At 45.0% G+C, this 227,312-nt stretch overlaps 1 protein-coding gene and 1 non-coding gene across 3 annotated transcripts; one reads left to right on the plus strand and one right to left on the minus strand.

Moving 5' to 3' along the window:
* On the plus strand, positions 31,886 to 202,547 carry STON2 (stonin 2). 2 transcript variants are annotated; one of them, XM_018053892.1, is made up of 7 exons: positions 31,886 to 32,072; positions 74,376 to 74,655; positions 78,338 to 78,622; positions 104,406 to 104,600; positions 189,867 to 191,705; positions 198,526 to 198,728; positions 200,655 to 202,547. In XM_018053892.1, the coding sequence occupies exons 2-7, from the start codon at positions 74,568 to 74,570 to the stop codon at positions 200,736 to 200,738; spliced, it is 2,694 nt and encodes an 897-aa protein (XP_017909381.1). In that variant the 5' UTR covers positions 31,886 to 32,072; positions 74,376 to 74,567; the 3' UTR covers positions 200,739 to 202,547. The 2 variants fall into 2 exon arrangements, with proteins under 2 accessions (XP_017909381.1, XP_017909382.1); XM_018053893.1 differs by lacking the exon at positions 78,338 to 78,622.
* Positions 34,198 to 34,270, minus strand: TRNAC-ACA. Its single transcript has one exon. It is a non-coding gene; the product is annotated as a tRNA-Cys (tRNA).

Consider the following 227,312-nt stretch of genomic DNA (forward strand, 5'->3'; position numbering starts at 1 on the left):
CTTCTGCCTTCTGAGGCAGCAACGATAGGACTTTTAGTCAGCTCCCGTTCTCTTGTGCGTTTGGTCTGTTGGTTAGTCAGCCGTTCCAGAGTCTAGGGACTCTTTAGCTTTTGTTTTCTGCTACGAAGGTGGCATTAGTGTTTGGGGTTTGCTATTGTTCTTCTGTGTTTTTTTTTTCCCTTTTTGTTCTTGGAGCTTTTGTTTCTGTTTTTTGGGTAAGGCTTACCTTGTTTTTAGTTCCTATTCAATGACACAGAAAAATAAATCAGAAAGTTCCTTTTTTTTCCAAAATGATTTAGCACTTAAAGGAGATTAACTTGGGATCATTAATCCTAATACTCTTGAGGATGTGTTCCCCTTCTGCATACGCGGTTAATTTGTGAGAGTTTTACTGCTAAGCCATTGTATCTCTGTATCCCTGGGAAGTTGTAGAAACTTCTGCCCATGATCTGTTGCTTTATTTAAGGAGCTGCTGTTGCCTCCAGGAAACTCAAGAATTTTGTATGAGCTTTTGTTTTCTTTCCACTCCTTTCTTGGCTCCTCATGTTCTTCAAACCAGTGTTTTGGAAGTATGCATGCAAGCCTATAAATGAAGACCACGGGTCTTCATGTATGTAGCATGTGTATTATAGTGTCTAGCTACATCTGCAAACACCTTATTCAGAGGTTTGGATTAACATTTCACATGCACATTTCAAAACAAAAGTGCTTCAGCTGTTAAACAGCCCCCTTACTTACCAAGAAAAGGAGCATGGGCTACATTTACCCTAAGAACAGCTACTGTTTGTTTTAAAAGTGAATTTAATTATATGTTATACAATATTATGACTACCACTGTGCAAGAAATAAAGCAAAAAGAACTTCTATTTTCATGAAAGTATTTTTCATCAGTCATTGGTCTCAGATATAAGTGAAAATACTAACTTTCTGAATACCGTACTGTCTGAGGCACTACCCAACTTTTAAATGTGTAGTTAGAAGAAGCTAAATTTCTCCTTCCACTTGGTATTTCAAGAAGATTGAAAATATTCCATGTAAAAATGATTTGCACAAGTGAAAATCCTATGTGTGCATGAGAAGGATGTCTTGGTTATATGTAGAGTCATCTCACAGCACCAGTTTTCCTGTTTGGAATTATAAGATGACACTGTTCTCTTTGATTTAAAAGAAAACAAAATAACATTTGATACGATCAAGGTATAACCACTATTGATATTTAGGAGACATTTTAAAAGACCATAAACTAACAGAAAGAACACCATGGTAGACTTTTTTGTAAATTTATTTTGTATTTAATTAAATTCAGTATAAAGGCTGGTGAAGTGTAATATAATTGTGTAAACAAATCCTGTTAATAGAGAGATGTACAGATTCGTTTTGTACTGTATCTTGAAACTTGTGAAATAAAGATTCCACCTCTGGTTATCCTGTATGCTAATCATGTACCATGGCCAGGCACCACTCCACACAGACTTTTTTAAAAACCTGAATGATTCAATTTTTTAATGAACCTTTTGGATTTTCAGAAGCTTCTGGAAAAGCATTCATTGGGGGCGCTTTGAATCCATCTTAAATTTACTTTTAACTGTTAAGATTTCTGTAAGTTGAGTATTATCCTCCAGAGCACAGAGAATATGCACTTGCCAAGAAGCATTTCCATGCTTATATCACTGAGGTCTTGGGCCTGAGTTGGCCTGTGATAGTCAGCATGGTTCACTTTAATCCTGATTTTAGTAAAACAGCTAAAGTGTGTTTAGGCGTTGCCTTTTTGCAGAAGGTTTTTACAGAGCTGCATGGCACCCCACTCCAGTACTCTTGCCTGGAAAATCCCAGGGACGGAGGAGCCTGGTGGGCTGCAGTCCACGGGGTCGCTAAGAGTCGGACTCGGCTGAGCGACTTCACTTTCCCTTTTTGCTTTCATGCATTGGAGAAGGCAATGGCAGCCCACTCCAGTGTTCTTGGCTGGAGAATCCCGGGGACGGGGGAGCCTGGTCTATGGGGTTGCACGGAGTCAGACACGACGGAAGCGACTTAGCAGCAGCAGCATACCGTTCAACCCAAAGGCATGTGCGCAGGATGAGTCAGCGCTCAGTAAGGGGAAGCAAAGGAGGAGACAGGGCTCAATCAGGAGTGACATTGTCCAGAGACGCGCCTCAGAGCTGGGCTGCAGATACAGCCCTAACGTCCTCGCAGCCAACCCAAAAGAAAGTGAGCTGAACTGTTCAGCTTAGAAGCAGCAGATCCTTTAAAAAAAAGTCTGGATGATGCAAACTGTGGCAGGTGAGAAGTTGCGCCTCAGATTTTACTTCTGCGAAGACAGTCGGCTGATGACCTTGATGACCTTGACTGACTTTGACTGAAATCAAAGTCGTGAGGAAGGTGTACATCAACTGTAACATCAGTAGTGTGTTCATTCAGCCTGGCGTTGGGTGTGATGCCTGTTTACCAGTTAACCCCTTTCTGACAAGTCATTAAAATGAGTCCTGGGGCTTCACTGGATGCAGCTTGGTGAGAAACAGCCTCTCCCTTTTGCTTGTATGACACTAATTTTGATTGGCCACACTAACCCTGGAATTTGCTTATACTGTGTCATGGTGTATATGTGAATATATACAAGTAAGAAACTACAAATAGTTTCTGTAGTAGAAACTGGGGGGGGGGGGAGGATTTTTTTACTTTTTGAATGTTTTGCAAATCACTTGAAGAGTCAAGGGAAAAATAAGACGAGTTTTTGAGTTTACCAGTTCAAAAGGAGAGGTGCTTCCACGTTACAGGTCTTGTATATTTCTTCCAACGTCATTTCCACCACTGTTTAGAAAGCCATCGGGCTGAACAACCTTACGGGACCCTGAAAATTCTGCCAACCTTCTGATTTATTGTTAGGATTACATTTTGAGCAAAACTCTGGTTTTCCTAGTGGCCAAATGTTTTCCATCTGGATTAATTTATTCTAAACAGGACCTAGTGCTAATGCTGAATTATGTGTTAAATCCAATTTATAAAAATCCCGCGTGATTTTTTTTCTCATATAAGTTGAGTAGAATGTGGTCAGTTAATTGACCCAAGAACATTCATCTAAATATTTTCAGGTTTTGTTCAATCCAGTTTCCTTTTGCGTTCTCTCTACCACCTAATACAACTCTCTAATTTAGCCTCTCAGGAATGAAAAGAATTTCTCTTAAGCCTTACACATATCAGATATGAGATTTAAGTATCCTAAACAAGGATTCTGACTTTGAAAAATAAAGTGGTTGTCGAGTTTTATGTGGTTCAGGATTTAAATGGGAACAACAGAAACCTCTGTTCCCGGAAACAGATTTATTTCAAGATGTTAAAGCACAGCTGTTGGTTTCAGAGTTTGTGCCTCTGGGTTTCCCCATTCTTCACCCATGCCTTGCCTATATTTTTCCCCCCTTAAGAAAATTTGGTTAGTTGAATTTTTTGTTGTTGTTCTAAATGAAATCTTTTTTTTAAACAAATAGAAACTAATGCTGATCGTGCAAGGGAGGGGAGTAGTAAAGGGAGCCCCTCCAGTTGGTCTTAGGTACTAGAACAGAATTTACTTGAATGTTTTCAGCCTCCACATTTGTTTTCTTTTGCATACCATTTAGACAATGTTCTTTGGTAGCATCGTGCACACTGCGTGGAAATTTACTGCCGGGACAGGTGAGAAGAGCACACTGTTTTCCCTACTGTCCCTAATTTGACTCCAGATGAAGAAAATGCTGTAAATGGAACTGTCCACACCGGAGCTGTGAACAACAGCCTCTGTTATTTCAAGGGCAAAAAAAAAAGTACTTCAAGAAGCCTTAAACGTGTTCATTAGTATTTATATTTCTTAAGACTTAAAAGTAATCAAAACCGCATAGGCAATGTTTTTTGTCCTCAAGTTCACTAAACCAAAGAAGGAATCTCATAGCTCTCTCCCAGTGCGGTAGAGTAAGTTTAGGAACAGGTTAATACTGCTTAATCTGAGAGCAGTGAAATCGAAGAAAGGCCTGTGAACTGGGATGAAAGGCCAACCTTAGCCACAGAAAATCTGCACTGCCCCCATTAGACCTATGTCACCAATGAAAGGGGCATTTTAATCACGAGTCATTATCCAGTGGCTGAGTCACGATGATAAATGGGACAGACCCCCACTCAACCTCCATGGCCTGTGGCTGGGCTCTCCCATTGACCCTCCTGAGTTGCCTGAGCCTTTCGTAGAAGATTAGTGGTCAGTCCAGCCCCCGCTGAATGGCCCTGGTATGCAGAGGGAGAAAGGAAGGACACCACAGCAAGGGAGAGCAGAGATCTGGCCTGGCCTCTGGTCCTCACAGTGACTGGATGGCCTTGGGCAGACCACTCACTATATGGTGAGGTTGGTGGCCCTGGGTGTTCGTTCAGGTCTTGCCAGCCCTTGGAGGTCTCCAATGCCGAAAGCAATTGAAGAGGAATGTTTTCAAGAACCAAGCAGCCTGAGAAAATGCCTCACAGTTGGCATTCAGTTTGGGTTGCTGGAGAACAGGGCACCATGAAGTCCATCTGGATGTAAGTGTGCATTTTGTTCTAATATCAGATGCCCTGAATATCAAACCTGGGTTTGAGCAAACTGCAGTTTTTTTCTGCGGGACCTCATGTCCCTTTGAGACTGAAAGCTTCAGCAAGTGAATGCTGTCTTCCCGTGAGGACACCCGAGGAGAGCAGAGGGTTACCAGGGTCAGGAGGGTGGATTATGCAGCCGTGATTCTTGAAATCTTCCGTCATGGGCTTTATGCCTTGAGGGTCTTCTTTATTTATATAAGATCTCGATTAATTCTGGAACGAAGTTTTGCAGGATCTGTTTGAATCTTGATGGGATGGGCAAATTTTGCCCATATCAACTGGAGATTTTGCCCACAAGGAATGGGGTAGCTGATTCAATGGGCACAAATGATCAGCGTTTCCAGACTCAGTCTAGTAAGGTCAGAGAAGGAGCAAATGAACAATGTCAAAGGGTCATTTAATTCACTGGTAGGCTGGTTATTTTTTTTATAATTGTATGTATTTATTTACGTTTGGCTATGCTGGGTCTTCATTGCCGCACAGGCTTTTCCCTGGATGTGGCATGCTAAGTCACTTCAGTCGTGTCTGACTTTTTGTGACCCTTGGACGGTAGCCCGCCAGGCTCCTCTGTCCATGGGATTCTCCAGACAAGAATACTGGGGTGGGTTGCCACACCCTCCTCCAGGGGATCTTCCCAACCCAGGAATCAAACTCACATCTCCTGCATTGCAGGAGCTGCCAGGGAAGCCCAACAGATACATTACCACGTGTAAAACGGATAAAAATAGATAGCCAGGGGGAGTCTGATGTATGACATCGGGAACCTGTCAGAAGCTGGTGCTCTGTGACCACCTAGCAGGGTGGGATGAGGAGGAAGGCGGGAGGGGAAGGGACATATGTATACCTGTGGCCGATTCATGTTGAGGTATGGCAAAGATCACCACAACATTGTCCAGTTCAGTTCAGTCACTCAGTCATGTCCGACTCTTTGGGACCCCATGGACTGCAGCACGTCAGGCCTCCCTGTCCATCACCAACTCCTGGAGTTTACTCAAACTCGTGTATTGCCTCGGTGATGCCATTCAACCATCTCATCTTCTGTCGTCCCCTTCTCCTCCTGCCTTCAATCTTTCCCAGCATCAGGGTCTTTTCAAATGAGTCGGTTCTTTGAATCAGGTGGCCAAAGTATTGGAGTTTCAGCTTCAGCATCAGTCCTTCCAATGAATATTCAGGACTAATTTCCTCTAGGATGGACTGGTTGGATCTCCTTGCTGTCCAAGGGACTGTCAATATTGTAAAGTACTTATCCTCTAACTAAAAAAAGAAAAGAAAAAATTAAAAATGGCCTCCAGGAACTTTTGAAGACCAAAGTGGTTTCCAATGAGTTCCGTGCTTCTAAGTTAACCCCAACTGTCACCACCCCAACCTGTGTATAAATTTAGAATAAGACCTCCCACGGCCATTTACCTGAAATAGCTGAGCTAGTCAAAGAGTCGTGAGAGCTAGTGGAGGCGCGTGTGCGTGTGCTGTGCTCATCCTGGCAGGGCTGTTCAGGTCTCCACGCTGCCTGCCTTCCTCTGCCCCTGGTCCCAGCCCACTTTCCTCTGCATTAAATCAGGTGCATCTGTTAGGCACCCCGTGTTGTCTTTATAGCACTTCTTATTGATTACTCACACTGTTTAATCTTGGTCTCCCTGTTGGTAAATCCCTAGAGAACAGACACCATCTCTGTCTTATTCACTGGTGGGCGCCCAGAGCTTGGCACGATGCCTGACACAGCAGTCAATTTGGTACATCTTTGAGTTGGCTTAAAACTCAACATTCAGAAAACTAACATCATGGCATCCAGTCCCATCACTCCACGGCAAATAAATGGGGAAACAATGGAAACAGAGACTTTATTTTGGGGGGCTCCAAAATCACTGCAGATGGTGACTGCAGCCATGAATTTAAAAGCCGCTTGCTCTTTGGAAGGAAAGTTACAACCAACCTAGATAGCATGTTAAAAAGCAGAGACATTATTTTGCCAACAAAGGTCTGTCTAGTCAAGGCTATGGTTTTTCCAGTGGTCATGTGTGGATGTGAGAGTTGGACTATAAAGAAAGCTGAGCACCAAAGAATTGATGCTTTTGACCTGTGGTGTTGGAGAAGACTCTTGAGAGTCCCTTGGACTGCAAGGAGATCCAACCAGTCCATCCTAAAGGAGATCAGTCCTGGGTGTTCACTGATGTTGAAGCTGAAGTTCCCAAAACTTTGGCCACCTGATGCAAAGAGCTGACTTTAAAAAGACCCTGATGCTGGGAAAGATTGAAGGTGGGAGGAGAAGGGGATGACAGAGGATGAGATGGTTGGATGGCATCACCGACTCGATGGACCTGAGTTTGAGTAAACTCCAGGAGTTGGTGATGGACAGGAGGCCTGGCGTGCTGCATTCCATGGGGTCACAAAGAGTCAGACACGACTGAGCGACTGAACTGAACTGAACTGAGTTGGTGGAGGGACTTAAAAGCGACATTATTGAAAGAGATAAGATCCAGAGCCAGCCCTTGAGAAAATCAGCCTCAACACAGACGTACGTGAAGGGTTTATTACCGTATGGCTCACCCGCGTGGTGTAAGTTTTCCCTGTTCTCGTGTAGAGGGGAAATCCCTGCTGGGACACAGCTCTAAGTGAGCAAGAGGAAAATCAGTCTGTCTGGAACTGGGTTCTGTGGCCCATGGAAGGTCCTCAAACTCCCACCCTGCAGAGGGGGGAGCTGTGCCCCAGAAACAGAGGCAGCATAGCTCTACGCTGGGGGCAGCTCATGGGAAGTGACGAAGCAGAACATGTTAGTAGGTGAAAGTGCTGAAGTATTATTAGTCGCTCAGTGATGTCCAACTCTTCGTGATTTCATCAGCTGCGGCCGCCAGGCTCCTCTGTCCATGGGGATTCTCCAGGCAAGAATACTGGAGGGGTTTGCCATGCCCTCCGCCAGGCGATTGTCCTGACCCAGAGATTGAACCCAGATCTCCCAATCTGATTGCAGGCAGATTCTTTACCATCTGAGCCACCAGGGAAGCCCTTAGTTCACAAGCCACCACTGAAAAGAAACCAGAGTGTCCTCCGAGGGGCAGGTCTGCTCACTACCTGGACGCTCATTGAGACCCTGTGCCAGGAGAGAGCAGCGCTCAGATGTGGGGAGGGGGGTAACTGGGCCGCTGGTGCTGCCTGGGGCTGCTGCTGTCTCATGTCCACCTGCATACCGTTGTCTGGGAAACAGACCTTTCCCCACGAATCTTCCTTCATCTGATAGACAGATATCGTCATGAGAACATGATGATAAAAACCTGGCAAAGGAAACAGGTAGGGAATTCACTTCGGGTTTCTTTCAGAAGTCTTTCCAACTAACATTGCTATGAAACCCTGAAGACTAAATGGACTTTCCTGGCAGTCCAGTGGCAAAGACTCCTTGCTCCCAATGTAGGGGGTCAGGTTCCATCCCTAGTCAGGGACCTAGATCCCACATGCTGGAACTTAGACCCAGCACAGCCAAATAAATAAATAGAATAAAAACAAACATTAAAAGGAAACAAACAACAACAACAAAAATCACTGACAACAAAGAAATCTGCAAATATCTCTTTATGACTGAAAGTGCCTCACTCCTCTCCGGGGATATTGGGCGGTTACCCAGCCATGTTCATCCTATTTCCCTCCCGCAGGTTAACCTCCCTTGACTGGTTTTCTTTGTGTAAAGGGGAGGGCAAGATCCAGGAGAACCTGAATTCACACGCAGGCATCTCCTCCTACTGTGCCTGGTATCACTTGTCTCCAGGGTGGATGGTAAATTATACTGGGTTATAATGCAGACGCTCCAAGTCATGTTTCTTTGTTCTATGTCCTGCCTAGCTAATCTATCAAAAATTTCCTCTGAAAATTAACTTTGCAGTTCCCACAGGTTCCCCTAGAGGACGCCAAAGGGCTACATCTGACAGAAGATGAAGGCGGGACAAGTCCTTTCTCCGACAGGTAAGATCCTAGAGGGGTCTGCTCCCACGCTTTCCACAGTGACGCCACTGTAACTGCTAGAAGCATGCTAGGTGCCCTGCACCAGCAGTGTGGGTTGTGAAATGCACACCAAGCTTTCTGGCAGTGTCACTGGCACAAATGATGTCCCAGGCCGCCCCCAAATATTTTAGTCCTTGTAGGGGGCCCAGTGGTGGCTGCCCAAAGACATTTTCATGCCAGCCCTAGCACCTGTAAGTGTGACCTTGTTTGGAAAAGGTTCAGGATCTCGAGATGATATTTCCTGGACAATTGGAGCTGACCCTAAATCTGATGACAGCGGTCCCTGTAAGAGGAAGGCAGAAGGAAAATTCAGCTCAGGCAGAAGAGGGGAACACAGGGAAGAGAGTCCACGTGAGGACGGAAGCAGAGACTGGAGGATGCGCCCACGAACCCATGAACACCTGGAGCCACAGAAGCTGGGAGAGACAAGGAGGGAGTCTCCCCCGGACCCTCCCTGGAGGGAGTACCCCTCGATCTTTGTTTGGACTGTTGCGCCCCAGAACTGTGAGCAAATAAATTTCTATTGTTTCAAGCCATCAACTTGTAGTAATAAGTTACAACAATCCTAAAAGACAAATATCGTCACACTGCACATTCTCAGAGGGGGTGAAATGGCCCACAGGGAGGAGGAAATTGTTTCTTGGAAGGGGGCAAGGAATGCATGAAGAAATCTGTCAGCCTGCAAGGACCACAGCATACAAGCAGATATGCACTTTTCCTGTGAGTGGTTTAGTTGCTAAGTCGTGTCTGACTCTTGCAACTCCATGGACTGTAGCCCACCCAGCTCCTCTGTCCACGGGATTTCCCAGGCAAGAATACTGGAGTGGGTTGCCATTTCCTGACACAGGCATCAAACCCAGTTCTCCTGTAACGCACACGAATCCTTTTCCGTCTGAGCCACCATTATCTGTGGTACTAAAAATTTATTCATGGGGAAGCAAGAGGGACTAGACGCCAAATCTAAAACACAAAATCTAACCAAGGCTCCTTATGGGAATGATCATTTCTTCCCCACCCTGAAAATCACTCCCCTACCCTTACGCTGCACACACATCAGTGCTACTTCTTTTAATTTTTAAGATTACATTGTAATTGAAAGTGGGATTCGGCCACTTGCCACTCAAAAGCCATTAAAGAGGACGGCAGGTTGGTGGAAAATCTGCTTTGTTTTGGATGCCAGCAAAGGCAGGGGAGATGCCCCCTACGCCAGAAAATCAGAGGGCTAGCACTTTCATAGGCTGAGGAAGGGGCCTACATGTAGAAACAGCACAGTCAGCTCTGAGAGGCATCTTGAAATTGGTCATCCGTGGTCTGACCAGCACCATCTTGTCATAAGTGCGCTGAATCTTCAGTTCCATGGGAGGTTTGGTCCCATTCCCTTGAGGCCAGTTCTCAGAACTGTGGCAGCTTAAGTCATGGCTACAGTCTGGTCATTGTGTGATAATAGCTGACTTCTCCACCTGGGGGGTGGGAGGGGGGTTCAGTATCTATAAGACAACTCCCAGGATATGACTCAGAATGTTATCTCCAGCCCTAGAGAAGGAACTAAAGGTCCTCGACTATGCTTAATGACTTCATCATTATTATTATTATTAGGTCTCCTTTGACTATTTCCCTTTGTTTCTACGTTTTCTTACTTCTCTGATGAAAATTATTCTTTGGCTAAAGTTTCCCACAGGGCTTCCCTGGTGGCCCAGATGGTAAAGCGTCTGCCCGCAATGCGGGAGACCCGGGTTCAATCCCTGGGTTGGGAAGATCCCCTGGAGAAGGGAAAGGCAGCCCACTCCAGGATTCTTGCCTGGAGAATCCCATGGGCAGAGGAGCCTGGTGGGCTATTGTCCACGAGATAGCAAGGCGTCAGATATGACTGAATGGCTAACACTCCCAGAGGCAAAAGGCAGGCCGAGGATGTGGGGGTGAGGGGGGTGATGGCAAGGACCACAGGGTCCTTCTCCACTTCAACATGAGGAAACATTACGATGTTACAAAAGAGAGAGAAAAGCAAAATACAGCCAGAACCTAAACTTTTTTTTCCTCAGGGAAAGGCATCTTAGGCTCCTCCTTCTTTTCTAGAAATGCCTCTTGATGAAAGTAAAAGAGAAGAGTGAAAAAGTTTGCTTAAGGCTCAACATTCAGAAAACTAAGATCATGGCATCTGGTTCCACCACATCATGGCAAATAGATGGAGAAACAGTGGAAACAGTGACAGACTTTCTTTTGGGGGTCTCCAAAATCACTGCAGATAGTAACTGCAGCCACGAAATAAAGAGATGCTTACTGCCTGAAAAAAAAGTTGATGCCATCCAACCATCTCATCCTCTGTTTCCCCTTTTCCTCCCACCTTCAATCTTTCCCAGCATCAGGGTCTTTTCCAGTGAGTCAGCTCTTCACATCAGCTGGCCAAAGTATTGGAGTTTCAGCTTCAGCATCAGTCCTTCCAGTGAACATTCAGGACTGATGTCCTTTAGGATGGACTGGTTGGATCTCCTCGCAGTCCAAGGGACTCTCAAGAGTCTTCTCCAACACCACAGCTCAAAAGCATCAATTCTTTGGTGCTCAGCTTTCTTTACAGTCCAACTCGTACGCCCATACACGACTACTGGAAAAACCATAGCTTTGATTAGACGGACCGTTATTGGCATAGTAATGTGTCAGGTCTAAGCCAGTCATTGCATCCTGTATCCTGTTGACTTGGGGATTAAACTTACACAGTGTTCAGGTTTTTTCATTGCTGGCTTCCTAAGGAATCACTTTAGATATTTGTTCCCTAATCACATCCTTCTGCCCTCATGGAATGTTAGTACCCCTGGTACAGGCAACCCTTGGTATTCATGGAACATTGGTTCTGGGATCCGCTACTGATACCAAAATGAGTTGAATGGATGTTCAAGTCCATGGCCCGTATCCAAGTCTAGACTGAGCATGTGTTTAGGTACTGCATGCATGGCTGTGCTTTGTAAATAAATCACAGCCCCTGTCAAGAATCCACTTTCACCCCTTTAGGGGAGGGGGCAATATCATCCCATTAAGAATGTACAGTGGAAGGGATTTCAACACTTTTGATAACACCAGCAGGCTGGAAATCACCTAAATGTCTCTCAGTGAGGACTATTTGAATGAACTGTGATACACCCAAGGAATACAATACTGTGTAGATACACACACACACACACATACACACACACACACACAGGAGGAGTCCTTCTGTGTACTAGCAGAAGATCTCCAAAATATATTACGTAAAAAAAGTGCAAGGAGGAGGACATTTACAAATGGTGTCATTCTCATAAAAGCAGAGAGGAAGAATATGTGTCTGTATGTGAAAGTCGACCAGTCGTGTCCAACTTTTGTGACCCCATGGACTATACAGTGCATGGAATTCTCCAGACCAGAATACTGGAGCGGAGGGTAGCCCTTCCCTTCTCCAGGGGGTCTTCCCACATTGCAGGTGGCTTCTTTACCAGCTGAGCCACTGAGGTATCACAGTAAAGATACACATTGCACTAGTGACACTGGGTTCTTAAAGGGAAGGAAACAGAGAGGCCGGATGCGGGTCCACCTTTGACTGTGCGCCCTGAACCATGGCGCTATGCTGCCTGCTCAGATGTTAAAAGCAAAGAAACAAAAAACAAAAAAAACTGAATGTTAGCATTTATGCTTTTTGGCATATGTCCTTAAAATATTGGTGCTAGTAGAATCAGTCGTGTTTCACTCTCACGCCGCCAGCTGAAAGATTCTCTCATGAGCGGGATTTCAGGACACGATAGACAAGCAAGTAAGTGGCTTTTGCCTCTGTTTTCTGTTTCTGCCACACTGGACTGGGTTTTTTTTTTTTTTTTTTTTCACCACCACGGGGTTTTCCATAATACCTCCACGACTGGATGCAAACTCTGCATGGCGTTTGAAAATGGACCTTCCCGGACTCCCCATTTTCTTTCTCAATTCAGTCCAGTTCAGTTCAGTCACTCAGTCGTGTCCAACTCTTTGCGACCCCATGAATCGCAGCACGCCAGGCCTCCCTGTCCATCACCAACTCCCAGAGTTCACTGAGACTCACATCCATCGAGTCGGTGATGCCATCCAGCCATCTCATTCTCTGTCGTCCCCTTCTCCTCCTGCCCCCAATCCCTCCCAGCATCAGAGCCTTTTCCAATGAGTCAACTCTTGGCATGAGGTGGCCAAAGTACTGGAGTTTTACTCTCACGTAGCCGTGTGTGGACTACCTCCACTGTGGTTTCCTCACTGCCTTTTCCTCACTGTCTTCTTCAGGCAGAGTACCCTTGCCCAGTTTGGTGAATATCCTGCGGCTAGAATTTCCCCCAAACACTCCTGCCTTCGGTGACTCACCTGAGCATGGAGAGAAGCGTCAGCCAGTCAGGAGCCCTTTGTGTGTTCAGTTTCCTGGGCCCTGCTGCCTTCTGTCATTAAGGCTGTCACGCAGTTGGATGACGCCTCATTAAACTCCTATCTAAAGCCAGTCGTCAGGTTCCACCAACACGTAGTAACGAGTGTGGACTCATGCCCTCCACACCGTTTCTACTCCTGAGCGAGCCCCTGGCTTCAGTCCAAAAGCAACTGCCAGGGGCATTCTGGCGATGATTAACCTGTACAGATTCATGGACACATACACACACACCGTGGCGAATCACTGGTGTCCTTTTCACAGGGCGTGCAAGCTCTGTGAGTGTGGTGGCCTGTCTGCAGCGGCTAAGTCAGCAGCGGTGACGTCTCGCTAGGATTGTCACCATTCAGGTCAGTGCAGTCCTCAGTCGTGTCCGACTCTTTGTGACCCCGCGAACCGCCGCACGCCAGGCCTCCCTGTCCATCACCAGCTTCCAGAGTCTACTCAAACTCACATCCATCGAGTTGGTGCTGTCATCCAGCCATCTCATCCTCTGTCGTCCCCTTCTCCTCCTGCCCCCAATTCCTCCCAGCATCAGGGTCTTTTCTAATGAGTCAACTCTTCGCATCAGGTGGCCAAAGTATTCGAGTTTCAGCTTCAACATCAGTCCTTCCAAAGAACACCCAGGACTGATCTCCTTTAGAATGGACTGGTTGGATCTCCTTGCAGTCCAAGGGACTCTCAAGAGTCTTCTCCAACACCACAGTTCAAAAGCATCAATTCTTCGGCACTCAGCTTTCTGCACAGTCCAACTCTCACATCTATACATGACCACTGGGAAAACCATAGCCTTGACTAGATGGACCTTTGTTGGCAAAGTAATGTCTCTGCTTTTCAATATGCTGTCTAGGTTGGTCATAGCTTTCCTTCCATTAATTCATCAGTATTCAATTTTTGAATGCTTGCAAGTAAGATCTTCAGAGATAACTCACACCTTAGGTTTGGTGGAAGGAGCCAGACTTCCCTCTGGTCAGTGTGCACTGGCCAAGGGTGGGGCTGAGAGCTGAAGACCTGTGGGTGGAGGATGGGAGGTAGCCCCTCTTACTGAGGTGCGGAGCTGCATGGGGACTGTCAGGAGCTGATAAGAGAGGAGGAATCAAAGGGGGTGTGCTGGGGCTGCAGTTAGAGGAGCAGCAGACCTGACCTCTGGGGGTCTCTCTTTCCAAAGACACTTCTTTCATTTTTCGGCTGCATCAAGTAGTGTGCAGGACCTCAGTTTTCCAACCAGAAATCAACCTGTGCACCTTGCGTGGGGCCCGCGGAGTCTTAATTACTGGACTGCCAGGGAGGTCGTCCAAAGGCAATTTTGGTCCAGTTCATCACTGGTCATCATTTTGCCCTCCAGAGAAAAGAGCTAGTTGTACATTCAGCAAGTGAAAGTCTTCCATTCCTAGGATGCTTATGAGAGCTTGTTCAAATTTCCAAACCGAAGCAGAATTCGATTAAAATGTGTATATTTATCTTTGAGATTCATGCTGGAAATAATAAAAGAGACATTTATTACGAGGGTCTGGGGGGTAGGTCTCAGAATCAACACAAAAGCTGAAGATACAGGCAGCTCTCATGGTCTGGCTCAGGGTCCCCAGGCTCTGGGACTTAATTCATGTTGATCTGAGGTGGGGCTGATGTAATAATAATAGGAATAAAGTGCACAATAAATGTGATGTGCTTGAATCATCCTGAAACCAACCCTGCTCCCCCACGTCTGTTAAAAAAGTGTCTTTCACGAAAGCAGTCCCTGGTACCAAAAAGGTTGGGGTCTGCTGGGACTGAAAGTGTGAGCCCCGCTGTCGGGGATGATTCAAATCTCTAGGCTGACCTGTCAGCCAGGGTGGGACAGGGCACTTGATTGAGAGCCTCACTAAAGACCCTGATGCTGGGAAAGATTGAGGGCAGGAGAAGAAGGGGGTGACAGAGGATGAGATGGTTGGATGGCATCACTGACTTGATGGACATGAGTTTGAGCCAACTTCAGAAAATGGTGAAGACCAGGGAAGCCTGGTATGCTTCAGTCATTGGGGTCACAGAGTCAGACAGGACGGAGCAACTGAACAACTCTCACAGTCTGGGACAGAAGAATCTCCCGCAATGAGTCCCAGCTTTTCTCAGTATGATTTTTTTTTTTCAAATTTCAAGGACCACCATGTAATTGTTGTCATACTTTTGAATATAAAAGCAGTTAATGAACAAAGGCCCACAAATGCATTTACCAGCAGCTTGCAATAACTCTAACTTCCACCAGGGTGCATCAGTGCCCAAGTTTTCAACAATACAAAAATCGCAACCCATTTAGGTGAGATGAAATTAGTTTCACCCTGTGACTTCTAGTAATTCACCTAACTTGTTGACAGCTCTCGCTGCACCGCTAATGTAAGGATGGGCTTTGAATAACTATCTTAGAGACTTCTGTGGGATCAAAGAGAAGACATGATTCTAGTTCTGCCTTTGTGTCGGTTGGCTGTGTGATCTTGGCAAATTAACCTCAAATTAAAATAACATGTTCCTTGTCTTCCTCATGGAGTTGTTCCAAAGAGAAAATGTCTTTAACCTAATATATTATTCAGCTTAATCCTCTGCAAAACTCTCGCGTCTCTCTCCACCACACTTCTCTGTGAGCAGTTAGCAATAATGGATGTTAAGTGCTCCTTTAAAAGCAAATAGATTGTATCTACTCCACAGTTGTTTTTTCTTTGTCTCCTATAACTATCTCCCAAGTTCTTAAAAAAAAAAAAAAAGGAAGAAAGAAACGTTTTAGATCTGCACTGTCCAATATAATAATAACCATTTGGCCCATGTGACTCCTGAACACTTGAAATGTGGTTGGTCTGAGGTGAGGTGTGCTGTAAAGTATAAAATCTACACCAACTGTCACACATTTAACAACAACAAAAAAGGTGTGAAATATTTCATTTATAATTCTTGACTATATGTTGAGATAATATTTTGATATATCAGCTTAAATAAAAGTATATCACTACCATGATTCTGGCTACTGAAAAATTTGCATGCCGTATCTGACTCATTATATTTCCACTGGGCAGTACTGGTCCTGACGGTGTAGGTTTTCAGTGTCTGTCCTGCTATGAGTTTCTGTGTTTTAACCGTGAGCACTCTGAGAAGGAAAAGAAGCTCTAGGTAAGCCTAAGACTTAGCTCTTCCACAGATTTATCCTACAGAAACACACACAGGTAGGTGCCTGTACCATGTGCATATGTTTGCAGTACTGTCTATAGCACGAAGAAAAGAGTCGAAAACAGCCTAAACGTTGAGGAACTGAGGTCCAGCTGCTTCTGTGCAACATGTGCGACTATTAAAAAGGCAAGACATTTTCCATAAAACCCGCTAGAGATATCATGTGCCTAACCTGAATACCATGTTACATATTCATACTTGCTCTGTTCAGTCTGTCTGAGATGAGACCTCTTAATCTCTATGCTTAAAAATGCCCTCAAGAGATTCTGATTTCCAGATATTTGACATACACTAAAACAATGTATGAGTACATGTACCTACAGGGAAAGATATCCATGACGGTGTCTAGAATAATATTGTGTGCTGTGTGTTTAGTCACTCGGTCACGTACAACTCCGTGACCCATTGGACTGTAGCCAACCAGGCTCCTCTGTCCATAGGATTCTCCAGGCAAGAATACTGGAGTGGGTTACCATGCCCTCCTCCAGGGGATCTTCCCCACCCAAGGATCAAACCTGCGTCTCCTGGGTATCCCGCATTGCAGGCGGATTCTTTACCCACTGAGCATTCAGGGAATATATAATAATATTACATGATGATTTTTGTTCATAAAATAGTATTCAGTTCAGTTCAGTCGCTCAGTCGTGTCCAACTCTTTGCGACCCCATGAATCGCAGCACTCCAGGCCTCCTTGTCCATCACCACTCCCGGAGTTCACTCAAACTCACACCCATTGAGTCGGTGATACCATCCAGACATCTTATCCTCTGTCATCCCTTTCACCTCTGGCCCCCAATCCCTCCCAGTATCAGAGTCTTTTCCAATAAGTCAACTCTTCGCATGAGATGGTCAAAGTACTGGAGTTTCAGCTTAAAACATCATTCCTTCCAAAGAACACCCAGAGCTGATCTCCTTTAGAATGGACTGGTTGGATCTCCTTGCAGTCCAGGGGACTCTCAGGAGTCTTCTCCAACATCACAGTTCAAAAGCATCAATGCTTCGGCGCTCAGTTTTCTTCACAGTCCAACTCTCACATCCATACATGACCACTGGAAAAACCATAGCCTTGACTAGATGGACCTTTGTTGGCAAAGTAATGTCTCTGCTTTTCAATATGCTATCTAGGTTGATCATAACTTTTCTTCCAAGGAGTAAGCATCTATTAATTTCATGGCTGCAGTCACCATCTGCAGTGATTTTGGAGCCCCCCAAAATAGTATTACATATGTGTATATGAGTACAAGGGTTTCCCTGGTGGTAAAGAATCTGCCTACAATGCAGGAGACACAGGTTCCATCCCTGGGTGGGGAAGATCCTCTGGAGAAGGAAATAGCAACCCACTCCAGTATTCTTGTCTGGAGAATCCCATGAAAGGAGAAGCCTTGTGGGCTACAGTCCCTGTGGTCTCAAAAGAATGGGACCCGACTTAACGACTAAACAACAGTGTGTGTACAAAGACGTATTTAGGCATAGAAAAAAATGTGGAAGGTAAGATCCCCGACTGTTAGCTGTGGTTGCCTGAGGAAAGTGGAAAAGGAAGAAAAGATGGATTTTTCCATTTTTACTTTCAGACTTTGGTATTTGTTTGAAAGTGAAGGTCCCTCAGCCGTGTCTGACTCTTTGCGAGCCCATGAACTATATACAGTACATGGAATTTTTCAGGCCAGAATACTGGAGTGGGTAGCCTTTCCCTTCTCCAGGGAAGAACTTCCAAACCTAGGGATAGAACCCAGGTCTCCAGCATTGCAGGCAGATTCTTTGCCAGCTGAGCCACCAGGGAAAAGTGAAAGTGAAGTCACTCAGTTGTGTCCCACTCTTTGCAATCCTATGGACCCTCCACCCATGGAATTTCCCAGGCAAGAATACTGGAGGGCTGCCATTTCCTTCTTCAGAGGATCTTACTGACCCAGGGATCGAACCCGGGTCTCCAGCCCTGAAAGCAGACGATTTTACCGTCTGAGCCACCAGGGAAGCTCCCCAAGCCCATTTGTTTGTTCAGGCATCACTTAAAGGGAGGAGGAGGAGCTGTGATTTCACCATTCCCCAGTGTTGGGGAGGGAGGCTGCCTGAGGCCGTCACTGGCTCTCACAGCGCAGCCCCGGGGTCTGTGTCTGTGGGGCGGGGGGCCGGAGGACCCCGGGTTGGGGGGCGCGCCCTTCCCCGGAGCCCCCCGCCCGGCCCCGCAGCTGCCCCTGCGCGGCTGCCCTTCTCTCTCCGCTGCCCGACGCCACCCAGGGAGCCCGGAACCGCCTTGAATCTGGGATCTGCGGAGAGAGCTTTCCAGATCGCCCCTTGGCCGGTGGCAGAAGCCAGAGGCGGTGAGGTCACCACCCCCGCACAGCTGCGACCTATTTCAAGGAGACAGGTGGCGGCTCTGGCCTCCTCCCCGCTGGAAGCCGGCTGCCAGAAGCCTACTCAAGGGCGACCGCAGCCCTGGACGCCTCTGCGGGGGCCAAAAGGGGCGCCCGGGGTGAACCAGTATCCTCGGGAGCCCACAGACATTTCCTCCCTCCAGAACCGCGGGCTCGGCCCTGGTGACACACACTCCCGCTGGGGGGAGTCTTCTGCCCACGCTGCACCCCAGACCTGCAGGTTGAATCTCTCGGGTGAGGTCGCCATCAGCCTTTTGCAGGCTCCCAGGTGATTCCTACAGGCAGCCAAGGTCCAGACTACTGGTCTAACTCAAGTGCCCTGATCCGCAGCAGCCCTGGCAAATGCGCTAGAAATGCAATCTCAGGCCCCACCCGCGACCCTAGTGAATCAGAACCTGCTTTTCCACATGGTCCCAGGGGTGCACCTAAGGGTTTGGTGGCTCAGATGGTAAAGCGTCTGCCCACAATGCGGGAGACCCAGGTTCAATCCCCGGGTCTGGAAGATCCCCTGGAGAAGGAAATGGTCAACCCACTCCAGCACCCTTGCCTGGAAAATTCCACAGAGGGAGGAGTCTGGTGGGCTTACAGTCCACGGGGTTGCAAAGAATCGGACAGGACTCAGCGACTTCACTTTCTTTCTTGAGAGTTTGGGGGTTTTCCAGGTGGCGCTAGTGGTAAAGAACCCTCCTGCCAATGCAGGATGGACATAACAGAAGGGGGATTTGGTCCGTGGGTCAGCAAGATCCGTGGAGTAGGGGATGGCAACCCACTCCGGTCTTCTTGCCTGGAGAATCCCCTGGACAGAGGAGCCTGATGGGTTACAGTCCATGGGGTCACAGAGTCAGATGGGACTTAGCACTCCTGGGGGTTTGGAAGTGTTGCTGTAGGCAGGGGCTGGGAGATAAATGTGCTCTGAGGGCTTGCAAAAAGGAGTGGAACGCTTACAAAGTCCCTGACTCCTATGTGCTCCCAAAGACCTCCTTAACTTCTCTGAGCCTCATTCGCCTCACTGATCTAATGAAGATAAAAAATACTCCTCTGGGATGGCTGTGATGATTAAGCTTGATGATGCCTGCAAAGTGCTGATCATTTGCCCCGTAAAGTCTAAGAGATCATGTTTGTTAGGATTGTACTATTTCTCATCCTGAAATGCAACCTCCTCTGCTGGCCAGCCTGCAGTGAGCGTGTGCTGCTTGTCCAGCTCATCCCCCATCCCACCAGCGTCGAACGTCTTTCCAGGGGCTCAGACACGGGACCAGCCCAGACAGTGTCCAATTCCAGAGTTATTTTTCCTGTTGCAATCATGTGCTTGCTCCCTCCTTCGGAGAAGAAAAACAATACAAGGGAGTAGGTTCTCGTAATCGCCATGGAGGCTGCAAATGTGGGGCGTTTCTGTGCCAGCTGGAGAGGAGAAGGGTTTGGGGAAGGGGGGAGTGCCAAGTCTCCGCCCATCTGGGCTTCTCAGTTGCAGATCAACCTCAGATGGAGGGTAGGAGGAGCTGTGTGAAGGCCTCCGGGACAATCTGGGGACTGGTCTGTGATCACGGGAAGGGGTGGGCAACGTGAAGCCTTGCTGGGCTTTCGGGCTTTGCAGACGTCCATCCAACAACGGTACTGGTTTTTCATAGCCCTTTTCAGTCGCTTAACAAACATGAAGCTTTTAGTGCCAGGCATTGCAATAGTATCTCATTTCATCATCAAAATTACCCCTAGAGGCTGGTATTACCCTCATTTTACAGGTGAGAAAATAGGTTCAGAGATGTTTGGTTCAAAGGTCACATAGCTGTTAAATGCCAGAACTGGGACTGAAACAGAGGCTGTGCAGGGTCCAAACCTTACTCATGCTCACTCAACGGTACGGCTCCTCCTCCTCAAGATGTGGCCGTTGGGGCTGGCACTCTTTCCCATGGAAGATCAGATTGTTATCCTGGGTGTTTTCTTTCCTCCTGGTGTTGAGAAGCCCTGTCTGCCCAAGTCCTCTGATAATCCCTTCATCTTTGGAGAGGGAGGCACGAATTCCAGTGTGAACTATGGCTCTGTATTTGTCCACAGACTGCCAAGAGTTTAAAAACATCCCCCTTACTTTCACCTTTCCGCGGAAGAAACACTTGTTGAAGACGACGGAAAATTTACAGATGGGCAGTAAAAAGAGAGATGAGTCCTATTTGAGGGACAGAGGTATAAGAGAGCAAGCCCCGGCCTTGGGGGAGTGGAGAATATGTGGCGGTTTCATGGGCCACAAAAAGGGAGGGTGGATTTTTAGGCAAAGGGGCCAGCACAAGCAAGGCCACAAAGACATCAGATGTATCTCTGTGCTCTTTTATCCACCCTCCCCCGGCCCAATCATCTTGAAATAAAAGCCAGCTGGGATTTTCAAGAACAAACTTTATTTTGAATTCTAAATTAACTCAGAAATTTAATATGAATGGTATGTAGTAATTCCTAACACTATATGCCAGCCGCCACCCTAAACACTTGATGTGCCTTATCTCATTCAGTCCTCACGAGAACCCATTTCAGAGGTGAAGAAACTGAGGCACAGACAGACTAAATAACTTGTCAATAACCATTAAGTGACTGGGCCAGGATTCACAGCCAAGCCACCTGGTTCCCAACTCTCTGCTCTTGCCCACCTGCTATTTTGCCTCTCGAATGCCAGATACTCACATATCACTGCAGCCTCAGGCAAGCTTCCTTTCAAAATGTTTTCTCATAACTCCTTTTTAGTGCAGAGCAGGGCTGAGCCAGGAGATCTGTGGCTACAGACATCTGTGTAGTAAAATAATAACAATATTAAATATTTGCCAAGCACCTACTACATGCCAGTATGTGTGTGCTGAGCTACTTGGTCAAGTCTGACTCTTTGTGATCCCATGGACTGTAGCCTGCCATGCTCCTCTATCTGCGGGGTTATCCCAGCAAAAATACTAGAGTGGGCTGCCATTTCTTTCTCTAGGCAATCTTCCTGAGCCAGGGATCAAACCCACATCTTCTGAACTGGAGGTAGATTCTTTACCACTGCACCACCTGGGAAGCCCACTGTGTGCCAGGCACAGGGCTAAATTCTTTACAGGCCTCTTCTCATTTTATACTCTCCCAAGCCCTCTGGGGATGTAGGTATATTATTATCCCCACTTATAAATAAGGCACTGGGGCTCAGGAACCAGTCCAGGATGATACCAGGAGGTGGCTGAGCTGGGTGTCAATTCTAGGCTGTCTGAAATGAGTTCTCCCTTTCAACAAAAATCCTATAGTGTCTCTTTATTCTCTGTGTCTGTGTCTGTGTCTGTGTGTGTGTGTTGGGGGACAGGGGATGGGGTCATTTAATTTTCCTCTAAAAAGCTAAAAAGATTTCCTATCTGTCAAATGAGACAAAAATAACTAATATCTCCACACAATTGTGTACATTAGGAAGGATTCCCAGGTGTATAATCTCATGTGAATGTCAGCAACCTTATTATGGATGTGAGAGTTGGACTGTGAAGAAGGCTGAGCGCCAAAGAATTGATGCTTTTGAACTACAGTGTTGGAGAAGACTCTTGAGAGTCCCTTGGACTGCAAGGAGATCCAACCAGTCCATTCTGAAGATCAGCCCTGGGATTTCTTTGGAAGGAATGATGCTAAAGCTGAAACTCCAGTACTTTGGCCACCTCATGCGAAGAGTTGGCTAATTTGAAAAGACTCTGCTGCTGGGAGGGATTGGGGGGCAGGAGGAGAAGGGGACGACAGAGGATGAGATGGCTGGATGGCATCACGGACTCGATGGACGTGAGTCTGAGTGAACTCCAGGAGTTGGTGATAGACAGGTAGGCCTGACATGCTGCGATTCATGGGTTCGCAAAGAGTCGGACACGACTGAGCGACTGAACTGAACTGAACTGAACCTTATTAAGATAGAATCACACATCTTCCAACCAGATCTTGGAAGTTCCAAGGTATGATGCTCTGTGACAGCAAAAGCAGCTAGGTTCTTTCTTTCTGCTCTTTCATCCTTGACTTTTTGGCTTTATTTTAGGCTTGCTGCCTTGTGAGCACAAAATGGTTGCCACAGCTCCAGGTATTTCATCTTCAGAAAAGCATATTCAAAGAAGGAAGAAAGTAGACTGGGCAGGGAAAGAGGCTTTCATTTAAATCAAGGAGGAAAATCTTTCTCCAACACTCACTCCTCCCCATCTGGCAAGCTGCCTCTTACATCTCATTCACTAGAACTAAGCCACATGGCCTTCCCTAGGGGCAAAAGAGGCTGGACAGATTAGTCCAGTATATGAGTATTTCAGCCTCAACGGTGAAAAGTCGGTATATGACTGACAGTACTGTCCTTACAGCAGGCAGATGGGGGTACTGACCCAGACTCCAGCCCTCAGGGTCCTGTTTTGGAATGCCTTCCTCACAATTTTCCACTTCTGTGCCTGAGACTGTTGGGGCTGAAAGGGCTGTCTGGGTGGGGTACCCTGAGCCTGGGTCAGGCCCTGTCTGTCCCCTTTTCTCCCCTTGTAAGAGCTCTTGGGGGCTCCCCCGGTGGTGCTAGTGGTAAAGAACCCGCCCACCAATGCAGGAGACACAAGAAACTCGGGTTCGATCCCTGAGTCAGGAAGATCCCTTGGGGAAGAGAAGGGCAACCCACTTCAGTATTCTTGCCTGGAGAATCCCATGGACAGAGGAGCCTGGCAGGCTACGGTTCATAGGGTTGCAGAGTTGGACACGACTGAAGTGGTTTAGCACACATGCACACAAGTGCCCTTGGACTCTCCAGGTGCATGCGGAGCTGACCGGAGCCCCAAGGAGCTCTTAGATTCGTCCTGCTGGGGTCTTTTTGATGCCCTGTAGCCGTCTTCTCTACCCAGGAGGCTGGCCAGGAGTGTGGATTGCTTCCCTGGCCTGTTCACTGTTTCTTTTGCGGGATCGTGTGAGACGGACTGCCAGAGTGGTCCTGGTAAGCTGATTTGGGATGACTCACTCAAATCGTACACTGGATAACTTCAGAGATCCGGGGTGCAGACAGTTCACTTCCGGAATTTTGGCTTGAGTGGCACGTGTGAGCCCAGGCATTGGTCTTGACTGGCAATATTCCAGCTACGGTGCTGCCTCTGGTCTACCTGAGGCATTTTTTCAACTCCGAGCTGGCACCCGGGGCAGTGACCCCTCCTTTCTGTGGGCTCCCCACCAGGCCCGCAGTGTGGCGATGCCTGCTTTCTCCTGGGGCTTTCCAGCCCATTTTTCACAATGCCTACAGGCTTTTCTGGTTGAAGTCCTCTCTTGCCTCTGCTCAATGAGGTGACATCGTGCTCTCCCTGGTCAGGCCTTAAGCTGTCTGGATGAGGGATGGACAGTCCTTATGTGAATGAGCTTGTTCATTCACCCTGTCCTCCCCTCTGGGTGGTATGAGACAGGCAGGAATGTGGCTGACACTGAGAGAGACCACCTTCTAAGAATGTAGTGCTTAGAACCTGAAGTTCAAGAGAAGACCTGGTAGTAAAGAGCCATTGAAGGGTTTTGGATAAGAGAGAGAAATGATAACATTTATAGGTTAGATCAATAGCTGTGGGTGGGGTGGATCAGAGCAGCGTTTATGTGGTACCTGTGAAGAGCTGGTTTTCCTTGATGCAGAAGCAGGTTTTAAGTAGTATGCAAAAGGGGCAATAAATTCCATTGGCCCGTATAGTGTGAGAATTGTTCTTTTTCCAATTATCTTTCAGTCTGTTTGCTTGATTTAGCCAAGAAGAAATGATCAGTGTGGTGACAGTGTGTCTTTAATACGTCTCTAACTGAGCGACTGAACTGAACTGAACTGAAATCTTGATGTGCTGTGCTTAGTCACTCAGTCTGGTCTGATTCTTTGCAACTGCATGGACTGTAGCCCACCAGGCTCCTCTCTCCATGGAATTTTCCAGGCAAGAATACTGGGGTGGGTTGCCATGCCCTCCTCCAAGGGATCTTCCCAACTCAGGGACTGAACCCAGGTCTCCCGCATTGCAGGCGACTTCTTCACCGTCTGAACCATCAGGGAAGCCCCGAATCTTGATACTCTTCCTTTTGAGCAAAGAAAAAGCAGGACCGCAAACTTGGAACTTTCAGCAGCCAACAGTATCCAGCTAAGATTAGATAACATAGCTTTATTTTCATTCTCCTATTTTTTGTGTGGTTAATGTTCTATTTATAGCAAGTGATGCTGGTTTTTTCATTGATGATAATGATATAAAAATTCCTTTTCAATAAAGTTGAGCAAAATGAGATGAATTTAAAGAAACAGGTGTATACTGTTAAGAAACAGTTAAGTTATACTAAGTAGAACCTTAGTACAGCTGATAGGGGCTTACCTGGTGGTTCAGTGGGAAAGAATCTACCTGCAATGCTGGAGACCTGGGTTTGATCCCTGGGTTGGGAAGATCCCCTGGAGGAGGAAATGGCAACCCACTCCCATATTCTTGCCTGGAGAATCCCATGAACAGAGGAGCCTGGTGGGCTGAAGTCCATGGGGTCACAGAAGAGTCAGACATGACTTAGCAACTAAACAACATAAAATCAACAAGTACAGCAGATACATGGAGACTTTTGTACGTCTGCAAGAATGCACAGCCGAACACAGATGCCTGGAACTTAGGATACACTGGAATGGAAGAAAGTAAGATTAAACACAAGAGACCAGTAAGAAGGATATTGCAATAGTACAGGTGAGACATTTTCAACTTCCTCTGATCAGACAGTCTTAAATTTATTTTGTTTTGCTCTCAAGATTAAGCCTTGAGGGCAGCCAGAGTGACTATCCAGTTAACACCGTTGTTAGCAACGCAAACCGTTGCCACAGACGCTGAGCTAGACTTTGATGTTAATGTATTCTTTCAAACATTGGTCCCCAAAGCTTTCCCTGACATGCTCCCTCAAATCCAACTTTAAGAGGTAAATAAATTCATTTATTATACATAAATGAATTACAATTTTTTTAAGTTATAAAGAAAAAAATCACCTCTTACATTTTAAGAATTGATCATCATTTCACAATATATACAAACACTGGTTCGTTATATTGATGTTATTGTTGTTGTTCAGTTGCTAACCTGAGACTAATATAATGTTAACTATTTTGAACTGTGGTGTTGGAAAAGACTCTTGAGAGTCCCTTGGATTGCAAGGAGATCCAACCAGTCCATCCTAAAGGAGATCAGTCCTGAATATTCATTCATTGGAAGGACTGATGCTAAAGCTGAAACGCCAATAATTTGGCCACCTGATTCAAAGAACTGATTCATTGGAACAGACCCTGATGCTGGGAAAGATTGGAGGCAGGAGGACAAGGGGACGACAGAGGATGAGATGATTGGATGGCATCACCGACTCAATGGACATGAGTTTGAGTGAACTCGGGAGTTGGTGATGGACAGGGAGGCCTGGCGTGCTGCAGTCCATGGGGTCACAAAGAGTTTCACACAGCTGAGCAACTGAACTGAACTGATACTTCACTTAAAAAAATAAAAATAGCATCTTACTTTAAAAAAATGTTTCAAAAATTCTTATTCATCTTTCAAATTCCTTCAGTTCAAACGTCACTCCTTCTGAGAAGCTTTCCCAGATTTCTCTGTGTCTACTCATTTGTTCCTTGCCCTGTGCGTTCAGTGAACCTTCCAACACGTGTAAGCCAAACTTGGAAATTACCTGGTGCTCCAGTGGTTAGGACTCAATGCTTTCACTGCTGGGGCCTGGGGTTCAATCCCTGGTAAGGGAACTGAGATCCTACAAGGCATACGGTGTGGCAATAAATAAATAAATATTAAGCCAAACTCAACAGTGTCTTTGTGGGCCTTCTCTCTAGGCTCTCAGCTGCCCAGTGACCCTCTCTTTCTTTTTATCCATGCCCCTTATGACTATTCCAGCACAAAAATAAGCAGGAATTCAATAAGCATTTCTGTAACAAATAAACCTTTCAGTGGGGACACCACATAACAGAAGAACACTTAGAAAGTCATTCAGTTCAGTTCAACCGCTCAGTCATGTCCGACTCTTTGCGACCCCATGAACCGCAGCACGCCAGGCCTCCCTGTCCATCACCAACTCCCAGAGTCCACACAAACCCATGTCCATTGAGTCAGTGATGCCATCCAACCATCTCATCCTCTGTCGTCCCCTTCTCCTCCTGCCCGCAATCTTTCCCAGCATCAGGGTCTTTTCAAATGAGTCAGCTCTTCGCATGAGGTGGCCAAATATTGGAGTTTCAGCTTCAACATCAGTCCCTCCAATGAACACCCAGGACTGATCTCCTTTAGGATGGACTGGTTGGATCTCCTTGCAATCCAAGGGACTCTCAAGAGTCTTCTCCAACACCACAGTTCAAAAGCATCAATTCTTCAGTGCTCAGCTTTCTTCACAGTCCAACTCTCACATCCATACATGACCACTGGAAAAACCATAGCCTTGACTAGACAGACCTTTGTTGGCAAAGTAATGTCTCTGCTTTGGAATATGCTATCTAGGTTGGTCGTAACTTTCCTTCCAAGGAGTAAGCGTCTTTTAATTTCATGGCTGCAATCACCATTTGCTGTGATTTTGGAGCCATTACATTCTATTAATTTCAAAGTCAATGAAAGTTCACAGAAAGGAAAGAGCTACATGAATTGGAAGGTGTGCTGAAGGAATTAAGGAAAGGCTTGGGTGGGAAACTGGAAATCTAAATAAAGATTCTTCAGCATCACTTTAGCATCTTAGTAGCAAGATTTCCCACTTGGAAGAGTATTGTATGTGTGAGCAGGAGATGCTGGAGGAAAGAAGGGAAGCAACCAGATCCCAGTAGAGGATTTCTCTTATCTTTTCTTTTTCTCAGCCTTTTTGAGGCCAGCACTTAGAATGTGGCTGACATTATCTACAGACCTTGCTCTCCCCAGAATTCTTCATGGCGCTTGGTCCATTAATACTTGTGGAATGGAAGCATCTTACATAAAGACGAAACTAAACACTGTATTATTGATAGAAGTTCATTAAGAGTTCACAGAAGGGAGGAGATCAGGAGGAGTGAGATTGTATTGAGGGATTTCTCCTGGATACAGGGTTGAGCTAGGCTTTGGGACAGAAGGACATAGACTCTTTCATTCCCATGCCCTGAAGTATCATACCAAACTGCCAGTGAAGATGGCTCTAGTCCTCTAAACCTGCAAAAGCTACCCTGCCAGGGAAGTAGCCACTAACCACACGTAGCTATTTAAATACAATTGAAAATTCAGTTCTTCAGTTGCACTAACCGCATTGCAAGTATCCAATAGCCACATATGCCTAGTGGCTTTCATAATAAATAGCTCAGATGGAGAACATGTCTGTTACCATAGAATGTTCAGTTGGACAATGCAGATCTAAAAAGATGTGTTGTTGAAAGCTGCAACACGACAGGAAGACAATCTGACTTTTTCATAGGCTTTTCTGTTTCTCTACACTTTTATACTTTTAGCTACTACACTTTAGGATTTTACTGACATTGCCTTCCCTGACAGTTTCTGCACTCTCGGAATGCATGCTGTGGACATGAAAAAAAATATTCAGTGATTTTTAATATAGTCACAAAATTGTGCAACCATAATCATCACCTAATTCTAGAACATGTTCGTCACCACAAAAGGGAACCCCAGATCCATTAAGCAAGTCACTCACCATTTCTCTTTCCCCAAGACCCTTGCTGACACTAATCTGCTTTGTGTCTCCATAAATCTGCCCATTTTGAAACATCATCTAAAGCGTATCATACAGTATAATGCCCTTTGGGCCTCTGGCTTCTTTCACTTAGCATAGTGTTTTCAGGCTTCATCCGAATTGTGGCATGTATCCGTATCCACTCCTTTCTTTAGCTGTATAGTATACTATCATATGGATGCACCTCATTTTGTTTATCCATTCATCAGTTGATAAATGTTGGGTGCTTGCATTTATCCGCTATGATGAACAATGCTTCTGTGAACATCAGTGTACACATTTTTGCATGCACATATGTTTCAAATTCTCTTGAATATATACTTCAGAAGCAAAATTACTGGGTGATAAGGTAACTCTATGTTTAATTCTTTCAGGAACTGCCAAAGTGTTTTCTGAATCAGCTGCAGCATTTTATTTTGCATAAATTTAAGACAGAACTATTATTTTCTTTACTTGATAGTGCTTGACATACAGAAACTACTTGCTCACTATCAGGTTAGGTGGTGATCACTTTGACCCACACCAGTCTGGACCTGGAGGATGCCCTGCTGACCAGGATAAGGGTGTGGCCCCAGTCTCTTTAATGCCACCCTGTTACCCTGTTAAGGACTTTAGTCAATCAGTTCCTGTTTACTGAATACCTATTACCTCCCACTGGCTGACAGCCATGTAAACTAGAATGCTGTCATGAAGATATAATACAGGTGAGGGGATCCTACCTTTGCCTGGGAGAGCTAATGATGGCCTTATGGAGGAAGAGCTGTTTCTGTTGTCTTCGGCGCCAAGTAGCCAGGGAAGAAATCCCACACAAGAAGCAGAACCAAGCAAAGCATTTTGCTAGAGGAGACAGGGATGAGAGATGGATACACAAAGAGTTCCTGCCAAAGGAAGATTTCACAGTGAGTGTGATGGAATCCAGATTCTTTTTTTAAAAATATTTATTTATAAACTCTTAGTTGCAGCATGTAGGATCTAGTTCCTGACCAGGGGTTGAACTCAAGCCCCCTGCCTTGGGAGCCAGGAGTCTTAGCCACTGGACCACCACGGAGGTCCCAGGAAATCAGAATCTTCCACGTATCCTTCCGGGGGCTGCGTTTAGTGTGATGAGACCAAGGTTGATCAGTTTAAGAAATCATCTGGGGTTAGCCTAGTTCTTTGGCTGAAGGAGCCTCTTTTCTTCGGAGTGACTGCATGATCAATCCAAATGGAATTTCTGCTTTACCAAAAGCCACACCCATGACTGCTTGGGAGGGATGCTGGTGAAAGAGACCTCCTCATACAGCCTGTTGTACCCTCATTTTTTATCAGGTAAGGCTTCACTATACCAGTACATCTTTTCAGTATGAAGTTAATTGATTGCTTATCCATTAATGAATGTAAACTGGAGAAAACTGAGCTCATTTTCTCCAAGGGTCTTGGGCTCTTCAAGGCAAGTGTGTTTCAGCTCACTCCCTGATGGCTCAGATGGTAAAGAATCTGCCTGCAATGCAGGAGATCCGGATTCGATCCCTGGAACAGGAAGATCCCCAGGCGAAAGAAATGGCAACCCACTCCAATATTCTTGCCTGGAGAATCCCATGGACAGAGGAGCCTGGCGGGCTACAGTTCATGGGGTAACAAAGTATCAGACACCACACTTTGGGAATAATACTTAATCCTTAGGGCAAAAATCAGGCTCTTAGAATGGGTCAAGCTGGCTTTCACCAGAGTCTTTTAACTTCTCTATTAAACTAAATTTCTCTCCCAAGGGTTCTGTCAACACAGGAGAAAAGAACTAGGGGGAAATACCTGTAGGAAAATGGTTATATGCTTGCTGTCAAGAAGACATTACTGCAACCAAAGTCAAAGGTAAAATAGAAACTGTGCTATTTGTTTATACTCATTGTCTAGCTGGGTGTTTGGGGATGGGGTGGGGTCCTTTGATGAGTGGTAGAACAAAGTTCTGGGAGCACCCTGATTTACAGTGGTTGTTTTTATTCTTTAGAAAGATTCGTTGCAGGTGTGAGAGAATGTTGGGAGGACTGAGACTGTAAAATGGGAGGAGAGATGAAGATGTGGGCAGGTTTAACCCCTGACAGTTGCTCTCCGTTCTGACCTGTGCCTCTCCATCGCAGTGCAGGGCGACTGTCTTCCAGATGAAAATCTCTCGCACTCAGAACTGATGTCTCTTGTCCACAAGGAACCTGTGTGCATACTTATGACAGCTGTTATATGCATTTCTGAATTAATATATGCAAAGTACTTGGAAACCTGACTGGCGAATACTATGCATCATGGAAACGTTAGGGTTGTTGTTTTTATTATTCAGACTCATCTCCGTAGCTAGGTAAAGATTCCTTGTCGAGGAAGACCTCGCTGTCCTTCTTGTCCTTAGTAATCTCTTAACGTGATTAGGACCTTGGACAAGTCGCTTACCCTTTGCAAGCTCCACAAAGATTATGTGTCAAGTATGATCTGAGTCTAGAAACACAATTTGGTGCCCACTATTTATGAGCTACTGCCCTGCGTCCTATGCCTATATATATATATATATATATATATATATATATATATATATCAGTTCAGTCGCTCAGTCGTGTCCAACTCTTAGCGACCCCATGGACTGCAGCACGCCAGGTATCCCTGTCCATCTCCAACTTCCGAAGTTTACTCAAACTCATGTCCATCGCTGCGGTGATGCCATCCAACCATTTCCTCCTCTGTCATCCCCTTCTCCTCCCGCCTTCAACCTTTCCCAGCATCAGGGTCTTTTCCAATGAGTCAGGTGGCCCATAGGATTAATAGCTATAAATCTATAGCTTATATATATATATATAGAGAGAGAGAGTATGCCTATATATATATATATAGTCAAACCAACCTAGACAGCATATTAAAAAGCAGAGACATTACTTTGCCAACAAAGATCCATCTAATCGAGGCTATGGTTTTTCCAGTGGTCATGTATGGATGTGAGAGTTGGACTGTGAAGAAAGCTGAGCGCTGAAGAATTGATGCTTTTGAACTGTGGTATTGGAGAAGACTCTTGAGAGTCCCTTAGACAGCAAGGAGATCCAACCAGTCCATCCTAAAGGAAATCAGTCCTGAATATTCATTGCAAGCACTGATGCTGAAGCTGAAACTCATTGGAAAAGACCCTGATGCTGGGAAAGATTGAAGGTAGGAGGAGAAGGGGACGACAGAGGATGAGATGGTTGGATGGCATCACCGACTCAATGGACATGAGTTTGAGTAAACTCTGGGAGTTGGCAATGGACAGGGAAGCCCGGCGTGCTGCAGTCCAAGGGGTCACAGTCAGACACGACTAAGCGACTGAACTGAACTGAGAGTAAAAGCGTTAAATGAATGAGGAGTCAAAACCTCATATAAGAGTGAGACGGGGAACAGCAGTCCGCACCGTGCAGCCTCGACACGGGCTGTGGGACAGCCTCCTGGGCGGTCCCCAGACCCTGCACCCCCGGGCCGCACGCCTGAGCTGCACTGGCCGCGCGGCAGGGCCCGGGTTGCAGCGTCTGGCTGTGAGCTCCGAGCTCCGGGCGCAGAGAGGACGCCGCGGGGCTGCGGCGCGGGGGGTCGGGGTGGGGGCGGGTCCGCGCCGCGTCGGACCCGCCCACCGCCCGGCAGACCAATCAGAGCGCGGCTCTGGCTCGCCCCTCGGCCAATCCGTAGCGGCGGGAGCGGCGCCCAGCGCCGCTGGGCGCAGAGCGAGCTCGGACTAGGGAGCCTGAGGCCGGGCCGCCCCGGAGCGAGCGCTGCAGGGAGGAGCGCGCGGCGGGATGAGGGCACCCCGGGGCCGGCGCCACTCCCGCTGAGCCGCGGCCACCTTCCGGCGGACCCTCAGGACTCTGCGCGCCGCGCCGCAGGTAGCTGCTCCCCGAGCTGGGAGGCCGATCGCGCTCCGGGCTCCTGCGCCTCCGGGCTCCTCGCGCTCCGGGCTCCTCGCGCTCCGGGCCGCGAGGTCGTAACGCTGCGGGAGCTGCCCGAGCCCCCGTGGAGCCCCCCGAAGCTGCCTCGGCTGGAATGCCCCGGGGAGACGCGCTTCCCCCAGCCGCGGGCGTCCAGCGGTGAGAGCGAGCGAGGGGAGTCCGCTAAGGTGGGCAGGGGTGCAGAGTCGGGGGACAAGACGTGACCCCTGGACACCCTGCCCCGCACACAGGCGCTGTCTGCCCGTGCGTGTCCGCCCCGAGATCTGGGTCCCCGGGACGTCTTCTTGGGGCCCTAGTGAGGGAGGCGACAACAGGTGTCCTTGCGGACGGTGCTTTTCTCCACCGTCCACCCCTCACCCCAACCCTCCCCAAAACTGCTTTGGCGTTCTGCGCCCCACTTTCGGGGTATCCGGATACAGGGACCCCAGCCTGGCCTCTCAGGCACGATGCCCGCTGGACAGCGCCCAGAGGCGGCCTGGACCCGGCCTTTGGATGGAGTTTCCTCCTCTCGTTGCCAAGCGATCTGCCTGACACCCGCCCCTCTCGCTGAGATGAAGAGAGTTGATGTGGTTTGTGTGTGTGTGTTGCAGCCTGTACTAAAAGGAGCTGCCCCAGGGCTGTGAGTGAATCATTAACTGGTTTCTGTACAGCTAGTGGCCTCCGTCTCTTTCTCCGAGGCAGGTCCTTCGTGGTCTCCTGCGCTTCACTCTTCTAGACTGTAAAGTCAAAACACTGCCTTTACCTGCCCGATGGCGTGGCTTTGCAGAGTAAATGAGCCAAGCTGGAAAACACTGAGGCCAGCGCTTAAGTATTCCATAAACGCTGGCTTAGTGTTCATTATACGGAGCGGATGGCCTTTTTAAAGAGTAAATCAGACTTGTCCAAACTGGCCCAGTGACTCTTTGGAGTTCTGAACAGCTTTTTACACTTGAAGGGGAAAAATAATCTTACTGATGGTATCATTTAAAGGTACTATATCCTTTGAGGGATTAAAAAATAGAAAAACAAGTCTGCTTCATTGGAATGGTGAGAGATAAATAGATTCCAGCTAGTAACTGAGAAAACTTTGTAACCCTTGAAAAAAATGTGTATGAATGTTAGGTGAAAAGAATATCATGGTACTGTGTTGCCTCATTACTATGGCTGATTTAAGGGGGAAACTTTGAACATTTTTATACTCCCTACTCCTCCCTTAAAACAAGTGAATTTTAAAAGAGAGAGAAGAGAATAGCAAACAAAAGCCCAACCACACAACAAAATGCCAATAGCTCACAGAAGCCTAAAATTACAGTTCTCGCTTGAGGTTTGTTTTTTTTTTTTTTCAGTTTCTGACCTCGGTGGTCTGCTTTGGTTCTTTGCCACTGTGTCACTTTCCTTGTTTACTTTGAAGAGTCAAATGTTTCACTCCTTGAATTTGTCTTTTTAAAAGCTAAAATATCAATGTATATCAGACTCGCTTGGGTTTCTGAGCCCTCTGCTACTTGTTTCCTACCCCCCGACGAACCCCAGCGGACCTTCCCAGAGATTCTCTAGGGCAGGGGTCCCCAGCCTCTAGAATCTAAAGCCTGATGATCTGAGGAGCTGATGAAATAACAATAGAAACAAAGTGTGTAGTAAATGCGCTTGAGTCATCCCAAAACCCCACCCCTAACTTTGGTCTGTGGAATAATTGTCTTCCATGAAACCCGTCACTGGTGCCAAAAAGGTTGGGGAGGGCAGCTCTAGAGTAATGTTAGTGGGAACCTGCCTGTCTTTCTCAGAACATTACCCCCACAACCTAAGAGCTGGGGAGAGGATGCAGGTAAAGTGCCCCAGTGCTCCTAGGGTCTCGGGCACATTTACCAGGAGCTTTAGAATAAATACATCCACCCAGAGAACGTGACTCTCATCTGAGAGGGTAAGGAGCCGACTTCCAGATGTAAATCTTACAAAGTGAGTGAAATCGCTCAGTCATGTCTGACTCCTTGCGACCCCATGGACTGTAGCCCACCAGGCTCCTCCGTCCATGGGATTTTCCAGGGAAGAATACTGGAGTGGGTTGCCATTTCCTTCTCCAGGGGCTCTTCCTGACCCAGGAATCGAACCTGGGTCTCCTGCATTGTAGGCAGACGCTTTACCGTCTGAGCCACCAGGGAAGTCAGATGTTTCCAATGTCAGATTAATTCACCAGCCCTTTCAGTTGTTGGTGAGAAGACCGTCCCTCTACACCTGAGTGGGGGGATTTGAAAGCTGTGCTGGAGGAGACACAGAGAGGCACGTGGGGCAGGGGGCAGTTTGCCGAGTTTAGAGCCACACCCGCCCCTGACAGCTGGGAAACTTGGAGAAGTTGCTTGAAGTTTTCTGAGCCAAAGTCTCTCTCACATTACAAAATGAGGGCTCAAAAAAAACCTTTTTTTTTTTTTTTTTTTTTTCAAGAGGAATCGTTCTAAGGATGGTGCTGATGAATAGAAACCCCTAGTGCCATTCCAGGGATGTGGTTATAGATCAGTAGCAGACAGAGGAGGTTCACAAGGTAAGAATGATGAACTGTACCTGGGAAAGAATTTTTAAAAAGAGAGAGACTTTGTTGAGGGGATACACCTGAGCTGAGTGTAGACTAACAGGCAATTCTCTTGTGCAGACAGAATTGAGCTGGGATTGGAAGTAAGAGTAGGGCAGAGGGGAGGATTCCAGAAAGAGAGAGTACAGGATATCAGAAGTGCTATAATAGTCATCTTAGGAAAAATGAGCAAATACGTTCTCCCACCCGCCCCGTCCCAATCTCAGTGGCTTGCTACCACCACCCATGTTGTTTCTCACCCATGTTGCATGTCCAAGGTAGGTCATTCATGGTTCTGCTCCTCATGTGTCTCCATTTTGGGGCCCATTAAGGCTTAAGAACCCTGGAGAAGAGAAAGGCTACCCTCTTCAGTATTCTGGCCTGGAGAATTCCATGGACTGTACAGTCCATGGGGTCGCAAAGCGTTGGACAAGACTGGGTGACTTTCACTTTCAAGGCTGAAGAAACAGCCTCTCTCTGGTACATACTAATCTTGTTTATGGGAGAAGGGAAAAAGAACGTGAGCTAGCAAAACGGCTATGGCCCTGAGAGGTCGGCTGAGAAGGAGTGGGTTCACTTTAGCTCTCACGCTGTTGTCCAAGGTAAGCCACATGGCCAAAGCTCATGTGGGTGGTGTGGGCACATGGAACCTCTTGCAAAGGAGGCAGAGATGATTAGGAGGAAAAGCGCAGAAGGAGACAAGGCCAGGGAGGCGTCCCAGAGGCAGATGATACAGGGCTATGTGCCAGGAGCCTGGGACTTTACCCTATAGGCAGGGAGCTGCCACTGGAGGCTTTTTTTCAGTTGACCTATATAGTAGTAGTAGTGTTAGGCGCTCAGTCCTGTCCAACTCTTTGTGACCCCATGGACTGTAGCCCGCCAGGCTCCTCTGTCCATGGAATTCTCCAGACAAGAATACTGGAGTGGGTTGCCATTCCCTTCTCCAGGGCATCTTCCTGACCCCAGGGATCAAACCCTGATCTCCCTCATTACAAGCAGATTCTTTACCATCTGAGCCACCAGGGAAGCCCGGTTGACATATAGTTGATTTAGAAGGTTGTGTTACTCGAAAGGGTTTTAAGGTGGTTTGAGATGATCACGTTTTCAGGGTGAGTGCATCTCTAGTAGCAATGTGGGGAGATTGAAGCAGTTGAGATCTCAGATCTCTCCCTCTCACTGTCTGTCACATGACTTGAGAGTCCACTCCTAAAAGTGGCTCATTCGGGTGGCCTGTCTTCACCGGTGGTTTAGTTGCTAAGTCGTGTCCGACTCTTGAGACCCCAGGACTGTAGCCTGGCAGGCTCCTCTGTCCATGGAATTCTCCAGGCAAGAATACTGGAGAGGGTTGCCGTTTCCTTCTCCAGGGGATCTTCCTGACCCAGGAATCAAACCCAGGTCTCCTGCATTGTGGGCAGATTCTTTACCGACTGAGCTACAAGGGAAACCCACAGGTCTTCACAGGTCTTCTAAAATGGGCGTCTCTCTCACATTAAAGTCTTTATCTCATAATTATCATCCAAAGCAACTGTTCTCAAAGTTTAGGGTGCATTGGAATCACCTAGAAGGCTTGAAACAGAGAAGGCAATGGCACCCCACTCCAGTACTCTTGCCTGGAAAATCCATGGACAGAGGAGCCTAGTAGGCTGCAGTCTATGGGGTTGCTAAGAGTCGGGCACTTCAAACTGAGCAACACTTTCACTTTTCACTTTCATGCATTGGAGAAGGAAATGGCAACCCACTCCAGTGTTCTTGCCTGGAGAATCCCAGGGGCGGGGAAGTCTGGTGGGCTGCCGTCTATGGGGTTGCACAGAGTCAGACACAACTGAAGCGACTTAGCAGCCGCAGCAGCAGCAGAAGGCTTGAAAAAATAGATTTCTGGGCCCCCATGCCAGAGTCTCTGAACCAGCAGAGTGGGGTGAGCCTGGGAACGAGCATTTGAGAGAGGTGCTCAGGTGATAATGGTGCTGGCCCAGACACCACACTCTGAAAGTCACTGAATTACAGGGAAGAATTACGACAGAGTTGAGGGGAAAGACCTGAATGGAAGGGCCTAGTGGAAGGAGGAAAAAATCTGGAAGGTCCCGAGATAATCCATGTGGCAGTTTTGCTGGAGGCCAGCTTTGGCCTGTAAGAGGGACTGAGTCTCTGGTTACACTGAACTGCAGGCACAGTGCTCACGGTCAGGAGATGAGAACAGCTCCGATTCGGAGCAGCGAGAAATGTGCCACCCTGCCTTTGTCATTCTGCCCCGACGCCCTGTCCAGTGCATGAGTCTGTCAACACAGTTCCAATCCTGACCCGTCACACTTCTTGTCATCCCGGTTTTGATTTCTTCCAGAGCTGGGTTTGCTCACTGGGTGGACATTTGGCTAAATTTTAAAATAGTCGAAAAAATTACTCGTTTCCCTTGCGGGTCTTCATGAATAAACATCTGTACCATATGATCATGCAAATTGTGATCACCACCCCCGAGATAAATAACCCCCTGAGAACCCAAGGTCATTCCTAGTTTGGCTCATGCTTCTGGTTGGAGGAAGTTGTGACAGTTCCCTTAGCTGTGACTCACTGCTCCTGTAATGAGAAAGCATTCCAAGATCAGACGTTAAGGAGAAAGTATGTTGGCACGTACAACATGACACAAGAAATAAACCATAATGAGGGTTTGTTTTCTTTTCACTGTGTTTTTATAAATCCCAGATGTGGCAAAATTCTAATCAGTGATAGTCCTGCCCAACGGACATCATGTGAATGAATGAAATACACTCACGGTCAACCTTTGAGTGCTGGCTTGCAATTTACAGTATTTGTTTCAAGGTGTCATGAGTATAAAATGGTTTGTTGTGGGGTTGAATATACTAGAAACTCTGTACATATTCAGTTCCATTAAGTTCAGTCGCTCAGTCGTGTCTGACTCTTTGTGACCCTATGGACAGCAGCACGCCAGCCTTCCCTGTCCTTCACTGTCTCCCGGAGTTTACCCAAACTCATGTCCATTGAGTCAGTGATGCCTTCCAACGTCTCATCCTCTGTCGTCCCCTTCTCCTCCTGCCTTCAATCTTGCCCAGCATCTGGGTCTTTTCCAGTGAGTCAGCTCTTCACATCAGGTGGCCAAAGTATTGGAGCTTCAGCTTCAGCATCAGTCCTTCCAGTGAATATTTGGGACTAATCTCCTTTGGGATGGATTGGTTGGATCTCCTTCCAGTCCAGAAGACTCTTAAGAGTCTTCTCTAGCACCACAGTTTGAAAGCATGGTGTGCCTATGCTATCAAATGAAGTGAGATTTGAAAAAGATTATGTTCCTAACAGAAATGTGATAGACAAATGACACTTTACAAGTGTGCCCTTCACTGTTTACAATAGCCAGGACATGGGAGCAACCTAGATGTCCATCAGCAGATGAATGGCTAAGAAAGCTGTGGTACATACACAAAATGGAATATTACTCAGCTATTAAAAAGAACGCATTTGAGTCAGTTCTAATGAGGTGGATGAAATTGGAGCCTATTATACAGAGTGAAGTAAGTCAGAAAGAAAAGCACCAATCCAGGATATTAACGCATATATATGGAATTTAGAAAGATGGTAACGACAACCCTATATGCAAGACAGTAAAAGAGACACAGATGTAACGAACAGACTTTTGGACTCTGTGGGAGAAGACAGGGGTGGGATGATTTGAGAGAATAGTATTGAAACATGTATATTACCATATGTGAAATAGATGACCAGTGCAAGTTTGATGCCTGAAGCAGGGCATTCAAAGCTGGTGCACTGGGACAACCCAGAGGGATGGGATGGGGAGGGAGGTGGGAGGGGGGTTCGGGATGGGGAGAACACATGTACCCCAGTGGCTGATTCATGTCGATATATGGCAAAACCACCACAATATTGTACATTAATTAGCCTCCAATTAAAATAAATGAATTAAAAATAAATAAAAGTGTGCTCTTGGAGGCAGGAGAATTCCCTAGGTTTCTGGGTACCTCCAGAAGGATGTGAAAGCCCGTAGCCTGTGTCTAGAGGCCTGCGGCCAGCTCTGTTGGCCAGATCTGTCTGTTACCCTGTCCAGGTAATTTTGGAAGCCTGGCTGTTTCTCCTCCTCCTGCAGAATCGGCCTTAGTGTTACCTTCCCTTGATCAGCTCTACAGCGAACTCCGCAGTTCCCTCAATCTCAGGTCTCCAGGAAACTTGGTCTACAGTTTCAAAAGATGTAGCAAACCAAACCCTAGACGTGAGTGAAAGCCAGTGAGGAAGGGGACAGTTAAACTAGCCAGGAGGGATGTAAAACACTGAACATGTTCACTAGAAAGTGTTTTTGTTCATTGTTGGATAGCGTTTATGCAGATAGTTGACATTTAAAAATCACATATTAAATAACTGCATAGATAGTATACTCTCTGTATGTTTACATTGAACAAATGTTATGGGTCATGTCATGTGCGTGCATACTCAGCCGTGTCTGACTCTTTGCGACCTTGCGGACTGTAGCTCGCCAGGCTCCTCTGTCCATGATATTTCCCACACAGGAACACTGGAGTGGGTTGCCATTTCCTTCTCCAGAGGATCTTCCTGACCCAGGGATCAAACCTGAGTTTCTTGCATCCCCTGCGATGACAGGCGAATTCTTTGCCAACTGCTCCACCTGGGAATATATTGTGTATACTTTTTCCATGTCTAGCAATTTCTGGTGGTAAGTTTCTGGTGCTGTTGTTGTCTTTCTGAAATGTGACAACTTAGACAGAAACAGCCAAAATTCTATAGATGGATAATAGAAGGGCAGGATCGAAAACTCGGAGTTCCTTGAATTTTTTTGTTCCTTGTATACACATCTGTCACTGCAGGGGGTCCCACACTACCCCAGATTTATGTGCTCGGAGGTGGCCTCACTATCAGCAAGAGGTGGTCAGTGTCCTTTATGGTATTTAGTCACAGTGAGGAGTGTAAAGCTACTTGGCAGATTGCTTATCTGCCCAGTAATATCTTTGGAAGGTGGCTTCACGTGAATGGCATTGAGTATTTCCTGAGTTAAGGCTCTGAGGAAGACATGAGGAATTCAGAAAAGGGTAACACTTAGTGCTCTGATCTGAGAAAGGGCATAATATTTGTGCGGAATTAATAATAGATACATAACGGCAAGGCCAAGAGAAGCCACATACTCAGAGTGGGCACGCATGCTGTGAATCCAGAAGCGGGGTCTTTTCTGAGGTTGTCCTGGGCTGGGAAGGCTCATGGAGAAGCAGTTGCAGCGGATTGGAGGGAGAAGTAGCATTTGGGTGGGAGCATCAGGGTTTAAGGGGCTTCCCTCGTAGCTGAGTCGGTAGAATCTGCCTGCAGTTCAGGAGACCCAGGTTCGATCCATAGATCAGGAAGATCCACTGGAGAAGGAAATGGCAACCCACTCCAGTACTCTTGCCTGGAAAATCCCATGGACAGGGGAGCCTGGTGGGCTACAGTCGTGTCGAATAAGCGACTAAACCACTACCATCGGGCTTTAGGGAATGGACCCAAGTGAACTGTGGCTCTGATAGTCGGCACGGGCTTGTTGAGGACTGTGACTCAACTTCTGTATCTGAGTGAAGGGATCAAGGGAGAGGGGAGAAGGGAAACCTGAGCTTCTTCAAGTCTTCCTTTCTCGATCCCCATCTGACCTCTAATCCGGATATCCTGACAGCTTTCATTGTTTGCGTCACCTCCTGAAAAACGAAGCCATTCAGCGATTCATTAGAAGATGAGTTAACGCCGGGCTCTCATCTGACCTTCTTAACATTTCGCTTTATTAATAGGAAGGCGCTTTGGAGCGAAGGATGACAAACCACTTTATAAATACCGTCTAATCCCATCAGAAACTCTGTCAAGCTGGCAGGAGGTCGGTCTCTCTCCACTTGCAAAGAATGACTTGGGAAGGTCAAATGGCTTGTTGAAAGTCGTGCAGGAGTCCCCTGGCATATCACACCCCCGATGCCATCTACCTGGCATGTGGTGCTGCCCAGCTTCAGTTGCTTTGCAGATTTCCCGTCGGGATGGTGGCTCTCAGAACTTGGGCCCTTGACATCTAGTTAAGATTTTCTCCATCTATTATTGTACCCCACGGAGGCCTTCCAACTGTCTCCGCAAAAGGTCCTCATTAATTTTAATTTGGGGGATGAGATAATTACACCCTTCTCTCTCAGGCTGGACCCTGGCTCTCATTGAAAGGAGGTACCATTTCAGTGCTGTGGGTTTGTGCAAACACACCATCTGAATGAAATGGCAGTCTCAGCATTTTTCACGCCAGATGCCAAGCAGTATAGCAGGACTGTCAGTGGCTTTCAATCTGCCTGAACTTTGAAGTGAGATACCAGACCCTTACCAGCAAGACAGAATCACTCCATTGGCTGCCTTTTGAAGTTAGCTAATTGCTTTTTATTTTTTAACATGAGCTGCTTTAAATGAGAACAGATTTTATATCTGTTTGCTTTAGGAATCGAATATGTTTGTCTGTCTTTCTTGACTTCAGTTGTTAAAAGAGTAATTGTAATGCCACAGTTAAGTGGATATGGCTGGAGTGATGCATAGCTTGTTCCGTGACACATTATTTAAATGCCGTCTATTCCATAAACCCAGAGTTGTCACAAATAGCTTGACTTGTGTCTTCGCCCAGTACAAAGTATTAATTTTTTAAAATACTCTTTGTTCTTAGGTCTTGCTCTACTTTAGACTCTCGCAGTTGAAAGATGGGAAAAAGGCTTTTTTGAAATCGGAATGATCAAAATCACGGTCAATAGCTGTCTTTCACTGAATTTTGCTAATTCCAGATCCTCTGTCGTCGTTCACTCGCTCAGTCGTGTCCGACCGTTCGTGACCCCGTGGACTGCAGCACGCCAGGCTTCTCTGTGCATCACCATCTCCCAGAGTTTTCAGTTGCTGCTGTAGCTGGAAACAAAAGGAAAAGTGCTAGAAAGAGGGGTGGAGGGGTGGGGGTGGGGGGTCTGTGCTGTCCACCACACCCGCAGAGATCCCGGTGGGAGGAAATGGGCCCTTGTTTTTGCTCTCTGGGTTTGCACTATCAGCAGGGCTGCTGAAGCACACTTCCTTCTTTCTTTTCCCTATCTCTTCCTCCTTAAAATTTTCATTATAAAGTATTAGCTAGAAAGGGGCTGAGTTGGGAGGGGGGCCTCTTTGCTCCAGTTCAGCCGCTGTCACTCACATCAGCCTAATTGGCCCAGGTGGGTGGGCGTGTCTGCCCCTCCAGCTGTGCCATCACACACAGCCCTGTGCTCCTGGGATCAGGGGCTCTGCACTCCATCCTCCGGTGGCCTCTGTCCTGTGAAGGGGACTGAAAATGCAGCCCTGCCTGGGCGCTTGGCAGAACTGGGTCCTGGCCGCAAGAAAGCCAGATAAGGCTGTAGGTTCATTAAGACTCCAGAGCTGGACTATCCATGTTTGAGTGGTGGGCATTTTTTAACTTCCCTGTTCCTCAGTTTCCTATAATAAAAGTACCTACTTTATACAGCTCTTTTGAGGAGTATATGAGTTCCTTAGTTAAATGAGTTGTAAAGCACTTTGAGGTCAGTCTCTGGGAGACAGGAGGTGTCACATACATGTTTATCCAATAGCGCACAAAAGCATAGTGCGTGATCATTATTGTAGGTAGACAGTGCTACCATGGATAAAGCTTCAGCTCAGTTCAGTTCAGTCGCTCAGTCATGTCTGACTTTTTGCAACCCCATGAATCGCAGCACGCCAGGCCTCCCTGTCCATCACCAACTCCCGGAGTTCACTCAGACTCACATCCATCGAGTCTGTGATGCCATCCAGCCATCTCATCCTCTGTCGTCCCCTTCTCCTCCTGCCCCCAATCCCTCCCAGCATCAGGGTCTTTTCCAATGAGTCAACTCTTCTCATGAGGTGGCCAAAGTACTGGAGTTTCAGCTTTAGCATCATTCCCTCCAAAGAAATCCCAGGGCTGATCTCCTTCAGAATGGACTGGTTGGATCTGCTTTAGTGAAGGTACTCATGACCAGTTTGCATGCAAATGACATAACTATTAACTGTACTAGTGGAGTTTGCCATTTCAAAGAATCCTTTGAGAGGGACTTCCCTGGTGGTCCCAGGTCAAGACTCTGCACTCCCAAGACAGGGAGTCAGATTCAGTCCCTGGTCAGGGAACTGGGGGCTTCCCTGGTGGCTCAGATGGTAAAGAATCTGCCTATAATGTAGAAGACCTGGGTTCGATCCCAGGGTGGGGAAGATCCCCTGGAGGAAGGCATGGCAACCCTCTCCACTATCCTTGCCTGGAGAATCCCATGGACAGAGGGATCTCATGGGCTACAGTCCATGAGGTCGCAAAGAGTCGGACACGACACACACATACAGGAAACTAGATCCTGCATTCCACACACCGCAACTGAGACCTGCCACAGCCAAAGGAGTCATTGATAAATATGTTTATAAAATGCCTTTTTTGTTCAATGAATGAAACAGTGTAACAGGAAGAGGGAAGTCCAGGATGACTTGATTTCCCCCGCAACCAAGGCAACCGGAAAAGAGCTGCTATCATCTGGGTGGGAAAAGCTTCTGGTGGAGCAGTTTTGGGGAACAGAGAGTAGCTGTTCAATTTTGGATGTGATAGTTTGAGAGGCCTATTGGATGATGAAATGAAGGTGCATCGGCAGTGTTGGAAGAAGTCGGGGCTGGAGGCCTCTGGGTGGTGCCTCCCCAGCTGGGGATGGATCCAAAGCCATCGGGAAAGAAAGGAAGCAGGCCAAGAAGAGGGGTCTGAGGGCTGAGCCAGGAGGTATTCCAGCTCTAGTGGAAAAGTCAGGCTGCTTCCAGTTTTCTAGTTTGTTCCTTTTTTTTTTTTTAAGGCTGTGGCATGTGAGATCTTAGTTCCCAGACCAGGGATTGAACCCACACCCCTTACATTGAAAGCGTAGAGTCTTAGCCCCTGGACACCAGGCAATTCCCACTCGTTTGCTCTTCCCTTTGCCAGTATACAGTGACGCGTGGGCCTCTCTGATGCGGGTGTTTTCTTTGGCTAGTTGATTGTTTGAGTTCTGTAACGCATGGACTTCAGAGTCACGGTTCTCAGGTCAGATACCGCTGGGCCTCATCCTGGCTTTGGGCTCTGGGGCAAGCAACTTACTCTCTGACACTCCATGTTTCCTTACCTTGAGATGGAAACTGGGAGTAAAAATGCCCATCTCCGAGACTGGAGGGCTCAGGAAGTGCAGCTGTATTCATGCTGGGAAGCTGTTAATCACTTTATCGCTGTAAAATGCTCCCGTCCTTGCCAACGGGTGAGAAGTGAGGAACGGTGACGGATCACACATTTTTAAAGTCATTTGAATCTTCCCTGAACTGAAAACCACATTTTAATTTAACCCACACTGCTGCTATTTTCCTTTTTTTTTCTTTTAAATTCAAAATAAAAGACAGAGGTCAAGGAGGTACTGCAATAAATTCTACACACACGTCAGCCACTTAGGTTTCCCCTGTAATTGAAGCAGGGCATCCAGAGATCAAATCTGGCTTGTGAATGTGGCAACTGGGACGTGAACCGCAGATGCACAGGCATTCAGAAACCCGAAAAAAAGAGAAAGTGGATACCCCTGGCAGTGTCAGCGTTTCTGTGTAATATATGCTAACCTCGTATGTGCTCTTGACCACTGTGAGCCGTGTAAGAAAGTCCTCACTCTTTTCCAGGACATGAACTGGGCCTCCCAGTTTTAAATTCAAGTTTTATGGCTGGTTGGAAAATGCATCTAAGATTTAAATTCAAGTTTTAAATTCACATTTTACGGTTGGAAAATGAACCTAAGACACTTGGCTTCACTCAGCATTGCAATTCTGATTTTTTTTTTTTTGTCTCACTCTCAAAGTAAGCTCAGTAAGAACCAAGAGGCAGGGAGCATAGAATTCTGAAGTCCCGTCTCTCAATTCTCTTATTAGAATGTCTGCTGTGTTTGCATATGTGGTTTATAGGCTCTGAATTTGTGGCTTTTCTGTTTTGCAAGAGTTACTGTCAGTGAGTTGTCTACCAAAGGGAACACTACTATTAGTGGTGGACCAAATGTATGGAGCCATGTGGCTCGTTTCTAAATCCCTCCAAGAATTTTGGACAGACCTTCTCCAGATGGAGGTGGGTGGTGTGAGGACTGAACGCAAAAACATTAGAAATAACCAAGAAGAATTAATAGGAAAGAATTTGTGGTGATGAAATTTTTCTTTCTGGTCTTTCGGGTTGAGGAAGTAAGGAGAATAGGCACCAACTGTGGGAAATTTCCGTCCACTTGGAAAAAAACAATAGAATAAATAATGCTCAGCCACAGGGTGAGAGCCCAGGCAATCACGGGGTCAAAGGGTTTGTCCCATTTGTCTGTGGGGACACCTCCCCCTGCTCCCACAAAGGAACTCTTCACCCTTAAACAATAGAAGTGTCCCTGGGAAGCTGGAAGGGTGCTTGCAGAGGGAGTTTTTAGAAATCATTTCAGAAGTTCCCCAGTGCTTATACTGGTTTTCTGTATTTTCCCAGTTTCCTTTAGTGAAAGGGCATTCCTTGTATAATAAAGAAATCAAAAGGTAGAAAATTAGATTAAAAATTAGAGGAATAAATTTAAAAGAAGGAAATACACTGGGACAGCAGAGTTGGGTGAGTCGTCATTATTTCAAGAGGCTGAGTTGCTCCCATTTCATAACGTGAGGATTATTTTGCCTGGAAATCATCACACTTCCTAACATATCTGCTCTCTGCATCTTTCAGTGCCTGTCATCCATCAAAGCCCAAGGCCTGATCTGTGAAAACAGGGCCAGCCCTCAGCGGACAGATTCTTATTCAGCTTTCACACCGTGCCAAGCCCACCCAGCTTGCCCGGTTCCTTGCCGCCTTCCCTGGTCATCCGAGACACCCAGGCACCCCTCCCTGCCTTCGTCAGCAGCCTGCACTGGGGTGTTTCTTGTTTGAGAGGGGCCTGCCCCCCAGGGACAGCTTTGCAGTCAGCCAGGGGCCCAGCTCCAGGGCCCGCAGCCCGCAAGGCAGCCCGAGGTTTTAGCGTTTGGGTGGACCGTCTTGGTGTTAAGCCTGTGTATCTTGTTTTGTTGGGGGAAGTGGGAGGGGAGAGGTTCTTCGAAAAGGGAAGGAGATACCCTCTGCAGTACTGAAAATGGAAATAAGGAATTTTATCAGTTCAGGGTCAGTAGAAGCCACAGTGCCTGGCTTCCTTCTGTTCTGCTCCCCTGGAGTGGTTTTGCATTGTTTTGAAAAGTCTGACAGCAGCCCGGACTAGATAAATTGTGCTTGGGTGGAGCTGTTAGCTGGGAGTTTCACATACAGGGACCTTAGGAGAGATGTCTCTGAAGCTCCTGAATTTAGACAGAATGTTGCCTGTATGTGTATTTATCTGGAGGGGAAGGTCTCTTACTTACATTATATTTCAAAGAGATCCAGAGAGTCACACTGTTGTTTTTTTTTTTAAAGTAAGGTTAATCATGCTTCTCAGTTGGGGGTCATTCTGTCCCAGCAGACAAATCTGGTGACACTGTTAGCTGTCATGATTTCAATGGGCATGCTACGGGTACCTAGAAGGTAGAGGCCAAAGATGCTGATAAGCATCCTACATGGCACAGGGCAGCCCCCATAGCAAAGAATCATCCAGCCCAAAGGTCAGTAGTGTTCGTCGTTGTAAAAAGTTAGCCAGCTAATGTTTGCAGATACGTTCTTTTTACTGTATGTATGTACATCACAATAAATACATTTATGACAAAAATTACTTACTTTGCAATAAAAAAAACCAAACAAACATAAGGTTAAGAATCAGTTCCTAGCAGGAGAACTTCAAGTTTGAGTCGCTCCTGGCCTTAGCCCTAACCAGAGACCCCTTCCTGACAGATGAATTGCGTATGTAGTGGAAGTATCAGGGTAAGTGTGTAAAACGTAAGTAAATCCCATGCTGCAAACAAGTGAGGAGGGTTTCACTTCCCCCAGGGCTGGAAAACTAGAAATACACAACTCCTGTGGTTCTGTCTAATACCGCCTATGTTTTTGTCTCTCTCTGTCTCATCCTGGAGCCTCCAGAGCCCCCTCAACTTGGTGTTACCTGAAGCATTCACTAGTTGACGTGAACACTAAAATCTGTTCTACCTGCTCTCCTTCTTGATTCTACAACCCATGGGGTCGCAAAGAATTGGACAGAACTGAGTAAGCGCACACACATGCCTCTTGATTCTAAGCAAAGCAGGTCGTTTTTACCCCCAAAGTGGAAGGTTGGCTGCAGCCTGGGGTCTCCACGACGTGACTAGAGAAGGCATTTATAGTGAAGTCCCGCCTGGCTGTTTATCCCGAGCCCAGCACGTAAAAGCTGACCTTCCCACCCTTGGTTCCTGTTGCTCCTCGTATTGTACATTCTCTCTGGGTGGCCTAGTCCAGAGCCACGACTGACCTGTCAGTCTGTGCAGTGAACACTCGTCTCTCGACATGTCTGTCGAGCGGACCCATAGGCACCTCAGTGTGGTTGTCCCGAATGCCCATCGAACTCACCGGGTCTAAAAGTGGACTCATATTGTCCCTACCACCCCTCAGCCGTTCTCCCCCCGGAAGTCCTTATCTTGGTGGACAGCACTAAAAATCTACCTGGTTTCCCAGGGTCCTTTTTATCCACTGACCACTACCCCTTCAGTCTAAGTGAGCCCCAGATAGAGTTCATCCCCGTGTCTGGGTGATCTTACCTCCTAAGTGACTCATAAAGAACATCCCCCCTCTTTACCCCTCATCTTGCAATGCCCGATCACTATAACTACCAGCTGGTCTTCCCACCCTCCACCCCACCATCCTCATTGCTTCCAGAAGGATCTTTGTCAAATACCCCTGAATCGCATGCTTCACTGATCTCCATTCCCTTTATGCCAGATCCCAGCCTTCTCGGGATGGCCTCCAAGGCCCCGTCTGACCTGACTCTCAGCCTCCTTTCTTGCTACCCTCCTCCGGCTCATTGCTTCAGTGAGTTAACCTGAATTATCTATAGTTCAGAAGACACAACATGCTCTTATTCATCCCCTAGATTTTGTATGAACATAATTACACTTTATTGCAGCAGTTTTGAGTGGGGGACTACCCTTGAGTCTTCAAGGGTAGAAGTCATGTACAAAACAGACACCATCATTCTGGCTGTGCATCCCCAGCTCGTCACGTTTCCAACACTAACCCTGAATCTCAAGCCGTCCCCGAACTGGAAGCTCATTTCTTAGCTGCATCTTCCCTTCACCCTGTGTCTTCCCTTATCTCCAGATCCCACCTCTGATGCATACTTTAGGAGTTGAGTCAGTGATGGGAGATATTCAGGGATGGGCTTAGGTAGCGGGGAGGTCTCAGGATGAATGTGTAAAAGTCAGGGATGTCTGTTGTACACCCTTCTCGGTAGTAAACGGTGACTTTGCATGTTATCACAATCATTTAAACATGGCTGAGTAAAATAGCACTCTCTAGGCGACCATATTGTATTGTCCTGTTTTCTTCTAGATGTCATATTGCTGGTCCTGTCCCCTACCTCCACCTAATTTCTGTCCATCTTTCAAGCCCCTGCCCAGGTGTCGTCTTCCCTTAGTTACTCTTCACTGACCCCAGGATGGGGCTAGATGCAGCTCCCCTGTGTGCTCATGGCGCTACTCGGTTCCCCTGGGGTGGCCCTGGCCACACCGTATTGAGACCATCTTTGGTTTGCCTGTCTCCCTCTCCCCGGCAGAGTCTGGGTCTTAGCCCTCTCTCTGTCCCTCAGATTTCACTAGAATATGCCTTGCCATAGAAGATGCTGAATAAATGCTATCGAATGGCATTTATTCAATAAATGAATAAAAAGGAAACGAATGGATGATGTCCTGTGACAGAATTCTAAGAATCTGCAGAAACTCAATAGCCCAGAGTTCAGAAATACCTATAGAACATTGCTTCTACACTCAGTGTATGTGGGATTGCGTACTGGCGTTGATTCCCGTCTAGGTTTAACCTTCCTGTACTGGCTCCCTCCCGCTCGAGTACCACCTCAGATCTTCTTAGCCTCATCTGTCTCTGGGAGTGGTAGAGCCCAGATCTCTACCATCTTGCCATCCAAGACCATGCTGGGGTTCCTCTCACTGCTTCTGGACTCCAATGAAGTGCGCCCTGCAGGGTCTGGCTTTCCCATCTGCTGCAGAAAGGACCAGCTGATACACCCCGATTGAGGGGGGCAGTTGGGTCACCATGGAGTGAACTTTGACTAATGAGGAACAAGAGACAGGCAGGCATTGGCAAATTTATGCCCTCCTCTTGCATCACTTCCTCTGATGGAAGCTTTTGAGGTTCTGCAGTTCCCAACAGGCCCTCTGGGGAAGTCCCGGGTGGCTGAGCAAGAAGCTGTGATTCTTGTGAAGCCACCGCCAGCCCCAAGCCTTCTTACATTTGCTTTCATCGCCTCATTTCTCTTCTTCCCTCACTCTCACGTCCCTGGGATTCCTCCAAAGCCCTGGCATAGAAGCTTAGTCTCAGCCTCTGTTTTCTAAGGAATCCAGCCTAAGATGCCTTCAAATGTACCACTGTTTCTCTAGAAAAATGGGCTAGTAAAGGTAGAAGAGAGAGGAACACCACAGGCCAGGTGCTCTCTGGTATATGGGTCTGGCAGGCCTTAGCTGGGAGTCTGAGCCTTCAGTCATGAATTCCTTGTTCTTCCTTGTCCTTCCTAGCTGCATTCCAGGGAAACTGGAATGATGGGTCTGTTAGTAGAAAAAGATCCATCATTTGGAACCTGTTACCTTGTTCTGATGCAAGCTGGCCATCAGTCCCATGATTTCCTATTTGAAGCTATCTTTCTAATTAAAAAGACATCAAATGTGTATCTTTAAATGTCAGTGAGGCAGTGGAATATTATGCAGCTATGAAAATTGAGCCTTATGAGTCAGTGATACAGTGGAATAGTATACAGCCATGAAAATTGAGTCTTATGAGGATTTATGATATATCCTGGGTTTAATGTCCTAGCTCCACTTAGTTCTTACATAGTCTTGAGAAAGATCCAAGCCTTGGTTTTCTTATTTGGAAAATAGACATTAATACTCGCACTTTATTGCATGGAATAGTTATAAAGACTAGATGAGATAATTCATGTAAAGCCCTCAGCACAGTGTCTTACAGAAGAAGCAGTCAAAAGATATTTGCTATAGTTATTACTCTAGTTTTAACGTACAACTTGAGAATGATAGAATGCTCCTCTCTATATGGAAAACAAGTTTAAGGTGAGATTTTGTAGTTCTTGGGTTTTATTGGATTTTAAATAAGTATTTCCTGAATAATTCTCAGTCCTAGTTTCAATCTTTCTAAAACAAGTAGAAGGACCTGGTAAAAAGCTTCCATGGAAGAAGTGTTTATCTGCAAACTGTTTTACTGGAGAACATGTGATGACCACATAGGACTTGAGACTAGTTAAGTCTATTTCCCATTTTCCAAGTATTTTCAAGGTCTTTGTGAATAGATTGATATCAATCCCCAATTAATAAATGTGTGGAAATTAAATCGGAAGTTTTCGTTTTGCAATTTTGGTATGGTCATTCAGAGAATTCCTGCCAGGGAAGATCCCAGGAAAAAGCTTTCCCCTCCCCAGTGATAAGTTTCAGTTTGTGCCAAGTAAGTAGAAAAGTGCTTCCTCCATAGTAAAAGTACTTCCTCCTTGTAATCAAGATTAACACTGTGTATGCAGGAAAATTTTGCCTTCTTTTACAAAAGCTGTATTTAGAGTCATAAAATTTAAACTGTGATCATGGTATATATATATATATTTTTTTTTTTTTTTAATAAGAATCTTTATTCGTTTTTGGCTGCTTCAGGTCTTAGTTGCAGAACGTGGTTTCATCACTGTGTCTTGCAGGCTCTTCATTGTGGTGCGAGGGGTTAGTTGCCCCATGGCATGTGGGATCTCAGCAGTGGACACAGGACTGGAAAAGATCAGTTTTCACTCCAATCCCAAAGAAAGGCAGTGCTAAAGAATGTTCAAACTACTGCACAATTGCACTCATCTCACAGGCTAGCAAAGTAATGCTCAAAATTCTCCAAGTGAGCCTTCAATAGTACATGAGCTGTGAACTTCCACATGTATAAGCTGGATTTAGAAAAGGCAGAGGAACCAGAGATCAAATTGCCAACATCCATTGGACCATAGAAAAAGCAAGAGAGTTCCAGAAAAACATCTATTTCTGCTTTATTGACTATCCTAAAGCCTTTGACTGTGTGAATCACAACAAACTGTGGAAAATTCTTCAAGAGATGGGAACACCAGAGCACCTGACCTGCCTCCTGAGAAATCTGTATGCAGGTCAAGACACAGCAGTTAGAACCAGGCATGGAATAACAGATTGGTTCCAAATTAGGAAAGGAATACACCATTCCAATAGGCTGTACACTGTCACCCTGCTTATTTAACTTATATGCAGAGTACATCATGCAAAATGCCAGGCTGGATGAAGCACAAGCTGGAATCAAAATTGCCAGGAGAAATATCAATAACCTCAGATATGCAGATGATATTACCCTTATGGCAGAAAGCAAAGAAGAACTAAAGAGCCTCTTGATGAAGGTGAAAGAGGAGATTGAAAAAGCTGGCTTAAAACTCAAAATTCAAAAAACAAAGATCATGGCATCTGATCCTATCACTTCGTGGCAAATAGATGGGGAAACAATAGAAACAGTGAGAGACTTTATTTTCCTGGGTTCCAGAATCACTACAGACAGTGGCTGCAGCTATGAAATTAAAAGACACTTGCTCCTTGGAAGGGAATGGGCTTCCCTGGTAGCTCAGCTGGTAAAGAATCCATCTGCAATGTGGGAGACCTGGGTTTAGTCCCTGGGTTGGGAAGATCCCCTGGAGAAGGGAAAAGCTACCCACTCCAGTATTCTGGCCTGGAGAATTCCATGAACTGTATAGCCCATGGGGTCACAAAGAGTTGGATATGGCTGAGCAACTTTCACTCACTTGCTCCTGGGAAGAAAAGCTACAACAAACCTAGACAGCATATTAAAAAGCAGAGACAATACTTTGCCAACAAAGGTCCGTCTAGTCAAAGCTATGGTTTTTCCAGTAGTCATGTATGGGCGTGAGAGTTGGACCATAAAGAAAGCTGAGTGCCAAAGAATTGATGCTTTTGAACTGTTGTGTTGCAGAAGACTCCTGAGAGTCCCTTGGATTGCAAGGAGATCCAACTGGTCAATCCTAAAGGAAATCAACCCTAAATATTCACTGGGAAAACCAATGCTGAAGCTGAAGCTCCAATACTTTGGCCACCAGATGGGAAGAGCTGACTCATTGGAAAAGATGCTGATGCTGCGAAAGATTGAAGGCAGGAGGAGAAGGGGATAGCAGAGGATGAGATGGTTGGATGGCATCACTGACTCAATGGACATGAGTTTGAGCAAGCTCTGGGAGATGGTAAAGAACAGGGAAGCCTGGCTTGCTACGGTCCATGGGGTCGCAAATAGTCGAACTTGACTGAGCAACTGAACAACAGCAACAACAATGTGAGATCTTAGTTCCCGACCAGAGATAGAACCCACATCTCCTGCATTGAAAGGCAAATTCGTAACCACTGGACCATGAGGGAAGTCCCTCGTGATCACGGTTTATTATTAACTTCTTGCAATTGGGTGCTCAGTCTAGCTGCTGTGCTTTGTTCCACGAATGCTTGTTCGTTTCCTTCTGTGCAGCCACTTGGAGCCTTGGCAATACTGTGAGAAAGGGCATGGGCCTTCCCTCAAGGAACCGACACTCCAGTTAACTTTCTGAAAAGTCAGCAGTGACATTCCCAGCCCCCATAAGGTCTCTTTGTAGCATTTAACACTAGAGAACTTGCTTTCTTGAAAACTCTCTTGTCTTCATGATCCTCGAGACCTCTGTTTTTTCTCTATCCATCTGATGGACTCCTCACCCCCGCTATATGTGGGCACGCTCCAAGAGTCACCCATCTTTCAGTTTTTTCCCCTCTCTTTTTTGGTCCTCACTTCTTGGCATGCGGAACCTCTGTGACCAGGGATCAAACCCACGCACCGTGTGGTGGAAGTATGGAGTCTCCACTGCTGGACCACCAGGGAAGTCCGAGTCAACCATCTTTTTTTGTCTGTCTTTTTATTTCCTCCATTCATTCATTCCCTTGGCTTCATACATCATCATCATTTTTTAATGGCTCCAAAAAATCTAGCTTTTACCCCTAATTTTTCTCTAGGCCCCCAAATCTACATTTTCTACATCTACCTTCTGGTTTCACAAGCCTTGAATCATGATATATTCTGCTGCTGCTGGTAAGTCGCTTCAGTCGTGTCCGACTCTGTGTGACCCCATAGATGGCAGCCCACCAGGCTCCCCCATCCCTGGGATTCTCCAGGCAAGAATACTATAGTGGGTTGGCAATCACTCCCAATTAATTCTGTACTCCTAATTTGCTTAAGGAGAAGGCAATGGCACCCCACTCCAGTACTCTTGCCTGGAGAATCCCATGGACAGAGGAGCCTGGTGGGCTGCAGTCCATGGGGTCGCTAAGAGTCGGACACAACTGAGCAACTTCACTTTCACTTTTCACTTTCATGCATTGGAGAAGGAAATGGCAACCCACTCCAGTGTTCTTGCCTGGAGAATCCCAGGGACAGGGGAGCCTGGTGGGCTGCCATCTATGGGGTCGCACAGAGTCGGACACGACTGAAGCGACTTAGCAGCAGCAGCAGCAGCAGCAGCAGCAGCAGCAGCAATTTCCTTAAGCTATTCACTTCTGCCCTCAGTTCAACTGCTTTTCTCCTAATTGTTGTTCAATTGCTGAGTCATGTTTGACTCTTTGCAACCTGTGGACTGTAGTTCGCCAGGCTCTTTTGTCCATGGATTTTTCCAGGCAAGAATACACTGGAGTGAGTTACCCTTTTCTTCTCCAGGGGATCTTCCCGGGCTGAGGATCAAACTCCCATTTCCTGCATTGGCAGGTGAATTCTTTACCACTGAGCCGCCTGGGAAGCCCATTCTCCTCATTACCCAGGCTTGATTGTTATTTCCTACCACTGTTGCTGTTTTTATTCTGGAGAGTGAAGAATGAGCCCAAGGATTCCTATGGCCATAGGCAGTCACTTTCATCTTGTTTTCCAGTGGAATTTTCTCTTGAACGTTTGACATTGCCTTTCTTTTTTTTAAAGTGTGGATGGTGGACAACATGCGTTGTCTCAGGGCTGCTGGACTTTGTACCCATAGGGCAGCACTCAGGTCAGGGGACGTGTCCCCTTTGCATGGTATGTTAATGGCGCCACTCAGAGTTGTGCAGCATGGCACAGATGGGAGGGCTTCTGAGCGGAAGGGATGCTGACCACTGCAATGGAAAGACTAATGAAGAAGTGGCAGAGACTTCCATGGTAGTCCAGTGGTGAAGACTCCATTCTTCCAATGCAGAGGGCCTGGGTTCGATCCCTGGTCAGGGAACTAAGATGCCACATGCTGCACATGGCCAAAAAAATTTTTTTTAAAGAGTTGGCAGTTCAGCCCGGGAGGAAAGTTTCGTTTCATTGCAAGAAGGCAGCATAGGGTCATTGTTTTTCTGTTTGTCATCTGCCTGGGGGAATAAAGTTTTGTGCTTGTCTACACAAATCCATATCGAGCTTGCTTTATTACAGAGCCACCAAACTTGAGATCTGTGGCTGAGTGCTGTTTCCTCTATTTCTTATTCTTGGTTTAGGGACCACTGGCAGGAGTTTCTAAAAGGCAGGTTCCTGAAGCTGTGCTGTAAACTGTGATAGTCCCACGTTCCCTCGTCACAACTGGACTCCTTTAGCCAGAGTTTCCGTTGGGTCCAAAAAGGTGGGTGACGGCGCAGGGCCCACTCCCACCCCATGTACGTAGTCTGCGGGCTCCGCTCTCGTAGGTGACCACGCACAGGGGTCCCGCCTGCGGTCCCTTCACTCTCTAGACCTTCCAACTGCCTGTCATTCAGCTGAGCTGGCCGTTTCCTGTCTCAGGCTGAAGCTCACACCACCCCTGGCTTCCCTTTCTTCCCAAATTTCTAAGATCTCCCCCTTCCTCCACTTTCACTTCCTGAACTCCATGACTGCAGGAACGCAATCAGCAAGTTTGTGCCGTGTTTCTTTAGCAGGCTGACTCCTACTCACCCTTTATTAGCGGAAGTCATCGTGGAGCTAGATAACACTAGTGGAGCAGGGAACTCTTCGCATTAGCTGTGCTGGAAGTCTGACATGCAGCATATTTTGTCCTAACAGGAATCTCTGAAGCTATCCGGTGAGATTCGGGTTTAGAGAGTTTAATAAGAGATGTGCCATTGATTACTGTTGACAGTGGGGTGAGGGCGGCCCGCCTGAGTGCAGAATTTCTGCCAGCCGTCTTCCTAAGACCCTGGTTAGATACAGCCTCTTCCAGGAAGCCTCCCTGAGTGACCCTCCCACCCCACTAGCTTTTACCCCTGCGACCTTTGGTCATCGTGCCCAGTAACCCCTGCTGTCATTTCAAGTTCAGGGCCTCTTAGAGGTGGTGGAGAAAGACTTCTGTTCTTCCTTTTTTCTGAGGTTCCCAGTAAAGACTGAAAAGGTTCTAAGACAGCGTTAGAAGAGTATTAGGTATTTTTGTGTGTATTTGCATTTAACCAAAGTCACATGTTTAATGTCTCCTCAAGCACATAGAAACCCCCAATATAATCTAATTTTGGTGCATACAAGGTAATTGTAGGAGCTGTGACACTCATCAACCTCTCTGTGAAGGGTTGCATGGTAAATGGAACTTTGAATTTAAGGTTGTAGGAGGCGCATCTCTCAATCCTTTCTGTGTATTTCTGTGACTAAACATGCTTTCTTTCCTTTTTAATAATATTTAAAATCCTTCAGAGGATGAGATGGTTGGATGGCATCACCGACTCAATGGGCATGAGTTTGAGTCAACTCTGGGAGCTGGTGATGGACAGGGAGGCCTGGCATGCTGTAGTCCACGAGGTCGCAGAGAGTTGGATATGACTGAGCAACTGAAATGGCAACCCACTCCAGCGTTCGTGCCTGGAGAATCCCAGGGACAGGCGAGCCTGATGGGCTGCCGTCTATGGGGTCACACAGAGTCGGACACGACTGAAGCGGCTTAGCAGCAGCAGCAGAGCAACTGAACTGACCTGAAAGTCCTTCATGAGTATGAGGCCGTTGGCTAATTGGTCTTTCTGGATTCTGTGTTATCTGCTTTTCTGTTCATAACTTCTAGCACAGCACCAGGGCTGGGAACACTGTCAGCTGTCTTTTCCTGTTAAATTGGAGGCTAATTGCTTTACAATGTTGTGTTAGTTTCTGCTGTACGACATGAGTCAGCTATATTTATATACATATACCCCCTCCCTCTCGGGCTCCCTTCTCCGCCCCCATCCCATCCCTCTGGTCGTCACAGAGCACCGCGCTAAGCTCTCTGCTCTGCACAGCAGCTTCTCTCAAGCTATCCGACACGTGGTGGTGTATCGATACCAATGCTACCCTCCCAATCTGTCCCACCCCTCCTTCCGCCCTGTATCCATATGTCCATTCTCCATGTTTGCGTCTCTATTCTTGCCCTGCAAATAGGTTCATCAGTACCATTTTTTAAAGATGCATGGACAATATTTGTTTTTCTCTTTCTTACTTGCTTCACTCTGTATGACAGACTCTCAGTTCATCCACATCACTCCAAATGACCCAGTTCTGTTCCTTTTTTATGGCTGAGTAGTATTCTATTATATACATGAATCACTGTAAGCTGGTATTCCTCATTGGTTGATTGGTTGAATGAGTCGGTGAATGGTCTTAGAAAAGTCTGGAAGTCAGAGCAGGTTTTGGTTGGGACCCCAGCACCTAGATCTATCTTCTAGCTCTCCGGCCTTGAGCAGGTTAGGTAACCTCTCTGGCCTCAGCTTTTGTCATCTCAGAAATGGTGCTAATGCCAGCAGTACCTCCCTCGGAAGGATGGCGGGAGGTCATCTGTGGGACGACAGGGGTGAGCCTGCACATGCGTAGTGCTTGGATCCAGGCGAGGAGGTAGAAGACAGGAGGGCCTCGCTGTTAGGAAAGCAAGAGCCCCCAGCTGCTCCCCTCCCCTGCGCCTTTGCTTCCCTGATCAGCCAGGAGGGACAGATGGTTGGTGGCCCCAGGAGAGTCTGCAAAGCCTCTGACTTGGTTTTCTGGACCCCTCTTCCTTTCCCCATTCTGCTGCTAGATTGACAACGATATGCCGAGCTTACTTTGCAGTCTGCAGAGCACTCTCACCCACATTGTCTTGCTTAACAACTTTTCAGCATTGTAAAATTGTCTGTGGTTTCGGGAAATTCCTTCCCTTGTTATGATATGCCTGGTACTGGCCCCTCTCCTGCTGATAGAGTTTTCACCAAGGACATTCGTTTCTATATTTATGGAGTTGTTTAGCGGCATTTTCTTTCTTTTCACCCTACCCGCAAGCCTGAGATTAGAAAAATCTCTTAGAGAAAAGCCCCATTTCCAACCAGTTTCTGAGTAGTCAGATGTAGAGTGCCCTTGTACTGAGGGACAGCTCTCCCTAACTGCGTGGTAACTCTCCTTAACTTGGGCTCCCTTCCCTTTTCTGTCCACTTGGAATCGTCACCAAGTCCGAGGGCTTGGATGGAACGTCATGGTGTTAAAATAACTATACGAACATTTACTGTGTAATCATTTTTAAGTGCATTGTTCTGTGGCATCCAGCATTCACATCGCTATGCAATCATCACCACCATTCATCTCCTGAACTCTCCTCATCTTTCAAAATGGAGACTCTGGACCTGTTAAAATGATAACTCCTGTTCTCCCCACCCTCCCTGCAGCCCCTGGCAACCGCCATCCTACTTTTTGTTGCTGTGAACCTGACTATCTCGATTCCCTCGCATAAGTGGAATCATACCGTATTTGTCCTTTTGTGACAGGCTTCTTTCACTTAGCACATGTCCTCAAGGTTCATCCTCGTTTTTAGCGTGGGTCAGAATTTCACTCCCGTTTAAGCCTTACTAATATTCCATTGTAGTGTCCTGTATTTTTGTTTGTTCCTTCGTCTGCAGACGGGTGCTTGAGTGCTTTCCCTGCCTTTTGTCTCAGCTACGGTAGTAGCTTCCTAATTGTTCTCTTTGCTTCCATTCTTTCATCTTCCAGTCTGCTCTCCACTCAGTTCGAAGCTGCAAATTGAACTTTGTTATTCTTCTTTCAGTTCTTCATTAACATTTCATTGTGCTCAGAATAAAATCTAACCGTCTAAATCTGGCTCATGCTTCTGCGGCTGCTAAGTCGCTTCAGTCGTGTCCGACTCTGTGTGACCCCATAGACGGCAGCCCAGCAGGCTCCTCTGTCCGCAGGATTTTATAGGCAAGAATGCTGCAGTGGGTTGACATTTCCTTCTCCAACTCTGGCTCATAAGACCCTGTATTTACATAGTTCGTAAAGTGAACTGGCTTTGCATCTTTATCCCATGCCACATCCTCCTGGTTCCCTCTATACTCATTTCAAGTGGTTTTTTGTTTTAATGATTTTATTTATTTTTGGCTGTGCTGGGTCTCTGTTCCCGTGTGGGTTTTCCTCTGGTGTGACGAGCAGAGGCTACTCTCTAGTTGCGATGTTCAGGCTTCTCATGTTACAGACCGTGGGCTCTAGGGTGCGAAGGCTTCAGTAGTTGTGGCACATGGGCTTACTATGTCCACGGCAGGTGGGATCTTCCTGGATCAGGGATCAAACCTGTGTCTCCTGCATTAGCAGGCAGATTCTTTACCCCAGAACTACCAAGGAAGCCCATTCAGTTCAAGTTCTTTCTTGTTAATTTTTTTCCCATCTCAGACTCTTTGGTTCCTTCTACCATGAATACATTCTCCTTCTTCTCATCCTTTAGGTAGTAGTCAAATGTAACCTCTTTGGAGAGAGCTCCTGTCACCCTGTGGGTTATAGAGGCCCCTTGTTATTCCTTTTCTAAACCCTTTATTGATTTGCAGGTGTTCTTACTTGTTTATAGTTGCCTTCTCCCATTGCTATTTTCCACTCTTGGATAGAAACCCTTTGAAAGCAGGGCTTGTATCTATTTTATATCCTGAATATCTAGCAGGTCTTTACTAACAATTTTTTTGAATGAAGTAAAACATATCCTATTTTTTTAATGATGTTTTGGTGGAGATTCCACAGTTGGTTCTGCTTTTCCTTTCCTTCCTTTATGCTCACTTTTCCTTCATCCCACTTCTACCACCTTCCAAAGTGCTCACATCCCTCCCTGAAGACTCATGGGCATGATATCATCATTATTGCTTTAGAAAACTGGTTGAATGTTCATGGGCTCCTGCTGTTCAAAGGAAAGGTACCCCAAATTTTTACCCTGAAAATGAGCACCCTTCTAGCCTCGCTCCATGTCTCTAGAAAGAGAAGTTAATTTTGCAGTGACCTAAGTAAGCAAGAAACTAAGATCATGGCATCTGATCCCATCACTTCATGGCAAATAGATGAGGAAACAGTGGAAATAGTGTCAGACTTTATTTTGGGGGGCTCCAAAATCACTGCAGATGGTGATTGCAGCCATGAAATTAAAAGACGCTTACTCCTTGGAAGGAAAGTTATGACCAACCTAGATAGCATATTGAAAAGCAGAGACATTACTTCGCCAACAAAGGTCCATCTAGCCAAGGCTATGGTTTTTCCTGTGGTCATGTACAGATGTGAGAGTTGGACTGTGAAGAAAGCTGAGCGCTGAAGAATTGATGCTTTTGAACTGTGGTGTTGGAGAAGACTCTTGAGAGTCCCTTGGACTGCAAGGAGATCCAACCAGTCCATCCTAAAGGAGATCAGTCCTGGGTGTTCTTTGGAAGGACTGATGCTGAAGCTGAACCTCCAATACTTTGGCCACCACATGTGAAGAGTTGACTCATTGGAAAAGACCCTGATGCTGGGAGGGATTGGGGGCAGGAGGAGAAGGGGAAGACAGAGGGTGAGATGGCTCGATGGCATCACCAACTCAATGGACATGAGTTTGAGTGAACTCTGGGAGTTGGTGATGGACAGGGAGGCCTGGCATACTGCGATTCATGGGGTCACAAAGAGTTGGACACGACTGAGCGACTGAATTGAACTGAGCTGAAGTAAGCAAGGCAGAAAAAGAGATCAAGCTTTCTGGTTTTTAAGTTAATTTTTATTGGAGTATAGTTGCTTTACAATGTTGTGTTAATTTCTGCTGTTGCTAAGCTGCTAAGTCACTTGTCATGTCTGGCTCTGCGACCCCATAGGCAGCAGCCCACCAGGCTCCCCCGTCCCTGGGATTCTCCAGGCAAGAACATTGGAGTGGGTTGCCACGTCCTTCTCCAATGCATGAAAGTGAAAAGTGAAAGTGAAAAGTAAAAGTGAAGTCGCTCAGTGGGGTCTGACTCTTAGCGACCCCATGGACTGTAGCCCACCAGGCTCCTCCATCCATGGGATTTTCCAGGCAAGAGTACTGGAGTGAGGTGCCATTGCCTTCTCCAGTGTTAATTTCTACTGTATAGCAAAATGAATCAGTGATACAGATGCGTATGTCCCCTCTTTCTTGGATTTCCTTTCCATTTAAGTCACCATAGTGCATTAAGTAAAGTTTCTTGAAATTAAACCTTCTGGAGAGAGAAATCCACATAATATTTTTCAAGGTACTATAAATAAAACAGTGAAATTGAATATTTTGCTATTGTATTATTGTTTAATTTACTCTGTGCTATGGGTAATGGTTGATTTCTGTTGAAATTCAGTCTCCTATCTATATTGGGAAATTTTCTGAAGCATTTATGTCCAGGCTCTAAGATTTTGAGAACTTTTTGGAGTAAGTTCTCCCATTTTTAAACCACAGTGCTGGCCCAGCCAGGGTAGATTCTCTGCCCCGTGTATGACAGGCTGAAATCAAGGGTTGGCCACTGTGTTCTCATCTGGAACTCAGAATCTCCTCTGAGCTGATGCCTGCTGTTGGGAGAATTCAGCTGTTTGTGGTCATGGGATTGTTGTCTCCTTTTTCTTGCTGGCTTTCAGTTGGGTCCCACTCTCAGCTCCTAGAGCCTGCCTCAGGTCCTTGCCCTGTGGCCTCTGTCTCAGCAGTGGAGAACCTTCTTTTCACACTTTGACGCTCCCTGACTTCCTCTTCTGCTACCAGCCAGAGGAAACTCTCTGCTTTTCAGAGCTCATTGATTATGTTAAGTTTCTTGTACAGTCACGCTATCTTAAGGTCAGTTGATTAGTGACATTCATTGTATCTGCAAAACTCCCTTTGCCATGAATTATGTTGTTGTTCAGTTGCTAAGTCATGTCCTACTCTTTGCAACCCCATGGACTACAGCGTGCCCTGTCCTTCGCTGTCTCCCGGAGTTTGCTCAAATTCATGCCCACTGAGTCGGTGATGCTATCTAACCATCTCATCCTCTGCCACCCCTTTCCCCTTTTGTCTTGTCATGCACAAAGGCATAATCACAATAGTAACACCAGGGTGTGGAGATCACAGGCATCTCTGTAGAAATTTGCTTGCCACATTTTTTCTCTCCCTGTTTTATTAGTTAAAATTGCATTTGCCTGTGGGTATCAGAACGCTTGATTCTGATAACTTAATTTTTTTCACATCACAATAAATACAGAGGTGAGTGATCATTGATACTGGTTCAGTGGCTCAGTGACATCAGGATCAATGACTGTGACTCTCTGAGCCTTTCTTTGTGGTTTAGCAGCTCCAGCCATCATGACTGTAATCAGGAGAACGTGAGCGTGATTAGGACAGCGTGAGTACTACCTGTTACCTTCATTGGGAGTGCAAAACAAAACAAAGACAGAAAACACTTCTCAGGGCTTTATTTCTTACTGTACTTCTATTTCCATCTCATTGGCCAGAACTTAGCCAAGCAGCCACCCCTAGGTTCAAGGGAGGCTGGGAAAGCAGGGATAAAAATTACCATGATGCCAATAATGACCTCTCCTCCAATGCTGGATGCTGACAACGTAGCTAACGTATCTGTTGTACCTATTTTCTGGAAGGCAGAATGTGGCATGGGGGGGAAGTACAGAATTTAGAGTAAGAGGCTTGTGTTCCTGTCCCACCCCTGTCATGCCATGGTTAGCTGTGTGGCCTCAGGTTAGTCACTTAGCCTCTCTGAGTCAGTTCCCTTGTCTATATCAAGTGAGAGAAATGTCTGCTTTGCTTATCTCAGTGTTATTATAAAATTGGATCAAAATAACCCATGAGCTTCTTTGCATCCTGTAAATATATACTAATTGTGGGTTTCGGTAAGTATTTGGTATAAAAAAATCAGGCTTCCCTGGTAGCTCAGTTGGTAGAGAATCCGCCTGCCAGTGCAAGAGACCTGGGTTCAGTTCCTGGGTTAGGACGATCCCCTGGAGGAGGAAATGGCAATCCACTTCAGTATTCTTCTCTGTGAAACCCCATAGACAGAGGAGCCTGGTGGGCTACAGTCTATGGGGTTGCAAAGAGTTGGACACAACTGAGCAACTAAAGCACCACCATAAAAATAAGAATGTATTTCATGAATTCTAAGAACTATTTATGTTCATAGATAATTTTTGACAGTTATAATCTCTGAAATTTGATACATTTTACAATCCAAGACAGTTTCAGTGAAATATAATAACAATACTTTGTTAAGCTTCTTGGAAGATCTTAGTGTTATGCTTAGGAAATGTGGCCTTTGGGACGCACAGACTCCTCAAGATTCCTAGGAAACTGACAGTCACAGGACAGAACATCCGAAATGTAAATGAAAAGAAATTACCCATGCCTACTTCCTGCTTTCGCACAGGGAGATATTAGTGTCTCTCTTTCAGATACAAAACTGAAGTAAGCTGAGATGAGTTTACAAGATGGAATAAGCCATCTGCTAAGAGATCAAGGTGCTAGAAAGTGCTCTGCAAACTTGAAAGCTTGACCTCCTACTAGGGTCATTCACTGAACATGACATACTGTTCAGCTGCCTAGGGATGCCTTTCAGGGTCACTGCCTCAGGAATGCACCAAGATCAGAGGCAACCTGTTTTGTAAGTCAAGTGTGACTTCAGCCCTTGACTCCGAATGTGGAGCCTTGAAGTTGTTGGATAGCACAGCCATCAAGGTTGTTTATTTTGAAGAAAAATCAATTTTTGTAATTGTTTATATTTATAATCTTGGGGTATACATATGCATATGCATGGACACACATATATTTATATGTGTATGTATTTGTATACGTGTGTGTATTACACACAAATAATATGACTTTAGGTGGGGCAAAAACTGACATCTAGGGATGGTGGATTGCGATGTACATGATTGAAATAGACAAGTAGAGGGGAGTGAGTTTATGGAGAGTCACGGATACATACTGACTAAAAGTCGGACATGACTGAGCACCTGAACAACAATAAATAGTTGAAATATTTATTGTCTTCATTCCTTTTAGAGCTCTTTCTCCTTTATGTGTGACTTGCGGGAGTATTCATTCTATTCACCAATTTCCAATGGAAGAAGAGGTATCAGTCTCTTTTTAGTTTTTAAAAAATGAGATGTTTAAATGAAAGAATGAAAGAAAAAATGGTGCAAGACAGGAAGAACAAACAACCAAGGCCATCCTATTTTATGCTTTTAAGAATATCAAGGCATCTGTTAATTAAAATGAGTGTGTGTGTGTGTGTTTTCCAGTAAACTCTGCTCAAGTTCTGTGAACATGAACTCTGTTCTCTCACAAAGGAAAAAAGTTTGAGAGAAGAAGGAAAAGAAGCCATGTTCCAAGTCGTTAATCTGATTTGGGTCTTTGGCACAGGGTAGGCAGGCCTTCCAGGCTTCTGTTTATTCTGAGAATTCATGAAGCAAGCAGCATTGTTACTTTAACTTCCTGATTGAACTTCTGTGATTTCTGCAGCCCACTGTGACAAAGGCTGCAGAGTGTAAAACCATGCTTGATATTATTTTGCATCTCTGTTCTTACACCATTCTGAACACACAGTAGATGCTCGGTGTAAATTGGTTGAATGTCCAGTATTATAAGAAAGTTCTAAAGAAATGCAAAGAATTCCTACAGTCTTATTTTCCCTTTCTTCCCAGTTTTCCTTTTGACTTTGAGTTGCTTTTCCTTGATCAGGAAAAAGTTGAGGTTTTACTTTGGGGTTTGGAATTGGCACCAGGATCTAGTTTAAGATGTTTCTGCATGAGGGCCTAATAACCGGCTGGTTGGCATTTGCCAGTAACCTCAAAACCCAACAAGTGGATGCAGAGATTTTTTAAAGTAGCTGCCTAGTTGAATACATGTGACAAAGAGATATAGAAGGAAGATCACTAAATTCTCAGATTTACTTATTTGTTTTTTAAAAGTTATTTATTTGTATGTATCTGCAGTGGGTCTTCGTTGCTGTGGGTGGGCTTTCTCTAGTTGCAGTGAGCGGGGGCTACTCTCTAGTTGAGGCAAATGGGCTTCTCATTGCAGTGGCTTCTCTTGTTCTCTGCCCCATGACATGTGGAGTCTTTCCTGACCAGGGATCAAACCCATGTCCCCCTGTATTGGCAGGTGGATTTTTAGCCGCTGGACCACCAGGGAAGTCTTAAATTCTCAGATTTAAATAAATTATGTTAAGTTGTTAGATTGCATGTGTGTGTTCAGTCACTCGGTCATGCCCAGCTCTTTGCGGCCTCATGAACTGTAGCCCACCAGACTCCTCTGTCCACGGAATCATCTTAGGCAGGAATACTGGAGTGGTTGCCACTTCCCACTCCAGGGGAATCTTCTGGACCCAGGGGTCGAAGGCACATCTCCTGCATCTCCTGCGTTGGCAGGTAGATTCTTTACCACTAGCGCCATCTGGGAAGCTCCTATGTCACGTACCCAACCTAACAAAATAAACCATTGTCTCAGCTCCCCTGATAGCTCAGTTGGTAAAGAATCTGCCTGCAATGCAGGAGACCCCAGGTCAATTCCTAGGTTGGGAAGATCCGCTGGAGAAGGGATAGGCTACTCACTCCAGTATTCTTGGGCTTCCCTTGTGGCTCAGCTGGTAAAGAATCCACCTGCAATATGGGAGACCTGGGTTCAATCCCTGGGTTGGGAAGATCCCCAGTAGATAAGGCTATCCACTCCAGTATTCTGGCCTAGAGAATTCCATGGACTGTATAATCCATGGGGTTGCAAAGAGTAGGGCATGACTGAGCAGCTTTCACTTGAAACCTGAAACCCTCAGCTCTAAAGGGATGGATTTAATCTATACAGCTGCATGAAACCCTCCTTTCCTTTTCACATGACTTACAAAAGTTCTATAAAACTTCCAATTTTTATTTCTAGGACAGTATAAAATCCCCCTAGTTTAGATGATCTGAACTAGTCTCTCTCCTTTTTTAAAGAAATAAACACGTTAGTAGGGGATTGTTTCCAAGGAGGACTTCCCTTCTTGCTCTAAATGGTTAACAGACTGGTCCTTCTGCAGTAAACAACTGCAAACCCCGGCAAAGTGTCAGAGGTACTTGTTTTCAGGTGTTGGGTAACAGGAAGCACGACAGTTCGATGCTAAGCGAAGGGCAACTCGTGAGATGAGCCCAGGGGTCCCCGTGGTTGTTTTCTGGGGAAGAATTTCCTGAGTACAGCACAGTATGCTAGAGTCTTGGCTGAGCACAGCAGCCCTGCTGGGCTAAGGAAACCCAGATTCAAGTTTGGGGCAGTGGGAGCAACTGGAATTCACAGGGCAGGGCTCTAGAAAGCAGATGGCTCCCTGGGGCACGGGGAGGAAACAGAAGTGTGTCTGGTGTACCCAGGGAGTCCTTGGCCAGGCTCGTGTGCACATGTACGGATCAAAGCTGTGTGAGATTTCTCAAAAGTGGTGGCTCCAGGGTTGAGGATCAGACAGATACCAAAGGTCAAGCAATCCTGCGGGATACTGGGGGTCCAGCCCAGCCAAGTGGAAAGGCCAGCTTAATAACACCCTGAGCATCCAGAAAAGTCACAAGAAATTTGTATCTTTGGGGCAAAGGCTATGATTTCGAATGGAGTTGGTAATTAAAAAATAAATAAATAAAGGTCTAGATGGTAATTGTTTTAGGCCCTGTGAGCCATTCGGTCTCTCTCACAGCTCCTCACTTCTGCTGTTATGGAGCAAAAGCATTCATAGATAATGTGTAAATGAACGGGTATGGTTTTGTTGTAATATCACTTTTTTCTTAAACAAAGGCAGAGGGCTCGATTTGAGTCATCACTGTAGTTTGCCAACATTTACTCTACGGTAAGATATGCAGATGACACCACGCTTATGGAAGAAAGTGAAGAGGAACTAAAAAGCCTCTTGATGAAAGAGAAAGAGGAGAGTGAAAAAGTTGGCTTAAAACTCAACATCCAGAAAACTAAGATCATGGAATCTGGTCCCATCACTTCATGGGAAATAGATGGGGAAACAGTGGAAACAGTGGCAGACTTTATTTTCGAGGGCTCCAAAATCACTGCAGATGGTGATTGCAGCCATGAAATTAAAAGACACTTACTCCTTGGAAGGAAAGTTATGACCAACCTAGATAGCATATTCAAAAGCATACTTTGCCAACAAAGGTCCGTCTAGTCAAGGCTATAGTTTTTCCAGTGGTCATGTACAGATGTGAGAGTTGGACTGTGAAGAAGGCTGAGCGCCGAAGAATTGATGCTTTTGAACTGTGGTGTTGGAGAAGCCTCTCGAGAGTCCCTTGGACTGCAAGGAGATCCAACCAGTCCATCCTAAAGGAGATCAGTTCTGGGTGTTCATTGGAAGGACTGATGTTGAAGCTGAAACTCCAGTACTTTGGCCACCTCATGCGATGAGTTGACTCATTGGAAAAGACTCTGATGCTGGGAGAGATTTGGGGCAGGAGGAGAAGGGGATCTCATCTCAGTGGATGAGATGGCAGGATGGCATCACCGACTCAATGGACATGAGTTTGGGTGAACTCTGAAAGTTGGTGATGGACAGGGAGGCCTGGCATGCTGCGATTCATGAGGTCGCAAAGAGTCGGACACAACTGAGCAACTGAACTGAACTGAACTGAAGGCCTACTTTAAATCTACCCTGAGCCAAGAGCTATCAAGGAAATTGCAAGGGAAGTTAAGTTTGGAAATTGAGTCCTGCAGTATTAGAGGCACTGGGGAACATTTCTGACCTTACACAAATTCATCCAATGAAGTGGAAGGCCAGGCCTATGCAAGATCAAGGGTAGACAGTTTGCCTCCTGCAGAAATTAATTCTGCAGAGGAAGATCAAATCCAGAATGTCTTCAGTCTTTCATCACAGTTGTGAGGTATGCAAAGAAATAGGAAAATATTACCCATAGTGAAAAAAAAAATTTGTCAATAGACGGTAATCTCCAAATGGTCTAGACGTTGGATTTGGCAGTCAAAGCCTTTAAAGCAGCTACTATAAATAAGTTTAAAGAACTAAAGAAAAATATTGTCAGAATGAGTAAATATAAAGGCATCTCAGCAGATGAGTAGAACCTATAAAAGAATCTAATGAAAATCTTAGAGTGAAAAAGTTGAATAATTGAGATGAAAAATTCACAGGATGGGCTTAAGAGGAGAACAGAAGATGACGGAAGAGAGAGTGGACTTGAAGTCAGATCAATAGGAGAAGAGATAGAGAAAAACACATCTGAAGAGATAGTGGCAAAATGTCCCCAAATTTAATGAAACTATTAGGAAACATATTCAAAATCTTACACACACTTCAAGCAGGATGAGTTGTAAGAAAACCACATCTAGACATACAATGGTTAATTGCTCAAAATGAAAAACAAAGATTTCATAACAAAATAAGAATTACAACCAAACTTCTCATCAGAACAACAGGGACAAAAAGACAAGATACTGAAGAAAAAAAATAGTCATACTCCAATTTCATGTCTAGTGCAAAGTATCCTTCAAAAACAAAGATGAATAACGGACTGTTTTGGAGCAGCTTTGTCCAGTAGAAATATAGCGTAAGCTTCATATGTACTGTCTTACATTTTCTAATTGCCCCATTCAAAAGCCTTAAACAGGTGAAATTCATTTTTAACAGCATATTTTTAAACCTGGTATATTCTAAAATATTACCTCTTTACATGTAATCAGTATAAAAATTATTAAATAGATATTTTTTACATTTTTTATGTGTTTTGAAATCTGGTTTGTATGTTATATCTAAAGAACAGCTCCATTTGGTCTAAGCACATTTTAATAGTTACCCATGTCTGGTGGCTACTGGGTTGGAATCAAATAGCCTAGTTTTAGGTCAAAGAGAAAGGAGAATGGACAAGTTGCTCTGTATCCAATCTGTCTTAGACATACTGTTTAAATTAACCTTTCCAAGATATTTACCAGTTCAGAAGGCCTGAAGAGGCCACCTACTATGTGGTAAGACAAGTTCATCTGTTCACTCATCCATCTATTTTCCCAATAAACATTTACTAAACGCTAGACCCTCGTCTACGAGTTGGAGCACATCACAAGAATAAAACCCAGTCCCTTTCCTCACAGGCTAATTGACATGATCATTTGGTAAATGAGTGTAGGTAAGGTACTGTCAGCATGCAGAGGACATGGGTGATGAGGGACCAGTGGGATTCGTGGGAGCTGGGAAAGGGTGCCCTTCATCAGAGTTCTTCAAAGGGGGAAAGGACTCTCTGGCTGTGGGAGCTCCTGAGTACTTAATTTTAAGCATAGCTCTGGCGTGGGCATTTTCAGGTTTTAGGCAGACCACACTGGCATAGTAGGTTGGACCACAGGTTTAGCAGGGATGATGCTGAAGGCAGGGAGATAGATAAAGTGAAAGTCGCTCAGTCGTGTCTGACTCTGCAACCCCACAGACTACACAGTCCATGGAATTCTCCAGGCCAGAATACTGGAGTGGGCAGCCTTTCCCTCCTCCAGGGGATCTTCCCAACCCAGGGACTGAACCCAGGTCTCCTGCATTGCAGGTGGATTCTTTACCAGCTGAGCCACCAGGGAAGGGAGATAGATAAGAGACTGGTAATTGTCTGAATGAAAGACTGAGGGGGCTGAACCATAGCAATGGCTGTGGAAACAGAAAGGGTAGTTTTAAGAGTTCAAACTCTGAAATTCAGACCTGTCCCTGTTCCAGCCCCTCCTTTTCTAGTACACTCAACACAGTGCCACCCTCTTCAGATGAACAGAGCCTGACTCACGGTGACCTGGACATGCCATTTCTGCCCATTGTTTCCCGAATGCCTTTGCCCCTCTGCTTGTTTGGCTAGATCCCTCCCTTCTCGTTTAAGATGTAGCTCGTGACCACCTACCACTCAAGCCCTGGATGGTCTCTTAACAACCTAACTCTCTGCCCGGGTGCTGTCATTGTTTTGTGGCTAACTTGTCACAATAGGTTAAAGAGCCTGTAGACACATGTGAGTTGCTCAGTCATGTCTGACTCTTTGTGACCCCATGGACTGTAGCCCGCCAGGCTTCTCTGTCCATGGGATTCTCCAGGCAAGAATACTGGAGTGGGTGGCCATTCCCTTCTCCGGGGGATCTTCCTGACCCAAGGATCGAACCTGGGTCTCTCACACTGCAGGCAGATTCTTTGCCCTCTGAGCCACCGGGAAGTTAATTGTTGTTTTAATGTCACTGTCATTAATGACAATCTCCTGTAAGCTACTGGGGTCTACCGATGCTTTCTCCTTCTCCTGTGTACTGTCAGGCCCTGGAGTGGGGTCCCGCATAGTACCCTGTACGTGTTCCCGATGATGCTGACCCCTGGCTTTGTGGGACACACTGGGGTCCGGGTGCGGCTGGTAGCATCCATCACCAGACTCCTGCTCAGTGCAGGCTTGTCCATCTCCCTTAAGCACATTTCTTGAGTCACTCTCTACTCATAAGCTTCCCATGGCCCCCTGAAATCTTCTCGGCTTTAAGATCCGTCAGTCCTTCTCCCCACATTTCCCCAGCTGCCATCAGACTGACCTCTTCACTGGCCCAGAAACAAGTCCCACGAAGCTCCAATTCTTAATTTTCACTTAGGCTGACCCTTGTTCCTAGGGTGTCCTTACTTTTTCCTTCTGGTGGTTCAGAGCCAAGTGAAAAAAGTACAAGTGTTAGTCACTCAGTCATCTCTGACTCTTTGTGACCCCATGCACTGTAGCCCACCAGGCTCCTCTGTCCATGGAAATTTCCAGGCAAGAGGACTGCAGTGGGTAGCCATTGCCTAGTCTCCAGGGGATCTTCCTGACCCAGGGATTGAATCCTGGTCTCCTGAATTGCAGATGGATTCTTCACCACCTGAGCCACCAGGGAAACCCTGATATCTTTCAGCCAAGGATATCTTTCAAATCCAAAGTCCTGCTCAATCCCTGATGGTTCTAGCCCTTGCAGATCTCTCTGTGACCACACTTTTGCAGCATTTCCGGTTTGTCCTCCAGCAGGCAGTTACTCCCAGATTTGTTTGCTATTCTGAGCATCTTCACCACTAGAGCTAGATTGCGCTGTGTGATCTCTCAGTATCTCAAAGGGTCCCTAATACATTTCTGGACACCTAGAGCTCATGAATGCATAGCAAGAGGTTGCCATAAGGCATGTCTGTTTCTCGGGCCCTCATCTTATCCGTCAACTGCATTCTCACACCCACATTTGAGTGTTGTTAGGGAAGCCAAGGAAGAAGCTTCACTCTGCAATGGCAGCCCAGAAACTTCAGTGAGGTTTTGAGTGGCTCTTGGTCAACCCTGTTGCTGATCATGAGTCACCGCTCATTTGTGGTGAGTCTAAGCCTCACTTCATGATTCATGTTCTAAAAATGGAGTGAGGTTTTTGCAGAGAAGCCACTTCCGGTCTGAACGTGGCCTCATGGTGATCAGGTTCCTCTGTGGGCTTCCAGCTCTCCTGAAGGTCAGGCATCTCTGGGTTCCTTGGATGTGGCTGGTTCGTGGCAGACACCTAGAGTCTATTTCACAGGGTTAGGATAGGGTGTTCCTGGTACTCAATGCTGTCCCGTAGGTTTTCTTGAGACTTCTCGTCATCTGTAATCAGCTGAAGTCTGGATCTGGGATGGACTAGAAAGGGGAGGTAAATATTGGGGTCTCCTCTTTTGTTCATATTTCTGAGTAGGTGTCTTGGTTTCTCAGCCAGAATGTGCTTGCATCTAGGAAGAGGGCGTTGAGTGCTTGACTTCACTTAACATCTGAGAGAACTGCTCTAAGAAGGAGTTGAAAAGGAAAATCACTAAAATCTGAATGGGTCAGTGATGGAAATGGGGTGGTTTCATGAAATTTGCTTTCTGATCTCAAAACTTCCACTAGTAAGCAGTGGACCACTGTGCAAGCCGTTTACCTACAGCACTGATGGCCATAGCTGGCATTTTTAAAGAGTTTGGATTAGAGCCTGGCGCACACAGTAAGCCTTCTGGAAACTCACCTGCTATGATCATCACCCCTGTTACAGAGCATTTTGTAGCACCAGTGCTATGCACTTGATGTCTAGTATCTTACTTCATCCTTGCAATGTTGGTGTGTTTCGTTTTTCTTGCTGCACCAGGGTGAGCTGAGGCTTACAGACTTTATGTGACTCAAATCCAGATGGTGGGACTCCCCAGCCTATCTCAGTCTCTCTTGTTGCTCTGCCTGACTTCCCTGGGCCTTAGGTTTGGTTTTTTTGTTTTGTTTTGTTTGTTTGTCTGTTTGTTTTTTTAACTGTGGAAGTTGAAAGCTGGACTGCTGGTCTTTAAAATCTCTGAGTTCTAAAATTTCTAGCTGTTTTATCCATTATCTTCACCCTTTTCCCTCTCTTTCTCTGCGTCCCCTTACCCACCCACTTTCACCCGTGAATTTCGCGGGATGCATCATCACGGGATGGGCGGGATATTTCCCCCATTGAGCTATGAGGCCGCATGTGTCAGCATGTGGACTTGTACTGTGGCTTTGTGGCGGTCGTTGTTGGAGCTCATTTACACGCTGCGGTTGTTGGAGAGAGGGAATCTGACTCTTCAGTTTTACTGTCTTAACTTGGCCTGCAGCCATTACCACACTGAGTGATGCTGGCATTTGACGGGATGAAGAGAGGCTTATGGAGGAAGTCCACCAGACTCAGCTCTTTGGGTCTGTGAGCTCTGCATGGTTATCTGGTGAGATCTGGTTGAAGCAGTCATTCTCCAGGCTCTTTGCACATGTCTGGTCCCATGACTTGTAAGGATCTTTGGAGAGGAACTTGAAAGAGAACTTTCAATTCTCTGCACAGCTTGGATTCCCTCGCAGATGTCCAGTGAGGAGTTTCACCAATCATTTCACTATAGTTCCATTGGAATTGATGTCTGTAAAGTACTTCAGTTGGGGAATAGTCTGTATATATATATATATATTTTGCAGTATTTTTCTCTGTGGCTGTGACCCAAAGATCAGAGTGCTTTGGCATCAGAAGACCTGGGCTCAGTGTTGCCTCCATCACTTCCTAGCTTGGTGCATCTGACACACTTGCTTGTGATGACCCTACCTGATTCATTTTTGGTGGCCTCTTACTGTGGAATAGGAAGACCCTATTTGTCACTATCCTAGGATATGTGAATTCTTCCACTTAGAAACCTGGAGGACACATCTTAGGAATCTTAGGGTACCATACAAAAGCCTCAAAACAACAGAAGCTTTGGATAAGTCACTTAACTTCCCTCAGCTCAGATTTCTTCATCTGTGAAAGAATTATGTCTTACCCAACTACAGTATCTATTGAATCAAAGAATGGTATGAAAATAGGTTTCTGAAAATTATAGATTCTATAAGAAACATTTAATTTTAGGAAGTATCATGCAGCAAAATTAATTGCTGTAATTACCAAAAATGCAAAAGCTATTAAATGTTTCTGTTCTGGTTGTCCTCAGCAGAGAATATTTACTGCAGGTGATAACCTGCAGTAAAATTTCAACATTTTCTTTGTATCCTGTGCCAGCTAGAAGGCTATGAGTTAAACTGTTCTAGACTAAAATGGATGTTGAGTATCCAGTTAATAAGAACTGATTCTGTTCAAGGTGGATAGTAGCTCTTATGTGGAAACATTAATTTTGTATTAACTCTAGGGATTAATTAATTACATTAATTTTGCATTTTCAGATTTTACTAATTCATTGCAAGATCAAGAGTTAGATTCCCTTCTTGCACTATTAGTGGGAATGTAAATTTATACAGCCACTATGGAAAACAGTGTGGAGATTCCTTAAAAAATAGGACTAAAACCACCATATGACCCAGCAATCCCATTACTGGGCATATACCCTGAGAAAACCAAAATTCAAAAAGACACGTGTACTTCATCGCTCATTGTAGCACTACTTACAATAGCCTGTACATGAAAGCAAGCTAGATGTCCATCGACAGATGAATGGATAAAGAAGTTGGAGTACACATATGCCATGAAATATTACTCAGCCATAAAAAGAAACGATTTGAGTCAGTCTAGTGAGGTGGATAAACCTAGAGCCTGTGATACAGAGTGAAGTAAGTCAAAAAGAGAAAAACAAATATCATCTGTTAATGCTTATATAGAGAGTCTACAAAAATGGTGCAGATGAACCTATTTGCAGGGCAGGAATAGAGACACAAACAAGAGAACGGGGAGGAGAAGAGGGTGGGACGAATCGGGGGAGTAGCGTGGAATATATACGTTACTGTGTGTAAGGTGGATAGCTGGTGGGAAGTTGCCTATATAACACGGAGCTGAACACACAGTGCTCTGTGACAGCCTAGAGGGGTGGAATGGGGGTGGTGGGAGGGAGGCTCATGGAGACACTCGTGTACTTATTCACATTGTTGTATGGCAGAAACCAACACAACGTTGCAAAGCAATTATGCTCCAATTAAAAAAAAGTCCCAGTTGTAAAAAAAAAAAAGCATTAATAGTACAAACAATATTAGAAGTCTATTAAGTATCCTTCCATGGAACATAATTGCACCGTGAGTACAGGCTACCCTTTTACATGCTAATTCAAATTGACCTAAAATGCAAATGTGTTTTTTTAACTCACATTTTCCACTAAAGCAAATATGCCTTACCCCCTTACTCCAAATGAACAAAATAAATCCATTTCTGTTTTTCTTGACTGGTAAATTGTGCTCGGAGATACCATCTGGAGATGGTTGGGTTTCTGCCAAAGGTTTAAATCAGGCTTGCAAAGAGCTACCTGCCTAAGGCAAGAAACCACGCTGATTTAATAGGAAAGAACGTGCTTTTATTTTGCCATCTGGTAAAGGAAAGTGAAAGCTCTTTGAAAAATGTTGATATTAGTTTTACAATGATGGTATTATATTATAGATAAAAATTATTTCCAAAATACAGTAATTGGGAACATTTGAGAATCTGTTTGCTGTAAATCTGTCCTGATGCTGGGAAAGATTGAGGGCAGAAGGAGAAGAGGGTGTCAGAGGATGAGACGGTCGGATGGCATCACCGATGCAATGAACAAGAATCTGGGCAAACTCTGGGAGACGGTGAGGGACAGCGAGGCCTGGCGTGCTGTAGTCCATGGGGTCGCAAAGAGCTGGATACGACTGGGCAACTGAACAACAACGGCAACAACATTTGTTAATCTGATATGAAGGTACACGCAGAGATCTCCATGCTCATGGAAGATATTTCTACATGAGAAGTGAGGACAAGACAGGGACAGAGAAAGGGAAATAGGTTGGAAATGACCCGGGTCTCCTGGTGGACATTGTGGCAAGCCCAGATCTGTGTGGACTGGTTATAATGTGATGGTTATCCCATTTTAATTTTTATTATTTTTTTAAACAGATTTCTGCTTGGCAGATTAGCCAAAAGCAAGAGAGGCTGCTCCGTCTGTGTTCTGCGTGCTGCTCTCCGTGAGACCCCACGACAGACCCCAGGCCCACATCCACTGGGCTTCCAGACCCCCACCCAGCCCCAGACATTGCTCTGGGGTCTGCCTGAGGCCCGCAGTGTGAAGATGCCCAGCACCTTCCTAGCATGACGACCCTGGACCATGTGATCGCCACCCACCAGTCCGAGTGGGTCTCCTTCAATGAGGAGCCACTCTTTCCCGTCCCTTCTGAGGGTAAGGAGAGCTTTCATTGCCTCCGTGAAGAAATTAACGAAGGACCACACCTGTGTGTGGTGGCTTCTATTGGAGCGGTCTTTCCAGGGAATCTTTTGTTTAACATTTTATTTATTTGTTTCTTGGCTGTGCTAGGTCTTGGTTGCTTTGTATGGGCTTTTTCTAGGTGCACTGAGCAGGGGCCGCTCTCTCGATCAGCCTGCAGCATGCAGGTTTAGCCCTGTGGTGTCTTGTCTTGCTGCGGAGCACGGGCCCTAGGTGCGAGTGGCTTCCATAACTGCAGCACGGAGGCTGGGTAGCTGTGCTGTGCAGGCTCTCAGGAGCTGGCTCAGCAGTGCTGGCATGCGGGCTTAGTTGCTCCATGCCATATGGAGTCTTCCCGGACCGGGGATCAAACCCATGTCCTCTGCATTGACAGGCAGATTCTTATTCATTGTGCTGCCAGGAAGTCCTCAGTGGGATATTGATAAGGAAAAAGTCAGTTTATCACTTTCCTCAGATGCAGATTTCTTTCACTTAGAGGCTCAAAGGAAGCATCTTAGGAACCTCAGAGCCCCCAAACAAAGACCTGGAAAACCCAGAAGTATTAGCTGCTTTCTTCCAATGAACATAAACTTCATATTTACCAAGTCCATGGAATATAGAGTCCATGGAATCCTCCAGGCCAGAGTACTGGAGTGGGTAGCCTTTCCCTTCTCTAGGGTATCGTCCCAACCCAGGGATCGAACCCAGGTCTCCTGCATTGCTTGCTGATTCTTTACCAGCTGAGCCACAAGGGAAACCCAAGAATACTGGAGTGGGTAGCCTATCCCTTCTCCAGGGAATCTTCGTGATCCAGGAATCGAACAGGGGTCTTCTGCATTACAGGCTGATTCTTTACCAGCTGAGCTGTCAGGGAAGCCCTGAATATAGACTTCCTATTTACCAGGTACTTTACACTCAGTCTGTTGGTTATTGCTCTCAACAGCCACTCAGACTGTCTCAGTCTTCAAAGGATAGTTGTCAAAAAGAGTGATAGGCACTCAAACCAGGTCCCTTGGGCTGAAATCCTGGCTCCATCATGGATGTGGATAATTGGGCGGATGATTTGTTTACCTCTCTGGGTGGTAGTTCCTCTGAGCAATATGGATAATCACAGTGCCGACCTCAGAGTGGCAGTGAGGATTAAGTGATTAACATATAGAAAACCACTTACGACAGTGACAGGCATATGCAGAGAACTCAGTAATTGTCACCCGTGATCATGGTGAAGGTGGCTAGGTTGACTTCTGTGGAACTGTGCTTGAGGATGAAGGTCAATGCAGGACGCAGGAGCTTTTTACAGAGCCTTGTCAGCTGGTTCTGTTCCACTGCTACTGCCACCTGAATCACCCCAGCTTCATTTACAGCACCTGAAAAGCAGGGTTTCCAGGTGTGCTGTCCAGCTTGCTAGCCATGTGACTATGGAGTCCTTAAAACATGGCCAGTCTGAATTGAGACGCATTATAAACTGGGCTTCCCCAGTGGCTCAGATGGTAAAGAATCCGCCTGCAATGCAGGAGATTGGGATTTGATCTCCTGGTCAGGAAGAGCCTCCAGAGAAGGAAATGACAGCCCACTCTGGTATTCTTGCCTGGGAAATCTCATGGACAGAGGAGCTTGGTGGGCTACAGCCCATGGGGTCAAAAGAGTTGGGCATGACTGAGCGACTAACACTTTCACTTCAAGAAATGTGAAATATCCACACTAAATTTCGAGGACCTAGTTGAATGTTTCATTAACAATTTTTTATCACTTAGATGTTGGAATTGTACGTTTTCAACAAACTGAGTTGAAATACATTATTAAAAATAGTTTTGCCTGTTTCTTTTCATTTTTTAAATGTGGCTACTGGAAAATTTAAAAATTTAGGAATAGATGAGAAAACAGTGGAAACAGTGGCTGACATTATTTTTCTGGGCTCCAAAATCACTGCAGGTGGTGATTACAGCCATGAAATTAAAAGACGCTTGCTCCTGGGAAGGAAAGTTATGACCAATCTAGACAGCATATTCAAAAGTAGAGACATTACTTTGCCAACAAAGGTCCGTCTAGTCAAGGCTATGGTTTTTCCAGTAGTCATGTATGGATGTGAGATTTGGCCTATAAAGAAAGCTGAGTGCCGAAGCATTGATGCTTTTGAACTGGTGTTGAAGGAGACTCTTGAGAGTCCCTTGGACTGCAAGGAGATCCAACCAATCTGTTCTAAAGGAGATCAGCTCTGGGTGTTCATTGGAGGGACTGATGTTTGGCCACCTGATGCGAAGAGCTGATTCATTTGAAAAGACCCTGATGCTGGGAAAGATTGAGGGCAGGAGGAGAAGGGGACGACAGAGGGTGAGATGGTTGGATGGCATCACCAACTCAGTGGACATGAGTTTGGGTGGACTCCAGGAGTTGGTGATGGACAGGGAGGCCTGGCGTGTTGCAGTTCATGGGGTTGCAAAGAGTCAGACACAACTGAGCAACTGAACTGAACTGGAAAATTTTAAATTATGTATGTGGTCTGCCTTTCATTTCTTTGGGATAACTCTTGTCTATAGGCTTTGATTACATTCGAGTGGACCAGTTTGTTTGGCTAGTGATGGGAGAAAGCAGTTTCATATCAGTACGTTTATTTTTCAAAAGCTTTCATACAGTAAAATTGATCATTTTTGGTCTACAGTTGATGAATTTTAACACCTGTATAGATTTGCATAATCACCACCACAATTGGGGTCAATTCTATTATTTAAAAACAAATATTTGAAGGCTGTTAACTGTTCTAGGACCAATAAAGTGAAACAAAGGTAGAGGAAGGGTCTCTGTGCCATATTGAACTAGTCATTAGCCCAGACTTTGCATGTGGTGGCCCACAAATGTATGACCTCTGGACTGTACTCTAGTCCAGACTAGTCGCCTGTTGAGCCACACTCTCCACCAATCCCTGTTGCCTTTTGCCTTTCAATTTGACCTAGTTCTATTTCTTGCTTGGCCTTCGCAACAATTTTTGTGTGTGATGCCACCCCCGCCCCCAATCACTGAAGTAGATGGTAGGGTAAGAATAGTGAACCAGACCAGACTCCCAGTCTTAGTCTGCGTGGAGACTGCTGTGGACAACCTTTGTTGCTGTTCAGTCACTAAGTCATGTCTGACTCTTTGCCACCCTGTGGACTGCAGCATGCCAGGCTTCCCTGTCCTTCACTGTCTCCCAGAGTTGGCTCAAACTCATCTCCATAGAGTCGGTGATGCCATCCAACCATCTGTCCTCCGTCATCCCCTTCTCCTCCTGCCTTCAATCTTTCCCAGCATCAGGGTCTTTTCCAGTGAGTCAGTTCTTGGCATCAGGTGGCCAAAGTATTGGAGCTTCAGCTTCAACATCAGTCCCTCCAATGAATATTCAGGATTGATTTCCTTTAGGATTGACTAGTTTGTCTCCTTGAAGTCCAAGGGACTCTCAAGAGTCTTCTCCAGCACCACATCCTAGGGTATAGTTTTCATGCATTTTTAGGAAAACACTTCTTCAGCACAGAAGCAGGTGGGCATGACTGTCTCTTTGCTCTCACACCCTGTCATGGTGAGTCCTTTGATCACCCGTTGCCTTTTCTTTTTTTTCGTCTGAGAGACAGTCCTGAAGAGTGACCTTCCACCTGTGAGGTGATGGCAGTTTTTGTATCTATTTCAGGGGGCCCCAAAGAGCACCTCGCAGGAGCGTCCTCTTCCTCAGACCAGTCCGAGAGCTCCTCCGGGGAGCACCATACCTTGGATGGATGCTCTCAGGACCTTTCCCACTCAGAGCATGATGACTCTTCTGAAAAGCTGGGCCTCATCTCTGAAGCAGCCTCCCCTCCCGGGAGCCCCGAGCAGCGCCCACCTGACCTGGTCTCGGCCATCAGCGGCTGGGTTCAGTTTGAAGATGATGCACCCTGGGCCAGCTCATTACCACCTCCTAAAGAAGCAGGGGGGACAGGTAGGCCCGGTGAGGGGCTGGGGAGGATTGGGATGAAGATCTGTGCTTCCCAGGGATGCTTTCCCAGGAGAGGTCTGCAGGGCTGCCAGGATTCTGTTGTGCCTGCGCCAGGGCCTCGAGCCTGGCTGCCTGGGAGACAGCAGGCGGAGGTCTCCTTGGGCTTAACTCTGCACCATGTGGAAGGATCTATGTGTTCTGGGCCATTTCTAGCCTTTTACCTTTGTTTCTGGCTGTTCACCTCTCCCTGGAAGGATGCATATGGATTTATATATTACAGATTGGAATTGTATTTACTCAGCACCTAACTTGTAAGCTCCCTCTGAGTAAAACGAATGTCTCTAAAAGTGTGGACTGCTAACCATCTCTATCAGAGTCACTGGTTACATGTGGATGTTCTTGTATCCCAGACCTTAAGAATCCAAATCTTCAGGAGTGGGGACTGTCGTGAATGGTCAAATCTCTGACTCTGTGGCATTTAAACAGCCAGAAGCTGCACTGGGAAGCTGGGTTAAGCCAGGGGACTGGTTAGTTCCCACCCTGGTGAGCTGGCTACTTATTTTCTTGGGCACTGAAGCTTGCCAGGGGGGATGTGGGATAACCTTCGGGACTGTATTAGCTTTCTATTTGCTATTGTAACGAATTACCACAAACTTAGTGGCTTAACCAACACAACTTATTTACTTACTATGTCTGAAATTATTTATAACAAGATTTGCAGCAGCATATACTTATTTTTATACATTCTTTTTTTTAAAAAAATTGTCTCCCATTCTGCTTTATCACAGGATATTGAATATAGATCCCTGTGCTGTACAGTAGGACCTTGTTTTTATCCATCCTAAATTTAACAGTTTGCATCTGCTAATCCCAAACTCCCAGTCTTTTCCTCTCCCTCTCCCCTCCCCCTTAGCAACCACAAGTCTGTTCTGTGTGTCTGTGAGTCTGTTTCTGTTTTGTAGGTAGGTTGATTTGTGCCACATTTTAGATTCCACGTAGAGGTGATAGCCTATGGTGTTCGTCTTTCTTCGTGACTTGTTTCACTTAGTGTGATAATCTCTAGTTGCATCCATGTTGCTGCAAATGGCATGGTTTCATCCTTTTTTACAACTGAGTAGTATTCCACTGAATATTTGTACCACATTAAAAAAAAGACCATATCGGAGCACAGCTGCTTTACACTGCTGTGTCAGTTTCAGCCATACATATACATATACATATACATATATTCCCTCTTGTTTTGAATTTCCTTCCCGTTTAGGTCACCACAGATCGCCAAGCATGGGTGCAGCAAAGCGCTCTGGAATCACCGAGTGTGGGCTTCCCTGGGGGCGCAGACGGTGAAGGAGCCACCTGCCATGCGGGAGGCCTGGGTTCCATCCCTGGGTTGGGAAGATCCCCTGTAGGAGGGACTGGCGACCCACTCCAGGATTCTTGCCTGGAGAATCCCATGGGCAGAGGAGCCTGGTGGGCTACAGTCCATGGGGTCGCAAAACAGTCAGACACGACTGAGCGACTGAGCTCAGAGCACCGAGTGGAGTTCCCATTAGTTGTCTGTTTTATACATAGGAGCCCACATGGCTTGATTGTCTTGTAATTCTGTAGCTCAGAAGTCTGACGTGGATGTCACCGAGCTGCAGTCAAGTTGCTGATCTGCTTCCTTTCAGCAGGCGCTGGGGAAGCCTCTGCTCACCTGCCCTTTCCAGCTTCGGGAGGCTGCCCGTGTTTCTGGCACGTGGCCTCTCAGTCTCCAAACGCAGCAGTGTTGCTCCTGTCTGGGCTTTTCTTCGGTCGTCAGGTCATCCCCTGGCTGACTTCTGCCTTCCTCTCCTGTTTCTAAGGGCCCTTGTGATGTTAGGCCCACGAGGATAATCCAGGATAATTTCCCCCTCTCCAGGTTTTTTAACCTAATCATTTCTGCAAAGTCCCTTGCCATGTAAGAGGACACTGTCACAGGTTCTGAGGATTAGGACGTAGACATGTTTGTAGGGGAGCAAACATTTTGTCTACCACAGAAACCTAGAAAAAGGGATGTTTTTCTCTTGGTGGATTAAATGTTTTGCTAGTTTGGATTTTTTAAAACTATCGCTTTTTCACATGGGTTTTCCCATCGCCATAAAACCCGACATTGCGAGCCACGTGGCAGAGCGGTTCTCCTGGGTTTCCTTACCCTACTGCTCTCCACCCAGGTGCCCTCTCCCAATAAAATCCCTTGCTTTGTCAGCACATGTGTCTCCTCGGACAATTCATTTCCGAGTGTTGGACCAGAGCCCACTTTCGGGCCCGGGAAGGGTTCCCTCTTCCTGCAACAAATGGCGACTCTGGTGGGACTCTTCTTCACTGCAGCTGACATCCTGTCCACTCGGGGTACTCAGGGGCCAGCTTGCCTGCCAATGGACCAGACCCAGCGGCCGCAACTGGGACCCTTTTGTGCCTGGTCTCCTCCTGACGCGGACAACTGGCCAGAGTGCCCCAACCAGTAAGGAACAGGAGACTTTATTGACCTCTCTCCCGTTCCCTCTCTCTTTCCTCTCCTTAACCCTTCCTATCGCTCCCTGTTTTTCTAGTCCCCTGGTTCTGGACACAGGAATCTGGTCAAAGGGCCCTCAGCCTGAGCTGAGGATTGGAGACTGATCACCTCCTCTTGGGAGGCAACTCGAATTCTGGTTCTGGTCTGGTCTGATTTCTGGTAGGGCCAAGTTCCAGTCCTCCCTTCTCTGGAGGCCCAGGGAAAAGTCCCATAATGCCTGGGTATCTGTAGGTGGCAGGAGACGTCTGTAAGGCCACCCCTTTCGCCCCCCACCCCCCCCCCCCCGCCGCCTCCTCCCCCTTCTTTCAACCTGGCTTCCTTTCCTCCCTTGAAATCTTTGATGTTAGTACTTGGATTCTTGCATTTGATGGCTTCCCTGGTGGTGCAGAGGTTAAAGCGTCTGCGTGCAATGTGGGAGACCTGGGTTCGATCCCTGGGTCGGGAAGATCCCCTGGAGAAGGAAATGGCAACCCACTCCAGTATTCTTGCCTGGTAGCCCACGGGTCGCAAAGAGTCGGACACGACTGAGTGATTTCACTTTCACTTTCAACATCATTAAACACAATTTTAAGCAAATATCAAGCATGATTCTATCATATAACATTTTCATTTCTATATAACGATTTGCACATTGGTATATTTCTTAGTATTTAAGCATCATTTTTCTCGGTGAATTGTTGATGAAAAACGCATGACGCTCAAAGCAGCGTGGATGAAATGACAGGTCCAGACAGGCTTCCCAATCTGGCTGGAGGGAGGATTTAACCTTTACAGAACACCTAACACCAATAAGACAATGGGCTGAGCATTTGTGCCGGTGGCGGGAAGTTACTGAACACAGGGCAATGAATTGGGACAGAAGGGTTTTTTTTTAAGTTGTGTATGTTTTTTTTTTTTTCCTGATGTGGACCATTTTAAACGTCTTTGTTGAGTTTGTTACAGTATTGCTTCTGTTCTACATTTGCTTTCTGGGGCCATGAGGCCTGTGGGATCTTAGTCCCCCAACCAGGGATCACACTCAAACCCCCGGTGTTGGAAGGTGAAGTCCCAGCCACTGGCCTGCCAGGGAAGTCCCAGTAGGTTTGTTTTTAATGCTGCATTTACTAAATATTTACTCTTTTGGGCACTGTGCTCCGTGCTTTTCTGCATCATCTCATGAGCTCTTTACAAGGGTCATAGGAGGAAGGTATTTAATATTATATTTGTAATACCCATGAGGAAGCTGGGACAGATAGTGGTTTGGGAATATGCCGACAGTTATATACTGGGAAGTGGCAAGAGAGAGGTTTCCTACCAGGCAGACTGGCCCCAGGACCTTTGAACAGCCAAGGGGTGCTCTGTGTGGTATATTTGCCTCGATCTTCCTGCTACTGAGATAGTTTCCTTTGTTGCCTCGTTCCCAGGAGACAACTGAGGCAAGAAGCGAAGGGCACAGTGGGGGTTCCTCCGCTCAGTTGCCCTAAAAGGGCCCTGCCAGCTTGATCACTGATTATTTTCAAAGCATTCAGATTCTTTCACATCTTGTTCATACCTTGAGCTTTAAAGATTTCCTGATTGCTCAGAACTGGTTATATGACAGATGGATCAATTTGCTTTGACTCTTCATGGCTTGTTTCTGCAAAGCTAACTTTGGAGTTAGTCATAATTATGTTGCCCCCATCTGACTGAGGATCTTAGCTTGTTATTGATAATGGTTTTGACCTTTAATGGTTTTAACCTTTAAATCATTAAAACCTTATCCTTTAAGGCAGCAGTTTTCAAAGTGTAATCTATAGATCTCTGGGTCTTCCTAAGATCCTGTCAAGGGACGTGTAGGACCAAAAATATTTTCATAAGAAGTCTAAGATGCTTTTTGCCTTTTTTATTATATTGGCATTTGTATTAATAGTATAAAAGTAATGGCAAATAAACTTATGGCTACTGTGTACATATAGTAAAAAATAAAGTTAATTTCATTAATATCCTTGGCAAAGTGGTAAAGATTAATTTTATTCAATCTGGATTCTTAAGTACATCTTTTTACTATTCTCTGTGATAAATTGGGAAATATATATAAAACATTTGTGCTCTGTATCAAGATATAATGGTTGTCTTAAGAAAAATAGCTATCTTGAAAAAATTAGGCTTGAAAAATATTGTAATAAAAAAATAAATTTAAAAGCCAAAATTATTTGAAAAAGTAAAAAACAATGCAAAAATATCCTTAATGAACAAAATATCAGCATTTTAAAGACTAAAGACAAAATCCAACTAAAACCTGCATGATTGCCATACTTCACCCTAATCCTAGCTCTTTTTCCAGTAAAATTCTGTGTACAGAAATAGATAGCTAGCCTATAGGCTGCAGTTGGCTGAATCTATATTTTTTAAGTGTTGCATTTAAAATGTGATTTAATTACTGAATTATTTAAGTTCTCTTTTAAATTTTGTACCCACAGTGAGTGCCTCCCTTGCCTCACCCTTGTGCCAGCCTTGCATTGTACTAAGGACAGGGGATTTATTGATGTTACTAGAGAACAAATCAAGAAATGACAACTTTGAAATGTGTTGAAAGCATAATTTTGGCCTGAGAACATCGGCTCAGACATTCATTACTAATTCCGTCTGTTTCCACGGATGAACATTTAACTGAGCTCTGTGGAGGTGGGACTCTCCTCTGCAGAAAGAGTCTATCAGCTGGTTTCCCAGCAGATGTGAGGCTGGATGTGTAGGGTCAGGCCCGCCTCAGCCCGTGTTTCTAACTCAGGGACCTAAGTACCCTGGAGGACTGTGCAGAGCCGTGGGGCAGCAAAGAAAACGGTGATAAATCCAAGGACGCTTGTATAGACGTACCACATTGTCTTCATCCATTCCTCTGTTGCTGGGCCTTTAGGCTGATTCTGTGGCCTGATTGCACATAGTGCTGCCATGAACGTTACTCAGCCATGAAAAGGAATGACATCGGGTCATTTGCAGAGACCTAGAGTCTGTCACACAGAGTGAAGTGAGTCAGAAAGAGCAAAGCAAATGTATAATATTGCTTATATGTGGAATCTAGAAACATGATACAGATGAACTTATTTGCAAAGCAGAACGAGAGATGTAGAGGACAAGTTTATGGATACCAAAGAGGGGGAAGGGGAGGTGGAATGGATTGGGAAGTTGGGATTGACATGCACATATACTACTATGTATAAAATAGATAACTAGTGAGAGCCTACTGTATGGCACAGGAAACTCTGCTTAGTGCTCTGTGATAACCTCAGTGGGAAGGAAATCTATAAAAGATGTATATGTGTATACACTGGAAATGTATGAGGGCTTCCCTCACAGCTCAGTCGGTAAAGAATCTGCCTGCTTGCAATGCAGGAGACCTCGGTTCGATTCCTGGGTTGGGAAGATCTCCTGGAGAATGAAATGGCAACCCGCTCCAGTATTCTTGCCTAGGAAATCCCATGGACAGAGGAGCCTGGCAGGCTACAGTCCATGAGGTCGCAAGAGTTGGACACGACCACCATCACCACCATACCTGAAAAGACCCTGATGCTGGGAAAGATTAAGGTGGGAAGAGAAGGGGACAACAGAGGATGAGATGGTTGGGTGGCATCACAGACTCAATGGACATGAGTTTGAGTAGGCTCTGGGAGTTGGTGATGGATAGGGAGGCCTGGTGTGCTGCAGTCCATGGGGTCACAAAGAGTTGGACACGGCTGAGCAACTGAACTGAACTGATATATATATATGGATGGATGATTCACTTTGCTGTACAGCAGAAGCTAACACAACATTGTGAAGCAAGTATATTCCAATAAAAAGTAAAAAAAATCCAGGAGCCCTCTCTTGACTCTCTTGCCCATCAAGGAACCTACCAAGTAAAGGATTGCTGGGTACATCCCTATTACCCCAACTAGCCTCACCGACTAGACAGGCTCCTTCTTGGGTCTCCTCACATAAGCTGTGTTTTACAGTAAGGAACAGTGAGAGGTTGGTAGAGCCCAGGTCAGGGGACTTGCAGGAGAAGTGAGGCTTCAGGCCATTCAACACAGATAATGCAGACATCTCCCCGGCTTCCATCCCAGAGGCTGTTGAGCAGCTCAGGTTTGAATTTGAATCCAAAAGGTTCTGATACTTGTGCTATGTCAGCGATATCACACACATTAACACGACAGTGGTGCTGTGTTTTACAGCAAGTATCTTCACCGTGATAGAAACAGACTGAGACTTCTTGGAGTCGCAGCTGCTGGCTCTGTTCTTTGGGTAATACTGAGTTTTCCTGGTGTGATAGCCTGAATAGCGGGCCCTAAAGACGTCAGGTCCTAGGCCCTGGAACCTGTGAACCTTGTCTTATTTGTAGAAGGGATTTTTGCTCATTGATTAAGCTAAAGATTTTGAGATAAGGAAATCATGCTGGATTTATCTGGGTGGGTCCACAGAATAACCATACATAAATAAGAGGGACTTGGGGGATATGTTGCTCACATAGAGAAGGCAGTGTGAAGGCAGAACAGAAAGAGATTTGAAGATGCTGGCCCTGAGAACTGGAGTGAGGAGGCCACAGCCAAGGAATGCCAGCGGCCACCAGACGCTGGAAGATGCAAGGGACAGATTCTCTCCTCGAGCCTCTGGAGGAAGCCTTGCCCTGTTGACATCTTAACTTTGGCCCAATGATTCTGAGTTCAGTCTCCGAACTTCTGGAACTATGAGAGAACAACTTTCTGCTGGTTGAACACACCAGGTTTTTGGTAGAGCAGTCACGGTTACTCTAAATATCAAGTTTCTAAAATATTTCCCCCTCTTTCTTTCCCTCCCTCCACTTTTTTTTTAACTTTAAAAAAAAAGAATCTCTTGTTTAACTTTCTTGCTTTTTCTTTTATTTATTGGAATATAATTGCTTTACAGGGTTGTGTCTGTGCTGTACAACATTGTGAATCAGCCGTGTTGTTGTTCAGTCACCCAGTCGTGTCTGACTGTTTGCGACCCCATGGACTGCAGCAGGCCAGGCTCTTCTCTCCTCCTCTCCATTATCTCCAGATAGGTGGTCCTATCTAACTGTCTCATCCGCTGCCCTCCTTTCTCTTCCTGCCTTCGATCTTTCCCAGCATCAGGGTCTTTTCTAAGGAGTTGGCTCTTCGCATGAGATGGCCCAAATATTGGATCTTCAGCTTCAGGAACAGTCCTTCCAATGAACACCCAGGACTGATCTCCTTTAGGATGGACTGGCTGGATCTCCTTGCAATCCAAGGGACTCTTAAGAGTCTTCTCCAACACCACAATTCAAAAGCATCAATTCCTCGGTGCTCAGCCTTCTTTATAGGCCAACTCTCACATCCATACATGACTACTGGAAAAACCATAGCTTTGATTATATGGACCTTTGTCAGCAAAGTGATATCTATCTCTGCTTTTTAATAAGCTGTCTAAGTTGGTCATAGTCTCCCAAGGAGCAAGTGTTCATAAGTATACATCTACACCCCCCCCCCTTTCTATGTGGAGGCAGGCTGAGAGTGAATCAAGCTGGTCTAGGGGAGCACCTCTAATAGGGCAGGCCATTTATTAAGCGCATGTTCTGTGGTAGCCACAATGCTTTACCTCCAAAGTTTACAGCCCCATGCATGCAGGCAGGGTGTGACATTCCACCACAACAAAGTTTCCATGGAAACTGATTTTTTGACTTCAGCCCTCTTCCCAGTCACATAAGCATCACCCATGGAAACAGACTGCTACCTGTAATGTGATTGTAGTTTCTCAGTTTATTCCCAATTTATTCCTAACATCTGTTCTATTTGCTTCTAGCAAATGCCTAGCACTTTCCAATCTTTGTATCAAGGAAAAACAAGGGAAATGTCTTGGACTCGTCCCATGTAGCCTCTCTACTGATATCCTTTTATAAGAAAAAGGATGATCTTGACCTCAGAGAAATAGGTGGGGGTAGGGGGTTGACAGAGGAGGACTGATGAGTGTCTGGATTCCTGAAAGCAAAAAAGTGGAGCTTTACTCCACCAGCTTGTCCTTTACGTTAACATCCTGGCTTGCAAAGAGAAGCTGGGAAAGAAGCAATCACAGGGGAGTCCGTAGGGAGAGAAATGTTCCCTGGGACACTCTCCCCTCCTTCAGTCCCTACTTCTCAGCTCCTCCACAGTTTTCCTGAGAGATGAAAAAAAAAAAAAAAAAAACCTCCCCAAACTGCACAAAAGAATTTCTCTTTTAAGCGGTGCCACCTAAGACTAAAGCCAAGGGGGCATTGGATTTTAGCCTGGCAGGAGAATGTGCAATTTGCCTTCATTAAAATGCAGAAGGCTGTAGGCAGGGAAAGGAAGGGACAAAGAGACTGTCAGTAGTGGTAAATCTCTTATTTTGTGGCATTTAAATGCCAGAAGCTGCACTGGGGACTTAGAGGAGCCAGAGAGTGGTTTGTCTCCACCCTGGTGACCTGGCTACTTAATTTCTTGTTCACCAACCACTGATGCATACCAAGGGTGACTGAATAACTAGGAGCAACAGCTAGAAGGGAAAACACGTCCAGAAATGCTTAAATCCATCAAGGAGACGACTTTCTTTTGAACTTCAACTAGAGTAGAATGTGAAGTAAGTGCCTTTGTGGTTGGTCTGGGGAAAGGGGGCTATGTGACCTTTTTCAGAAAAATATGGGTAAAATCAGTTGACTGACAGAGCCTTTCTATAAACACATCAATAGGAAAGAGAACGGGCACCAGTTCCTTGGATGTGATGATGCTGGGAATGAAAGGGCATGTAAAATCATGCCTCTTGAATCTTTTGTAAAAGTTGTTTCCTCTGTTAAAACCCCTGAAATTTGGTGAAGGCCAATGTGAAATTCACATATCTGACTTAAGATCAGTTTGGCTCAAGCCATGTCGATACATATTCTTTGTGTACGTGTGTGTGTGAGTGTGTTCTCAGTTGTGCCCTATTCTTTATGACCACATGGACTGTAGCCTACTGGGCTCCTCTGTCTCACAGGGTTATCCAGGCAAGAACACTGGAGTGGGTTATCATTTTCTCTTTCATGGGATCTTTCTGACCCAGGCAATGAACCCGAGTCTCCCCCATCTTCTGCCTTTGCAGGGGGATTCTTTGGCGTCCCTTGTGGCTCAGCTGGTAAAGAATCTATCTGCAATGCAGAAGACCTGGGTTTGGTCCCTGGGTTGGGAAGATCCCCTGGAGAGGGGAAAGGCTACCCACTGCAGTATTCTGGCCTAGAGAATTCCATGGACTGTATAATCCATGGGGTTGCAAAGACTCAGAAATGACTGAGTGACTTCACTTCACTTCTTTACCACTGGGCCACCTGGGAAGCCCAAATATTCTCTTTCAGTTCAATTCAGTTCAGTCACTCAGTTGTGTCTGACTCTTTTCAACCCCATGGACTACAGCACGCCAGGCCTCCCTGTCTATCACCAACTCCTGGAGCTTACTCAAACTCATGTCCATTGAGTCAGTGATGCCATCCAACCATCTCATCCTCTGTTTTCCCCTTTTCCTCCCGCCTTCAATCTTTCCCAGCATCAGAGTCTTTTCAGGTGAGTCAGCTCTTCTCATGAGGTGGCCAAAGTATTGGAGTTTCAGCTTCAACATCAGTCCTTCCAATGAACACCCAGGACTGATCTCCTTTAGAGTGGACTGGTTGGATCTTCTTGCAGTCTAAGGGACTGTCAAGAATCTTCTCCAACACCACAGTTCAAAAGCATCAGTTCTTTGGTGCTCAGCTTTCTTTATAGTCCAACTCTCACATCCATACATGACTACTGGAAAAACCATAGGCTTGACTAGATGGACCTTTGTTGGCAAAGTAATGTTTCTGCTTTTTAATATGCTGTCTAGGTTGGTCATAACTTTTCTTCCAGGGAGTAAGTGTCTTTTAATTTCATAGCTGCAGTCACCATCTGCAATGATTTTGGAGCCCCCCAAAATAAAGTCTGACGCTCTTTCCACTGTTTCCCCATCTATTTGCCATGAAGTGATGGACTGGATGTCATGATCTTAGTTTTCTGAATGTTGAGCTTTAAGCCAACTTTTTCACTCTCCTCTCTAACTTTCAATATATTCTCTTTAGATTTTTTTATTAGAACATTTAATGTCCAGCAGTCACGTTTGAATGCAGAAGGCAATGGCACCCAACTCCAGTACTCTTGCCTGGAAAATCCCATGGACGGAAGAGCCTGGTAGGCTCCAGTCCATGGGGTCGCTAAGAGTTGGACGCGACTGAAGCGACTTAGCAGCAGCAGCAGTAGCAGCAGTCATGTTTGGATGTGAGAGTTGGACCATAAAGAAAGCTGAGTGCAGAAGAATTGATGCTTTTGAACTGTGCTGTTGGAGAAGACTCTTGAGAATCCCTTGTACTGCAAGGAGATCCAATCAGTCCATCCTAAAGGAAATCAGTCCTGAATATTCACTGGAAGGACTGATGAAGCTGAAACTCCAATGCTTTGGCCACCTGAGGTGAAGAACTGACTCATTGGAAAAGACCCTGATGGTGGGAAAGACTGATGGTGGGAGGATAAGGGGACTACAGAGGATGAGATGGTTGGATGGCATCATCAATGGACGTGAGTTTGAGCAAGCTCTGGGAGTTGGTGATGGACAGGGAAGCCTGGTGTGCAGTCCATGGCATTGCAAAGAGTTGGACACCAACTGGTGTGACTGAACTGAACTAAATGTTGAACACTTTAAAGTAAAGCGAAAGTCTCTCAGTCTTGTCCGACTCTTTGTGACCCCATGGACTACAGTCCATGGAATTCTCCAGGCCAGAATACTGGAGTGGATAGCCTTTCCCTTCTCCAGGGGATCTTCCCAACCCAGGGATCGAACCCAGGTCTCCTGCATTGCAGTCAGATTCCTCATCAGGTGAGCCACAAGGGAAGCCCGTGGAACACTTACACTTTGGATTTAAATTAGCATAGGAATACTGTTCACACGTTGGAAATATTGTTCTAGTTTGAGAGTGTTGTGATCAGTCTGAATTACATGGCGAAAACTGTCAAAAGAAAGACTTAATTGAAAACTCATTTGCTGAACTCTGAAGTTAAACCATGAGAGGAACCAAAGTGCTTTAAAAAAAAAAAAGATTCTGATGGATCTCTTCAAATCAAAATTGAATCTTTATGTTTTTCTCTCAAAGAAATGTTTTTGAAAATGGATCTACACCCGGGTTTGTTTTATTCCCATGTTGTGCTTTAGCAGTAGTGTTTCTGAGGTGGGCTTGTTGCACAGAATTTTCCTAACTTAGTGTTTTGCCTCCTCAGACTTCAGGAGGAATGTAGATGTCAGCTTCGCTGTCACCTAAAATTGTTACACAGATTGTCTCAGAGACATGGCCAATGTGCATTTTCAAGTGTGTGGGTGTGCTTAGAATACATTTGCAAATGAATGCAGGCAAGTTGAAAGAGCAAAGTTCATCCCCGAAATTTAAAAAAAAAGAAAAAAATTAAGTCGCTATTATCTGCAGGAGGCTTCCTGTTCACTCATCATGTTGTGCACTGACCTTCCAGGGACACAGGGACACAGCGATTTTGTGGCAAGGCCAAGGCCACGAGGCTGAATTGGACCCATTATGCGGATCCTGCAGGATATGCATAATTACAAACTTGAGAAGAAAAAAAAAACCTTGATTTCCGGATCCTTTGTTTCCCCTGTCCTTCAAATATCTTCCCTCAGAGCTTGGACTGAGGCCTTCCCATTGTGTCTGGGGGTGCAGAGGGAAGCTAACTCTGTCTGACCAGAGAAAGACCCACTTGTTTGGGGGAGGACCAGAGATGATGTCAGCCATGTAAGAGGGAGGCAGCTGAGAGTCCTGAAGAGGAGGAGCCCAGCTGAGGTTGTTCACTCTGGCTTCTGGGGGAGAGTGGTGGGCAGGGGTGGAGTAAGATCCCAGCCGTTTGGTGACTTTGGAGGCCAGGAGCCCTACAAGGCTCTTTCTGCTCCTGGTCTTGCTTTCTTTTAATACCCTGCATGGTTCTTCTCTGCTTGTAAAGGTAATTCATGACCTTCCCGGACTCCACCTCAGACCCGGGATGCTCTCAGGAATGAATTTTATTAACGGAGCCCGTCTCCCTCAGGGCCTGCCCCTCCCCACAGGACTGCGCTCCTCGCTGCTCCCCAGAGTGCCTTTCCGCTCCTGCCAGCTCCCTCAGCCTTTGACTCTCTGGAAGTTCTGTCCAGCTCTGCTCAGCACCACCGCCCTCCAGCCGCTCTCTGCCTCTTCATCCTTTTTTTTAAGTGAGGCTCTCGTTTGCCTTTCTTTAAGTCTGTATTTGTTCCTTTATTGGCCGGGCCCTGTAGCCCTGCTGGGCTTTCTCTGGTTGCAGTCCTGCGGGCTTCCCTTCGGGGCTCTCTCGTGCTGTGGAGACCAGCTGGCCTCAGTAGTTGTGGCACGCGGGCTTAGTTGCCCCAGAGCATGAGGGAACTTCCCAGACCAGGGGTCAAGCCCATGTCCCCTGCCTTGGCAGGTGGATTCTTAACCCCTGGACCACCAGGGAAGGCCCCTAAATGTCTCTACCTGAAATTAGGCTGTGCGCTTATGTGTTTACTGTCTGTCTTCCCCACTAGAGAAAGGGGACTTTGTCTCATTTACTCTTTAGCCCAGAACATGGTCCATGGAACTTAGTAGGTGCCCTCTTTGTGTTTATTGGATAAATGAAGGAAAAGGGGAAAGGCGGACATGAAATCTACCGCAGAAGGACTCCTGTTTATGTGGGTAATGAGCTGTCAGGTAGAACTTGAATGATGGCCTCTTCAGTAAATCACAGGAAAGTGATTTTTTTGTTTTGTTTTGTTATCATCAGTTGTTTGCTTTCCCATTGCTGTGCACACAGTGTGTATATCCACCTACCACATACGTACACATAGATGCACAGACATCAGTTCAGTTCAGTCCAGTCACTCAGTCGTGTCCGACTCTTTGTGACCCCATGAGCTGCAGCACGCCAGGCCTCCCTGTCTATCACCAACTCCCAGAGTTCACTCAAACGCATGTCCATCGAGTCGGTGATACCATCCAGCCATCTCATCCTCTGTCGTCCCCTTCTCCTTCTGCCCCCAATCCCTCCCAGCATCAGAGTCTTTTCCAATGAGTCAGCTCTTTGCATGAGGTGGCCAAAGTACTGGAGTTTCAGCTTCAACATCAGTCCTTCCAAAGAACACTCAGGACTGATCTCCTTTAGAATGGACTGGTTGGATCTCCTTGCAGGCCAAGGGACTCTCAAGAGTCTTCTCCAACACCACAGTTCAAAAGCATCAGTTCTTCGGTGCTCAACTTTCTTCACAGTCCAACTCTCACATCCATACATGACCACTGGAAAAACCATAGCCTTGACTAGACGGACCTCTCTGGGCAAAGTGATGTCTCTGCTTTTGAATATGCTATCTAGGTTGGTCATAACTTTTCTTCCAAGGAGTAAGCGTCTTTTAATTTCATGGCTGCAATCACCATTTATTGCACTCATCTCACACACTAGTAAAGTAATGCTCAAAATTCTCCAAGCCAGGCTTCAGCAATACGTGAACCGTGAACTTCCTGATGTTCAAGCTGGTTTTAGAAAAGGCTGAGGAACCAGAGATCAAATTGCCAACATTCGCTGGATCATGGAAAAAGCAAGAGAGTTCCAGAAAAACATCTATTTCTGCTTTATTGACTATGCCAAAGCCTTTGACTGTGTGGATCACAATAAACTGTGGAAAATTCTTAAAGAGATAAGAATACCAGAGCACCTGACCTGCCTCTTGAGAAACCTATATGCAGGTCAGGAAGCAACAGTTAGAACTGGACATGGAACAATAGACTGGTTCCAAATAGGAAAACGAGTACGTCAAGGCTGTATATTGTCACCCTGCTTATTTAACTTCTATGCAGAGTACATCATGAGAAACGCAGGGCTGGAAGAAGCACAAGCTGGAATCAAGATTGCCGGGAGAAATATCAATAACCTCAGATATGCAGATGACACCACCCTTATGGCAGAAAGTGAAGAGGAACTCAAAAGCCTCTTGATGCAAGTGAAAGAGGAGAGTGAAAAAGTTGGCTTAAAGCTCAACATTCAGAAAACGAAGATCATGGCACCTGGTCCCATCACTTCATGGGAAATAGATGGGGAAACAGTGTTAGACTTTATTTTGGGGGGCTCCAAAATCACATAGCATATACAGATAAAGTGTACTCATACATATAGTAATATACATTTACCTATATACACAAAACATATACACTGACATTTATGCACATACACATGTATTACATATACACCTAGCATAACATGTACACACTGTATTAAAACCTTGATGTTCTCCTCTTCCAGAGAATATGCCAGCTCACCCAGGGGGCCGTGTGACCCAGCTCACCCTCACCCTCAGTCTGGGACACAGAACACAATCAGCTGCCTAAGCATGTATCAATTAACCAGTTCATTCATGCAAAGCATATTTAGGTGCTGGGAATGCAATTATGAGAAAGTTGGACACAGTCTGTCTTCTCCCCAAACTGAGATTACCTAATAGTCTGGCAGTCTATTTCCCATGAAGCCTTCTGGGGTGAGCCAAAGCTTCTCTGAACCCATCCTGGGGCCGCTGCTCTGTATTGCAAGCTGTGAAAGCCACAAATGAACAGTTCAATGAGATATATTTTATATTCATGGATGACTATGTTTACAACATTGGAGAAATCATTTAGCCCTAGTTTTCTATGGGGTCGCACAGAGTCGGACACGACTGAAGTGACGTAGCAGCAGCAGAAGCAGCAGTGAACATCTAACTAGAAGCAGAAAGTGGGAGACTCTAGCAGGGGTAACTTTGGCTCTCCTGACCTGGCATCTCTGCCCAGGCCGCCTTCAAATCTCAGAGGATGATGAGCAGAAAAAACATTCTGGAAGGTATTACACTCAAAGACACACATCAAACTCTTAATACCATCTCAGCAGCTGCTTCTGGAGAACGCAACCCAGGACAAGGAATACCAGATGAAAGGGGAATAAAGGTGACTTAATGGAAAGGGGAAATTTGGAGACATGCACAAAAGTGAGGAGTTTGTCATCTGAAGAGCTGCGAAGAGAAGATGACCATCTACAAGTCGAAGAGAGAGGTCTGGAACAGAGTCTTCCCCCCCAGCACACAGAAAGAACCAGTTTTGCTGACTTCTTGCCTCCAGAACAATGTGAGAGAGACAACTGATTCCTGTTGTTTAAGCAGTGAAGTTTGTGGCACCTTGTTATGGCAATTCTAGAAACTGATCACATGGACCACAGCTTTGTTTAACTCAATGAAACTATGAGCCATGCCATGTAGGGCCACCCAAGATGGACGGGTCATGATGGAGAGTTCTGACAAAACATGGTCCACTGGAGAAGGGACTGGCAAACCACTCAAGTATTCTTGCCTTGAGAACCCCATGTACAGTATGAAAAGCCAAAATGATAGGACACTGAAAGAGGAACTCCCCAGGTCAGTAGGTGCCCAATATGCTACTGGAGATCAGTGGAGAAATAACTCCAGAAAGAATGAAGAGATGGAGACAAAGCAAAAACAACACCCAGTTGTGGATGTGACTGGTGATAGAAGCAAGGTCCAATGCTATAAAGAGCAATATTGCATAGGAACCTGGAATGTTAGGTCCATGAATCAAGGTAAATTGGAAGTGGTCAAACAGGAGATGGCAAGAGTAAACATTGACACTTTAGGAATCAGTGAACTAAAATGGACTGAAATGGGTGAATTTAACTCAGATGACCATTATATCTACTACTGTGGGCAGGAATCCCTTAGAAGAAATGGAGTAGCCCTTATAATCAGCAGAAGAGTCTGAAATACAGTACTTGGTTGCAATCTCAAACATGACAGAATTATCTCTATTCATTTCCAAGGCAAACCATTCGATATTACGGCAATCCAAGTCTATGCCCTGACCAGTAATGCTGAAGAAGCTGAAGTTTAACAGTTCTATGAAGACCTATAGGACCTTCTAGAACTAACACCCAAAAAAGATGCCCTTTTCATCATAGGGGACTGGAATGCAAAAGTAGGAAGTCAAGAGATACCTGGAGTAACTTGCAAATTTGGCCTTGGAATGCAAAATGAAGCAGGGCAAAAGCTAACAGAATTTTGCCAAAAGAATGTACTGGTCATAGCAAACACCCTCTTCCAACAACACAAGAGAAGACTCTACACATGGACATCACCAGATGGTCAATACCGAAATCAGACTGATTATATTCTTTGCAGCCAAAGGAGGAGAAGCTCCATACAGTCAGCAAAAACAAGACCAGGAGCTGACTGTGGCTCAGATCATGAATTCCTTATTGCCAAATTCAGACTGAAATTGAAGAAAGTAGGGAAAACCACTAGACCATTCAGGTATGACCTAAATCAAATCCCTTATGATTATACAGTGGAAGTGAGAAATAGATTTAAGGGATTAGATCTGATAGACAGAATACCTGAAGAATTATGGATGGAGATTCGTGACATTGTACAGGAGGCAGGGATCAAGACCATCCCTGAGAAAAAGCAATGCAAAAAGGCAAAATGGTTGTCTGACGAGGACTTACAAATAGCTGAGAAAAGAAGAGAAGTGAAAGGCAAAGGAGAAAAGGAAAGATATAGCCATTTGAATGCAGAGTTCCAAAGAATAGCAAGGAGAGATAAGAAAGGCTTCCTCAGTGATCAATGCAAAGAAATAGAGGAAAACAATAGAATGGGAAAGATAGAGATCTCTTCAAGAAAATGAGAGATACCAAGGGAATATTTCATGCAACGATGGGCACAATAAAGGATAGAAATGGTGTGGACCTAACAGAAGTAGAAGATACTAAGAAGATACTAAGAATACACAGAAGAGCTGTACAAAAAAGATCTTCATGACCCAGATAACCATGATATTGTGATCATTCACCTAGAGCCAGACATCCTGGAAAGTGAAGTCAAGTAGGCCTTAGGAAGCATCACTACAAACAATGCTAGTGGAGGTGATGGAATTCCAGTTGAGTTATTTCAAGTCCTAAAAGATGATGCTGTGGAAGTGCTGCACTCAATATGCCAGCAAATTTGGAAAACCCAGCAGTGGCCACAGGACTGGAAAAGGTGAGTCTTCATTCCAATTCCAAAGAAAGGCAATGCCAAAGAATGCTCAAACTACCGCACAATTCCAGTCATCTCACATGGTAGCAAAGTAATGCTCAAAATTCTCCAAGCCAGCCTTCAAGAGTATGTGAACCATGAACTTTCAGATGTTCAAGCTGGTTTTAGAAAAGGCAGAGGAACCAGAGATCAAATTGCCAACATCTGTTGGATCATAGAAAAAGCAAGAGAATTCCAGAAGAACATCTGCTTTATTGACTACAATAAAGCCTTTGACTGTGTGGATCACAATACACTGTGGAAAATTCTTCAAGAGATGGAAATACCAGACCACCTGACCTGCCTCCTGAGAAATCTGTATGCAGGTCAGGAAGCAACAGTTAGAACTGGACATGGAACAACAGACTGGTTCCAAATTGGGAAAGGAGTACATCAAGGCTGTATATTGTCACCCTGCTTATTTAAGTTATATGCAGACTACATCATGAGAAATGCCAGGCTGAATGAAGCACAAGCTGGAATCAAGATTCTTGGGAGAAATATCAGTAACCTCAGATATGCAGATGACACTACCCTTATGGCAGAAATCAGAGAGGAACTAACGAGCCTCTGATGAAAGTGAAAGAGGAGAGTTTAAAAGCTGGCTTAAAACTCAACGTTAAGAAAACTAAGAACATGGCATCTGATCTCATCACTTCATGGCAAATAGATGGGGAAACAATGGAAACAGTGAGGGACTTTATTTTGGGGGGCTCCAAAATCACTGCAGATGGTGACTGCAGCCATGTAATTAAAAGATGCTTGCTCCTTAGAAGAAAAATGCTATGACCAACCTAGACAGCATTTTAAAAAGCAGAGACATTACTTTGCCAACAACGATCCATCTAGTCAAAGCTATGGTTTTTCCAGTAGTCATGTGTGGATGTGAGAATTGGACCATAAAGAAAACTGAACATCGAAGAATGATGCTTTTGAACTGTGGTGTTGGAAAAGACTCTTGAGAGTCCCTTGGACTGCAAGAAGATCCAACCAGTCCATCCTAAAGGAAATCAGTCCTGAATATTCACTGGAAGGACTGATGTTGAAGCTGAAACTCCAGTACTTTGGCCACCTGATTCAAAGAACGGACTCATAGGAAAAGACCCTGATGCTGGGAAAGATTGAAGGCAGGAGAAGAAGGGGACAACAGAGGATGAGATGATTGGATGGCATCACTGACTCAATGGATATGAGTTTGGGTAAACTTGGGGAGTTGGTAATGGACAGGGAGGCCTGGTGTGCTGCAGCCCATGGGGTTGCAAAAAGTCAGACACCACTAAGCGACTGAACTGAACTGAGTAAACATTAAAGTATAAATAAAGGGCATGACATCAAAGTGTATATAAGTATTTGAAATTTCAGTCTGTTCAGGATCCCAGGGGATAAAAATAGAGAAGAGTATTTGCTGTATTAATTGTTTTAGCTGATAACTTGTTGTGCCCTGTTCAGTCGTGTCTGACTTTTTTGGACTCCATGAACTGTGGCCCACAGGCTCCTCTGTCCATGGGATTTACCAGGCAAAAATACTGAAGTGGGTTGCCATTCCCTTCTCCAGGGAATGTTCCTCACCCAGGGATCGAACCCACCTCTCCCGCATTTCCTGCATTGCAAGGCAGATTCTTTACCTGGGTTCAACCCCTGGGTGCGGAAGATCCCCTGGAGAAGGGAATGGCAACCCACTCTAGTATTCTTGCCTTGAGAATTCTTTACCATCAAGGAAGCCCTGGCAACTTGTTTATTATTTATTCAACCAATGGAGCTTTGAGCCCCCACTTTGGGCCAGTCACTGTTCAAGGCACTGGGGATACAGTGGGAAGTCCTGCCTCATCCACTCTGCTGGGGGAAGCCACAGCAGAAACTGGATTGAGAAGTAGATGAATGTGTGTGAGATAACGTGTTCAGGGTGAAAAACGAGGCAAAGAAAGGGAGGAGGGTGAGAGAGGATGTGAAACTTACAGAAGGTCTGGGAGCCACTCTGAGCAGTAGCTTTGGCATGAAGACTTGAGGGAAGTGAGGCCTGAGCCTTGCAGAAACTGGGGAAGGAGTCTTCTCGGAGGAAGGAACAACAAGCGAAGGGATCCTGTTTGTGTTGTGCGATTCAAGTGGAATGAATGGGGGAGAAGTTCGAGAAGGTGGCGAGTCAGAGAAATAGTGTGGTCTTGGATGGCGTAGGTTTTTAAGGGCACAGTTGAGGATATAGACCTTGACTGTGGGTGAGGAGGAAAGCTATGTGTGTATGGGGGGGTGTTGTACCCAAGGTGTGGTGTGAGCGCCCTAGGCTTGCACACACAGCTGATTCTGTTCACACTGGGGGGCTGCTATGTGGAGAACAGACTGAGGAGGAGCGGAAGTGGGGAAGTGGGGAGACCAAGGACAGCCACTGGGATGACCCCGGAGAGGACGGGGTCTGGGATTGGGGTGGTAGCTTGGTGGGAAGCTACCGTCTGGTGGGAAGTGATTGGATTCCAAGTGTCCTTTGAAGGTAGCATTAACGGAAGCTGTGAGGGACCAAAGGTGAGAAGAATCAAGGTGTCCTTCTGAACATCGGAAAGGGAGAGGGAGCTGGTGTGGAAGGGAGAAGAGGAACTTGGTTTCCAACTTGTAGAGATATCAGTCAAGATTTCAAGTAGATTTGGATATAAGTTTATGTCTTGAAGTAGCAACTACCACTTAACCCTGTTTGGGGCTTCCCTGGTGGCTCAGACAGTAAAGAATCCACCTGCAATGCAAGAGACCTGGGTTCAGTCCCTGGGTGCGGAAGATCTCCTGGAGAAGGGAATGGCAACCCACTCTAGTATTCTTGCCTTGAGAATTCCGTGGATAGAGGAGCCTGGCGGGCTACAGTCCATGGGGTCGCAAAGAGTCAGACAAGACTGAGGGACTAACCACCCTTTTGGAGCACTACCTTTCTGCCAAGCGCTTCATCAGTATTAGCCTAATCTGTTTGAGGGGGCCCCTGTTTTCTGCTCCATTTTACAGATGAAAACACAGAAGGACCGATGTATTGAGTAACTTGCCCCGGGCTACAGGGCTGTGTGCAGCAGGCAGTCTGGACCCAGGGTCCTTACATACAGCCTCATAGGAAAGGAGAGAAGGGAGATTTCTGTCTTTGTTTCTCTGTATTCCTTGTGGATCAGATGTGAAGCATCATGACGACAGCAACCTGCTGCTCACCAGCCTGGCTGTCAGAGGTCTGGTCTTCCTCTGGGAGAAGAGTCAACTCCAGACTGAGAACTTTCTCTCACCGTTCAACGGATCCTGTGGCCTGAGGATATTCAATCCAGAAACTAAATACCATGATATATTCAAATTTGCTAAGCTGATAAATAAAGTGTATGAGATCAAATGAGAACAGATGGTAGGATATAGAGACATCGCCTCTCCCAGCTACTTTGATTTTTGTTGTTCAGTCACTCAGTCATGTCTGACTCTTCATGACCGCACGGACTGCAGCACGCCAGGCTCCTGTGTCCTCCACCATCTCCCGGAGTTTGCTCAAATTCATATCCATTGAGTCGGTGATGCCATCCAGCCATCTCATCCTCTGTTGCCTCTTCTCCTCCTGCCTTCAATCTTTCCCAGCATCAGGGTCTTTTCCAATGAGTCAGCTCTTTGCAGCAGGTGGCCAAAGTATTGGAGTTGCAGCTTCAGCATCAGTCCTTCCAATGAATATTCAGGGTTGACTTCCTTTAGGATTGACTGGTTTGATCTCCTTACAGCCCAGGGGACTCTCAAGAGTCTTCTCCCAGCTTTATTATTCTTAGTTTTTCTTTCGAGGGAAATTTGAGAGTGTTAACTAACAAAAGTAAAGAAGCTATATCTGGAGCGTTCCCTAGTGGTCCAGTGGCTAAGGCTCTGCACTCCCACTGCCCGGGAGCTGGGTTTGATCCCTGGTCAGGGAACTAGATCCCACACGCCATAACTAAAAAAAGTTCAAACACTGCAACTAAAGATCCCGTGTGCCACGGCAAAGACCTGGTGCAGATAAATAAATAAATAAGAGCTAATGTGAAAATACAAATAGTTAAAATAAATTCCTTTGTTGAATAGTCTTTTGATATGTAGCTTTAATAAGCTTCATTAAAAGGATCACGTTTAAAGTGTATATTAAATTACAAAGGGCGGCAGTACAACCCACCACGCAGTTTAATAAATAGAACACTGTCATCACTCAGAAGCCCTCTGTTTCCCCACTGATCATGACATCCTTTTTCTAGACATCCACTTCCCTCTCTCCTCTGTCACCCTCTCCCTGGGTTTTGTGATAACTGCTCTACTTTTCCTAACAGCTTTCCTACACATGCATCTCAAATGATAGAATTGCATTTCATCTGTTTGTAAACCTTATGTAAGTGGAATAACACAGTATGTATTATTCTGTGGCTGACTCCTTTTACACTTTATTTATGAGGTTTTTCCATTTCATTACCTGTAGGTATAGTGTTTATTGCAGTGTATTCCATCTTAGTGAAAGTGGAAGTCTCTCAGTTGTGCCTGACTCTTTGCGACCCCATGGACTATACAGTCCATGGAATTCTTCAGGCCAGAATACTGGAGTGGGTTGCCATGCCCTCCTCCAGGGAATCTTCCCAACCCAGGGATCAAGCCCAGGTCTCCCGCATTGTGGGTGGATTCTTTACCAGCTGAGCCATAGGGGAAGCCCAAAAATATTGGAGTGGGTCGCCTATCCCTTCTCCAGCGGATCTTCCCAACCCAGGAATCGAACTGGGGTCTCCTGCATTGCAGGCGGATTCTTTACCAGCTGAGCCACCAGGGAAGCCCATTCCATCTTAGTAATATTCCACAGTTCATTTACCCGTGCTGTGTGATGGATATTGGAGTTATTCTACTTTGGGGCAGTTAGGAACGTGTTTCTGTGAGCATGCGTTTTGCCTTTTCAATGAGCCTTCCTATCCTAGTGAACACGTGCACGTGCAAGTGATTCTCGTGTTTAAAAACATCTGGGAACTGCTGTGCTGCAGGCTGTGTTTATCTTCCACTCGATCAGATGACTTTAACAGCAACCCGTTGTCTGCGCTGCTTCCAGTTTACTTTCCTACCAGCCACACAGAAAAGCTGCTGTGGCTCCACTGCCCTGACTGGGATAGTCCTGTTTCACTGTTTTTGTCACGAGGAGGCAGGGAGGAAGGGAAGGGTGAAGACCAATGGTAGCTCATGTGGTTTTAATCTGCATTTCCCAGATTACTAATGAGGTTGAGTTTGGTGTGTTGTTTTTTTTTTTTTTTACTTTTTTTTCCATTTAGTTTTTTCCCTTTCATAAAATGCCTATTTGAGAGTATTTTTTGATGGTATTTCCCTTTTTTCTTGCTGATTTCTAGGAGTTCCTTGTGGACACAATGTGTGGCAGATATTATCTCCCACCCTGCGGGTAGTCTTTTTACTCTTCGTGTGTGCTTAGTAGCTCAGTCGTTTTCGACTGTTTTGTGACCCCATGGACTGTAGCCCGCCAGGTTCCCCTGTCCCTGGGATTTCCCAGGCAAGAATATTGGGGTGGGTTGCCATTTCCTTCTCCAGGGGTTCTTCCTGACCCAGGGATCAAACCCCAGTCTCCTGTGTCTCCTGCATTACAGGCAGATTCTTTACCTGCTGAGCCTTTGGGGAAGCCCCCTTTTACTCTTTATGGTGACTTTTAGTGAAAAGTTCTTAATTTTAATGATATGAAATTTGTTTATTTTTCTTTTATGCTTGGTGCTTTCTTGGTCTCAGTAAAGAAAATCTTTCACTACCTCCAAAATCATGACCACATTAAGCTGTTTGGTTGGCCAAAACGTCTGCTGGATTTTTCCATAAGCTGTAATACATCTTTTTGGCCAACCCAATATATGCCTTCTAAAGAACATCTTATGTAGGCTTTCACACTTTGACATTCAGCCCACTTAGAATTGATTTTTCTGTATAGTGTGAAGTTGGAGTCTAATTTCACTTTTTTCTTATAGTAGCATTTTTTCTGTTATTTCTATCATTTTATTTATTTTAATGTGTATTTTAAAATGCATTTATATTATTAAAATTTTGATTTCATTCATATCTAAATTGTGTGATTCTGCTTACTACTTACTAAGAGGGGGAAAAAAGCCATGAATTGGAGAAGGAAATGGCACCCCACTCCAGTGTTCTTGCCTGGAGAATCCCAGGAACGGGGGAGCCTGGTGGGCTGCTGTTGATGGGGTCACACAGAGTCGGACATGACTGACGCAGCTTAGCAGCAGCAGCAGGATTTTGATTGAGAGTGCAAAATTCTATAATCCAGTTTAGGGAGAATTAACATCTTTACAAAGGCTTCCCTGGTGGCTCAGTGGTAAAGAATCCACCTGCCAAAGCAGGAGACACAGATTCAATCCCTGGGTGGAGAAGGTCCCCTGGAAAAAGAAGTGGCAACCCACTCCAGTATTCTTGCCTGGAAAACTCCAAGGACAAAGGAGCCTGGCGGGCTGCAGTCCAGCGGATCACAAAGAGCTGGACACGACTGAGCAACAAAACAGCAACAAGCATCTTTTCATCGTCAGTTCTTTCAGTCGATGGATATAGAATCTCTCCATCTATGTAGATCCTCTCTGCAGTCTCTTAACTTTACAAGTATCTCCTCTGGGGCTTTGCCCCTCTTTTGTTAAATTTATTACTGCATATGCTTCGTATTTTGTGTTGCTTTTATAGATGCTATGTTGTTTTCTTGCTGGTTAAAGACTTGTAAAACTTTTAAAACTTTTGCTTTGCAAAGACCCTGTTAAGAAAATAAGGAGACATTCACGTATGCTGATGGGAATGTAAAATGGTCCAGCATCTTTGGAAAACTGTTTGGTAGGTTCTTATAAAACTAAACATGCAGTTACCATATAACTAAGAAATGGTACTCTTGGGTGTTTATCCCAGTGAAATTGAATCTTATGTTCATACAAAAATCTGTACATGAATGTTCATAGCACCTTTATTTATAAGAGCCAAGGACTGGAAACAGCCCAGGTGTCCTTTGGCCGATGAATGGAGGACCACCTGTAGTACATCCACACCATGAAAGACAGCTCAGCAATAAAAAGGAATGAAGCATTGATACGTTCAGCCATGTCAGTGAATGTCAAAGACATTAAGCTGAGTTTCTTTCTTTTTCATTCTTCCTTCCCTGTCCTCAGTTTTTTCAGCACTTGCTTTCAGTATTTGTCAGTGACCTTGCAATAAGCCTCTCAGGAAACAGCATGGAGAAGCCATGTGACAGGCAGTTGAGCAAAAACAACTTAGGAACATCAGGAAACTCAAAAAAGGGACTCTGCAAAATGGTTTTTGCTGAATTCAGTGTGTAGGGTTATAGAGATAAAGCCAGATCCTGTGCACTTCCCCATTAAAGGTATTTTTCATTGTTCAGCAGGTCAGCAGCCCTGGTAGATCTCAATTTGTATTTGTAACAGACTGCAGACTCCAGTTACAGTCAAACTCAAGGCAAGCAGACACATAGCGCATTTCTAGGCGAATACGTATATATTCAAGTTCCTGCCCCTTAACCCAATCTAGCTCAAATTTTGCAGTGCAGGTTGGTGAGTTTTCTTGAGATGGTTGGCGTGCCACTAAAAATGGAGGAAAATGTAAGGGTAAGGGTGAAACTACGTGCACGTTGGATCTGAATGAAGGGGCAACCTAGGTTAGAAATCTAAGTACAGCCTAATGTATGAAATAGACACCTGAGGGGAACATACTGGATAGCACAAAGAACTCTACTTAATGAGCTGCGGTGGCCTAACTGGGAGGGAAATCCAAAAGCAGGGGGATACATGTGCGTGTATGGCCGATTCATTTTGCTGTGTAGCAGAACCTAACGCAACATTGTGGAGCAACTGTACTCCAAGACAAATTTTAAAGAAGATGAAGAAATACAAGTAGAGCCTAAAATCGCACATGTTCTTTGAAGAGCGAATTTTCTATCTGAGGGTCCTGAGACATTAGTTATAACACCGGTTTTGATCGTGACTTGCTGGTGGGGTCTCGGTCAATTAGTTTTCCCTGTCTGTGTCAGGAGTGACACTCCCTCTCCTTCCTTGCCTTGTACGGTTGTTGAGGTGTCATAGGATCAGAGCAACATCAAAGTCAGACAAGCGCTAAAGACGAGCAGAGTGCAGCTGTTTACCCTGGATGCTTTTGGTTTGTCCCCAGCCACATCACTGACCATGCCCTGCTGGACCTGCCCTTCCTTCGACTCCCTGGGGAGATGCCCTCTGCCCTCCGAGAGCAGCTGGACCACACATTCTGAAGACACCAGTAGTCCTAGTTTTGGCCCCTCATACACAGACCTGCAGGTCGTCAGTGCTGGGGAGCAGAGTGGCCTGGCTTCGGGGGCCGACTCAACAGGTAAGAGGGAGCCCCAGGCCAGAGGGCTCTGCAAGTCACTTTTGGTTGCCTCTCATCAAATCTCTGCAGCCAGCTTTGTTTGCAGAATGATGTCAGGTGTAGTCATCCAGTGGAGAAAGCCAGAGCCCTCGGTGTTTCAGAATTGCGTTGGGGAAAACACGTGCACACAGACTGGCTGGTTGGTTGGCAGGTTCACACACCTGGGAAACCATTTGCCATGCTGTCTTAAGGGGCTGTCTTCTGACTGTTCTGTTCAAGCACAGTTCCCTGTCGGCTTGTTTTCTCCTTGGGTAACTGAACGGTGTGTGATGTGCGCAAGGCTGAAGCTTTCATCCCACCACCTACGCGCCTCCCCTGTTCTGCAAAGGGAGGTTAGATTTAAGCAGAGAAAAAAGTGAACGCTGTGTGAAGCGGAATGAGAATTGGGCTGCAGCCGCTGTGTCCAGGCTGCAGATAAGTTTGTTGTTCTGTTGATTCTTTTGTGCCTGAATACTGAGCTAGCTGTGCATCAGTCTGAAACATCCCATGTTCTCATTTATAGCATTTCCGGTAGGTGTATAAGGTGGATGCTTGCTGGGTTTGCAGGTAGAGGTTGCTGGCCTGTCCCTAAGCTCTGGATTGTGGCTTGGGTTTACAACAGCATTGGAAGGACGTTGCCTTTGCTTAGGGTTTAGGCCATTTGGCCCCAGGGATTGCCTGCCTTTGAAAGGAATAGAGTTACTAATGGTTTCTCTGTAGATGAATTTACCCAGGATGTCCGGCAATATTTGTTTCTCCTTCTCAAAGCTATCCTTTGGGAATGTGTGTCTGGATCCATTTTCAAATTTCAGGTAACATTTGTCCTCACGCTTTGTGGCTCCTGGGGGTTTCCACAAGTGGAGAGAGTGATCCCTCTTGCAGACTAAAGGGTTCAGACAGGATTTGGTTTGGTATTTGATAATATTGCAAGGAATCCTGGTTTATGATGATCTCTTTCTGAAGAAGCCACAGTTCTTTATCGCATTTTGTTTGCTCTGACATTCTCTCAGTTCTGGTTGATGCTCTGTGACTAATGTTCTTGGTCTGTGGCTGGAATATGCACCCATCTCCCCCACGGGGAACATTTCATGGATGGGAGCGTCTTGTGGATGGGATGTCAGAAGCTGAGGCCATGCTGGGCTCCCTTCGCCTCTCCTTGCTCCCAATCTCCTGGCCTAGCCTTCCCCTGGAGGAGGAGGCATGCAATGTATTTGCTGAGAGCACACAGACGCTGGAGTCAGACTGCTCAGGTTTGTGTCCTCCTTCGGCTGTTGTGACCTCAGGCAAGATTCTTAATAGCTTTAGGACTCATTCTCCCCATCTGAAAAATGGCCATAAGAATAGTACTTACCTCTGCCAAATTACTACTCAGCCCAAGTGAGACAGTGTATGTATAACAATTATACAATGCCTGACGCAGAATAAAGGCTCATCGAGGAAAATTTCCTCTCTCTCCTGCCCCAGGATTCTGGTTGCTTAAAAGAAGTAGAGGTGGGCTCCTCACTGCAGGATGAGTCAAAATCGCTGGACTCAGGTTGATTTTTTTCAGTCTCCTCTTAAGTGAAAATTGCTTTCATTCCTAGAGGTTCAAATGATGAAGATCAGAGTTCTAGGCTGACCTGAACATTGCTCATCAGTCCCCAAAGCTTATAATTGTGTTCAGTATCTACCTTTTGTAGAGAAGGCCTTCCCCCTGTCTTTTGGTCAGGGTCCTGGCAGGAAGTGGATGGTGCTCTCAAAGGGGTTCATCTGAAGGGAGTTTCATGCAAGGACTGCTTACAGAGGCAACAAGAGCTTAGAGTCACGAGACAGGGGCTATCCCACAGGTTGCAAGAATAGCACCCCTGCCAGGGGCTAGGTGAATTGGGGAGGGTGAGGGAAATAACCCCCCCAAACTTGTGCTGGCCCTCCCATCGGCAGACCTCATCAGAAACCAAAGAACGCAAGAGCTCGGAGCGGTCAGCCACCAGACCACACAGCAGGTGTCGGGGGGTGGAGAATGGCTTTGGGGTGAGGGGTGAGGTGAACAAGTGGAGAATGGGATGGGGCGAGGCTGATGCTCGTGGTCCCTCTCCTGTGTGAAGTGGGATCACGGTGGCCTCGGGTGGGCCCGGCCAGCTTACTTTGGCTCTGTTGCTCTGTACCCCCCACAGCAAGCCTTGCCCCCTCCTTGCCCCCCAAGGCAGCTGTTCTGTAGTGGGTTGGCAGCGTCTCCGGGCAGCCCCCAATTCCCACTATAATTGTGGAAGAGAGACTCTGTGATCAGCCTACCCCTCACTTGTCATTTTCTACCAAGGGGATAATTAGGAGGAGGAAGGCAAACATCCCCCAAATCCCCTCACCTTGGTTAAATCACAGGCTGAGGGCAGAGCTGGAGAGCCGTGTGGATGTCTGCTCTGGGGTTCGACTTGCTGGTGCAGATGGTACAGGTGGGAAAAGGCCAGATCCCCCAGTAACACCCTGTCTCTCCAGGGTCCCCTTCCGCCAGATGACAGGCACACCCTGTTGTCTTCAGCAGTCAGAGTAGCTCTGTAAGGCCGCTAGTTTTACCTGAGTTGATAAACAGTCAGAGGGGCCAAGAAATAAAAAATCAGCATTCTGCCTCGGAAGTCCATGGCAACCCAGGAAAGAGAAAATACAGAAACGTTCGCCGTCGCACAGGCTGCTGTCAAGTGGTGGGTCTGCATTTTGGTTTTGTTTTATGCACAGGGAAGGTGTTGGTTTTAGCGTGGGATTAGAATGCTCGGTCCTATGTGCAAACGGAGGCGTGTCATCCTGAGTCAAGCACACAGCAGGTGTTTAATACTTGTCTGTTGAATGGCTCCTTGGATGATAGGAGTAGGATTGCAGGTGGTGAGACTCCTGCATCCCAGACATCTGTATCCCACGTGGATCTGAGAGTCTAGCATTTCTCCCAGGTGTGTCCACGTGTGTGTGTTAGTTGCTCAGTCATGTCTGACCCTTTGAGACCCCATCGACCGTAGCCCACCGGGCCCCTCTGTCCATGGAATTCTCCAGGCAAGAATACTGGAATGGGCTGCCATTCTCTTCTCAAGGTGATCTTCCCAACCCAGGGACTGAACCCAGGCAGATTCTTTACCATCTGAGCCACCAGGGAAGCCCAAGTGTGTCCCATGCAGCACCTTAAGAAAAACCAGAAGGCTGGATTCTCCAGAGAGTCGTAACATGTATTAGCTTATTAAAGATAGAGTCATAGCATGTATTAGCTTATTAAAGATTTTGAAGAATCCTGAAATGATATATGTTTATGTATGGATCTACATGTGTGTGTAATTTATATTTGTGTGTGTATACGTGTATACCCAAGCTTCCTTGGTGGCTATGGGGTCACGAGAGAGTTGGACACGACTTGGCAACTAAACGGGAGAAGGCAATGGCACCCCACTCCAGTACTCTTGCCTGGCAAATCCCATGGACGGAGGAGCCTGGTGGGCTGCAGTCCATGGGGTCGCTAGCAGTGGGACACTACTGAGCAACTTCACTTTGACTTTTCACGTTCATGCATTGGAGAAGGAGATGGCAACCCACTCCAGTGTTCTTGCCTGGAGAATCCCAGGAACGGGGGAGTCCGGTGGGTCGCACAGAGTCGGACACGACTGAAGTGACTTAGCAGTAGCAGTAGCAACTAAACAGCAGCAATGTATGTATGCACACACACCTGTGTTTATATATGTATTCAAATAAATTTGGTCTTCCGTTCATCCACAGTGGCTACCTGGTTACCTGGTCAGATCTCAAAGTACAGAAACCCAAACATACAGGAATTCGCAGATTTGAGCTGGAAGCACATGCCATTGCTAAAGTGTTGGGAATCCAGAGAAACCAGCAGGAAATACTTGGACAAGCTTCTCTGGATTTGCAAAGGTCGCTCCACTTTGTCTCACGCTCTGCTATACCTTTTGGCCTTTTTAAAAATTCTCATTCAATAGACTCAAGACTACATTTTGCCAAACATTCTTTGTATTTAAAGCCCTTGTGGGCTTTAAAATAAATGTAGACCAGATGTTCTTGATTTATTTGCATTTAACTGATCACAGTGGAATTCTGCCAGAGCAGTAGGATATCCCGAGGGATTTTGGACTTTTTCTTTTCTCAGACACAAATGTTTAAGATGGGTAGAAAGCTTCAGACTGGAGAGTTCACTTTTTTTGTGACAAGCATTTCTTAGATGCTCCGAACGTTTCTCTTTTCAATGACTGGTTAAGGATGATGTGAAAACATCACAGGGGCCGTGTGCCTCTTTGCAGGATGTAACATGTTTCTCTGTTGCCTGCTTTCTCATAATCCTGCTGCCGCTGGTGGAACACTAGGTTCAGGGGCCCAGAGTCCCAGTAAACTTGATGGAGCTACAGGGGGTGCTGGTTATTCTTTTTTTTTAATTTTTGATTTATTATAAACTTATTTTTGGCTGCTCTGGGTCTTTGTTGCTGCACACAGACTTTTTCTAGTTGCAGTGAGTGGGGAGCACTCTCTAGTTGTGGCTCTTGGACTCCTCCCGCTTGCAGCATGTGGGTCGAATCTGTGACCCCTGCATGAGCAGGCGAACTCTTATCCACTGTGCCATCAGCCAAGTCCACGATTCTGGTTATTCCTAAGGCACATTTGTATTTTATGATTTTCTTTTCACCTTGAATATATTTTGTGTGGAAGACAAAATGAGTTAACTTATTTAGAAATTCTTTACCCAGCTACAAATATCAGTGAAAACTCATATTCCTCTTGAGTATTAGTCTCTAGATTAAAGGACAGTAGAACATACTTTTAAACAAACTACATCTTTTTCTCTTTCATTGAAAGTGAAAGTCGCTCAGTCTTGTCCAACTCTTTGCCAGGATTCTCCAGGCCAGAATACTGGAGTGGGTTGCCATGCCTTCTTCCAGGAGATCTTCCCAACCCAGGGATTAAACCCAAGTCTCCCGCATTGCAGGCGGATTCTTTACCATCTGAGCCACCAGGGAAGCTATCAGGGAAGCCTTTCTCTTTCATTACCAAATGTAAATTTGTCCCCATTTCTGTTCTTAGGATGCCCAGGATCCTTGATGTTCTTCTGTTTTAAATTCTTTTTTGGGGGGAGGGTAGAAGTCACATGATGTAAAACACATTACTTTAACCATATTTATTGGTACAGTTCAGTGGCACAAAGTTCATTCACATTGTTGTGCAACTCTCAGCGTCATCCATCTCCTGAATTTTTCATCTTCCTAATCTGAAACTCAGTCCCCATTAAGTACCAACTCCCCAGCCCCCCACCCCGGTATCTACCAATGTACTTTCTGACTCTATGAATTTGACTATTCTAAGTACCTCATATAAGTAGAATCAGTAGAATCAAACAGTATTTGTGTACACCTAGAAGGCAATGGCACCCCACTCCAGTACTCTTGCCTGGAGCATCCCATGGACAGAGGAGCCTGGTGGGCTGCAGTCCATGGGGTCGCGAAGAGTCGGACGCGACTGAAGCGACTTAGAAGCAGCAGCAGCAGTGGTGAAGAACCTTCGCGCCAATACAGATGTAAGCGATGTGGGTTCAATCCCCGGGTCAGGAAGATCCCCTGGAGGAGGGCATGGCAACCCACTGCAGTGTTCTTGCCTGGAGAATCCCATGGACAGAGGAGCCTGGTGGCCTGCAGTCCATAGGGCTGCACATGCTTGAACACAACTGAAGCGACTTAGGACACACTCACACACAGCATATACTGCAATGCCTTTTCACGACTAACTTAGTATACGGCGTACAGACAGGTCGGACCTGCTGCCCCGCCCCGCCCCCACCCCTGCTATGGTTTGTTTCCATTAGGTTGTACATTTTGGATTTAAATCGGTATTTTAAAATTCTGATGATTGCTTTCTTTGAAAGTTTCTCCAGAGAGGTTCAAAAGTTTCTCAGAAATACAAACTTTTTTTTGAGTAAAACTGGTATTTTACCTGTCATTGCAAATATAGAGAAGAGTAAGATATATGACATCTGTCTATGAAGAATGGGTAATCTGCAGACAAATTTTTGCTTTTGAAAGGATTATTATGTATAACTTTAAAAATAGTTTTTATCTATAGAGCAACTAGTGTGTGCCAGAAATTAGTTTTCATCTACAAAACATATAGTCTGTCACACACACGTACACACACATTTAATCTTTACAATCTTTTAGATCCGTCTAGTCAAGCCTATGGTTCTTCCAGTGGTCATGTGTGGATGTGAGAGTTGGACTATAAAGAAAGCTGAGTGCTGAAGAATTGATGCTTTTTAACTGTGGTGTTGAAGAAGACTCGAGAGTCCCTTGGACTGCAAGGAGATCCAACCAGTCCATCCTAAAGGAGACCAGTCCTGGGTGTTCATTGGAAGGACTGATGTTGAAGCTGAAACTCCAATACTTTGGCCAGCTGATGCGAAGAGCTGACTCATTTGAAAAGACCCTGATGCTGGGAAAGATTGAGGGCAGGAGGAGAAGGGGACGACAGAGGATGAGATGGTTGGATAGCATCACAGACTCGATGGACATGGGTTTGGATGAACTCTAGGAGTTGGTGATGGACAGGCGTGCTGCGGTTCATGGGGTCATCAAGAGTCGAACACGACTGAGCAACTGAACTGAAGTAGATATTACTATTTCATTTTATAGATGCAGAAACATGGCTAAAGATATGAAATCATCTGGCCAAAGACACATAACTCTGAAGGTAGCATTGGGATTCAATCCCAGTCTCTGTCCTCCGTTTCCCCAACTGGTGCCTGGCAATGAGAGGCTAGTGTTTGTGGATGCAGTGAGCGTGGACAGGGGTTGCAGACAGCTCTCCTGGGGCCTGGCACTGCTTCCTCTACGTCCCAGGGGCTGTGTACAAACCTCCGTCTGGGTCAGTCTCACCGGATGGCGATGACTTGTTCAGGAGTCCCCACTAGACTGAGACCTTTTTGAAAGCTGGAACCACATCCTATTCATTTTATATTCCCATAGTGTGCCTGGCACATTGAAATTACCCAGTGGATCCTCGTAGAATAAATTAACTATTCTGATAAAGGGCTGGAAGGCCTGTGTTCCCAATCCGACTCTCCAATTATCTAGGCTTAAGTGTGTTTGCTAATTGAAGTGTAATTTTATAACAGGGAAGAAGTAAAAGAAAACAAATAGTTACAGCTACTGTGAAAAGATGACTTTTTTCCCCTGTGTTTTCAAATGTTAGACATTTATCCAGTGGTATCCATTCATTTTGTTTTCCAGTTCTTATTTGGATCTTATTATCAGCTTTTGGGCTTCCCAGGTGGCTCAGTAGTACAGAATCCATTTACCAATGCAGGAGACAAAGGTTTGATGCTTGGGTCAGGAAGATCCCCTGGAGAAGGAAATGACAACCCACTCTAGTATTCTTGCCTGGAGAATCCCATGGGTGGAGGAGCCTGGTTAGCTACCATCCATAGGATTGCAAGAGTCAGACACATCTTCAGTGACTAAAGAACAACAACAAGGATGTTTTAAGTTGTATGTGAATGTATATGTGTGCAGTGGGGGATTCTCTCTCTCTGTGGTATCTCAGAATCTCACTTACCCAGAATATGTCAGAGAGTGCAAAGAAGGTGATTTGGGGAAAGTTTTTCTGTGATAGTCCTTGTGACTATTGAACCATCGGTGTAAAGCAAAATCTGAGAAGTGTCAGAGTTTCAGATGCTGTGCTCCATACAGATGATCTAAACCAGATCTTTTACAACTACTTGGTAAATGAACAAACGAAAAACTGTGACCTCCAACCAGAGATTTTGCAACTCCCTTTTAGAACTGCTAATGCACTAGTCCTGAAGAGGAAGTGACGACTGCAATGCCTTTTGTTGATTACCTTCTGAGCTGTTCTGTGTAGTGTTGTGATCTTCAGCTTTACAGATGATGACTCCCAGAGGCACACATTAGTTAAGTGAAGGAATTCGAATTGATGTCCAGGCTTGTTGACGTGGTGCAGCTCCGCCCGTCCGGTAGCAGAGCTCTCTGCAAGGACCATGTTGCGGCACCCAGTCCTACAGGGCAGAACTTAGGCTGTGTTCTTCCAGTGCCAAACAGATGATCTAAACTAGATGCCACTTAGAATTGGAAGAGTCCATGAACTTGGATGGGGCTCCCCTGATAGCTCAGTGGTAAAGAATCCACCTGCAATGCAGGAGATGCGGGTTTGATCCCCGGGTCGGGAAGATCCCCTGGAGGAGGAAATGGCAACCCACTCCAGTGTTCTTGCCTGGAGAATCCCATGGACAGAGGAGCCTGGCGGGCTACAGTCCTTGGGGTAGCAGAGAGTCGGATAGGCCTGAGTGACTGAGCACATGACCTTGGATAATAGGTTGTTATTGTGTCTCACCTCAAGGGAGGTTAGTAAAAGGAGCCTTTCCTTCATTTATGAGTGCAGGGAGCAAACTGTAGTAGCATTTTCAGTACCTCTTAATCATCCACAGAAATCATAGATGTTTCCGTAGCACAGTATAAGTTTTGACAGATTATCTCAAAGTATCATTTATCTCATTGCAACTTAGTTGCATGGTAGTTATTGACTGTATTAGTGGCTGTATTAATGGTGGTATTAATATTCTGCTATTATCCAGGTAACACACATGGTGGCTTGGACTAGGGCAGTGAACTCGGTTAGTGCCCTGAACTCAGTCAGTGCCCTGTTAGGAAGTGAACAGATTCAAAAGACCTTTAGGGGACTCCCCTGGTGCTCCAGTGGTGAAGAATCCAGCTACCAATGCAGGGGACATGGGTTCAGGTCCAGGATCTAAGATCCCCCATGCCACGGGGCATCTAAGCCCATGTGCCACATCTAGCGAGTCCACTCTAGAGCTTGCGCTCCGTGGCAAGAGAAGCCGCCGCAGCAAGAATCCCAAGGGCCGCATCTCGGGAGTAGCCCCCTGCTCACTGCAAGTAGAGAAGGCCCACACGCAGTACCGACAAGCCTATGCACTGCAACAAAGACCCAGGCAGCCATAAATAAACAAGTTGCAACACTTTTAGAAACAGACGTTTAGTGTTTAGAAGGGACAGAGTCCCCATCACATGGTTTCCCCTGTTACGCTTCAACATGTTCCACCTCCCTGCCTCTACTGTTGATGTTTATCCTGAGTAGCTAATCCCCTCCCCCCGCCCCATGACAAACCTACTGCTGGTTTAAAATAAAACTTAACTGATGTTTTTCACACGAAGTCCTTACTTTGTGCTAAGTGTGGCATTGCAACAAAGCCACCCCAAGCGGGTTCTCTCCGAGCTTTACTTCCGGTCCCTGCCTGTCTACCATCTCTTCTATCTTTGGTAGAGGGATCTTTGTATGGAAGTCACTTCCCTGCAGGCTCAGGTCCTCCAGGGCAACAAGGATGTTTCCATGTTTGAATCATTCCTGCAGTCTGGTCTCCAGCACAATGGCAGGAATGAAGGAGGCATCCGATGCATGTTTTTCCTTATTTCTCTCCTTTTTTGCCACATTGCATCAGCATTATGCCCTTGCCTACAACCTCAGGGGTGGGGAGGTAGGGAAACTTGCCTCAAAATATTTTGGTCCCAGCTCCTTAAGTCTAGAAAAAGAAATTGAGAAAAATATTGGGTTGGCCAAAGAGTCTGCTTGGGTTTTCTGCTAGATGTTCCAGAAAAACCTGAATGAGATTTTTGGCCAACTCACTAGAAGTGAGTTCCTCTGGCCACAAATTTGAAATAATTTACTCACTATTTTAAATGTAAGCTTATTGGATCCACCTGTGAAGGGTGGTGTCATTCCCCGTTAAGTAGCTTCCCAGGTAAGTGATTTAACACCACTAATTTGATTTAAGACAGAAATTGCTCACTAAAGCTCTTGTGCAAACCATTCAACTCCTAGCAAAGTCAGGCTTCCAAGAGGGAAAGCTCTGCTTTTTTTTCCCAATAGTAAGATTTTTAACTGGAACTCAACAAAATAACAGTGGGCATAAAATGCTCAAACCACAGTGGCTGGCACACGGGCCCTCTCCAGGGTGTGTTATTAACCCTGAGCCTCTGGAAATGGATGTCTTCATGTTTGGTTTGGAATCATAGGGGTTGGTTTGGATACTTTAGCCATTAAAGTTAGAAAAAATGTAAGAGATTATTTAGTAGAATTTCTCCCGCTTTACAGGCAAGAAAATCAAAGCCTAGAAAGTATTAGCAACAGAGTCAGGCTTTGTCGCTCCCAGTCTCTTGCCCCTTCTGTGACTCATTTGAATCCACCTGCCACTGCAGAGGACATGAGTTCGATCCCTGGTCCCGGAGGATCCCACCTGCTCTGGTGCCGCAACCACTGAGCCCCTGCCCTAGAGCCTGTGCTCCGCAACACAGAGACGCCAAGGCAAGGAGAAGCCTGAGTGCTGCACCTGGAGGGTGACCCCAGCTCGCTGCAGCCAGAGGAGGTCCATACACAGCTACAGAGACCCAGGACAGCCAAACATAAACACATAAAATTTAAAAAAATTCCAGGAGACTGGCAAGGCATAACGGATTATTTTTCCTTTTATTTCTCTCTGAATGTTTCATCTCTTCCCTCGCACCCTCCTTCCCTCCCTTCTTTTCTTCCTTTTCCTGAATTAAACAGTGAACCCTTCTTTCTTGAGGCTTTAGTTCACTCCTGAAAATTTAAACCCTGTGGAACGAGTGGAGATGGAAGCCCTGAGATCCAAGAAGGTGATTTTTTTTCCCTTAATGGGAAGTTTGACACCTTAATGAGCTGTGACCATAGGAGGTCTCTTGACTCCCAAGCAAAGATGTCCTGGTGCTGAGGTTCAGGTGGAACACGGTCTGGTCTCTGTGATTCATCTTGGGGGCTCTTTGGCAATAAGCTGCCAGCTGTCTTCTCTTTGAGATCTTCTTACAGATCTGTTCCCTGCAACCTGGCTTTGCCTTGAGGCCATCTCTTCCTTCCATTTCTCAGAGCTTAGAAAAGCTCCTGGTTAATGTTAAGATGGGGCTTCCCTGATAGCTCAGTTGGTAAAGAATCTTCCTGCAATGCAGGAGACCCCATTTCAATTCCTGGGTTGAGAAGATCCTCTGGAGAAGGGATAGGCTACCCATTCCAGTATTCTGGGGCTTCCTTTGTGGCTCGGCTAGTAAAGAATCCACCTGCAATGCGGGAGACCTGGGTCTGATCCCTGGGTTGGGAAGATCCCCTGGAGAAGGGAAAGGCTCCCCACTCCAGTATTCAGGCCTGGAGAATTCCATGGACTGTATAGTCCATGGGGTCGCAAAGAGTTGGACACAACTCTTAGTTAGAATAGACTTTCTTCAAAAAATGAGACTTAATTTTTCATGTTCATTTCAAGGGAGACAATGAGTTTGCAACATAGCTTGGGTCAAGTGAGGAGATGGATGATACTGCTGTAAAAGGGCAGCTGTCCTTGGGAGAATTCACATCTGCCATGAGCTTCCAGAACAAATTCCTGTCACCACCCTGTTGTTCATTTGGAAACGTGGAGACATGCTCTACACGATGTTATAAACAGCTGCAAGATGTCAGCCCTTGCCAGTGGCAGCCCCAGGGTGTGCATCCGCTGTCGAATGGACACATGGCTTTTCCTTAGTCTTGGGTAGGGGGCCAGGCCTGTTGGTTTACTGGGGTTGTCATGACGCAGTTACCACATACTGGGCAGCTTCAACGACAGACATTTGTTTCCTCACAATTCTGGAGCTTAGAGGTCCAGAATCAAAGCATCAGCAGAGTTGGTTCCTTCTGAAGCCTCTCTCCTGTTCCTCACATGGTGTCGCCTGTGTGTGTGTGTGTGTGTGTGTGTGTGTGTGTGTGTGTGTGTGTGTGTGTCTGGGTCCTGATCTCTTCTTGTAAGGACAGTTATACTGGATTAGGGCCCATCCTAATGACCTCATTTTAGCCTAGCTACTCCTTTAAAGGTGATGCTAGTCGTAAAGAACTTGCCTGCCGATGCAAGAGACATAAGAGATGCGGGTTCAATCCTTGGGTCAGGAAGATCCTCTCGAGGAGGAAATGGCAACCCACTCCAGTATTCTTGCCTGGAGAATCCCATGGAAGAGGAGCCTGGTGGGCTACAGTCCATGGGGTTGTGAGATTTGGACACGACTGAGTGACTTAACATGCATACACACGCCTCTTTAAAAGCTCTGTCTCCAAAAGAGGTCACATACTGAGGTACTCGGGTTAGGATTTCAACATATGAATGTTGAGGAGGATATATAATTCAGGCCATAACACTATGCAAGCACAGTCTAGAAGTCCTCTCCCTGCCCTGCCAGAGGCAGGCAGATTGACTTCACGAACTTGTCCTGTATCGTCTTCCTGGAGTCATTACCGCCTGTGATACTTGCTATGGAAACTGGATTTTGGGGTCCGACACTCCACTTAGGGCCCACTTCCCGTAGTTACAGTAAAGAGAAAGGAGTTTATGCTTCATAAACCCCTCAACCTTTTTGCCTGCTTATCTGTTGAATAGCTTGCTCATTCACGAAGGGGTTGGTTTATCCTGCTGGACTCATTGGCTTACATGCCGACTCAAAAGTAAATATAATAGCTCACAAAAGAAGAAATGCAGACGTTATGTAAAAAAATGATGATTCCTATAATCAGTTGTGCAGATCAGCAATGATGTCCATCAGCTTGGTAAAGTTCAGATGGTTGGAAGTATCTAGTGTTGGCAGTGGAGAGCTGGGAATTTGCGTACAAGTATCACAGAAAATCCTTTCTGGAGGGCATTCTCACTATTGGCGTCAATTTAAATGTCACTCTTTAACAATTAGTATATCCCAAGGAAATAATTCAATATGTGCCTGTATGTGCAAAGGAACACCATTTGTATTAGCCAAAGGAAACAAACAAAGCCCAAATGTCAACGTGAAATGCTATGCAGGCATGGGACGTGTTCCAATTATATTAATTGAATAAGGCAGGCTAGAGAATAGAATGTATAATTATTTTGTTATACTGGTCTATATATGTCTATGTTAGTCTCTCAGTCGTGTCCAACTCTTTGCAATCCCGTGGACTGTAGCCCACCAGGCTCCTCTGTCCCTGGAATTCTCCAGGCAAGAATACTGGAGTGGGTTGCTATGCCCTTCTCCAGGGGATCTTTCCAACCCAGGAATCAAACCCAGGTCACCTGTATTGTAGGCAGATTCTTTGCCAACTGAGCTACCACAGAAGCCCCAGTCTATATATATATATACTTTTGCTATATTTGTGTGTGGCAGATAGATGGGGAAACAGTGGAAACAGTGGAGACTTTATTTTCTGGGGCTCCAAAATCACTGCAGATGGTGACTGCAGCCATGAAATTAAAAGACGCTTACTCCTTGGAAGGAAAGTTATGACCGACCTAGAGAGCATACTGGAAAGCAGAGGCAATACTTTGCCAACAAAGGTCTGTCTAGTCAAGGCTATGGTTTTTCCAGTGGTCATGTATGGATGTGAGAGTTGGACTATAAAGAAAGCTGAGCACCGAAGAACTGACGCTTTTGAACTGTGGTGTTGGAGAAGACTCTTGAGAGTCCCTTGGACTGCAAGGAGATCCAACCAGTCCATCCTAAAGGAGATCAGTCCTGGGTGTTCTTTGGAAGGACTGATGCTGAAGCTGAAACTCCAATATTTTGGCCACTTTATGAGAAGAGTTGACTTATTTGAAAAGACCCTGATGCTGGGAGGGATTGGGGGCAGGAGGAGAAGGGGACAACAGAGGAGAGATGGTTGGATGGCATCACCAACTCAATGGACATGAGTTTGAGTGAACTCCAGGAGTTGGTGATGGACAGGGAGGCCTGGTGTGCTGTGATTTATGGGGCCGCAAAGAGTCGGACACGACTGAGCAACTGAACTGAACTGACTGATGTGTACGTATATTTCTAATTATACAGAAAAAATATTAATGGGATATATCCCAAACTGCTAATATTGGTTATATTGGGGTTGTGGACTTTTCATCCCTTACTACATTTATTTCTGGAGGACCTAAATTATAACAACCATAGATAATTCTAAAATTCAGAAAAAAATAAGAATGAAAATACTTCCATTTAGAAAATTAGACATGTTACTGGAGCATTTTAAGATTTCTTTTTGATATGTATGTTCGTTTGGAGGCTGGTTTTTTGAGGGGTTGCGTGCTAGCCTCTTTTGCTTTGGACAGGAGGCTAGAATTTCAGGTTTTGCTGTCATGCACTTGTGTTTGATTTCTCACTAGCATAATGCTAGTTGCTTATTCTTTGCAGGAAGTAAATATAGTGTAATGGAAAGCCATGATCTTCTGAGTTTGGCAGGCCAAACATCAATTCTGCTACTTCTCTGCTCTGTGACATCCAGCAGATTCTTTAACCTCAGTAACCTTTAGTTTCCTCAACTGTAGAATGGAAATAATAACGATAACTCTGAGCTTGCAGGTTTATTCTGAAGGTTCCATGAGATCTGGAACAGAAAGTTTCTGGAATAAAATAAGGAGTAGTTATTATGATGATAGCAATATCAGGTGGTTCTCAGAATTCCTCTTGTTTTAGATCTAGGACTGAGTCCCCGGGAGGAAAATTCTTTCATGTTTTGGAAAAATGGCTAAATGGAACCCCAAAGAAGTCCCACTTTATGTCCTGGCTAATTTGTGTGAACTGCCTTTAGAGAAAGGCCGTTTCTTTTATTTGTTCTGTTCTTACTGACTGAAGGGTGGGCTCATCAGCATGCTTGGGGAAGCCACTTGTGTCTATGGCATTTTCCTGCAGAATTAGAATCAGGAAGAGAAAGCTTTCCTGAAAAGAGGCGGGAGGGTAGGTGGGGTGAGAGAGAGGGCTGGATGAGGCAGGAAGCCAATGCCAGGGTTACTTTCATGAGGGGCCTCCCCCTCCTCCTCTTCAGGGTTGGTTTGTTTGTACAAATTGGTTGCCTCAAGCAACACATTATTAGTTTGAGCCAGAATGTATCCCAGGAGACTTGCTGCTTTCCTTTTGCCAAGTAATTGTCCTTTTCCCAAAGAGGATGCTGGGATTGAGGGGGCATTTTCCACTTTGGCATATCTCAGTCCCCCGCTTCCCACCTCCCTTACACTGCGTGTCTGCTTCTGGCAAGGCATTAAGCATTGAGAAAGCAACCAGTTGTAAGCTGTTAATCCTTGTTTTCAACCCCTGGGTTTTGCTCACCTTCTTTGAACCCTCAGTACTGGTGTCTGGTGTCACTGGAGAAGACCCTGAACCTGGGGAAGATTGAAAGCAAAAAGACAAGGGGGCGGCAGAGGATGAGATGGTTAGATAGCATCATCGACTCAACATACCTGAATTTGAGCGAAGTCTGAGAGGTAGTGGAGGGCAGAGAAGCCTAGCTTGCAGCAGTCCATGGGGTCACAAAGAGTCAGACATGACTTAGAGACTGAACAACAGCAATTAGCAACAACAACTGGTGTCCAAAGAAAGAAGATTATACAGGCAGACCTTGGATATATTTCAGGTTCCTTTCCGGACCACCACAGTAAAGCAAATATTGCAATAAGATGGATCATGCAAATTTGTTGGTCTCCTAGCATATGTAAACGTTATAGTCACATGATACTAGAGCCTATTTTGTGTGCAATCGCATTATGTCTAAAAAGCAAGATAGACACCTTAATTAAAAAAATGCTTTTGTAGGACTTCCGTGGTGGTCCAGTGGCTAATGCTTCCAATGCAGGGAGCCTGGCTTCGATCCCTGGTCAGGGAACTGGATGCCACATGTTGCAACTAAAGATTCTGCATGCTTCAAGGAAGACTGAAGGTCCCGCACGCCACACCTGAGACCTGGTGCAGCCAGCTTAATAAAGATAAACAAAAATTTCAAAAACACTTTATTGCTAAAAAATGCTAATCAACACCTGAGCCTTCACAAACTGTCATCTTTTTCCTGGTGGAGGGTCTTGCCTCCATGTTGACTGGAGGTCGGGGTGGCTCTGGCAACTTCTTAAAATAAGAAGCGATGGCGTTTACCACATTGATTGATTCTTCCTTTCACAAATGATTTCTCTGTAGCAGGCTTGATAGCATTCTACCCATAGTAACACTTCTTTCCAAATGGGAGTCAGTCTTCTCAAACCCTGCCGATGCTTTATCAACTAAGTTTACCTAATATTCAGAATCCTTTGTTGCCATGTCAACAGTCTTCAGAGCATCTTTACCACGAGGAGTGTCCATCTCAAGAAACCACTTTCTTTGCTCTTCATAAGAAGCAAGTCCTCACCTGTTAAGGTTTTATTATGAGATGATAGCCGTTCAATCACATCTTTAGGCTCCATTTCTAGTTCTCTTGCCGTTTCTATCACATCTGCAGTTATAATAGTAATGTCAAATTATCACTGATCACAGACCACCATAACCATGTAGTAATGGAAAAGTTTCAGATATTGTGAGAATTGCCAAAACAGGACACAGAGACACAAAGTAAGCAAATAAATACTATTGGAACATTGACTTGCTAGATGCAGGGGCACCACAAGACTTCAGTCTGTTAAAAAAAACAAAACCTCTGTACGGTGCAATAAAGCAAAATGCAATAAAAACAAAGTTGGCCTGTATCAGTGGTCAAAACATTCCTGATCCCTCCCCATGACAGAGGCCCCTTTGCAACAGGATGATATTCCTGCCCCATTGATGTCAGGCTTGACCACAGGACCTGCTTCCTGGCCAGTGAAAGGCAGGTGGAAGTCACATTTCCAGCGTAAATTTCCATGTGCTTCACCCTTTGTCAAAGTGACCCTCTCTGCTTCAGAGGGTGCCCCCAGACCCTGGCTTAGACCTAGTTTTGATGCTTTCTCTGGCTTCAGTTGTCCCCACACTCCAGCTTCTAGACCACAGTCCACTTACCCAGGACTCTGGAGTCCTTTGCCTAGATAGCTGTGGGCCTGCTCTCTGATCTTTTCCCAGATCTGTGTGCCCAGTTGCAGCCTGCACTGTGGGCGTGTGAAGCCCTAGGCCTGCAGGGGCTGGGAATAAAGCCTGGAGCTGAGGACAGTGGGGGATGGGGGAGGCTGGGGGAGGGGAGAGAGAAGGGAGCAACCCTCCGGCCAGGGGTCTCTTCTAGCTGCACAGAGAGGTTTCTGTGTCATTCTCCAAGGAGACCAGGAAGTCACAGTTCCATCTTGGCCTTCTGGATTGGTGTGAACATGTATTGGTCATAGAGGATGAGACATACTTTATTTAACGGTTTTAGCTTGGTCCTTGCTCTGAGATACTTGGATATCTGTTACATGGGTCTGCATCAGAACTGCTTGGGCAGTTCCCATGAATGCTCAGATGAGATAGGGCTGTATTTCAGCCTGAGCCTCAGAAGGATGTGGACCAAGCTTAGCTAATTCTCGATGGATATTATGGGAAAAATAAATCTTCATAATTATAAGTCCCCAGTATTTTGGAGTTGTCTGTTACAATGGTGTAACTTAGATTGAGATCACTAATTCTAAAATGAGGAGGTGACATTCGATGAAGATGTCTGATCTCACCCGCTTGAAATGTAGTATTATAGGCAGAACTTTTTGTTATTGTACGTATGGTAGTGCTTCCCTGGTGGCTCAGACGGCATGGGATCTGCCTGCTGTGTGAGAGACCTGGATTCTATTCCTGGGTTGGGAAGAGGCCCTGGAGAAAGGAATGGCAATCCACTCCAGTATTCTTGCCTGGAGAATTCCATGGACAGAGGAACCTGGCGGGCCATAGTCTGTGGGGTCACAAGAGTTGGACACAACTGAGTGACTAACACTTTCTCTTTCACATGGCAGCGCTAGTGCTACCCAGAAGAGTCTGGAAGAAACCTTGGGAGAAGAGATCAGAGAGCAGGCCCATGGCTATCTAGGCAAAGGACGCTAGAGTCCTGGGCAAGTGGACTGTGGTCTAGAGGGTCCTGGACAAGTGGACTGTGGTCTAGAAGCTGGAGTGTGGAACAACTGAAGCCAGAGAAAGCACCAACACCAGGTCTAAGCCAGGCTCTGGGGTCACCCTCTGAAGCAGAGCGGGTCACTTTGACAAAGAGTGAAGCGCACTGGCCACATCTGGGCCCCATAGGCTCCCAATTGCTCTCATTGCTGTTCCTGAATTGCTAACATTTTTGCTTAGCTGCCGGGGTCCAGCCCTGGTGGATCCAGGGAATTCGAAGCGAGGACGGTGTTGGCGAGGAAAAACTTACTTATTTAGAGATATAAGATTAGATTAGGAAGAAAATTTAGTAGGAAATTTAGGTGGAGAGAAGATGCTGAATAATTTGGTTTACGGGGAAAACCAATAAAACCTCAAGACAAGAGGTTTGCACCATCTACGTTGGGCTACCAGCGCCCACTTGAATATCGAAGGGTGCCCCGCCTTAGGCTCCCTTTCGCGTGGGTCTTAGCAGCCAGGGCAAGTAAGTAGACATGGTGAGCCTCCCCGCTCCAGATGGGAATTCAGCCAAAAAGGGGAGAAAAGAACGACGTGGGGAAGCCCAGCATCGGTGCAAGACTCCAAAAACTATTTTTCAAAATCAGCTTATATACCCCAAGTTGTACATAAAGAAATAGAGTTATGCAGGGGCAGCAGTCCTGACCCTCATTGAGACAAGGCTTTCTTTTTGCATACCCTCCTGTATACAAAAGGTCTCAGGTGGTTTACATTATCTTCTGGCCAAGAGGCTTGTTAACATTTTTATGGCTCTCTTCCTGGATAATTGTCCAAAAAACTCCTTTTCCCTAGAAGTGTTTTTTCTTTACTCTGCATCACCCTCAAAGTACAAAAAAGTTACATTCCTATAGAACAAAGGTGCAGTGGGTTGTAACGAAGAAAGTACGTAACTCAAAGATCTAGTGTTGCTAATACCAGGTCTACTACCTGTTTTTCTATATATCAACTATACCTAAAAATAAAAGATCTGAAAATTTGGCAGCAAGTATTGGCTCAACAAATGAAACCTTTAATCAGTCCTATTCTAATGATTTTTGACTCCTCGGAAGCCCCTACATTCCTAGGATGTTTTAAGCTTCCTGTGCCTCCCTCAGTCGGGAGGCCTCAAACAATCACATGCGCAGCTGTACGAGTCCTGCAGGCAGGCTAGAAAGCCATCAGAGGGGTTTTTGGATTGAAACACTCGTATTATGCTCAGGAGATTTATTATCTAAAAGTTCTAATTTTTTCCAGAAAAAGGTGGTGGGGGGACAGTCCCCTGTTAATGACAGAAGAGTAGGTGGAAAGCATAACATAGTAAAGCAGGCAGATTCTGGTCTTGGGGGGTGGATGCTCAGGAATTTCCAGGGGGAATCCCTGAAGCCGAACACGACCTTGCGTTTTGTCAGGCTTCCTTCCGCATGACCTTGTCACGGGTGGGATTCCTCACGCTGGCTCCCGACACTTAGCATTATTATTATTGCTAAGAACTATCCCAGTGAATGGTTTTCAGGTCATGGCTGCCCAGTTCAGTTCAGTTCAGTTGCTCAGTCGTGTCCGACTCTTTGCGACCCCATGGACTGCAGCATACCTGGCTTCCCTGCCCATCACCAACTCCTGGAACTTACTCAAATTCATGTCCATCGAGTCAGTGATGCCATCCAACCATCTTATCCTCTGGCTGCTCAGATTATATCAAATATGAGGGACTTGCTGGAGCTGAGACTATCTGATTTGGAACAAAGAAAAGTCACAAATTAGTCCTAGATGGGAGTAATACCGTGAGCTTGGCCTAAGGATATCAAATACAGACATTTGTAATGGCAGTTAAGGTAATTATATTGTAGGTGAAAAACATACTTGTTTTCAAAAAGCTTTCAAATACATACGTAAATTTATTTACTCTTTATTATAGTCCATGAGATAAGAAGAAAAATGTCCTGCCTTTTCACAGAGGATGAAACTAAGGCTTATAATAGTTCCAGTGATTTGCTCTCTCTTTGGCTACCAATAGTAGTATTGGTATTAGGAATATTCCTGGAGTAGGAAATGGCAACCCACTCCAGTATTCTTGCCAGAATAATCCCACGGACAGAGGAACCTAGCAGGCTGAAGTCTGTGGGGTCTCAAGGAGTCAGATGTGACTGAGCACACGTGCATGAGTACAATACATGTGTTAATGATATATTTTGTCTTATGTGTCATATATATTTTAGATACTTTATGTCAAATATTGAGATATATTCATGATATTTAAGTAATTTATATGATGCCTTGGTGAGGAGGCTAACTGCTCCAGCATCTCCAAAGATTTCAGTGTCTCAGCAGAGTTCAAGTTTATTTCTCATTCTCGCCGCCGTGGGTACTGGTGACAGGGTGCTGTTCTCCAGAGTTGGGACCCACTTGCGCTCATAGTCTCCTCCATCCAGGTGGTGGGTGGGAGGTGGGCGTGCACAATCTGCCGGCCAGAACTCAAGGCCTGGCCATGCCTTCCTGCCAAAGAGGCTGGAAAACATGGTCTCACTTCGTGCCCAGAAAGCAGAGAACACGGCTGTTCGTGAATACACAAGATCTGTGCCACAACGTTCATGGAAATGTGTAGTTCTCCCCTGATCATAGGGGCTCTGTTTAAGATCTGCAGACAGACCATTCTGGTTTTCCTCCAGCTTTATCGAGGTATTATAGGCACACAATAAGCGAAATACATTAAAAGGGTACAGTGTGATGAGCTTTGACACTTGTCTACATCGGTGAAGCCATCACCATAATCAAGATAATGAATGCGTCTGCCACACTCGAAAGTTCCTGGTGTCCATTTGCAATCCTCCTTTTCTCCTTAATTATCCCCACCCCCAAGTCCTGCCCCAGGCACCCCCTACTCTGCCTACACAGACTTGCTTTCATTTTTAAAAATCTTGTCTAAATGGAATCGTACCGTGGTTTCTGTAATTTGGTTTCTCTCACACAACATTATTATTTGGGGGTTCATCCATGTTGCATGTATCAATAATCCATTCCTTTCTGTTGTTGAGTGGTGCTTTGTTATATTGTTATACCACAATTTGTATTATTTTGTTTTATTTAAAAAAACCAAATCCAAGTTTTCAAAGTTTGAGGACCTTCTTGACACTTTGCCTTGTGACAGTTAAGAGAAAGTTCAGAATGCCCAGCCTTCTTTGGGCGGGTCCTGAGTGTATCGCCCAGAGCATGAGTCGCAAGGAAAGAGGACTAGATTGCGCAGGTCTGTGCTTTTCCTGTTTCTGAACTTCATATTGGGTGGGCTAGTAATCGAGTACTAGAAGCTTAATATAGGCCAGTCACTGTGCCCTGTGACCTTAGGAATATGGTCATCCCCCAGTCTTTGCAGGCTTCCAGGAGGCGCAGCTGGTAAAGAATCCACCTGCCAATGCAGGAGTTGCAAGAGACGCCGGTTTGATCCCTGGGTTGGGAAGATCCCCCAGAGTAGGAAATGGCAACCCACTCCAATATTCTTGCCTGGAGAATCCCATGAACAGAGGAGCCTGGTGGGCCACAGTCCATGGGGTTGCAAAGAGTTAAACACGACCGAGCATACATGCTTGCATGCCTGATCTCTGCAGGGACCCCAGGAGCCCCTGTGGATGCAAAAATCCGAGGATGCTAAAATGCCATGTGTAAAATGATGTCTGGAGAAGGCAGCGGCACCCCACTCCAGTACTCTTGCCTGGAAAATCCCATGGACAGAGGAGCCTGGTGGGCTGCAGTCCATGGGGTCGCTGAGAGCTGGACACGTCTCAGTGACTTCACTTTCACTTTTCACTTTCATGCATTGGAGAAGGAAATGGCAACCCACTCCAGTGTTCTTGCCTGGAGAATCCCAGGGACGGCAGAGCCTGGTGGGCTGCCGTCTATGGGGTCGCACAGAGTCGGACACGACTGAAGCGACTTAGCAGCACCAGCAGCAAAATGATGTAATGTAATGAGTATAGTCCGAGCGCCATGTCTGTTTCTCATCCTGCGATGTGGAAGGGCCAACTCTTTAAAAGAAAGAAGGCAATCCCCGAAGTCGACAGTCTGAGGTCTGTACCATCACTGCTTGTCCCTGACCCTGCCACCTCAGGTGGCACAGGGCCGCCTGTGTTCACACACCTCCTAGGACTTCCCTGCCTGAACTCTGACCTCTTTTACTCTGTCATCCACCACTCAGTCTCAGGTTTAACCTGACTTCAGGTCGTCTCTTTTTTTTTTTTTGTGGAGCTGTGAGCTGGAAGGAACTCAGATCTTAGTTCCCTGACCAGGGATTGAACCCTTGCCCCTTGCCTTGGGAGTGAGGAGTCTTAACCTCTGGACCGCCGGGGAAGTCCCACAGTTCGTCATCTTTAAACGAGCTTAGCAGTGTGTGTTGGGAGCTACTTACGAAGAGAAATGTTTATTTCATCTAATGGAAAAATGATTATTTACTGAAATAAATAGTAACTAAGCAAAATCATATAAAGTATGATTCCCTTTCTCCCTCCTTCCATATTTTGGTCTTACCTTTCCTGCCTGATTGTCAACCACCGCCTTCTATCAGTTGCACCGTCCGTCTAAACCAAATGCTTCTTTGTTCCCCACGCACATCGTCTGTTTTCCTCTTTGGGGTTTGGTTGACAGTGTTTTTTGCCATGGGTCCATATGGTCCCTCAATCAAGGTTCATCTCAGACATCAGCACCTCCAGGAAGCCTGCCTTGGTTCCTCATCATGCCTTCCCGAAATACACCAACCCTCCCCCAGCAGGAGTAACTTCTCTGCCACAGCAGCCGCACCGTACCCCTCACTCCTCTCTGCTTCATCATGCTCATGCAGAACTGGCTCATGTGCTGCTCTTTGCCTCAGGACTCTTTCTCTTGCTAGTCCCTCTGTCTGGAAAACCCACTCTTCAAGATGGTCACACACCTCCCTCCCTTACTACATTCGTTTTTCTGCTCAGTTGCCCCCTCGGGGAGGCCTCCCCAGCTCACTCCATGTGACACAGGGCCTCCTGTGCTCCCGTCTTTATTCTGTCTTCCTACCCTGTTTTGTATTTTTCCATTGCCCTTAACCTCACTTGATGATATTTGTCTGTTTCTGATCGTCTGTTAGCCGCATACGAGCTCCTTGTTCGAAGGGACTTTCTGTCATCACTGGTACATCACCAAGTGCCTGGCACACAATGGATGCTCAGTAATTATTTGCTGAACAAGTGAATATTGACCATCAGCTTGCAGTATAGTATAGTCTCTGTCAGTGAGACTGAAAGCTGTGTCAATATCTGATTCATTCTTAGATCACCTCAAACACGGTGCCCGTAACAATATACCCGGTAAGTATTCGGCTGGGAGACAGAAGCCAGCAGAGAGGAGGAAATTTCCCAAGGTCTACAGGAAAGTGAAACTGAAAGAGAGGTCGCTCAGTCATCTCCAACTCTTTGTGGCCCCATGGACTGTAGCCCACCAGGCTCCTCTGTCCATGGGATTTCCCAGGCAAGAGTACTGGAGTGGGTTGCCATGCCTTCCTCCAGGGGATCTTCCCGACCCAGGGCTCAAACCCGTATTGCAGGCAGATTCTTTAGCCTCTGGGGAAGACCTGCTCCTTTGGTTTTCTTGTCCTAAAGCTGTCTGGCTTCCCTTCCTCCTCTGTGATCCTAAGTTCCTCTCCCTTGGAAGGACGGGCATCATCTCCTTTCCCCTGGGTCACTTTCATGCCACTGTGGGCTGCCACCATCCCACATTTTCAGTAAGCCTCCAGAGTGCACTCCCACCACCCTCTGCCCAGGCTGCGCATGCACACTGCTGACTGTGGCCCTTGACCAGGTTTTCTCCAGGCCCATCCTCCCCTTCACGTCACCTCCGGTGATGTGGAGCCCTGGGGTGCTGGACTGAGCCCTGAACTAGGAGTCAGAAGACCTCGACTGGAGGCTTCGCTCTCCCACTTAGCAGTGAGCAAGCTTTGAGAAATCACTTAATGCCTCCAAGCCTCTGTTTCTTCATCTGAAGCTTGGCCATAGTGACACCTACTCAGTGTAACTACTCCACAGCTCAGAGTAATGGAATGTGAAGAACTGGCTATCAGTGGGGACCAGAGCGGGTAGTTAGCCCATGTTCTAAGTGAAGCTTTTAGCAATAAGTTTTACTGGAGACGAGTCGATTTACAATGTTGTGTTAGTCTTGGGTGCACAGCAAAGTGAATCAGTTTTACATGTTCATAGATCCACTCTTTTCTAGATTCTTTTCCCATATAGGTCATTGCAGATTACTGAGTAGAGTTCCCTGTGACATACAGAAGGTCCCTATTGGCTCTCCATTTTATATTGAGTAGTGTGTATATGGGTCCTTGGTACAGCAGTCACTGCCTGAACACCTCACGTTGAAGGATGCTCTCCCTAGAGAGGCAGCCCATTCCATGTTCAAGCCATGTTTGCTATCTGCCCACTAGTCCTTTGGCAATCAACTGCCTGGGTTGAACACTGGCTTCCGTACTTATGAGCAGTTTGACCTTGTACAAGACACTTAACTTTCCTGAGCTTCAGTTTCTTTTGTCTACGAAATTAGAACAATCATTGCTAAGGCACTTCAGTCGTGTCCAGCTCTGTGTGTGTCCAACCCCATGGACTGTAGCCCACCAGGCTCCTCTGTCCATGAGATTCTCCAGGCAAGAATACTGGAGTGGGTTGCTGTGACCTCCTCTAGGGGATCTTTCCAATCCAGGGATCGAACTGGATCTCCTGCATTGCAGGCAGATTCTTTACTGCTGAGTCATCTGGGAAACCACAGAACAATCATAGTAGTATTAATAATGTCATAGGTTTGATGAGAAGGCTGAAAAATGTACTTAATGCTTTTTAGAAAAGTGCTTGATACTATAGATGTGCTTCTTGTCAGCTCTTCTAGTATAATAATAATATAATAATTATTATAGTTATTATCACCATGCCTTGGATCGATAAAGGATAGATCATCTGTTTTCTGTATGACAGCTTCTTCCCTATTTGAAAAGAGCCAGATAGCCTCAGTCCCAGAAACAGCTGACCTGTAAGCTGTTTACTTGAACAGCTTACCGTTCAGCTTAGTTCTACAAAGATGACAAAAGAAGTCCAAGGCACTGAGGTAGGTTTAATACACTCAAGCCCATTTGGAGACCTCAACAGTAAAATATGTTTAATGTCCAAAAAAAACATGATCACTTCTTTCATGGAATTTATATCCCCAGAAGAGCAATTTTAAAGGGTATAAATAAAATAAGCCCAGTAAGGAAAGGGCTCTGTTTTCTTTGCTGGGTTAAAAAGCAATGCTTGCTTGTGATGTATGCAAAATACTTGTCTTTTTTGGGTCATTGGTGTGCTTAGCATCTTGGACATTTTAGGGTATGATTGTGATTTTTTTCACCATCTTCTTAAATCTGCACAGCAAGCTGGCTATTCTCATCTGCTAATAGATGCTGTCAGACAGACCCACCCATTACCATGAGACCCCAGGGGTAATGGCCTGAGAGTGCTGTCTGGGGCTGGAACCCAGGAAAGCCTCTTGCACCACCCCCCTAGCTTCGCCCCTTCCCACTGTGACATGGGATAACTTCCTGGGAGTTTGGTTTTGAGAGGCTGGGGGTGGGAGGTGAGGATGGGTGAGTAGATGGGGGCGGTTCTGGGAGAAACCCAGCCACCTTGGATTAGGTGAGGGGGCGGGGTAGAACCCCATCCACATGTTTGTGATCCATTCTGTCGCTGACTTTTGGATTCAAAAGAGAATCTGTCTGCTGTGTTGCCTGAGGATAACACTTGCTCGCTCTCAGCCAGCCGGGGAGTCTGTTCCCCAGGAAGATGACAGCCCCAATCTGCATCAAGCTGTTGAGGAGTGAAGGAAGGTGGGGCGTCCCCTCCCCTTCCCACAGCGGCTGGCAGCAGTCGGGCGAGGATGTGTGGGCTCCTGGGAGCCTTTTGTTTGGTTTCTCTGGCTCTTACCTCCATTAGCCGCTCTGTATGGAGAGGAAGGAGGATGCAGCTTTTTTTTTTCAATTGGGGGCTAATTATTTTTACAAATTGTAGTGGTTCCTGCCATACATTGACATGAGTTAGCCATGGGTGTACATGTGTCCCCCATCCTGAACCCCCCTCCCCGCTCCTGCCCCCACCCCATCTCTCAGGGTCATCCCAGTGCACCAGCCCTGAGCACCCTGTCTCATGCATCGAACCTGGACTGGTGATCTGTTTCACATATGATAATAATATACATGTTTCAATGCTGTTCTCTCAAATCATCCCACCCTCGCCTTTTCTCACAGAGTCCAAAAGTCTGTTCTTTACATCTGTGTCTCTCTTGCTGTCTCGAATATAGGGTCATCAGCTTTTAACCCTCCTTCAGCAGCTTCAGGGAGGTTCTCTTTCCCCTTCTGCTCAAGGACAGAGAGATGCATGGAGACGGCTTTGTGGAATCATTTCAGGGTCTCTGGTCAAAGCTCCTCACTTGTACTGCTGCCTGATGGACGCAAGTGGAAAAGGAAAAGGGCTTGGGACTCACACGTCCCTTAGTACTTTCCTCTCCCCTCCCTCCGGGTAGTGTTGAACTGTGGTCATGCAGAAGATCTATGCAGGCGTCACCGAAACAGGAGATCCCATGGAAGTTTCCCAGCCACTGGCACAGAGATAGTACTACCCGAAGGCAGAGCCTCTGAATGGGATACATCAGGGAACAGACATAAAGGACTTAGCTCAGAGTCTGGCACAGGTGGTTGTTGTTGTAGTCACTCAGTTGTGTCAGACTCTACAATCCCATGGACTGGAGCCCGCCAGGCTCCTCTGTCCATGGGATTCTCCAGGCAAGAATATTGCAGCAGGTAGCCATTCCCTTTTTCAGGGGATCTTCTCGACCCAGGGATCAAACACTTGTCTCCTGCATTGCAGACAGATTCTTCCGGATTCCTTACTGCTGAGCCACCAGGGCTGGCACGTAGTACTCCACATTTCCAAAGACATTTGGGGCTAAATTATCCTGGTTGCTCCCAGCAGGCCTCCGAAGCATCCGCGGCAATCATGAAGGAGCAGTGCAGTTCCAGAAGCCACCACGGAGGCTTTTATTTGCTGTAGCCTCCCAGTGTTGTATGCATGCCAGGGGCACGCGTGTGCATGCACACATGCCCGCGTGCATGCATACACGTACACACGTGCACACACATGCACACACATCCGTTTCCCAGGTGCTGCTGCCTCACAGGTGCCTCTCTCTTAATCTGTTCCTGTGTTTTGCACCGTGGTCTTGGTGGTGCCATAGGGTGAACCGATAGGTCATGAATAAGCAGACCCTACATGTGAGCAGAGCTCTTAGTCCCAATCTCTTCTGCTTCCTTCCTTGCCCGAATATAATCCCCAGGCAGCTCGTCCTTGTTTTCCAGGAATGTCCAGAGACATCTATTGCATCGCCCGGTCTGTAAGGCCTGCTAATCCTGGGGCCTGGTGGGCTTTTGAGCAGGTCCTAACAGATGGGCTGAAAGGAGGTGATTCCTGCCCTCGGGGAGCTCATCTAGGGAGATAAGACTGGCACACTTGAGATAATTAGCCACCAATTAAGGACTGACTCATGTGCTGCTGATATAGTGGTAGGAAGTGCAGTGTGGGGGAGGGTGGACTGGAGGGCAGGCACTGACTTCCTAGGTTCCTAGTGCTGTGCCTTGTGGGAAGATTGAGCAGTGTGTGTGTGTGCGTGTGCACGTGTATGTATGTGTGTGTGGGGGATATGTATGTATGTATGATATATAAACTACATTCATATATACACATACACGTGTGGTAGCTTTTCCCACATAGTTTTTTAAACTTAGATCAGAGTTTCAAGTATTTCATTATAAACATTATTATAAAATTAAAAGAGATTGTAAGAGGAAGAAAAGGAGCCTTACCTAATCTCATACATTTTAGTCGTGTCCAACTCTTTGCAACCCCTTGGACTGTAGCCCACCAGGCTCCCCTGTCCATGGGATTTTTCAGGCAAGAATACTGGAATGGGTTGCCATTTTCCTCCTCCAGAGAATCTTCCTGCTCCTGGGATCCAACCCGTGTCTCCTGTGTCTCCTGCATTGGAGGTGGATTCTCAACCCACTGAGAGTCCTTCTTCCCTAAGATAATTAATTTATCAAAAGTGGTAGCTCGTTCTTAGACTCTAGCATCGAGCCCAGCAGCGGGCATAGAAAGGGGGCTGTGTGGGTGTTTGTGGATGGCCAGGCCGCTAGTCCTACCCCAGGATCCAGACAAGCGGAAGTGAAAGTCACTCAGTCGTGTCCTGCTCTTTGCGACCCCACGGACTATACAGTGCATGGAATTCTCCAGGCCAGAATACTGCAGTGGGTAGCCATTCCCCTCTCCAAGGGATCTTCCCAACCCAGGGATCAAACCCAGGTCTCCTGCATTGCAGGTGGATTCTTTACCAGCTGAGCCACCAGGGAAGCCCAAGAATACTGGAGTAGGTAGCCTATCCTTTCTCCAGCCGGTCTTCCCAACCCAGGAATCAAGCCCAGGTCTCCCGCATTGCAGGTGGATTCTTTACCAGCTGAGCCACTAGGGAAGCCCAGTATCCAGACAAGGACTTTATAAAGAGCACCAGACTAGCAGCTCTCCCAAGCTGAGTCCTTTACTGCACTGAGTGTGAGGGGGTGGGTGGCAGAGGCTCCGCATGGCACTCAGAGCTCAGGGCTCAGGTGGCAGAGGCTGGGTACCTAGGGAGCACTTGGCAGCTTCTCTGTTAGGCCATAGAGCCTTCTCGAGATCCAGTAAGGGTAGAGAGGTGGGTACCTGGGATACAGGCTTCTCCCACAGTGTCTGAAGGTGTTCGTGTTTCCCCCTTTATCCTGTGGAAGAGGCCGTCAGTATCTCCCTTGCCAGACTTCACAAAGAGCAGTCTCATTCCCGAGGTATCCATGCCAGCGAGTTCTGTGGCTTCCGTCTCCCTGCTTTTCAGGTAAAGCAGGCTTACCTGTTGGTACTTGCACAGCTCTAATGAGTCAATCCTGGGCCCCGCTGATGTAAGATGAACTAAAACTGGTTCTGGTTCTCCTGTCCAGGACCCCCTCCCTTCTCCTCTCCTCTCTTTATCCCACTAAACAGTTGGAGCCACAAGTAGGCTGACTGGTCCAGATCTTTGGTCTGGGTTTCCCAGGTGTGTTAGCTTGCTCGAGCTGCCCAAAAAAAGTTACCACAAGCTGGGTGGCCTAAAACAAGAGAAATTCATCTTCTCGTTCTGGAGGCTAGAAACCTGGGGTCAGTGTGTCAGGAGAGACGTGCTCACTCAAAAGACTGCAAGGAAGAGTCCTTTCCTGCCTCTTCGAGCCTCTGATAGTTACTGGCAGTTCTGGGCATTTCTTGTTTTATGGCAGCATAACTTCAATCTCTGAATCTATCTCTCCATGGTTTTCCCTGTGTATCCGAGTCTCCCTGCCCCTTGTGAGGGCACCAGTGGCTGGATTAAAAGCCCACTCTAGTCCAGTGTGAAAGTGAGAAGCACAAGTGTCAGTTACTCAGTCGTGTCCAACTCTTTGTGACCCTCTGGACTGTAGCCCGCCAGGCTTCTCTGTCCATGGACTTCTCCAGGTAAGAATACTGGAGTGGATAGTGGTTCCCTTCTCCAGGGGGTCTTCCTGACCCAGGGGTCGAACCTTGGTCTCCTGCACTGCAGGCAGAGTCTTTACCATCTGAGCCATCAGGGAAGCCTCATTTTAAATAGATTACATTTGCAAAGACTGTATTTCCTGATAAGCTCACAGGTTCTGGGGGTAGGACATCAGCCTGTCTTTTGGGAAGATACAGTTGAGCCCAGTGTGCTAGATAAGTGTTCAGTGCATAAGTCAAAGGTAATAATAGTACTGGTTTATCATTCTGATGGAGAAAATTGATGTCTTCTCATGTGTCTGGTGATGTAGTTGAGTTGATCCTGTTCCGCTCTCTTGCCCCACCCTGTGAGTTACCAACAGTACTTATTTTCTAAGTAGCCAACCAGGATAATTACCCTGGAGCAAATAAGCCCATCTCCATTCCTTCACATGATTAAATGTAAATTAATGAGCAGAGACTTTGTTTCATTCATTTCTATATTCTCAGCATCAAGCCATCATCAACGTGGGACAGAGTAAGCCCAGCAGCCCTTTATTTATTCATCCAGCATTTATTGTATGACTCCTGTTGGCCAGAATCTGTGCTGGGTCTGGGGGAGACAGTGCTGAAACCAGTAGTAACTGCATTTTATGGAGCATCTACTTTTTTTTTTTGGACACTGGAAAAGGCTCTTTGCATACTTTATCATGGATCCTCACAAAATCCACAAAGTTGGTATCATATCCCTACTTTATAGATGAAAAAAGTGGGTGTTAAACTGTTAAACTTTGACTAAAACGTGTTCCCAAGCATCGAGCTTGAACCTGAATGGTGTGCTGTGGACTTGCGTTTTCTCTGCCCTTGGAGTGAAGATTTCTGGATAGTGTTCCCAGTTGTTTCCCCAGAAATCTAACAGAGTATTTTTAAAACTAGGTCATCTTTTCGGTATAATAGATTTTAATAAAATATGTAGATAGAAAGAAACTGATATTTTGTCTAACATAACACCTCATGGCCAAAGCAGAAGTGGGAACTGTATACTTTCAGGCAAATGTAAACCTTTAGTAATAATAGCACCCAGTTAATAAGAAGTAGTAATGGGAGAAGTGATGGGGGAAAAAAAATCACCATTTTCCAATCTCTATGCAGGTATAACTAGGCGCTGATTCTCAATGGTTGCTAAGCTCACAAAACCAGAGGTAGTCGATATGAATTGCCTCCTGATGGAAGGACATAAGACCATCTATCAGTTTACTATCCTATTCAGAAATTAAATCTGAATATTTGCAAGCCCCTAGATCTAACTATAAATTCACAGGAAATGCAGGAGGTAGAGGAACTTGTTAAGTCACAGTATCATCAAAATGTTGACTGTGGGACAATCTATATGACAAAAGAACCAGGTTCTTTAATGAATTGCCAGGAAGAAAATAAAAGTGGAAAGATTACAAAAAGAACTTCTATATTTAAAAAGGCAACATTTGTCAACTAATTACAGAATTGATTTGAATAAGGAACCAAAAAATCTTTGATATTTGGAGAAATTTTCATACTGACTAGATACTGGATAATTAAGTAATTATAGTTTTCTGATGTAACACTTTGGAGAAGGAAATGGCAACCCATTCCAGTGTTCTTGCCTGGAGAATCCCAGGGACGGGGGAGCCTGGTGGGCTGCCGTCTATGGGGTCGCACAGAGTCGGACACAACTGAAGCGACTTAGCAGCAGCAGCAGCAGCAGCAACAGATGTAACATTTTTGGGTATGCTTGCAGACCTATTCCTTATCTTTTGGATATACATGTAAAAATGTTTTTGAATAAAATGATATGGTACTGGAATTTGCTTATTCCATTTGGGTAGGGGTATGGGTAAAACAACATTTTAATGCATTGATAATTATTGAAGCTGGTGATACCTACGTGGCAGTTTGTTACACTTTTCTCTCTACTTTTATGTATGTTTGAAATTTTCCATAACAAAAGATTTAAAAATAGTTCTGCCAAAAGGAAGTAGTTCAGAAGAGCCGATAAATGGAAAGGGATGAAGGAAAAAAATATCAGTGTCCACATGAAAATAAGCTGGTCCAGTTCCTCCTGGAGTTGTGTTTATTTGCTAGTTATTCTGATGGACCTGGGAACAGCAGCTGAGTAGACCCCGGGCTGAGGGGTCATGAACCGCAGAAACATCATTCCTCTGTTAAAGCAGTCGTCCTGCTCCACCGCTGAGGCCTTTAGGTCGATGGTCACTACCCGGTATTTATGCTGTTACCTGGAACTCTGCCGTTTAAAGAACATTTTATGTACTCTTTCGGTTAATCTTCAATCACAGGCTCGTGAAGTAGATAATATCATCCTTACCCGAGAGACCAAGAAGCTGAGTCCCCACCTGTGACGGGACCAGAGCATACGTAGCCAAGCTGGGGCCCAAGCCCCATCTCTGGTGCCATCCAGAAGGTCAGGAGGTCAGCCCTCCTAACCCCGCACCAGCCAAAGCAAACATTTCTGTCTTTTAAATGCGTACCTCTGTCAGAGGAGGGCTGTGCTACCTCTGCCGGGTGTGGACTTCTTTCTGGATGGACAGTCTTTCCTGAATATAATTAAGGATAAGAAACACTGCATTGGGCATGAAAATGATGCTAAATTGTAGGGCAGGGTAGGGGACAGGTGCCCCCAAATGCATAAGCTCCTTACCATCTTCTAGGTACCCTGCTGAAAGTGACCGTCTAGCATTGGGTCAGCGTCAAAGGGAAGGAGGGAAGGAGCTAGGGTCTCTGTCCTTTTTTCTTTTAACCCTTAGAGTGAAATGCATCGCATGCAGCCAGTTGTGTCTCTCGTCTTCTTCCCTTCTTTCTGCTGGCCTCTCTGAGACTTAGCTCACCTTCAAGGCTTTCCTTGCTGGGAAGGGAGGATGGGGAACAGAGAGAGAGAGATTGGCAGGAGAATCAGATCCAAGCACCTGGAATCAAGCTAAGGCCCAGAGTGATGTCCCAAACCATAGAGATGCTTCTGCAGCTGTGTTAGGGTGAAGAACCCAGGAGACTGATGCTGAAGGTCTCTGGCTTTTAAAGGAAAATAGATTCAGAGAGTTAAGGAGATCTGACTCCCCATATCCCTAGACAGTTTTTCTAAGAGAAACGAATTAGTCAAATCACTTCTCAGGGGACCTTTAAATTGTAAGAATGTGAGACAAGCTGTTTCTAAGTAAATATTTGATGCTTGTTCTAACTTGTGTACTAACATTATGTCAGATTTGTGATACCATATATTCTGTGTGTGCAATATCTATAGAATATCTTGGTGTCCCTGTGCACATTTAAGCATTGTTTTATGACTGAGACAATGGAATAATGTACGTGCCCGCAGGTGACCCACACATTTTCCGAATGTTATTTCATTCACTGATCAGTAAAAAGGAAGGATCGTAGGGGTTAACCTCTCAAAATCTCTGAGCTCACGGAACATCATTCTGCTATTCAAATCAGAGTTGTTGTATCTCTCGTTTTCCAAGGTCTTATTATATCTGGCATGTTTAGGAAGCCAGAGGCAGGTTTGGGAATGGAACTCCCAGTTGCATTATTTCTAAGGGAACACGGGCCCCACTTTCTAGTACCACCGTGAGGAATGTGCTGTGCCAAAGATCAGGGCTGCCAACATAGTGTTTCCTTCCTGGATAGAACTTCAGGCCTTACAGCAGGGAGCTAGGTACGAGCAGAGAAATGGGGCCAGGGACCAGGTGACGGGATATCACGGCGTCTTGTAAACAGCCAGGGTCCTTGGGCAGATAAAGAAAAACAGGAACCTCCAGACTGACAGGAAGCTGCACATTTTTTGAGTGATAAGTATCCTGGAAGCGGACAAAGAAAGGCGGGAAAAGTCAGGAATCTCTTGCATCAGAATGTAACTTGTTGTTTGTGATGCTCTCATTACAATAAAATTAGCCTTACAGATAAGAAGCGCTCATCATGCACCAAAGCGGTGACTCTTCTGATCTGAGTAAGGACAAAGCCCCTCCTCCCCTCGGAAAGATGGAGCTGGGATGAAAATCAGGGGCTACGGCCCCCAAACTCCTCCTCCCCCAGTGACTATCCCACCCTCTCATCTGCATGCCCCTCATCACCAGCTGATGCTGACTATGACGCTGAGATGGTTGGATGGCATCACCGACTCATTGGACTTGAGTTTGAGCAAACTCCGCGAGTTGGTGATGGATAGGGAGGCCTGATGTGCTGCAGTCCATGGGGTCGCAAAGAGTCTGAGATGACTGAGCAACTGAACCACATTACCGGCTTGCTGAAGAAACCCAGGACGGCAGCTCCTCTTCAGGTCTGCCTGCTCTCTCTCTCAGGGTCTATTCTCGCTTAAGTCTACTCTCACTTCACTTTCTTAGCCTCCTAGCTTCATCCCCAAATTCTCTTGCGATGAAGAAAGAACCTTTGAGTCCACTGGGAACATATTGGACCAGCCCTTATTGCACACTTGTGTGCTGGGTGTGTGCTCTGAGATGGCTGTCTCAATCTGAAACTCGGGTTAGTAATAGCCCCGCTTCATCGGATTGTTGAGAGGAAGGCTTCATGAAATTAACAAGCGCAAAGCGTTGAAAAATGTGCAGAGTGGCGGCTGAGGTGTCCTTGTCATTGTTACAGTGGCTGGTGGTGTGGTTTCAGTCTTCGGGTCCTCCCCATTCTGTACGCAGGTGTCAAGTGTGGGGTTTAGACAGAGCTGGGAAAGGAAGTGAGCATTCTGACATTGAGTCACAAAGCGTCCTGTGACCCACGTACGGGACCCTTTAGTAAAGCAGGAGTCCCACGTCATAAATCTACCTTTGACTCTTTTTTTGACTCTGACTTGCTAGTAGTCATTCTGTATGCCGTTATGGAAAATCCTGAAAATATAAGAAGACATCATCAGTGCAGTTCAGTCGCTCAGTCCTGTCCGGCTCTTTGTGACCCCATGGACTGCCGCACACCTTAGCACTTTAATATACTTTAATACTAAATTAAATATACTGTATACTTTAATTCCGATTGTGTTATTTTTCCGGTTGTGTTATTTTCAACAGGCTATTCATATGTGCTTTACATGCATAAATATTTCTGAAGCAGATACATAAGAAATTCCTAGCCTCTGGGGAATAGGGCTGGTTGTTAGAATAGGCAGTTATTTACTTTTTATATTATATCCTTACAAACTGCTTGAAATGTTTTGTCTTGAATTTTTCTTTAAGTTTAAAAAATTAAAAAAAGAAAAAGGAAGGTGTGTTAGTCTAATCAGGCTGCGATAACAAAATGCTACAGACTGAGTGACTTATAAGCAACAGAAATTTATTTCTCGTAGTTCTGGAGGCTGGAAGCCTGAGATCAGGTCAGGGTCCTCTTTCGAGTCTCAGACTTATTCTTGTATCATCACCTGCAGGAAGGGCTCCTTTATAAGAGACCGCCATTCACGAGGGCTCCACCCTCATGCCCTAATCACCTCCCAAAGCCCCACCTCCTAACCCCATCGCTTTGGATCCCAGCATGTGGATTTTGGGAGGACTTAAACATTCAGACGAAAAGTATGCCAGTAATCCATCTCTGTATTTCTTGAACCTCAAAGGCTTCCTGGTCCCAAGTAGAAAACATCTGGAAAATGAAACTTTGACACTTTAAGTCCTGGTCTTGGAGATTCACAGTAGCTGCATGTTAAAGGTTGTGAGGAGCTGCGGGCTTCCCAGGCTGCTCAGCAGTAAAGAATCCACCTGCCAATGCAGGAGACCTGGGTTTGATCCCTGGGTCGGGAAGATCCCCTGGAGAAGGTGGCAACACACGCCAGTATTCTTGCCTGGGACATTCCATGGACAGAGGAGCCTGGCGGGCTTCAGTCTGTGGGATCACAGAGTCAGACACAGCTTAGCAACTAAACAACAGTAAAGAAGCCTGCGCAGCACATTTTTGTGTGTGTGTGTGGTTTTTTATTTTACTTTTATTATACCTATTAGTATCTTGCAGAAGTACGTTTCATGGCACATCAGTTTTGGAAATGGTCTATAAAAAAATTAAGCCTTCGGTCAACTGCAGGATATCTCCCATTTATGAAAGACTTCATTTCAGGACTGATCAACAGCCAAGCTCTCAGGTAACAAGTTCTTGCATTTTCCACGTGCCTCCATTCCTTAAATCTTGATTTTCTGATACTTGTTTCAAGAATGTGCCTCTTATACAAGGCAAGGAATCTTCATTCTCTGAAACTGAGAGCCTAAAAGAGAAATTCATTCTCTAAATTGCATCCAGGCTTGCCCACTCACAGCCTTTCCAGGCCCCTGCACTGAGGTTGCCCTCTTCCTCTCATTTTCTGTGCTAGGATTGATGCTCAGATAGAGGAGAAACAAGTTACAGGGTTCCATGTGAAAGTACGTGCACAAAAGCCTGACCTTTTCAAAGTAAGCTTTGCACTGAGCTCTTGGAATCTAACTTCCCAAGTGTTATCTGCTTCCCTGAGTACCCAGGCTTGTGCAGATGGAGTTTAAAGTTCAGGAAGTATTCACAAAGGAAATCAGAAGCAAGATCTCCGAAGACCCTCCCAGTCTGCACCTGGCCTCTCCCTCCTCCTGGGTGTGCCCGCCCCGCCTGAGAAGGCCAGTGAGTAACCTGCAGGGTTATTTTTTTTTTTTTTTTTCATCTTGGCCCTTCCCACCCAGACGGGAGGACGGAGTGGCAGACAGGCAGCAGGCAGGCGGCAGGGAGTCCTGTTCCAGCATGCATGGGGCATACCTCTTCCCGCACCCACGTCTGGACCCCTCGCCACCCTCCAGCACCCCACGAGGAGCCTGAGCCCCAGCAAGGGTCCGCAGGGGGCCTCTGCCCACCATGGTAAGGACTGCCAGCAGTGGGAACACTTCATTCATCGGATTTGCTTTTGGTGTTGGCTTTCCTTTTCCATCGTGTTTAAGATGGGAGAGTTTCGGATAGAATCCAAGCTGTTTGGTTTGGTTGATTGGCTCGTTCTCAGTGGTCCCAAGACAAAGGCAAGTCTTCTCCCAGCCGGGTTTATCAGAATTTGTAATCTGATAGCCGGGCCTTGAGCAACATTTCACCTTCTTATTACTTCTGGTTAGTTGAGTTTACCTTTTGGCCCCCATAGGAAAGAAAATGGCATTGCTTACCAAATAGGTTTTTGGAGAAGGAAAGGCAGGTAAGAATTATGGGCATTTTAATCCATGGGCACCCCTGACTCATTGAAATGTAGCTGAATGCTTAGCATAACTTTAAAATAGACCCAAATGACATTTCCTCTCAAACTTGGTAAACAGAAAACCCTATTTTCAGTATTGAATGAAAGATGCCAGCAGAAAGGTTTAAGTCAAAGGGTTAGAAGATAAGTCGGTCTTGTTAAGGATATCTGAACGTGGAAAGTGTTGGATTAAGTCTGCGGTGCTCTGGGAAGAGAGAAGTCAGATGTTCAATGTGGGATTCATGTGGTATTTCGGGGAGAAAACTGAGACCTTTGTGTGGTGTGAGGAGAATTCTGTGAGGGGAGAGTCTCGAGGCAAATGGAGGAGGTTGGGAAGCAGGTTTTTCTGTGTGGAGCTGGTGCCAAGGACTTCTCCCTCAATTGCTGGGGGTGAGAGAGTAATTCAGAGCAATCAAGCGCTGCATTGTTCACAGGCTTCTGCGTTCCAAATATTTATTCTGAACACAAGCCGTTGATTGCACTGGCATGCGAAGGAATGAAACGGCTGCCTCTGGGTCCTTGCCTTGCCTGAACTTTAATACCTAAGGAGATTTCAGGAAAAATGTTGTAGGAAAGACATTTGTGTAAGTGTCACGTGAATTTGAAACTACACTGGGCGTGCTTCATGCTCAGGCGTGTCCGAGTCTTTGGCGACCCTGTGGAATGTAGCCCGCCAGGCTCCTCTGTCCGTGGAATTCTCCAGGCAAGAATACTGGAGTGGGTTGCCATTTCCTCCTCGAAGGGATCTTCCCGACCCAGGGATCGAACCCACGTCTCTTGCATCTCCTGCATTGGTGGTGGGATTCCTTACCTCTGAGCCACCTGGGGAGCTCTGATACTTCACCAGTATATTTGAGATGCTCTGGTCTTTTAATAGCCATGAGGAGTTACACCGTGATTAAATTAGAGTGTGGAGGTGATGAGCTAAGTGATTTTGTAGGAGAATGGCAAGGGAAACCGCAATAGAAATTACCCAAACCAGAAGCACTTCCAAGACACATGTGAGAGTTTGACTGGTGTCCAGGTGTCTGCAAATGCAGCGCTGGTTCTTTCTTGGCCCTGCTCTGCAAGCAACTGAAGGATTCTCTATCAGGAGTACCCTGTACTTAGCATGTCTAGGGTTTTAGAGCAGTAGTGAATAATAGTCCTGAAAAGTACTGTACCCAGAAGGGGGTGAAATTGGGTGTGTGTGTGTGTGTGTGTGTGTGTGTGTGTGTGTGTGTGTTGAAGTAGGGAGGGGCACAGTCAGGGTGAATATCTCCTTAGATAGCATACCCTTCTTCTATGTTTCAGAAAGTACAGGATGGCTTTTGCTGGACAGAAATCAGCGATTTGTCATCATTGTCATTATCAATGTTCCTGTGGTGATAATGCCAGTAGTTTGCTTTTTCACACTTCCGGATTCCCCTTGGCTAATTAATCAAATGCACAGTTTGACTGCAGTCCAATCAACCAGCCCATTAGAAGGCATCTAAGAATGCCACTTACTTTGTAGCCAAGGGAGCAAGAGATGGGGGGAGGATGGGTATCTTTATGATGATTTTACGTCGAGACGCAAGGTTTCAGTTTGGGACTCTTTACAGTTGTGACTAAAAAAACAGATGCTCCTCCAGGCCACCTGTGGACTTAACAGAAACCATAGCCCTTCTGACTCTCATAGGCATTTGCGCTTTGGATGCTAAGCGTTACGGTATAAAAATGTCACCATTCTTACCAAACCTCCTCCTCTCCCTGATTCAGTGCTCAGGAATAGAATACAGATCTGAAGAGTGTGGACAACACTTCTTCTTATAGAAGTCCTGTTCTAAACGTTTTCAGAACTTACTAGAATTTCCTCATAGATTGAGTGTGGTATCTTCTTGAATTTGGCTTTTCTGAGGCATCTTTATGATGAATTTCTCGCTGCTTTTTTTGTTGTGTTTTTCATCCTCTCCTATTTCTTGGTCTTTGAAACAGTGCTCTGACCAGGCAGCGTGAAAACCGACTCTGTTCAACAGGAACCAAACCATGCTCTTGAGCCGGCCTCGCCCTTGAGCAATGGCTGCTCTCCCCCACGTTCCTCAGAGAGCCTTCAGGCTCTGCCTAACCCCAGCCACTCTGTGCTTTCTGCTTTCTGCAGTTCTTTTCTCTAGCACCTCCTGCTGCCCCAGACCTCACAAACAGCTGTGGAGAGAAGTTGAGTGGAGTGCCCCGAAAGGTCGTGCTAATTTTTCTAAAACACCGAAAGCAGCACCTTAATGATAGGGATGCTCTAATAGCTGCTGCACACATCTGAGGGGCGGGGTCAGGGAAGACAGTTGTGGATTCAGCCGCTGTTGTTCAGTTGCTCAGTCCTATCCAACTCTTTGCCACCCCGTGGACTGCAGCACGCCAGGCCTCCCTGTCCATCACCAACTCCCAGAGTTTACTCAGACTCATGTCCATCAGTGATGCCATCCAACCATCTCATCCTCTGTCATCCCCTTCTCCTCCTGCCCTCAATCTTTCCCAGCATCAGGGGCTTTTCCAATGAGTCAGCTCTTCGCATCAGGTGGCTGAAGTATTGGAGCTTCAGCATCAGTCCTTCAATGAACATTCAGGACTGATCTCCTTTAGGATGGACTGGTTGGATCTCCTTGCAGTCCAAAGGACTCTCAAGAGTCTTCTCCAACACCACAGATCAAAAGCATCAATTCTTCGGTGCTCAGCTTTCTTTATAGTCCAACTCTCACATCTGTACATGACCACTGGAAAAACCGTAGCTCAGCCACTGTAGTTTAGTGCATTTCTTAAATGGTCACAGGGCAAGGGTAACCAAGGGGGAAAGTGGGAATGAAGAGGGCTTCGCCAGCAGCTGAGGCTGAAATATAATTGGTCTCAGCCTGTAATCTTCAGGGAGCTCTGGTTTCCTGCTCCTCAAGGCCATCTGCTGCTCTCGGGTGTCCCTTTTTTTCTGTAATACTTCCTATGCATTGCTGGTCCTCATGTTAATGTTGCGGGTCCTTTGGAGGCTATAACCCTGGTGATCATTCAGTCACCTTTCATCTGTAGGCACGTCTTAAACAAGGAAGACATGTCACAGAAAGACTTGCCCTGAGCACATCATCATGAGGGTGGCATGCCACCGAGCCTCATCTTTAAAAGCCTCAAGGATAAAATAAAATGTGCTGAGAGTAAATATATTTCTTTTGCTTTCGTTTGAGACCAAGATCTTGAGGACTAAAGTGTGTGTGCTCACGCACCCGCAGGCAGGGATAGAAATGAGGAACGTCAGAAGAATTTCACCCTGGGGATTTTAGGACATTGTGAGATGAAGGCAAAAACTTCGGCCCGCGCTTAGAAACCCCATTTGGCTGGAGCCAACGTTTTTTTCTCATTAGGTTGTGTAATAGAGTGATTGCAAATAATGGCCCCAGTTATTTCCCTCTTTGAATCTAGTCCCTGTGATGTGACTTTGAAGCTTCTCTTATCAAGCAATGGAGTCTGTTTCCCCAGCCCTTGAGTCTGTGCTTGGCTTCCTAAGTGACTTAGGCCATAACGTTTGCAGAAGGAAAGATGTGCTCATGTACTGGTCCTCACCCTAAGTCTGAAGAGGCCTCACACACTTCTGCTTCAATTCAGTTCAGTCTCAGTCAGGTCTGACTCCTTGCCGTCCCATGGACTGCAGCACGCCAGGCCTCTCTGTCCATCACCAACTCCTGGAGTTTACTCAAACTTCTGCTTACTCCCTGGAATCCAGCCCAGTCACCATAGGGACACTCCTGGACTCAGTAGCTGTGGCCCTAAGACCCTTGTCACCCTAGCCGATAGTGATCTTGTACCAGACATGTGGATGAAGCAATCCTAGACCAGCCAGCTGACCTTAGACCCCTGAGCGGGTCCAGCAGAGATCAGACAAACTGATCCAGGTTCACAGTCTCATGAGCAGTAGCTCAGGCTTATTGCTTCCTGCCACTGAGCTGCGGGATGGTTCATTATGCTAACACTAACTGATGGGTACATGCGGTCCTCTGGAAACAGGCCGTCAGTGTCCACTTTTGGGTCTGTTATTGTCATCACAAATGCTTAGCAAGACTCAACATAAGAGATTCAGTCATTGGATGGAGGGGGTTTATGAGGTGTGGGAGCGGGGGTGGGAGTCCTGATTCTTATCTTTGTCAGTGTTACTTTGAGACCTTTTTAACAACACAGCCACCTGGGCCTTGTACCACAGTAGTCAACTGAATATCTGTAGATCAGAACTAGGAATCTGTAATTTAGAAGCTCTGGTGATTGGGTAAGATTGAAAGCCACTCATCTAATGGTCTTGTCAATTCGTTCCATTACTGAAAGATGTTATGATTCCAGTTCACCTGTGCTTAGTCATAGAACACTCAAGTGGTTCAGAGTTCACCACTGACTCGGTATACTTCCAGCTGCGTAAGTAAACCTTATAATCATCTTTGAGCAAAAGCACATTGACCTGAGCCTACATGGGAAAAAGTTCACAGGGTCAGGCTGATGATGGCTGGAACTGCGTGTTGTTTATCCTTGTATCCCCTGGGATTTAGAACATGGTATGGACTTCATGCATATAAATCTTGGGTGTTGGGGATGTAATGGGACCCTGCTTTGAGGACCTTGTAGTGTAATGAGAGAAATCAGAGATCCATGACTTGTTATGTATTAAGGAATCAAGGCAAAAAATGAAATGCAAACTTTTAATTCATAAACTGCAGGTTAATTTTTGCTAAGGTGGATATATCAGTTAGTTATTGATGTACTAATGCTGTGTTACAAGCAAAATCTCAGCCGCATATAACAGTATGCTTTAACCCCATGACTGTAGGTTGGGGTGAGGAGAGTCAGCTGATCTTGTCTGGGCTTCGGGCATGGCTTCCTCCTCCCCCCTGGAACCAGCTGTTAGTTTGGGCACGCTCTTCTCATGGCGATGGCAGGGATACAAGAGCACAAACCACGGCGAGCACACGCACTTCGTTCTTCTGGTTATGTCATTAATGTTTACCTCCTGGAGAGCAATGTAAGTCAAATCGCCAAGTCCATCGTCAGAGGGTGGGGAAAAGTATGCTGGCAAGGAGAGAGCATAAAGTCATGGGACAAAGGGCAGGGATACTGCAAGGGGTGACGAATCAGGACTGTTACAGTTAAGCTTCCTTAGTGGAGGAGTGGTGTGTGTGTGTGTGTGTGTGTGTGTGCACGCGCGCGTGTGCGTTTGCGTGTGCGCGCGTGCGAGGCGGGGTGTGGGGGGGTTGTGTCCTTTTGCCTGCTTCGAAAAGCTGGTGGAGTCATAGTGGGATCTCAGGGTAACAGGAGGCTGAAAGTGTCCATCTTCTGGAACCAGCCGGTTCCTTGTAAAGCATCAGACTCTGCTACTGTGGTCTAGTCAATGGAATTTAAAGGGAAGGAATTCCTGCAGGGACTTCAAACTTGACAGATACAGACATGGCACTGAAATTCCAACAAAACACCTGCATTTCCATTCCTGCTCGTCGTCCAAAATGCAAAGGGTTATGTTGGGGGGGGGGGGGCGACCACTGGACTTGGCCATGGATTTCCAGGACGGGCATTGTTGGAGTGGAGTCATAACTTTACATCACACACATCCCTTTTTCTTAGGCAAGGTTTCCATGTAGTCTGAACACTTAGGACCTTTTGCTTTTTGACGGAAATGAAAGTGCACCATGTAAAAGTGGTGACTCCGGTTTTATTTGGGGACCTTACCTTAGCCTGGGAGACAGCCTCTCAGACATCTCTAAGGAACTACTCTGAAGAGGTCAGGGAGGAGCCAGAATATATATGAATCTTTTTATTTTTGTTGGGGAAAAAAAAAAAAAAAACGTGTAGTCAAACATCCAGTGATGACTGCTAATCACAAAGAACAGACATCTCAAGTTAATGATTTTAACTTAATGATTTTAGTGCTTTTCCATGTATGGCAAGATGCAGGAATCCAGGAGTCTCTGAATTTTTTACTTCTATATGGATCTTATCTAGGGGCTGGGATATCCAAGCCCAGAATGCTTCCTGTTTTACTCCACCATGAATTCCCCTCAGGGCACTCTGTTGGCTGATGACAGTGGTCACCAGTTACTTGATCCTTATAAAACTGGAATGGTGGGTAACATTCTTTTCTTTATATCCCTAAACCCTTCTCTAGCAATGCAGTGGTTAAATGAGATTTGGGTGAGCACCCTTCCTTGATGGTCCGTTTTCCCTGATGGGTTCTGTGCAAGACTTGTACCTGTGCATCTGGTTCAGATAGGAAGCCACGGTTCTAAAAGATGATTGTGGTTCTCAGGACAGAGACCCTGTTTTACTGGGTTGTTTTTGTTGTTTAATCGCTCAGTCACGTCTGACTCTTTGTGACATGATGGACTGTAGCTCACCAGGCTCCTCTCTCCATTGAATTTATCAGGCAAGAATACTGGAGTGGGTTGCCATTTCCTTCCCCAGAGGGTCTTCCCAACCCAAGAATCAAACTCCTGTCTCTCCCCTCCATTAGCAGGCAGGCTCTTTACCACTGAGCCCCCTGGGGAGCCCATTTTACAGTGTTAACTAAGCATAATAACGGAGTACTTTATTTCCAGCGCTGCTGCTGATCCATGTGTCCTTGGATCTATGTGGTGTATCAAATTTACCTCCAAGGAAACTGAGATACAAAGGTTTATGTAACTTCCCTGAGACCATGTCTTACTAGCCAGCCAAGATTAGTAACTTGTCTTCTTGGTTTTTCAGCTTTTGCTTGATTTCTCAATGCTGCCTCGTTTCACAAAAATACATATAAGGATATCATTACCTACAGAGTTTATCCTCCTAAGAAATCCTGCCCTTCTGGTATTTATGGTCCATGGGAAACAAGCGAGTCTAGTAGGAAGGTATTCAGTGACATGAGATTTCACACCACAAGGTTAGAGAAAGTAAGCTGGATTCAAGGTCATTTCTAAATTGTGAGGTTTCTTTGTTACTCTCTTGATCCCAGAAATAAATTGGGATGAGGGCTGTTGACAGGACGCTCCCAGGGTCCTTAGGACGGTGTGTATTTTCTGAGCCCTCATCTGCTGTTTCTGTTCCCTGGTGACAGCTCAGCAGCTGCTTGCAGTGTTCTCTGACAAAGAGTTTCTATTCTGTCTGGACAACTGATTTGAGTAAATAGCTCATTTAAATGAATGCTTTTCAGGAGGCATGATGTGATTCAAGTGTGCCTTGCTAGTGGTATTTTTGTCAAAGTGACACATGTAAGCTATCAAAGAATTGCAGTCATCTCGAATATATAGGGTCTGCTGCAACTAACGGAGAAGGCGATGGCACCGACTCCAGTACTCTTGCCTGGAGAATCCCAGGGACAGGGGAGCCTGGTGGGCTGCAGTCCAAGGGGTCACGAAGAGTCAGACATGACTGAGCGACTTCACTTTCACTTTTCACTTTCATGCATTGGAGAAGGACGTGGCAACCCACTCCAGTGTTCTTGCCTGGAGAATCCCAGGGACGGGGGAGCCTGGTGGGCTCATCTATGGGGTCACACAGAGTCAGACACAACTGAAGCGACTTAGCAGCAGCAGCTACAATTAATGTTCCAGCTGGTTTCTTGGGTAGGTGGTTTCCATTCTGGTGATGGCTTTGCTGAAAACAGGTATCTCCCTTGTAACCCTGATGCCGCAGAGTATATTGTTCTTTGAGCAGTGATTTAATATCCTGTTCCTCCCTCTTGCTTAACGCCAAGGGCCATGTCTGTGTGGTTTCCCAGGGAAAACCTAGGAACCAGCCTAATGGAATCAAAATAAATGGCCGTTCGATAAATGAATGGGTGAGTGAATGTTAAGACTGTAACATCCAGCTCCTAGAAAACTTTAGGATTTGTTCCAGGTGTTTCTGTCCCTGGAAAGGGCCAGCAAAGGGTTAATGTGCTTTTGGGGAGCAGGTGGCATTTGGATATGGATCTCTCCAGAGCTGCTAGAATCACATTCTTTCTGCTACTATAGCAACAGGTTGAGAATTCTGCCTGGCATTGTCTTCTGCCTACATTGGAGATGGCTGAGTGCAGGCGACTTCATTGTCTGGTTGGGGGGACAACGGTTATGTCTTTTTTTCTCTGCGATGTTTCTGTGAAGCAGCTTTTCGGCAGAGACAAAGAGGCCAACACAAAGCAAGGGCTAAGAATCACGGAAAGGCAGAGAGAGATTTTGTTTTGATTGGAACAACAGTTCCAATCTCTTGTCCCTTGAAGAGGTGTGAGGCAGTGGGAAGAACTGAGGTTTAATCTCTAGTCAATAGAATCTTTTTTTTTTTTTTTTCCTCCCTTTTTAATGAGACTTCTGTTCTGAGAGCTCTCCTCAAGCCAATCAGGAAAGATAAGTGGTGGCGATTGTTTTCCCCTGGTGTCACGGAGAGGAAAGGAAACAGGGAGGCTGCTGAGAAAGGTGCTTAGGTGCTGTTGACTTCCTAGGAGGCTTCACAGGCACCTGGAAAACGTCCCGTGTGTCACTCGGGGTGATGCTTGTCATCTGGGGGTCGGGGTGGGGGTGATCTGAGTTCAGGGCTAATTGTAGTTCTCGCTGGGCTGATAGATGAAGTCTCTAGACTCTAACTATCGCTTCAGATTGATTTATCACATCGCCACACTGCTGTTAACACTGTACCACTCCTACCCCTTGTTTGCACTTTGCTTGCAGATGGGGATATCTGCCTGGCTCACTCTTTGTTCCTGATTTACAAATACCTTTTGGTCAAAAAAACCCAAAAAACAAAAAATAGCAGCACCATATCAGGTCATTCTTCAGAAGCAGCACTGAGTCCTTTTTTATTAAAAGCTTAAAAACCTTTTATCCCCAACCCACTACATCTCTCCTTAGTTGCTAAGTCGTGTCTGACTCTTGTGATCCCACGGACTGTAAACTGCCAGGCTCCTCTGTCCATGGGATTCTCCAGGCAAGAATACTGGAGTGGGTTGCCATTTCCTTCTCCAGGAGAACCCACTACATACCATTTGAATATGGGATAAGCCCTTGATCTTTACATCTCAGAGTCCTGGCCGTCACTGCGTTTAGCTTCCCTCATAGCTCAGCTGGTAAAGAATCTGCCTGCAATGCAGGAAACCCCAGTTCAATCCCTGGGTCGGGAAGATCCCCTAGGGAAGGGATAGGCTACCTACTTCAGTATTCTTGGGCTCCCCTGATGGCTCAACTGGTAAAGAATCTGCCTGCAGCGCAGGAGACCTGGGTTTGATCCCTGGGTTGGGAAGATCCCCTGGAGATCTCCCCACTCCAGTAGCCTTTAAGTCCTTTGTGGCCACTGAAACTGCTGTTCTTGTTGCTGTAGTCACAGGGTGCTCCAGGGAGCTCTGGGCTGGGAACCAGGAGCCTGGGATCTTGTCCTAGCTGGAGGGGCCTTGGGCAGCTCACACAGGGATTTTTAATTCTGTTACATGTAAAGTAAAAGCTTTGAACGACATTCCTAAGATTTCTTTCATGTCTCTCCCACACACGAAGTGGTACTGCAGTTGTTTTAGAAGTAGAAAAGCCCTTTGCTTTGTTGACTGTCTTATAACTTGCAACTCTATTAACTCCTGCTCAGACTTTAGGCTTCTGTTTCAGTGTCACTGACCCCCAGACTAGGTCAGGCCCCGGGCACATGTTCCCTGATGGTTTGTTCTTTTCTTTCACCATGCTTACCGTGGTTTGTAATTACCTATTTATTTATTTTCTCATTTAATTTTCTTTCTTGGTATGAGCCCAGGGGCTCTCTGAGGCATGTACCCAGTGTGTTTTGTCCACTGCTGGTTCTGAACACGGAAGCTGCTCAGTAAACCCTGTTGTGTGGCCGACTTAGGTTCCACGGAGGGCGCGGAGTGATTGTATCACAGTCTCTGCCCTCAAGGGTCTTCAGATTTGCTCTCGCTTTTCCTCTTCTCTAGCATCATCCCAGTCTACACCCAAAATATGCTGCAAGAAATGAAAACCAAACAAAAAACCCTGGGTTCTTGTCACTGATCTGTGTATTCATTCAATAGACTTTATTTTTCCTCGATTGGACCAATTAGCCTCTTGTGTCAGAATTCATGAAATGAACCAAGACTCTGAAAGGAGATTTTAGAAGATAGTATATAGAATGGAGAAGGAAATGGCAACCCACTCTAGTATCCTTGCCTGGAAAATCTCATGGACAGAGGAGCCTGGTGAGCTGCAGTCCATGGGGTCACAAAAAGTGAGGCGTGACTGAGTGACTAACACTTACTTACTTATATAGAATGGAGGGCTTCCCTGGTGGCTCAGCGGCCAAGAATCTGCCTGTCATTGCAGGAGACACAAGTTCGATCTCTGGATTGGGAAGATCCCCTGGAGAAGGAAATGCCAATCCACCCCGGTATTCTTGCCTGGAAAATTTCATGGACAGAGGAGCCTGGAAGGCTACAGTCCATGGGGTTGCAAAGAGTCAGACACAACTTAGTTACTAAACAACAACAATAACAATATAGAATGGAAGTGGCGGACAAAAAAAAAAAAAAAGGAAGGAAAGAAAGAGAGGGAGGGAGAAAGAGATGAAGAGGAAGAGGAGGCAGAGACCAGAAGGGCAGTGAAAACCTGAGCTGTGTCTCTTTAATTAATTTGCTGGTAAGTGTCCTCCTTTTTTGACTGCCAGGCTTTACAAGCAAAGACATGTTTCTTCAATAGAATTCTTACCCAAAGTGTTGAGTCATGGTATGGAGAGTTGGCAACAAAAGGTGATTACGAATGCACAAAAAGTTGACTTCAGAAATCTCTTTGCTTTAAACACCAGAAAGATACTAATTTTCAGAAGGATTGGTGGATTCCTGTGAACCCATACAGTAATGATCAATACAGGCCACTGCATTGTGAAACAGAGCGAGCCAGTACATGATAAAACAGCCAGGAGCAATTTGACTTTAAACAGCAAGCCAGGTCTAGATGATGCCAGGAGGGAAGAGCAAGAATTCCTTAGGTTGGAGGTGCGATGGATGTTCATCAATCAGCCAGGTGCAGGAGGCAGGGGAAGAGACTGAATTAGAAGATGCAACTCCTTTTGGTCTCAGGAAATTTGCAATTTGTAGGGGAATGGGCTTAGGGGAGTTTTACTAATTAAATTTTGGTAGAAAGCATGAAATTAGTAGCTTCGAAAAGCCAAAGCAGCTTCAGTTTCTTTTGAGAAGAGGTATATAGAGAGAGAATATGGGCAGGTGAAGGCAGGTAAAGTCCCTCCCCCGGTTCTGCGCCTAGAGGCCCCCTTTACTGGCAGAGGACAACCTTTCCCTGCGTGGCTGCACCTGCCTCCCTTTCTCCCCAGCGCCCAGACACAGAGGCAGTCAACAGGCTGTGCTGTGCTCGGTCCTGCTGGGAGCGTGGACCCCAACCCGGCTATTCCCCCCAAAGCCATTTCAGGAAGCGAGCAAGGAGTAAACCGTCAGAGTCTCTCTTCTCCGTGGGGAGGAAGGAACGCCAGCCAAGAATGCAAGGCGTGCCTATGGGCTTTGCGCCTGCGCTGCCTAAGACACACACACACACACACACACACAGACACCAAACACCACACACACACACAGACACCACACACCACACACATCACACACACTCACAGACACCACACACCACACACACACACTACACACACACAGACACACCACACACACACAGGCACCACACACACACACACAGACACCACACATACACCACACACATCACACACACACACACCACACACACCACACACCACACACACACACAGGCACCATACACACACACACAGATACCACACACACAAACACACACCACACAGACACCACACATCACACATACCACACACACACACCACACAGACACCACATACCACACACACACATCACACACACACACAAGCACCACACACACATAAAGACATCACACACCACACACACACACCACACAAATCATACACACAGGCACCACACACACACACAGACACCACACACCACACACATCACACACACACCACACAAACACCACACACCATATACATCACACACACATCACACACCACCCACACACATACACCACACACATCACATCACACACACACCACACAAATCACACACATCACACACACCACACACACACCACATCACACACACACCATACATATCACACAAACCACACACACACACCACACACGCACACACACCACACACACACATCGCACACATCACATCACACACACAAACACACCCCACATCACACACACGCACATCACACACATCACACACACACACTATACACGACACACCACACACACACATCACACACATCACATCACACACACACAACACACACGACACACCACACACACACACCACATGACACACAAACACACTACATCACACACACACCCACACACACACACACACACCACACACACACCACATCACACACATCACATCACACACCCAAACACACCCCACATCACACACACGCACATCACACGCATCACACACACACTATACACGACACACCACACACACACACCACATCACACACATCACATCACACACACACACAACACACACGACACACCACACACACACACTACACACACACCACATGACACACACCACATGACACACAAACACACACTACATCACACACACACCCACACACACACACACCCACACACACCCACACCACACACACACCACATCACACACATCACATCACACACACACCCACACACACACACACCCACACACACCCACACCACACACACACCACATCACACACATCACATCACACACACAAACACACACCACAAAACATACACACACACCACACATGCACACATACTATACACACCCCACATCACACACACACCACACACACACTATACACGACACACCACACACACACACACACCACACCACACACACACACACACAGCGCATACACACACACCACACTACACACACACAGCCACTTTGCTATTCACATAGTTAAGCAGAGACAGTACGGTATGCTGTGCTGGCCAAAAACCAGGAAATAACTGTGTTGGGGTAAAACGCAGCCAAGCCAAGCACCAGGCTCTCATGTCTCCCTGGGCAATATAAATTGCCCACTCCTTTATTTACAAGAATAGAGCAAGGATAATCTGTGGGGATAGGGTACTTTCCTATCTGATGTCTCCTGACCAGTTTGTTTCAGAGGTCAGCTATAAGCCATCTCTTGGGTTTCCTGGAGATTAACCTTTTTTTTTTTTTTTTTAAAGCTGTCAGGAACAAATACCACTTTAACAAAATTTTCTAAAAGAAAGAAGTATTTATTCATTTATGTATTCGGCTGCATCGTGTCTTCGCTGCAGCTAGAGGATCTTCCTGGCGGCCTGCAGGCTCTCTGGCTGCGGTTTGCTGGCTCAGTGGCTGCTGTATGCACAAGCTTGGTTGCTCCTCAGCACGTGGGATTTTAGTTCCCCAGCTGGGGATCAAACCCACGCACCCCACATTAGAAGGCAGATTCTTAGCCCCTGGACCACCGGGGAAGTCCCGACAAAATTCTTCACAAACGTTTTCAGCTTCTCTTAAATCTCAGCTCTGCCACTCCCTAACTGGACACATGGGCATGTTACTCAGCCTTTCTCTGCTTCTTTTCTTCCTCTTTGTGTGGCGTCAGTAATAACATCACCCTCATAGGATTCGTGTGAGAAGCAAAGAAGACCAGCCTGAAAAAGCTTTTTCACAGTGCCTGGCACACGGTGGAAATTTAAAAATTATCATTTTTTCAATTCCAGTAAAAGAGATTTCAGCCTTTTCTCCTTTGCCCCTCCAGAATTAGAAACAGTGCTTGACATTTGATGCTCCTGAGTATCAGGGTTTTTATTCCATTTTTGTGGAGGGTGGTGGGAGGAGAGGCAAGCAGAGCAGAGACCATTGACCATTGCTTTACGTGCACTCTCTGTTCAGCCCAAACACACGGACTTATGCCCAGCACATAGCAAGCCCTGTAGGGGTATCAGCGGCACCAGCTGACTCGATCACGGATGACAGAGCTAGTCATTTAACCATTTCATGTTCAGGTGCACTTTTAAAAAGTTTACGGGTAGATCAAGTATCAACCTTCCTGAGTCATCCAACCTCTCAGGACTTGAGAGAAAAGGATGTGAATTATGGACCAGGAAGAAAGGCGCACAAGGAAGGAAGCAGGAGATGTCGTGGTCATCTCCACCATGTTCACTAGCTGTCCATACAATTGGGTTGAGTAGCATGGCCAGGACCCTGAGCCTTCATAGCTCTAGTTTCCTGGCCCACAAAATAAGCATGATAATCAAATGTATAACGAGATTTTATATATGTGCACACACATATGTACATAAACTTATACATACATTTAGCTCATGGATTTAAGGCCAGGTATTAATAAGTACTCAGTAAATGTTAGCCACAATTAGCTCATGAACAACACCTGGATACTTAGCTATTTAGAGGCCAATTAGACTCATGAGAAATGCTGGGCTGGAGGAAGCACAAGCTGGAATCAAGATTGCCGGGAGAAATATCAATAACCTCAGATATGCAGATGACACCACCCTTATGGCAGAAAGTGAAGAATAAAAAAGAGCCTGTTTATGAAAGTGAAAGAGGAGAGTGAAAAAGTTAGCTTAAAGCTCAACATTCAGAAAACGAAGATCATGGCATCTGGTCCCATCACTTCATGGGAAATAGATGGGGAAACAGTGTCCGACTTTACTTTTTTGGGGCTCCAAAATCACTGCAGATGGTGATTGCAGCCATGAAATTAAAAGACGCTTACTCCTTGGAAGGAAAGTTATGGCCAACCTAGACAGCATATTAAAAAGCAGAGACATTACTTTGCCAACAAAGGTCCGTCTAGTCAGGGCTATGGTTTTTCCAGTAGTCATGTATGGATGTGAGAATTGGACTATGAAGAAAGCTGAGCACCAAAGAATTGATGCCTTTGAACTGTTTGTTGGAAAAGATTCTTGAGAATCCCTTGGACTGCAAGGAGATCCAACCAGTCCATTCTAAAGGAGATCAGTCCAGGGTGTTCATTGGAAGGACTGATGTTGAAGCTGAAACTCCAATACTTTGGCCAGCTGATGCGAAGAGCTGACTCATTTGAAAAGACCCTGATGCTGGGAAAGACTGAGGGCAGGAGGAGAAGGGGACGACAGAGGATAAGATGGTTGGATGGCACCACCGACTCGATGGACATGGGTTTGGGTGGAATCCGGGAGTTGGTGATGGACAGGCAGGCCTGGCGTGCTGCAGTTCATGGGGTAGCAAAGAGTCGGACACGACTGAGTGGCGAACTGAACTGAACTGAGACTTCTGGTGGCTCAGACGGTAAAGAATCTGCCAGCATTACATGTGATCCAGGTTCAATTCCTGGGTCGGGAGGATCCCCTGGAGAAGGGTGTGGCAACCCAACTGCAGGATTCTCGGCTGGAGAATTCTGTGGACAGATGAGCCTGGCAGGCTACAGTCCGTGGGGCTGTCGCAAAGAGTCGGACATAACTGAGTGAGTAACACTCACTAACTGGATTTCTCAGTCCTGTATAGCTTCAGCGTCACCACCTGCCCCTGAGGCTGCCATTACTCACCTGTTGACCATGGGGGTGCACTGTCTACAGCTCTGGTTAGTCTTGACAGTTCTTAAATGGAAATTAAATGACCCATTTTGAGAGTTCAGAACTATTTTTCGATCGTTGCCATAGATGAGAGAGAAAGAGCGTGTGACAAGCAGGCCCGTGGTGCGGTAAGCAAGCAGACAGCTCTCTGTTAGCAACTGCAGGATGGCACTGTGAGTATTTCTTTCTTTAACACAAATCCACAGTTTATCATGTCTTTTATCTGCGATCTCATCAAAGCAATGTCATATCCTTCATTCTACTGGGAGTGAGGTGGCTTACCCTATTTTCTTTCACAAAGAAAAAGTCGAAGAATGGAGATGAATTTTGCGTTTTAAAGACAAGACAAATTCTAGATCATCTAACGCAGTCCCTTCACTCACAGGTGTGGAGATTGAGGCCCATGGGCACTTGATGAATTCTATGAGTGGCTGAAGGACAGGTCTTCCACCCCAGTTCAGGCCCTGAATACGGGGCCTCTTGGTTTATTGCTCTTCCAGAGTGACCGGGGGACATCTGAGTCATCATTTTGAAATGTGCGCGTGGTCATCAGTGTGGGGGATTCGCAAGCAAAACAACAACACCTGTGACCCAGTCTCCTCCTGTCCTTGGCTCGGCACCCCTGACTCTCCATAGGAAATGCAGATTGTCTGTTATGTGACAGTGGCAGGGACGACAACATGAACAGTTCCTGTTTTTCCCTTTGAAGGGTGTCTCCTCCAGACTCTGTGCCTGTAGCTAGAGCCATGATCCAAGAAGATCCAGATCCCTGAGCTCCACACACGCTCCAAGGCACGCTTCACAGTGGAGTGCCGTTCTCCAGCTCTGCAGCTCCAGGAAAGGCTCAGATCTGCACAGCATGAGAACCAGAAGTGTATGAATAGTCTTAGAATTGATTAAGTGATTAAAAAACATTCTCTTAAGTAAAATTGTGTGATGTATGTAGATAAACAAAAAGTTATAGAGGATGTATTTTGAGAAAACATACATTCAGGCTATGGTAGCTCAAACCAAGGTTCAGCAAGTCCTAGGATTATCCAGACTAGATCTCATTTTTCCCTGAACATACAGATTATTATCTTCCTAATAGTTCAGAATCCAAATATTTAGCAGCTCTTTTCTTTGTTTGTTTAAAACCAGTAATAGTAATAACTGTTACTTATTAAGCAACTGCTATGTGCCAGACACTGTAATGAATGCTTTTCATGACCTCTCATTTAATTTGCACAGGACTGTGAGGGTAGGTATGAGTTGTCTCATTTTATGGATAAGGACACTGAGGCTCAAGGGTAAGGTAATAATTTTGTGGCTGTTTTGATGACTGATTTCTATTCTTGTTGAAGCTAGGCAGAGCAAAAGTTTTAGGCAAACATAAGGAAAGGTCGCTCAGCCCGTTGCTGATTCAAATAAAGCTTTCCTTTTAGACAAACAGCCTGTTCTACCTGGTAAGCACTACTCTAGAAACCAGCCTTTCTGAATTTTGAAATTCTGATTTTTGCCTGTCTAGGGGGGTTTTTTGCCCTGAATCCTCCCAGAGTCTCTCAGAGGATATGTCTATGGGGAAAACATAGACAGATGTCTCTAGGTAAATCTGATTGTCCTTTGAGAATGTCTGTTTCCTCCATCAGTTCATTTTTCCCTGCCCCAAAGTCACCCTGTCTTCACGGCCTGCTTTACATCCCACGGGTTGTTAACGATGAACTCAGAACATGAGTGGCTAGGCCTTGTCAAACAACAGGAAGCACACCTGTGAATAAAATACCCCAGCTGTGGTAGGACACAAACCCTGTGATCGTGTTCTGTAAGCTCAAGACTTCTTTTAAAAATCATTTCTGGGTCTGAGCTCCATTCCATAAATTCAGAGACAGTTTAAGTCTTGACACTCACAAATGACTATGTTAATGTGTAAAACTCATACACTTCTGTTTGGGAAGTTCTTCCAGAATCAATTTACATTCCGCAGGCAAAAGTCATTCTTCTTCCTTAGTTGTAATAATAAAAGCTAAAGCTGTAATGACTTCAGTAGCATGATCTCATTTACCAGTCACACCCATCAATCAGATAGACTGTTAATCCCTTCTTTTTTAAAAAAAATTGACATATTGTTGATTTACAACATTATATTATTTTCAGGTGTACAACATAGGGATTCAATGTTTTTATAGTTTATACTCCATTTAAAGTTACTAAAAAGTAGTGGCTATGTATCCCTATGCTGTAGAAAGTGAAGTGAAGTCGCTCGGTCATGTCCGACTCTTAGTGACCCCATGGACTGTAGCCTACCAGGCTCCTCCATCCATGGGATTTTCCAGGCAAGAATACTGGAGTGGGGTGCCATTGCCTTCTCTATGCTGTAGAGTATATCCTTATTCCATGTTCAGTTCAGTTCAGTGGGTCAGTCATGTCCAACTCTTTGCGACCCCGTGAATCTCAGCATGCCAGGCCTCCCTGTCCATCACCAACTCCCAGAGTTCACTCAAACTCATGTCCATCGAGTCCGTGATGCCATCCAGCCATCTCATCCTCGGTCGTCCCCTTCTCCTCCTGCCCCCAGTCCCTCCCAGCATCAGAGTCTTTTCCAATGAGTCAACTCTTCACATGAGGTGGCCGAAGTACCGGAGTTTCAGCTTTAGCATCATTCCTTCCAAAGACCACCCAGGACTGATCTCCTTTAGAATAGACTGGTTGAATCTCCTTGCAGTCAGAGGGACTCACAAGAGTCTTCTCCAACACCACAGTTCAAAAGCATCAATTCTTCAGTGCTCAGCTTTCTTCACAGTCCCACTCTCACATCCATACATGACCACTGGAAAAACCATAGCCTTGACTAGATGGACCTTTGTTGGCAAAGTAATGTCTCTGCTTCCATGTTAGTCCCTTCTTAAGCATAAGGGAATTGAGGCTCAAATAGGCTGTTTTGTGTTCAAGATCATACCAGCAAATATAATTTAGAATCTCGATTTCTCTAAAAGTCAGTACTCTGAACTACTATGTTGTATTATCTCTCTCTCTTTTTTTTTAAAAAAGCGATTTATAGAAATGTAGTTACTAGCTTTCACTCCAAGTGAGTTTTGATTGTCTTGCAAAATCGAGCCGTGTTGACCTTGAGTAATAAAGGTTTGCCAGCTCTTGGGCTGAAGACAACACCACAGCTTCTGAAAACACTTCCAGAAGATGCAGCCCACAACACCTAGTGGTGTAACTGCATCAGTGCCGTACATGGGTGGCTCGCCGTCTTTGGGGCTTCCCAGGTGGCACTAGTGGTAAAGAACCTGCCTGCCAATGCAGGAGACGGAAGAGACATGGGTTCGATTCCTGGGTTGGGAAGATCCGCTGGAGAAGAGCATGCCAACCCACTCCAGTACTCTTGTCTGGAAAATCCCGTGGACAGAGAAGCCTAACAGGCTGCGGTCCATAGGGTCACAAAGAGTCAGACACAGCTGAAGTGATTTAGCATGCAGGATGCCTGGACCATCTTAGATTTATTTGGAGTTGCAACTTCTGTTTCTTTTTCTTTTTTTTTTTTTTTCATCTCTCTTGTTAATGTTGGCCTGTGTTCATATTTTGTGAAACATGAAGGGTCTAAGAGAGCAATCTTTGAGACGATTCCCCAGACACCCTTCCAATAATAACAGTGTTCCTATAGATTGGCTTTTCAGGATAAATTTGATTTTTAGAATTGCTCCTTATTTAAACAATATTCCACCCAAAGTATTGTTTGCTCTTCCATTTAAATTATCAGTGCTTGTTATTGTAGCTACCAGTAGAAAAGAGCAATTATCATGCTTAGACACAGCTGCAGAGCTGCCTTTGCTCGATAATTTAAGGGGTTTATGCCCGATTGTACCTTTTTATTGTCAGCTTTATTGGAGAACATCCAGTTTTAGCTAGATTTCCCCTTCTTCATTTCCCTAAGAGCCAATGTGTTGAAAATGCCATTGTTTTTCCTACTGTGGTGAGTGTCAAGACAGAGCCAGCTCTGGGATGTCAGGAAGCTCATAGTCTTCAAAAATTATACTGAAACTGGGATTTCCCTAGTGGTCCAGTGGCTGAAAGACTCTCCCAATGCAGGGCGCCCAGGTTTGATCCCTGGTAGAGGAACTAGATCCTACATGCTGCACTGAGACCTGTTGCAGCCAAATAAATAAATATTTTCAAAAAGTTATGAAAAGTTATACTGAAGTCATGGAAGTGTGTGTGAGTGGTCAAGCTATGCCTCTGTGCTTAGTACCATATATAAAAATAGAGAAAAATTGTCAACATAGAGAAAGTGAAACAAGGAATCAATAGGATTTTTTGGTTGCAAGCAACAGAAGTAGATTCTGGCTACTTAGAAATGAAAAAGGAGAGTTTGTTGAAAAGATATGGGGCAAGAGACTGTGTTCACAGAATTGAAGGGAAGGTTGAGAAATCAAGCTGCAAAGCCAGACCCAAAAAGGGCAGCAGCTGGAATCGTATTTGGGTCTCTGGAAAGGATTTGCAGATGTTTCTTCCAGTGCTACTATCATGATGAATGAATGACACCCATTTTCAATTTTATTTTCAAAAAAGACCTAAATTTCAGTGAAGCATTTTACAGTGGCTTAGCTTAACTCGTGTGGCTATAGGAAGGCAATGCACCTTTACTGACAGTCCTACCAGTGACTCTAATGAGACAGTCCCTAAAAAATGCATCTTAGGGAATTCCCTGGTGGTCCAGAAGTTAAGACTCTGTGCTTCCACTGCAGAGGGCATGGCTTCTATCCCTGTTTGGGCAACTAAGATCCTGCATGCCATGTGGCATGGCCAAAAAAAGCATCTTAAACAAGTACTAACTATAAAGTACTAAAGTACTAACTGTAAAGTACTAACTAAAGTCCCAAAGTACCAACTATAAAGGGAAAAAAGCCTGATAAATTAGACTACAGTAGTATAAAGACTGTCAATCAATAGGCCCTGGTAAGAGAGATAAAGATAAGCCACAGAGTGAAAGAGGGTATTTACAATAGATATATCTGACAAAGAACTCATATCTAGAATATATAAAGAACTTCTACAAATCACCTTCTACGAAGCCGCAGATCACTCAGTGGGCAAACGCCTTGAAAAGCTATTTCACAAAACAGGATATCCAGATGACCAATGAACATATGAAAAGTTGTATCACCTCATTAGTCATCAGTGAAAGGCCAGCTAATGCCACAATGTGACATCATGACACACCCACCAGCATAGCTAAACCAAAAATAATAGTATCAGTGGCAAAGGTGTAGAGCTACCAGAACTCTCCAACACTGTGAATGAGAATGTCAGTTGCTATGGTCACCTGGCGTACCTGAGGACAGAAGAATTCCATTGTTGGATAGGTATGCTGAAAAGGCATATATGGACCAAAAGTCATGTCTAGGAATGTTCATAAAAGCACCAGCTATAGTTACTCAAATCTAGAGTCTGTTAAGTGTCCATTAACAGCAGAATGGATAAATTAGGTCATATTCACGCAATTAAACACATCACAGAAATACAAATTGGTATTTGTATAAAACCACGTGCGGCAAAATGAACGAATCTCATGATTATAAAGAGGTGTGCTGTGTAATTCAGTTATATAGTTACAGGTAAACTAATGCATTTTTTAGAATTGAAATTAAAAACAGGTGAACTCCTAATATGTTAGGAGTCAGGACAGCAGGTGACCTGGGGGTGACTGAGGAGGGTCATGAAGGGTCTTCTGGGCTCCTGGCCACCTTGTCTGTTGATCTGGGTGTGAATTACCCAGGTGCATGCACTTTGTGAAAATTTGCAGAACTTAAATGTGTGATTTATACAGTTTTCTTTCTCAATTGTTCAGTAAACAATTTATGAAAAGGGACCAGGATAACGAAAGGCCTCCAGTCCATGTGTGCCCTGGAGTAATGATGCCTGGGTTTGAACATTACTCCATACCCCCCTACCTGTGTGACCTTGAGCCAGTTACTTCTTTGTACCTTAGTTTTGTCATCCATCAAAGGGAGATGATTGCAACACCTACTTTATTGGGTTGTTGGGAGGAATAAATGAGATCAGATAAAGTGCTGGAAATAGTGTCAGAGGTATAGGCAATAACTGTTAGGTACATAGATTGTGGAGTAATTGCTCCATACCAAAAAAGACTTCCCTTGTGGCTCAGCTGGTAAAGAATCCGCCTGCAATGTGGGAGACCTGGGTTGGGAAGATCCCCTGGAGGAGGGAACAGCTACCCACTCCGGTAATCTGGCCTGGAGAATTCCATGGACTGTCTCATCCATGGGGTCGCAGAGGGTCAGATACGACTTGAGCGACTTTCACTTTCAAATGTATTAGGGGGCATGTCAAGAAGCATAAAAACACTGGCCTCAAGGAGTTTATAGTAGTAATTAAAAAAGAAAAAGTGGGTAAAAGAATAAATAGTTGACACTAGAAAGGAGTAGTGGGAAATTCCAGATGGGGGGTACACATAAGAAAAGCCTAAGGATTCACTGGAAGAAGAGATGGTCGTAGAGTGTTCTGGGTGAAACTCAGAGAGGTGAGAGTAGGGGCTACCGTTGGATCGGGAGTGAAGAAGGAGGGTGCAGGCGACTTGTTCACTGTGTGAGTGTTGGTTACACGGATGAGCTCAGTTTGTAAAAATTTATGCAACTGTACACGCCTGTGCACCTTTCTGAACGTGTGTTCTCCTTCAAGTATATCTGCAAAAGGCATTGGTTTTGAAACCTGGTGGATATTTGACTTCAAGCAAGTTACTTACCCTCTGTGAATTTCATTTTCTTTACCTATGAGGGCTAAGTCGCTTTAATCACGTCTGACTGTGACGCCATGGACTGCAGCCCACCAGGCTCCTCTGTCCATGAGATTCTCCAGGCAGGAATACTTGAATACAAGAATACTTGCCTGGAGAATGGGTTGCCTGTGCCCTCCTCCAGGGGATCTTCACCTCTAAACTAGGACTGTTAACCTCCCAAAGGGTTGTCAGGAGGATTTGGGAGCAGGTTGTGTGCGATACCTATTCCAGGGTGGAACAGCGAAATATTTCATGCCCCTGATCGGTTCCCTAGGGTAGAGGCTGACATTTCCTGCATTAAGACTTGGGGCCTCACCTGGGGTTTATTGTTTTGTTGGGGGAATGACCTCATGTCATTGTTGGCGTGAATGGAACCTGTCAAAGTGCACCAGAGTGGCGGTGCAGTGACTCAACTGCGGGGACAAAGGGCACTTCTGCTTATCAGAGCTGCTGCTTGACAGGTGCCCCCTCCTACCACTGCTGGTTTCCTTTTCCCGTTTAGTCACAGTCACACCTGCAAGTGGGAGGGTAGTGCCTGGTCCAGGGACTGTCTACTGAGTGCTTGCTGGGTACCAGGTGTTCCAGTAGACTCTGATGGAGCATGCAATAGTGACAAAAAACAGGGCTAAAAGTGCAATAAAATGAAGCAGAGGCCTTGCCTGCAAATAGCTTGTAGTCTAGTAAAAAGATGCATGTGTTTCTTCTGAAAGCTTTTCCTCCTTCTCTTCTGGTATCCTCTACTCACCTAGTACATATTCTCGTATTTTCATTCTCATCATCTATCTCTCTCTCTCACACACACACACACACACACACATACACACACACGCAACCTTCACTCCTCTCCATGTACATAGGCTAAAGGCTATTTATCATGGCCTCTATCTAAGAAAACAATCAAGGCAACATAGTATTGAAGTGGCAAAAAAAAAAAAATTGTTCAGATTTTAACATAACATGTTACAGGAAAACCCAAATGAACTTTTTGGCCAACCCAGTATATTTTTTCCTTGGCTCCCCCACACTGTGGATGACCATGTGTTCCGTTAGTTACAGTAACAGAAATAGCCGTTTACTAGGTGTTCATTGCACACAAGGGACTAGGCCAGGCTCTTGTCTATATCATTTAACTCTTACGACATCCTCCAGGCATCATTATCCCACATTATGGGTGAGGAACCTGAGGCTTGGATAGCTTCCATAATTTGCCCAGCATCACCTACAGCCCATTTGTGGCACAGTGCGAGCCAGCTCTGTCTCTGGGTGCCAGGCTCCTGGTAGAGCTGTTCAGGGTTTGCTTGAATGATTAAATCACACAAACACCCTTCTGCATCAGTTTGCCAGTCAACTGTGTGCATATAAACAAACTCATGTAGTTAGGAGAGAGGTGGGCACCGTCACCATTCTACTTAGACTGGGAATGACAATAAAGAGCCAGTCAGCCTTGCACAAAACTTCGGAGCTCTTTCCTATAAATGACTCAGTATTCAGCAGCACTCGACAGAGGACGAGACGGTTGGATGGCATCACTGACTCAATGGACGAAAGTCTGAGTAAACCCCGGGAGATGGTGATGGACAGGGAGCCTGGCGTGCTACAGTCCATGGGGTTGCAAAGAGTCGGACACAACTGAGCGACTGAACAACTTAAGCTTTTCAGCTTCAGAAAGTGAATCATTCTCGTATTGAGAGCTGAGACTTTTGGGAATGACACACATTTACAGTAGGAGATGGCTGTTAGCAAGATGACTGTCTCTAGTGATTTGTTCAAAAACTAAAAGCCATTAATACTATGAATTGAGTTCCTTATGTATGTACTTCGATCTTTACAGGTATTATTTTTAGTTCTCACACAACCTTTCAAATTTTTGGAAACTCACATTTCACACATGGGAATCCTGAGCTGGCATTGTAGCCAGGTGTATTCAGTTACAAATCTTGAGCTCTTCCTCAGGGCCTGAAAGCATTCTGTCTGTTGTTATATTATCAGCTCAAATGTTTGCCAGTTTGGCTTCAGTGAAACCCACAGCATTATCCGTCATTTCCCGCTCTGGTTTCACGGAGCACTTTGCATAGACTGTAGGAGCGCTTCGTGCTGATCTGTAATTGCCTTCACTGCATTGTTGGGCTTTCCTTGTGGCTCAGCTGGTAAAGAATCTGCCTGCAATGCAGGAGATCTGGGTTCTATCCCTGGGTTGGGAAGATCCCCTGGAGAAGAGAAAGGCTGCCCACTCCAGTATTCTGGCCTGGAGAATTCCCGGGACTGTATAGTCCATGGGGTCTTAAAGAGTTGGACCCGACTGAGCGCCTTTCACTTTCTTTCACTGCATTGTAATTGTTTATTCATCTGCCTGTTTCTTCTGCTAGATTCTGAAATTGGAGTGTAGACCCTGATGCTGGAAAGGAGTGAAGGCAAAAGAAGAGGGCGGCAGTGGATTAGAAGGTTAGGTAGTAGCATCAGTGACTCCATGGACATGAATTTGAGCAAACTCCAGGAGATGGTGAAGGACAGGGAAACCAGGTGTGCTGTAGTCCATGGGGTTGCCAACAGCCAGACATGACCTAGAGACTGGGCAACAACACCAAATAGTTGATTTACAATACTGTGGTAGATTCTAGTGTACAGCTAGACTCTGAACTCCTTAAAGGTAGTGACAGTGTCTTATTTTTTTCATGACAGGCCCATCACATTACCTAGCTGTTTTGTGTAGATGAAGAACTGAGTTCAGTTTTGCTAACATTACACACTCAGCACATGCGGCACTGCCTGTTTGCACAAATTATATGCTCAATAAATATTGAATGAATTAACATAATCTTGGAGATTGCTTTTCATCTGTGAATCTTTTTCATTATTAAAATAGGGATCATAGTATCTACTTTATAGGATTGGTATGAGATTGAATGAATGAATGAAACCAAGGTGAGCAATGGTGTGATAGTGACTTTTGAGATTCAGATAGTGGTTTAACGATTCATTATGTTTCTGCGTGTCTAAATAGCTCATTTATGTTTATCGCCATAGTAGTATTCTCACATTTTCGAACCCTTTCTGGTTGTATCTAATTGTTGCTTCACCTTGTTGTTGTTGTTCACTGTAGCTTCATCATAAGATACTTCCCTGGTGTCTAATGATGTTGAGCACATTTTTATGTGTTATATGGCCATTTGTATAGCTTCTCTGATTCCCTTTCATTACCTTGTTGCACTGCCTAAGGGCTCCAATACAATATTGAATACAGTGATGAGTTTCTGAAGAAAGCATTCAGTATTCCACCAATGTGAAGTTAGCTGGTCTTTTTATGATACATGCCCTTTATCAGATGGAGAAGTTCTCTTCCATTCCTAGCATGCTGAAGGTTTTTATCACTAATGGGTCTTACATTTTACTAAATACTGTTTGTTAATTTATTGAGGTGATGCCACAAAATATTCTTGCACAACACTATCCTTTGCACATATGGATAACTTTCATAATATTCCTGCGAGGTGAAGAGGAGTTGCCTAAGAGGACAGAAGTCCCGGCATGTGTATTAACATGACCACCAGATCCTAGCCATGCAGGTTTAACTTTTAAGCACTTCTGGCTGGAATTTTCTGTTTCTCCTTCATCAGCCTTCATGACAGCACAGATGTCTTCTATTTTGATGGTAAAGGTGGGACTTTGGATGCTTTTTATTATTTCACTTTTCTGTATTTTGTGAATTTTCTTCAGTGGACATGAATTACTTATATTAAAAAAATTTTTTAATTTCTATGTAATTAGATTATGGATAGTAAACTTTAGACCCATTCTTATCAAATCTTTTTGAAATTATATCCAAGTTACCTTCGATTAATATTGGGTATTTCCTAAATTTCTGAGAGCTGCACGTTCACAAACCATTAGTAATGGATGCCTAAACTCTTCTTTGTTGGTCTTTTTTTTCTTTATCATGTAATTACAGGAGATGCTCATTTTTCCCTCAGTCCCAATGTTGGGTGCCTAGATGAAGTCCCCAGTGCAATTCAGTTCAAAAAAGTTTTATTAAAAAAAACAGCCATATAGCTTATTTTTATTCATTTGGCTGCTCTGGGTCTTAGTTGCAACATACAGGATCTTTACTTATGGCCTGTGGGATCTAATTCCCTGACCAGGGATTGAACCCAGGTGCCCTGGGTTGGGAGCTCAGAGTCTTAGCCACTGGACCACTAGGGAACTTCCTCTCCCTGCCAAAAGGCTTTTTTTTTTTTTACAATACAGTAATTACTAGCTCTTATTAGTTCTGTATAAGTTGTATATGATTAATTCTGGATAATTGTATTTATTCTTAATGCTATTTTACTTATCTTTTCTATTTTCTTTTAGTTTTTTTAAAATATAAATTCATTTATTTTAATTGGAGGTTAATTACTTTACAATATTGTATTGGTTTTGCCATACATCAACATGAATCCACCACAGGCATACACGTGTTCCCCATCCGGAACCCCCCTCACTCCTCCGTCCCCGTACCATCCCTCTGGGTCGTCCCAGTGCACCAGCCCCAAGCAACCAGTTCCATGGATTGAACCTGGACTGGCAATTCGTTTCATATATGATATTATACATGTTTCAATGCTATTCTCCCAAATCATCCCACCTTATCCCTCTCCCACAGGGTCCAAAAGACTGTTCTATACATCTGTGTCTCTTTTGCTGTCTTGCATACAGGGTTATCGTTACAAAAGGCTTTTATGTAGCCTCTCTTCTCCGGGAACTTACTGGCCATATTTGGAAAATAAACACAAAGGTCCCGCCTGTGGGTATTGGAATAGAAGTATAGACCAGGAACTCCAGGCCTGCTTGGGTGTTTAATGACTTACAGCAGACAGAGTCTGAGCCCAGGGTGACTTCACCCAGAGGTGACTCTTTCTAACCTTGGCTTTGAAGCCTGGCATCTTTGTGCATCTCTGAAACAGGGAAGCTTTGGAGGCTTGGAGCTTGAGAAGCCTCCCTCAGACCAGACCGAGATTGGCAGCCCCAGGACCAGAGACAGGCCGTTATTTCCAAAGGCTGGGCTTTGTTTTTTGTGGAGTAAGAAGTCATTATCTGGAGAGTCACAAATCCTTGAGAGTTCATCTCCCTTTCCAGAAAGGGAACTGTCACCTGCCTGCCAGTAGGGTAGTTTTATCACCAGAGCTGCCCAGCCCCCCAAGGAGCCATTCTAAGTCATTGTCCTGTCAAAATAATCACTGTTTTCTTTTCTTTCTTAATCATAGGTTCCTGATACAGGAAGTATATCTGATTTTTAGTCAATACTTAATGTACCTGCCTTCCCCTATGTGGGTCCCTGCAGATTCACCTACTAGTGAACATCAGTTATTTTCATTGCTTTATGTTGATTGTTAAAATTAAAACTTTTACACTAAGCAAAAAAAAAAAAGAAGAAGAAGAAAGAAAGAAAACCTCAAAATGAAGAAATTAGTGCCCTCTTCCTTTTCCTTTATTAGTAATAATGAAAATCGATTGTATAGGGGCAAATCCCTGGCAGTGCAACAGTTACAGCTCTGTACTTTCATTGCCTAGGACGTGGGTTCAAATCCCTGGTGGGGGAACTGTGCAACATGCTTCTGGATTTAGGTCCTTTGCTTAACTTCTCTCATATATGCAAGGAAGAAGCTATTGTTGGGGCCAGTGTGAGAAAAGCAGGAGAGATTCCACCTTGAAGCTTGTCATGCATCTTAAAGACAGGATGTGAACTGGGCCTGAACCCTGCCCAAGAGTGAGGAAACCATTGCTAGTGAAAACCAGCTCTCCTGGAGACTTCCCTCCCTACAGACAACAAACAGGGATTTCTAGTGGAGGTCAGGCTGCCCCTGCTAGATTAACCATGGAGACATCCCCCCTTGATGTATAATCATTGTTCCCCCCCCTTTAAACCTTAATTGTTCTCCTAGCACCTACTTGATGTAAAACTCAGTAATATACAACGAAGAGTTTGCTAACATGTAATCAGTCACGTAGTGTGAGGTATAAAACTGGGCCTCTCAGAAACATCAGGGTCCTTGTTGGGAACTGATTCCCCTTGGACCCGCTGGTGTGATAAACTGTTCTCCACTGTCTTGAGTGTCCTCGGAGGTGTGCTTTGCGACTCTGGATTCCACAACATTGTAACAAGTTACCACGTGTGTTTGTTTGTTTGTTTGATTGATTTTCATTTTTCTGGCTGCGCTACGAGACATGTGGAATCTTCTTTTCCCCGACCAGACTTTGAACTGGTGTCCCCTGCAGTGGAAGCAACTCAGTCTTAACCCCTGGATCTCCAAGGAAGTCCCAGCCACATGTGTTGGTCAGCTGGCTGTGCATCCAACTGCACAGGAAATTCATTATGACCCCCAGGAAAGGCCCCCAGTGAGGACAGAAAAGTTCCTGTTTTTACAAAGTGAGACACAGATGTTTGTCAGCATTTCTCTATGTCACAGCCAGGCTAGAAGCTTCAGGCTTGGAAATAGTCCTGATCCCATTGCCTCATCTCTGTAGCCCCTATCAACAGGAGGCACATTTACTTCCTGAAACAAATCATCAGCATTGATCACCCTTCATGCAGTGTCATGCTTTCTTATTACTTTTCACATGTCCTGCCCCTCCCGACAGAGGCAGCGAGACATTGCATTTAGGGCCTGGAATGAATATACTTGCATGCTCTGCATTCCAAACCCTTGTAGCAAACATAGTGCTCATACTAACGGCTCGCTCAGATCCTGCCAAACTACTGGCACGTACTTGTTGTGAATGTTGTCCCATGAAAAGTCTCATCTGAGAACGTTAAGCCAAAACACCTAGGCCCTAGAACTGCATGTGCGGAATGATCCCTGCTTTGTAGAGAGGTGTGTGTTCATGAACGTATCAGAGCAGAGTGAAACAGCGTGGAGGAAGCACGCTGTGATGGTGACGTCGATCATCTCAGGTGGCTGCAAGATTTGGGTGCTTTTCACTGTCTGTCTGTGTTTCTGCACCATCCAAATTTTCTAAAATACAAATTCTTCCTTAAAATTATCAAAAATTTCACCTTGTTCGCATTATAGAAACAAACATTTATTTGCTTTAGGATTTGGTGGCTGGAACATTTATAAAACTGGTGTGCTTTAAATTGAACACCAATACAGTATACTAACACATATATACGGAATTTAGGAAGATGGCAATGACGACCCTGTATGCAAGACAGGAAAAAGGACACAGATGTGTATAACGGACTTTTGGACTCAGAGGGAGAGGGTGGGATGATTTGGGAGAATGGCATTCTAACATGTATACTATCATGTAAGAATTGAATCTCCAGTCTATGTCTGACGCAGGGTGCAGGATGCTTGGGGCTGGTGCATGGGGATGACCCAGAGAGATGCTGTGGGGAGGGAGGTGGGAGGGGGGTTCATGTTCGGGAACGCATGTAAGAATTAAAGATTTTAAAATTTAAAAAATAAAAAAAATTAATAAAAAAAATAAAAATAAATAAAAAAATAAATTGAACTCAACTTAAGTTGAACGGAACTTCCCTGGCATTCCAGTGGCTGAGACTCTGCTCTCAGTGCAGGGGGCCTGGGTTTGATCCCTGGTCAGGGAACTGGATCCCACAGGCTGCAACTAAAGATCCTGCATGCCAACAATAAGACCCAGCATAGGCAAATAAGGGCTTTCCTGGAGGCTTAGCTGGTAAAGAATCCGCCTGCAATGCGGGAGACCTGGGCTCAATCCCTGGGTTGGGAAGATCCCCTGGAGAAGGGAAAGGCTACCCACTCCAGTATTCTGGCTTGGAGAATTCGATGGACTGTATAGTCCATGGGGTCGCAAAGAGTTGGACACGACTGAGCGATTTTCACTTTCATAGCCAAATAAATAAATAAATATAAACATTAAAAAAATAATGAAATGAACTCAAATGTGAGTACATTAAGTTTTGTGGGCCTTAAATCTTGCATTGCCCCCAGTGGTGGTAAAGAACACTCAACCCTGGTCCCAGGCACAGTTGGGGAGTAAAATCACTTAAGGGGCATCTGTCAGTTCAAGGGGTATAAAGGTGTGAAAGTGTGATTGCTCATCTACTTTCTCCTCTTCTCTGCTTATTTCATTTCTTGTCCTTGCTCAGAAACACTTAATGGTCTCTGGGAGACTTTTGAAAAGTCCAGGACCCCTTTGATCTCACATACAACTGAGTCTGTCAACAGACAAGTTTGAGTTTAATGTCTCTGTAAATAAGTCTATAAAAATTTACTCTTAGAGATGTATTTCTTTGGCTGGGTTTGTGTTGCTGTGCGCAGGCTTTCCCTAGTTGTGGCAAACAGGGGTTACTCTCCAGTTGTGGGGAGTGGGCTTCTCCTTGCAGTTCCTTCTCTTGTTGCTGAGCACAGGCTCTGGGTGCTCAGGCTTCCAGTAGTTGTGGCCTGTGGATTCAGTTGCCCCATGGCACGTGGGATCTTCCCAGACCAGGGATCGAATCCGTGCACCCTGCATTGGCAGGTGGATTCTTAACCCCTGGACCCCCAGAGGAGTCCTGTAAATAAGTCTTTAATGCAAGACTATTTTCTACATATCCATGGTCTTCTATTTATAGACAATGCAATAACTGCCCACCTCGGATCCACTCACACAGCCTGAGGGACTATAGGACTCACTTGGAACCTCAAACCACCTCGCTATCTGAAAAGGAAGCACAGGCCTTCCCAAAGAGGAGTTGAGCACTTTTGGATGTGTAGAAGCATGTTCCCATGTGTTATTTCATGTTTGCTTCCAAACCAGAAGAGGGATTGTATTCATCCCATGTTAAAGGGGGAAATGGCACAGAGAGACTTGCCTAAGACCACCAGGGGTTTGTGGCAGAGCCAGGGCTAGAAGAAAAACCTTCTGTGGTGGGGCTTTATCGAAGCTCCCGCAGTGCCAAGTGTCTCTTTTCAAAATCTTTCCCAAGGGTACTGGGACCCTAAGGAGTATTGTGATAATAATCCTCCTAATACTTATGTAATATTTGCTATGCAAACTTTAAATACATTAACTCAGTCCTCACTGCAATTTAAGAGGGCAGTATTATTATGACCTCCGTTTTCAGTTGGGGGTACTGAGGCTTTGTGAATTTGCCATACTGCACTATGTAGTAGCTAGTGCTCTTGTCCAAGGTCACAGAGCTAGGGCAGGAGCCGGCCTAGAGCCGGAGTCCATACTCTTGACCACTGGACACGGCGGTCAGGATCCACTTTCCACCTGTGTGTGCCCAGGGTGACCAGGGCCAAAGATGACAATTCTAGGGATAAGAGCCCTTGAAACGCCTTTCCTCCAAACTTGCAGAGTTTGAAGGTATGTGTGTTGTATTATTTAAACAAGAAGAGTACTGTCCTACTTCCTTGCAGGAAGAGTAAGGAGAATAGAGAGGAGCAATAAAATGGAAACACTTTCAATAGCCAGACACATTTGGAAGGTTCTAGGAATTTATATCCGCCCATGTTTCCAACAAAGATCTTTTCACCTTTCTTCCTCCTGGTGGCTAAGAAGCTTGGACTGCAAGCAGCAGCAGCCAACTTGACTACCTTTAAAGGAAAGGAATTTATTTTAAGGATATAGTTGTTTACAGAATCAGAAGAAAAGCTAAAAACTCAAACTCCTGGAAGTTGCTGTGTTAGCTTTTACTGTGTTACAAAGCTGAAGTTACTGAAAATTAGTGCCTCCCCGCAAAACAGCCGTTTGTTCAAGAGTAGCTCAAGATTCTGCAACTTGGCAATCTGGGCAAGCTTGAGCAGTTCCCTGTCTAAGCAGAGTTGACTCATCTCCTTAGGGGGTCATGCATGCGTCTGTAGTCAGTTGCCTGGTTGATTTGGGTAACTTACTTCTTCACCTGGCCACTCATCCACCTGCAGCCTCATTCGAATGGTGATCTCTGGGTTCCAAGTAGAGCAGAAGAGGACAAGTCATAGCTCACAGCACTTTTCAGTTCTCTGCTAGCAAGGTGTTTGATCTAGACTAACACAAGTCATGTACTCTGTCTGAAAATCAGTGGCGGAGGGTACTGCCTGAGAGCATGGGAAGAGAAAAGGTTCTGTGGCCATTTTTGCTGTCTGCCACAGATGGGCAGCTTAGTCCTCAGACAGCAAGGAGATCAAACCACTCAATCCTAAAGGAAATCAATCCCAAATACTCGTTGGAAAGACTGATGCTGAAGCTCCAATACTTTGGCCACCAGATGCAAAGAGCCAACTATTGGAAAAGGCCCTGATGCTGGGAAAGATTGAAGGTGGAAGGAGAAGGGGATAACAGAGGATGAGATGGTTGGATGGCATCATCGACTCAATGGGCATGAGTTTGAACAAACTCCAGGAGACAATGAAGGACAGGGAAGCCTGCGTGCTGCAGTCCATGGGGTCAGGAAGAGTCAGACATGACCTGGCTACTGAACGACAGCAGATGGTCAGGACCTCCAGGCAGACTCTTCAGGGTGCGTCCGTCTGAATAACAGCTCCCACTCTTTCCCTGCACTTGGCTTAGTCCATTCAAAATTTCCAACAAGAATCTGACTTTACTTGGGTCGTCTGCATCCTGGGTGGAGTACCTTGATTGATACTCCAGGAAGACCTGTATGAAAGGAGAGAAGTTCAGCTGTGATGTTGTTACCCCAAGTAGCAGGGAGGGATGCCTGGGGCAGGTAATAATACAATGTTCCTTCCCTATATATTGCTCACTATATTGACTTTGTTCTCTGAATCATGTAGGTTGACTTTTCCTCTAAGACTCCACTGAAAACCATAGTGTCAACCTGTTGTTTGAACAATAAGAGATTTAAAGCATTTAATTCAAAGACATTTGCTATAAAGCTAGTGGTGACTTTGGCATAGGTCAGGATCTCACAGACAGCCCCTCTTATTCATCTTTTTTAAAATTTTATTTATTTTTAATCGAAGGATAATTGCTTTACAGTATTGTGTTGGTTTCTACCAAACATCAACATGAGTCAGCCATAGGGATGTCCCCTCCCTCTTGAACCTCCCTCCCACCTCCCTTCCCAACCCACCCCTCTAGGTTGTTTCAGAGCCCTGGATTGAGTTCCCTGCATCATACAGCAAATTCCCACTGGCTGTCTATTTTACATATGGTCATGTATGTTTCCATGTTACTCCCTTCATACATCCCACACTCTCCTTCTTCCCCAACCCCTGTGTCCATAAGTTTATTCTCGATGTCTGTCTTAGTTGTTGCCCTGCAAATAACTTCATCAGTACCATTTCCCTAGATTCCATATATATGTGTTAATATACAGTATTGGGGGCTTCCCTGGTAGCTCTAGGCCCCATCACTTCATGGCAAATAGATGGGGAGACAATGGAAACAGGGAGAGACTTTATTTTGGGGGCTCCAAAATCACTGCAGATGGTGACTGTAGCCATGAAATTAAAAGACCCTTGCCATGTAGCTCAGTTGGTAAAGAAGCTGCCTGCAGTGCTGGAGACCAAGGTTCAATTCCTGGGTCAGGAAGATCCACTGGAAAAAAATGGCAACCCACTCCAGTATTCTTGCCTGGAGAATCCTGTAGACAGAAGAGCCTGGCAGGCTACAGTTCATAGGGTTGCAAGAGTCAGACATGACTTAGTGTTATCTTTTTCTTTCTTTGCTCCTTGGAAGAAAAGCCATGACTAACCTAGACAACATACTAAAAGACAGGGACATTTCTTTGCCAACAAAGTCCGTCTAGTCAAAGCTATGACTTTTCCAGTAGTCATGTATGGATGTGAGAGTTGGATATAAAGAAAGCTGAGCATCGAAGAATGGATGCTTTTGAACTCTGGTGTTGGAGAAGACTCTTGAGAGTCCCATGGACTGCAAGGAGATCCAACCAGTCCATCCTAAAGGAGATCAGTCCTGAATATTCATTGGAAGGACTGATGTTGAAGCTGAAACTCCAATACTTTGGCCACCTGATGTGAAGAACTGACTCATCTGAAAAGACCCTGATGCTGGGAAAAATTGAAGGCAGGAGGAGAAGGGGACGACAGAGGATGAGATAGTTGGATGGTATCACCGACTCAATGGACATGAGTTTGAGTAAACTCCGGGAGTTGGTGATGGACAGGGAGCCCTGGCGTGCTGCAGTCCATGGGGTCGCAAAGAGTCAGACACGACTGAGTGACTGAGCAGAATACTCTATTTGTTTTTCTCTTTCTGATTTACTTCACTCAGTATAATAGGCTCTACGTTCATCCACCTCATTAGAACTGAGTCAAATGCATTCCTTTGTGTGGCTGAGTAATATTGCATTGTATATACGTACCACAGCTTCCTTATCCATGCATCTGTCAGTGGACATCTAGGTTGCCTCCATGTTCTAGCTATTGTATACAGTGCTGCAGTGAACATTGGGGTACATGTATCTTTTTCAATTTTGGTTTCCTCAGGGTTTATGCTTAGTAGTGGGATTGCTGGGTCATATGGTGGTTTTATTCTTAGTTTTTTAAGGAATCTCCATGCCGTCTTCCATAGTGGCTGTATCAATTTACATTCCCACCAACAGTGAAAGAGTATTCCCTTTTCTCCATACCCTCTCCAGCGTTTATTGTTTGTAGATTTTTTGATGATGGCCATTCAGACTGGTGTGAGGTGATATCTCATTGTAGTTTTGATTTGCATTTCTCTAATAATGAGTGATGTTGAGCATCTTTTCATGTGTTTATTGACCATCTGTATGTCTTCTTTGGAGAAATGTCTGTTTAGGTCTTTTTCCCACTTTTTGATTAAGTTTTATTTTTCTGGTATTGACTTGTATAAGCTGCTTGTATATTTTAGAAATTAATCCTTTTCTGTTGTTTCCTTTGCTATTATTTTCTCTCATTCTGAGGATTGTCTTTTCACCTTGTTTATAGTTTCCTTTGCTGTGCAATAGCTCTTAAGTTTAATTAGGTCCCACTTGTTTATTTTTATTTCCGTTACTCTAGGAGGTGGGTCATAGATGATCTTGCTGTGATTTATGTCATAGTGTGTTCTGCCAATGATTTCCTCCAAGAGTTTTATAGTTTCTGGTCTTACATTTAGGTCTTTAATCCATTTTGAGTTTATCTGTGTGTGTGGTGTTTGGAAGTATTCTAATTTCATTCTTTTACACAGAGCTGTCCAGTTTTCCCAGCAGCACTTATTGCAGAGGCTATATTTGCCCCATTATGTATTCTTGCCTCCTTTGTCAAAAATAAGGTACACATAGGTGCGTGTGTTTATCTCTGGGCTTTCCATTTTGTTCCATTGGTTTATAAGAAGGAAAGTTACATGGTTCAAAATAGCCTGGAGTTAAAATTTCCCTCCAGGTCCTCCTCACCATTCTATGCAAAACAAAGAACTCTCTCACCTCCCCCCCACAAAAAAATTGGACATTAAGGCTGATTACACCCAGCTCCCAGCCAGTCCAGCCTCTGGCCGATCTCCAAAATTCCTTGCCCCAGCTGTTTAAGAGGGAACTACTCTCAACAACCTTGGAGAAGAACAGGCCACCTTAAGACAGTAGCTTTCTACATACATGCCTATATATACTTACTCTTTTCTTGGGTTAGTGCAGCAGCTCACTAATCTGACTGCTGCCCCTTCTCGCCTCATTAAAGGTGATCTCTTCCTGTAAAGTGCCCGTCTCGTTCTTTTTCTGAACCTCGCCTTCTCTAACTCCCTTACCCTACATTTTATTTCTGGTTTTGTTCCAGTACTGTACTGTCTGGATGATGGTGGCTTTGCAGTGCAATCTTGAGTCTGGAGGATTGGTTCCTCCAGCTCCATTCTTCTTTCTCAAGATTGCTTTGGCTATTCAGGGTCTTTTGAGACAGCCCCTCTTTCTAGCATGGCTATATATTTATTGGGCACTAAAAGTATAGCCGAGAGAGACATCAAAAGACCAGTATTGTGATAGTGAGGTTGAATAATCTTTGGCCCTGGCAGCAACTCCAACAGTTATTTGTTTAGATGAGTTTTATAATTTTTGCAGTGTTGGAAGACTGGTTTTAAAACTTCCTAGAGAGCAAGGTAGGTGATGATCAAGTCAAGCTTAACTAGGTTCTATGCAACGTTAAAAGGCTAAGATATAGGTTGTTAGCATAGCCACCAGGGAGCTGGAGCATGTACAATTCAATTATTGCCCAAACAAAAGGAGAGCTTCAGAGAGTAAGACATCCTTCTTATTTGCCAAAGTACCTTTCCCTTTTGACTGACAACCAAGACCATATTTCTGATTACAGTAGCCCTCTCTGATAGAGACAGGGAAGAGGTGGTATCTGTGTGTATGTGTGTGTTTGTGTGTATGGGTGTGTGTTTGTGTGTATGGGTGTGTGTTTGTGTGTGTGTGTGTGTATGTGCATCCATGATAAATATTTAAAATGTGCCTAGTGCACTGATCCAGCCTTCTCTAAATGTTTGGTCCTGTCTCTCCAAAGGTTTGATCGTGAACCTCTAATATTTGTATATTTATAAATATACTATATTATAAATATATTTCTAAATTACAAACATACTAGATATTTTAGTATATGTTTTCTAACATAAACAAAAAAATATAAATGTTTAAAGGATGGGTTAAAAAGTCAACAGAAACAGAAGTTCTGGTATTTTTCTTCTCATGTCCAAGTGGCTCATTCTGTATACATATTCGGGTGCTCTCCTCCTCTTCGGGGCCTGCTGCTCTGGAACACTGAAACATCTTAGACTCAGCCTGCAATTGCAAAGGCAGTTCTTAGTACCAGAGGGTTAATAGGAAGTTTTGTGTCCTGTCTCATGACTTCGCACTTCCCTTATGTAGCTGATTCTAGTGCTGTTTTGTGATAATCAAGGTGGCTTTGTGAATGCAGACTCTCACATCTCTTGTAATTCCTAAGCCTTAGCAATAATGGTGGAAAGATTCGGATTCTTGGAATTGTAGCCCGAGGCAAACATTCTTCTTTTTTTCTCCACTGCCCCCCCTTTCCTTTGATAGTGATAAAACTTCCAGGCATTTGTTTCTCCCTGCTTCTCCACCCACCTCACTTCTTTTTTTGCTTAAAGACTCTGAAATAATGATAATATTTACATATTTTTATCATGGTTGCTATCATTTATTGTGCTGTGGACCAGTTAAATTCACTGTCCTTAATTGATCTCATTTATCCTCACAACACTACAAAGTGGGTATTGTTAATTCCCCTGAAGAGTTGATAAACTTGAGGCTTAGAGAAGGTTCAGTAACGTGCCCAAGATTGCAGTTTTCCAAAGCAAGGCCATGTCAGTCTGACACCAAAGTCCTTTACCTTCTCTGCAGGGTCACAGATTAAGTGGTGAGGATGAGTATGGGGCCAGGAACTCAAGCCAGCATTAGTATAAACCACCCTGAAGCTATGTTTTCTATTATAGACCTTGTGTCCACCCAGGGCACCCTGCTGTTCATATGCTGGATGAAGAGGGTGCTGGGGCCAGTCAGGAAAAGCACTGAGTGTGGCTGCAAATCATCTGGAAGGAGCTTTACACTCCATCTGCCTTTGAGGTCTTCCGAAAAGCTTGACAGGTCCAAGGGTACAAATAGATCTCTACCTGCTAGAAGGAATCTATTGGCATGGTAGGAATTCATTGTTTGTTGTTTTTCTAACAGAGTATTTTAATTTAGGAGCTTTCCTGGTAGCGCAGTAAAGAAACTGCCTGCAATGCAGGAAACCCAGGTTCAGTCTCTAGGTCAGGAAGATGTCCTGGAGAAGGAAATGGCAACCCACTCCAGAACTGTTGCCTGGAGAACCCCATGGACAGAGGAGCCTGGTGGGCTACAGTTCATGGGGTCACACCAGTCAGACACGACTTAGTGACTAAACCACGGTTTTAACTTATGTTTACAGTTTATAAATCGCACCTACCGCCAGTCTGTAAGGATGTCTCCTTTGATCTTGATGACTAAAAGGGAGCTGGACAAGTACTGAAATGAAATCAAACTACTCCAAATTCAGTTGAAAAGAAGTGACTTACTGCATAAAGGAGCTGTTTGGTTATTTTGCTGTTGTTGCCATTGCTGGAAAATGTACATCGAGAGCAATGAGCTTTGGGTAATATAGGTGCAAGGGGATCATTTGTACAGATCCTTCCAGCTTGCAGGGATTGCCCCTCACTTTGCCATAAGTGATCTTAGTCCAGCTGATTTATACCCCCCACCCCCAACAGACCTCTTGAATTCCTTCCAGAAGCCTCCTTATAGCCTAGCAATGTTATAAAATGGAAGATAGGCTTGATACAGACTCAGTCAGAATGCCGGCTCCTCTCATTCCCAGTAAATACAGTGTACACGAGCATACAGAATCATGCTTGAGAGGCCCCAGCTCTGTTTCTCTACCCCCTGACCAAGTTTACTGTGTCACCTGTGGAGAAGTAGCACTTCCAGGAGCCCACCAGGCTCCTCTGTCCATGGGGTTCTCCCGGCAAGAATTCTGGAGTGGGTTGCCATTTTCTTCTCCAGGACATCTTCCTGACCTAGGGATTAAACCTGGGTTTCCTGCATTGCAGGCAGTTTCTTTACTGCGCTACCAGGAAAGCTCCTAAATTAAAATCATTGAGGTTCAGAATGATCAGACGTTGAACCTGGTCTGCAGTAGAATAGCTCTGCTCTGGAACTCTTTCAGGACCGGGAAGGGAAAGAGGGCATGACTATGTGTACTCACAGTGTATAAACTCATCATGGTTGAACACTTACAAGCAGATGAGACTCCCGTGCTCCACCCCCAGAATAAGTAGAAAAGGGTCCATGCTCATGGTGGAGGTGCTCCATGTCCCAGGCCATGGAAGTCAGAGTTAGGAGTATTATTATGTTAAAGAAGACAATGAGTCCCAGCTCTGTAGGGGCGCAGACTGAGTGGTGGGACATTTGTTGTTGTTCAATTGCTCAGTCGTATCCGACTCTTTGCAACCCCATGGACTGCAGCATGCCAGGCTCCTCTGTCCTTCACTGTCTCCCGGAGTTGGCTCAAATTCATGTCCATTGAGTCAGTGATACTACCCCACCATCTCATCCTTTGCTGCCTCTTTTCTCCTCCTGTCCTCAATCTTTCCCAGCATCAGGGTCTTTTCCAATGCGTCAGCTCTTCACATCAGGTGGCCAAAGTATTGGAGCTTCAGTTTCAACATCATTCCTTCCAGTGAATATTCAAGGTTGATCTCCTTTAGAATTGACTGGTTGGATCTCCTTGCAGTCCAAGGGACTCTCAAGAGTCTTCTCGAACAGCACAGTTCAAAAGCATCAATTCTTTGGTGCTCAGCTTTCTTTATAGTCCAACTCTCACATCCATACATGACTACTGGCAAAACCATAGCCTTGACTATGGACCTTTGTTGGCAAAGTGATGTCTCTGCTCTTTTTTAACATGCTATCTGGGTTGGTCAGAGCTTTTCTTCCAAGGAGCAAGTGTTTTATGTTAATAATTTCACGGCTGCAGTCACCGTTCACAGTGATTTTGATAATTTGCCAAAGTTACTGTGGCAGGACATCAGTAGCAGTTAAAAGTAGATTGTTGTGCTGAAGGGAGTGGACAGGGAAGTGTCAGAGCCATTGGTGAGACTGGAGCCTCTTTGTTAATTCCATCTGGCCACTTTGACATCCTCTGTTTTCTGTTACTAACATGACCGGCAGGATAAATCAAGCCCTTATCTTTGGGTGCTCTCTCAGTTCAGTTCAGTCACTCAGTCACGTCTGACTCTTTGTGATCCCATGGACTGCAGCACTCCAGGCCTCCCTGTCCATCACCAACTCCTGGATTTTACCCAAACTCATGTGAATCAAGTCTGTGATGCCATCCAATCATCTTGATGCCATCCAACCGTCTCATCCTCTGTTGTCCCCTTCTCCTCCCACCTTCAATCTTTCCCAGCGTCAGGGTCTTTTCCAGTGAGTCAGCTCTTCGCATCAGGTGGCCAAAGTATTGGAGTTTCAGCTTCAACATCAGTCCTTCCAATGGACACCCAGGACTGATCTCCTTGCAGTCCAAGGGACTCTCAAGAGTCTTCTCCAACAGCACAGTTCAAAAGCATCAATTCTTCTGCACTCAGCCTTCTTTGGGTGCTCCCTAATCCTTCACAGATCTGGACCTTCTCTGTTTCTCACCATTGCAGTAAGACATGGTAAATATGGTGAGGTGTGTCATTACCTTCATCAGAAGAAGTTCTGGGATTTGGGGAGCAACCTACAAAACCTGACACCTGATTTTTACCTGTTGGTATAAGAGGGATGAGGCTGTTAGACCCTGAGATCTCTGACCAAATGTAACAGCAGGGTTCAGTCCCCTTTAACACTGCTTTAGGATGTGCTGATCCACCGTAGTTTTTCACTGAAGTCTGGGACCCTGACTGCACCAGTGCCCCCCTTGTGGGTTCAGTGGTCCCTTGGGGCTTATGAGCGTCCTGAGTCATGACCGGGGTGTGTCCTCATGTGGTGACCAGGTGAATCGTGGGTGAGGCTGTGGGGACACGCACAGGTGAGACTCCCACGGTAGCAACGGGGCAGGCAGTCCTGCTGAGCGACCCGCCTTGACCACACTGAGGGCATGTGGGAACTTGCCCAGTGCCCCTCTAGGCAGTCCTTTCCCAGGTCCCCAGGCCTGGCACTTGCAGGGCAGAAGAACTGTGCTCAAATCAGAGTCAGGATGGACACCTTTGCTTCCCTTGCCCTCCTATATTGTCTCCTTGCCAGTAACATCTGGACGTTGCTCCTTTTCTTTTTAGCTCCTGAATGAAAAGAGCCCTTTCCACTATCTTGTCACGTCATAGAAGAGTGTGATGGGTCAGTAAGCAGAGAGCTTCACAGACTGTCCAAAAGGGCTCAGACCCTGGAAACTCCTCTCAGTTCACTCCTCTTTGGTGGGCTCTGAAAACAGTTTAAGGTGGGAGGGAAAGGCAGAAGGCTTTTTCGCTATGGCAATGAAGAAATAAGTAAAACACGGATTAGGTTAGGTCCTCAGGTAGCATCACTAGTTAAGTCTCTGAGATGCCCTGATATTTAAAATGTTAAGAGGCTAATTTATAAAATGGATTGTCAGTTTTTCAGTTTACCGTCGATACTGGAATCTAGCCCTGCTCCCCTGCCTGTGACCTCTGCTGGGGAACTGAAGTTGGCCCCTTCAGACAACAGCAAAGTGTTACAGTGGGATCTCTGCCCAGGTGGGTGTTGGAGACTAGAGCCTTCATCTCAGACAACATGAGAAGCCGATATCAAAGAGGCACATTAAGTCAGAGAACCAGTGAGCCAGTTGAGTTGGAAGTTTAGTTGTTAGAGGAAGAAGCCAAAAGCAGGGATCCAAAGTGCTGAGCATTGAAGATGCATGGGGAAGTGGGTAATGGTAGAACCAGGGAATGTTTAGACACGCATGCATACATACGTGGTCAGTCATGTACAACGCCTCGCAGTCCTGTGGACTGTAGCACTCCAGGCTTCTCTGTCTATGAGATTATCCCGGCAAGAATACTGGAGTGGGCTGCCATTGCCTCCTCTGGGGATCTTCTCGTCCCAGGGACTGAACCCTTATCTCCTGTGGCTCCTTCATTGGCAGCCGGGTTCTTTAGCCCTGAGCCACCTGGGAAGCCCAAATGTTTAGAACCAGATTTTAAAAATTTAGAACAGCCTAGGTAGGCACACCCAAAATACTGGGGATGTTCCTCGGCCATTCATCAAACTTAAAGTCTGATGCTTGCTTTTATGAGGAAAAAAAGTGATGAACTGTGTTAGCCCATCTTGATAAGCAGGGAGGGAGTTGGCACAGGGAGCTGACCAGTCATTGGGAGGTGCTCAGTGCTGCTTCCTAGCCCCTCTTCAGTTCAGTTCACTGAATAAAAACCAGAACCTAGTGTGAAATGATAGAGATTCTGTCAAGTGGTGGTAAGTGGTAGTTTGATGAACTTACTTCTTCACTGTGATATATCTCTGACCAGCATCCAAACATCCCCTCTCCAGGACAATAAATGCTAAGGACAGATAAACAGACTCAGACCCTCTGACTCCCCTTTTTATCAGTGTGTTGCGGTGACTAAGCTTATTTTATCCAAGTTAAGAAGCTCCCCTGATAAGGTTTAAATGAATTACTCCTTTCTCTCACCCATACATCTTCACATATCAGGGGATGACTTCATGCCGAAAGGCTTCCCTCTGGAAATGTCAGTCATTGTTTAACTTCTTTTCTCCCATTGAATAGTGCTCCTAAAAAGTTGTGTGTCAGGATAACTCTTGCCAATCTCAAAGGTAAATTTACCAGATTTTAACTTAATGAACAAGCATTAAGATAATACCAGAGTTAATGAATATTAAAATTAGGACTTGACTTTCAGTTTATTTTAGGCAGTTGACTTAAACTCACTGAGTATCAGCTTTTCTTAGCAAAATGAAGGAGTCAGGTTTTCTTATTTCTAAAATCCCTTCAAGTCAGAAAATTCTGTGTTCCTCTTCTTGCCAGAATTGATGCTTTTGAACTCTGGTGCTGGAGAAGACTCTTGAGAGTCCCTTGGACAGGAGGGAAATCAAACCAGTCAATCCTAAAGGAAATTAACCCCGAATACTATTGGAAGGACTGATGCTGAAGCTGAAGCTCCAATACTTTGGGCACCTGTACAAACAGGTGACTCATTGGAAAAGACTCCGATCCTGGGAAAGATTGAAGGCAGAAGAAGAGGGTGATAGAGGGTGAGATGGTTGGATGGCATTACCAATTTAATGGACATGAACTGGGGCAAACTCTGGGAGATCGTGAGGGACAGTGAGGCCTGGCATGCCACAGTCCATGGGGTTGCAAAGAGTCAGACACGACTTGGTGACTGAACACACACACAAATATTTAGGTGCCCACTGTTCATCCAAGGCTGGTCACACAGTATATGCTCTTGTGCAACAGTAACTGTTCCTGCAGTAATCTGTTTGTTTTTGCCACTGCTAATAAATTCCAAGGGGCAGCTCTCAGTGAGTGTTTTGCACTTTTCATCGCATTTAATAAATTAGGCTAACAAACGGGGGAGGAAGATGGCAAGTCTCATCTGCTCTTTTCAAAAATATCATAGAATCTTACATTTTCCCCCCACAGAGCTTACTTTTTCTGCAGTTTGGTGGTTTTGATTGCCATTGTAATCAATTAATTTAATCTTTGGGGAACTTAAAATCAATTGTGGTCTAACATCAAAAGGACCCACCATTTCCTTTTAGTTTACATCGGTAAAGGCACTAAGGAAGCTCTTCAGTTCACTTCAGTTCAGTTGCTCAGTCGTGTCTGACTCTTTGCGACCCCATGGATTGCAGCACACCAGGCCTCCCTGTCCATCACCAACTCCTGGAGTTTACTCAAACTCATGTCCATTGAGTCGGTGATGCCACCCAACCATCTCACCCTGTTGTCCACTTCTCCTCCTGCCTTCAGTTTTTCCCAGCATCAGGGTCTTTTCCAATAAGTCAGTTCTTCACATCAGGTGGCCAAAGTATTGGAGTTTCAGCTTCAGTATTAGTCCTTAATATGGAGGACTGTTTTCCTTTAGGATGGACTGGTTGGATCTCCTTGCAGTCCAAGGGACTCTCAAGAGTCTTCTCCCACATCACAGTTCAAAAGCATCAATTCTTCAGCACTCAGCTTTCTTTATAGTCCAACTCTCACATCCATACATGACTACTGGAAAGGTACTGGAAATTCTCCCTGTGGTGTAGAATGAAAACCTAACCCTCATCCATAGCTTTTATTTAGCAGCAGCCCAACTCATAACACCCGTGGAGAAGGCAATGGCAACCCACTCCAGTATTCTTGCCTGGAGAATCCCCATGGACAGAGGAGCCTGGCGGGCTACAGTCCATGGGGTCGCAAGAGTTGGACATGACTTAGTGACTAAACCACCACCAACAACTCATAATACTAAAAGTAATTTGGAGGTAGCGAGTGGAAGAGAGAGTAAGTAAAGTGAAGCTGGATTTTTGGTTATATTTTAAGAAGTCGGTAAAACAGAATTGTGGATGACAATGTTTTTCTGAAGATAATTCATTTTGCTTCTTAGTGGAGAAATTTGCCAGACTTTCCCTTCCCCTGATTGTTTCCAATACCAGCCACACTAGTCACAAGTGTCTTAGGAAAGATCTAACTGCTGCTTTATCAACACAGACTACAGCAAAGCTCTTGGTTTTCTTTCTCTAAGGTTAGTTAGTGGGAGGCATAAAGATACATTTTGACCTTTTAGTATTTCTTTATTTTGTAAGCAACACTGCATTTTTGAAAGAAGAGAAGACTACAGATTTAGAATTTCAAAAATCACTTCTTACCCCACTTATTTGTTTTCACATCAAAAAGCTTTTTAATATGTTTATACACTTTATATCATGAGTATATATCATTCTAGCAGCAGCAGCAACAGTAGGTATAGCAGCCAACATCTAATGAACATTTAATGTTTGCCAGACACAATTCTAACATCTGGATTAATTTTTCTGAGCAGCCCTGTTAGATAGCATTTAATATTTTTCTAGTTTCATTGATGGGAAAGCGGAGACACAGAAGTTAAAACAACTTGCCCGAAGCCATATAGCTAATAAGCTGCAGATATGGAATTGAAACCCAGGCAGTCTGACTCCACACTGTGGGCTCTTGTTATTTACTCAACAATATAGATATCATGATCAACTTCCATGTGAGTTAAAATCATCAACAGCATCATCATGACTGATGCATGGGATTCCAGTTTAAGGATATAACAATGGATATAACCAGTCTCCTATTAGTGGATATTTAGAAAGTGAAAGTGTTAGTTAACTCATTCGTGTCCGACTCTTTGTGACCCAACGGACTGTACCCGCCAGGCTTCTCTGTCCACAGGATTCTCCAGGCAAGAATATTGGAGTGGGTAGCTGTTCCCTTCTCCAGGGGATCTTCCCAACCCGGGAAGAAAACTTGATGTTAATAGGGGAGAATTTTTAAAATAGTATTTGGCAGTCCTTAGGTTCACTTGAAGAAATGCTTTATTTTCATATGAAAATATGAACCATCGTGACCCTCTGTGAACTATGAACCAATTTTGTTTTTCATCTAGAAAAGTGCTGTTATTATTTTTTCCTTATAAATGATTTTGTAGAAAACCAAATTCTCATTTTCAGAAATTTGACCTATTATACTACTACCATCCCCAAAGATGGATTTTTAAAACAGTTTGTAATCATGGAAGATGAAGATGCCAAAGAAGAGGTAGCTTTGTAACAGTCCTTTGATGCTATTTAATGAATATAGAATCTCTAGAAATGGATCTAATTTAAAACGTTTGCCTCCAAATTTGAAGATGTGTGTGTGTGTGTGTGTGTTAGTCACGCAGTTGTGTCTGACTCTTTGCGACCCCATGTACTGTAGCTCACCAGGCTCCTCTGTCCATGAAGTTCTCCAGGCAATAATACTGGAGTGGTTGCTATTTCCTTCTCCAGGGGATCTTCCCAACTCAGGGATCAAACCTGGGTCTCCCTCATTGTTGGCAAATTCTTTCCCATCTGAGCCACCAGGGAAGCCGCAAATTTAAAGATAACTTCATTTAAATTGTATTATGAGTCTAATGCTTCAAAACTGTCTAGGACTTGGTGTGATTTCAAGTAACTTGGCTTAAAATTCTAAGACTTACTGTAAGAAAGTTAAAACTATCTTCAGGGAAGACAAAGGCTGTTTTTCCCCTTTTTTTTTTTTCAGTTTGGGAGAGGATGGTAAGTGCTATTTTGGGGACAGGATTCCCAACAGAAGAGAATCCTTTGGCAGCAAGAATAAACAGCTTTGGCAGAATCCACCCTGCAAGCGAAAAGGACTTAGGGTACATGTGAAGCCTGGGAGTTGTCCTGAGCTCCAAGGCAGAAAGGATATCCTTGGTACAAGGGGTGAGTCAGCACCAGACTGTCTGAGTGGAAATACTGTCCACAAAAGCTCCATAGAGCTGCTTCATTAGAAAGTGATACATTTTGTGATACATCCCCTTCCCTAGGGAGGTTCAGTTACTGTTTCAAGGAAGTGATTATATTTTACTTAGGGCTACATTGTTCCCTTTAGCCTTCAGTATAACCACCACAACAGTAATAATAATAATAACAATAGTAGTGCTAGTAGTAAAACATGTCCTACAAACCTTGATTGTTTTCTGATTCTTTTCCCTTCATTTTCCAGAAAATAAATCACTTATACATCTACAAAAGTACACTAATGATTAATTTGAAGGAGAGTCTCCTCTTTAATTTTAAAATGCTTTGAAATTCTTTTGTGATGCTGTACACATAGAAAATACTTTTTGCTCATTTTATTTCTGGGGTGAGTGTGGGTATGTATGTGTGTGTGAGCATGTATTCAGCTTACATTTTCAAACTGATGCTTTCAGTAGAGGTAATCACTATTCATTTGAATAAATATACTTTGAAAGATGGATGACAGGTAGCCATCCCATCCACATGTAATTACATGTCTAATTATATGTCACACTGCTGATTTGGTTTGGCTGGATAAGATATTCATGAAGATTTAGCAGGATGGTAAGAAAACTCAACCGTTTGAATATTCATTTCTCTTTGCGTCCAAATGTCTGGAGGTGGAAACTGTTGGTGGAATGGAGATCCCGATACACATTTCTACAGAGACAGAGAGAACACAACTGCTCCAAAGCAGAGTGTCTTTTCTCACTCATTCAGTCAACAACCCTTTACTGAGTAATGGCTCTATGCCAGACACTGATTTGTTTCCTGGGACATTCCTTCATCAAAATCCACTCCTGGCTTTGTCAAGGTCCCACACCCCTCTCCCTTCCCACAACCACAGCAGACGCACTGGGTCTTTACTGAAAAGGTTTGGATTTTTCGTGCCTTGAAACTCAACTTTGCAGCTCCTTCCTTGAAGGCTCTGCAAGAGTGGAGTTTTATTTATAATAATCTTTGTTGTCCTTTGTAAAATAAACCCCAAGATGGAAAACTATTTTAGAGAAAAAAGAAGAGATTAATATCAGGAGCATCTTCTTATGTTTCTACAGACTTGTAAACATTTCAATGGCTGCGTGTTATTCCACTGTGTACCTCAGTTTCCTAACATTCACCCCAAACTTGGTTCACAATTTGGATTCATTTCCTTAGGGTAAGATTACTAAGTCATTGTAAGATCCTTAATACAAACTGCCAAACCATTTTCAGAGAATTTATAGCAACTTATGGGCCCATTGAGGATCTATTTACTATTTATATTACAGCACCCTTACCTTCATCAAATACTAAAACTTGGAAAATCTTCACTTTATTTGGGGGGATTTAATTTTCATTCTTCTTATTACTAGTAAAGGAAATGGCAGCCCACTCCAGTGTTCTTGCCTGGACAATCCCAGGGACAGCAGAGCCTGGTGGGCTGCCATCTGTGGGGTCGCATAGAGTCAGACACGACTGAAATGACTTAGCAGCAGCAGTAGCAGTGAAACTGAACTTTTCCCACGTGGCTGTTAGACATTTTTGCTTTCTCTTTCCTGGGTTGTCTATCTGTCTTCTGCCTATATTTCAAGTTTTTATAGTTTTCTTATTCACTTGCATATGAAACATTTCATATTAAGGATGTTAGCATTTTGTCTTTAGTATTTATTGATCACATTTGGTTAAAAATCCCTCCAATTACATTATTCACAGTCATATCACCACTTAGAGTATATGGATTGTTTTGTTCAATGTGATCAGCTTTATATCATTTTATGTAAGAGGTGGTTTTGATGTTTAAAAATTAAGAATACATACATTAGAGTCAAAAAGCAAAAAAAAACACAAACCTATTCCAGAAACTTCTACAAAATAAAGTAGAATGTATGAGTTAAATTGTGATGGACCTGGGTTCTCTCAGTGCTTCTATATCGACGTTTGCATTCTTACTGCATTTAATGTATGGCCCTCTGGTGGGCTTCTGTGGTGGCTCAGACGGTAAAAAATCCACCTGCGATGTGGGAGACCTGGGTTCGATCCCTGGGTTGGGAAGATCCCCTGGAGAAGGGAAAAGCTACCCACTCCAATATTCTGGCCTGGAGAATTCCACGGACTGTATAGTCCATGGGGTCACAAAGTGTCGGACATGACTGAGCGACTTCTACTTTGTCTGGTGTGCTTACTACAAAACTGTAAGAGCTGTGCCAGACTAAACACTTGAGACAGGTAATGAACTGCTTAGGAATTTACTGGATTGCAGCTAAAATTCTAGCAAAATTCCCTCGTCCCCATCCTCCTAGAGGCCCTGAGCAGCAGTCCCTCACGTGTCCTCCTTTTCCTTTCAGACAATTCCTCGTCTCTTCAGGAGGATGAGGAGGTAGAGATGGAGGCCATCAGCTGGCAGGCCGGCAGCCCGGCCATGAACGGGCACCCCACCACGCCAGTGACCTCTGCGCGTTTCCCCAGCTGGGTCACTTTTGATGACAATGAAGTCAGCGGCCCTTTGTCCCCCATCACGTCTCCTCTGAAGCCAGAAACACTGCCTCTCACCTCTGTGATCCCAGACGGACCTTGCAACTCAACAGGGTCATTTAAGAAGCGGGAACGGCCCAGGAGCACTTTGATGAACTTCTCCAAAGTTCAGAAGCTAGACGTGTCCTCCGTAAGCCATCCGCCTGCTGTGCCCGAGGCTCCACCTTGGAGGGCCACCAATCCTTTTCTGAACGAGACGCTACAGGATGTACAGCCGTCCCCCATCAACCCTTTCCGGGCTTTCTTTGAGGAGCAGGAGAGGCGAGCCCAGAACAGTTCTGTGTCCGGTACCCCAGGCAAGAGCCAGAGAGATTCCCTCATCGTCGTCTACCGGGACGCCATCAGTTTTGATGACTCGAGCCGAAACCAGTCACGCTCGGATGCTGTGGAAAAACTCAAGCGGCTCCAAATCGAGGATTCCGACCACTTCGGGGGTGCGACACTCCCTGATGATGACCCGGCTGCCTGGGCTGAACTGGATGCCCACCCGGCAGGCTCCGAGCAGTCCCCGCCCAGGGACGGCTGGCCCATGATGCTTAGGATCCCCGAGAAGAAGAACATCATGTCGTCCAGGCACTGGGGACCCATCTACGTCAAACTGACGGACGGTGGGTACCTGCAGCTGTATTACGAGCAGGGCCTGGAGAGGCCGTTCCGTGAGTTCAAGCTGGAGATGTGCCATGAGATTTCCGAGCCCCGGCTCCAAAACTACGACGAGAATGGTAGGATCCACAGCTTACGGATAGACCGCGTCACCTACAAGGAGAAGAAGAAGTACCAGCCTAAACCCGCCGTGGCCCACTTGGCCGAGAGGGAGCAGGTCATCAAGCTGGGCACCACCAACTACGAGGACTTCCTGAGCTTCATCCGTGCGGTTCAGGACCGCCTCATGGAGCTGCCGGTGTTGTCAACGGAGCTGAGCACGGTCGGCCTGAACTACCTGGAAGAGGAAATGACGGTGGATGTCCGAGATGAATTCTCCGGCCTCGTGAGCAAGGGAGACAACCAGATCCTCCAGCACAGTGTCCTGACGCGGATCCACGTGCTGAGCTTCCTCTCGGGCCTGGCCGAGTGCCGGCTGGGCCTCAACGACGTCCTGGTCAAAGGGAACGAGGTGGTGTCCCGCCAGGACATCGTGCCCACCACCACCGCCAAGTGGATCCGGCTCCACGAGTGCCGCTTTCACGGCTGCGTGGATGAGGACGTGTTCCGCGGCTCGCGCGTCATCCTCTTCAACCCTCTGGACGCCTGCCGCTTCGAGCTCATGCGGTTCCGGACGGTGTTCGCCGAGAAGACCTTGCCCTTCACGCTCAGGACGGCGGCGAGCATCCACGGGGCGGAGGTGGAGGTGCAGAGCTGGCTGAGGATGTCGGCGGGCTTCTCCTCCAACTGGGACCCCCTCACCCAGGTCCCCTGCGAGAATGTGATGGTCCGCTACCCCGTGCCCAGCGAGTGGGTGAAAAACTTCCGCAGGGAAAGCGTCCTGGGAGAGAAGTCTCTGAAAGCCAAAGTGAACCGGGGGGCAAGTTTTGGCTCAGCCAGCGTCTCCGGCTCTGAGCCGGTCATGAGAGTCACCCTGGGGACTGCCAAGTACGAGCACGCCTTCAATGCCATCGTGTGGAGGATAAACCGACTGCCTGACAAAAACTCAGGTAGGCAGAGCTCCCTCTTGTTTGAGAGCCGCCACACCGGGGCGAAAGAGCTGGGATCCAAGTGCCGGCTTTCTCTTCCCCTGCGACGTGCTGGTCTTGTGCTATGTGAGGGGAACCGTGATGGGGAGGGTCAGGGGAATGGATGGCCAGGAAGCACAAGTTATTTCAGTGAGGTTAAGTCACAAACCTGCATGACCCAGGTCATTCCATCTTTTAATTCCCCTACCTTCTTCACACTTATTTTGTGAAACGATGCGTTATTCTTCTCAGCGGGGTTGCCAAGCACATTTCTAAGACAGCTTATGAATTTGTTTTCTGACTCAAAGTTTTAGCTGGTGTTGGAAGCTATTTTTTTTTTCCAGACCCTAGAAGGCTTCTGGGTTTTGAAGAGACATCTGCATCCTGTTGTTGTTGTTATTCAGTTGCTGGGTCATATCTAGCTCTTTGCCATCCCATGGGCTGCTGCATGCCAGGTTTCCCTGCCCGAGTGCAGGTAAAAGGGCCAGGTGACGGCCAGTCACGTACAGTGTAGGCAGGGAGTTGGATTTATGATTCCAGCAATCCTGTGCAAGGCCCGTCAATCATAATATCCCAAGTTTAGAGCTGGGATTTAGGCATGGGGAAGGGGCCTCCGGGGGCTTCCCTGGTGGCTCAGGTGGTAAAGAAGTCTGCCTGCAATGCAGGAGACCCGGGTTCAATCCCTGGGTTGGGAAGATCCCCTGGAGAAAGAAATGGCTACTCACTTGAGTATTCTTGCCTGGGAACTCCACGGATGGAGAAGCCTGGCAGATAGCGCATGGGATCGAAAGAATCATCCACAAACGACTTTGACAGAGAGAGGGAGAGTGAGAAGGGGCCTCTGATCAGACTGCAGACAGCCAGGACATGAAGGTCCAGAAGGACTGGAACACTGACAAGAAGTAAGGGAAGGAGTGTTTGATCAAAGGAGACAGCTTACCAGCCCTTGCTGGCCTGCGCGCAGTGAGCAGGGGTGCTTGTCTGCCTGGGTGAGCCCAAAGGCAATGGCTTTCCTCTTGGGTCTGGTGAGATTTGGTGGAATGACAAAACTAGGGAGTGAGCAAACCAGCTCTAATAGTTTTATTTCTTAGAGTAAGTCTGGGTGATCCCAATGGTAGGCAATAAAGCCCATGGTCCTTTAAACCATCTCTCATCTGTAATAAACAAAAGTGGGTATTTTGGCCAACAACAACAACAACGAATGTTTGGAAACACTGTTGGTTAAACTTTCCCTTATGCAGATATTCTTTATTCCGTTCTCCCTGTTAAATCCTAACAACATAATTAGAGTCTTCATTTCCTGTTTGGAGTGTGGAGTGGCTGTGTTTTACCCTAGCTGCCATATGACATGGAGCCAAGAGGCAATACGATCCAGTCAGCTTCCCCTGGCGGGCCAGGCTGGGGACACACACCAGGGCTTTCTGTGTCCAATGCTGGGTGTAGCGGCGCAGACTGATGGGACAATTGGGCTTCTGTGTTTGAGGCTGGACTGGCCACCCTGTTGCTAAACGGGCAGGATTTTTAAAGCCTTCCTCTAGGCGCCTGCTCATTCACTTCTCTGAGGCCAGCATGGTATCACCTGGCTGACAGCACCGGGAATTCTGTCTTGGCCCATCTGAATTGATGGCCCAGAGAAGAGGCCCTCACCTCTCACCTCTCCTGTGGCACAGATGCCCCCTGAGAACAGAACCGAGGTCACAAGGGGGAAATCTCTGTTTAACCTGCTGGAGGGGTGACATCACAAAAAAACAGGGCCTCTGGTTTGTGTTTACTGGGATTTTCAGCTCTGCAATTTAGTAAGCATGGATTCAGGTCACTTTCTTATGGAATAACTGGATTTTCAAGCTGGAAGGGACCTGGGGGATGACTTAGGCAAACCTCTTCCTTCCACAGACAAGAAAATTAAGGACCAGGAGTGACCTGACCCATCACATCCAGGGTCTTTTTTTATTCTCGATAACCCTGCTGCCTCTCGATAGGTCATACAAAACACACACAAACTTGAAGTAACTTCCATTATGAGCACAGAGATTTGCAGTTTCCTCACATACCTCCTTTACTTCAAAGTTCCTTCTCTCAAATATTGAAAGGTACCACGTGAGGGGCCTTATAAGCAGCAGAGACTGACTGGCTTTTTTCAGCAAAAAGAGAGAGACTGTCGGGAAAATACAGGTGGTCTCAGAGAACTAGAGAATCAAGCAGGCTTCAGAAAGGATAATTCTGGAAGGCAGGAGCCGTGGGAGGTGTCCTCAGGCTGTAGCCGTTGGGACAAACCACCGCAAGCCATTTCCTGTCACTTCCCAAGGCTCAAAGGTCATGACTGACATGACCACCAAGATGACACGCAGTGGGCTGCTGCTGCTGCAGCTGAAGTTGCTTCAGTCATGTCCGACTCTGTGCGACCCCATGGACAGCAGCCCGCCAGGCTCCTCTGTCCACAGAATTCTCTAGGCAAGAATACTGGAGTGGGTTGCCATTTCCTTCTCCCCAGATGCAGTGCTGGGGAGGAGTATTTCTCAGAGAGAGAGAAGGAAAAAAAAAAAAGAAAAGAAAAAGATTGTTACCAGATTAAAAAGGGAGTAGATACAGGATAGGGAATACATCGTCCTCAAGCAACAGCAACTAGTTTCCTTAAGGCTTCCCAGGGTAGGAAGTATTCAGCAGGCTCAAGGCCAGGTCAGTGCAGCCTATATATCGCATAGGTTATTTTCCAGGTTACTGGCACCTTGTGAACGATTGTTAAAATACAGGACATGGCGAGAATATCTGGGGATGTTTCTCACTTAAACCTACCCCCGCCCCCTCCTCAATTACTGATTTGCTGTGATGGTTGTGTGTTTTTAGAAGTGAAATCCCACCTCCCGCTCCCCCTGCCCCCCGAGAACTTCTTATTCTATTTCTGGCTAACTATATTTCTGTATCAGTTCAGGAAATTGATAGCACCCCATTTCTGGCAACTGGAAATATACAGGATCGGAATTCTAGGCAGACTGCAGGGTCTTACCGTCGCTGGTGTTGTGTTCTGAATCCCCTGCCTTCCCCATCCGGGGCTCCACCCGTGAACCCAGAGAGCTGGTGATGATCTATTAGTAACTGTCGCCTTTCTGAGCTCTTCTGTCTCAGTCTAGAGATAGCTTTGAGAAGGTGCCTTTGTAAGGCTATTATCTGTCAGAATCCTCACGTCTCTGCAGTGGAAGAGGACTGAACCTCTGCCCGTGTATCCCACTTGCGGTGGCCCTGCAACCCTAGCTCCCGGAGGCGGGATGGTCAGACCGAGAGGCAGCTACGGCCAGGCTGGCATCCCAGGCCTTGCCAGCACCCCAAGCCTGTAGCCACAGCAGGGCCATCCCAACAAGCCTGCGAAAGGCTAACAAGCCCCACGCTGGATTCCTACTTGGCTCTCGTTGGCAGGGCCCGTCCGGGTTCTCCCTGCCACCCTAATCCCAAGGCCGTTCCTGATTCCTAGAAGGCACCCGGAACAAGTTTTGTGCTTTCCCGGGCTGTCTGCCGGGGAACAAAACATTCTGTCCTGCACAGGTAGCTGTCTTTGTGGAATTCCAGTTCTCATTAGATCAGGTAAAGAGAAAACAATTCCAGTAGGGCTCCCCTTCCATGAGAAATAGCAGTCTGAATTTTAATGATAAATTTTCTCAATGTCATTGAATAAAATGACATAATCTGTGAGCTAATTAGTACATTACTGTGAATTAAACTATCAATTCAGTTCAATTCAGTCGCTCAGTCGTGTCCAGCTCTTTGCGACCCCATGGACTGCAGCACACCAGGCCTCCCTGTCCATTGCCAGCTCCTGGAGTTTACTCAAACTCATGTCCATTGAGTCAGTGATGCCATCCAACCATCTCATCCTGTCGTCCCCTTCTCCTGCCTTCAATCTTTCCCAGCATCAGGGTCTTTTCCAATGAGTCAATGAATTCAATTTCAATTTAATTCCAATGAATTAAACTATACTAGCTTTGAAAATTGCACTTCCCTATCTGTTGGGCTCCCCAGGTGGATCGGTGGTAAAGAATCTACCTGCAAATGCAGGAGATGCAAGAGACGCAGGTTCGATCCCTGGGTCAGGAAAATCCCCTGGAGTAAGAAATGGCAATCCACTCTAGTGAAAGTGAAAGTTTAAGTCTCTCAGTCGTGTTCGAGTTTTTGCGACCCCATGGACTATAGCTCGCCAGGCTCCTCTGTCCATGTGATTCCCCAGGCAAGGATACTGGAGTGGGTTGCCATTCCCTTCTCCAGGCAAGGATACTAGAGTGGGTTGCCATTCCCTTCTCCAGGGGATCTTGCAGACCCAGGGATCAAACCCTGGTCTCCTGTATTGCCGGCAGATTCTTTACTGGCTGAGCCACCGGGGAAACCCACCTGCTCCAGTATTTTTGCCTAAAAAATTGCCTGGACAGAGGAGCCTGGTGGGCTAGAGACAGGGGAGTCTGCTGGTCAGAGTCAGACATGGCTGAGCACACAAGCACAACTGTCCACGAGCCCCAGCATCCATTGGTTGATGCTAGAACTCAAGAAAGAATGTTGTTTTCATAGAATTTGCTGTGAATACTCTTTGGTGGGGTGAGAAGAAGAGGTTCAGTTTTGTGGAAAGTTATGATTTTCAGTGTTCCAAGAATATGTAAATAAGGGCAATGAGATAAAACTGTCATTTAGGTTGCTACTGAATTAAGAAACTCCCCTATCTACTTTGTGATGATCTAATAGCAATATATTGAGAGGAGTCTAGGATATAATTTGGAGTCAGTTAGATATGAATTTTATTCCCAGTTCTACAGTTTAATGGCTGTGACCTCACGCAATTTACTTAAACCTTTCAGAGAAATCTCAGTTTCCTCTTTTATAAAACAGTTATTAATACCCTTATTATTTCATTATTATTTCACTAATATTATTATTTCATTAATAAGAATGAAATTAGATAATGCTTTTAAGTGTTTAGCACAGTCTCTGGCTTGTAATAAATGTTCAGTAAGTGATGGCTGTATAATGACATCTGTGGTTACACAGTTTAAAAAAAGGTGAATCAATTTATTTTCAAATAATGTGATTTTTACTACTACATGTATCTGAAATTCCTTTCCCAAAAAACTGCCATCTTTTTCTTAAGTGTTACTTTGTAGAAAGAACCACTGAAATATGTTACATTTGTGAAACAGAGCAAAACAAATCCTGCACGCTGTGATGTTTTCCTTGGAGAGCGGGTGTGTATGTTCTCACTCTCCGAGATTAAAAAGTCCTGCCCAGACCAATAGAGGAAATTGGAATTGTTTATTTGGGGAAACTCAGATAACCAAGGGCTGTTTCAGTTACATCATGAAGTCAGAGGCACACTGTTTATCCATAGTGAGTTGCTTTGCGGGGGTCCTTAAGGCTTTTTCTCCACCCCTGTCACCCTGCAAACCCGGGTACCGAGGTTTGAGGACTGTGAGGCTGTCACATAGACAAATCGGTTGAGTGTCTGGGAGGCGGACCGCTGGGTCTAGTTTTCTTGGCTCAACCACTTGCTAGCTCTGACCCTGGGCGGTCGAGCTCACCTCCCGAAGCCTTAGTTCCTCATCTGTACAAACGTAACAAAGCACAGCCTCAGGGGACGGTTATGAAGAAGCAGTGAGAGAATCTGCAGAGAACGCTTTGCTCACGACCTGGCTCACGGTTCTCGGAAAACGTCTCCTGCCGCATCTGACTAGTGGTGCCGGCGACGCGTCCGTGGTGAGGCAGGGAAGTCAGCTCTGGCTCTTCTGCCTCAAATAATCTGGTAACAATCTTCAGATGAAAATCAGACCGTAAGTTTGCCTTCCAGATATGGCAGAACCAGCCACAGATTTACAGAGTTAAATAGCAGTAAGGGCCGATGCCTGCCCTTGTTCAGCTCACCCTTTCCCACCAACCCCCAGCTCCGCACTTCATCCTTGAGGAAGAAGCCTGGAGAGAACAAAGGCTTTGCGTGTGGGGTCCTCGCGCTTAGAAGAGCTGCAGGTCAAATCCAGGACTAACAGGCCCTGGCTGTCGGTCTTGTGTTCTCTCGGGCGTTCCGTGGGCATGACTGCATGCTCAGTCGTGTCCGGTTCATTGTGACCCCATGGACTGTAGCCCCCCGGGCTCCTCTGTCTACGGGGTTTCCCAGGCAAGACTGCTGAAGTGGGTTGCCATTTCCTCCTCCAGGGCATCTTCATGGTCCAGGGATGGAACCCGGCTCTCCTGCATTGGCAGATTCTTTACCACTGGGAAAGATGTCTTCCTAGGGAGACATCTGGGAAACCATGCTTCCCTAATGCTTACGTGCAGTTTCTAAGGGCTTTGTTATTTACATATTTCATTCGCCTGGAAAACATGCCAAAAGCATTAAAAAAAAAATATGAACGGCTATGAAGAAAATTCAATTCAGCTTTCAAAAAAAATTGATGATTTTGCTCCAGGTGGCTGTCTTTGATGTTTTATTAGGTGCTAAGTGCTAATCTCTTTTATTCCTTTCTGCCAATCTACAATCTCTGTTTCTTGGTATTTGTGCTGTGTTCACATCACGCTCTGACCTGAGCAGGCAGAGTGAGCCTCATTTCCCAGGTCACGCGTTTTATTGCTAGGATCCCAGGCTACCGAAATGAGACGGTGTTACGTCCAGAGATCTGAGGCATATACATGCAGTGTGGTTTCTGCCGAGGCCAGTCCTCTGCTCAGTGCTGGACCCTCTGAAAGGCTGCCAGGCCTCCTTGTTTGTTACTCAGGCTCTCCTTCCATTTCTTCGCCAAAGAACCGGAACCCTAGAATCTTTGTTTTTCTTTTATAGCTTCTGGTCACCCACACTGTTTCTTCTGCCACCTTGAACTTGGCTCGGACCGGGAAGTGCCTTCCAGATTTGCCAATCACGTGAACGTCGAGTTCAGCATGCCTACAACGTCTGCCTCCAAAGCTGCTGTGAGATCCATCTCTGTGGAAGACAAGACGGACGTCAGGAAGTGGGTCAATTATTCTGCACACTACAGCTACAAGGTAGCCTCGGAGGGCATCTGGCTAATGCTTCCAAGTCTGTCTATTTACCCCCAAATACTCCCTGCTCCCAACCCTTTTAGCAGTGCCCGCCCAGGGTGCAGACGGGTGCTCCGGCCACCGTGGATGTGGCCCACTGCGCATAGCTGTGGTTGAGTCTGCTCAGAGCTAAATGAATAATCCCGCTCGTGGGCAACAGAAAGGCTGGAAAGAGAAATAGAGGCTAATGAAAGAGGAGGATATAATGTCTCAGTTGTCACGAACAATTACAAAAGAGTCATGGGGTAAGGAGATTATTATTACTCGTTTATCATATAATTTATGTGCAGGGGAGTGGGCTTGGAAGTGCAGGCAGGCTCAGGAGAATGCTAACTCTAAGCATATATTTCAGCTGCAGATGTTGGTGAAGTGGATCTGAGTGAGGTTAAGACACATCTGACCTGGTCACTGGGCTGTAACAGAGCAATCTCGAAAGCCAAGCAAACCTTTGTAGTAGTAACAGGATCAGGGCTGTAAAGGGGACTGTGAAGCTGGAGAGTTTGGACATAAAGAGTGATTATATCCTGGGGAGTTAAGAGAGATTCAGTAGGAAGAAATGCTAATGGTAAAGAGCCTGTCTGCTAATGCAAGAGACGTCGAGGTACAGGTTCCGTCCCTGGGTTGGGAAGATCCCCTGGAGGAGGGCATGGACACCCACTCCAGGATTCTTCCCTGGAGAATCCCTTGGACAGAGGAGCCTGGCGGGCTAAGGTCCATAAAGTTGCAGAGAGTCAGACACGACTGAAGCAACTGAGCACACACACGCAGGAGATTAAATGCCAAAGACGATGGAAAATGGGCAAGGGGGCAGGGGGAACACTGAAGAGGGATTTGGTAAAGCGGTTTAATAATTTTCTATTCATAATAACACCCTTGGATTTATACCATCATTTAATTGTTCTTTAAATATTTCCTTAGTTGTGCAATCCAAAACATTCAACTACCGAAAAGAACAAATACTCCATCTTGTGGCCAGGAAAAAAAAGACAAAACTCAGCACTTCAAACATGACCAAGTCAGCTGTTTTGTCTGAATTCTTTCCCTCATTATTATAAACATCGGTATTGAGAGAAGCAGCTTTCATTATGAAGCTCCGTAACTCAAAAGATTCACTGCCTGACTTATCAGAAGGCTTCAGATGAGCTGTGTCACTCTCAAGACAAGATTAATTGATTAATCCCTTTATAATTAACAGCTATAGTATTCTGCAAAAGATACAGGCAGAACTGTAAATACTATTGGACGCGCTTTTTTTTTTTTTTTTTTTGGCTGTGCCGCACGGTAGGTAAGATCTTAGTTCACTGACCAGGGATCAAACCTGTGCCCCTTGCAGTAGAAGTGCAAAGTCCTGACCTTTGGACTACCAGGGAATTCTCTGCAGACTGTTTAAAGGGACAAAGTCACGGAGAGTGTAAACAGCCAACTGCAAAGAAATCCATTCATTTGATAAACCTTTGTGTATGCCTGTATTTTGGGGGTTTAATAGTTAAAAAGGGCCTGCCCTGTTTTACAGAGCCTGTGGTGTAGTGGGGCTGGGCAAGTGTACAGGGTGCAGGGGATATATACACAGGGGGGGCACCTGATTCTACCTGGGGAGTCAAGAATAGCTTTATAGGAGACTTTGAGCAATTGTGCAAGGCAAAGAAGAAGGATTCCCAGGTGGACTGAGAGGGAGAGGAATTCCAGACCAAGCCAAGGGCACGTGCACATTCAAAGCCATGATGCAGACAGGCCCAGTAGCTTGGTGTGGCTAAACCCCAGAACATTAACCAAACTATAAGGACGGACTCTCAAAGAACCTAGTGAGGTTTTTCTCTTTTGGTTAGTTGTTGGGGTGTTTTCCTGATATTTCTTTCTGATTATTTCTCTCGGATGTCTATTCCTTGACAGGTGGAAATTGAGCAAAAAAAGAGTTTGAAGCTGGACTTGGACGGAGACGACATGGAAAATCCCAAGGAGTGCGGGGTCCAGTGATGAGGCTGTCTTGCAGGGGTTCCTGACCCAAGTGGCACAATAGGATGTCTTCCTGAATAGCTGAAATTCAAGTCAGTACCTAGCATGGCTCCTCCCTGTGGGGAACAGGGTATGGACCGTCCTGTTTGTAGTTACCTGTATTCTAACAGGAAACCCTAAGATGGCTGCCTGAGAGAGGCTCTGACTATGCTTGAAGCTGTCGGGTCCCCTGGCCTGTGGAGCTTACCGTATAATTAAGCCTCTTCTCCACTCTTGCTTATCTCACGGCTCTTGGGTGTGGCTTGTCGTGAGTGATCATAGTCAGGAAAAGACCCCCGCCCCCCGGCCCCCTAGTGTTGGTCAATCAATTTCTGGAAAACAGTTTTTTGAGAAGTTAATTAACCAAGACTCCACCTCCATCATTCCCTCTAGAGAAAAAAATGACAAAAGGTACAAAACCAATTTCTTCTCTGGGTCTGCTAGACCTTTCAGAGGTGTCTCCATGCTTCAAATGTTAGCACTATGCAAAGATGTTTCTGAAATGTTTTCTTCTGAGTTCGAGATTGAAACACTTTTTCCATCTTCTAAACTGTCAGTCCCAGGGTTCACCATCCTGAGTCACAATAGACAATGGGGAAAAGGGCACAATAGGATGCTTTTAAATTCCGTAATTAGCCCTGTATTCTGCAAAGAGTGGCTGTTGAAGGGAAAGCAAAATTGAGCTATTTTTCTTCGTTCCAGGGAAAAGGAACATTCATTTTGAGATAATATTCGATTCAGGAGACAGCTTCAATCTCAGTGATTTTCTAAATTCACACTGAAAAATATATGCCATTTCTGACTCCTGAAATAAATGGATACATACATCTCAGGCATTTGTCAAGGGCATTTTGGGAACTCCATTTTATACCTCATAGCCAATAGATAGCTGTGTGTCTCTAACTCAGACTTTGTAGGAAATGTAATTTGAAAAAGATCATTTTAAGAGCTGTTTCAAAATTAAGCTTGTATGAGCTTTTCCTAGAAATTCACACTTTGATAATCACAGTATTCTAATAGATCTGAAAGGCAGAAGACTCTAGGGTAGAGATGGGGGAAGCCATATTTTTCTAATGTTGGGAACCTTAAATCCTGATCCCAGGGATCTAGGACACTCAATATTCTTTCTCTTCATCTGTTCCTGCTCACACTCTGTACTTCCGCATCCCAAAGGGGATACTAGCTCAACAATTTAAAGGCAGCTTTCATTTGCCTTCTTAGTTCTCTGTTGAAGAAGAGAGTAAGGGGGGCAGAAAGTATGCCTATCAGATTTATAGATGACCCAGAAATAGACATATATATATAGTCTGTTGACTAGTAGATTCAGGATTAATTCATCCCATAAATATTCACTGAATTCTAACTATGTACTGACATTAGGATACAGAAATCATTATAATTTTTGAAATATGTGAACATAAGACTGAAACTAAAAGGATAAAATTGAACAGGCATTAATGAGAGACTCCCATATTCTGAGTTTCTTAAATGAAACCTTCTGAGTATAGACGAGGGCACCTATGTGTGTACGGATGTGTGTGTTAATGGGAAAGGTGTTAGAAAGTCTGGTTTCACAGCAGTTTTTGTAGGAATGTTTTCTTAGGGAAATATGAGTTCAGCTTTGAGTTAGGGGTATCTCACAGCTACACGAACACACTTGGCCTGTGGTTACAGAAATCCAGGGAGCCCTGCCCGCGGCACAGCTCAGTCCACATCTGCATGGGGGACTGGGTTCCGTTCTGGGAACTGCATTTTGAGAGAGACATTAATAAATTACTGCATCCAGAGTCAGGTGACCAGGACCGTGAAGAGTCTGATTATATGTGGAACTGGGCAGTAGTTCCCCCGAAGAACAGAAGATAGCTGCAAAGGGATAAAGAGGGGATGATATAATAGCTACCTTGAAATCTCCATTGAACTATAAAAGGGGAGAGGAACTGGACTCTTCCTATGTTGCTTCAAAGGGCAAAAAGAGGAGCTTAATAGATGACAGATGTTTGCTTCAACACAAGAAAGAACCTTGTCATAGGAGTTATTCTAAGGAGGAATGGACTCAACTAGTAGAATTTCCAGTTGCTATAGATACCCAGGCAAAAGCTAAAATAACCCATCTCTCCTAAATGCCATGAAAGGGACTCTAGGATTGGATGTAGGCAAGATTCTTACCAAGATACCGATGTTTAGTTTCAATAGTAATAGGACTCTAACTCTACTTGATTTTATTTTGTAAGTGGCTTTGCATGCTCTTTGAAAAACAGTGAGTTCCTCTAGAGGTCTTTGTCAAGTGGGGGGAATCCAAGGCATAGTCCTTCCCCCCTTGTGCTAAAAGCTCCTGAGGATTCCTCATAGAAGCATTGAGATGGGTGGAAGAATTGCCAAGGTCAAGCATATTCTAGCACCTTCTTTACCCAAGTTTAGAGCCCATGCACCCTCTCAAGAGCTCTGCTTCACCTGCTAGCATCACATATGTATTGGTGGTTGGACCCTTTTTTCCTATTGGTTAATTCTCATTGCCTTTGTGCTTTACCTGGATTTTTTTTTAAACCAAGGGTTGGAAAACTTCCTTCCATACTATCTACATTCAGCAATCAAATTATCATTCATTTTTGAAAACTTAACACCTTGATTTCATCAGATTTGTTTTTCCTCTGTATTTTAGAAATTGCTTATGGGTAGCATTTAGGGAATTGCAAAATGTAAGACTACTTATTTTTAGACATAGTTTCTATGTAGTTTTGTTAATAGTCTACATAGAAAACACAGTTGGACAAATACCTTTTTGATATGCAGATTGTAAGTTTGCTACCCTGAATTTCCATTTTGTGTGTCTATAGCCACAAATACTCCTTTTCTATGTTATCACTAATGTGAAAATATTAGAAGTGAATTCATTTTACCAGTACACAGCCTGTTACTATTAGAACATAAATTAGATATCCCTTGATAGCAAGAGCTGTGCTTTTTTTTTTTTTTTTTTGAGGCTGGTGACTTGCTTTATGACTTCATAGTAAAGGAAGATAAGAAATGCTCTTATTATGATATATCAGACAAGAGAATATGAGGTACTTTGGGGGAGACCATTAACCCCCCTTTGCCACTCTTACTCTTGTGAACATAGTACTAGTTATGTCTTATCAAAATTTTATATTTCACTTAAGTATAATCTGGACAGTTGTTTTTTTTTTTCTATTTTGTCCCCCGCCCCCCCCCCCCCACCTGCCCTGACCATCCTGCATTATTGTCAGGGTTCATAACTCTTGAGAACATTATTTTGGAGGTGGGGAGCAGGGCACTGCATGGCTTGCAGAATCTTAATTCCCTGACTAAGGGAAACCTGGGTCACTACATTGAAGGCTCTGAGTTATAACCACTGGACTGCCAGGGAATTCCTGAGAACATTGTTTAATGTAAAATATTTCTTACTTGAAATGAGAGTAATTTCTTTTCAGATCTTATAGATGAAGGCAGGAGCTTCAAAGTGTTAGCCGCTCATTCGTGTCTGACTCTTTGTGACCCCTGGCCTGTAGCCCTCCGTACTCCTCTGTCCATGGGATTCTCCAGGCAAGAGTATACTGGAGTTCAATTCAGTCGCTCAGTCACGTCTGACTCTTTGAGACTCAATGAATTGCAGCACGCCAGGCATCCTTGTCCATCACCAACTCCTGGATTTCACTCAGACTCATGTCCATCGAGTCGGTGATGCCATCTCATCCTCTGTCATCCCCTTCTCCTCCTGCCCCCAATCCCTCCCAGCATCAGGGTCTTTTCCAATGAGTCAGCTCTTGCATGAGGTGTCCAAAGTACTGGAGTTTCAGCTTTAGCATCAGTAGGTCCCTAGAAATTTACATTCCCAAGAAATGTGACTCATGGAGGCAAGAAATGTATCTTATTCTTTCTACTACCTAGCACCAACTTGGAATATAATAAATTTCAGCTACCTTAAGTCCATGCTGATAGGCCAAACATATTCATGTAATAAAGAACAATGATTAGGTATTCAGTAAATGTTTGCTGAATGAATACTGACCCTGAGACTCCAAGACTAACTAACCCTTCCTTATCATCAAACACTTAGCCTTAAGTATACAAGCATGCTTTCATTTCCTGGAGCACTTAAGTAATTTCTTTTCTTGCCTCCACTGTCAACTAATAACTGTCCGCACTTATGCACTTAATATGCAGCTGAATTTAAATTACAGGGAACCTATTCATATTGAAAAACATTTTTGTGCCCAAAGATAACAGCAGCACAGATGCTGTCAATAGTCTGGATTACTGATTCAGTTTTGTTCTTGCAAGTCAGAGAGCTCTGTGAGCCCGAGCCTTGTCTGTTCGAATGGTCAGTGGGAGAAGGAAGCATTTACTAGAATCAGGGGCATTCTTGTGTGCTAGGTCTTTTGTTTTCCCTAACAGTGACCACTCACCAGTGTCACCGTGTATTTATTTTGTTGGCATAGTATGGAGGAGGCCTGAGATAGTAAGGAGGCCTGAGATAGCAAGCTGAAACTTGTCAAGTAACATCAGGATTTCAGAACTGCTTTCAATCTCGTAAGTTTCATGGCGGTGGGAAAACAGAATGATCCAAATTTCTTCCTCCAACTCTTGAAAATATTAAGTTGATGTGAATAGGAAGTACTGCCATCTAGCCTACTTTTGAAAAATTTTCTCAGTTGGGAATGGTAACTTTAACTCTTCTATGAATGATGATTGTAAGTTAATTCTGGCATATCTAGAGTTTAAGTCATGTTAAAAATGCAACAGGAACTTCAAACAAAACTGGCTAAAAAACTAAGTCCATAAAAAATATCATCCAATAAAGGAATTATCTCTTAACATTTCACTAATAAGTGTCATCCGAACTGTGATAGCTCTTAGGAAATTAGTCATAGCCTTCTCACCAACTTCTAAACATGTTTTCTAAATATGACCAATCTTTAAGTGCCAATTCCCTACAAGTCACCATTTCTTCATTTCTTAATTATATTCTTTGTAAATGAAACTTGCTTTCGATAGTGTGGCTCATATTTATGTATTTAAGGAATTAAAAGTGAAAGAGATGTATAAGGCACTCAACAATGTAGGGAATAAATGTGTGTATCAGTAGTATTCTGATTCACTAAACCAGGAAAATGGAATTTTTACATTTCTACTACTTTGCCTTAGCAAGTCTGATTAAGAGTCTAGTTCTTTTAACAACTGGAAAGAAAAAAGTATCTCTGAATTTGCAATATTCCAGGCCTGTAAAGGCAGAAAATATCTATAGTAATGTGTTTGGTAGTGCCTGGAGAGAGGCAAATAATAATGGCATTTAATGAAAAGTTATAAAAGAACAGAATCAAAAAATATAAAGTAAGGAGAAATGACAAACTGGCCACCAAACCTCAAAATCCATGAACGAGAGGTCATCCCTTAAATGTCAGGAGCTCCAGGAATACTAAGTTTGCCTGGCAGGGATAAACAATAGAGTTAATTGAGTTCAACAAGTATTTGGTCAAGGTTCTGTTCCAGCAGCCAGCTCTATAATGGTAGCTAAGGAAACGCAAGGACACTGGACGGCTGATGTAAAGGGAACCGGAGTTTCTAGGAATCTTTAAAGGACACAGTCATAGAGAAAATCATCATGGTAAGTCATCATGTTTTTCCAATTGGGTTTCAGAACCTCAGCTAAAAAAGTGAAGACTCTGGACTAATTGTTCCCTCAGGTCCTTTCCAGCCCCATTCGCATAAACTATGCTCTGGTGCCACTGCTAGTCATACTCCATGTCAATAGGACTCTTCATACAGTCTTGAGAAGCAAGAAGTTTAAGATGTGAATTCTGGGGAAAGCAGCCAGCCCATCTTTCCCCTTTTTGTGTCTCTATCATTGACCATCTGCCCAGGCGATCCTGCAACCCTCTATTTAGTAGCTGCCTTCAAAACACAGAGAAACACGGTGGATCATGATCTCACTGGCGCTGGGCTCTGGAAGTTCCCCTAGCATCATCCAGCACAACAGTGGGGTGAAGAGGATGTCACAGGATTTGGATATTACCCCAAACAGAAGTAGGTCTAACCCTCCAAGATACAGAAGGGCCATGGCTGACCAACAATTTATAAATATGTCCTTTTATATAAAAGACTTCAGAAATCGAAGGAAGAAAAAATAGGAAAGATTCTGGGAATATCTGTCACATAGTTATGGCAAAACCAGACTAGAGAAAGGGCTGCTCCTCCCTATCTGATCTTTTAGTAACAGGAAAATGTAACTATTAATTTTTTTAAAACCACATACAAGCTACAAAGTAGCATCTCCTTTGTGGTGTGTGTTAGTATGATTTTGTTTCTAGTTGGTCAGATGTAATGGCTTGATTCCAGCCAGCCAGAGGAAGAAATTCCAGCCTCCTCTTCCTTCTGGTCCCGTCTTCTGCCTCAGATCAAGCCCTCAGCGCTGGCTGCGGACTCCCTCTAGCCACACTGTGACTGAAGCGTTAAGCACTGTGGTCTTGCCTCCATGTGCTTCAGGGTCAGTGCCCCCATATGGTTCCCAAGGGGAGCAGCTGTGGGAAAGCAGATGTCCACTCAGGTCCTGACAGCAAGCAGTTAGTTGGACCAGAGCGTCTAAGGGTTTTGAAGTACTGGGGTAGCAGAGGGAAGAATATGAACAGCTCTCACTCTGAGTCAGCATTCATTTAACCTTTGTGCCAGCCTGCCAACAGAACCTAGAGAAAGTTTACCCTATTCAGGAAATGAAACAACCAGTGTTTTAAGCCTGGAAATGATAAAAGAGCACCCCCTCCTCACTGTCCATTTGTGATGCTCATCGTGAATTTCAATATGTCCGGATGGAGGGACCCAGGGTCCTAGTGAATGATTCAGCTGGTCCAAGGCTTGGGTTTTCCTTTCTTCATCATCCATCCTCATTCAGTGTTGTGATTTATTTTATGTAAAAAAGTTTACTTAAAAAATATGTGCCTATGTAATAAAGTCTACACACTGGCTAACTCTATAGAGGTGAGGTTTTGTTTTCAGTTGTTCTGCTGATTATCATCTGTATCCCCCTTTTTGAGCTATGAAAAAGACCTATTAATAAAAACTTTTAAACAAAATCTGTCACGATGCAAGATTTAATTTGATCAATCAAGCATAATAAAAAATGCTTATTATTAAGAAGACTCATCACCCAGTTAATACAGTGAGTGATCATAAGTTGACAAGTTACCAAGTGATTTGTATCCTAGGTTAAGTTTATCATGAATATACTTCAGTGAATTCAAGATATATCTTCTGCATTCCTACTTTGTGCCCAATTCTGTAAGAAAACAAACAGTTCTTACAGGGACTTTTGGCAGTAAGAAAATACATATACAAATAAGTGAGAAATATAAAAGAGCATATAATCAAATAACACTTATTTATATTATGTTCCTGGCATATTTTTAGCACTCAACAAGTAACTGTTTAATTCACTGATGAGTCCAAATGACTAATGTCAACATAAATGCAGGGAAAAAAAACATTATGGACTAAAATACTTGGGAGGTTTTCATAAGAAAGATGGCTTTTCAGTGAGGCCTAGAGGTGGGGATAAAATTGAATTCAGTGGCAAGAGAACAGGAGGTTAGTGTTGGGAAGAAGCAAATGTAAATATAGTTGGATTAAGAGATAAGCCTCACCTGGGTCAGGGGTTCATGCACATCAAGAGGTAAGAGTGACAGAGGGGCCAGGCTGTGGGAGAGCTGGCCTCCAGCTTGAGGTTGGACTCAGTCTCGTAAATGCCGTGGAGCCACTTGAGAATCTTGCCAAGAAAGCTTTATTCTGGAATGACTAATCTGTCTGCAACGTGCAGGTTGGTCTAGGGGAAAGATTGAAGGCAAGGAAAATAAAGGGTGTTTTGTGTGTGTGTGTGTGTGTGTGTGTGTGTAAACAAGAAAGAGAGATGTGTGTTTTGTTTAGTTCAAACAGACCACAGACGTCTTATTGCAAAATACAGTTATCCACAAGGGAAGAACTCAGGCCAATTCAGTGGTTCCTACTATTGAGAAAACTCTATCCTGAACAGAACACACAGAATTTGATAGCCTAGTCAGTGCAAAATTAATTTATATTAGTGATTTATCAGGTATACAATAGGATGAAAAGCCAAATAAGAGCGTAAGCTTTTCTTAGATTGTGGATATTCCCCTCCTTCCCCCTAATCTTCCCTTCCTATCTGCCCAGAGTCCTCTTGAACAAATTTTGAGACCTAACTGTCTGGTTCCTATGCTGTCACAAGGTTTTAGCTTTCTAAAATCCCCCTTTCTTTTAATATCCAAGTGGAGCAACTACTCGAGTAACTGCTTGGGGCCAAGTATGCTTCCTGGGGTTCCTTAGGATTGCGGGGAGGAAGGGCTGGGAATGAGAGGAGGTGAAGATGAGGATTAAATGTCTTCCATGTCACCTGTCAGCTCTCACTCTAAACTCCTCTCAGCTCCTCTTTTATCACTTCCGACTATGTGTTCTGTGTTCCTCCACGCTGGGCACTTTCCGTCTCCCTAGACATAATAATATGACCTAACACTTAGGTAGTGCTCATACTCTGGTGACACCACCTGTACCAAGTATTTTAGATCTTATTTAATGAAGGCAGCCCCCTCTCTCCATTTGTCAAGGCACTAATAATTCAAGGCTGGTGGTACAACCGATGCTTACTTTAGTAAAGAACCTAAAACAAAGTATCACATATCCCTGTTTCTAAAGTTCATTGCCAATACCCCACAGAGGGAATTCTTATTAAAGATCTTTCTCACTTAGCTCTAGCTTGAGTAAAGGCACCAATTTCTCAAGTCCCTAGACTTACTGTTTCACTGCCAAGGGAGAACTGAAAACTCTTCCTAAAAATCCCATCTTAAGTGGGAATTAAGTTTTGAAGTTTCAACACTCTTGAAAATCACTCAAATTGTCTATAAAATAGACTAGGGTGTCAGTCTTCTTTAATGAAAGTCACCCTATGACTGTCAATTTTTCAACTTCTTCATTGAGGATACCACTAGAATCATCACCACCCAAAATCCCAGCCCCCTGAAAAGTGCTTTCCAGTTCATGGTCAATGTGGAGAAATCATTAAAATGAGTCACACAATTATTCCCTGAGTTTAGCAATGTGAATTGACTGTTTCAGGCTTGACAGCATCTTTTATCTGCCTCACAGATCCACTGAGTGGAATGGCAGACCAAATGACTTGAACAGAAGTATATCCATTATACTTCACTTTATTACACAAGGCAACTTTTAGTTCCACTACATCACATCCTGTTATGGACCCAAGAAAAGATGCTGAAGTATCTTTCCATACCAAAGAGAATTATGTGTTAGATCTCCTAAAAAAGAACTTATTCACGATTTTTATTTAGAGGTCTCAAAATTACAGAGAATATTTTTCAGTAGGAGTTAAAACCAAAATACAGGTACTATTCCCAAACACAGTCTAGGCCTCAACAGAAAAGAATGGGATAAAATCAATTCTCTACCTGTCAAGAGCAGACCCAGGGGTCAAGACTTCTCTTAGCTCCCTCTGCTCTCCTCCCCTCTCTTCTTTTCACCAATAGGCATAAAGTTCCAGAGGCCTAGACTAATCTGCTGACAGTAGCAGAGAAAAGGATATATATAATTCAGAAACTGGGACAGTCTCCAGTTATTTCTTCCCACACTGAACTCTTTTTGAACAAGCCCCTATTGTACATCGCTTCTACTGCCTTTAATGCTTATCTGCTGCCTTTTAGCATTTTATATTTATTGGCTTTATCCTCCTCATTAAAAAGCAACAGCTATTATTGCTTTCTCAGTATATGGCCAAAGTGTACCAAAAGCAAAATGAGTCAGCAAGTATAATCAACGTGCAACTGAATGTGACCAAAATTCATTCTATATTTTAGTTAAGACTTTCTTGAAGTCAACTCCTTTCCACTTCTGAGCCTCTGCAGTCTGGAAAATCTACTGCTGCTTTTCTTTCTCTATGCACCTCAGAGGTTTACTGCTGTTAGAAATGCTACAAGAATGCTGAATTCTCCCAATTTGCTAGGCAGTACAAAACTTATCCCTCAATTTCACTCTCTTAATATCTAATAAGGGGATGACAACTGCAAAAAGAAATGCTCAGTGCAAGGGATACAAATATTTGGTGACCAGGCTGAATGTTGGGGCAAAGGAGAATCGACAATTTAGACCTATTGAACCTGGGTATGTTTATCCTGTAAGCTTTGCCAGTAGCCTATCAGAAACCTAATATTTCAAAACCGAAAACAAAAGAACTTGCTGTTTCTTTTGCTACCAAACTAACAAATATATACTAATATATTCTCTCCTGAGACTTTAAAATTATGAACTTAAAGAATACCGAAGACAAAGCAGGACAGACAGGACGCTGCAAAGGTTTGGAGGAGAGTGCAGCTGTTGGTTTTGCAAGCAAAACAGAGGCCTGCACAGGTGGTCCGGGCCGTCACCCTGTGCTGCCCTCAGGCCTGTGTCCACTGGTGCAGGAGGGGGCTGAGCGCTGAAACTCAGGCTTCAGAGGCCGCACCTGGGGAGAGGACTCGTGTTGGTGGTATGGAGACAGCCTGCAGCGACTGGAGGGTGGTATAGGCCACAACCAGGGGTGTATGTGAAAGTCTAGGCCCACCACAGACATCCGGTTCAGGAAGGGGGAGTGGAAGGATGTGTGTTCTCCTGCGAGAGCACCAAAATTGCAACCAGCTGTTGAACAGCCATGGACAGGAGGCCACTGGAACCCACCAAAAAGAAGGTACCCCACGTCCAGAGACAACGAAGAAGATGGAGCGAGATGGTAGGAGGGACGCAATCACAATAAAATCAAATCCCATACCTGCTGGGTGGGTGACCCACAGACTGGAGAATAGTAATACCCAAAGAAGTTCTCACACTGTTGTGAAGGTTCTGAACCCCATGTCAGGATTCCCAGCTTGGGGGATCCAACAAAGGGACTGGGAATTCCCAGGGAATCTGGCCTTAAGGGCCAGTGGGATTTGATGATAGGTCTTCCAGAGGACTAGGGGAGACAGAGACTCCAGTCATAGAGGTCACAAACAAAATTTTGTGCACACCAAGACCCAGAGGAGAGGAGCAGTGACCACACAGGAGACTGAAACAAAACTGCCCGCTAGTGTTGAGGGCCTCCTGTGGGCGTGTGGGTTGGCAAGGGCTCACCACAGGGACGGGGCACTGGAAGGCTCCCTTCGCATAAACCCTCGTGGAGGTCACCATCAAGCCTACCATAGAGCTTGTAGTCACAGACTTTATTTTTGGGGGCTCCAAAATCACTGCCATGAAATGAAGAGATGTTTGTTCCTTGGAAGAAAAGTTTTGACCAACCTAGACAGCATGTTAAAAAGCAGAGACATTACTTTGCCCACAAAGGTCCGTCTACTGAGAGCTATGGTTTTCCCAGTGGTCATGTGTGGATGTGAGAGTTGGACCGTAAAGAAGGCTGAGGTCTGAAGAATTGATGCTTTTGAACTGTGGTGCTAGAGAAGACTCTTGAGAGTCCCTTGGACTGCAAGGAGATCCAACCAGTCCATCCTAAAGGAAATCAGTTCTGAATATTCATTGGAAGGACTGATGCTGAAGCTGAAACTCCAGTACTTTGGCCACCTGATGTGAAGAGCTGACTCATTAGAAAACACCCTGATGCTGGGAAAGATTGAAGGCAGGAGAAGGGGACACCAGAGGATGAGATGGTTGGATGGCATCACCAACTCAATGGACATGGGTTTGAGTAATCTCTGGGAAGTAGTGATGGACATGGAAGCCTAGCAAGCTGCAGTCCATGGGGTCACAAAGAGTCAGACACAACTTAGTGACTGAACAACAACAAGAGCCCAAAGACCCCAGGGATGGGTCACCTCAGGCTAAACAACTATCAGGGAGGGAGTGCAACCCCACCCATCAGCAGATAATTGGATTAAAGCTTTACTGAGCAAGGCCCTAAACACCATAACAAGACCCGGTTTTTCCCATGGCCAATCCCTCCCATCAAGAAGCTTGCAATCTACAGTCAGTGTGATCCCTATCAAATCACCAATGGCATTTTTCACAGAACTAGAATGAAAAATTTCACGGTTCATATGGAAACACTAAAGACCCTGACTAGTGAAAACAGTCTTGTGAAAGAAGAATGGAGCTGGAGGAATCAACTTTCCTCACTTCAGACTATATTACTAAGCTACAGTCATCAAGACAGTATGGAACTGACACCAAAACAGAAATATAGATCAATGGAACAAGATAGAGAGCCAGAAATAAACCCACACACCTGTGGGTACCTTATTATCAACAAAGGAGCCAAGAATATACAATGGGGCAAAGATAGCCTCTGCAATAAGTGCTGCTGGGAAAACTGGACAGCTATTTGTAAAAGAATGAAATTAGAACACTTCGGAACACCATACACAAAGATAAACTCAAAATGGATTAAAGACCTAAATATAAGACCAGAAACTATAAAACTCTTAGAGGAAAACACAAGCAGAACACTCAATGACATAAATCAAGGTCCTGCATGACCCACCTCCTAGAGTAATGGAAATAAAAGAAAACAAGTTGGACCTAATTAAACTTAAGTCTTTTGCACAGCAAAGGAAACAATAAACAAGGTGAAAAGACAAACTTCAGAATGGGAGAAAATAATAGCAAATGAAAAAATTGACAAAGGATTACTTTCCAAAATATACAAACAACTCATACAAGTTAATACCAGAAAAAGAACCCAATTAAAAAGTGAGGAAAAGACCTAAACAGACATTTCTGCAAAGAAGACAGACAGATGGCTAACAAACACATGATAAGATGCTCAACATTGCTCATTATTAGAGAAATGCAAATCAAAACTACAACAAGATATCACCTCACACCTGTGAGAGTGGCCATCATCAAAAAGTCTACAAACAATAAATGCTGGAGATGGTGTGGAGAGAAGGGAATGCTTTTGCACTGTTGGTGGGAATGTAAATTGATATAGCCACTATGGAAGATGGCATGGAGACTCCTCAAAAACCCAGGAATAAAAAACCACCAATGACCCAGAAATCCCACAACTAGAGATGTACTCTGAGGAAACCAAAATTGAAAAAGACACATGTATCTCAATGTTCACTGAAGCACTATTACAATAGCTAGAACATGGAGGCAACCTAAAAGTTCATCGACAATGGAATATTACTCAGTCTTAAAAAGGAATGCATTTGAGTCAGTTCTAATGAGGTGGATGAACCTACAGCCTATTACACAAAATAAAGTAAGTCAGAAAGAGAAAGATAATATCATATACTAGCATATATATGTGGAATCTAGAAAGATGGTACTGATGAATTTATTTACATGGAAGCAATGGGAAAACAGACATAGAGAACAGACTTATGGACACAGTGACGGGGAAGAAGGAGAGGGTGAAATGTATGGAAAGAGTAACATGGAAACTTACATTACCACATGTAAAATAGATAGCCATTGGGAATGTGCTGTATGACTAAGGAAACTCAAAAGGGGGCTCTGTTAACAACCTAGATGGGTGGGAAGGGGAAGGAGATGGGAGGGAGGTTCAAGAGGGGACATATGTATAACTATGGCAGATTCATGTTGATATTTGGCAGAAAACAACAAAATTCTGTAAAGCAATAATCCTTCAATTATAAAATAAATAATTTTAAAAAGCTTACACAAGCCTCTTAGCCTCATCCATCAGAAGGCAGACAGAAGAAGCAAGAAAAGACACAGTCTCACAGCGGCTAAAACAAAAACCATATTACAGAAAGTTAATCATCATGAAACGGCAGAAAGTTATATCCCAGATGAAGGGACAAGATAAAAGCCCAGAGAAAAAATATAAATGAAGTGGAGATAGGCCCACCACAGAAGTGAAGTGCCTTTGTTAATAAGCATGGAAGGAAGGGACGGAGGTCTCCATAAAAGCCTCTTTTCCCGCACACTCTCGGAAGACTTGGCGCCACCTCTAAAAGTTTGGGGAGAGCAACAGCAGGCTGCCCACATGCGACAGTGGGGCTGAAACCTGAGGTGTGCAGATTTATGCCTTACATATATCAATGGACAGATCTTCTGAACAGAAAATCAATAAGGCAACAGAGATCCTAAATGATACCATACTACCGAACACAATCTACAGATTCAATGCAATCCCTATCCAAATACCAACTGCATTTTTCGCAGAACTAGAATAATTAAAAAAATTTGTATGGAAACACAGAAGACCTTGAATAGCCAAAACAATCCTGAGAAAGAACAGAGCTGGAGGAATCAGGCTCCCTGACTTCACATTATATTACAAAACTATAGTAAGCAAAACAATATGGTACTGGCACAAAAAACAGACACATAGATCTATGGGACAGAATAGATAGACTAGGAAAAAAAAAAAAACCCATGCACTTATGGTCAATTAATCTATGACAAAGAAGGCAAGACTATACAAAGGAGAAGAGACAGTCTCTTCAATAAGTGGTACTGGGAAAACTGGACAGCTACATGTAAAAGAATGAAACTAGACTATTTTCTAACACTATACACAAAAATAAACTCAAAATAGACTAAAGACCTTAATATAAGACTGGATAATATAAAACTCTTAGGGGAAAACATAGGCAGAATGCTGTTTGACATACATCACACCAGTATATTTTTGGCTCTGTTTCCTAAAGCAAAGGAATTATAAGCAAAAATAAACAAATGGGACCTAATCAAACTTAAAAGGTTTTGCACAAGAAAGGAAACCATTGACAGAATGGAAAGACAACCTATTGAATGGGAGAAAAACTTGGAAAATGGTATTATTTGTAAGTGGTTAATGTCCCAAATATATATACAGCTTATCCAGCTCATACAACTCAGCATCAACAAACAACCAACCTCCTCCCCAAACCCAAGCCACCCAATTAAAAAAAATCTGCAGAAGAAATGAATAGACATTTTTCCAAAAAGGACATGCATGTGGCCAACAGGCACAGAAAAAGATCCTCAACATTGCTAATCATCAGGGAAATGAAAATCAAAACCTCAGTGAGATGTCACCTCAGACCTGCCAGAATAGTTATAATCAAATAGAACACAAGTAACAAATGTTGGCAAGAATGTAGAGAAAAGGGAACTTTTGAACACCATTGTTGGGAATGTTAATTTGTGTAGCCACTGTGGAAAACAGGTTTATTTAAAAACTAAAAATAGAACCACCACATGACCCGCCAATTCCATTTGTAGACATATTTGAAAAAAAAATGAAGCCACTAATTTGAAAAGATACATGGACCCCAATGTTCATAGCAGTATTACTTACAATTGTCAAGACACAGAGGCAAATTAAGTGTCCATAACAGACAGGTGAAGAAAATCAGGTGTGATGTATAATGGAATACTACTCAGTCATAAAAACGAATGAAATTTTGCCATTTGCAACCACAGATGGACTTGGAAGGTAATTTTGCAAAGTGAAATTAAGTCAGAAAAAGACTAATACTGTATGATATCACTTATGTGTGTAATCTAAAATATAAAACTATAAAAAAATATAACCAAAAAAAAGACTCACAGATATAGAGAACTAACAGTGGCTGTGGAGGGGCAACATAAGGGTAGGAGATTCAGTTCAGTTCAGTTCAGTTGCTCAGTCATGTCCGACTCTTTGCGACCACATGAACCGCAGCACGCCAGGCCTCCCTGTCCATCGCCAACTCCCGGAGTTCACCCAAACTCTTGTGCATCAAGTCAGTGATGCCATCCAACCATCTCATCCTGTGTCGTCCCCTTCTCCTCCTGCCCCTCCCAGCATCAGAGTCTTTTCCAATGAGTCAACTGTTTGCATGAGGTGGCCAAAGTACTGGAGTTTCAGCCTCAGCATCAGTCCTTCCAATGAACACTCAGGACTGGTCTCCTTTAGGACGGACTGGTTGGATCTCCTTGCAGTCCAAGGGACTCTCAAGAGTCTTCTCCAACACCACAGTTCAAAAGCATCAATTCTTCGGCACTCAGCTTTCTTCACAGTCCAACTTTCACATTCATACACGACCACTGGAAAAACCATAGCCTTGACTAGATGGACCTTAGTCGGCAAAGTAATGTCTCTGCTTTTGAATATGCTATCTAGGTTGGTCATAACTTTCCTTCCAAGGAGTAAGCGTCTTTTAATTTCATGGCTGCAGTCACCATCTGCAGTGATTTTGGAGCCAAAAAAAATAAAGTCTGACACTGTGTCCACTGTTTCCCCATCTATTTCCCATGAAGTGATGGGACCGGGTGCCATGATCTTCGTTTTCTGAATGTTGAGCTTTAAGCCAACTTTTTCACTCTCCTCTTTCACTTTCATCAAGAGGCTTTTGAGTTCCTCTTCACTTTCTGCCATAAGGGTGGTGTCATCTGCATATCTGAGGTTATTGATATTTCTCCGGCAATCTTGATTCCAGCTTGTGTTTCTTCCAGTCCAGCGTTTCTCATGATGTACTCTGCATAGAAGTTAAATAAGCAGGCTGACAATATACAGCCTTGACGTACTCCTTTTCCTATTTGGAACCAGTCTGTTGTTCCATGTCCAGTTCTAACTGTTGCTTCCTGACCTGCATATAGGTTTCTCAAGAGAGATTAAGAGATAGAAACTATCAATAGATAAAATAAGCTATACGGATATACTGTACAACACAGAGAATATAGCCAATATTTTATAATAACCATAAAGGGAATGTAACCTTTAAAAATTGTGAATCACTATATTGTACACCTTATATAATATTATACATCAACTATAATTCAGTTAAAAAGAACAAATGCATATGGATCACACTTATATGAGGTACTTAGTGTAGTCCAAATCAGAGACACAAAGTAGACTGATGGTTGCCAGAAGCTGGGGTCAGAGGGGAACGGGGAAGTACTGTTTACTGCACACAGAGTTCCACTTCTGCAAGATGAAGCATTCTAGAGATGGATGTTTGATGACAGTAGCACAACAATATGAATGTATTTAATACCACTGGCTAGTGTGCTTAAAAATGGTTAAGATGATAAATTTTGTTATACATATTTTACAATAAAAAACCACTAAAAAAATCAACACCATTACTCCCACCAAATACAATCCTATTTCTGTGTTCTAACAACAAAGCTTCTCAAAAAGTTGTCTATATTTGTTCTCATCATTTTTTCACTTATTTTCTTCTCAATTCATTCCAACTTATTTTCCGTCTCCATCATTACACCATAATGGTTTTTTCCCCAAAGCCTTTCAACTTGATAAATCCAAGATTTTTTTCCTATCGTGATCTTGCTTGCTTCTTATATAAGAAGCACTGGACAGCAAGAAGCACTCTCTTTGAAACATTCTCTTCCCTTGGTGCCTATATCCACTCTTCATTCTTAGTCCCACTCTCCTGGTTTATATGCTACGTCATTTCCTGCTCCTTCCCAGTTGTGTTTTTTGGCTCTTTCTCCTAGGTCTATTCCCTAAATATCAGCATGCTTCCATTTCTCCCTTTACACTCCACCCGTGATCTCATACATTCCATGGCTATAAATAACTATACATGCTAAATGATTCACAAATCTTTATCTCCAGGTCAGTTTATTGAGCTCTAAACCCATATTCAGGCTTATTATTGTCTCCGTCTGAATGTTCAACAGACATCTAAACCTAACCAAAGCATAACTTTTCTCATACAAACATGTTTTTCCTTCAGTTTTCCCCAACCTAAGTATAATAGGGCACCAATATTCTCTCATTTACTTAATAGAAACCTATGAAGTGTTTTTGATTGTTCATTTTTCTAAGCTTCATATTCTACCCAAAGCAAGCCTCGTTGTGTCTCTTTTCAAAACACACGATCAATCTATCTCCACTCTTCTTACCTGAGTTTCTACAATTACCAAACATGTTTCAAAACATTTTATTTATGTATCTCATCTGTTATCTGTCTCATCAGCCTTATGAGCTTCATGAGTGAAGGGAATTTGGTCTGCTTTGCTCTGTGTGTACCCTCCTGGTCTAGAACAGGACTTGATGCACCATAAATATTTGTTGAATGAATGGAAGAAAAGTCTAGTGGGAGTCAAAAAAGTAATTATAAAACTTTCTAAAAAAGGAGGCTATGTACACAATTTAGAAAAGATATTATTTCCAGACATTAGAATTAGGTACAGCTTAATCCTTCTTTTGTATGAGAGAAAAATAAGTACCAGAGTAAACAACACTGGGAAAATGTTTATCTTAATTTTCCCTTTAAAATGTATATTGAAACAAAATATGCAAGTAATTATATCAAATATTATTACTTTTCTAATGATTTTTTAAAAGAGAAATAATGATAGGGAAAATGATGGAAAGAATTAAAGGATTCAAGAGCTGATTTCTCCAGGAAGGAAGAAAGGATAAAGATCTGTGGAGACATTTAGGTGTGTGGTATGAAGAAAGGCACAGAAAAAGGTAAAGAACTTTTTTCTAGAGGAAAGAAAACAAGTTGGTCCCAATTTTACAGGACAGCTTTGTGGGATTTTACAAAGTCAAAGAGGCAGCAGGGACAACCTGTGGACTGGCTTAACTTGTGAGTACTGATGAATACTTAACAGGCGGAAATCCTAAGACTCATAAACTCCATTTCTAAGAATCCATCCTACAAAGATAGTAACAGAAGTATATACAGGGGAATGCACAAGGATATTGTTGCAGCAGTGTTTAAAATACGGAGGAAAAAAGAGTCTAACTGTACTTTTCAAGATAATAAAGTACTGCATATTCATACTATGAAATTCCATGCAGCCACTAAAAACACCTGAGACAGCTTGAAATTTACTAGCCCAGAAAGAGGTCTGTGATAGATTGGATCTATGAAAAAAAGCAAGTTGCCTATAAAATTTAAAGCATAATTCCACTATTATATTTCCCTATCTAGAGATACGTGCAGGGAAGACACAGGTGTGACTGAGAGGTCTGAGCAGAGACAGGAACACAGGAATTCCGTTTTTATTTTCTATAATTTTTATTTGATGGTTTTAGTAATTTAACACTCCTCATTTTGCTGCCCTCCCACTCTCAACAAAATATTTCTTAAATGTTATGATTGGCTAAGGTTAAAATTAAGAGGGCTAAATAGAGACTGAGAACAAATTGAGACTTTCAAAATGGTCTGTATTTGATAATCATCCAATCACCTTTTTTAAAAGACAGGAACTCTGATTGAATTTTTTGAAGCCATTATTGGGAGGATGAAACTACATCAAGGTCACTGAACAAGGGCTATGTTTACCATTTCTTTAAAAAGAAAAAATAAAAGCAAAGCGAGAAAGGGAGACTATGAGAAGAAAAGGGAGGGAGAAAGAAAAGTATAATATGTTAACAGAACTTAAGGGAAAAGGGCAAAGAGAAAGAAGGGATTTGGACTTGACAGTGTTGTCATTTGCTAAAATTAGCAAGAATTAAGAAGGAAATTAAATGACACTCCTTGGAAGGAAAGTTATGACCAACCTAGACAGCATATTAAAAAGCAGAGACATTACTTTGTCAACAAAAGTCCATCTAGTCAAGGCTATGGTTTTTCCAGAGGTCATGCATGGATGTGAGAGTTGGACTGTAAAGAAAGCTGAGCGCTGAAGAATTGATGCTTTTGAACTGTGGTATTGGAGAAGGCTCTTGAGAGTCCCTTGGACTGCAAGGAAATCCAACCAGTCTATTCTAAAGGAGATCAGTCCTGGGTATTCATTGGAAGGACTGATGTTGAAGCTGAGACTCCAATACTTTGGCCACCTGATGCGAAGAGCTGACTCATTTGAAAAGACCCTAATGCTGAAAAAGACTGAGGGCAGGAGGAGAAGGGGACAACAGAGGATGAAATAGTTGGATGGCATCACTGACTCAATGGACATGAGCTTAGGTGAACTCTGGGAGCTGGTGATGGACAGGGAGGCCTGGCATGCTGTAGTTCATGGGGTTGCAGAGTCGGACATGACTGAGCGACTGAATTGAAGAAGGAAATATGTGATGATTTCTATCTTTTGAAAATAAAACCACAGTTAGTGATAAATGTCACTAAGCAGGCAGCAAAATATATGAAAAGGAAATGAAACACCACCCTAGGGACTGTGGTTTCCTAGTCTTGTATTCTATCCAGGCTCAGGTGTATTTTTCCATCCTGTGGCCAAATAACAGTATTGATTTTTATCACATACTACAATATATCTGAAGCCTGAAAACTTATCGTTTGAGATTTACTTAGGAATGATGCTAAAGCTGAAACTCCAATACTTTGGCCACCTCATGCAAAGAACTGACTCACTGGAAAAGACCCTGATGCTGGGAGGGATTGGGGGCAGGCGGAGAAGGGGACAACAGAGGATGAGATGGCTGGGTGGCATCACCGACTCGATGGACATGAGTTTGAGTGAACTCCAGGAGTTGGTGATGGACAGGGAGGCCTGGTGTGCTGTGATTTATGGGGTCGCAAAGAGTCAGACATGACTGAGCGACTGAACTGAACTGAACTGAACTGAACTGATAATGGATTCTACACTTCACAAATGAGCAATCATAACTCTTGACTAGAGATTTATATAACGTCTCAGTTTTAAACAATCTGAGTCATTTTAGGAAAGTGATGATCTTCAACTGAAGTGAAAACAGAGAAATCAGTTATTCAAATGATCTATCCTCAAGAACTGGTATCTAGAGTGTAGTATGTGTTTTATCTCAAACCTGGAACTACTTTCTTCGTTGATTCTAATTTTACAGATGGAAAAAACTCACATGTTCAAAAGATAGATACGGATTGGCAAACTCAGTTCAGAAGTATGTTCTGATTCCTATTTTTGTTCCACTCCACTGCTTAACATGAAGCAGACAAAGACAAAATAGAACTCATTTAATTTTCAATGCTATCAATATTATCATCATCTCTAATCATTATGGGGGGCCTACTTTGTGCCAATCACTGAGCTAAAGGGCTTGACATGTACTGTCTCTTAGTCCTCCCACAATTCTCTAAAGTAGAGAATTATTAATTTCACTAACTGCCATTTTACAGATGAGGTAACTTGTCTATGCCTGGAACTAGGACAAGCACCTTAGTCTATGTAATTACAAAGTTCATGCTCCTGAGTACTGCTATTCCATTATCCCTGTCAATATACATGGCCTCTTCTAATTTATTGTGCAATGACATTGGTACAGGCCCAATTATATTTTTCTGTCTACACAATGGGAGGTATACTATTGGTCCATCAGGTAAAATAGAATAGAAAGACTTCTCCTTCCCAGTGTTCTACCACTAAAAAGTCACCCTCCATTCTCTTGTTTTATGAAAGCATTTAAAATATAATTGTAAAGTTAAGACAGAAATGTTTTGATTAGAAATACTTGCTAGAAAATGACCACTCTTGTCAAGTTCAGTAACTGAGTAAATGCTATTTTGAATGGGAAATGGATGATTTTCAACTGACGTAGAAACAGAGAAATCAGTTATTTAAATGATTTAATAAATGCGTTTGATGATGCTTTTTACAGAGGCAATTATATTTAATTGGGACAAAGTCTCCAAATTTGAATATGTTACAGTTTGTTCTCCCAAATGAAGTTTAACACATTATATAATTAACATATATCTGACAAGCGTAAGGACCAACATAGAGGCTTCCCTGGTGGCTCAGCAGTGACAAATCTGCCTGCTAACACAGGAGACACATGTGAGATTCCTGGGTCTGGAAGATCCCCTGGAGAGGGAAATTACAACCCACTCCAGTATTCTTGCTGGGAAATCCTATGGACAGAGGAGCCCGGTAGGCTATAGTCCATGGAGCTGCAAAAGAATCAGACACAACTAAACAACAACAACAAGAACCAACATGATCTAATTCAAATCCTTCACATCTTCCTTGATTGATAACTTGTTATTCCTAAGACAGGTGGAAAGAGCTTTGAACTTGGACCTCTAACCCTTCATGAGAAAATAGCAATATGTTGGCAAGACATTGCTTAACCCGAGTCTGTTTCCTATCCATAACAAAGGGATAATATTACTGTTTCATTGGACTATTACAAGTTTTAAAGGAGGTTGCGTGTTTTTTAGACTAAATTCACTATTGCTTCTCAGCTTGGCAGGGAACACAAAATGGCAAATTCCTCATCTTTTTAAAACCTCTGTTTTTTTCCAGTTTAAACGTCCTTTGTGCCTACTGGCTATCTCCTTACTTTGAAGAACCATCCTAATATAATGCAAACCCTTGTTCTCAAGAAGGTATTAGAACTATGCCAAGAAACGATTGTTAAATCAAATACCAGCCCTCAGTATTTACACATTCCTTGCTTCCATTATGGTCTGAAATCTATAATAATCTTTCTGCCACTTCCCCTTTTATAATCTCTCCTACCTTTACTATCAGAGGAAGGTAGGTTTTGCAGAAGAACTGAAATTGGCCCATCTAGTTTCAGTAAGAATTCTCTAAGATATAGTTTGTAGATTAAGATTTAATTTACCTGCTATGATGTATTTTATTAGAAAATTGTCTGTGTGGTTATCTTTCATATCAGAAACCTCTATGAAGTTGAAGATATAGGAACAACAGAGTTCGTAGGTAAATCAAAGAAAACCTGGCCATTAGAAAGGTGAGCAAGCACCTTACTCTTCGCCATTTCTAGCTATCCCAGATCACACCTGCTCAACTTGCAGCTGAGATCCAAGAATCAGAGAAACAGGAAACCTGTGTAATTAAACAAAATGTTTAATATTATTTACAATACCAGGCCTTGCTGTATGGATAAAGAGCCATTTGATTGTAAATGATTCACTGGGCTTACTTTAAATTCTTTAGTGGAAAGTTTCATTTAATAATTCCTTTAATTTCATTAAATATCCAGTAAGAGTTCAAATTTCCAGTTTTCTTGCAAATTGTCATCTTTTATAGTTTATAGTTCTATGTATTGTGATCGACTGTTAAGTCTCTTAAATGTCTTAAGCCTGTAAGTTCCACTCTCTTTCTGAAATTGTTTGTTGAAGACAAGACGTCATTTATCCCATACCTTCTCAGGGTCTGGATTTTAATGATTGCACTTTTGACGCAAATAGTTTTAAATGTCCCTGCATCCTCTGTATTTTTTGTAAATTTTAGTTGGATATAGAAGCTTGATCACATTCAGGGTTTATATTTTGGGGTGGTAGGAGTATGAGTAAGACTACTTTACAGGTGGTAGTATGTTCTTCAAGAAGCACATAGTATCTGGGATAAAAAGTTTTAAAAAACTTTTAAAAAAGGACAGGGATCTCCCTGGTAGCCCACTGGCTAAAACTCTGCACTCCCAGTGCAGGGGCCTGGGTTTGATCCCTGGTCAGGAAACTAGATCCCACATGCCACAATTAAGAGCTGGAGCCATCAAATAAATAAACACTTAATTTTTTTAAAAAAAGAAGGACACAATGTCAAGGTATTTCCCTTTTTATGATGCTGGCAGGTGTCAGTGCTTAATTTCTCTATCTCTTAATTCATTAGAGTTTGGGAAATGGTGATATTCTATGATTCTTTATTCGCTTATTAGCTACTTCTTTAAAGAGAAACATCCTCTTATTTACTGTACTGGTTTCCTGAGGCTTTTGTAATAACCACAAACTTGGTGGCTTAAAAACAACAGAAATTTATTCTCATAGTTCTGGAGGCCAGAAGTCCAAAGCAAAAATGTTGGCAGTGACATACTTCCTCCAGAGAGGCTCTAAGGGAGAAATCTATTCTTTGTCTCTCCCAACTCCTGTTAGCTGTTGGCATTCCTTGTTGCTGTACTGCTCCAATTTCTTCCACTGTGGTTACATTTCCTCTTGCTCTCCTGTTTGTTCATTTCTCTGTCCCTTATAAAGACACTTGCCAATGAATTTAGGGTGTACCATGGTAATGATCTCATCACAAAATCCTTATTTTAATTATACCTTCAAAGACCCTTTTTCCAAATAAGGTAACATAAATAAGGATTAGAACATGGACATATCTTTTGGGGGTGGCTACCAGTCAAACCAGGACATCTACTATTTGATACTTGGTGTACAGTTCATAGGAAAGGCTGGAAATGCTTGACTATTTTTATTTACCAATCCTCAAGATGATGAATTGTTTCCCTACCATTCTCCAATGGTGACCAATCAGAATTTTCATTTTTTTAAGCAGCATTATAAATGAACAAATATAAATATTTGATGGAGTTCAACTTGCTGCAAGAACTATCTTATTGATACAAGGAATTCCAGGGGTTGCTAGCCACAACCAGAAGCTGGGAGGAGGCAAGGAAAGATTCTAACCAGAGTGTCAAACAGGGCATAGCCCTGCTGACACCTAGATTTTAGACTTAAAGCTTCCAGAACTACGAGGCAATACAGTTCTGTTGCTTTAAGTCACTCAGTTTGCGCTATTTTATTACAACAGCTCTAGAGAACTAATATACTTCAGTGCTAGCTGTATGAAGAGATATTCCAGGTTCATTCTGTATTAAGTAGGGAAATACTAGAAGAACTTTCCAGGTGGCTCAGTAGTAAAGAATCTGCCTGCCAATGCAGGAGACACAAGAGACATAGGTTTGATCCCTGGGTCAGGAAGATCCCCTTGAGGAAGAAAAGGCAACCCACTCCAGTGGGTTTTCTTGCCTGGAAAATTCCATGGACAGAGGAGCCTGGCGGGATACAGTTCCATGGGGTTACAGAGTCCAACAAAACTGGGTACCCACACACTCTCGTGGCAATAAGGCAATTTCATTTGGTTAAAGTTAGTATTTTTCTTGCCCCAATCCTGGAGTCAGAACTATTTTCAAGCAGTTCTGATTCCTGTTAGTGGAAAATGGTACTGCAAGATTATAATCTGGAGCTAGAAGTTCTCATGTATACCAGGGTGATCACAAGTGAAATGTCTAGGCTTTTTCAGAACTATGTATATAAGTTAAAATAAACTGAATTGGGGTTTTAGTTGCTTTAAAAAAAAAAAGACATTTCCTGCTCTTGACCTAGAATCAGAGTAAGATATTTCTCCAAGGAAAACTCGAAGTATCATTATCTAGGTACTAGGCATACTCATTGCTACTGGCTTGGTTATTATTTCTAGGCTTTTTCAGAGCCAGGGAGAAAAATTTAAGACAAAATACCTCATGATACCTCTATTTCAAATTCAGGACTATAGAATTTTTACTCAGCCTCTTCTATCTTAAATCTAATCTCTCCTATGATGGGACTCCAGCTTCTCAAGAATGATTGGGATGGCATAATTCAGTTCAGTTCAGTTTAGTCACTCAGTCATGTCCAACTCTTTGCGACCCCATGGGCTGCAGCATTCCAGGCTTTCATGTCCATCATCAACTCCCGGAGCACGCTCAAACTCATGTCTGTCGAGTCAGTGATGCCATCCAACCATCTCATCCTCATTCATCCCCTTCTCCTCCTACCTTCAATCTTTCCCAGCATCAAGGTCTTTTCCAATGAGTCCGTTCTTTGCATCAGGTGGCCAAAGTATTGGAGTTTCAGCTTCAGCATCAGTCCTTCCAATGAATATTCAGTGATTTCCTTTAGGATGGACTGGTTGGATCTCCTTGCAGTCCAAGGGACTCTCAAGAGTCTTCTCCAACATCATAGTTCAAAAGCGTCAATTCTTCAGCACTCAGTTTTCTTTATAGTCCTACTCTCACATCCACACACGACTACTGGAAAAACCATAGCTTTGACTAGACTGACCTTTGTTGGCAAAGTGTCTCTGCTTTTTAATATGCTGTCTAGGTTGGTCATAACTTTTCTTCCAAGGACCAAGTGTCTTTTAATTTCATGGCTGCAGTCACCATCTACAGTGATTCTGGAGCCCCCCCAAAATAGTCTCACTGTTTCCACTGTTTCCCCATCTATTTGCCATGAAGTGATGAGACTAGATGCCATGTTCTTAGTTTTCTGAATGTTGAGTTTTAAGCCAACTTTTTCACTCTCCTCTTTAATTAGAACATCATATAAAGTACTCATTTTCTTTATCTTACACATCACATTGAAAAAAGAGTACATATACAACATTACTACCACCAATAAAACTACTAAGAAAAGTGAAAATAATCTTTTGATATGTTTGTCCTTAGAGGATATACCACTGCAGATATACAGTCTAACTACTGTGTTTTTGAAGTCACTTAATAGAGAAGGAAATGGCAACCCACTCCAGGACTCTTGCCTGGAAAATCCCATGGACCAAGGAGCCTGTACAGTCCATGGGGTCGCAAAGAGTTGGACACGACTGAGCAACTTCACTTCATAGTTGCTTTACAATGTTGTATTAGTTTCTGCTGTACAATAAAATAAGTCAGCTATATGTATACATATATCCTCTCCCTCTTGCACCTCCCTCCCACCTCCCACCTCCATCCCGCCCATCTAGGTCACCACAGAGCACCAAGCTGAGCTCCCTGCACTATACAGCAGGTTTCACACATGGCAGTTAACATACATCAATCTCAATCTCTCAATTCATCTCACACAGCCTCTCCCCTCCCCCCATTATTAAAACATTAAAGTACCTGACAGGAAGTTCCAAACCCATTTGCCAACA

This window comes from Capra hircus, chromosome 10 (assembly GCF_001704415.2).
Source record: "Capra hircus breed San Clemente chromosome 10, ASM170441v1, whole genome shotgun sequence".
NCBI lineage: Eukaryota > Metazoa > Chordata > Mammalia > Artiodactyla > Bovidae > Capra > Capra hircus.

Coding starts and splice junctions, on each gene's coding strand:
- STON2 (XM_018053892.1), top strand. CDS start 74,568: ATGACGACCCTGGACCATGTGATCGCCACCCACCAGTCCGAGTGGGTC. Junction 74,656..78,337: donor CTTTCCCGTCCCTTCTGAGG/GTAAGGAGAGCT, acceptor TATCTATTTCAG/GGGGCCCCAAAGAGCACCTC. Junction 191,706..198,525: donor ACTGCCTGACAAAAACTCAG/GTAGGCAGAGCT, acceptor TTTCTTTTATAG/CTTCTGGTCACCCACACTGT.